The 287,735-nt window shown below is 47.7% G+C and overlaps 3 protein-coding genes, 1 long non-coding RNA gene and 1 other non-coding gene across 16 annotated transcripts; 4 read left to right on the top strand and 1 right to left on the bottom strand.

Moving 5' to 3' along the window:
- The first annotated feature begins 17,480 nt into the window (after positions 1-17,480).
- HRK (harakiri, BCL2 interacting protein) lies at positions 17,481-38,467 on the top strand. The gene is made up of 2 exons (XM_025889395.2): positions 17,481-17,926; positions 33,629-38,467. Exon 1 carries the CDS (start codon positions 17,595-17,597, stop codon positions 17,868-17,870), a length of 276 nt encoding a protein of 91 aa, XP_025745180.1. The 5' UTR covers positions 17,481-17,594; the 3' UTR covers positions 17,871-17,926; positions 33,629-38,467.
- Positions 38,468-39,995: 1,528 nt separating this feature from the next.
- RNFT2 (ring finger protein, transmembrane 2) lies at positions 39,996-108,632 on the bottom strand. 4 transcript variants are annotated; one of them, XM_073881059.1, is made up of 11 exons: positions 108,471-108,632; positions 106,658-106,831; positions 106,085-106,143; positions 100,984-101,462; positions 100,527-100,603; positions 97,238-97,338; positions 93,754-93,907; positions 52,755-52,904; positions 51,459-51,524; positions 51,223-51,324; positions 39,996-42,894 (listed from the first exon to the last, which is right to left on the bottom strand). In XM_073881059.1, the coding sequence occupies exons 2-11, from the start codon at positions 106,679-106,681 to the stop codon at positions 42,760-42,762; spliced, it is 1,347 nt and encodes a 448-aa protein (XP_073737160.1). In that variant the 5' UTR covers positions 106,682-106,831; positions 108,471-108,632; the 3' UTR covers positions 39,996-42,759. The 4 variants fall into 4 exon arrangements, with proteins under 4 accessions (XP_073737160.1, XP_073737161.1, XP_073737157.1 ...); XM_073881060.1 differs by lacking the exon at positions 39,996-42,894 and adding an exon at positions 47,211-47,633 and having other exon boundaries at positions 100,984-101,177; XM_073881056.1 differs by lacking the exon at positions 39,996-42,894 and adding an exon at positions 47,211-47,633.
- A 137-nt stretch (positions 108,633-108,769) lies between these two features.
- SPRING1 (SREBF pathway regulator in golgi 1) lies at positions 108,770-238,262 on the top strand. Of its 9 annotated transcripts, none has more exons than XR_012374844.1 (7): positions 108,770-108,987; positions 117,744-117,900; positions 121,978-122,129; positions 122,503-122,616; positions 194,729-194,868; positions 198,648-198,807; positions 238,015-238,262. XR_012374844.1 is itself a non-coding variant. In XM_073881062.1 (5 exons), the coding sequence occupies exons 1-5, from the start codon at positions 108,874-108,876 to the stop codon at positions 140,012-140,014; spliced, it is 732 nt and encodes a 243-aa protein (XP_073737163.1). In that variant the 5' UTR covers positions 108,770-108,873; the 3' UTR covers positions 140,015-140,584. The 9 variants fall into 9 exon arrangements, 6 of the variants coding, with proteins under 6 accessions (XP_073737163.1, XP_025745232.1, XP_025745234.1 ...); XR_003211679.2 differs by lacking the exon at positions 238,015-238,262 and adding an exon at positions 202,708-204,386; XR_012374843.1 differs by lacking the exons at positions 194,729-194,868; positions 198,648-198,807; positions 238,015-238,262 and adding exons at positions 124,492-124,804; positions 125,101-126,344.
- On the top strand, positions 110,981-113,597 carry LOC141370638 (uncharacterized). The gene is made up of 3 exons (XR_012374846.1): positions 110,981-111,431; positions 112,731-112,968; positions 113,482-113,597. It is a non-coding gene; the product is annotated as an uncharacterized lncRNA (long non-coding RNA).
- A 14,546-nt stretch (positions 238,263-252,808) lies between the features above and the next one.
- On the top strand, positions 252,809-252,913 carry LOC112837248 (U6 spliceosomal RNA). The gene has a single exon (XR_003211672.1). It is a non-coding gene; the product is annotated as a U6 spliceosomal RNA (small nuclear RNA).
- The last annotated feature ends 34,822 nt before the right edge of the window (positions 252,914-287,735 follow it).

Here is a 287,735-nt window from a genome sequence, read left to right on the forward strand (position 1 = left end):
TGAACAATCCATGAGGTAGCAAAACTTCCTTCAGCTTACATTAAGATACCTCCTGAGCTCTTGTGAATGGGATGGGAGAATCATACCTCGTTTGGGATCATTAATGTGTGAGGAACACCAGGAGATTAACATCAAAAGTAATACAAGGAAATGATTATGATTTTAAAGTACATTGTTTAGACACATCAACAAAAACATCAGAATGATATGTAGCCATTTTGAATATCAACATGACCCTGATGTATCACTCTGGGTATTATTGCCCTTTACTGTTATTTTATGCCTTCATAATCGGTAAAATATAAAAATCTGTGGGGGGAAAATAAAACCTTGGTCTTTAAAAAAAGAAAAGCTATCTGTAGCAAGAAACAATTTGCTTGTTCTTGAGAATTCCCCCATCAGTAATTTCTTTTCTAAAAAAATGCTACTAAGCATCTGCCTTTGGCTCGCATCGTGATCCCAGGGTCCTGGGATTGAGCCCCACATTGGGCTCCCTGCTCAGCGAGGAGTCTGCTCCTCCCTCATCCTCTGCTGCTTCCGCCTGCTTGTGCTCTCTCGATCTCCCTCTGTCGGATAAATGAATAAAATCTTTTAAAAAACCTTTTTTTTTTTTAATAAAATAAAAAATGCTGCACAGACAGGATTCAATGTCAGCTGTCAACTACAGACTTAGTCGTTCAAAAGAAAGTTGTCCCATATGGACACCACTCCCCATCTCTCCCTCTCTCACATCTCAATCTCCTCCTGCTTTTATTGAAGCCCCCTCCAATCTGCCCCTTTAATCTCCCCAGCCTGGTTCCAAAGCCCCTCCCTTTGAAACTTTACCTTCTCTCAGAGAAGAAGCAGCTTCTGTCCTTGGGTCCCTTTTATTTCATGTTGGTCCACAGGATGGGTGTTCTCACTCCCGCTCAGACTCTGAGACTCCAAGAGCCGATTTCCTCGCCTGTCCGTTTAAAAAGCAACACGCAATGAGAAGCACGAGTTTTTCCTGGAGCCGCCATTCTCTGGGTGCACATAGAGATATTCTTCTTCTTTTTTTTAATATTTTATTTGTAAGTAATCTCTATACCCAACATGGAGCTTGAACCCACAACCTCGAGACTAAGAGTCACATGCTCCACCGACTGAACCAGTCAGGGGCCCCAAGATATTATTGTTCTTAGCTTGACTTTGACCCTGACTCCTCCAAGAAGTTCCCTTATGTTATTATATTTTTTTTGAGATTTTATTTAGAGAGAGAGTATGTGTGCAAGTGGGGTGAGGGGCAGAGAGAGAGGGAGAAAATCTCCAGCGGACTCCGTGCTGATTGTAGATCCCAATGTGGGGCTTGATCCCATGACCCTAAGATCATTACCTAAGCCGAAATCAAGAGTCAGATGCTTAACTAAGCCACCCAGCTGCCCCTATTTTTTGTAAGTTTTATTTATTTAAGTACTCTCTACACCCAGTGTGGGGCTTGAACTCATAACCCCGAGATCAAGAGTCACATACTCTTCCAACTGAGCCAGCCAGGCACCTCCCTAACATTTTTTTAAATTCCAAATAATTTCTCCCAACTTGTCTCTTTGCAACTCCAACCAAGTTTTTCCTATCTCAGCAAACTACACCACTGCCTGGATGCTTTAGCCAGGAACCCGGATTTCACATCCACAAATCCTGACAAGTCTACCTCCACAATATATCTTCAGTCCATCTGCTTCTCTCCATCTCCCCCACCATCCTAGTCCAAGTAAGAGACATCAGATAAAATACAGGATGCCCAGTTAAATGGAAATATCAGAGAGACAATGAATTTTTTTTCTAAGTATGCCTGTGCAAAATCTGAATTTGAGATAAGCAAAGAATAACTTTTTATTATGAATATGTCCTGTGCAATATTTTGGGGGGCATACTTATATTAAAAATAATCCTTTGCTTATCTGAAATTAGAATTTAACTAGGTGACTGCATTTTTATTCACTACATCTGGCAGCCCCAAGTCCAAGGCAATGACATTGCACCTGGACCACTGCAGTTACTCCTAACTGGTCTCCCCACTTCCATTCTTGCTCCCGGCAACGAATCACACAGCTACCAGAGGACTTCTGTAAAAGTGAATCAAATCAGGACACCCCATTTAAAAAACCTTGAGGTGCCTCCATGTTCTTGAAATAACAAGATCATTTTTGAAAACAGCTTTATTGAGATACTATTCACATACTATACATTTACCCATTTGACATGTACAATTCAATGGCTTTTAGAATATTCACAGGTGTTTATAACCATCACTACATTGTATTTTTTTAAGATTTTTATTTTTAAGTCACCTCTACACCCAACGTGGGGCTCAAACTCACAACCCAGAGATCAAGAGTCACATGCTCTTCCAACCGAGCCAGCCAGGTGCCCCCATTACTGTATTTTATAACATTTTCACCATCCCAGAGAGAAACCCCACTTGCTTTGACCATCATCCCTAATCCTTTCCTAGATAAGCATAATTCCATTTTCTGTATCGATTTCTCTATTCTGGACATTTCATATAAATGGGCTCATATGATATGAGGTCCTTTGTGACTGGCTTCTTTCACTCAGCATCATGTTTTGGATGTTCATCCATGTTGTAGCATCTATTAGCACTCTGTTCCTTTTTATAGTGGAATAATATTTCATTGCATGTATAGACCACATTTTGTTTATCCATTCATCCATTGATGGACATTTGGACTGTTTCCACCCTTTGGTGATTGTGAATATGCTGCTGTGAACACTCATTACAGGTTTTTGTGCAGACACATGTTTTCATTTCTCTGGGTTATACACTTGAACTGTTGGGTTAAGCCATTTATTTTTATTTTTTAAGTTTTAATATATTTATTCTTTTTAAGAAATCTCTACACCCAATCTGGGGCTCAAATTCATGACTCCAATCAAGAGTCGTATACTCCTCTGACTGAGCCAGCCAGGAGCCCTTGTTGGGTTAAGTCATTTAAAATCATGTTTAATCATTTGAGAAACTGCCATATGGTTTTTTCCAAAGTGGCTGCACCACTTTACATCCCAGCTAGCAGTGCATGAGGGTTTGCTGTGTATCTTGCACCTTCCCATTCAAACCTGTCTGTGGTCTGAAGAAGGTAAACATTTTCTACCCCCAGGGTCTTTGCACATACTCTGTCTTCCCAAATACTCTTGCCACATCACTCCCCAATGAAGCTGACCCCCTTTACCCTTCAGCTCTTAGCTTAATTGTGACCTCCCTAAGTGCCTCGTCTAAGTAACACATCCACACACAATTTTCTCTAGCTCTGAAATTGACCCTTCCTTAATGGGTAAATTGTTTGATTATATGCTTGTGTGTCTCTCCCATTAGAATGTAGGCTCCCTGACAGAGGGAACCATGTCTAGCATTTTCACAGGGGCTAGGGGCTGTGTTTTCAGCCCCTAGCACAGAGCCTGGTTCTTAGAATGTGCTAGTAATTGTTGGTTCATTGACTGACTGACTGAATGAATGAATAAACAAATGGATCCATGAATGATGGAGCTAAGAGAGGGCAGAAGGTGTTTCTGAGGTTTGTGACAACACATAGTAGACGCTCAATAAATATCTGTTACTGATGAGGCTATAAGTAATACATATATGCACAACTACACACGTGCACGTGCACACACACACACACAGGCACGGAGTAGTAGAGAGAAAAATAAAGATAAATTCACTCCTATAAGAAGGACGTGAGAGATGTCATTTTAAGTCTCATAAATCTCAACCCAAGCGCTCATACGGGAGATAGGAGGAGTTGCCTTGTCCAATCTGCTAAAGAGTTTCCTCTCCTTTTTGTTTTAATAGAAAAATCACTCTGAGCACTTTGGAACTCTAATTACAGGTGACACACAAATGGAAAGAAAAATAGGAAATCAAACATTTGAGCCAATAAGTTACGATTTATATGGGCACTTAGCAGCAAAGTGCCCTAAGCCACTTAGGATTTCCTCAAAGCACTTTGCAGATGGACATCTCAGGAGCTGTCGTGGGGATGAAGTCAGGAATGTCTGTAATGTGCCTGAGTTCTTTGGAGATGTGTCATTGTTGTGAATCTTAATGTCTATCTTCACAAGATTTCTCCAAGGTCAATGCCATGTAAAACCTTCAGATTGCAATCTGACTCTAGCCTACCTCTGCAGTCTGATCTCCAGACACTTTCCTCCTTCAATCTCTAAACTCTAATCACCTCAAACTCTTCAGCTTCCCCCTCCATGGTGCTCTCTCTTGCCAGAAATTTTCATCCCCTCTTGCCCAAAGCTGCCTAACTCCTGCCAGGTTTCGTTTGAAAGGACACTTGCTCCAAGAAACCTTCCTTTCCTTCTTCTCCAGACCGAGTTAGGTTTTGTATTACTTACGCTTTTTAGGTTGACTTTCACTTCTGCCTGTAAGGAGCTTGGCAGGCTCCACTCTGTCCTAACAACAAGTAAAAAACTGAGCAGAAGAATCATCAACTCTTCTTGGATCTGTAGCAGAGGTGAGGACACAGAGGAAAGCACTGCCCCCAAGAGTGGAAACAGGTGCATACAGGGAGTCTCAGCTTACCAAAGCTGACTCACAAGTGGAAACCAATGCCAGGGTAGGAATTGACAAATTGCTGGAGGCTCGAGGCAGACAAGTCCGAGAGTTAAAAGCTCCAGAGGGACCTCGTCACAGAGGGGGCCAACACTTTTTGAAGTTTTTCCTCCAGGAGCTTGATCAAATTCTCACAATAAATATGGGGGAGGGGAGTCTTCTTTTCCAGCAGGGAGAGGAGAAAAGAGCCAGTTTTTTTTTTAATTTTATTTATTTGACAGAGAGAGACACAGCGAGAGAGGGAACACAAGCAGGGGGAGTTGGAGAGGGAGAAGCAGGCTTCCCGCTAAAGGGACTCGATCCCAGGACTCTGGGATCATAACCTGAGCCGGAGGCCAACGCTTAACGACTGAGCCACCCAGGCGCCCAAGAGCCATTTTGAAATACACTAGAGCACTCTGTTCTTCTTAACAAGACTTGCCCTCAGGAGAAACTAGTTAACCAGAGTCTGACCTGCCTTAGTATTATCAGAGCCTGACTGATCTGGGGGAAGGGAAATACTCAGATCCAATTAGCTTCAGCCTTCCACATGGGAGAAGGAATTCTAATCCATCTCAGCCATCCTGTCCCACCTAAGGGGAGAGAAAAAAAACTGAGAACCACATGAAATTCACATTAGAGAGGTACAGGCTCACCTAAAGACAGACCCAATCATAGGACTATGGAATGCTTCTACTTCCCCACACCTCACACCATATTACTAAAGATTTTTTACAACAGATCTTTAACCTGATACGGTATGTCAATCTATCAAGAAGAAATTATAAAGCATACTAATTGGAAAACACACACACACACACACACACACACACAATTTGAAGAGATGGAACAAGCATCAGAACCAGATACAGCAGATATGTTGGAATCATCTGACCAGGCATTTAAAACAATGATGAATATGCTAAAAAGCTCTCATGCATAAAGTGGACAGCATGCAAGAACAGATGGGCAATGTAAGCAGAGAGATGAAACTCCTAAGAAAGAACCAAAGAGAAAAGCTAGAGCTCAAAAACTGTAACAGATATGAAAAATGTCTTTGATGGGCTTATTAGTAGACTGGGCACAGCTAAGGAAAGAACCTCTGAGATTGGGGATATCTCAACAGAAACCCCCAAAATGTAAAAGGAAAGAAAACAGAGACTGGAAAAGCACAGAAGAGAATATCCAAATACTGTGGGACAACTGCAAAATGTGTAACATATGCATAACGGGAACCCCAGGAGGAATCAAAAGACTAAGGAACAGAAGAAATATTTGAAACAATGATCCCTAAGAATGGTCCCCCAAATTAACGTCCGGCACCAAATCACAGATCCCAGAAGCTCAGAGAATTCTAAGCAGGAAAAAATACCCCCAAATCTATCCCTAGAGGTATCACTGTCAAACTACAGAAAAGAAAAAAAAAGAAAGAAAAATCCTGAAAAAAGCCAGAGGAAGGGAAAGTACCTTATGAGTATCATAGATAAAAATTACATCTGACTTCTCAGAAGCCATGCAAACAAGAAGGAAGCAGAGTGGAATATGGAGTGTATTGGGAGAAAAAAATCTGTCAACCTAGAATTCTGTACCCTACAAAATTATCCTTCCAAAGTGAGGGAGAAATAAAGACTTTCTCAGGCAAACAAAACTTATGAGATTTTGTGCCAGTAAACTTGCATTTCAAGAAATGTTAAAAGTTCTTTAGAGAGAAGGAAAATGATACAGGTCAGAAACTGAGAAAAAAGGAAGCACATCAAAGAAGGAGTAAGTGAAGGTAAAATAAAAACTTCTATTTTTCTTATTCTTTTTTTTTTTTTTTTTTATATGTCTCAGTCCGAGAGAGAGAGAGAGAGCATGTGGGGGAGTGGCAGAGGGGGAGGGAGAGGGACAAGCAGACTCCATGCTGAGTGTGGAGCCCAATGTGGGGCTCAATCCCATGACCCCAAGACCATGACCTGAGGCAAAACCAAGAGTCAGACGCTTAACTGACTGAGCCACCTGGGTGCCCCTTTCTTATCCTTAATTGATCTAAGAGAAAACAGTTTGTTCAAAATGTTAACAGCAACATTGTGTCCAATTATGTATGCTTATGTATATATCTTGTATATACGCCTATGTATGCTTATATATAAGTGAAATGAATGACAGCAATGATGGGAGGGAGGAATTAGGGTTAGTTTGTTATTATCAGGTACCCATACCACCCATGAAGTGTATACAGTTATTTGAAAGTGGGCTTGGGAAGTTGCAAATGTATACTGAAAACTCTAAGGTAAGCACTAAAAAAAGGTTTCATTTTATTTTTATTTTTTTTAAAGATTTTATTTATTTATTTTGACAGAGAGAGAGACAGCAAGAGAGGGAACACAAGCAGGGTGGGGGTGGGAAAGGGAGAAGCAGGCTTCCCGCGGAGCAGGGAGCCCGATGTGGGGCTCAATCCCAGGACCCTGGGATCATGACCTGAGCCGAAGGCAGATGCTTAACGACTAAGCCACCCAGGCGCCCCTAAAAAAAGGTTTTAAATAAGTGTAACTAACTGATATACTAAGAAAAGAGATAAAATGGAAACATACAAATCAACTAGTGAAAACCACAAAAGGCAGAAAGAGTGAAAGACAAAACTAGGAACAAAGAACAAGGGCAACCAATAGAAACTAGTAACAAATACAGTAGCTCTTAATCCAACTATATCAATAATTGCTTTGAACATTAATGGTCCAAATGTACCAATTAAAAGACAGAAACTGGGGCACCTGGGTGGCTCAGTTGGTTAAGCGTCTGCCTTTGGCTCAGGTAATGATCCCAGGGTCCTGGGATCGAGCCCCACATCAGGCTCTCTGCTCAGCAGGGAGCCTGCTTCTCCCTCTCCCTCTGCCTGCCGCTCTCCCTGCTTGTGCTTTCTCTCTGTCAAATAAATAAATAAATGAAATCTTAAAAAAAAAAAAGACAAATTGTCAGAGTGGATTAAAAAAACAAGACCCAATGATAGCTTATCTATAAGAAGCCCACTTTAAATAAAGAAACACATTTAGGTTAAAAGTAAATCTTTTTCTCCAAACATAAATGGAGAAAAATGTACCATGTTAGCACCATTATATAGCAGGAGTATTTCAGACAGAGCAGACTTCAGTGCCAAAAAAGGTTTCAGGGATACAGAGGGCATTACATAATGATAAAGGGATCAATTCTCCAAGATGGTAACAATCCTTAACTTGTATATGCCTTGTATTTGAAAGCCTCAACTATGTGGCAAAAATCAATAGAATTGTAAGGAGAAATAGATGAATCCACTATCATAGTTGGAGACTTCAATACCCCTCTATTAGAAATGGACAGATCCAGCAGGCATAAAATCAGTAAGGAGATAGCTGAACTCAACAACACCATCAATCAACCGGACGTAAATGACATTTATAGACAACTTCATCCAACAACAGCAGAATACACATCCTTCTTAACCTCACGTGGAACATACACCAAGAGAGACCACACTCTGGGCCATAAAACACACCTTTAAAATTTTTAAAGAATAGAAATCATACAATGTCTGTTTTCAGACTATAGTGGAATTAAAATTAAGTGTAATTAAAATGAAATCAATATCAGAAAGATAATTGGAAAATCCCCAAATAATGAAGATTAAACATACTTCTAAATGACACATGAAGAAGTCTCAAGAAAAAATTTTAAAATATTTTGAACTAAATAAAAACACAACTTATCAAAATTTGTGGGATGCAGGGAAAACAGTGCTTAGAGGAAAATTAATAGCATTAAAAGCATATATTAGAAAGGAAGAAAGATATAAATCCACAATCTAAGCTTCCACCTTAGGAAACTAGAAAAAGAAGAACAAATTAAATTCAGAGTAAGCAGAAGAAAAGAAATAATAAGAATTAGAACGGAAATCAATGAAATTGAAAACAGAATCAACAGACAAAATCAATGATAACAAAAGCTGATGCTTTGGAAAGATCAATAAAATTGATAAGCCTCTAGCCAGACAAACTAAGAAAAAAGAGAGGATATAAATTACTAATATGAAAAATGAAAGAGGGGATATCATTATAGATCTCATGGACATTTATTTTTTTTTTTATTTTTTAAAAGGAGAAATCCTCTTTTAAGATTTTATTTATTTATTTGAGAAAGAGAGAGAAAGAAAGAGAGTACCAGAAGAGGGGAGAGGGAGAAGCAGGCTCCCCACTGAGCAGGGAGCCCTACGTGGGGCTTGATCCCTGTGATCATGACCTGAGCCAAGGCAGACACCTAACTGACTGAGCCACCCAGGCACCCAGGTCTCATGGACATTTAAAGGAATACTATGAACAACTCTATGCCCACAAATTTGGTAATATATGAGATGGACCAAGTCCTTGATAGGTACTATCTGCCAAAACTCACACAAGAAGAAATAGATTATCTGAATAGGCCTGTGCCTATGAAAGAAATTGAATAAATAATTAATAAACTTTCAGAACAGAAAGCACTTGGTTCACTAGTAAATTCTACCATACCTTTGAGGAATAAATTATACCAATTCTCTCCAATCTATTTCAGAGGATAGAAGCAGAGGGAATTCTTTTTAACTCTTTCTATGAAGGCAGCATTACCCTAACGCCAAAACCAAAGTCATCACCAGAAAAGAAAAACCACAGACTAATGTCTCTCATGAACATAGAGAAAAAAGTCCTCAACAAAATGTTAGCAAATCAAATCCAACAATGTATAAAAAGAATTGTAACACCATGACTGTGATATTGTGATTTATAAGAAAAATGTATATTTTGTCATTCAGATGATCAAAATATATTTCTAATATATATTTGGTTTTCCTCCATGGCTCCTGCCTCACAGCTCCCAAAACCCTTGGAATTTCCTAAGTGTTGAGAGTGATACTCAACATTATATTTTTGAAATACATGCATATTGAGCATTCCATAGTATGAATATATCACATTTCATTTACCCAGTCTCCTTTTGTGGGATATTTATTTTTGTTTCCAAATTTTGCTTATTTCAAACAATGCAGCAATGAGCATCTTTGAGCACCACTGGGAGACTTTCTCTAGTACAGAAGATACCGTCATTTCCTCCTCCTTCCTTGCCAATAAAGTCCTGATTTTGCTTGAATATTTTGTGCCCAGCCACAAGGAATAAATCATAATTTGTCAAAGGCAAAGTTGGCAAAATTTTTCTGTAAAGGCAAAATAATAAGTATTCTAGATTCACAAGTCATACAGTTTCTGTCACACGTACTCAATTCCCCTGTTAGAAGGTAAAACCAGACACAGACGATATATAAATGGATGAGTGTTTTCCAATAAAACTTTATTTACAAAAAAAGACATACAAATGGCAAATAAACATATGTAAAAATGGGCAACATCATTTGCCATTAGGCAAAAGCAAATTTAAACCACAATGAGGTATCACTACATACCTATCAGAATGCCTAAGATAAAAAATAGTGACAACACCAAATGCTGGAGAGGATGCAGAGAAACTGACATCACTCATCCACTGCTGGTGGGAATGTAAAATGGCACAGCCATTCCGGAAACAGTTTGGTAGGTTCTTAGAAAAGTAGACATACAACTATCATATGACCCAATAATTGCATTCCTGGGCATTTATCCCAGAAAAACTAAAACTTATGTTCACACAAGATACATGAATGTTCATAGCAGTTTTATTTCTCCTGCCCCAAACTGGAAACAATCCGGATGTTCTTTGATGAGTGAATGATTTAACCAATTATGGTCCATCCATACCATGTACTCAGTATCTTTACAGCAGTGATGGATACATGAACCTACACAGGTGATTAAATTGTACAGAACCTAACACAGGCACACATATACAAACACAAGTACAAGTGGGTAAATCTGAATAAGCTTGGCGGATTATATCAATGTCAACATCCTGGCTATGGTATTATCCTAGAGTTTTGCCATATATTACTATTGGGGGACACTGGGCAAAGTATAGAAGGGATCTCTCTGTATTATTTCTATAATTGCATGTGAATCTATAATTATTCAATACAAATTTCATTAAAAAACAACAACAACAACAGATGGGGCACCTGGGTGGCTCAGTTGATTAAGTGGCTGACTCTTGATTTTGGCTCGGGTCATGATCTCAGTGTCCTGGGATTAAGCCCTGAGTCTGGCTCCTTTCTTAGCAGGGAGTCTGCTTCAGGATTCTCTCTCCGTCTGCCCTCCCACCCCCTCAGCTTGTGCGCACTCTCTCTCTAAAATAAATAAATATATATTTTTAAAAAATTACTAAAAACAAACAAACAAACAGATGGAAGGCTGAATTTGACCTGCAGGCCATAGTCTGCCAACCCCGGTCTAAGGCAACAGTGGTGAGGAAGAGACCTTCAGCTACCATATGTTCTTTCCTTTCCTTTTAGTAACAGAACTCTCATATATATTAGCAAGGCACATTGCTGCCTAGCTAAAAGACTACATTTCCCAGCATCCCATGTAGCTAGGTGTGGCCATGTGACTAAGTTATTCTGGCCAGTAAAATGTAGGTGAAGGTGTTAAATGGTAATTCTGGGAATGTAGAAGTGTGGTGGGAATTCAAGGGACCGTGTTGGATCATGAGACGGTGTGCTATGCCTCCAAAGGCTCTAGAGAGGAATCTTTTCTTGCTTCTCTCCTGGCTTCTGGTGGTTTCCAGCATTCCTTGGTGTTCCTTGGTTTGTGCCAGCATAACTCCAGTCTCTGCCTCCATCTTTATATAGCCATTTCCCCTCTATGTCTGTACAAATTTCCATCTTATAAGAAAACCAGTCATTGGATTAAGTTCCCCGCCTCCAATTCCATATGACCTCATTTTAACTTGTTTACATTTGCAAAGACCCTCTCTTCCATTAAGGTCAAATTCATAGCTTTCAGATGGAGATGAACTTGTGAGAACTTGTGAAGACACTATTCACCCCAGGACACATGTGATATCTGGAGCTGTGGCAGCCATCTTGTTGCCATGAGATAAATAAGCCTGAGGACTAAAATCAACATACTAAGGATGGAGGAGCAGAAGCATAGGCATAGCCTGATTCTTAATGAAAATTTGCACTACAAACCCAACCCTGAGCTTGCCCTTCTCTGGATCAGGGGTTGACACACTTTTTTCTATACAGGGCCAGATGGTAATATTTTAAACTTCGTGGGCCATACAATTTCTGCTGCAACTATTTAACTCTACTGTTGTAGCACAAAAGCAGCCAGAAATAATGCATAAATGAATGAGCATGACTGTGTTTCAGTAAAATTATTACAGAAACAGGCAGTGGGCCGACTGTCCCACATACCATAGTTTGCCAACCCCTGCTCTGGACTTGTCGTCAAGCAAATAATAAAAATCCTTGTGATTTAAGACCCTACTAGTTGGATTTTCTGTTATTCGTACCAAACGCATACTAACTGATATATCTAGGGCAGGGTTTCTCACACTCGGCACTACTGACCTTTGGGGACAGATAATTATTTGTTGTCTGAGAATCATAGAATGGTAAGCAGCATCCCTAGCCTCTACCCATTAGATGCTCGTAGCACCCTTCAGTTTTGATAACCAAAAAACGTCTCCAGACAGTGCCAAATGTCTCCTGGGGAGCAAAATTGTTCCTGGTTGAGAAGCACTCATCTAGAAATAGCTGGAAATGGAATCACCTGGTCATAGGGCGTGTGCATGCTCAGCGCTTCCAGGTTTGCCGAATTGTTCTCCAGCATTTACCCTCATTTACCCTCTCAACACTATAATTTCAAGTCTAGCGATTCACTTGTTTAAACTAAGCTCAGTTGCCTTCAATAAAGTGATGATTGCCTGAGCAAAGGACAATATGTCTGAATTTTCACAGCAGGAGTGCGGCTTTAATCAACCCTATCTCTTGTGACTCCAGTAATCAAGGCATTAGGTTTTATTTAAGAGAGGTTTATCCTTTACACTTAAACTATTGATGAGATTATAATTATGGGCTGGTTAATTTTTTTCTCCCCTGCTGTGGACATTCGTCTGCTGTTCCCTCTTTACTTACAATACAAAGATCCTTAAGGGAGAGGTATCAAATGAATAATTAGGAGATCCCTGGAGAAGGGGTTACCCCATCTTTTCAGGTATCAGAGGGTGAAAAAAGATAAACGTGAGAGATGAGAGCTGTCCTGCTCTGGGTCTATTGAATGGAGGGAACTTTCCTGGGAATTACTGTGATGTAATTGAATATTGGACTCAACTGAAATCTGAATCCTCTTGTTTCCCCAGTGGGCTTGGGTCAGGGTCCCAGTTATGTTTCTTAAGTGGATGCTTGATAATCCCAATAGAATAACAGGGACCATAACTAATACTTATTGAGTGCCAAACACTTTGCTGAACACTTGATAATTCTCTTTTAATTCTCACAGCAACTCAATGAGGTAGACACCACGATCATTATTTCTATTTTACAGATGGGAAAGTGGAGGCTCAGGTGAAAAATACGCCCAAAGCACCTAACTATTGCATGGTAGGGCTAGGGTTCAAACTCGATCTCTTTGGTTCTGAGTGTCAAACCACTCTGCTATAACTCTGACTTCAATTCAAGAACTCTGTTGTTCACCAAACCGACTCCTGGCATCAAATCCAGCCCTGGCATTAATACATGGCTTCAGGAAACACAGCTGTTTGGAGGAGGCAGCAGCTGTTCATTCATTTACCACTTCACCAAGCCACACAAATTAAAACACCATAAGGTAAGTCTCACTCAGTCTCAAACACCAGGATAGGTAATTATTGCTTTAATTAAAGAAAAAATATCCCTCCCCCTTCTGCTCAAAACATTTGAGTATTGATTTCTGTAGGAGGTAAGGGAATGATTTGGGGCAGGAAATTTTTGTATGTTCTTGATGATAATTCTATATTGTGTATGTTTGGAAAGAGAGAAAGACAAATCAGGATGCTTACCATTCATTCATTCATTCACTCATTTTTCAAATTTCTCTTTCATCGAATATTTACTGAACACCTGTTATGTGCTAAGCCCAGTTGTTCAGCAATGGGACACTATAGGAAACCTTCACGGATGAGAAAAATCTGTCTTATTTCTTTATGAGAGAGAGGCTTCACATTCTTGCATCTGGTAGGGAAAGTTTTCTCTGAATAAAAGTACCAGCTGGATTTCATGAACTATTTCTAAAATCTGTCCTCCCTTAAAGGTTTCCAAGAGGACATGGGAAGAGGAAGAAGGGAATGTGTCAACAGTCCTAGAACCCAGTGCTTCTCAAGAACGCAGAAAAAGGGACGCCTGGTTAAGCGTCTGCCTTCGGCTCAGGTCATGATCTCAGGGTCCTGGGATTGAGCCCCATGTCAGGCTCCCTGCTCAGCGGGGAGCCTGCTTCTCCCTCTTTTCCCCTGCTTATGCTCTCTCTCACTATCCCTTTCTCTCTCAAATAAATAAAGTCTAGTAAAAAAAAAAATCCAGAAAAAGGTACAAAGCACATACCCAGTAGTCAAAACGGCCATGTCTGGTAAGTATCTGCTTCTAACTTCCCTTTTAGGACATTCTCTCCCCCTGCATTGCCTCTCTATTCATCTGCTGCCATAACAAAGTGCCACAACACTGGGTGGCTTAAACAACAGAAATTTATTTTCTCAGTTAATAAAACTCTCAAGGAGTTGGCAGGGTTGGTTTCTCTTGAGGTGTCTCTTCTTCGCTTGCAAAAAGCTGCCTCCTTGCATGCCTGATGTCTCTCCCTCTTTTCATGAGCCCACCAGTCATACTGGATTAGGGCCCCACCCTTATGACCTAATGTAACCTTAATTACCTCTTTATTTTATTTTTTTAAAGATTTTTATTTATTTATTTGACAGAGAGAGCAAGAGCAGGAACACAAGCAGGGGGAGTGGGGGAGGGAGAAGCAGGCTTCCTGCTGAGCAGGGAGCCTGATGGGGGGCTTGGTCCCAGGACCCTGGGATCATGACCTGAGCCGAAGGCAGACGCTTAACGACTGAGCCACCCAGGCACCCCTTAATTACCTCTTTAAAGGCCTTGTCTCCTAATACAGTCATTATGAAGTCCTGGGGGTTAGGGCTTCCACATAGGAATTTTGGGGAGACACAGTTTATGTGGTCTCTTATGTGGAGAGAGGTAACAGCCTCTCTCCCTCTTCCCAAGCGCCCAGGGGTGACATAATGCTAATGAGCACAAGCCCTGGGGCCAAACAGCTATGTGACCTTGGATAAGTTCTTTAAATACTCTGCCTCCATTTGTTCATCCATAATATCGGACTAATAATAGTACCTGTCCTATTACATAAGGTTGTTAGGAGGGTTAACTGAGATAATATGTCTAAGGACTTAGAACAGTGCCCAGTATACAAAGTAAGCACTATACAAGCATTTATTAAGTTGAACATTAAAAGTAAAAACTCATTTAACTGGAGTGTGAGGAGGGTGTTATGTTACTATCCCAAAGAATTTGCTTTTTCTGGACAACACTAATGTCAGTGACAGAACGGCCAATTCACAACAGCGAAATCATATATAATTGAGGGTGCAGGGCCTCCAACATTCTCCAAAGCAGACTGTTTAGCGACTACATGATCTACTTTAAAACATTAATAACATTATTAAAATATTAAAAACATTTATTAAATTTTAACAATGGGCTGAACACTGTACTGAGGGCTTTACCAGTATGATCTTATTTAATTCTTGTAAGGTAGGTACTAGTTCCACTTTACAGATAAGGAAGTGGAGGTTCCAAAAAGTCTCATCTCAAGGCCAAGTTCCCCAGTTAGTGAATGGTGGGGATAGGGCCAAATAACTCCAGTTAAGAGCAGATTAGGGACTGTCAGATGCAGAGTATGGGGCAGGTAGGTCTTCTCTTTCCTCCAACTTCCCATCACCCTTCTCTTTTCCCTCTGCTGAGTGACACATCCCCACGGCCAAGGCTGCACTCCCTTTGCTACAGAAAACATCCAAGCGGCTGGGACCCAACCCAGCGCCACCTTGTGAGCCTAGCATTTCAAGGGGCAGGCTTCCAAACAGGGTAATAATCGTCCCATTAAAATTAATGTCCATGAAGTGAGCCGTTAAAAGCGTGCAGATTAAAAATGGGGGGAGGGAATTGTTCAATTTAAATCCAAAGGGCTTTTCAAATAGACACTGTATCTTCATTCTTGGATCGCTACACCAGGCAATGGATCAGGTCCCCTCTGCAAAGACTAGGGGGGATTAAGGAGGTGAGTCCCAGGAGAATGAGGAAGTGGTTCTGGCCAGAAGCAAAGGGAACCAAGGTTTATCCAGGGCCCGCTGCATGCCAGGTGCTTGGCATACATTTCTCTCATTTAATTTCTGCCCCAATCCTGGGAGGGAGGTATTATTATTCCCAGATTACAGGGGGCAGTATAAAACCGTGGTTAAGCGTTTATAGTCTGCAGCATGCTGCCTTAATTTAGATCCAGTTTCCCTCTTCACTAACTCTGTGAACTTGGGCAAGAGGCCTTACTTCCCCGTGCCTCAGTTTCTTCATCTGTAAAACAGGATAGTAATAGCACCGCCCACCCCACCCCCCCAAGTGTTGGGGGATTTACTTAAGGCAGCCAGGCAGGGACCAGAGCCCAGTAACCTGCATAGAGGTCACTCAGAAGGTAAGTGATGACCCTTCCAAAGGATAGGAAAACAGGCTGGGTGAGGGCAGGGCCCACCAAGATCACACTGCAGAGCTGGGATCTGACACCGGACCATGCCAGGGGAGGCCAAGGGGAAATCTCTCCTAATGACAAATGCAAACCCAAACGATGTTCATAGTCTTGAGAATGTTTTCCAAGAGACCAAAGGACTCGGGCCTTGGCAGCCCTCTGCCCGGCGGAAGGAGACAGTTTCCTCATCAGGTCCCGGACAGCTGGCTTGGAGGCACCTCTGGCTCCTCCAGTTTTCTGAATCCCAAAGTTATCTGAATCCCGTTAAATTTAAGATCAGAGAAGGGTTATCTCCCCCCAAATCTTGAGTGCCCCTCACCCATCTGTATCTTCACTAAGCAGGGACAACTGCGGCCTTTGGAGTCTAAAGTCCCCCGAGCCCCTCCCCCTCGTTGGTCCCTCAGGGTCTCCACTGCGCATTAATCGGGATCGCCGCTAGAAACTGTAACCCGGCAGGAAAACAATATTCACAAGGAAGCAGAGAAAAATAAGTTACCTTCCAGAAAGCCCCTTGCGAGGGTCTTTCGGGTGCGCGCCTCTGCGCCTCTCCGGGGCTAGGGACCGACCCCCTCTAACCCCCCCGCCCCGATCAAGCGTTCTAGAGGCTTTGGGGGCGCGTTAGGGTTTGACGGGGAAGCCCGAGCGGGGTGGGGGCGTGTGTCGGATGTATTCAGGTCCGAAGCCTATAGGTGCCGAGTCAGACCTGAAAGTGGGCAAGTTGGGTTGAATCTGGCTCTCTCAGGAGATTTTCAATCAACCCACCTCCCCCAAACAAAACAATAGCCTCGGAATATTTTTTGAATAACGCAGCCGAATTCGCTATCAGCTTCATCCAAAACGGCAAACAAGCCTGCTTCCCTCGCCAAATCGGAAGCGGAGCTGAATTCAGGAAAAGGAGAAGGAGAAGGCCTTCCCTCGCGCTCTCCGCCTCCGCGGGGGTCCCACGCGACCCTCCAAGCCCGGGACCTCGGCGGCGGGGGCCTGGTCGCGTCCCAGCGCGCCGCGCTCCTCCCCTCCCAAACGCGCGCCCTCTCGCTGCCGGCGCCGCTAGGGTTAAAAGTTACCTCTCGGTTTCTTCTGCCTGCAGCCCCCCCCCCCGGGGGCCGGATGATGTAACCCCCCTCCCCGCGCCCTCCCCGCCCCCCTCCACCATGTGACACTTTAATTAATAATAGCGCCGTCAGCACAACAAACGCACAACACAAGGAGAAACTTGGTGTCCAGGGGAGGTCCCCGGCGGCTGGAGCGCGGCGGAGGCAGGCGCAGAGGCCGGAGGGAGCGGAGGCGAGGGGCGGCCCGAGCGCGGGGAGGGAGCGAGGCGAGCGGTCATGTGCCCGTGCCCCCTGCACCGCGGCCGCGGCCCCCCGGCCGTGTGCGCCTGCAGCGCGGGCCGCCTGGGTCTGCGCTCGTCCGCCGCACAGCTCACGGCCGCTCGGCTCAAGGCGCTCGGCGACGAGCTGCACCAGCGCACCATGTGGCGGCGCCGCGCGCGGAGCCGGAGGGCGCCGGCGCCCGGCGCGCTCCCCACCTACTGGCCCTGGCTGTGCGCGGCCGCGCAGGTGGCGGCGCTGGCGGCCTGGCTGCTCGGCAGGCGGAACTTGTAGGAACGCGGGGCTTCTTGGTGGGGCCGGAGCCGAGACCCAGCCGGAGAGAGCAACAGGTACGCGCGCGAGCGCCAGGGCGCGGTGGCTGGGGACTGGTCACGCCGGGCAGGCTGGGAGCGCCGGAGCGACCGACAAGTATGCTTTCTTCCCTTCCCATCTCTTTCTTCCCCTGCTCCCTCCTCTCGCCAGCCTCCTCCCCTCCAGTTGCCATCTCTCCTTCCAAGTGTCAGGTCCGCTGTTCCTGTCCTCTTCTTGGGGCATCTTACCACTCTCTCCAGTGGGATGGCTTTGGGCGGGGGGGGGTACTTTAGCCTCCTCAATCCCCACCAGCGCCTCGAGTAAACACAGTTTACAAGCAGTGCAAGTAAAAAGTGTGTTTGCAGTGAGGACGTAGTTACACGGCCACGCCGAAGAATTTTAATCTATCTCGGGTTCAAGGCAAGTCCCCCGCCCTCTTCCAAGCCGGCTGCCGTCCTAAGTCGCCAGTCTCCGAACCCTCTTCTCCCTAAGTGGCACTTCCCTCGTTTCTGTTCCCCGTTCTCCCGGAGCGCCTCCAGGTTTCCGGTGGAGCTGTCTTTCCCCCTACCGCCCCGCGCACTTCGCAGTTTTCCTCCGCTTTGCCAACTTCTTCGCTCTTTCGGCAACGAGGTGTCCCGTTTAAGGAGCTTGGCCTCCTCTTCACCAGGTTGGAGCTGAGATGGAGAAGAAGGTGCCCCCAAAGTGGGCTGGGATCGGAGGCTGTTAGGGAAACCTCAAGGGGAAGTCTTCATGAAAGAGCATTTATTGAGCTCCTTCTGGGTGCTAGGCCGTAAATGTTTAGGGAGGGAATGTTTGAAAGCTTGCGGTATGCCAGGCACGGCGTGCTGGTGGGCGTGGGGAGTGAGTATTGAGCGCCCACAGCGTTTGGTACCAGTGGGAGAAAGGTACTGAGCATTTTCTGTGCACTAGGCCCTTGGGGTTGGAGAATTATTGAGCACCAGCTGTGCGCCTAGGGGAGCAAACGTGTTAAGGGATTGTCTTCTCAGATCTGGAACAGAGCAGAGCTGCAGAGAATGGGGAAGGGGAGAAAATCAGCCTGAGCCCACCACAGGTGGATCTAGGGCTGGAAGGTGAAGGTCGAAGGTGAGAAAGCCAGCGGCCCCGGGATGCCACGACCCACAGATGCCGAGCGCTCGGCCTCGGCCGAGCCCTGCAGTGCGCCGACACCCTGAGAAGCTGGCGCGGCGCCCACGGGGAGAGGCGGCAGCCGGAGCGTGGGGGGTGGCAGCGCCCGGGGAGCTGCGGGGGTGCGCAGGGTGTGAGCCGGGAGCGCGGGCGACAGATGTCGCGTGGGCCGGCGCAGCCCGGGCGCTGGCGAAGAGAGGTGTGTGCTTCGGGGCGCTCTCTGCCCGGCTCCCGGAGGTCCCATCCGCTACTCCCCCTCCGGGGAGAAGGGCTGTCCTCGGCCGGAAGGGGCCGGGCTGGGGCTGCTGAATCCCAGGGGCAGGAACAACATTTTGGACGGGTCGGAGGGAGGGGTGGGCAGAAAAGGGGAGTCGAGCGAGGGACGCGAAGCCCAAAACCTGGAATTTAGGGAAAGGGGGAAAGAAAGTGGAAGGAGAGGGAAAGAAAAAGCGGGCGGCGAGACCAGGAAAGGAAGATGGGGGAGCTGGAGAATAAGAGAAACTGCTTGGAGAACAAGTTGCAAAAGACAGTGGGAATGTGAATTAGAAGCAGGATGCACGCGAGAGGAACCCAGTAGGAGGGCCAGGACTCGGCTTCCTGCGGTCTTGGGATCCAGGCGAAGTCTGGGAGAGCGCTCTCTTCCCAGGACCGGGCGGTGCGGGATGCTGGGCGCCCGCCCCGGAGTGGGGGCGCACAGACCGGGCGTGCGTCAGGGCTGGGGGGGTGCTCCGGGGCGGCGGGGAGGAGGCTGCCGGCCGGGAGGGGGCGGGAGACCTCGGCTAAGGCTCGCGAGGAGGACCGAGGACGCCCCTCCACGCGCGGGGCGGGAGGAGGAGCGGGGAGATGGGGAACCCACGCGGCAGGGGAGGGGTCCCGCAGCAGTTTCGCTGGTGTGGGTTCGGCGTAGGGTTTATGACCCCCTCCTCACTTGCTTCTGCCCCAGAGCTCCTGGCTGCTTCTCAACTCCAGGCCACCCCTGGGTTCTGCTTCCTCCTGCCGAGTCCCGCCTGGCGTCCCCTGCAGCCACACCCTCCAGAGTTCTCCTTCCTCGGGTGCCCTAACCCCGGAATGCCCGGCTCGACTTTTCTGCAGCGCCGCGCCTCGCTCCCACGGGGACACCGGTGGAATTGTGTACCACCCGATTCCTGCGCTCCTGTCCGGGGGTTCGCCGGCCTTGGGCTCCTAGCCTCCGTGCCTATCCCAGAAACTATCCCAGTGCCTGCAGCTCTGGCCTTGCGTGTGCGTTTGACTTAATTGGGGGAATCCCATCTTTTCCCTGCCTCTCCGGTAAGTTAGGGAGAAATGAAAGAAAATCCACTGGAGAGAGACAGTTTGTTGAGTTCCGTGTGTGGTCCTCTCCACTTTTGCTACCCTAGAGGAGAAGTGGGAATGCTTGTAGGATACCTTAAGTATTTCGGGGAGGCCTGAGTCAGCCCTATAGGGCAGGCAATTCTCTTAGGCGTCAAGGGTGAACTTGTTTTCAGACTCCCCTGTGAGCCAGCAATGCTTCTCTCAGAAGTCATCATTAAATAAACACACACACACACACACACACACACACACACACACACACACACGAGACTCAGTTTTCCCCATATTTAAAATGGGGACAATAATAGTACTTCATGACAAAGTTGTCATGAAGGGTGAAATGAATTCTTCTTGTTGTCAAGAGGGTGAAATGAATTCACATCCAGAGAGTTCTAGAACAGTGCCAGACGCATAAGAAGTAGATATAAATGTGAGCTATTATGTGTATGATTGTGCATTTTATAGCTTCCTTTCCCAAAGCAGACAACATTCTGCCATTGTTAGGGGGCAATTCCCCACCATCCTTACATGCCCTCTTGTGGAATCAGGGCAAGCCTGGCCAGGGTAGTACAGTGGTAAAGAGCATGGGTTTAGGAATCAGATGGGACTGGATTTAAGTTCCAACCCAGTAACTTGCAGGAAGTGTGACTGTGGGTAAGAACCATAACCTTTCTGAGCCTAAACTGGAGCTGTACCTCTTCTAGGATTGTCGGAAGGCTGATAGGAGAGCATCCATTTAAAGTGCCCAGTGCAGTGCCTGGCACTTAGCTCACTCATCAGAGGCTGTTGCCTAATGGGTAATGCCATTCTTATTATTTCAAAGGGGAAACTGAGGCAGAGAGGGTTCACTTGAGTCCCAGAGGACTGGTGGCAACATCAGAAATGGGAATGGAGTTTCTGTCTTTGAGCACACAGACCCCCCCCAGATGATTTGGGGGTGCAGGGGAGGAGAAGACACGGGACAGCAAGCAGAGGGGGCGATGAGCTGTGAATTCCTGCACTAGAGAGATTCCCTTTCTGCAAGAGCCTTAGGGGAGGCTCCTTGGAGGCTGAGAAGGCCAAGAGGAAGATGGGTGTGGTTTAAGCAATTGCTGCGCAGCAAAGATGCAGGAGGGGGAAAGAGGGAACCAGAGAGCGGGAGCCAGGGAGCCGGAGAGAGGAAGAGAGGGAACCCAGGATGCTTTCTGGTGAGCACTGGCTGGCTGGGGTGGGGAGGGAGGGAGAACTGTGCCTTGGGAGAGGCAGGGAGGGAGAGAGAACACAGCCAGGGAATCTGGCTGGGAAAAGGGGCCACTGGTGGGCAGAATCTTGCCTTGGGGCTAAGAAGGGGAGGAAGAGAACTCCACAGGCCCAGGAAGCCACATGGTCAGCAACGAGGAAGACAGCGGGCCAGCAGCAACCTGCTTTAATGAATTAATGCCGGCCTGGCCTGCCAGCCAGACATGCTAACTGGTTCTTAGCAGGTACTTTGGGGACTAAGTGGTTAAACCTGGAGGCGCATCCCTCCAGCCTCCCACCCAGCCTACTGCACCCCTGCCAGGATTACTTCCAGAGCCTGAAAGCTTCAACCGGGGGAGGGAGCAATCCAAAAGGAAGGAGACAGCTGTTGGGGAGGTACCCCCCGGGAAGGGGCCAGATGTGCAGGACCTTGGCAGGCTGCCCACCACATGGTCCCTGTCTGGAGTCACCCACTTGCCTAGTGAGAGGCCAGGGCACAAGTGACTGAGCTATCAATGTAAAAACAGCTGCACCCAGGGATAATTAATACACCCCCAGATGTGGGCTGGGTGGATTTGGCAACCTCTGGCTTTTGACAGGCGGCTTTTCAGACCTATACTGGGGGGATGGGAGGGGGGAGTGGGGGCTTCCGTTTCCCCTCTGGTCATCACCAGTGTTATGTGTGATAGGATTTCATGGGAACAATGGGATGCCCCGCCGCATGTGACTTGCTTGTCACATAGTCAGCAACTATACAAGACAGGTATTCCCAAATTCAGTTTCTTTCACTTATTCAGCTATTCATTATTTTTTTTTTAATTTTATTTATTTATTTGACAGAGAGAGATAGTGAGAGCAGGAACACAAGCAGGGGGAGTGGGAGAGGGAGAAGCTGGCTTCCCGCCGAGCAGGGAGCCCGATGTGGGGCTCGATCCCAGGACCCTGGGATCATGACCTGAGCCGAAGGCAGACGCTTAATGACTGAGCCACCCAGGCGCCCCTCAGCTATTCATTATTGAGTACCCACTGGATGAAGGGCACTGTGGTCACAGGAAGGACCATGACATAGAAGGCCCTGCCCTTGTGGACATTTTAGTGGGAAAAGACTGATGATAAGTTAATACAGATCGTTCTCGTTACTATTGCTCTAGAACTAGTTACTCCAAAGCTTATCTGATTATGCTTATATGTTCTGTGGGTTAGGGATTCAGATATGGCATAGCAAGGGTGACCTGTCTCTGCTCCAGGCTGGGTGGGGGCCAGACTCATGGCGGGCATGGGGAGGAGGTAGTGGGGGATCTTCATTTCACCTCTGTGGCCTAGGCTTTTCCCCAGCATGGCAGCCTCATGGTGGTTAGACTCTAACCTGGTGACTCAGAGCCCCAAGAGCAATTTTGCTTTTCTGACCTGGCTTCAAAAGTCAGTTAGGTTAGAAGTAAGTCACAAGCCGGCACATATTCAAGGGGAGTGGAATTAGACACCGCCCCCCGGGGCAGTGGCAAGGTTCTAGAACAGCACGTGGGAAAGGAGGTAACGTGGCCATTTTGGGATCACACCATCTAACACAGAGATAATTTCAGAAAGTGCCAAGGACTCAGAAGGTATTACAGGAAGGTAATGTAACAGAGAAACCAGGGGACTCCTCACCTGTAGTGGTTAGGGATGGTTGCTTTCAGGAGGAGCCAGGGAGCTGGTGACTTGAATGACGAGAAGGAGCAGGCCACGTGAAGAAGGCCTGCAAGGAAGGTGTTCTGGGTGAGACGATAGCAAGTCCAGTGGCCTGGGAGGTGAGACTTCGCTCGGTGTGTCTGAGGAAGAAACCCGAGGAGTGTGGCTAAAGCCACATGAACTTGGGAAGGAAGAAGTCTGAGACGTAGGGAGTGGCTAGATGAGGCCGTGGCAGGGAGGCCGAGTTTGGTTCCAAGTTCAATCGGAAGAAGGGGGTGAGAAAACCAAGCTCAGAGAGGCTTTCCTCAGTAATGAGATTCACAAGCGCAGATAGTGCATGAGCAGGTGCTTTGCAAGGGGAAGGGGAGAATTAGATGTGACACAGTAAAGAGGACTCTGTTCCATTGCCATGCACTTGCATGATGCGTTGAGCACTGGCTACAAGCCAGGTGCTGGGAGGCAGGAATATAGGGATGAACAAGTCCCAGGTCCTGGCTCAGAGGCTCCTAGACTTTGGGAGCCGGAGAGCCTGGCTCTTACTCTCACCCCAGCCTCTCAGTGGAAATAAATGAGTTCACCTCCTGCCAGGGTCTGCCAGATCCTGATTCCTATACCAGTTCACAGATGCCCAGCCCTCAGTACCCTCAGAATGTTGTGGATACTGGCTGGATTTCATCATGTAAGAAATGTCACCATTCGACTCAGCCTGATCTCCCTGTCTCTTAGCCTGCCCGGCTATTGGGTGGGGGATCTCTGTTTTAACCCATGTCAGTGAGATGCATCCTTTTATTCCTGCTGGATGCCCAGGGAAGGAGAAATCTCCTTTACCCTCCCGTGGAGAGAAAATTGGCTGTCCCCACAAAGTGTTGCCATCATTGGACCTTTGCTCCGAAGACCACAGACTCGGGCAAGAAGGAATTAAATTGCTTTGGGAAACTTTATGTAACACCCCCCTTTTTAAAATAGCTTTTTCTTGGTTGCAAAAAATATTACAGGTTCTTTATTAAACATTTGGAAAGTGCTGAATAAACGACAATCTCTGTCGATTGTTTTTATCTTACTACTCACTGTTAACATTTTGATAGGCTTCTTTCCATTTTCAAAAATGCACCCATGGGGACTTTAACAAATGGAATCACTCGCTCTAGATATTTATTCTCTATAACCTGACTTCTCCATTATAGCAAAGACATTTCTCCACGCCTTGTAATATTTCCTACGACACACTTACTCTATCGTAGAGCGTATCTACGACACACTCGCTATTTCATTATTTGACTGTTCCTCCATTTACCTTCCCAATCCACTACTGTTGGACATTTAGATTGTTTCCATCACGATGATGAGCTTCCTTGCGTATAACTCTTTGGGCACATCATGGATAATTTCCTGGGTTTTTTTTTAAAATATTTTATTTATTTATTGGGGGGCACAACTGGGGGGGTAGATGGAGAAGCAGGCTTCCTGCTGAGCAGGGAGCTGGATACGGGGCTCGATCCCAGTACCCTGGGATCATGACCTGAGCTGAAGGCAGACATTTAACCCAGGTGCCCCCCATGGATGATTTTCTGAAAAGTGCCTCCAAGTGGAACTTTGCTATCAAAGGATAAACATTCTTTCATTGTAACGGTTGTCTAAAGGGTATAAAATCTTGTAAAGGTTCAGAAGGGCTTTCTAGACAAACATTGCCATTCATTCCCATGTCTCAGTCATGTCACTGGCTTCTTGAGTTGGCTGTTATCATTCTCAGCTAAATCTGTGGCATTTTGTGTGGAATGTTCTTTGTGGAACACACCTCTAACTATTGCTGCAGTGTCTGAGAATGCAGAGGACTCCTTGCATGCCCATCCCAATGTTGAGGAAGAGCTCCAGGTCAGAGCAATGTTACTAAGGGTTTGGAGAAGCTTCCCTGCCTGCCTGGCTCTGCCTATCACCATGGCACAGTCAGGTACCATGTACATCTGATATTCTTCAGTCTAGCACATGGTATATAATAAATCCTGAAGGACGCTAACATACCGATGATGGGGAAACTTAGCTTTTGGTGGGGGGAGGTCTTCAGAGAGTGGGAATGTGTCACGGGCAATGGGATGGATTTAAGAAGAGGTACCACTTTCAAAGACGGCCCAGATTTAAAATGTTTTAGGTGGCACACCATGGGGCCTAAGTCTTGACTCTGAAAATTTAACCACCGGTAGCTGTTTATTGTAGTCACCCAGATTTATGCGGAGGCAGGACAGCTTGGTGGAAAGCGACATGAACTCTGGAGCAGGCTGCTTTTTGGGTCAGGTCCAGATCTGCCATCTACCAATTGTCCCTTTACCTTCTGGGCAGTACGGGGCACTTTACTGAGAGTCAGAAAATGGTTGAAAATGAGATTAACTGGGAGTGCGGGGTATGTGATATTCCTACTTGGGATAAAATTCAGTCTGTGGGCCTGTAATCGTAATATGGTGGGAACTCCTAGGGGACTTTTTTTTAAAGTCTTTTGTTTAGAGCAGTGCTGAGTTTTGCGTCCCCCACTCTGTGGCTCACCAGCAGCCTGCTTAGGCCCCTGTGCCAGGTCTGGGAGGATGTCTAGAATTGGACTTCCCAACCTGGGCAACACCGGCCTCCAGGTCCCGAGAGGGTGCCAGTCTTGTACATTTTGCCCATCACTGTATCCCAGCCCGGGCATGGTGACTAGTGCAGAGAGGGCATCCAGTAACTCTCGAATGAATGAATGAATGAACGAGTGAGTGAGTGAGTGAATAGATAAATGAATGAATTTGGGGGAGACCTCAAGGAATTTGGGAACCCCCAAAATTACACATAAAATTGGTTGATTTCATACTCCTAAGTTTCTCCCTACTTGAGAGAGAAACCAAAGCTGTGATCCAATCCTCAAGAGATCTATGACCCAAAAGGTCACCATTCTAGAAATATAGCCAGAGTTCGACAGGACTTTAGAGACCACCTAATCCAACTCCCTCACTTTCCAGACAGGGAAACTGAGGCACAGAGCTAGCTGCTGAGGGTTTAGATGAGGTGGCATTCAATGCCATCTGACTCTGTCTAAGGGTGCCCCAGTGTCTGGGCAAGGGTTCCAACCTGGGGGTCTCCCGGCTGAACCTGGCCTGCAGTTGGGTTTTGTTCGACTCCCATGGCTTTTCCCCCCAGCACTGAAAAATCAGGCACTTTCTTGTAGAAGCTTGTATTTCCAGTTTTTCTTGAACAAATGGAAAGATCTGACGAGATGGAGTCTGTATCCCCGTGTGGTAGCAAAGGCTTGGATGAGGATCAGAAGGCCCTTTAGATGGGACACAGACTCTCCGCTTACCCCGACCTCTTCTGGGCACACTTCACTGGGTCCATGCATACATTTAAATTTGCAACCCCTGCTTTAGGGGACCACTTTGTCAGACATCCCTTTATGCGTACACACACCCACACACATACACTATTTTAAATAAGTGAGATCATCTGTTCATGTTGTTCTGTAATCTGCTTTTTCTCTACTAAAAATAGATTGCTGATCTCTTCCCATGTCAACAAAGAAAGGTTTCATCATCCTTTTTAATGGCTGCATGGTGTTCCATTGTTGGATGAACCGTGATTCACTTATTTGGTCACCTCTCCAGGGACATTTATGCTGTTTCTCATTTGCTGATAGTATGAACGAAGTGTATTCTGGTTTGGACAACTTTGCAAAGAAAAAAAAAGAAGTTCCTAGCAGTGAAGTTATTGGGTCAAAGAAAGCGCATGTTATAACATGGAGTACACCCGCCAAGACTACTTTAGAAAGGGTCTGCCCATTTGATTTGGTGTCAGTTCTCTGCTGCCTTGCTCTCTCCCAACCCTCAGCTCTACCCTTCTGGAAGTCCAGTTAGTGTGCATGCAAGGTCGACCTGCTATAATTTCATAGTGGTCAGAAGCTCTCAGTTCTCTGTTCTCTCCTCACAGACTTTCCATCATCAATAACCACTCACTGAGGCACTGATGACCACTCACTGAGGCACTGATAACTATTCACTAATAGCTGGGTACTGGGTACAGGGGGCCACCATCCCTTCTAGTAGCTGCCAAATGGCCTTTTCTTCTCTCACATGCCTCAGATCTTTTTCTTTTCTTTCCTTTTTTAAAGATTTATTTATTGGGGCTTCTGGGTGGCTCAGTCAGTTAAGTGTCTGCCTTCAACTCAGGTCATGATCTCAGGGTCCTGGGATCTCGCCCCACATTAGGCTCCCTGCTCAGCAGGGAGTCTGCTTCTCCCTCTCCCTCTGTCCCTCCCCCCTGCTCATGCTCTTGCTCTCTCTCTCTCAAATGAATGAATTAAAAAAAATCTTTAAGAAGATTTATTTATTTGAGAGAGAGAGCGAGCGAGAGCATGGGCGACACGGGGCTCAATCCCATGACCCTGAGCTCATGACCTGAGCTGAGACCAGCAGTCGGATGCCCAAAGAACTGACCCACCCAGGTGCCCCAGCCTTCTGCTTTTTTGATCCCCTTACTTACCTTCTTAGCACCCACCTTCCTAGGTGGGCAGCATGAACTATAAGAATGGAGATTGAAGACACAGACCAGAGCAGTGTTCCCTCTGGGAGGATTCTGCATGGAGACCTTCGTCCCCATGATTCTTAGGTGCTAGGACCGACTGCTGGTCCCATCTGAACTCCACGGTCAAAATCACCCTGAAACCAAAGATGGAGAGTGGGGAAGTTGCCACCATTATTCACTTGCTCACATATCCACTGTCACCCAGCAGGCTAAAACGAGCACCTACCCTATGCAGGGCATTGTGATGGGCTCTGGGGGCATAAGGAAGAGGGCGAGAGACACGGTGTCTGTAAATGGGAGGCTTAGAGCTGGAGTGAAGGGGGCTTTCCTTTTATTTCTATATCCTTCTCTGCTGTTTGAATTTGTAACTGAACACTTGCACAAATAGCAAGAGCAAAAAAGGTATTTTTTAAAAATTAAATATTGAGACCTTTTAGGGGACCCAAGAGTCGTCATCTCAGACACAGGAAGAAGCGAGTGAGCCTCTGGCTTGATCTGCTGCTGCAGTGGGGCTTGCCATTCACAGCTTCCTACCTTTGCGCCCACAACAGGGTGATAGCACGGTGGCCCAGGGAGGCAGGACCCTGAGGTTCCACGTTCTCCCCTCTGCCCGCCTGCCCCCGCCACACTGTGGGTGCAAAGTGGAAATAGGGACATTTTTCTTAAAAGGCAAAGTTTCACGAATCTCTTCAGCTGTGAGCTTTGGTTGTGAGTCAGCATTTGAGAGAGTTTTTTTATGAGCCAAGTTTGAGGAAAAACATCCCAGGGGCAGGACAGTGGCTCAGAGGGGGTGGTGGATTTTGTTTTTTAAAAAATACAGCTGACCCTTGAACAACATGGGTTTGAGCTGCATGGGTCCACCTATATGCAGATTTAAAAAGAAAGAAATACAGTACAGTACTGTCAATATATTTTCTCTTCCGTGTAATTTTCTTAATTACATTATCTTTTCTCTAGCTTACTTTGTTGTAAGAATACAGTACATAATACATATAACATACAAAATATGTGTTAATTTGACTGTTTATGCTATGAGCAAGGCTTCCCATCAACAGTAGGCTATTCATAGTTAAGTTTTGGGAGAGTCAAAATTTATACGGGGGGATTTTCGGTTGCATGCGGCATCAGCGCTTCTAACCTCTACGTTGTGCAAGAGTTAACTGTAGTTGTATTTATTTGTTTGTTTGTTTATTTATTTTAATTTTTTTTTGAGAGAGAGACAGCACAAGCAAGCAGGGGGTGAGCAGAGGGAGAGGGAGAATCTTAAGCAGGCTCCACACTCAGCACGGAGCCCAACACAGGGCTCCATCTCACGACCCTGAGATCACGACCTGAGCTGAAATCAAGAGTCAGAGGCTTAACCGAACGAGCCACCCAGGTGCCCCTGTGCTCTTACCCATTACACTATTTTGCATATCTGTACACCTCTTTATATGGATATATAGATAAAATCTGTATGTGTGTATAGACACACAGACACACACACACATATTCATTAAAGGAAAAAAGATCTGGGATCATGCTATTTGGCCATTTGCTCTTTTCAGTTAAGAATCATAGCACACTTAGGGGCGCCTGGGTGGCTCAGTGGGTTAAACGTCCGACTCTTGGTTTTGGCTCAGGTCACGATCTCGGGGTTGTGGGATCGAACCCTTCATCAGGCTCTCTGCTCAGCGTGGAGTCTGCTTCAGATTCTCTCTCCCTCCCTGGCTCTTTCGCTCTCTCTCTTCTTCAAATAAATAAATAGATAGGTAAATAAATAAAATCTTTAAAAAAAAAGAATCAGGGCGCCTGGGTGGCTCAGTTCGTTGGGCGACTGTCTTCGGCTCAGGTCATGATCCTGGAGTCCCGGGATCAAGTCCCGCATCGGGGTCCCTGCTCGGTGGGAAGCCTGCTTCTCCCTCTGACCCTCCCCCCTCTCATGTGCTCTCTCTCTCTCTCTCTCTCTCTCAATTAAATAAATAAAATCTTTAAAAAAAAAGAATCATAGCACACTTAGATCTACCTCTTTCTAATACACAGGTAGCTTAATTTGTTAATCCAGTCTCCTACTGATGGACATACGGGATGTTTCCAAACTGCTGCTATTACAACTAAAGCTGGAGGGAACACACTTGAGCATATTTAGGTGACTACTTCTATGGGCAAGCTCGCTAGCCTACTGTGTCCCGTTTAAGATCCCCAGAAGTGTATGCGCAAGCACCCTCTCCGACTGTGGGCTGTGGTCACATGGCCTCCACTGGCCGCACAGAGGCGTGCTTCTGATGTCCATCTGTCACTAGGGACACCACCCTGCAACCACGACATAAACAGGCAAGGGCACTTGTCCATGTAGCTGCGCTGGGAAGCCCTTAGAAAGACTCGTTATGTGCTTAATGATTTGCACGTAGGAAAAGTGAAAATCCTTTGCTGGTCCTGCCTAGTTTTGCAAGAACATGCCATTCCTCCCACGGATGGAGCTGATCCGTGCCGTTAAAATAGAGTTCTCTTACCTCTCCTGATATCATCATCATCTTCCCTTCATCACCAACAATCAACTGACGTATCTACGCAGCCTCACTCCGCATAAGTTTGGGATGCATCACGGTCCCGATTGAGCTGTATGGGTCACTGCCCTTGTGCTTTGCACTGGCCCTTTCCCCACTTGAATGATCCTTGCTTCTTCCAGTTACGGAAAAAAATATGAATGCATCTCTTAAAGGCCCAGTTCGAATCTTGGTTCTTCTCTGAAGCTTTCCTAGTGAGCGCGGCCACATCTTGACTTCTGGCCTGTCCATACCTCTGTGGTTAATGGTCTTCCGCAGTTCTGGCCTCTGGCACGTCATGTCTCCCCGAGGGAGGCTGGAGGCACATTGAGGGCAGGCACTGGGGCCTTATCAATAGCACACAGAACAATGCTGGGCACAAAGTCAACATGCTCAGTAGCACGTAGATGTGGCTTCTTTCTCTCTCTCTCCATCCTTCCTTTTTTGTGCATGCTGACAGCAGCATAATCATCTCAGGCTAGTGCTGCAGGGTTCCACTGACTTTTCGAACATCAGTGTGACTAGGAGCCAACAAGGTGAGTTTTTTAGGGGTTACAAAAGCTGATTTTTGTAAATGAAATGGAGTGTGTTTATCAGCTGAGTTGGTGGAGGACTGATTCAGTATCCCGTGAAAACACAGGGCGGCAACACAATTATGCAGAAGTCGTGCCCTGCTCTGCTCTCACAGGACAGAAGGGGAATGGGGGCTTCGGTGCTGACAGAGATCTTTTGCCTCTACCGAGCAGGTGGAGAGCAAAAGGACTGAGGTCACTGATATGGATCCTGGCGAGTGTCAGCTAGTGTAGACTGTGGGGTCCATGAGATTAGTACTCACTTCATTCGTGCATCATATGTATTGATTCAGGGGTGCAAGTAAGAGGCAGAGAGGACCCCCAAGCTGAGTAATCAGAAAAGAATTTAGCGAAGGTTCGGTGACAGAATGTGGACAGGGTTTAGGAAACCAAGGAGGAATAACACAGTACCACTGGGCTGGCCACAGAGGAGGGCCAGTCCACCCCGGCCTGAAGGGTTAAGGCGACTAGGGAGGAACCCGAGCCTGGAGGGGGGCCCGGAGGGCAACCAGAGAGTCGAGCCCAGCAGGCGCTGTGGCCAGTCTGTGGCCTGGCAGGATGCGAGCGGGGGGAATACGGACCCTGGTCTCGTACCCCATCAGCACCTTCTGTTGACTGGACCCAACAGGAAAACCTCCTGGCTCAGTTCATCCTGCACCATATCCCAGATTCTTTCCAACTCAGAAAGCGATCTCTCTCCCACTTTGTGCCCTACACCGCTTGATTTGTGAGGCTCACATGGCACATCACCCACCAGGTGGTGGTAGTCCTCTGCAAACTTCCAGCCGCTGCTGAGTCTCCAGCCTCATCCCTGGCCGGCCCCACCGCCCAGGCTTTGCTGGAGCCTCGTCCAGCTCCTTGGCCTGGTTGGCGTATTGCATTGCTCTGTTCTTTCCCTTGTCCTGCCTCTTTCCTTCCTCTCTGCCACTCCCCCATCCCCCTCCTCTGCTCCCTCTTCCTCCTCCTTCTGACATGATTCACCGGCCAGAAAACCCATCCTTTCGAAGTGCACAACTCAATGTTTTCTTACTGTATTTCCAGAGTTGTGCCAGCCATCCCCACAGTTGATTTTAGAGCGTTTTCATTTACCCCACAGAAGCCCTGTGCCCATTAGTGGTGACTCCCTAACTCCTCCGCGCCCCCAGCCGTGGACAACCACTGATCCACTTCTGTCTCTCAAGACTTGTCTCTTGTGGGCATGTCACCTACGTGGAGTCAAACACTATGTGATCTTTTGTGTCTGGCTTCTTTTATTTAGCAAAATGACTTCAGGGCTCATCCCGATTTTAGTGTGTCAGACTCCTTTTCCTGGCTGAGTAATACTTTTATATGGCAATAACCCGTTTTATTGATCAGTCGATGACATTGGGGTCGTTTCCGATGTTTGGCTATTATGGATAATGCTGCACAGGTTTTTGTATGAATATATGGGTTTTTTTTTCAAAGATTTTATTTATTTGAGAGAGAGTGAGAGAGAGCACAAGCGGTGGGGGGAGGGGGAGAGGGAGAGCTGACGTGGGACTTGATCCCATGACCTGGGCTGAAGGCAGATGTTTAACTGACTGAGCCACCCAGGCGCCCCTGAATATATGTTTTTTAAATAATTTTTTGAAAGATTTTATTTATTTGAGAGAGACAGAGAGCATGAACAGGGGGAGGGGCAAAGGGAGAAGCAGACTCCCCGCTGAGCAAGGATTTCCCCATGTGGGGCTTCATCCCAGGACTCCAGGATCATGACCTGAGCCGAAGGCAGAAGATCAACCAACTGAGCCACCCAGGCGCCCTGAATATGTTTTTTTTACATAATGTTTTTGAAAGATTTTATTTATTTGAGAGAGAGACAGAGAGCACTAGTGGGAAGAAGGGCAGTGGGAGAGGGAGAAGCAGGCTCCCCATTAAGCAGGGAGCCCTATGTGGGGCTCAATCCCAGGACCCCGAGATCATGACCTGAGCTGAAGGCAGACGCCCAACTGACCCGACTCAGTCAGCCACCCCTGTTTGAATATGTGTTTTCCGATTCTTGGGTGTATGTGCCGGTTTTTCTGCCCTTCCTGGAATGCCTCATCTTATCCTGGCTCATTCCCTAGCATCCCTCAGTCCTCCGCAGGAGTCTGCCTCTTTCTCTCAAGAGCTCTGATTCCCCCTTTCCCTCATGGGCTCCCATGGTTCATGTTTATCCAGACTGCTCTTCACATGACAATGTCATTGATACCAAGTTCTCATCTCTTTCTGTTGGCTTCTGAGCCCCTTAAAGGGCAAGAACTATGTCATTGGATTTGTAACACCTAGCATGGTTCTTGTTATGCTCGGCAGTGAACGAATGAATGAATTAACGAAAGCAGAGACTGTCTTACAAGCCTGCCTTGAATATGGATCTGTGAAATGAATAGATGAAGGTCCTGTTCCTGATTTGGAGGAGCAAAGAGGCAGGGTGGTTCTACATTCTCTTTTTTAATCACAGAAGATGCTTACGTCTGAAAACAGAAATGGGGGTGTGTGAGTACCAGTGTTTGTTTAGGGAAGGCTGCTGTGTGGTCAGGGCTTTGGCTGGGGTGGGGGTGGGGGTGGGCACTAAATCTAGCTTCTGGGGACCCTTTCCTCCAAACTGGAGCTCTGTATCTAGCAGCTCTCTCCCATCCCCCTCCACCTCCCGAACACGTTCGACATTCGGGGCTGGCTGTGCACAGGCTCAAGGCACTGACGTCATCCCCAGCAGCTGTCTGCACGTGCCTACTGACCGAAATACCAATCTTTATTTCTGCAGGTTGGTGAAAACCCTGTGTCCTTGGAGAAAGCTGGTTCCTGTTTTCCTGAGGGGGAGCCCAGAGCTTGAAAGGCCACAGTTGGCACTTCGAGAAGGAAGTGGAGAGGAGCCTGGAGCAACAGTAGCAACGCGGAAAGGGACTGGGGAAGCCCTTTGCATATCCAGCTGCAGAAACAGACGCCCCAATGCTATTTACATACAGCTCTATATATAAAAAAAGAAAATATGAATATTACTACTCAGTGCATGTCTTGTCGAGGACACAGTCCCCTCCCTTTTCTGCACCTTCCCATGTGAACTTTGATACTTCCGTGTCTGGGGCACCGGAAGAGAGATGCCTACTGTGTACCTAGAAAATCTGCAAAGACTGGTGGGAATTAGCCCCAGAGTCGACCAACCACCTGGGGAGGGATGCTGGCGGAGTAAGCGGTGAAACTGCAAAAGGCAAAATAGAAGGGGAAAAAAAAGCGAGGAGAAAGAGGGGCCAGCTCTGTAGGGGCAGTCTGGGATTTCTCCATTTCTAAGAGTCTTGATAAGTCCTAGTCTCTCTGTACCTGTGTAGGTAGATAGCCAGTCCCACTGTCACATCAAGACAAATGGGATTTTTTTTTTTCCTACCAGTCTGGTGTCTCTGGTGCTTCACTTAAATTTTGCTGGTGCTGTGTTCTTGCCGGTGCTGCCATGGCGTTCTGTTGCCAGACTGCAAGGCCAGGGGACAAGAGAGATGTCTATTTTGCTGTTTCAAATTCCTTTTTAAAGGGACAAGTTGCAAAAGTGCCACTTGAGAGTCTCTGCTCTTTCTCTATGGGGATGAAAAATCCAGAGGTGTTTCGGAGCAAACCTTGGGGTCTGGGAGGGGGGAAGGGAAGGGGGAGGGAATTGAGTGCTTGCTGGTTACTGAGGTGGAAAGCTGACCTCATATTTGACTTGTCCTCCCCCCCCCCCCCCCCCCCCCCCCCCGCGAAAGTATCCTGGGAGTTCAGCGCACTGCCTCCCTCACTCCCCAAGGGGATTTCAGGGCTTAGGTTTTATGGATTAAAGAGCCAAGAAATGGCTACATTCTGGTCAAGGGTGATTTATAAGCAAGAGGCACTGGGGGAGGGAGCAGGTCATTTAAATGAAATGCACCAGCATCTCACTGACTGACAGAGGGTCTGATCCCCCCCCCCAGGATGAGCTACTATTTTCAGAAGTTTCTAGAAGGGCTAAAAAAAAGATGTGTGCTGGACTGAGACTTGGCTGCAAAGACTCTTCAGGGAGCAATGATTATTTTTTGCTTTTATTTTTTAAAAAATGCAAAAAAAAAAAAAAAAACAACCCTCCCCAGGTATTATTCCTCTGTGCTGGGTCTCACAGTGCCGTGTGCAAAGCTGAGATGGTGGGGCGCCAGGCTATTGGGTCAGACTGTCATTCTGCAAGGCTGGATCTGCAGGTTACCACCCAGTCCCTATGGACAGGGGGTCCACTGGGCTGATTAGCAGACACCCTTGCCGTTCTAAGAAGCTAGCAGAGGGATCAGCCGTTGTTGAAGTTGACATGGGGCTGAATTATTCCCCACAGGCTTTGTTGAAAATTACCAGGTCCTTTAGAATGCAGGACCTTTTAGTGCTGTTGCAAGCTGGGAGCTGTCTTTCTTTTATCCATGCCTTATGTTTTCCTAAATAGACCTTTAAAGACAAATGTAACCCAAAGCTGCTGAAGGTGAGGGCAGTCCCCCACCCCCACCCCCAGACAGCTTGTTGATGGAGAACTTGCTTCCTTTCATTCCGGGGGCCCTCCCTACAGTTATGTTTGCAGGGGATGGGTGTGTCGGCAGGGTCTGCAGAGGGCAGCAGGTGATATCCCCACCAAGCCGCAAACTTAGAGAAAGCAAATTAATTCGAATGATAACGAAACACAGTCCCTGCCTCTGTATCGTCACCTTCTGAGCCAGACACTAGGGTCTTTCCAGCTCAGCCCATTTTCTGGGGAGGGGGTTTTCATTACTATAATGGTATGTGATCACAGCTCTCTGGTGCCTCAAGGCTGCACCTTCAACACTGCAGTGGGACCCGGCTGACCATCTAGACACAGGGAAGAGGAGGAAGGTCAGAGAATCCCTTTCTCAGCCCCGACTTGCCTACTAGCTTCTGACATTTCCACGGGAGGATCCAAACTCCAAATGCCAGGGTTGGCGTTTGGGGCAATTTTGATTTCAATGAAGCCACACCGCTGAGAACTGGGCACCCTTGACCTCCTGATGGAGCTTTACAGCCAAGTCCCTTGTATATATTCTCTTGTATTAATAGAAACCGTGTATTTATCTAATCCCGGCTTTTTCTTGCACATCATTAATTTGAGTGCACTTCTCGACTGCCCCGATTTTTGACAAGGGGTTGTTTTTAATGCTTGTTTTTATATGAGATTTGACTTCTTGATGGACATTTGTATTAGGAAATTGAAGCATGATATATATGTATATATTGTCTCCACTGTCTCTGAGGCTGCATTACTTGGATTGCATGAGATAGTGGGGTGGTGTGGTGGTTTTTTTTTTTTTAATATTTCCACAGTGTGCAAAGTGCTGGCACCATCCCTCCCTCTCTCCCCCGCTTTTCTCCGGCTGCCAAGGAGTCATTGATTTTGATTAGCTTCACTGCAGAGCGTCTGTGAAGAGAGGGAGAGGGAGGGAGGCTTTGAAATAAATTTTAAAAAAGACCTCATATCGGGTTTCAGCAGATAGCAGCAGAGTGTGTGTGTGTGTGTGTGTGTGTGTGTGTGTGTGTGCGCCCGCGCGCGTGCGCACATGTGCATGTCCGTGCAAAGCAGAGGGAGGCCTCTGAGATCATTGTTTAGGTAGCTTGCTGCATAATGAGGCGATGAGCAAACAGAAGGGCCTCCTTCCTGATGGTGCTGGTTGCTCTCAAAGGGTGGGGGTCCAGGAGCCACAGGGATTGGAGCCTCCTGGGATTTGAGCATTCCCATTCCAAATTAGATCCATTCCCTTCTGGAAGCTTCTCTCCCCATCCCCCATAAGCAAGTAAGATCTCTTTACCCCATTTGAAATTTGGGGTTCCATTTCACAATCTTTCTGGCACAGATGTAGCTGGAGTAACAGGTTTCTGGGGCGGGGTGGGGGAGGCCCCTTTCCCTCTCTGGCTGCTGTCCATGGTCCTAGGCCATGAGCATCTCCTAGAACCCAGTTCCCATTTTGTTTTCCTCTCTTTCTTTGGGCTACTGGAGACTTCTTTTCGACACTTGTTCCAGTGGTCTCATTTAAGAAATTCTTTTCTATTTTGATGAAAAAAAAATGGTGATTTAAACAATATTGTCACAGAACAATGTGACTTTGGTTTCACAATTTATGTAGCTGATCTCGTACTATTATCATGTTTTTGAGAGTGACAAAATATCACTTCCCCTAGTTGGGAAATTGGGGGAGTCCACCTCTGATCCTGCACAAGTATCTTTTGGGGACACTGGTTTGCCACTGTGGACTTTTTGAGTGTCCACCTGGTATCAGAAGCTGCAGTGATTAGAACGCAGGTATTTTTCTTCTATGTTGATACCAATTTCTTTTCTGAATCTTTCCTTAAGTCAGCCTGAGCCAATCAGAGAGTCAGAAGCTGCTTGGCGGCTGAGGGGGGACAGGCTAGACACCCTGGCCTAGTCCCATAGTGATGGAGGATGTTGATGTCAAAAGTGTCATTTTAAAGCTTAAACCAAAAGTTTTTAAAAAATATTAATTTATTCATTCAATACCTATTTATTGAGCACCTACAATGTGCCAGGTTGTAGAATCCCATCTGGGAAGAAACTTACATATGGAGCATGGAGGGGCAGCCCTGCTTGGAACCAGATGATGCTAATTGTCCCTTTCTGGTCTGGTTCACGGTCTTTAACAGATTTGTCAGGTCATCCTTGTGACCCCAAGCCTTGATGACAGATTGTTCTCTAGTATTTATATTTACTGAGCACCACACTGTCATGAAGGCGATTCAAAAGCCTGTGATCTCAACTCTCTCCCAGCACGAAAAGACTGGTTCTTGCTGCTTCACATGGTAATGAAAGCCACCATCTACAGCGGGCTCACCAGCCCTGTGCTGAGTGTTTTACACGTTTCCCCTCCGTTATTCCTCATACCCATTCTGGAATACAGTAGGTATTATTCCCATTTTACAGTTGGGGAAGCTGAGACTCAGAAGTTTTGCAACTTAGCCTAAGGCTACACACACAGAGTGAAGTGGCTGAGGCAAGATTTGAACTCAGGTCTGTGTGACCCACCCCCAAACTCATGAGCTAACTGCCCTGCCACACTGGATTCCCTCCTGAGCTGCTCCAGGGCATTGCTAGTTCAAGGGCAAGCACAGCCTGGGGCCCAGCAGGGAGCAAGGGAGCCTGACTTACATCCACTGTAAGGAGTGTTGCATTTGGGGACACTCCAGGACAGGCTGGATGGTTTAGTTGGGGATCCTATGTATTTGTTCCCTGCCGTTTGTGTCCTTAATTTCCATAAGGTCCCTGGGAGAAGCATCTACTTTGTAAACAAGGCCTGTTCAACTTACTTCCTAGGACATGGGAAGCTTTTCTTACCTCTTAACCTGCCCCCCCCCACCTGAACCCTTAAGTCTTTTGCACTATAAGTGCCCAGGAGCCTACGTGTGTATGTGGCAGGGATGGTTGTGGGGGTGTTTGGAACCTCAGTGAGGCCTCTGGCTCAGCCAGAGAGGCAATAAGCTTGGGAACATTGCGTTCTGGGTTCTAACCTTGCTGGTTTGTTCTGCTCTTTTGTAAGAGGAATTTCATACCTTGGAGACGCTTTGTACATATTTGTAATGACTTTATTAAAAAACTGGTTGTGTGCTTCCAGCCAAAGGCCTTTGTGTTTTCATTTCCTTTTGAAAGGTTGGTCCCCAAAGATCATGGGAGGATCTGGCTGTGCACCCCAACCTTCCCTGGGACAGAAGGCCACACACTCAACTCCCTTCTCTGTCTTATTTCTGAGAACTCCCCAAGGGGAGGACTGGCCTGAATAGTACCCTTGGGTTGGCCAAGAGGTTGAGGGAACTTGCCTGACAGTTTAAGATCAGTACACAGAACCATCACTTATGCATGGTGCCATGCAGATAAGCCAATGGCCGTGCAGACCTAGGTCTCCAACCATGGGTACATGGGTCTCTCTTTCACCTACATTCACCTGGTCTAAGATGCTCTGAGCGATCAAGTAAGTTGGAGTCTTTTCCTAAGAATGGTGGGCTGAGGACAGGTTGTTTTTCTAGATAATAGATGCTTTCTTTTGCCTTGGGGACCCACCCCTTCCGCACTCTCAGTCCATGTGACTTAGAGGCATTGACCCTATCCTAACCCAGCTCTGTCCCCACTGCCAGGGTTCAACACCTGATGTAGGCCTGACCAGCAGGGCTTCAAGTCCCAAAGGCTAAAGGGACTGGTTTGGGGCCAAACTAACAAGTCTACCTCAGGACTCATGCTGGAGCTTTGGGGAAGCAGAAGCTCTTTGCTGGGGTTGGTAAGCTGGTAGAACATGAGTATAGAGCTTTTGGAGGACCTCTTACTGCCACATGGGATGTGACCGCCTGGAAATGAAACTGTCTCAGAGGAAAACAGAATTGAGGGGTGGAAAGACAGGATTCTAATATCACCAGAGCCCCTGAATCCAGCTATACTCGAGGCCCACATTGTTACATGAGCCAAATAAAGTCTTTCTCTTACTTAAGCCACGCTGAGTTGGTTTTCAAATAATTGCAACCAAAAAGTTCTGTCCAACAGTGTTTCTGTGACTGGTTTCATAACAATGTCCCGAGAAGCATGAGTTGTCACCTAATGCTATTAATTGACATTTTAAAATACCCATCATAATCTGGCACCCAGGCAAACCCGTCTTGAATCACTGGCATGTACATTCTGGATCTGTCGTCTGGTTAACCACTGTGGTGGGCCCTGCGGGTCACCTGCCCAGATCCCTTCTGAGCCTTTCTACCAGTTCTGCATCCCCATCCCGCTCCTTCGTGTGCTTTGTGGCACCTGGCACCATCAGAGACTCGGGGCCTCCTCAACCAGCAACCCATATTCCAAGGATTGATAGTGTGTGAGTAAAAAAAACCCCAGGGTGGGACAAACTCTGAAATGCAGCTGATGTTCTAGAGCTCAGAGGGGCCATGCGGAGCCGGGACTTCTCTGAAAGTCACCCTCTGGTTTGGTTTCTTCTCGGAGCACTTCCTTAATAAAGCATGTGCAACTCAATGGATCAGCTTGGGGGGGAAACCAATAGCAGACAACCACCCACCACATGAAGTGCTTCTCAGCTTTTCTCCTCCAACAGTCCCACCCGGCTTCAAGAGGCAAACAGACTCAAGACCATGAACCCAAGTTTCATCGACAGATGATATTTATTGGCAGAAGGGAACTTAAGGGAACATTAAAAATGCCGAAGACAGCTCTGTTCAGCCCAGAGCAAAATTACTAAGAGATTCCAGGACTCACTTTACATGTCCTCTTTCCAACCCAAAGTCTTAGGCGCTTGGTGCCTCCAGGCATCTCTCACGTTCTCCTCTTATGAAGGTAATGAGCCTGTTCCATCCAGGTCCAAAGCTTGCCTTTTTATTCTCACATTTATTATGCCCAAGATCTTTTACACTAAGAGGGCCATTTCGAAGAGTTTCAGGAACTTGAGACAGTGAATCATAAAATAAGAGCAGGATACTCCAACACAATATGCTATCAATCCTGCTTATAACAAAGGAGTTGCAGAGCCAGGATGGGCAATGGAGAATGTTCTTCTTTCCCAGTGACAACCCTTGGCTGCTTTTACCCTCGTGGTGGGGAACCTATGCAGCCTAATGTTTGGGAGACTCTCCACTGGCCGCTGTTTCTCCTTAGGGCAGAAGTTCCTCCCATCCAAAAGAAAACCTCCAGATGGAACTTTCCCCCAGAGGGCAGGGAATGAATAAGTAAAATCCTGAATGAAATCATCCCACCTGCCCCCAAGTATCCCCCACTTGTGACACTGTTTATAACGCCAGAGGCATGGCTCATTATTTGAAGATTGTTAGAGATGTGTGGGTTTCTTTTCTCTCTTTTTTTGGTGGCATGAGTAAAACTGGCAAAACCACAGGTGCCTTCCCCACTACTCTACATTGTTAGTGTCCCTGGCTCCAGCAGATAATACACAAGGTTTCATCATCCTGGAGATGGCTGTGGGGAGGTGAAGTGACTTCCCAAAGTCATGCAGAGTTTGGAATCAGAATTCCGCTCTGTCACAAGCTAGCATGTTAATAAATCTTCCCCAGCTCCGATTTCTTGTGTCTCTTTGATGGCATCTGCAGGCAGGGTGATCTTTCTGATAAAAACCAGCCAAAGAAGCTCCTGTTGCTTCCCTTTGGTTCTTCCTCAAGGCAGGGGGACCAGAACAGCCGCATCCACCCGGCCCCATTTCCCTCCGCTTCCCCTTCCGACTTGATTATCCAGGCAAGTGGGATTGTACCATCGTAGCCATTGCCATAGTAACAGAGCTTGAAAGATGCCACGCTGCCCTGGAAGAGATGTCTTGCTGGGTACCAGGAAAGAGCCAGGGATGTCAGGCAAAGGAAAAGGCCCTGGCTTGATAGCACATGGGGGCAAACGTCCTGAAACTACTAGGGATGGGGTGGGCTTGTTATTACTGGCCGAGAGCAAGGTGGCAGCCAGTCTCCCACCATTTCTGCTGGGGCTTTGTTGTTAATCTGCTCACGAGCCACAAGACTGATTTCTGTGTAAAGCCACTGGCACCAGCCCATTGTGCAGGGGTTGACAGTGAGTGAACAGAGTGGGGAGAGGGTTAGGGGCAGGCAAGATTCCAGAAGCTTCTAAGTGATCACCTGTCCCATCTTGTCCCACATTCAAAGCAGGGAGGGTCTCACAGGTGGAGAAGCTGTTCTGTTATAGAGATCAGCAGCTCTGCTATAGAGATTACAGACACCCTGACTGCTACTGCATTCTATGCCACCACCCTGGCTTGTGGAAAAACCTGTAATGTGGATCATTCATTTTGCTCTCAGGGCCACCAGGGGAGAAGGTGATGGCCACAGGCACTGTAGACAAGCTGAGACCCAAGTGAGGGACAGGAGAAGAGCAGAAGGCGGAGGACAGAAATGAAGACAGGTGTGGTGACCCAGTGATATCGGCATCGGGACCAAAGCTGGCCATTCCTGATACCCAAATGCGATTGAGCATCCCAGCCAGAGCCCAGCAAAATTGCAATTTTAAAGACCAACTCTTTCCACGAATTGAGCCACAGCTCGATTTCCAGAGCCAGCGCTCCCTGTTGGCATCCTCAGTGGGGCCCAAACCAAATGTGCTATGCACCTGGGCCACGGATGGGCATCAGAATCACCTCTCGTGCGCCTAAAAAGCCATGTCTGCTGGGCCCCACGCCCGCAGTGTCTGAGCAGCGGGTGAGCATGGTGGTTGAGAGGGTGGACTCTGAAGCCAGACAGAGGGTCCACCCCTGCTAGCTGGGTGCCCCTGGGGAAGTTACCACATGGAGCTCCGTGCCTCAGTTTCCTCCTCTGTAAAACAGAGGAAACAACAGGACCTCCACCCCAGGGCTGTTGAGAGGATTACAAGAGGTCATCCAAGCAGGATGCTTAGCTGGCACGATGGGCTTGGTACGCTCTATTATTGCAAGGACAAGGTGAGGCCCGGCACTTGTATTTGGGAAATGCTCCACAGTGATTCTAATCTGCAGACCTGCACCGCCTGGGGAGAGGCAGTGATGTCCAGGCCCTTTCCGGGGCGCAGCATCAGGTCACCAAGAGTTAAAATAACACCAGGCAGGACCTGTCTATCACCGGTCCCTTCCCTTGGAGGGGGCAGGAGACCCACGCGGGAGGAGGCCAGATCTGAGTCAGGAGGCTTATAGGGGAAGAACGGCCGCACCAGGGACGCACACACTGTGCCACAGAACGGAAGAGGAAGGTGAAGGTCGGGAGGACAGGGGTCTGGCTTTAGGGAAGGAGGTGGAGAAAGGCAGGAGGCACGATCGTAAATGATTGAGGCCTGTGTTCCAGGAAGTCCGCAGAGCCGGACCCAATCACGTGGGCCATCCATCGGCTCCCACAGTGTGCCTGGGAGCTGGGATTCCTCGTCCCTCAGCCCTAATACACCTGGAAGTGTGCCGAAGTGGCCCCGTCCTTCCAGCAGCGCAGGGTATCCACGGCAACTGAGCGGCAGAGCGGGCAGGTGCGCTCCCGGTCCAGCCAGAGGCAGAGGCACTCTTCGCAGAACACGTGCTGTGGGGACAGCAAGCAGGACGATTGGGGACACTGCAGCGAGTGTCTCCTATGTGCCGGCCTCAGTCCCAGGAGCTGGGGACACAGCAGTGAACAAAACAGACGGCCCCTGCCCTCATGGAGCTTTCACTCTACTTGGGGAGATGACTGGCCCCATGAATCTCCAAAATGTAGAGTACATCAGTGATAAGTGCTGAGAAGAAAAGCCTGGGGGAAGGGGCTAGGGAGTGCTTGGGAGGGCTGCTGTGTTCAGCAAGGGGTACCAGAAGGACTTTCACTGAAATACTGACATTTGGGTGAAGACTGAGCCTTGAGGATCTCTGGGAAAGACTGCTACAGGCAGAGGGAATGGCTTGTGCAAAGGTCCTGAGGCAGGAGTATGTCTGCTGTGCAGCTGAGCCTGGGGCTGGAGGGTGGGAGGTGGGGGATGAGGTCAGAGAAGCGATGGAGGGATACAGATTGCATAGGGCTCTGTGAGCAACAGGAGGCCTTTGGCTTTTATTCAGAAAGAAGTGGGGAGCCTTGGTAGGGCTTTGAGCAGAGGAGTGACCTGAACAGGATTTGCATTTTAAAAAGATGCCTTTAGTTGATGTGTTGAGCTCTGTTGAGAACAGAGCTCAGGAGTTAAGAGAAAGGCAGGGAGACTGGAAATATCAATGAGTTCTACTACTTTCTGGCCATATCACTTGGACAAGTGACTCAGCCTCCCAATGCCTCAGTTTCCTCATCTGTAAAATGGGAGACGGTCAGGAGGAAGTGGAGGGAATCCCCCCTTCTTCTAAGTAAGCTCAATGCCCAACGTGGGGCTTAAACTCAGGACCTCAAGATCAAGAGTCACATGCTCTACTGACTGAGTCAGCCAGGGGCCCCCAAAATGCTGCTAAGAGTACTCCACTCATAACAAGATTGCTTCACATTAAAAGTGCTTCAACATAACAGTCAAAGGCAGTGTACAATTCTCAGTTGGAGCCTGGATGGGGGGAAAACCCTAGCTGTGCAGGATATTTTGAAGACAGGTGGAGAAATCTGGATATATACCATATATTAGATAATATTTTACATCAATTTTAAATTTCCTGGGTGTGATGGTGGAATTGCAGTATGGGAGAGAACGTCCTTGTTCTTCAAAGGCGAACACTGTAATATTTTCGGATGAAGAATCAAAATGTCACCAACTTATTCTGAACCGGCAAGGGGGGGGAAGACAGTTACATCAAGAAAAGGCAAATGGAAAATGTTAATGATTAGTGAATCCAGATGACAGGTAAAAGGGTGTTCATTCTACTATCCTTTTGCTCTGTGGCTTTGAAATTTTTCAAAATAAAACCGATAATTTAAAATGGTAATATGAAAATCCCAATACAATGTTTCTTAAAAAGTTTAAAAAATTAAAAAGGCACTTAGAACAATGCCTGGTCAATAGTAAGTGTGTTGTCAATGTTGGCTATTATACAGTAGGAGTTATTATTACATTATATCTATTTATTGTTTATTATCTGTTCCTCCATGCCAGGCTGTAAGCTTCTTGTAAACCCACTCCTAGCACGGTGTGCAGTAGGTGCCTAACTGTAAACAGTGTTCTAAAGGAGAACTCCATGATGCTCTATGCAACAGGGGACCAGTCTGATGCAGCGGGTAGTCCAGGAAGGCTTCCTGGAGGGGGGCACGCTTGTGTTAAGGCCTGAAGGATGTTCAGCAGTTGAATGGGTGAAGGGAGGGGATAGGACAGAGCATTCCAGGCAGACGGGAGCAGCTGTGCCAGGCTCCTGAGGTGGGAACAGCACTGAGGCACTCAAGGATGCCCAATGTGGCTACAGCAGGAGAGCATGGGGAGTGGGCGGCAGGAGGTGAGCAGGCCACACAGAACCTTGAAGGCTGTGCCTGGACTCTCACCGTGGTCTGGAGGGCAGGACCCAGCGGTCAGCAGGACCAGCAGCTTCTTGGACTCCCACCCAGGTCACTCAAGGCCCTGCATAATGGTGCCCTCTGTGACGTCCCCCACCCTCCATGCCTCACTGTTTCCTGCAAGTCTAAGTGCTGACTGTCCCTTCCCCTTCCAGGTTCCTCCTGGGGAGGGTGTCTCTCGTGGCATCACATGCACGCCTCTGGAATGATCTGTAAACTCATCTGTCTTGTTCACTGCATTAAGGGCTTCGGGAGGGCAGGGACCACCCTCCCAACATGGTTCTGAGCACGTGGCAGATGCTCAGGAAGTGTCTGCTCAACGAACGAATGAGACTTAACCTTGTTCCCCGGGAAAAGGAGGTACTTACGGAGAAGAAAGCAACACAAGCCCTGATCACGGGAAACTCAATACCTGAGTCAGGTGAACGGGAAATGAGCCAGCTTTTCATTCCTTCCCTGGATGTTCAAAAAATGTTCAAAAAAACATTCCCTGAGGCTTTCGCACGTCTCACTCAGTGGTTCTCAAATGTTTTGGTCCCAAGACCCCTTTACAGTCTTAAAAAATCACTGATGATCTCAAAGAGCTTTTGTATATGTGGGTCAAATCTGTCTATATTTCCCGTATTAGAAATTGAAACCAAGACTACACAAGCACATGAAAATGAAACCAGGGGGTACCTGGGCCACACTTTGAGAACCACTCTTCTAACTGCTCATTTACCATTTGCCCTGTCATTTGGGTGGTAAACTTCATGAGGGCAGTGACTGCGGTTGTGTTCCCATAGCCCAGCCCCGAGCCTGCACAGAGTAGGGACTCTGTAGATGTAGCTGACAAAGGAATGCCTTCCTGGGTAGGTCAGGTGGGAGATTTTGGAGATACCAGCATGGTTAAGACCTGGCCTCTCCCTTCTGGCCAGAAGGGGCCCCTTCTGGGCTGGGAAGTGTAGGATCGGGTGGGTTTATGGTCAGTGGGGAAGGCAGGTGGCACCGGGTCATTAATGGTTCCCTGGCTGTGCATCCTGGAGCACAGAGGCGGGTGAGGAGCCCCTGGGGTCAGATGGGCCACCCTCCCCTCCCCCTGAATTCCATCCAGACTCCCCAAGTCTTGCTCAAAGATTCGGAGCAGGTGGGTAAAGTGAGGGCTGGGGACAAGAGCCCCCACAAGCACAGAAGCTAAACCCCCATGTGAGGGAGGAGGCTCTGGATGAGGGGCAGCTCCCAGCCCAGCATTTGGTGTTCGGTGTGAGCTGAGAAACAAGGAAGCAGCCAGGCCAGGTCTGGGCGGACTGTTCAGGTGAAGAGTACAGGTAATGATCATGGGCCCTCTCTGTCATTGAGCACAAATGCTGTGCTAGGCACCGCTCACGTCCTTTACATCCAGTCTCACGACAGCTCCCAGACCAGCGAGACTCGGAGAGGGAGACCCACCATTGCAAGGGCACACAGCTGCTAAGCAGTGAGGCTGGAATTCAACTTCAGGGACACGGTAGGCTGACTTTGATTATGACTCCCAGTGATCTCCTCCTCCTGGGATTCACATCCTGTGTGGCCCTTCCCCTCCCCCTGAGTGCGGCTATGCTTAGTGACTTGCTTCAAGCCAATGGAATACAGTAAAGAGGATGGGATGTCACTTCTGAGATTAGGTTACAGCAGATGGGGCCTTCCCTCTTGCTCACACTCTTTCTTGGGCTTCTCACATGTTCGTTCTGATGAAGTCAGTGTGACAAGGAAGCCGGGGTAGCTTTTGGCCACACCAGCCAGTGAGGAACAGAGGCCCTTGGTCCTACAGCCCACGAGGAACTGAATCCTGCCACCCACACATGACTGAGCCTGGAGGCAGATCCTTCCCCATGGTACCCTGGCTGGTGTCCTGACTGCAGCCTGGGAGAGACTCTGAAGCAGGGGACCCAGCTGTGCTGGGTTGCTGGATTGCTGACTCATGCAAACTATAAGATGATAAATGCTAGTTGCTTTCAGCCACGGAGTGTTGGGGTCATTTGTTAGGCAGCAATGGGTAACTGATACAAGAGGTGTCTGCCTCCATAGCAAATACTCTAACCCATCACATTCTATTTATACTGGTCACACATGGAGATGTTTATAGCACTCGATTGTGAAAATGACACTACTGAAAGTGGGGCTACTATCAGATAAGGGACACACACACACACACACACACACACACACACACACACAGCCCTAACCACAGATCCTCTTGAATCACATACACCCAGCCAGCTTTGTCTAGATTTAGAATTAAACACTTACACTGAGTATTGGCATAACATGCTATGCTTTTCAGAACCCACGCACAGAATACACGTCATCTCATTCGACTGTATCGAAGAGCCTGCGAGCCGCTCAGGGCAAGCATTTTCGTTCCTGGGTGACAGAGGACATGGGGGGTCAGTGCCGCAAAGAAACATGTTGCTAGGAGTTGCAAAGTTAGTGCTGGGATGCTGTGGGTGCTCAGAAAGCACCTGACGTGTAAATGCATGGATGGAGGAGTCAGCAGAGGTGCTGAGTGTGATCCCAGCTCGGCTGTTCGTTTATTCCCTGGAGGTGATGCACACAGGCTGAGCTGCGCAGGGCACAGCATGCTCCTAGGAATTTCCGGGCAAAGGGCTCTAATCTTTTAATGCAGCCTTGAGGACATCTCAGAGCAAGAGGCCGCATCCTGGGGGAAAGGTCCTGGCCTCTGGAATCCAGGGCTCTGGGCTGGAATCTGGTTTTGCTGCTGAGGAGCAGGGGGGCCTCAGGCAAGTCTGTCCTTTCTCCTTGCTGAGCCCACCTCTGTCCCTGTAATAGAGGGCCACTGTTTGCCCACAAGGTGTCTGGAAGGATGGAAACAGCACAAAATCAACAGGAGTCATCATTCTCCTGCCCTCTTTCCTTTACATTATCAATATTCAAAACAAAACAAACTCATAGTGACCAAGAGCCAATTGCACTCTGACTTTTCTCTTTGGAAAGAAATCTTTTAAATAAGCCAAGTTTCTGACTCTGTGTTCAAAGTGCCCTTTCCTTGATGCCCCATCGCCTGGCAGGAGGCATGCCAGAGATACGTGGGGAGTGACTAGCTGGGCAAATGCATCTGTCTGAGTGGAGAGCTCTAACCTCTGGGCACGCCCAGGGTCTGCCTGACCAGCTTCCATTGACAGTCTGTTTCCCAGGCTCAGATGGGGGGGTCAGGGAGGGAGGCGGGTCATGTGTGTATGACACACTGTGCTTAATTTGATGTCCCTTTGAAGGAGAGATAGGACGTTCTTTTAGCCTGGTGGGCTCTTCATCTATCCACTCATTCATCTGTCTTGTTCATCTATCCAACCATCCATCCATCTACCCATTCATTCATCTACCCATCCATCCCCCCCATCTACCCATTCATTCATCTACCCATCCATTCCCCCCATGTACCCATTCATTCATCTACCCAGCCATTCCCCCCATCTACCCACCTACTCACCCACCCAGGTGTCCAACAATTTTTCCATTCATTCAGTCACCCACACACTATACCTCTATCCATGCACCTTGGTACTCATCTATCCACCTGTTCGCCTGGCTACCATCCATCTCCATCCCAACCATCCATCCATCCATCCATCCATTCGATATTTACTGGGTCAGTACGATTCTCATGCTAACAAGATAGACACAGTCAGTCACCACTCTCAAGTTTGCCAATGCTTTGGCAAAGAGGAGACAGACCTTACACAACCAGTTGCCTGATTAAGTAGATGACAACTGGGATAACTGCTATGAAGGAAAAACACAAGGATCACTGAGGCCATACCGCTGGGAGCACCAGCTAGTCCCGGGAAGCAGAGTCAGGGAAGACGCTGAGGAAGAAACACTTGGCTCATTCATTCATTCAAAGTGCTCAGGAATGAACGAGGCCCTGTTGCCTCCGGAAGTTGTCTCTGGCAGTCCAGGCCCAGCTCCCGGCAGCAGAGCGAGCCTGGCTTGGCCAGGACTGTGGGCTCCGACCACCGCCGTATGTGGCCGGTGCTCCTAGATCTGGGACAACCCTCCCAGGAATTTGAATCCAGCTTTGGGAAGACGCTGTGACACCAGGAGAGGAATGGGAGAGAAGCAGACACACAAAGGCTGGGAGAGATTGCCAGAAAGGAAGAAGCAAGACTTTCACCTTGACATCATGTTCAAGTAATCGCTGCCATGGAGAAGGCTATATAGATGGCTCTGAACCATATGAAAAGATGCTCAAGTGTGCTCATAATTAGGGAAATGGAAATTCAAACTGCACCGAGATCACGTTTGTCACCTGTCAGGTTGGCCAGGCTCAGAAAAGGTTGGAACGCGCAGTGTGTTGGTAAGCGAGGGGAGCAAGAGGTCGGGTTGCACTCCGCACTGGGAGCGTAAACGGATATACGCTTTATGAAGGGCAATTTAGCAATATCTGTCAAAACTGGATACCCTCTGACCTTGTAATTCCACCACTAGGAATTTATCCTTACCAAGAGCTTGCACATGTGTGAAATGGAATGCGTGCCAATAAGAGCCGATAGGGATTGAACCCCGACCACGTGCCAGGCATAGCACTAAATGCTTCACTGGCATCAACTCATTCAGTTCACTCGATGGGCCCAGGTAGGTGCTGTAGATCTCCCCACTTCTGACCTCTCAGGACAGCCACCATTGTAATTAGAGAAAATTATAAGCTACTAAATGCCCATCCATAGGGGAATGATAAAACCAACGGTGGTCCATCCCCAAAGGGGGACAATATGCAAAGAAGGGGCAATCTCTTAAGACAGAGTTTCTAGTCAAAGACGAAAGATGCAGAACACAGCTTGGGGAGAATATGCTACAACAGAGGTCTTTCTGAAAAATGACATGTGTACGTGTGTGTGTGTGTGTGTGTGTGTGTGTGTTTGTGTGTGTACATATAGTGTTTTAATTCTATAAAGCATCTCTCTGAAGATATAAAGGAAACCAGGGAGCTGGGGGGAGGGTAGGAGGCCAGTCACTGTTTTCCTCTCTGTATCTTTAAAAAAATAAACTTTTAATTTTGGAATAATTTTAGACTTACATAAATGTTGCAAAGCTAGTGCAGAGAATCCTCGGTTAGCCCCCTAAGTTTCAATTCCCCCAATATCATCAGCTTGTTTTACTTGCCTTACTTTTACATCAAAGCCAAAACCCCACTGATTCATGACTAACTACCGAACCCCAAAAACTATCTGGATTACCTCAAACCGGTTTTCCTACTCATGTCCTTTCTCGGTTCCAGGCTCCAACCCAGGTCCCACGCTGCACAAACCCCCCATGACTCCCAACTCATGAGATCCTCAGTTCGAATTTTGAGTCATGCAAACATATTCTCAATTTAAAAATAAATAAGATGCAAAAAAAAAAAAGGAACTTCCTAGCATTCCCCCAAACAGCCCAAAAAAAAAAAAAAAAAAAAAAAAATTTGCTGATGCCAAAAAAGGACCTCCCCTCCTGCCCTCTGACCCCCAGGCGTAGGGGGTGGTGGTTGCCGAACAGGGGAGCATCCGTGCTCCCATTCTTACCAGTGTTCAGGCTGTGCCTCCTGCAAAAAGCCTTCCCAGCCTGGAAGTCATCGCTCTCTGTCCTGGTCCCCCAGGATCCTGCATGAATCTCTCTTACACAGCACTTATGACTGCCTGCCTTGTTTCATAGTTATTTATGTATGTGCCTGTCTCCCCAAGGAGGCCGTGGGCTGCTAGAGCAGGGAACAGGGTCTGTGTGCCCTCTGTCTCCCCTCCCCGGTATCTGATAGGATGCTTTGCCTCATATACATCTGCTGAACTGATATCTTAGCCCCTGATGTCAGGAGGAGGAGTACGTTTAGGGAGCTAAAAGAGAGTAACCAGTACTTACTGCTATGGGTTGGTGGCCCACAATTAATAACGAAAACAAACGGTAATAGTAATTACAGTGATGATAAGAATTTTAACAAGAGCCATTTTTATGGATGACTAATTCCAATTTAGCTCTTTCATCGATGATCTCATTTAATCATAATCATAGCTCTATGAGGTAGGTATTATGATGTCCATTTTATACACGAGAAAAACCAAGGCTCAGGGAGAGGGAGTGATCCACCCTTGCAGGGTCCAGAGTGCTGCTGGGATTCCCACGCGGACGATTCTGACTACACCATACTGAATTTTTCATTTTTGACGCTTGACTGATAAATCCAGGGCTCAGAGAGGGGAAGGAACCTGCCCAGGACCATCCACCTAGGAAGAGGCAGAGCTGAGATCTGAACCCCAGGTCTGATCTGACTCCAGTCTTGACCACGCTGTTCCCAAAGACCCATCCCAGAGCCCCGAGGTTTGGTCAGGGGAGAGGCGCATGGGACTTCTGCTCGGGACACGGCCCCAGAGGTCCCCCAGCCTCCGTCCCCTGATGGCTCTGCCCAGCCCTGCTCACCTGGCACATGAGGATCAGAGGCTCCCGGAACTCAGCCTGGCAGATGGCACAGATATCGCCAGCTTCCGTGCACTGTTGCCCAGTGGCCCGGACGCCGTAATTCTGTTTGAGGGAGGGGAGAGACATAAGGCCAGCTGTGGACCCTCACCGGAGCAATGCCCTCAGGAGTGCTGTGAGAAACCTTTCCAGCACCTGGTTCTTTTGCCTTCAGTGGGGGCCATTTGAAATCTGCTCACCTGAGAGGTGCAGAGAAGCTTCAGAGCTTTCCTAACTCCGCCCACACGACCACAGATGTCGAATGACTGAAAAGAGAGGGGAGTGATGGCTGAAAAGTCTCCCAGGGTTGTTTAGGATCTCTCTCACCACTCCCGATCAACCCCCACCGATCCCTCATCTTTGAAGACGAATGTTTTTAGGACACTCTATCCCATTCGGAGCTCCTCATTCCCCTCAGTTTTGCTTCGCATTTGTCTTGCTGTCTTATGTCGATAGGCTCCCTTGCTAGCTGGGCCAGGATAGCAAATACATGACATACATCCTGCCTCTTCCCCGTGCCAAGCCCAGCACAGGCATTGCTAATTGATCACAGCACTCTGCTTCTGAGCCCAGCCAGCACCCCAGTGAGGTACTGCCAGTCGATCAGAATCAGCAGGCAAGAGAAGCCCCAGTGGTTTACAGGGCATGGATGGCCCGGCTAGTCCTGCTGGGAAAAAGGGAAGGGAAGAACACATTCCCCCAGGATTCTCTAGAGCCAGAAACAGAGAAGGGAGAAGAAAGAGGAGAATGTGTTTATGGTTAGGGGGGAAAACCCTGATTCGCACCCAGGAATGGAAACAAGTGTCAGGGGGCAGTGTCGTCTATGGGTAAGAGCTCTGGGCCCTGGAAGCAGGCTGCCCAGGTTTGACACCCGCTCTGTTGTCTTTAGCCCAGTGACGCTGGGCAAGTTGCTTCTCTCTGAGCCCCCATCTCCTCGCCCATAAATACAGGAGTAATAATGGAAATATGTGAAGGGAGAGTATCTGGTGAGCTTTATGGGCAAGAAATTAGGGTGGATTTAACTGCAAAAAGGAATGAAGTATTGATATATGCCACCATGTGGATGAACTTTGGAAACATGATGCTAAGTGAAAGAAGCCGGCCACAGAAGACCACATAGTGGAGGATTCCATTTATGTGAAATGTCCACAATAGGCAAGTCCATAGAGACAGCAGACTGGTGGTTGCCAGTGGCTGGGGGAGGGTAGTGGGCAGGAATGGGGAGGGACAGCTTAATGGGTACAGGGTTTCTTTTTGGGGTGATGAAAATGTCTTGGAACTAGATGGTGGGGGTGGTACAGCCCTGTGTACCTGATCAATGCAACAGAGCTGCACACCGTAAGATGGTTAGTGGTTCATTTTGTGTTGTGTGCATTTTACCTCCCTTAAAAAAAAAAAAAAAAAAAAAAAGGTTCCAAGCTCCCCATTTGCCCCCAAGGCCCAGCAAATGAGTGGACCTTCCTCAGGCCAGCCCCCCAGCCCCCAGCCCACCTCACCTTGCAGAGGCTGTAGAGAACAATCAGGACCCCTCCTAGGAAGTAGCTGTTGGAGGAGTCATCTCCCATAATGTATTTATACCACAGCTGGATGGGGACAAGCGATCGGAACAGCTGGCTCAACTCCTCGATGACCAGATAGAACTTTCCCTGCAACCACACAGAGAGCATCAATTATTATTAGCTGTAAAGGACCCAAAGGACCCAGCCGGGGGTCCCCCAGCCTGGGCAGTAATGACGTTCCAGGTCACAGGCAGGCCATTAATCAGCTTTGGAAAGCACTCAGACCTGCTCCTAATGGGTTTGCGATATGGCCGGGGAGACGTGGCCCCTGCCTGCCGCCCTCACCCACTGCCCACCAGCGCCGAGGAGCAAAGCTCTGAGGATCACATTTCAGGGAGGGAGAAACTGGACACTTCTGTTGGAGGGTTGGAGTGTGGGTCACTCCCTGGTGCCTGTTGTGGCATTGGGGGCACCGTCCCTGGCCCCACACACAGATTGCTCTTGTCTCGAGGGCTGACCCAGGCATCACGGGGGGCCGGCCTCTGGGGCATGGGCTGGATGGACAACAGGAAGCAAGTAAGGGTAGGCCTAAAGGTGGAGGGGGATATGCGTTCTCCTTCCCAGCTCCACCACCTACAGTCTGCAAGGAGGCAGGGGGACATCTGAGCAAAGGAGATGCATTTGGGATTCAGATGGGGCTGGGTTTGAAGCTTGCATTGCTGCAAGCTCATGGGCCCCAGCTTCCTCATCTACAGAATGGGAACCACAACTCCTATCTTATAGGTTGCTCTGAAGATTCACAGAGAGCATCTAGCACTGTGCCTGGCATGGAGCAGTACTCAACCAATTCTATTTCCCTTCCTCCCTTTGCCCTTGGACAAGTCCCTCCAGCTTTCTGTAGCCTGAGCTATAAAATGAGATGAAAATAACCCCACTCTGTTATGTCTAATAAATTTAAACATGTACCTACTTATGACCCAGCAACTCCACTTCTATGTATGGACCCCAGAGAAATGAAAATATGTCTGCTTATATGCAAATGATCATATAGCAATTCTATTCATAATACCTCCAAGCTGGAAACAGCCCAAAAGTCTATCGGTGGAAGAATGGATAAACAAATTGTTGTATATTTATACAATAGGATACCACTCGGCAATAAAAATGGACCAGATGACAGATATACACAACAATGTGGGTGAGTCTCACACGCATTATGTCCAATCGAAGGAGACGGTTATAAGAGAATATATATTGTACAAATCTCATTTATATGAAATCCTGGAATACGTTAACCTGTTGTGAGAGAAATCAGATCAGTGGTTGCCTGGGGTGAGGAGGACTGACTATAAGGGGCATCAAGGAATTTTGGGGAGTGATAGAGGTATTTTATAATGTGATTGGGATGGTAGTTCCACAAATGTATATATCTGCCAAAACTCATTGAAATAGGGATGCCTGGGTGGCTCAGTCGGTTAAGCATCTGCCTTTGGCTCAGGTCATGATCCCAGGGTCCTGGGATTGAGACCCGCATCAGGCTCCTTGCTCAGCAGGGAGCCTGCTTCTCCCTCTCCCTCTGCCTGCCGTTCCCCCTGCTTGTGCTCTCTCTCTCTCTCTGACAAATGAATAAATAAAATCTTTAATAAAAAAACTCATTGAAATATACACTTCAAATCTGCACATTTTTGGTATTTAAATTACACCTCAATAAAGCTGATTCAAACAAACAAACAAACAAACAAACAAACAGAGAGAGAAGCAACCATCCCTGCCTCAGGCACCGCATAGCCTTAAAAATGTGAATAGCATTTGCTCCAGCAATTCTATTTTTAGGAATTCATCCAAACAAAATAATCCAGGATATGTGCTGAGATGTGTAAGAATGGTCACTGCAGTATTCTTTGTAACAGTACAAACAGACACAAGTAAATAAATGTACAACAAGAGGGTCTGGTTATGGTGGAGATCTATAATGGAAAGCCGTACAGCCATTCAGACATTATTCTGAAAAACAGCAACTTGACTGTGAAGAAACCCAGCACATATCATGTTAACCAAGTGATCAAGGTTTACACCCCCAGCAGTAAGTTATATGGACAGCCTGGACCCCCTGACGTGATGGACTGAGAGGAACATAGTTATCACCTCCGTGGTTATTCTGGTCAACAATGTATAAAACCTGAACTGAGCCATGAACTAATAAGAGACACATCCAAATGGAGGGTCATTCTGCAAAAGAAATGTCCAGCACTCTTCAAAAGTGTCAAGGTCACAAAAGACAAAGACAAGATCAAGGAACTGTCAGGTCGGAGAGGATTAAGGAGATATGACAGATGAAGGCAATGTGGGATCTTGGATTCGATAATCTCTGGACTATGAAAGAGACGTTAGTGGGACAACTGGCAAAATCTGGTAAGGTCTGTAGTTTTCGTTAAAAGTAATGGCAATGATGTTAATTTCTTGGCTTTGCTAATTGTACTGTGGTCATACTAGATGTTAACATTAGGGGGACCTGGGGGAACGGTATGTGGCGCGACTCTCTGTACTATTTTTGCAACTTTTTTTTAAAGATTTTTTAAAAATTTATTTATTTGATAGAGAAAGACACAGCGAGAGAGGGAACACAAGCAGGGGGAGTGGGAGAGGGAGAAGCAGGCCTCCCGCGGAGCAGGGAGCCCGATGCGGGGCTCGATCCCAGGACCCTGGGATCATGACCTGAGCCGAAGGCAGACACTTAACCAACTGAGCCACCCAGGCTCCCCTTGCAACTTTTCTTTAAATCTAAAATTTCAAAATGGAAAGGTAAAAAAACCATCCTGGTGAAGGATATCTATTGACTCAAGGAAATACTCAAATAATAGTTCTGAGTGGAAATGTGCCCCATAAACACAGAAATATTTATTTTTTTGTGTGTTTTCCTGCCTTTTCCATTGTTTTCTCTCTCTCTTTTTTTTTTTTTTTTGTACTGAGCATATGATATATTTACATTCGAGGGGAAAAAAGGTTATAAAAACACGTTGCCTATCCATTGAATGGGTGATGACTGGGATGAGAATAGAGACTTTCTGTCTACCTTGCTATATTCCATCTTGATAGGCCTAGGAAGGGGGCCCCTTGAAGCAGATGTGCCCACATCTGCTAAGGACCAAGGAGGGGCATCCAGTTGTCCACTCACCCCAATGCCTGACCTTTGTGGCGATTTGGCTGCGCCCCTGTTGTAAGGGCCCTCTATCCCCTCCAGACTCCCACCAGTCCCTGACCTGGCCCCTGGACATATCCCCCAGAGGGGAATGCTGGTTCCCTCTGCAGCCTGTGGGAAGGTGGAGGTGACTGGGGAGCAGAGATGTGGGGGATGGCCGCCATGCTTGTTTTATAAGCCAATGGTGTGGTGGGAGCAGGAACAATGGTATAGCAGCTCAGTAGATGGCTAAGGCTGCTCAAGCTCTGTCCATGTCCTGACAGCAGGCCCCGGGCTCTGCTGAATACCCATGTTGTGAGCTTTGTTTTCCTGCACCACCTCAGTCTCAGAGGCCCCATGCTCTCAACTGCCCTCACCCAGGGTCGCTCAACTATTGAATGTTCCATCTCATTCTGCGCCAACAGCCCAGTCTCTCCCAATGTCCAACCTAACTTGCTTTTGTCGCTCCTCCTTGAATTCAGTGAACCTCCAGAGAATGCTCCTTTCCTTTCTTCCTCACCTCCTTCTCTCTCATCCATGCATCCATCGATGTATCCATCCTTCTTTCCCTCCCTCCTACTTTCCCTCCTATTCATTGATGTCCCTCCCGCCACCTTCCATTACTGGACAGCCACTACTTACCAGACACAGCACGAGGCTCTGGTGATACTAACATGATTAAGACCTTGTCCCTGTTCTCAGGGAGCTCACTACCTAATGAGTAAGATAGACACTAGACAAATTATTTTAATATAGTGTGGTACAACTTGGCTAGAGCTGAGCACTAGGGGGCCCCAGAGCTGAGGTATGGGGTGGGAGTGGAGCGGAGAAGTGATTAGGTAAATCCTTCTAAGACCTCAGAGAAGGTATCATCCAAGCTGATCTTGAAACGCTTGCTACTCAAAGTGTGGTCCCTGGACCATCTGCCTCAGCACTGTTGAGGAGCTTGTTAGAAACGCAGAATCTCACACCTCACCCTGGACCTGCTGAAACAGAACCTATAATTTAACCAGTTTCCCAGGTGATCTGGGTACATATTCAAGTTTGAGAAGCACTGTTTTAGTGGATAAGTGAGAAGCAGAATGATGAAGGAAATGTGGGGAGGATGAGGAAGAACAGGTGTTCTAGAAGCTCAAAAGTGACAGAACAGACAGTGGCCCCATGCCATCTTGGTAGGCAGCCTCCTACTCTGTCTGCCTGGCCTCAAGGTGGGGGAGGACATGACCACCTCATGAAAGGTCCTATGTCCCTGTGTCTCTGGAAACCCCTGTTGGCTGGCATCTGGCTAACTATGGGGACAGACCCTGCTGGCCCCTCTCAGGCAAATCTTTTTTTTTTAAAGATTTTATTTATTTATTTGAGAGAGAGAGCGAGCAAGCGAGAGAGCACAAGCAGGGGGAGAGGGAGAAGCAGGCTCCCCACTGAGCAGGGAGCCCAACGCCAGCTCGATCCCAGGACCCTGAGATCATGACCTGAGCCGAAGGCAGACGCTTAACCGACTGAGCCACCCAGGCGCCCCGTCTCTCAGGCAAATCTTGCCCAACCAGCCTGGCTTGGCTGTTAGGGGTGCAGCCTCAAGAGCCAGACAGCCTGGGGTCAGATCCTGTCAACCACCCCCTTCTTACCACTGCTTTTATTCAGCCTTGGTCACTGTCTTTGGATCCCCAATTGTCAGGTTCCACTAGCTGTGGGCGAGTTCCCTGGTCCAGGCCCCAAGCTTCCTACTTGCCCACAAGCGGGTCTAGATCAAGGGTTGGCAACGTTTTTTGGCAAAAGGCTAGATCGTGAATACTTTGGCTTTGTGGGTCATACAGTTTCTGTCACAACTATTCCCCTCTGCTTTTATAGCACAAAATCAGCTATAGGCAACAGGTAAACACACAGGCCTGGCTAAAGTTCCCAGAAAACTTTATTTACAAAAACAGGTATCAGGGTATATTTGATTTGTGGCCTATGGCTTGCCAACCCCGGTCTAAAACGTCAGAACCTGGAGAAGTCAAACCATGGTGGGAACTCCAACACATCCCTAGAAGTACCAGCTTCTTGGCCCTTCCTTCAGTTTCTTCAGTATACAGACCAAGCTCTTCCTCTGCAGATGGAACACCGTCCCCTGCTCTCTGGAGAGTGAGCTAATACCTATTCACTGTCCAGGCGTCAGCTAACTGTCACGTGCTCTGGAAAGACTTCCCCAAGTCCTTAGTTACATCCGGCGCTCCTGTCATACCCACTGAATCACTCCTTCAGAGCATTTCTCACAATAGCTATAGAATTATTTCAGTGTCTGTCTCCCCCACCAGACGGTGAGCCCTGTAAGCGCAAAGACGATTTGGATCCCGGTCGGTCATGTTGCCAGCATCTAGCAGAGAGGAGATGCTCGTCTCGTGACTGGGGACCTTTCTGAGGCTAGAGATTCCACCCTCATTCCTCACGTCAGCTTCTCAAGTTCGCTGATGGAGAAGGAGAGGTGGAAGAGGTAACTTCTCTTTAGAAGCAAGCAGCAATGTCACAGACAATGAAATAAAGGGAGTGTCTGCGTGGCACCATGCTAAAGGTAGCAATTAGCTGCTGGGGGGGGCACTTGAAGAAGGAGATACAACCCCCCAGGGAAAACTGGGCATATCCCAGTGAAACCATCTCTCTCTAATTAAGCTGCTTTGTAATTCCAGGTTTCTTAAGCATGTTATTTCTGACGACCACCAAATGGAATGTGTGGTTTCTCTGGGGTGTTGGGGAGCAAGGAGAAGCTATCAGATTGTGAGCCGTCTGTCCCCCACCCCCCCCACAGGACTGGGGCGCGCAGAGTTCTCCGCTGGGATTCTGATAAAGGGGGTGGGCGCGGCAGAGACGGGAAGGCGGGGTCCGTGCCGACTTCCTACTGCTAGGATAAAGGGGGGGGACGAGGACACGCAAAGTGAAATGGGAAACAAGGAAACAGCAGAGGGCTGACGCTGGGAGGGGGTGGTAAATGAAGGCGAATGGGCTGCTGAGAAGCAGGAGAAATGAACAGAGGAGGAGAATTTTTGAGAATGCACCTATGTGGGAAAGAGAATTTGAAGAACTCTGGGGGTGAGGAGGGAGGGGACAGACATCTTTGGATAGTGTTAGCAGCGTAATATATAAAGAACAGGTAGACAGGGATGAAAGATCTTTTACAATTCATAATATTTATGCAGCTTTGCCTGTTTATGGATCTCTTTCGTGCACACTTTCTCACGTAGAGCAGCAGGACAGCAGAGCAGGTAAGGGAATGGGTTTTGGGACTCCAAGGTCAGCTCTGTACCTACTAAATTGGTTGATTTTAGACAATAATTTAATGGCTCTGAGCCTCAGTTTCTTCATCTGTAAATGGGGTTGAACACACACACACACACACACACACACACACACACACACACACACACAGTGGTATGCTGCCAAACCAGGTTTCTGGAAAACAAACAAATAAGGCCCTGATTTGTGTGTTTGTCAACTTCTGTGGCATAAATACTCCCACAAGGCCCATTTCAAGCTGCCAAGAGTTTAACACCCGCTTGCAAGTTTCTTGAAAACTTAACCATCGGCTCTCGCAAGCCAGGGCAACCTGCCTCCAACACGCCATGGGGATTGTGTGAGGATCAAATGAGCAAATGAACCTAAGACCCAGTTACCCAGGGAGGCCTCTGTATGTGACAGGAGCTAGCAAGGAATCTCAGGATCATCTGAGGAGATGGGCAATATTAATGCCAAATTCCTTTGGAAATGAGAAATGTCAGGTTCAAGAGAACTAAGGGACATCAGGATGAGACTGAAGAGCCCAGGCCCTGTGATACGTGGCAACCCCCACGGCCTTCCTCTTTGCCTGCCCTTCCTCTTCCAGCCACGGCTTGTGAGAAGCCCAACTACAAGGAGAGACCACGTGAAGAGGTCCTATAAAGAAGGAGAGGCTCTGGGGCGCCTGGGTGGCTCAGTTAGTTAAGCACCTACCTTTGGTTTGGGTCATGATTCCAGGGTCCAGGGACGGAGCCCTGCATCGGGCTCCCTGCTCAGCAGGGAGTCTGCTTCTCCCTCTGCCCCTCCCCTGCTCATGCTTGCGTGCTCTCTCTCTTCTCTCTCTCTGAAAGAGGTAGATAAAATATTTACAAGAAGGAGAGGCTCTGAGACTACAGGTAGGAGAAAGAAGCAAGGCACCCAGCCAACAGTGAGAACGCCGGTCTGGGATACAGGAGCCTGGGCACGTCATTGCAGCTGCTGCAGCTGCTGCATCACACCTGTGAGTGAACAGGCCATCTCGGAGGGTCCGGCCCCAGCAGACACCACGTGGAGACCAGCGCTCCCTGGAGTGCCTTGACAGAACTCCCGACCCATGGAATCCTAAGTGATAATATCATGGTAGTTGCTTTGAGCCAAACAATACAAAACAAAACACAACCAAAAAAACCAAAAGCATTCATCTAAGCATACTTAGTGGGTGCTGTGGATTGAATCAAATCCCCCCCCAAATTCCTATGTAGAAGCCTAACCCCCATGGGATGGTATGAGGAGGTGGGGCCTTGGGAGGTGATTAGGTTATGAGGCTGGAGCCCTCAGGAATGGGATTGGTGCCCTTATGAGAAGAGACACGCTCGTTCCCTCTCTTTCTCTCTCTCTCCCCCCCCCTCCCCACCCCCATGTGGGGACACAGCAAGAACATAGCCATCAGCAAGCCAGGAGGAGGGTTCTCACCAGGAACCAAATCAGCCTTGATTTTGGACTTCCAGCCTCCAGAGCTGTAAGAGATAAATGCGGTATTTTATTAGAGCAGGCTGAGTGGCCTGACACAGCTGTCAAGTAGCCGGCCTGGGTTTTGGATGCAGGTCTTCTGTTCTATTGACTGGACAGCTCTGCCACTTTCTAGCTGTATACCTCTGGCGAGGTACTTCCTTTCCGTGTGCTCAAACCCCTGAGATCATCTTGAATGTCCTCTCTCCGATAACCAATATCCAATCCATCTACGAATCCTACTGGAAACAGCTCTTTTGCCCCTGCTTGTCCTTCTGTACTCATCCTTCTGTGGTTTTTTTTCTTCACCCGGTATCTAAAATGAGCTTTTCAAAATATAAGGGAGATCAAATCAACCCTGAGCTTGTACCTGTGAAAATTTGTCTCACTCGGAGTGACATTTGAAACCCTTGCCACGTCTTCCAGATCCTGTAAGATCTGCCCCCTGCCCACACGTGTGATGGGGCTGATGGGGGACAGCCAAGCGCAGTCCTACCTTAGGGCCTTTGCACTTGCTCTTCCCTCTCCCTGGAGCCCCCTCCTTCCTGAGATCTGTCATTTGGCTCCCTCACTTCCCTTGCGTCTTGGCACAAATGTCACCTCATCGAGAAGGATCACAGAACGATGTACATAAAGCAACACCCCTGCGCTCCCTCCCCACCTCTCCCTGCCACTCTCCACCCTCTGTATTCTGCTTGCTTTTCTTTTCTTTTGTAAAAGATTTTATTTATTTATTTGAGAGAGAGAGAGTGAGAGAGACAGAGAGAGAGAGAGCACGAGCGGGGTGAAGGGCAGAGGGAGAAGCAGACTCCCCGAGGAGCAGGGAGCCCGATGTGGGACTCGATCCCAGGACCCTAGGATCATGACCTGAGCCGAAGGCAGACGCCTAACTAACTGAGCCACACAGGCATCCCTCTTTTCTTTTTTAAAGATTTTATTTATTTATTTGAGGGAGAGAGAGTGAGTGACAGAGAAAGAGCACAAGAGGGGGGAGGGGCAGAGGGAGAAGCAGACTCGCCACTGAGCGGGGAGCCCGATGTGGGGGACTTGATCCTGGGACTCTGGGATCATGATCTGAGCCGAAGGCAGTTGCTTCACCGACTGAGCTACCTGGGCGCCCCTGTATTCTGCTTTCATTTTCTTTATTACACTCGCCCTCTGACAGAGTCTATATTTGTGAGAATGTTATCCTCTGAAATACAGGCTCTGTGTCTTTCTGGTACCACTGTTTCTGTCCACAGAAGCCAGAACGGTGCTTGGCATCAAACAGGATGCTCAATACACCGCCCCCCGCTGAATGAAGAAGTGGGCCTCGGTGTCCTCATCTATAAATTGAAGGTAATAATAACATCCCTCCAAAGGTTGTGATGTTCGTAACAACAAATATATACATTGAGGGCTTTTTACTTGCCAGGCGCTGTTCTAAGCACTTTGCCTTAATTCATTTAGTTCTTATGACAACCTAGGAGATAGGAGCTATCATTACCCCTATTTTATAGAAGAGTACTCTGGGGCACAGAGAGGTTAGGTCACTTGCTCAAGGTCACACAGCTGGTAGGTGGCAGAGAGAAAATTTGAACCCAGACAGGCTGGCTCCAGAGGCCAGTTTAAAAATCCTTCCTGGTCAGAAAAATGTCACATGTGGAAAGAGCTTAAAACAAGGTGTGATGGGTCACCATATAAAAATGTTGGCTATTATTATTGTTCTTGCGACTGCCTGTTAGCTAAAGGAAGCTCATTTTGGAGTAAAGAGCTAAAGGGAGATGTCACAGCCACTCTGGGAGGGTGCCGGCTGTCCCAGCCTGGCCAAGTTTCCTGGGTAAATCTGGGAAGGCAATGTTTGCCAGCACTTCTTAAAAGCTGGCTAAGGGCTGGTTAGCACTCCAGGACTGTGCCAAAAAGCCAGACACACTGCAATGAGGAGAAAGACAGCTGTGCCTCCTCCTAGGATATTCCTTGGAGAACACAAACCTGATTATTGAGGACCCCCCGCTTATAACACTCCATGGCTCCCCACTGCCCTGAGGACAAAGCCTAAACAGCTTACCCAGCCTTCTCCATGTGGCCCCGTCTACACTGGAGCCATATGGCCACCTCGCATGGGCATGAGGCTCCCGCTCACTTCTGCACAAGCTGGACTTTTCCTTCCCCATCTTACTTTGCCACTCCTTCCCTGAGCTTCCATGGATCACCTCCCCCAAATCTATTCTGCTTTGAGGGTGACCTTGTGACCCTGATTGTGCCTACTGTCTAGGATTCCCATGAGCTTCCAAGTAAATCAGTTTCTCAGAGTGTGGTCCGGGACCCTGAGGGGGTCCCCAGGACACTTCCGGGGGCTCTGTGAAGTCGAAACTATTTTCATACTAATACTAACACATTATTTGACATCTTTGCTCTCTACCAAGTGTACAACAGAGTTTTTCCCAAGGCTCATGACATGTGATTTGCAACAAATGAGAAAATGCAGTGATCTTCTCTTGAGCCAGGTGTTAAAGAAATCTATTTAAAAAAATAAAGAAAATGCCTTTCTTCTCAGTAATTAAAAAATAAATACAATTATGTTTCATTAAGATGTTATTAATGTTAATGTATAATTGGCTGATTATTTTTAATTAATTAGTATTATACAAAGGTCAGGTTTTTTTTAGAGTTTTATTTACTTAAGTAATTTCTACACCCCACATGGGGCTTGAACTCCTGACCCCAAGATCAAGAGTCACATGCTCCTCTGAGTCAGCCAGGTGCCCCCCAAAAGGTCAGAGTTTTCATTTCTCTAACAGTGAATGTGGATAGCTGTAACTCATGTACAGAGAAGCTCCTTGGATCCTCAAGACTTTTGAAAAGTGTGAAGAGGACCTGAATCTAAAACATTTGAGAACCTCTGAGAAGCACCTGGCACAGAGTAAGTGGTCAGTGACTATTATGTGTGCTTCTTGGACTGGGCTGTGAGCTTCAGGAGTGCAGAGGATCATACCCCGCTCACCATCTTTCCCCTATGCCCAGTCAGGGTGGGTCCCTACTTGCTGGCTCTTACCCTATCCTTTCCTCACCTACTTCTTCAGCCCTACAGTCCTCAGCTTTGTAACTGGATGCACAGCTATCTTGGACAAAGACTGTTTCTTCCAGGTTCCCTTGCATCTAGATGCCACTTTGGTCACTAAGATATAGGTAAGTGTCATGGTGACAACTTCAGAGAACCTTTCACTTTATTCTTCCCCCTTTCCTCCACCCTGCTGTCTGGAACTTGGACATGATGGCTTGTGTTCTGGTTGCTATCTTGGACCATGAGGAGAAGTCCCACACCCTAGGATTACTGAAGCAGTGAGCTGGAAGGTGTCACATTACTAGGTTTGGGTTGCTCACCTTGGGTTTTGCATGGGAAAGAAATACACTCTTTTTACATTTAGGCCACTATTGTTTTGGGTTCTTTGCTGTTATTCGCTTATTCCAATTCTAACTAATCCTGAGGGCCTGGCATCCATTAGTGATCCACAAATGTTTGTTGAATGAATGAATGAATCAGTGAATGGGTGGGCTAAATGATCATCGTTCAAACAGCTAGGTTTTTCCCCAGGAGTGGCTCATAGAGAGCCCTAATGCTGAAGGTGCTAGAAACTGAGGGTCTGCGTATAAAGAGAGGGAGGAAGGGGTTGTCCAATGACTGCTAGTTGGAGCACATGTGGGAAAGACATGCAGTGCAGAAGGAAGGAAAGAAGGATTGTGACATTGGGTACAAGTCCCAGTTCTGCCTCTTCCAAGCTGGTAAGGCCCTGGAGTCTGAGCGAGTACAGTGGTAAAGAGCACGGATGCTAGAGTCTGATGACTGGGATTTGAATTTGGACCGTCTCTGACCGACTGACCTAGGGTAAGTCGCTTCATCCCTCCCTGCTTCAGTTTTCTCATTGGTAAAATGGGGATAAAGGTAACACCTACCTCCTAGGGTGGCGGGGAGGATAAATGAGCTAATGCAAAGAAAGCGTTGAGTCCCGTGCGTGGCTCATGGAAGTACCATGGCCCCTGCTAGCAGTCTGGCAAGCATAAAATATCTTCCAGACAAAATGAATTAAGCCTCATCAAACAGGATGGCAGTGGACTAGGAAGGCAGGATGGAAAAGAACTGATTTCCATATGTTAGCCACGTATAATGTGAAATGGTGTTAAAAGTGCCAAGTTCGAAGTCAGGTAGCTGGGGGTGCATCCTTTGTAGCTGTGTGGCTTCGGGCAAGTACTTCTCCCTCTCTGGGCCTTGATGTTGTTTTGTGTGATGGCAGTATTGACCCAGCTCTGACACCCTGGACTTCTAAGCACTGTTACAAGAACTGCTGGTATAAGAGTCTGTATTTACAGCACCACTTTCGACTGTAAGTGACAGAAAGCCTACTTGAAGTAGGTTATAGAAAGATTGTGATGTACTGGGTCACGAAACTGTTGAAGGCAGGGGTGGCTCTGGTTCCAGTACGGCTGGGTCCAGGAGTGCAAACAATGTGGCCAAAGATCTCTATTTCTCTAGTTCTTTCCATCTCTCCTCTTTCCCATCTCTCGGTTCAGGCTGTCTCTGTTACTCTTGTGTGTAAGCTTCATTCAATCCCGTCAAGGCCAGGCCCTCTCCAGGTGGCAATCATGATGATGACTGTAATTATTACTATTTCTTAGCTCTTATTATGTGCTAGGCACCACGCCGCGCACAACACTTTGCGGGAGGTGCTATTAATGCTCCCACTTTACAGATGAGGAAACCGAGGCACTGAGAGCATTAGGTAACCAGACCCATGTGATGTGGGTAAAGTGCTGGATTCACCTATATCTGGTAGGAAAGATGACTACTGCCAGCCCCAAGCCAACAGTCTTAACGCTTCAACTCCAACATGAAGAGAGACCTGTTTCTCCCTGGACCCATTCACCAAATGAATGGCAAGCCTCCATCCTCGGAACCAAGCTCAGAGGCCAAAGGCGGCCGTCGGCTTCTATGATTGGTTGGGCCTGATCACATGGTCAGGGGTGGGCGGAGTGCCGTGACTGACAGCCTCATCAGAACCACAGTGAAAGGGCGACGGGGCTCCCCCAACAGAAAGAGGGTGTCAGGAAAAGGAGGCCGGAAAGCTGGCATAGGGCCACAGAGAGTCTTCCTTGCAAAGCCCCTCCTTTCCCGTGGGGGGAAATAAGCAGGACTTGGGTCCACCCCCGCAACCCCCCCCACCCCCGGGCCGCAGGGGCCCGGGGGTGGGGGGAGAGCAAAGGGCCCCTCATCCTCCCCTACGGTTTTCCCATATTTGCTTTGCTCGCTCTGGACTGCTCCTTAGCTTCTGATCGCGACCAGGACGGGTCACACTTCCTGCTCCAAAATGGGCTGGCTGGGCAGGCGTAAGGGGCTGAAAACAAAGACTTGTTTCCTTGGGAAGGCAGCCTGCAGGTCTGTTATGATTGCAGGCTGCACGGGGACCGCAAAGCCCTTCAGAACAAAATGAGGAACAGCGACCTCTGAGGTGCTGTGCCATCGGCCGAGGGGCAGGCGCTCCCAATCTGTCTTCTTCATCTTGAGAAGGCCGCGGGTGGGGACGAGCTTGGAAACACTTCAGAACAGCGTGGCGAGGAGTGGTAGGAGGAAGAAGTGTTGAGGGGACTGGGGACTGAAGGAAACCTAGAGGTCATGAAAGAGGGGAAAGGTGAAGAAAGTGATCTCCTTATTACCAAGCACTTACCATGGGCCCGGAATTGCACATCCACTGCTCCCCTGCTGGCTAGTTATGATCCGTTCCCGTTTCTCCGATGAGAAAACGCAACAGAGGCATGGGAGGAAGGAATAGATTGTGGGAGACCAAGTTACTGGAAGAATTACACGAAGGAAGAGAGAAGAAACCAGCAATTTTATCACAGTTGGGTGATAAAATTTCTCTTTGGAACACTTAGCATGCTGCCCCCAAGGCTCTCTACTCTAAGAACTCAAAGAGATGGACCTTGTTATCATGAGCCACAGTTAATAGGTGTGGAAACACGGGCTCAGAGAGGCAAAGGAGACTGTCCAAGTGCTAGACAGGGGTAGAGCCAGGGTTCAAATCCAGTCTGACTTCCCATCTGGTGCTCTGAGCCACTGTGATGCAGACCGGTGGAGTTAAAGTGAGATGTGGGGAGAGAGAAAAGATACAAGATGTGTGTGTGTGTGGGGGGGGGGGCGGAGAACTGAAGAGGGATGATGCAGGTCACAATGATGGGTGCCCTTGGCAGGGGTACTGACCAGAAGGAGGAATGAAGGAAACTTCTGGGTGCTGGAAATGTTTTATACCTATGCTGCTCAATACAGTAGCCACTTGTCACATGTGGCTACTGAGCATTTTAAATGTGGCTAAATCCGAATTGAGATGTACTGAAAGTATAAAATACACAGGGTTTTCCAAGTCTTACAAAAAAGGTAAAAGAGCTCATTAAAATTTTTGTACTGATAACCTGTTGAAATAATACTTTGGACATACTGGGATAAATAAAATATATTATTAGAATGAATGTCACCTGCTCCTTCTTACTTGTTTAACGTGACTACTAGGAAATGTGAAGTTATCTATGTGACTTGCATCACATTCCTATTGAAGAGCGCTGAGATCTTGAAACATATGGACATACATATACATATTTTACATATAGATACATGCATATGCAAAAATTCATCGAGCCTCTACACTTATAATTAGATCATTTTACAGTATGTAAGTTGTACCTCAATACAAAAAAAAAAAGAAAAAAGCAAAGAGACGGGCGAGGCAGAATGGGTCGAGGCAGAGAGCGCGGCAGGTGGGGGGCGGGGCCGCCGGGGGCGGGGCCAAAGGCCGCTCGTTACCCGGCAACGGGCGCTGTTGGTGACGTCACCGGCCGGCGGTAAGCATTAATCCACCTCCCGGCGGCCCGGGCCCGCCGGGCCGCCTGCCTCCTCCTCCCGGGGGCCCGGATGAGATCACCGCGGCGGGCGGCCGGCTGTCCCCGCGCTCCCAACAAATCGACTCCTCGGCGAGCGCCGGCATCTCATGATCTCATGGCCCCCCGGGACGGCGCCGGCCGATGAGGTCACAGCCCCGCGCCCCTGGCCGCCCCGCTCTGCGCGCCGCCGGCTCCGGGTCGGGGCTTCCGTGCGCCTTGCGCCGGTACCGACTCCCGAGCCGGCTGCTCCGTGACCTCTGCGGACAAAGGAGGTCGCTGTTTGCGAAGGGCAAAGCTGCCGTTTTCATTCTTCCACGCGCCTTCGCCACCCCTAAGGTCACGTACCAACCAGCAGGGAGTGACCGCACCAGCTCCCCTGGCCGTGGGGTCGGGAGCGGTGCCAGGCGACTCGCCTGCGTGATTTCACAGCTGCCCAGTGAAGGAAGTGCTCTTCTGTGTTCTGTCTTGCGCGGGAACTGAGGCTCAGAGGGATAAGGAACCTGCCCCAAGTTTCCCCAGCTTAGGAACGCGCAGAGCAAGGACTTGAACTGAGATGGTGTGAATTAGCCCTTTGCCTCTCCCTTTCTCTGCACCTTTGTCCCAGTTCCTGCCCTGGTGGGGACGGTGTAATGGCCACGCTTGCTGGGTGCCCACGACGTACTTGGACACTTTATATTAAAGGTCACTATTCCACATGACAAACCCACCCGAGAAGTATTATAAGGGCTAGTTTGCTGATGGGAAGAGGAAGCTGACAGAGGTGAAATGACTGGCTGCAGAGCTGGGATGTGATTCAGTAGCACAGCCTTTGTATCACTCTTCACCACTTTCTCCAGAAAAAGGAAGACTTCCTGTTGACAGTGGACAATATACCTTCTCTCCTCTCTCCCACCCCCAGGGTCAGCCATCAAACGCAGAGGAGCCAACGAGACCCTTAGAAAGCTTGACAACTCGCCAGCAGCAGGTTCTTCATCACTTACTAACTGCTCACTAACAGCTCCTCACCAGACCTTAGCAACATACATTGCCATGGCTGACAGGAAGGAAGGCAAATGACACAGAGCCCCTGTGTTGAGCCAGACATTGAGTCAGATGCTATTACCAAGGGCAGAGCTGTGAGTGGGTAATTTCCAGCTCCATTTTGCAGATGACAAAACCGAATTTACTTTAACCAAAGTCGGATGGCAAGGAAGTACAAGTTTCAGTCCAATACCATTTGTGCAGAGAAAGCCCTTCCCATTTCCCTAAATGGGTCTCCCATGAATTCTGTTTTATTTTCTGCCTGGTGCTTATCACATTTTGAAGTTTCACGTTTGCATGCTTATTTGTTTAATGGTGATCTCCCCAACCAAACAAAAGCAGGGACCCTGTTTCATTCACGGCATTCCTATATCTACACTGTGCCTGTCACACAGTAGTTACTTAATATTCCTGGCGTGAACTCAAAGAATTGGTGGCTCAAGCTGGTCGGCAGTGCTGATTTTCAAGCCCAGGTCTGTCTGAGGATAAAGCCTGGGCTTGTGTTCTTTCTAGGCAGTCCAAGGTTCTTGGTACAAGTACTTTACTCACTGTAAAGTTCCTCTGGTGCTTACTCAGAGCCTATTACAGTATTGACAAACTTGATGTTCAGGTCTCCCAACCAGCAGCATCCCTGCTTGGTAAGAGGAGAGAATAGAGGAGGAATTCATAGGAAATTAAGTATGGAAGGCAGTAGGGTTATACATAATAGCTCAGCAAGAAAGGAGACAAAAAACCAGACGTACGGACAATGAGGGCAGGGTAACTGCAAGACTCTGTGGTTTCTTATGAGCAAAGGGAGGGAGGGAGATGGATGGAACCCAGGATGTGTGCACAGGGAGTTTCTAAGGTGCTTTTAATTTTCTAATTTTTTTTTAAAGATTTTATTTACTTATTTGACAGAGAAAGACACAGCAAGAGAGGGAACACAAGCAGGGGGAGTGGGAGAGGGAGAAGCAGACTTCCCGTAGAGCAGGGAGCCTGGTGCGGGGCTCAATCCCAGGACCCTGGGACCATGACCTGAGCCGAAGGCAGACGCTTAACGACTGAGCCACCCAGGCGCCCTAATTTTCTAATTTTTAAACATGATTATTTGTTATTATTTTTTGTACCTTGTATGTGTTATTTTTTTAAAAAGCCACAAGCAGAAAATTTGCCCACTCTTTAAACCAACTATAACAATCTCATGAGCCAGGAGCCAAATTAGTACCCTCAATTTGTAGATGGGGAAACTGAGGGTCAGTTTCAGAGAAGTTCATCATTTTGCCTAAGATCACAGAGCTAATAAGTGGTACATGTGGGATCTGAATCTAAGTCTGTCTGATGTCAGCGTGGATGCCCTTATTTATCCACCATCACATCCTGCCTCCTGATAACTGGACACTTGATATTAAAGACCAGAGCTGGTCAAAATGTGTCACCTTCTCCCTCACACCCCCGATTTCCTACAAAGGTCCTCTCTCTGCTCTTCTGGCTTCAATGCCCAGGATGAGGAGGAGGCCAGAAAGCATGCCAAAGGCTGGGATAGGTCTCTGGTGCTGTGGCCCCAGGGGCCAACTGACAGAGTCCTTGGGGCCTGGCTGTGGCCCCACAGGAGTCACCAGACTGGGAGGAGAGCTCTGCCCCTCAACAGCAGCAGGCAAGCACCCAATTTCATTGGCTGTGGTTCCCTTGATTTAAGAGCTTCAGCCCCATGAACAGGAAGGGCTCAGGCCACGTGTCCCAGCAACGTGCCCATCAGGAGCCTCCTTACAAACAGGGCCTTGCTCCCTGGGACCCAAGAGAGGCCCAATTATAAGGTGTTGATGATTAAGCCTGAAATGGCCTGGGACCCTGTTAGCTGCAGAAAGGCGGTCTCTTCCCTTTGTCCCGGTCCCAGGTGGATGAATGTGCTTCTCTGTCCCCACGTCAGCTACAGTCTTAGGCACAAACACTCTGGGCTGCAACTGACCAAGGCTGTTGGCCTCCTGAAACACTGGGGGTCAGGTGGAAGGGAGACAGTCAGAGATAGGCAGAAAGTGCCTCCTTCCTGGTGGTCTAGAGCCCACGACTTGTTGACTTGGAACTAGATGGACATGGGCCCCAATTGCAGGTCTGTCCTTATGCTGGGAGGTGACTTTGCCCAAAGGTGACATCACCTCTCTAGGCCTCAGTTTCCTTATCTGCAAAGTATGTGTGTGTGTGTGTGTGGGGGGTGATAGGCTTAATAGTGGCCCCCCAAAGATGTCCACGTCCTAATCCATGGATCCTGTGATGGTATCTTGCAAGGCAAAAGGAATTTTGTGTCTGTGCAGATGTGATTAAGGATTTTGAGATGGGGAGATTATTCTGGATTATTTGGGGGTGGGGGACAATGTAATCACAAAGGTCCTTGTCAGAAGGAAGGAGGGTCAGAGTGAAGAGAGCAGAGGTTGGACAGATGTGCTTTGAAGCTAGAGGAAGGCTGTCAAAGCCAAGGAATGTGGGCAGCCTCTACAAGCTGGAAAAGGCAAAGAAACTGATTCTTCCCTAGAGCCTCCAAAAGGAACCTCCCTGCTGACACTTGGACTTTAGCCCCAGGAGACTGCTTTTGGATTTGTAACCTCTAGAACTGTAAGATAATAAATTTGTTGGGGCACCTGGGTGGCTCAGTCGGTTAAGCTTCTGCCTTCAGTTCAGGTCATGATCTCAGGGTCCTGGGACTGAGCCCCCTGCCGGGCTCTGGGCTCAGCGTGGAGTTTGCTTTTCCCTCTCCCTCCACACCCCCGCCCTCCCTGCAACTGCTACGGCCACACTCACTTGCTGTTCCTTGAGCTTGCCAAGCATGCTTCAACCCCAGGGCCTTTGCACATGCTATTTCCTCTTGCCTGGAATACTCTTCTCCAGATGTATGCATGGCACACTCCCTTGCTTCTTTCAAGTCTTTGCATGAATGTCAACTTCTCAGTGAGGTCTTTCCCGGCACCCAATTTAAAAGAGCAGCGCCCGCCACCACATTCCATTTTATTTTTCTCCACCTCACATACTGCTTATTTATCTCAGCATCTTGTTTATGTAAGGACCTTGAAAGCAGATATTGTATCTCATTCACTGCTGAGTCCCTAGAACCTAGTACAGGCCTGGCACAGAGTAGGTGGTCAAAAAAAAAAAATACTGTTTGAATGAATGAATAGACGGATGGAAGGAGAATAGGACCGTGCTTGGCATGGAGTATGCGCACTGTGATTGGCTTCTGCAAGGCTGCAATAACAACATCATCATCATTTCCTCCTAGAGAATGATTGGGGGGGAGGGGGGAAGTCACGCCCTCCAGGACCCCCTCTCCTCCGCCTACTTTGTTTCTTCACTAAATAACAAACGGTGGCCACTACTTACTGAGCCGCAGTGATTGGAATGCTTCATTCAAAGACATGATCTTGTTTCATCTTCATATTGGTATGATTACTACCCCTATTTTACAGATGACAAAACTGAGGCTTAGAGCCTCATCCAAGGTCCCAGGGCTCATAAGTGGAGCGGCTGAGATGGAAGCTGCTTGTCTGACTCCCAGCAGACCCTCTCCACCGAGGGCAGAGCCTGCTTCAGAGAAAAAGTGCTTTGGCCACACTCCCAATGAATTACCTAGCTCAACCTCTGTGTTTTGAGTGCCTACCATGTACTATGCATGAGGCTAGGGGTAAAATGAAACATATGAGAGACCTGGCTTCTGCTCTCACCAGGCATGGAGGTTTCTTTTGGGGGGTGGGGGAGAAGACAAGCCAGCAATCAGGGCATCATATGATGCATGCAAGACCGAAGTAACCCAAGTACTGCAGGGGTACATGGGCGAGTCCCCACGTGTGGGCCCACGTGGGGCCAGGTGAGGTCCAGGCTTCCCAGGGGAAGTGAGATGTAAACACAGACTGGTGAGCAATTAGAGGTCAGCCAGATAAGGCTGGGGTCAGGAGGACGGTGTTCCCAGCAAGAGGGGACAGGCACTGCAAGGGCCTGGAGGTGACAGAACAAGAGTGGGACTGAGGGAGGAGGGACCGAGAGAACTTCCAAATGGGTGAGTGACGGATGGGATGTTCAGGCCACAAAGAGACAAGGGCCAGGCAGGCGGTCCAAAAGATTCCCTCTGAGCAGCTGCGAGATTTCGGACAAAGTGCTGAAGACTGAGGATGATGGTTTCCTCCTCTTAAAAGAGGAACAGCCCCAGACACGGAAGGCTGGCTGCAGGGAACCCCTGCCTCACCCAGTGCAGGGACAAGGGTGTTTCAGGAATGCCAAGGCCCAGGGGCTGGCGGCAAGCCAGTCAAGGCCAAGCCCAGGCCCACGAGGGAACAGAGAGCGTGCTCCTACTCTCCTGCACTGCCTTGCTGCCCCTGCCCACCTCTGCTGTCACCACTCTGCAGGTATTTATGGAGGGCTGTGATGTGCCGGCGGCCCTGAATGTGCACACAGCCGGGAAGCAGTCTCTGGGCTCCAGGGGTCCTCTCATTCTGTTCTGTCCTTGTGCTTTGGTGTGTGTCTCTCCCCTTACCTCTCTGTCAGCCCCCTGAAGGAAGGAAAGGTCTTATCCTCACAGCCAAGATTTAGCAGGTGCTGAAAACTCTCTGCTGAGCCTTCCTAATACATGACCTTGTATGCTCCTCACTGGGCTTCTCCTTGAGGTGGGTAATATTATCTACTAGTTCTATACACAGATGTGGCTATGGAAGCTTGAAGCTGTGACCTTGTCCTCAGTGAGTAAAGTCAAATTCAAACCCAGATTGCTCCAAGATCCTGTCCAGGGCTGGGCACAAATAGGTAACTAGGAAGTATAATCCTTCCTTCCTTCTTTGGGCCATTCTGATCTTGGCACTTCTGGGCCCTGAGGAGAAGAGCCAGAGGTCTGCCAAGTGTTGGTGGGTTCTCAGCCTCTGAGCAACAGGACTGGTTTGTACCTCCAATCTCCAACTTGTAGCGGAGTCCTGACCCAGGAGGGTCATGAGGGAGAACACACAGAAAGAAAAACATATACACACATGGAGCATCTACTACATGTCAGAAATTGCTGAAGGCACATTCCACCTGTTTTATTTAAAATTTATTTCCTAGGGGCACCTGGGTGGCTCAGTTGGTTAAGCGTCTGCCTTTGGATCAGGTCATGATCCCTGGAATCATGCCCCACCTCGGACTCCCTGCTCAGTGGGGAGCCTGCTTTTCCCTCTCCTGCTCCCCCTGCTTGTGCTGTGTCAAATAAATAAAATCTTTAAAAAACTAAAAAATAAAATATAATTTATTTTCCAGCTCACCTCACATCTCCCCTGAAGCCCTGAGAGGTAAGCAGCATTATCTCCTTTTTCACGGATGAGTTAACTGGGGCACAGAGCAGGCAGGCGACTGGCCGGAGGCACCACACATGGGAATGGTAGAACCAGGGTTCAAATTTGGATCCGCCTGCCTCCAGAGCTCAAGCGCTTCCCAACGGATTCTGGGACCTTTTTTGGACAAGCTGAGGGTTGAGAAATGTAAGCAAGCGGTGGGCTCCCTTGGGCCAAATCTCAGTTCCAAGCCCCTTCTTTCTCCCCAGGGAAGGAGGAGCAGCTGGAGGGAAAGTGAAGCAGGGCAGCCCCACCCCCAACCTGTAGCCCACAGCACAACGCCAGGCCTTCCACCTGGAGGAAGGGCGTGAAGTGGACACCTCGGAGGCCACCTCAGGGAGCCTGGCTGCCTCCCTAATCATTTAGCTGGAGAAGAGCAAAATAAGCACCACTTAGCCGGCTAATTAACCCCCACAGCAACCCAGAGTAGGGGTTGCCACCGCACACCCATAATGTCGCTCGGAAAGGCAAGGCAGGGACCTGGGCCTTGCCTTGTGTACTTACACCAGCCATTTGCACGCCCCCATCTGTTCACTTGAGAGTCACTGCACACCTCCCACGTGTCACTGGTTCTAAGCATGAGAGTGGGCAGACGTCCTCCCTGCCTTCCTGGCGCTTAGAGTCCGGTGGGGAGGAGAGGTTCAACAGTTACCGGGAAAAATGCACACTCCAAACTGTTTCCTACTTCCCTGCCACGGCTCTGGCTGTCCCCTCTCCCTGGCACGTCCTTTGGGCTTGGCTTTGCCTGGTTAACTCCCACCCCTCTTAAAAACTCAGTGCTGAGGTCACCCTATGTAGGGAGACTTTGCCGGGGGCTGGTTTGGGTGCGCCTTCTCTGTTTTCCAAGAGGGCCCTGTAGTCACTGCTTCCCTGGCTGCCGACCCATCAGACTGGGAGGTCTGAGCTTGAAAGTCCTGGGTCTGTGATAGCCCCCCACACCTAGCACTAGGTCGATGTCCAAAACGTGTCTGTAGAATGAATACAGGAGACGATCAATCATGTGACCTGGAACCAGTAACTTGTGGGCCTTGGTTTCCCTGTCTCTATGACAAGAAGGTCTTTCTGATTTCTAGTCTGTGAACAACAGGGCAGGGGTGTAACCCAACCTTTGAGGGGATGGAGGGGTCTCTGGAATGTCCAAATCGGGCCTTAATCCTCATAATGGACCCCTACTAAAGTCACAAGCAGGCCAAAGCCTTGTGAATCCCTCCAGTGTCTGCCAAAGGGGCTGGCTGTATCCATCCAAGTTCTCTGTACCTGCAAGGAGCTGAAGCTGTCTCTGGCCCATCTCAGCAAAAAGGGACTTTCGGGGGCTTCTGGCTTCTCTCAGGCTTCAGAGGAGCCCTGGACCAGCTGGCCACCTCACAGCCCACGTGGAAGGACCTCTCCTCTTGACCGCCAACTTTCATATCCACAGAATCACCTGGGGCTCTGGTTAGGGCGCAGACTGCCCCAGGTGCTGCATGAAGGCACCCAACTTCTATGTTCCTCAGTTCCTGGGGCAGGGCACCAGCTGAGCCCTGCTTGGACCAGGTGCCCGTGTAGGATTTTCAGCGACGGGCGGGGGGACAGGGGCACCACGAACAGCCACAGTCCTGGCCCCCATTCCTGTGCATCCACTTCTTCCCGGAGCGGGGTGGGCCTGGGGATGGGGCGGCTACACTAAGCGGGGCTGACTGCAGCTGGGGCAGAGCTGGGCGGGCTCTCTGCACAGTGACCATCTGAGCTGGTGAAACGTATCATCTTTCAACCTGAAAAGTGATTTCCAGAGGCCCAGTGCAGGGTGCTGGGGGGGCAGGCGGGGAGTGGAGAGGACAGGAGAGTTTAAATAGCAGCTGTGTTCCTAATTACCCCAGGAGGAGGCCTGGCCGCCCCTCCTCCGTGCTGAGTGTTTGCCATTAAAAACAAACAGTATCATTTGGTTCAATATAAAATGAATTAAAGGAAATTCAACTGCGGGGGCCATGTGGCAAGCCTTGTCCTCCATTGTCTGAAGCCGTTTTTCATCTTCCCCAGCGAGGAACAACAGCTTGGGGGGTGTGGAGCAGAGCAGGACTAGATAAATAAATAAATAGCTCCCACCACCACCTTCGGGCACGAGGGGTTTGGGAAATCTCAGGTGCCTGCCCTGTCCCTCCTGTGTCCCCTGGTGGCAGAATGTAGACTTTGAGAGTCTCCCAGGGAACAGAGTGAAGGAAAAATACAAAGCAAAACAAGAACAACAACAGAAAATGAGGTGCAGGCCCCTGAGACCGAGCAGGGGCAGGGTGGCAAAGGGAGGAGATTATGGACCAGAGGTGGCTAGAGATGGGGGGGGGTGTGGTCTCTGGATTGCTGGGGAGCAATTCCCACCAGCCCTCAGCCTCACAGAATATCTGCTGTACCATCTACACTGGGGGAACTGAGTCAGGAGGCTGGGGGGTAGTGAGAGATGAGCAGAGAGGAATGTGTGATGCTTAAAGAGTGGGAGTTCTGGAATGAGACTGCCGAGTTCAGACCCCAGCCCCGCCACTTAACCAGCTGTGTGACTCTTGGCAAGTCACTTACCCTCTCTGCGCCTCAGGCTCCTCATCTGCAAATGGGGGATTAGAGGAGTAGCAACTTCAGAGGGTGGTTGGGAGGATCAGTTCATTTTTATGGAACTTTTTTTTTCTGTTTGTTTGTTTGTTTATGGAGCTCTTAAAATAGTACTGGGCAAATGAGTGACTTAATATTATACATTATGATATTTGTTATATTCTGATTGTTGGTCCTTGGGGCATCTCCCTTGGCATCTGGGAGACCTCACCTCAAGTCATAGCTCTGCCACAGACTTGCTGTGTGACCCTGAGTAACTGAACACACCTTGCTGAACCTCATCTGCAAACCAGGGATTCTCATGCCGGGACCCAGACTGCTGGTGCCTCCCCATATCCATTCTCCTCCTCTTCCTTCAAAATAAGAAGCTGATTTTTTGTTTTGGTCCCTTGGCCCCCAGCTAAGAAGAAGATGCTCCCAGCTCCCCAGGCAGTGACCATAACTGAGATGTCAGCAAAAGTGAATGAGCGATTTCTGGGAAATCACCCACAGAGGGACAGGGACACTAATGACTACCGATGCAAAAATCCTAAGTAAAATAGTGGCACGCAGAATCCAGGTGCATTATCAGAGGAGACTACGTCAGGAGGAGGTGGGGTTCATTCCAACAATGCAGTGCTCAAGAGGAAACCTGGTAACGCAGTTTTTCACTGTAACAGATCTTAAGAGGAAAATCAAGTGATTTTTGATTAAGTTCAATGACCAGCTTTTATTTTAAAAAGTTCAATAAATTGGACTAGATGGATACTTCCTTGATGGGATAAAACATTGGTCTCAGCCCCCAAATAGGCATCTCGTCCAATGGGGGACTGCGATGGTTAGTTTCATGCTTTGATTTAGGCTCTAGCATCCAGTTATGCAACCAGACACTAATCTAGGGTTGCTGCCAGAGGTACTGTGTAAATGTGATTAGCATCTACAATCAGCTGACTTTAAGTAAGTAATCTGGGTGGGCCCCATCCAATCAGCTGAGAGGCCACAGAGCTCTGCAGCTGCCAGAATGTTCCATTTTCTTTACAAGGAAGAACTGAAGTGAAAGCCTAGGCTTCATCTCATGTTCCGACATTGACTGGTCGGGACTGTCTGGGGTGCTGCATTGAGATGAACCTGGGTGAAGCAGGGATATGTTCGATTAGTGATGCCTGACACAGGCCAGTACATGGGAGCTTTGACTGTTTGCTATCTCAGCCTTCAGCACTTCAGGGATGAATAGGCACCTGAGCTACAAACTTCAAGCAGAGCAAAGAAAGAACAAATCCTAGGAATGAGTGTGATCCTAAGAAGCCTTGCAAGCCACTCATTGCCTTAGGATACAACTAAAAATTAGCCTGGCAATTTCAAATAGTCAAGTCCATCTAATGACATTTAGCCAAATTCACTTCTCTTGGTTTCCAGCAGAACCTCTCGCCATATCTCACCCCTCGGGGTCTTCTATTCTCTGAAGTGTCTGCTGTAGACTACTGAGTTCCCCCTTAGACATAGCTTTCTTACAAAGGCCAAACTACACGGAATTAGGAATGTAAATAGAGTCAAACTCCTGATCAGAGTTAGCTAACTTTTTCTTAAAGGGCCAGACTTTATTTTATTTTTTTTAAAAGATTTTATTTATTTATTCATGAGAGAGAGAGCGAGAGAGAGAGAGAGAGAGGCAGAGGGAGAAGCAGGCTCCCAAGGAGCAGGGAGCCCGATGTGGGACTCGATCCCAGGACCCTGGGATCATGACCTGAGCCAAAGGCAGACGCTTAACCATCTGACCCACCCAGGCGCCCCAAATGGCCAGACTTTAAATAGTTTAGGTTTTGCAGGTCATGCAGACTCTGCTTCCACTATTCAACTCTGCCTTTGTAGCATGAAAGGGGCCACAGACAACACTTCAATGCATAAGCATGACTATGTTCTAGTAAAACTTTACCAAAATAAGCACTGGGTCCACAGGTTGGTCCACAGGTTTGCCAATCCCCGAACTAGATTTTGCAGCATGTTGTGCTCCTCAGTAAAAAGGTTCCATGGTTAACAAATTGGGGAAATGTTAAAGTGAAATGAATCTCTGGACTGTAGGACTTCTCAGAGCCTTTACTATGTTAATGTGTAAGCAGGGCCGGAGGGTGAGAGGGTGGATAAAACTCAGAGCATTTCTCAAAGTTATCTGACCATGGAACACCTTTTTATAAAATGCCCATTAACATCTCCCTAAGGCCCCCGAATCACAGTTTAGTAAATGGTATTTTGTTCCATCTGCGTTTGGTTAGATTCTGACTTTCTTGCTCACTTTAAGCTGTAACCCGATAACTGCTAATGCTCTCTACCTCCTTTAAAATAGCAATAACTGGGGCACCTGGGTGGCTCAGTTGGTTAAGTGTCCGACTCTTGGTTTCGGCTCAGCTCCTGATCTCATGGGTGGTGAGATCAAGCCCTGTAGTGGGCTCCATGCTCAGTGCAGAGTCTGCTTGAGGTCCTCTCCCTCTGCCCCTCCCCCTACTCACGTGCACTCACTTTCACTCTCTCTAAAATGAAAAAATAAAATAAAGTAACAAGAATTAACTAACCAGCCAGCACTTGACCTGTGTTATTTTCATTAATTCTCACAACAGGGTTATGAGGCAACCTGATATTCCCATTTTAAAGATGGGGGACACTGAGGCTCAGTGAAGTGAACCAAGGTTCCAGAGGCAGAAGGGGCTAGAGGAAGAATCTGAACCTAAGTTTATTTTCAGATTCCACAGTGTCTCTAGGAAAAGACAATTTCTTGCTTGTCTGTCCTGCTCTAGAATCTTCTTGGCAATGCCAGAGATGGAAGTTTCTTTTAAGCATAAAATCATAGTAAACATTAGGTAATTCTAATATTGCTAACAATTAGCATCTTGGTTGCTGGCTTTCTGTTCTGTTCCAGTGAAGCCAGATGATGAAAGATGGATCAGTATCTTCAATTAACAGCTGTAGGCAGACAGAGCACCTGCTGGGCCCACACCCTGACCGTGCTTACCAGCCAGGTGACTTTCTTGGGTGACCTGACCCTTTGTTTCCTCACCTGTAAGATGGGAATAAGAACAGTGCCCTTCTCATAGTATTGTTTATAGGTCCAAATGAAATGACACAAATAAAGCACTTCACACAGCGTATACATAAACAAGAAGAAATGCTGGGAAATGTTCTTGTTACGTCTCAAATGCTGGGTTTAGGTCGTAGCTTTGCTACCTCCAAGTACACTGACCCTTGACAACTTGCTTAGCTTCCCTAAACCTCAGTTTTGTTTTGTTTTTTTAAATTTTTATTTTTAAAGATTCAATTATTTTAGAGAGAGATGGAGCACATGAGCAGGGGGAGTGACAGAGGGAGAGGGAGAGAATCCCAAGCAGACTCCCCCTGAGAGCAGAGTCCAGGGCTCCATCTAACCACCCTGAGATCATGATCTGAGCTGAAATCAAGAGTTGGCTGCTTAATCGACTAAGCCACCCAGGCGGCCCCCTAAACCTGTTTTATCTGTAAAATGGGTTTAGGCAAACCTGACCATCCCCTTCCTAGGGTTACCGTCTGTAAGGATTTGTTTGAAGAGGTGGGCTCTAACAGTGAATGGGACAGACAGGTATCTGCCCCTCAGAATTTATGGTTTGGAGGAGAAGACAACGGCCTGGATAATTACCAAGTAGTACCATAGGTGCTGGGACGAGAAGCTGCGGGAAAATGAATGAGGGAAACTATCATTGTCTTGAGGGGATGGCCCGGGGGTAGTGGGGAGGGAGTAACATTTAGGTTGAGTCCTGGGGAACCACAGAATCAATGGGTGAAAGAGGACTAAGCAATGCACAACTGTCCAAGGTTGTGAATTAGAGGAATCTCTTTGAAAATCCTCAATAAATCTAAACCGTTTCCACAATACAAAAATCCAAGGGACCCTCCTCACCCCCCAAAAAAGCTAACTTTTATATATTGCATGCCATGAGATATGCAACCAAATCCTTACAACATCCTTTGAGGTAGCGTGTTGTGCATCCCCCCAAATTTCCCACCTTGACCCTCAGAACTGTACTAGGATGAGTTATCTCACCTGGAGTCTGTTATATTACCAGAGGAAAGGGATTTTGCAGATGTAATTAAGGTTACCAATCAGTTAACTGTGAGTTTATCAAAAGGGAGACTATCTGGGTGGGTCTAATCCAATCACATGAGCCCTTTAAAGGGGGAGAAGTCCGGAAGATATAAGCAGGAGAAGGATTCCACATGCCTTTTCTAGCTTGAAGAGGGAGGAGGCCACAGGAAAGGACAGACAGTGGTTTCTGGGAGCTCAGAGTGACCCCTGGCTGACACCCAGCAAAACGGGGTCTTCAGTCCTATGACCACACCGAAATGAATTCTGCCAACAACCTGAATAAGCCTGGACGTAGATTCTCTTCCAGAACCTCCAGATAGGAGCCCAGTCTGACCAACACTTTGATTCTGACCTTGTGAGACCCTATACAGAGAACACGGTCAAGTCCGTCCAGCTTCTGGACAGCTACAAAACTGTGAACTAATAAATGGGTATTTTTTCTTTTAAGCTGCTACATTGGTAGTAATTTGCTAGGCATGAATTGAAAACTAATAGCAGTAGGTCCTATTATGATTTCATCTTATAGATGAGGAAAGGAGAGCGGGCAGAGGCGAAGGTACAGGGTCACACAGCTGGTAAGTGACAGAGGGTTTCCCAAACAGGAATTGAATGCAGGCAGTCTGGCTTTTAACCATCAGGCTGTGTTCTCTCTATGTATTTGCCTGGAACAATCTCTAATGGAGTGAGTTGGAAGCTGCATGTAGAACATTACTGTTCGATTATATAAAGATGAGTAGGATGAAGATACGCATGTGCCTGAATATGGATCCGAGAGCTATGAAAAGATCCAGGGACGATGATTACCTCCTCGGAGGCCAAACAGGTGCCTGGGGGCAAGGGAGGGAAGGAGATTTTTCACCATATGCTGTTTTTGGCATTTTTAACTTCTAAATCCTGTGACTCTGTAACCTCTTTAAAAAAAATCAAGTTTATGTGTTAATAAAAAAACAAAATCAAGTATCCTCAATAAGAGGGATGGGGAAAGGTGGGACACAGCATGAATGCAGAAGCACTCTCAAGAGAGGACGGAAGTGTAGAGAACCTGGTGCCCGGGTGTATCCGTTTCCTAGGGCTGCCACCGCCAATTGGCACGGCCTGGGTGGCTCCAACAACGCACGTGTATTTTCACCCAGTTCTGGAGGCCAGAAGTCTGAGCCCGAGCTGTCAGCAGGGGTTTCTTCTGAGGCCTCTCTCCTTGGCTCGCAGATGCCTGTCTTCTCCCCGGGTCCTCACACAGTTGTGTGTGTGTGTGTGTGTGTGTGTGTGTGTGTGTGTGTGTGTGTGTGTGTACAAATTTCCTCTTTTATAAGGACACCAGTCGGATTATGAGCAACTCTATGCCAGCAAATTAGATAACCTGGAAGAAATGGGTGCATTGTTAGAGATGTATCAACTACCAAAATTGAACCAGGAAGAAAGAGAAAACCTGAACAGACCTATAACCACTAAGGAAATTGAAGCAGTCATCAAAATTCTCCCAAGAAACAAAAGCCCAGGGCCAGATGGCTTCCCAGGGGAATTCTATCAGACATTTAAAGAAGAATTAATACCTATTCTCCTGAAACTGTTCCAAAAAATAGAAATGGAAGGAAAACTTCCAAACTCATTTTATGAGGCCAGCATTACCTTGATCCCAAAACCAGACAAAGACCCCATCAAAAAGGAGAATTACAGACCAATATCCTTGATGAACATGGATGCAAAAGTTCTCACCAAAATACTAGCCAATAGGATCCAACAGTCCATTAAAAGGATTATTCACCACGACCAAGTGGGATTTATCCCTGGGCTGCAAGGATGGTTCACCATCCGCAAATCAATCAATGTGACACAATACATTAACAAAAGAAAGAACAAGAATCATAGGATCCTCTCAATAGATGCAGAAAAAGCATTTGACAAAGTACAGCATCCTTTCTTGATCAAAACTCTTCAGAGTATAGGCTTAGAGGGTACATACCTCAATATCATAAAAGCCATCTATGAAAAACCTACAGTGAATATCATTCTCAATGGGGAAAAGCTGAGAGCTTTTCCCCTAAGGTCAGGAACGCGGCAGGGATGTCCACTCTCACCACTGCTATTCAACACAGTATTAGAAGTCCTAGCCACAGCAATCAGACAACAAAAAGAAATCAAAGGCATCCAAATTGGCAAAGAGGAAGTCAAACTCTCACTCTTTGCAGATGATATGATACTGTATGTGGAGAACCCAAAAGACTCCACCCTAAAACTGCTAGAACTCATACAGGAATTCAGTCAAGTAGCAGGATATAAAATCAATGCACAGACATCAGTGGCATTCCTATACACCAACAACAAGACAGAAGAGAGACAAATCAAGGAGTCGGTCCCATTTACAATTGCACCCAAAACCATAAGATACCTAGGAGTAAATTTAACCAAAGAGGCAAAGGATCTGTACTCAGAAAACTATAAAATACTCAGGAAAGAAACTGAAGAAGACACAAAGAAATGGAAAAACGTTCCATGCTCATGGATTGGGAGAACCAACATTGTGAAGATGTCAATGCTACCTAGAGCAATCTACACATTCAATGCAATCCCCATCAAAATACCATCCACTTTTTTCAAAGAAATGGAACAAATAATCCTAAAATTTGTATGGAACCAGAAGAGACCCCGAATAGCCAGAGGAATACTGAAAAAGAAAAGCAAAGCTGGCGGCATCACAATTCCGGACTTTCAGCTCTATTACAAAGCTGTCATCATCAAGACAGTATGGTACTGGCACAAAAACAGACACATAGATCAATGGAACAGAATCGAGAGCCCAGAAATGGACCCTCAACTCTATGGTCAACTCATCTTTGACAAAGCAGGAAAGAATGTCCAATGGCAAAAAGACAGTCTCTTCAACAAATGGTGTTGGGAAAATTGGACAGCCACCTGCAGAAGAATGAAACTGGACCATTTCCTTACACCACACACAAAAACAGACTCCAAATGGTTGAAAGACCTAAACGTGAGACAGGAGCCCATCAAAATCCTAAAGGAGAACACAGGCAGCAACCTCTTCGACCTCAGCCGCAGCAACTTCTTCCTAGAAACATCGCCAAAGGCAAGGGAAGCCAGGGCAAAAATGAACTATTGGGACTTCATCAAGATAAAAAGCTTTTGCACAGCCAAAGAAACAGTCCACAAAACCAAAAGACAACCGACAGAATGGGAGAAAATATTTGCAAATGACATATCAGATAAAGGGCTAGTATCCAAAATCTATAAAGAACTTATCAAACTCAACACCCAAAGAACAAATAATCCAATCAAGAAATGGGCAGAAGACATGAACAGACATTTTTCCAAAGAAGACATCCAAATGGCCAACAGGCACATGAAAAAGTGCTCCACATCGCTCGGCATCAGGGAAATCCAAATCAAAACCTCCATGAGATACCACCTCACACCCGTCAGAATGGCTAGAATTAACAAGTCAGGAAACGACAGATGTTGGCGGGGATGTGGAGAAAGGGGAACCCTCCAACGCTGTTGGTGGGAATGCAAGCTGGTGCAACCTCTCTGGAAAACAGTATGGAGGTTCCTCAAACAGTTGAAAATAGAGCTACCATACGATCCAGCAATTGCACTACTGGGTATTTACCCCAAAGATACAAATGTAGGGATCCGAAGGGGTACGTGCACCCCAATGTTTATAGCAGCAATGTCCACAATAGCCAAACTGTGGAAAGAGTCAAGATGTCCATCGACAGATGAATGGATAAAGAAGATGTGGTATATATACACAATGGAATATTATGCAGCCATCAAAAGGAATGAGATCTTGCCATTTGCAACGACATGGATGGAACTGGAGGGTGTTATGCTGAGTGAAATAAGTCAATCAGAGAAAGACATGTATCATATGACCTCACTGATAGGAGGAATTCTTAATCTCAGGAAACAAACTGAGTGTTGCTGGAGTGGTGGGGGGTGGGAGGGATGGGGTGGCTGGGTGACAGACACTGGGGAGGGTATGTGCTATGGTGAGCGCTGTGAATTGTGCAAGACTGTTGAATCACAGATCAGTACTTCTGAAACAAATAATGCAACATATGTTAAGAAAAAAGAAAAAGAAGAAGATAGCAGGAGGGGAAGAATGAAGGGGAGTAAGTCAGAGGGGGAGACGAATCATGAGAGACGATGGACTCTGAAAAACAAACTGAGGGTTCTAGAGGGGAGGAGGGTAGGGGGATGGGTTAGCCTGGTGATGGGTATTCAAGAGGGCACATTCTGCGTGGAGCACTGGGTGTTATGCACAAACAATGAATCATGGAACACTACATCAGAAACTAATGATGTAATATATGGTGATTAACATAACAATAAAAAAATAAAAAAAAATAAGGACACCAGTTGGATCAGGGCTCCACCTCATGACTTCACTTCAACATAACTGCCTGCTTCAAGGATCTTTCTGCAAGCACAGTCACGTTCTGAGGTACCAGGGGTTAGGACTTCAGCATATGAAGTTGGGGGGTGGGGGGACACAATTCAGCCTATTACAGTAGGGAAGCTGACTCCGGGCCTTAAAACAAACATTTAACGTAGGGTTTCTCAACCCCGGCACTGCGGACACTTTGGACTGGATTGTTCTTGGTGGTGGGGGGCTGTCCTGTACACTGCAGGATGCTTGGCAGCATCCTGGCCTCTGTCTACCCACTAAAACCCAAGAGCAATCCCCTCAACCCTGTTGTGACAACCAACAATATCTCCAGGAAATTGCCAGAGGTCCCCCTCACAGCTGCGAACCACTGGTTTAACCCCTTCTAGCACCCCCTGTACAGCAATCTGGGGTAAATGCATCTGGCCCTGGGAGAAATTCTGCACTTTTATGTAAGAATGAGGTTGCATAAGAACCAGAGCCTAGGCCTAGGCCACCCAGGCCTGCCCTGGCATAGACAGATGTCTGCTCAGGAGGGCAGGGCAGAGAGGGGAGTGCTTGACCTCCAGAAGGGGAGGGAGACTCACTCGATGGGAAACCACTCTGAGAGCAATAGGGCTGGGTTCAGGGCCCAGAAAATGGAGGGATTTTAATAGCACGAAAAGCCTCATGAATCCTCGCGGCTCTCACATCAGAGAAAACCGCCTTTCTTAGCTTTTGTCCGCCCTCCCTCTCCTCCCCCTACTTGGAGGCGAGCCAATGAGGCTGACACCTCGTGGAGTCTCACCCAATAGGAAGTTCAGGTTAAGATGATTTTGGAATTGGGAAAGGCCTTCGTCTTTCCTAGTGTTACAGAAAAGACAGAAAGTTGGTCAAATGCTGGGTTCTTTGGAGAAAACAGCTGAGTGAAGCCTCTCCTTGTTTTCAGATGCGGCTGATACTAGAACCTACCCGGCAAGCTAGGTACCTGGCCTCCTTACCTTCTGAGAACCTCAAGATGACCGCTTTAGGGATGAGAAAGCTAAGGGCTCCTAAGAGTGAGGTCACTTGCTCAAGGTCGCCTAGGGAATATGTCAAGGAGCCAGGGTTTGAATGTGGTTTTGCTCGAGGCCAGTGTTTTCTGTTCCGTGGAGCTGCCTCCACTTACTAGAGCTGGGCAGCTCTAAGGTAAATGCCAGCTTTTATGTCTTCCCCATCTGAGAAATGGGCAGAATGGCAGCTGGCTGCTACCTGTACCATTGGGAGATGGAATAAACCCTGTCCTCAGAATCTTCTAGAACGTGCTGTCCAATGAGCGTTCTACGATGATGGAAATGTTCCATGTCTGCACTGCCCTAAATGGCAGCCACTAGCCACGGCTGGCTACGGAGCACTGGCCAGGGCAATTGGGGAATTGAATTTTAAATTTACCTGATTTAAATTTAAATAGCCACATGTGGTGGTGCCCTGCTGGCTCAGTCTGTGGGGCTTGCAGCTCTTGATCTTGGGGTTTGTAAGTTTGAGCCCCGCATTGGATGCAGAGATTCCTTAAAAACAAAATCTTTATTAAAAAAAATAATAGCCACATGTGGCTTGTGGCTGTCATACTGACCAGCGCAGCTCTAGAATTTTGGATGAAGAGTAATTCATTTTAATAAAGAGAAGGAGCAGTACGTACAAGCCAGATTTTTAGTTATTTCTAACTTAATAGGACTTAGAGTGTATGATATGCATGTTTCTGGAACAAGATTTTCACCCTTTTAACTAGGTCTAGATTAGGTTAATATAAAGTCAGGTTTCATAATATTACTTTTATATTCTCAGGGTCTAGGATTGCCCATGTCAGCCAACAGGCCCTGAATAATGTCAGGGGGATTGGGGAGGGAAAGAAGTGGCCAAGAACTCTATGTTCCCAAAGAAGGAAATAAAATAGGGGTGTGATAATGCAGGTTGAGGACAAGCACTTTCAACAGGGTGGCCAGGGAAGTGACACGGTCTCAGAGAAAGCGACATAGGAGCAAGACTTGAATGATGGGAAGGAGACAGCCGTGGGGACACGGGCGAAAACTGCCCCAGGCAGAGGGAACAGTAAGTGCAAAGGGCCTGAGAAGGAAGGCGCTGGGTGCATCGGGGAGACCTTGAGGCCACTGGTGGCTGGTCCAGAGTGAGCAAGGGAGATAGTCACAGATGACGAGGTCAGGTAGCTGGGTAGGAGCCAGAAGAGGCAAAGCTAAGATATATGGGTCATATAAGTTATCTGGATTTATGACGACAAGTGGCTGCTCTAGATATCCAGCCAGGGTCATGGTTTAGGGTTGAGGCTGCCGGCCAGTGGTTGCCATCCTCAACCCCATCCCCATCTCGGAGGGCCAATGAACGCGGCTCTCCTGGGAGGCCCAGGTGTGAGAAGCTTCCCAACAGGCCCCCCGGTGTCTGGAGGCACCTGGGGACGGGTGGCTCACCCAGCCTCACACGTCAGGGACCACAGAGCCATCAAGCAAATCCAAATGCCAAAAGCCCTTCCAGTACCACGATTATCATATTAAAAACCAACCCACCCTCTCAGTGGATGGCATGGAGGCGCAGGACAGAGCATCTGTGCTGTGAGCCATTAGGGGTCCCTGACAGATGTGCTCTTTTCCCTCCTCCCCACCCCCAGCTGCAAATGAAGACCGTCCTTTTCTTCTGCCCAGACAAGGATTGATGAGGATTCGGAAGAGCACTCAGACAGGCAAGGAAAGGCTGTGAACCTTTTCCAAGCCTGCAATTTATCTTGAGGAGACTATTCACATCACTTTTTACAGGCTGGATTATGCTCTGACCTGGCACATTAATCTCACCGAATAAAATAATAATAATCAGAAAAAGGGAGCTGGACAGTTGCCAGGGAGGCATTAATAATTGTCGCCCACACTTCGATGGCACAGGGAAAGGGTGTTGGGTCCCATCCCCACCCCCTGGCCCCCAGAAGTGCCTGTGTGAAGTATAAGGAAGTGAAGGAGCCATGGTCTGAACTTGGAATACTGCATAGATGGTGTATGGGGATGCTTCTCCTTAATCAACTCTGAGCAATTTCCCAAACCACCATCACCCCAGGGAACTTACATAGGAGGGAATATGGCCCCAGTAACTCAGAGCAGGGGTTTGGGGGAGACTCCCCAAGTTCGAATCCCTGCTCAGCCACTTACAAGCTGTGTGGCCTTGGGCTACCTCCCTAACCTCTCACTTGGTTCGTTTTCTCCTCTGGAAAACATGGATAAAAACAATACCTGTTGGAATGTAAAATGGTATAGCTGCTGTGGAAAAGAGTATGGCGGTTCCTCAAAAAGTCAAAGAATTATCCCATGACCCAGCAATTCCACTCCTAGGTATGTACCCAGAAAAAATGTGTTCAAACAGATACTTGTAAAAACAAAACAAAAAAACAAATTAAAATAAAACAAAAGATACTTGTACACAAATGGTTGAAAGAGCACCATTCACAATAGCCAAAAAGTGTCCATCAAACCCAAATGTACATCAACGGGTGAGTGGATAAACAAATGGTGGTCTACCCATACAACAGAATATGATTCAGCCATAGAAGGAATGAGGTCCTGATACCTGTACAACGTGGATGAAGCCTGAAGACATTACGTATAGGGAAAGAAGCCAGGCACGGGGTCACACAATAGATGATTCCACTTATATGAAACATCCAGAATAGGTAAATCCATAGAGATGGGAAGCAGATTGGTAGCAGTTGCCAGAGGCTGGGGGGTGTGTGAGGGGGAGTGACTGAGTGAAGTAGGAAGGCTCCATTTGGGATGACGAGGTCTTGGAACTAGACAGAGGTGACAGGTGTCCACAACTGTGAATGTACTGAATACCACTGAACTGTAGACTTGACAATGATTACTGGTTAATTTCATAGTCTGTGAATAGGACTTCGATACAAAACACAAAAAACAACAGCACTTGCCTGGTAAGACAGATGTGGGAAGGAAATGAATGCCTGGCCCATTCAGAGCACTGACTCCACATAAGCTGGTCCTACTGCTATGTGTTAAGTATGAGGTTTGCAATCTTCGGCATGTGATTTAACCCCATTTCTGCTCCGTGACAAGAGATATCAACATCTATCGTCCCAGGATGAAGACTGAGTGAGACTATGTCTTCCGTAGACTATGAAGTCCATGAGTACGGGGTTTTTGTCTACTTTGTTCATTTGTTCAAAAATCTTCCCATCTTATTTCTGTCCGGAGATAATCAACCAAAAGGCACAGGGCGGGGACCACGTGAAACTCCAGTTTCTCCTCCATGTCGCTCACCCATCTGTTTACAGAGCCCTACTCTGCGTGACACCGCCATGCTAGGTCTTACAGACAAACTGGGGGACAAAACGGACGTTCTGTATGTGGGAAGACAGAAGTGAACCTAATAATCACACAAACAGGTAATCCCAAAGTGTCACAGTGCTATGAAGGAGCAGGTTCAGGGATCTAGAAGGGACTTTTGAGTAGAGGCCCCAAGGACAAGCATTTGGGACCACCCCCTGACCACAGCAGCCCAGGCTGGGGAGGAGCTCGGACTGAAGTCAGTGTAGATGCACCCGCAGCCCTTGCTCTTAAACTACGCAATTTGAGAAGTTGTTATACCCATACCCCTGTGAAAACATCACTGCAGTCAAGACAGTGAACATATCTCTCACCCCCAGGAATTGCAAGCCCTGATCTGCTTTCTGTCACCTTCCATTTTCTAGACTTTTTGTAAATGGAATCGTTATGGTTTCTTTCACTTAGGATAATTGTTAACTATTTTAAGATTCATTTATGTTGTCTGTATCAATTCAGTTGACCCTTGAATGACGTGGGCATTAGGAGCGCTGACCTTTATGCCGTCAAAAATCTGCATAGAACTTTTGACTCCCCGAAAACTTTACAAACAGCCTACTGTTGAACATTAGGCTTGCCAGTAACATAAAGTCAATTAACACACATTTTGTATATGTATTCTACACTGCATTCTTACAACAAACTAAGCTAGAGAAAAGAAAATGTTAAGAGAATCATAAGGAGGGGGGGCGCCTGGGTGGCTCAGTCGGTTAAGCGGCTGCCTTCAGCTCAGGTCATGATCCCAGGGTCCTGGGATCGAGGCCGACCTAGGGCTCTCGGCTCAGTGGGGAGCCTGCTTCTCCTTCTCCCTCTGCCTGCCACTCTCCTGCTTATGTGTTCCCTCTCTCTCTGTCAAATAAATAAATAAAATCTTAAAAATTCAAAAAAATCGTAAGGAAAAGAAAATACCTTGACAATTCTGTGCTGTTATTTATTGGAAAAACATCATGTATAAGTGGACCCGTGCAGCTCAAACCTGTGTTGTTCAAGGGTCAACTATAGTTCATCCCTTTACATTGCTGAGTTGTATTCTGTTGCATGCAGATACCAAAATTTATAGCTCTGTTCACCTATTCATGGAAATTTGGGTGATTTCCAGTTTATGGATATTACAAATAAAGCTGTATGAACATTCACACAAGAGTCTTCACAAGGACATGAGTTATCACTCCTCCTGGGTGGACGCCTACGGGTGGGAGGACTGGATCCCATGGCTGGCATATGCTTCACCTTTTAAAAAACCGCCAAACTGGCTTCCAAAGTGGATGATACCAGTTACATTCCCACCGGAAGCATGTGAGTTCTGGGTCTCCTGCAGCTCTGCCCACACAGGGTATGTGGTGTGGTCTGGCCTTTCCATGTTCGCCACCATCACCCACGTGTGTGGCATCTCACTGCGGTTTTCATTCCTAAAGATTAACAATGCTGAGCATTTTTTCAGGAATCTATTTGCTATCGGTAGATCTTCTTTGGCAAAAGGTGTTTAAATCTTTTGGCCGTTTATTAATGAAAAAAGAGTTTAATACATCTGCTCTTTACAAAGGTGTAGGCAGGGTTTAGGGAAGGCAACCAGGGATAGAGAAGCTTCCTCAGGCCGCGAGCTATTATCCTCCTAGCTTGGATTACTTGTCATTACTCTCCCTTGACAGGAAGCTGTCTGTGGGGGGCTGCCCACGATGGGACCTGTGAGTTTAGAACCATTTCCCACATCTGTGAAAGGGGATGGTAGTAATAACAGTACCTACTTCATAGAGTTGTGCAGATTCAATGAGCTTATGCGTATAAAGCGCTCAGAACAGCACTGACCTGAAAGATGTCCCCATCCTGATCCCCCAATGCTGTCAATGTTCCCTTCCATGGCAAAGAGCACTGTGGATCTTGGGATGAGGAGATTATCCTGGATTCTCTGGGTGGGTTCAATGTCATCACAAGGGTCCTCATGAGATGGAGGCAGAAGTTTCAGGGTTAAAGAGGTGATGATAGAGGCAGAAGTCAGAGAGAGAACAGAGAGAAGGACTCAACCTGCCGTTACTGATTGAAGATGGAGGAAGAACACAGCCCTGCCAACACCGTGACGTTGACCCAGTGAAACCCATTTTGGAATTCTGACCTCCAGAACCATAAGACAACAAATATATGTGGTAGTTTGTTACAGCTGCCATAGACTCATATACTAGAGGAAGGAATACCTCTCTCCTCTCTTCCCATTGGCTGAACCCAGCTGGAAGCCGGGGGCCGCAGGAGCCCATTTGTATAGTTCACCCAGGTCAGCCTGGGTGGGAAAGGACACTGTGGACCGTGTCTCTGGAAGTGCCAGAGGAAGACATCCAGCACAAGTATTATCCCTATTTTACAGATGGGGAAACTGAGGCACGAGAGGGTAGGTAAGCCATCCAAGGTCACACAGCTAGGAAGGGGTATAGCTGGGACCTGAATGTCAACGTGCCCAATGCTAAAGCTGACATGTCTAACCATCGGGCCACACTGCTTCCCGATGTCAAATCCCTGCTGCCGACCTGGTACTTGGCGTGAGCTCAGCGGGCGAAGGGTAATGGTGATAGTGGTCTCAGAGGGGCATGTGGGGAGGCATCTCAAGACTTCCTGAGATCTGTTGTTTCCCTTTGGTCTTTCTTCTCCGTGTTTCTTCTTTTTTTTTTTTTTTTAAAGATTTTATTTATTTGACAGAGAGAGACACAGCGAGAGAGGGAACACGAGCAGGGGGAGTGGGAGAGGGAGAAGCAGGCTTCCCGCGGAGCATGGAGCCCGATGTGGGGCTCGATCCCAGGACCCCGGGATCATGACCTGAGCCGAAGGCAGATGCCCAATGACTGAGCCACCCAGGCACCCCTCTGTGTCTCTTTTCTGTCCTTATGCCATTTTAGACTCCCTGGCACTGCCCCTGGGCATCAGACCTGTGCCTTCACCTAAGGAAACCACAGTAACCTAGGATTTGGGCTCAACTGAATAAATCACGTGGTGGGGGAGTGAAGGTGAGACGTGGCAGGGGGGGGGACAAAATCGGACCCAGACCGCCCTGATGTGAAATAATAAAAAACTATCTCTACTGGTCTCTGCCTCCGGTCGCTGAAAATGAGTTCCTAAATCCCTTGGAATTTCCTGGAGTATCTTTGGTTCTAATGAGGTGACTCCTGGTGAGCTCCTGGATGGGGGCTGGTCACCAGAAAAACCAAGCCATGATCAGAAGCTTAGGACTTTCAGCCCTATTCCCCTTATTCTGGAAAGGGGAGAGGGGCTGGAAATGCAGTTAATGATCGATCATGCCTATGTGATACAGCCTCCATAAAAATCCCAATAGTGCTGGGTTCTGAGAACTTTGGGGTTGGTGAACACGTCCACATGCGGGGAGGGTGCTGTACCCCAACTCCATGGGGACAGAAGCTCCTGTGCCCAGGACCCTTCCAGACCTCACCTTATGTGCCTCTTCACGTGGCTAATCCTCAGTATCCTTTATCATCGCCTTTATGATATGATAAGCAGGTAAATGAAGGTTAAGTGTTCCCCTGAGTTCTGTGAGCTATTCTAGCAAATGACTGAACCCAGCTGGTGTCGGAGCATTGCCTGATGTATGGGAAGCCCACACATGTGGTGTCAGAAGTATTGAGTGTGTGAGTAAAGAAGCGACACAGCAGTGTTTTCCCGATGCACTTGGCCAATGGCTTTGGGCACTCAAGATGGATGGCCAGTTCCAACCTGCTTTCCTGCCAGCCAAGGCCTGTGATGAATTCTGGGCTGTCTGAAGTTGAAAAGATGGACTGCTCTTACAGAATGGAAAGCAGGAGTCTTCAGAAATTCTTGAGTGTATCTCCCTCTGTCCAGATTCCCTGCTTCGAGTGTTTTTGCAGAGGCACTGGCATTAATTAACCCCTAAAGATGATGTCTTTTCCCAACTCTGCTCAGTCCTCTGAATTACAACAGCTATCTACCCCAACACCTACCAGCAGGCCTTTCCTGCAGGCAAAGCACCCCTGCCACCACACCCCATCCTGTGTCCACGGCAGACATCCCTAATCGATCATGGAGTTTGTTTCTTCTGAGCCCCAGTACCCTTCCCTTTAAAAAACAATGCTCCTAAAGTCACAAAGAGTTGAAACCTATGAAAGCCATCCTTCCCTGGGAGAAGCAGGACTCAGGGCATGGCAACGTGCTTTTCTTCTTTCTCAGGTGACATTTAGACGAAAATTGCATGAAGGGCAGTCGCGAACAATGAAACTCAGAAGTGCCCTTGTGGAGTAGAGGATGGTGGTGATAACAAAGAACATGCTCAGACTCGGGGAACTGTAAGAGGTGGGTGACATATGGTGGCATCAGCTCTGCCCACACCTACTCTTAAGGTGCCCTGAATACCCTGCATGATCGGCGTGACTGGGGCTACCTGTGGCCACAGCCAGTGCCTACCTTGGACTTGACAGCCAGGATGATCTTGGGCAGGGCCAAGACAAGGCACTTGAGGGCAATGGTGACATACTTCAGCACAAAATCAGCGATGCCCACAATCCACAGCAGGTCGAAAAAGTCCAGCGTCTCCAGGTTGGGTTTCAGGAATATGAGGCTGGGGGAGAAGGGGAGATGGTTCAGAGAGTCCAGACGCTCACTTAGGATCCCTGGTCCTTCTGGGAGCCTTGTAAGGTATTACCTGTAGACAGAGCCCTGAACTGGGGATCAGACATCTGTGTCCTCTTTCTGAATCTGCTACTAACTTGCTGTGTGACTTCAGGTGGGTGTCTTAACCTCTCTGAGCCTCAGTTCCCCTGAGGGCTATGCAAGGAGATTGGCCAGGAGCCTCATTAGTTAAGGTGTCTTCCAGTTTTATGAGTCCACAATAGGCTTCCATAGAGGCAGCAAAAGGGAGGGAGGCAAGTAGGCTGGCCAACACTATATAGGGAGGAGGGAAACTGATGTGCAGACACCTCTGTTTACTGTATCTCATTGTCCTGCACAGTGAGCATTGCTTATTCCCACTTTATAACTGAAGCACTGAAGCTTGGAGAGGTGAAGTAAGTGGCCCAAGGTCACATGGCATGATAAGCATATGGGCATTAATATCAGAAAGACCTGAATTTGAATCCAGTTTTCTCCATTTATTGGACCCTGGGCAAATAGTGTTATCTCGTAAGCCTCAGGGTTTTCCTCTGCAAAATGGGAGTCATTCCCTCCTTCATAGTGTTATTGGTGGGATTCGACTGAGATAACACACGTACTACAGACCCTGCCATGCAGCAGGGATAGTAACAGCAACCCTACGAGGCAGGCACTATTACGGCCCCATTTTGCAGATGAGGAAAACAGAGGCACAGAAAGATAAAGTACATGCATAAGGTCCTACAAATACTGAGGGGCAGAGGTGGATTCTGACCTGGGCATCCTGGCTGTACTTAGTGCTTTCAGTCTTTATCCCATAGCAGTGCTATTCGGAGTATGTAAACCCATTCCACCCATCTGTGACCAGGTAAGTTAACCTCACATTCAATTTTTGCACTTACCTTGTTAAACACAGACAACAAGCCATTCTCCAACTGGCACTGGTCCATGGACCACACTTTGAGTAGCACTGCTCTCTACCATCTCTGAGAGTAATGATGTTAGTCATAATAACATAATAGCTAGGATATCTTGGCTGTTTACATCATTGCTGGCCTATCCTACAGACTTTACATGTCTTAAGTCATTTCATTTTCCCAAAGACTCTATGAAGCAGGTGCTATGATTCTTCCCATCTGAGCTGGAGAAACTAGAGCACCAGGGGGTAGAGTCACCTGGCCATGGCTCTTGGTTGGAATGAGAGCCAGGATAGGAACCAGCATCCAAACTGTGCTGGTCCACTCGCTTTTCCTCCTGCTGATTCAGGCTCTGAGCAAAGGTCATACCAAGTCCTTTCTGTCCCCCATAAAGCAAGGAACAGTGCACACAGCCCAGCGTGGATGCTTCCTGAATGCTTCTCACATATTCTGCTGGGCTGGCAGGAAGTAGCACAAACCGGGCTCTCTTACGATAGCATCCAAGGAATGAACTGGTCTATTTTTTACTTTTATTTTAAAAAATCTATTTCTATTTATAATAAAGATCCTCAAAGAGTCAAGAGTAGGGCAAAATCAATAAAGACAATCTATTTTGGCAACCTCTCCTGATACCTTCCGTGTCCTTTCACATGCTAGTCTTGTCTCTGGAGGATGCCTCGCCTCCAGGTTGGAGTGGCCATCCACATTATAACTCAGGGAGAGGCCGGCAGCTCTGAGCACCCTCTGCTTCTGCTCCCATCCTACCCTGGGACCCCGGGCTGCTTGGCTCTGCTTCTCTATTACGCGTCTGTGATGGCAATACAATGAAGATCTGACTTCCACTTTTATCTCAAAGACACCAGCTGGTGTTAGATTCACCTGTCTGGGTTGTAGTTCACCGTCTTAGGGTTGTTTTTTATTTTTTCCTTTTTTTGTTTTTGGAGGAGGTGCAGGGCCAAAGTGTTTTTGCAGATTGATTGCTAAGTCCACTTCCTTCTTCTCTCTTTTTTTTAAGATTTTATTTATTTATTTTAGAGAGAGCACAAGCATGAGCATGCATGCATGGGGCGGGGGGAAGGGCAGACAGAGAAGAGAATCTTAAGCAGACTCCATGCCCAGCGCAGAGCCCGACATGGGGCTTGATTCCAGGACCCTGAGGTCATGATCTGAGCAGAAACCAAGAGTCGGACGCTTAACGAACGGCACCACCCAGGCGCCCAAGTCCACTTATTTCTAACGTTCACTATGAACTTTAATGGACTGATGTATTTTATCGTCAGTTTCACCCCCTTGAGGCACCACCACCAACACCTACGGTAATTCATCATGAAAGAACAGTATCAATCATAATAGGATTATGACATATCAGTGTTTCAGTTTACCCAGTACTTTTCATGTATTATAACATCTGGCCCTCCAAATAATTAGCCTGTCAGGTGGATAAGGCAAGAATAACCTGGTCCTGGTTTCACAACGAGGAAACTGGCGTAAGGAGTTTCCATTATTTGCTAAAGGGCACAAAGGTGGTAAGTGGAAGGATGCTGGTCATCAGATTTCAAATCCTAGGAAGATTCAATCTCACTGTCAAAGACTGCCTACCAGGACTAAGACTCATTAGGAAAAGCTTCATGAAGCCGCAGTTGCCCCACCCGTGAAATGGGGGGAGCAATACCCTGCTGGGTCACCGGGAGAGTAAAAGGAGATAGTGGCTGCGGGGTTCACTTACAAACACACTCTAGACCACTGACATTATTACGGAAGGGGGCTCAACTCTGTTGCTTTTCTCCTAAGCTTCTCTCTCTCTTTCTGTGCTGCCAGTTTGACTCAGCCCTGGTTCAACGGGGGCACAGAGGTCTGAGCCTATGAATGTGATCATGCCCAGAGAATGGCATGAGCTGGAAATTCATCCAAGTTTCTGGGAAATGCTACCTCCTCCACCCTCCGTCCACCAGGACCTTGACATTCTGGGCCAGTGTGTGGGATGTGTCTTGATGCCTTAGAACTAACTCCCCAAATGGGCTTTTATGGAGTGGTCCCAAAAAGTGGAGAAACTGCCCATTCCTCAAGGTCCATTTTTAAAAGAGACATCCATGATTTGGAAGCTTGGCTGGAGTTTCAGCCTAGTCCTACAGGCCCTCACCAGCCAACCCTCAATCACCTACCCACTATGTGGTTACTGGCAAATGTAAATCACACATGTGGCTTGTGGTGTGTTTCTATTAGAGAACTCTTGCTCCAGCATGCATATATACAAGAGGGTGGAATCGAAAATTTACATGACACAGAGCCACTGCATCATTCTCAAGTGAAGCAGCTGTGTGTCCCAAGCCCAGCAAAGTACCCTCCGCTTTCCCACCAGGGGTCAGACCTCCCCCCTTGCTCACCTGTTGTACAGCTGTTGGGAACTGAATGTATAGAGCACATATAGGGTGTTCCCCGCCAGAAAGGCCAAGATCCACAAAATGACCAGCACCGACCTCTTCTCCTAGAAACAAAGCAAGAGACTTGTAGGGATGCTGCAATGCCAGAGGTGCACATTGCAAAACATTCCAGAATGTTCTCTGACAACTGGCCACTTTTCCCTTTCTCAGAGGTTTGGAAGAAGCAGGGCTGAGGGTGAAGGGAAGGGCACTGGCATCTTCCCACCCCACTGGAACCCAAGGGGTGGCCCCAGAGAAGGTGACAGAAATGTGGAACCTGGTATGTGAAAAAGCAGGAAGGCTCTACGGGTAGCAAGGATTCTGGAGCCAGACGGCCTGGGTTCAAATCCTTGATCTGTAGCCGCAGGGCTGAGCAAGTTACTGAAACGCTCTGCGTTTCCCTCTCCTCATCTGTAAAATGGGTACATACTGTGACTCCATTACAGAGTTGTGAGAATTGATGTACATGCAGTCAATGTTGGTTCACATTTCCTGTAAGGACTGGACGCACAGAGCAGGGAAGCAGCTCTTGCTCAAGGGCATGTGTGTTAAGCCTCAGTGCCCTCATTTGAAAATGGGAGTTTTGCTAAGGATGAAGGAAAATTCATAAATGTAAACTCTCAGCCTGGTTTCGGCTCATGTTTCGGACTCACTAAATGGCAGGATCTAGGATCCAGATTTTCCAACACAGCAGTCAATTCAAATCCACAGCTTGACAAATTCTGCTCTCCCTTTTTCTAGCCTGGACCGCGGGGCCACTATCCTGGCCTGACCGTTCAACCCAGGGCCATGGTTATAGTGTTCAATTCAAGCTCACACACATGGCCAGCAAAGTCTTTCCCCAAACCATCCCTATTTCCTTCTCCAGCCTCATTTCTGCTTAGTCCCCAGGAAGCCAAGCTGGAAAACCTTCTTGGTTTCCTGTTTCCCAGCAGCTTCTCAGCCTGAGAGCCATCCCAAGGAATTTCTAGAGGAGGCGCGGGGCAGGGTGTGCTCCTGCCTATGTAGTCTGGGAGACACACACAGACCCCTGTGCTGCTGATTCCCAAAAGCTCATCTTTTCCTGGATCAGGGCAGCTGCATTGCTGGAATAAGATGAGGTCATAACCTTCTCAGTGTAACCTTCCCTGTGGTTTTGGTAAATACTCCACTGTCTCTAGACATAGCTCAGTGCCCTGTGCATGGTTACAGAGCACATTTCCATAGAGTAGACAAAATAAATGCATCTCCATCCACCCATTATTCCAGGAGTGGTCAAGGTTAATGACCCTAGAAACCACCTCCAACCAACCAACTGTTCTTATCACTGTGAATAATCTACTCAGCAGCCCTTCTTACTCCAATAAATAATGGATTCCAGTTTAATCCCCCTGTAAATCCAAACCAGAGGTGGAATACAGGGAGAATTAGCAATGCCCCGAGAAGCCAAACTCTGAAGGACAAAAGGGGATAGTTCTCCAGCAGTAAGTTGATATTTCTAAACTTACTAAGGGTCATGCAGAATCTCTTTCACAGAAAATGTGTATGGACAGACAATACATCAGCTGTGTCTTCATAGGATTCAAGGATCCCTACCTAGAACACCTATCCACGGATATATAGGCATCTTCTGACCCCTAAAATTTAAGCCAAGGCAATATTTAGATGTTCTGCATTTGAGAGCGAGCCCCCAAAAGTGTCCTACTATGGTGTTGATCAACCTGCTGTTCTAATAATAGCAGAAAGGAGTTTGCATAAAGAATATGAGACCAAGGGTCAAGAAGAACCTCTGGTCCATGCCCAGCTCTGAATCTCAACGTGCTCATCTGTCAAATGGAGACTGAGCCGCCTTCTGTGCCTCACAGAGGCCCAGATGCTTTTAAGAAAGCCCCAGAGAACGATGGAGAGAAGGACCAGAGAGGATGGTGGTTGTTAGGGGATCACATGCACAGTGGAAGGCATAGGCTTATTAAAAGTAGCTCAGTTAAATGTTTCCTATACGCCAGGCCCTGTGCTAAACGCCTCCTTAAGCACTGTCTCATCTGACCCCCTCTATGCGTGTATAAAGTTGGTACGAATGGTTCATTTTTCAGGGCAGCACTGGGGACTGAGATCACCAAGGTAACCTATCCCAGGGCCTGTGTGCAGGTGGCTGGAGGGGCTGTGTTTACCCCCCGTTGAAATCAAATACTTATCTGTGCAGAGCTTCACCGCCCGACACCACCACTTTCATGGACTGTGTGACCTCATACACAAGGCACTCAGTGTCTCTGAGCCACCGTTTCCTTATTGGGAAAATGAGCTAAGAATGATTCTGCCTCCCTCCAGGGCGGGTGGGACAAATCTGCAAGATGAACTGTGCCATCGGCCCAGCTCTGTGCGTGGCGTGGTTAGCACCGCACGGAGGTTACACGGGAACTCAGGATGATGACGGTGAAGCTGGTGAACCAGCAGCGCCAGTGGGCTGGCCTCAACCGGGAGAGTGGCCGGGCAGATAAGGGTGCTGTGGGCATGTGGGGGAGACGCTGCAGTCGGGAGGGTGTGGGAGAAGGATGGCACATCCGGGGATCTCTGTCCAGGAGAGGCAGGCCTCCCGGAGACGTCCCCATCCTAATCCCTGTCACCTGTGGCTGTGTTAGCAGAATTTATTTATTTGTTTATTTTTAAAGATTTTATTTATTTATGCATGAGAGACAGAGAGAGAGGCAGAGGCAGAGGGAGAAGCAGGCTCCCCGCGGAGCAGGGAGCCCGATGCGGGGCTCGATCCCAGGACCCTGGGATCATGACCTGAGCCGAAGGCAGACGCTTAACCGACTGAGCCACCCGGGCGCCCCTATGTTAGCAGAATTTAAATGGCTACTCAGCTAACCTTGAGATGGGGAGACGCCTGGATTTTCTAGCTGGGCCTGATGTAATCGCAAGAGTCCCTAAAAACAGAAGAGGGCACGGAGGGGAGCATTCCCAAGGAGATGTGACTACAGACAGACAGGTGGGCATTGAGGCGCGGCATTGAGGGCTCAGAGGAGGTGGAAAAGGGGCCACGAGCCAAAGAATGTGGGTGACCTCTAGAACCTGGGAAAGGCAAGGCAAGGGGATCTCCTCTGAAGCCTCCCAAAAGAACAGTCGCATTAACAGCCGATCTTCACCTGGAGAGATCCACTTCAGACTCCTGATCCACAGAACTATCAGGGAGTAAATCTGTACTGTTTTAAGCCACTGAGTTTGTGGTCACGCGCGACAGGCGCCTAGGAGACCAACTCGCCGGGTGACTCACCTTCAGAGAGACCTGTTCTCGCAGCGTGGAGTTGGCATAGGCAAAGGTGCTAGCCATCCCGATGCACACGGCAATGCCTGTGGGACAGAAGAGGTCCGCCACAGTCCTCTCAGGCTCCTTGGGCCTGGCCCGAGCTTACGAGGCACCATGAGCAACATTAAAAAGGCACTACCCTCTATTCCTTTACGCCAACCGAGCAGCAGAGGAAGTTTCTGCAGGACAAACGACAACCCCCACTGGATAGAGGACGACACAGGCTCAGAGAAGGTAAGTGTCTTGTCCTAGGTCACACAGCTGGCCGAGCAGGATCGCATCCCAGGTCTGACTCGGAATCCCATACTCGTAAGCACTGGGCACCATGAAGGCCTCTACAACCCTGCCCTGGCCCTTGGGATGAAGGGACCCCAACCGGCAGGTGAAGCTCCAAGCTGCCACACCCGCGAACCCCCAGACTCACCGAGCTTGTGCTGGAAGCACACTTTGGCCAGGAGGATCAGGATGAAGGGCAGGCCTTTCTGGAGCCAGCAGACCACAGCCTTCAGCTCAGACAGGGCAGGGGCGGGTGTCCCCGGCTGCTCGTCACCCCCCTCGTCCGAGTGGGTGCGGTGGTCCCCACCCACGTGCTGCAGCAGTGAGCTCCCGCGGTGGCCGCTGTGGTGGAAGTGGTGGTGGGGCTGGCGGTGGTGGTAGGCGCCCCCCTCGCCCCGGCCCCCGCCCTCCTCCCTGGACGCAGGCATCTGGATGAACACGTCCCCGCCTCCGGCCGATGCCCCCAGCACCAGGCTGGACGGGAACGGGGTGGCCGGCAGGCTGCCCGCTGGGAGGCCGGGGAGACCAGAGAAGAGCGCAGGTGGGGAGGCCGACTCTGCCTTCAGACTCTCAAAGACACCGCCTTCATCCACGCTCGCCTCAGAGCTGAGCGCTTGGCTGCGGTTTCTAGGCCAGGAGGGAAAAGAGAGCCCCACCAAGTCAGGGCGGGGAGAGAAAGACAGAGGATGGGAGGCAAATAACGGTACCAATATTGTTGCAGGCCGAATTGTTTTCCCCCTCTCCCCATTCCTTTGTTGAAGCCCTAACCCCCGGACCTCAAAAAGTGACTGCACTTGAAGACGGGGTCTTTGCAGCGGGTGATTAAGTTAAAATGACGCCACTAGGGTGGGTCCTAATCCAATAGGACTCGTGTCTTTATAAGAGGAGATTAGGACATGGACACACACACACAGAAGGCCAGTGAGGACACGGGGAAGGGAGGAGGCCATCCACAAACCAAGGAGAAAGGTTTCAGAAGAAACCGACCCTGCCCACACCTTGATCTTGGACTTCCAGCCTCCAGAAGAGTAACCCAATAAATCGCTAACATTTTAAGCCACCCAGCGTGCGGTATCTTGTCACAGAAGCCCTGGCAAACTGAGACAGATAGTACCAGCAATAGGGTCATAATCTTCATGGAAAATTTACCGTGTGCCAGATAGTTTTCTAAGTGCTTCCTGTTGATTAAATCATGATACCCTCCTATCAACCCTGTGAGTCAGGTACCAATATTACCCCCATCTTACAGATCAAGAAACTGAGCACACAGAAAGCAGCACGTCCTGAGTCACATAGCCAGGAAGGGACAGGGCAGGAGAGATTCAACTAACTCCAGAGCCTGTTTTCTTCACTACTGAAAAGCCAGCACAGATTCTATGATTCTAGAATAACCTCAGGAACCCAGAGACCCCTGGCCCTGTAATTTTCAATGACTCCTAGTTTCCAAGAGGGCCCACCCTTGGTCACAGCTGGTATTTGGAGGTAATATCAAGTAATATCAAGAAGACTCAACAGAAGAGCCCACGTTCAAACCCCAGCTCCACGCTTCCTAGGGGCCTTGGCAATCCGGCACTCACTTTTCTCACCTGAAGATGGTAGAAACACCATTCATATATAGAATTCCTGTGGGATCGAATTTACAACAGCCTTTTCGGTGTACCCAGCACAGAGCAGGTGCTCAATACACGGGATCCCTCTGGAGAGACCTCCAGGGCCAACTGCCTTCTCTAGTTCCGAGCACAGCTTCCTGTACTGGCATCTGGCAAAGGATTCTGTGGCTCTCTGAGAGCCATTGCTGGAGGTGCAGAGAGCCCAGAGTTACCCCTTCAAGACTGGAGAGCCCTGAACCGGGGATACTCTGTCATGAGCACCATGCCCAGGAGGTCTGGAGGTCGTCTCTCTTGGGCTTGCCTTCTTTTCAAATGAGAGCATGATGTGGAAACTCATTCTGCCCAACAGAGACAAGTAGAGCTGGTTTGTTAGATGTGCAGGTGTCAGGGTGAGGAGCAAAGAGCCTCTCTCCCCTCGCTTGCCCCCAAGGCACCTCCCAGACCCCTGTGGTACTTAAAGTATGTCACGACCTTACTGAATGTGAGAGCTGAGTTCCAGTCATCCTCTGTGGACCCCACAACCCGGGGCATGCAGTAGGTACTCAGTAAACGTGTGCTAGCTTTCATCGAGGCACATCATCCTAGACTTTGTATAATCTACTGTCCACTTGGGAGACCAGGATGCATTTTAAAAAACACATATTTGATTATTTCACTGTCCCACTAAAAGGGCTTCCCATTCTAAACTCCCTCCTGCAGGTTCAGATAACCACTATCCACAGGGATGAATATCATTCCCATTTTACGGATAAAGAAACTGAGGCTCAGAGAGACAAAACTGTCAGATGCCCTGGACACTCTGGCTCCAAACTCCAATGTCACCATGTGCCTTGTTCTCACTGCCCAAGGGCTTCCTACTGCAGGGCCTTTGCAGAGACACCGGGATGTCTTCCCACCCCCTGCCCATCCCACCTGGGTCACCTATGCTCATCCAACAGATTGCAGGTAAAATCTCTCTTGCTTGGTGGTGTCCTTCCTACCTCCCAGACAATGACAGTGTCCTTGTTTCTTGTTTTCACTATACCTTAACCCACTGCATGGGAGCCTACCTCTGGCTCTCAACCGTGGCGGCACATTATAATCACTCAGGGGAGCTTCTGAAAAATACAGGTGCCTAAGACCTAGTGTTAACCAACTGAATCAAAATCTTTGGTGGTGGGCCTTGACATCTCCAGTTCGTGAGAGCCCTCCAGGTGATTCTAATGTTCAGTCAGCACCGAGAACAGCACTTCAGGCTGGGCCCTGCTCCAAGAAGGTCAAAGATCATGACTATTTATTCCTACTGTCTCTCTCCTGCCCAGCACAATGCACCAGGCACACACAGCATGGTCAATAAATACTGTTTGAAAGAATGAATGAAAGAGCATACTAAAAGCTCTGAGAAGGCCTGCAACTGAAGAAAAAACTAATTTTGTTGAAACTTAAGCGTTTCCCAACCTTATTTGACCATGGGATTCCTTTATTCTGTGGAAAACCTATTACCATCTTAGAGGACACTTGTAAAACCCAGCAGGGGACATGCTGGCCTGGAGAAATCTCAGGGTTGGCTTCTCTAGCTCCATAAACTTGACCTGGGAGGAAATGATCACAAACCTGGTGCAAGGGAGGGAACTTGGAGATGGCTACCCACTCTCCCACCCCATGGCCTATCCCTGCTGGCTCCCCAAACCCAGGAGATGTATGGTCTTACTCCCTTGGGCTTGGGATAACAATAAAAATAATATTAATAACAACAACAACAACAACAGACACCATGGCTATGACCCTCAAGGGGCCGTGAGCTTTTTCTGCACTTCAAGAAACTGAGCTCAGAAAGCAGGAGTTCTGGCAGGTGCCCACGCTGACCCACATAGGGGCCAGCCTCTCTCCACCATTGGGCCCTAGAAAGCCCGCCTGGCCCCCTGAGCTCACCAGCATGGAGTTTACTGGGCTCAGGGGGCCTCTAGAACAACCAGGGAAGACTCAATCCACCAAGGGGCTTTTTATAGCTTGCCTCCCTTCCCCGGGCCCCTCCTCAGTATCCAGCCGAGATTTCAGCCTAAATGGGAAAGAATATTCCTTGGAGGACTGAGGCTGTGTTTCCAACTTAACCATTTCAGGGCTAGAATGTGAGGCAGCCCAGGAGGAGAAGTGGATCCACCCAGATAGGATGCAATCATAATGTGGTGCCACAAAGCATGGACTATAGGGGGGCGGGAGTGATGGGCTGGGGCCTGAATCTCAGCCTGCTGCTTCCTGGCTGTGTGACTTCAAGTAACTTACTTTCCTTTTCTGAGCTCATTTTCCTCAACTGTAAAAATAGTGGTAAAAATAGTCCTGACCTCATCAGGCTAATGTGAGGGTGGCGCAGGGTAAGCACACCATACACGGTGACCATTATTTTCCTGCTGCGGTCTCTGCCCCCAAAGACCTCACAGTTCACTCAAGGGCAGACAGCGATTCTGTCTTCAGAGGCTAGAAAAGCTCCAAGAGGCATGCTTATTATATGCCAGACGCTGTGTTTGTGCATTTTCACGCTCATTCGCTCATTCATCAACAACCCTGAGTTTTATTATCTGGCTTTTATTGCGGGGTGGGGGGGTAGAAACTGAGATCCAGGGGTGGAGTCGCTCACCAAAGGCACCACAGGTGGGAAATGGCTAAGCTGGGATTTTGGCTAAGGGTCATCTGACTTAAGGCCAGTGCTCTTCCTTGTAGAACAGGCAGGGCTGATGCAAAACTCAGTCTTAATGGGACTGGTAGACACACTGTGACCTTGTCGTCAACCTTGGGCTCACAGGGGACCCGGCATGGGATGCGAAGGCAGAGCTCGGCTGCCTGCTCCTGGGATGTATGTGCAGCACAGGTGGAGAGTGTCACAACGTGAGAACACATCTCCATGGTGTGGACTCTCTTGGACTTCACTAGACAATAATGCTAGCTCATGAGTGTTTTCTGAGATTTTTTCTTTTTTTTTTTTTTTTAAAGATTTTATTTATTTATTTGACAGAGAGAGAAAGAGAGAGCACAAGTAGGCAGAGTGGCAGGCAGATGGAGAGGGAGAAACAGGCTCTCCGCTGAGCAGGGAGCTGGATGTGGGGCTCGATACCAAGACCCCAGGATCATGACCTGAGCCAAAGGCAGTCGCTTAACGGACTGAGCCACCCAGGCGCCCCTGAGATTTTTTTTCTATTTGTCTATTTGGCACCTGCTAATAAAAGCTGTGGCCTGTGCTTACTCCTTGCTTCTTTCTGCCTCCCAACTGACACTGGTGCTTCCCCCTGTGGCCCTTTCTGGGAAGGCATGCCCCACTCTCTTGGGAAATGTAAGGAACCAGAATCTTTTCCCAGGGCCGTTAGCCTCTCTATGTCCTCACTCACTCACCTCTGTAAGTTAAAATCTGTGGGAACGATCATTGATGCAATGAGTCAAGTGGATCGCCTGTCCCACGGGCTTTGGGGATTACCCTAAAAGCAAGAGCAAGCTGCTGTATTGAGAAGTATATGCCATCACTGGGCAAAGCAGTTCCCAACTAGATCTCCTTTGCTTATCTCACAAGTAACCCCGAAAGGCAGGTATTATTCAATCGAGATTTGGATTGCTCCAGACCATCTGAAGCCCAGAGCCTCCAGACGGAACGAAACCAGAAGTCCTACCTACCTTTCAGGTGGACCGTTATCCGTGTTACTGCTGTGGCGTCTCTGCATTTTCCTTAAGACCTGAAAGTTAACACATGGCATGAGCTAGAGTTTCTCAACATTCCCACTGCAGGTCGGATTGCCAAAGCAACTGTAAACAAGTATTATTACTCCTACCTCACATCCCTAGAGTTCTCTGACATTCTGCAGACCCTGCTTGCATCCGTTAGGTCATCCAAGTCTTAATTCAACATTCAATCCCTGGGAGGAAAGTGTTATCACCCCATTTTGCAGATGAGGATGTTGAGACCCAGAAGCGGAGGAAGAAGTCCTTATGTGAGAGGCAGCACTGAAATGTGGAGCAAGGAGGTGCTGGAGGATGGGAGAACGAGACATAGCTTCGGAACTGATGCTGCTCCTAATGTGCTGTTAGGAGCACCCTTGGACAAATCAGCACCTCTCTGTGGCCTCAGATTCCCCATCTGTTAAACTGGGGGGTTGGTGGTGTGGTGTGACTGAAACCCAAAGCTACCTTCCACCCCTCACATTAAATACGGTGATAATAAGGATGTGAATTCTCATGGAGACACATCACCTGGTTCACTGTGAGGAGCCACATGGACTTCAGAACTCCATGTCGATGACGCCTGAGGCGGGCCTTCAGGGCTCTGATGGGGTTGTGACCGCTAGAGTCCAGAGAAAGCAGGCCTCTCCCTCCACCTCCTCCAGAAGGATGCACAGGTCACCAGAGCTTACCAGACTCCAAACCCTGGAGGGAACAGAACAGTTAAGGGAACAGTCTGTGGGATGGCTTGAACCTGAGAAAGTCTTAGGGCATCACGGGTAGCTCTAAGCATATGGTTCTGTCTGCTCCCTATCTCTGGTTAGCCTCTCACTGATCCCTCTTTAGGACTCCTAAGGATGTTATATTAACAAATTTCATCCTGTTGTCAAACTGAGTCCTGATTGGGGAATACAGAAAATATGTGTGAGGCCCTCTAATGGCTTTCCATTGCAACCAGAATAGAATCCAAACCCTGTTCATGGCCTACAGGTTCTTCCTGATGCAGCTTCACCTGTTTCCAATCTCATTTCCCTCTACTCTTCCTTTAACCCCTCCCCACCAGCCACACTGGCCTTTGTTTCTCAAACAGGCTGGCTGTCCCTGCCTCAGGGCCTTTGTACTTGCCGTTCTCTGTTCCTTCAATGCTTTTCCTTCTGTCTAGCTCCCTCAGGTCAAAGGTCACCTCCTCCCAGAAGCCTTCTCCTCTCATCCTCCTGACTCACCATATGTTGCCCTGTTTTATCTTCTTTAATAGAACTTATTCACTTATATGTTTGCTTATTTATGATCTGTCCCCCATTAGAATGCAAATGCCACAAAAGCAGGGATCCTATGTCTGGCTCACCCCTGTACCTCAGCATCCAGAACTGCCTAGCACAGAGTTGCATTCAACAAATAAATACTCAAATGTTTATTCAATATTTATTATGGATTTCAGTTACCTTTTTGTATATCCCTTTCTCCCTCCCTGACTTTTCACCCTAGAAAAATAAAAGCCATAGACTTTCCATGAATAGGTTTAGCCTTTTTTTATTTATTTTTTTTTGTATCAGGACCAAAGATGGTATCTTTTAGTCGAGGACATCATAATCAGTTGTTGAATGATTTCCTAATCCTGACCACCTTCTTCAGAGGACAGCATTGGTGTTACTAGGACCACTGATTAGAGACAGTTCACTGGCTAACCCTCTCTTCTCTTTTGGAAAATCAGCTAAGAAACAGGTCAGTAGCACTATCTTCACACATGAAGAAAAGCTCGTTATGTAAATATTTTTCAAGAACATGCAATGTCACCTTAATGGCCCCTCCCAGTGATTCCCCATCACTTGCAAATCCTTGGGGAAAATAAAATACAGCATCCCCAAAATACAAATCCCGAATTTGACACAGCCTCCTAAATCACATGCCCAAGAATCTACTTTCAGATGCTCATTTTCAGGGGGCTTCAGATGCACTCTTGGAAGCAGGCCATACATAATTATTCCAATATTGAATTCTGGAATAAAATTTTGCACGTGGAACGCATCTGAATGACTGAAGGAAACGCCTCTTAACTCTCTGCTCCATTCATTGTACTACATCCCTCTGAAGAATTACCCTGAGACTTTTCAATGCATGCTTTGTTTTAAGTTGCGCCCCCAGGCCGTTACAGGAATGCACCGAAATGCACGCGAGAGCATCTCCTGCGTTCCACGCACTGGAAGCCCGCAGGTGCACTTGAGGAACAAAGCCTCGAGCATATCTCCTTCCTGCAACCAACGTTCAGCACAAAACGCCCTAGTTCTGCAAGGACAGGAAACTACATGGACTGTCCCCGGAGGAAAAAAACGCATTCTCTTTTTACCTGCCCAGACAATTCAGCAATCACAGCAGCATCATTCACGTCCTTCCAAGCCAATCACTCTCGAGGCCGGGGGAGCACGTGACTTCCGAGTGCTTCCGGCCTCTCGTCGGGTTCTCTCTTAGGCCGCATTGGCCCGGCACTAAGACCCCGGCGCTGCTACTCCTGCTGTGCGCACGCGATTGCCCGCCTCTTTTCGAGATTCAGCCAATAGGAGGCCGCCGCTTCTCAGGGACCAATGGGGAGGAGCCGAGCGAGGCCGGTGGGCGACGCGAGCGGAGCGGAGGCGGGGCGTGGAGCGGGGTCACGTGGGGCGGCGCAGGGTGGCTGCCGGGAGCTGGCTGGGCTCGAGGCCGTGGGGCCGGCGGCCGACGCGAGGAATGGGGCTGCCGGCCGCGTAGGGGCCATGCCGCCCGGGCCCCGGGCCTTCCCCGCTCCGCGCCCCGGCCGCCGCGCCCCGCGTCCGCCCCGGCATGGTGAACCTAGCGGCCATGGTGTGGCGCCGGCTCCTCCGGAAGAGGTGGGTGCTCGCTCTGGTCTTCGGGCTGTCGCTCGTCTACTTCCTCAGCAGCACCTTCAAGCAGGTCAGTGGTTGCCCGCCGCCCTCCCGCCTTAGCTCTCCCGGCCGCCTGGCTTCCCCCTGGGGTGGGGGGAGCCACCCGTGCAGCTGCGCTGCCAGTGTGTCCGAGGGTCCGGTGCGCCGGACCGAGGACGGGCGAAGGGACCTGCTCATTTCGTTGGCGCTGGGGCAGGAAGGCGCTGCTAGGCCAGGGGCACAGGTGGAACTGGAACCCAGGTCTGTGGGCCCCTGACTGTGGTTATTACCCTTACTGCTGTGTGCCTTCTACCTGCCGGGTCCAGGGCTGAAAGGGGGCGTGTGTTTCTTGCTTCTTCCTCCCCGCAGTCCTGGGGGACGGGTGTCCCCAGATTGCAGCGGGGGAAACAGACTCGGAGAGGCGGAGGTGGTAAGTAGCCAAGCTGCGAGGCCAGCGCTGGCGTACCTGGCCTGCGTTTCCTTTGGGGGCTCAGTGGTCCACCTGGGAGACTCAGCAGGACCCATGAGGTACCCTTTCTGTGCATAACTTGTTTGGATGGAATTTCCTTCTCACCTCCCCATCCCCTTCGTTTTTCTTCTGTGTGATAATTTCTGGGAGAAAATGGCAAGGTGGTTTGGTCGGAAATGCGACCAAAGCATTGGACGTTTATGAGTCCAGTTTGAGCGTTTGGGTTTTTAGAACGGGTGAGAGCATACCTAGGAGTGTATCAGGTACAATACTGGTTTATGCTGTTCCTCTGATGTCTGATTGCTCTGATGCTCTCAAGGGTCAGGCTCGTAAATAAAATATATTAATGAATGTAAAATAAACTGTGGTCACCCTAGTTTAATAGAATCGGTGGGGGAGCTGCGTAAAGGGGACATAGGGAACTGTATCCCACCTCTTACCTTAGGCAAACAGGGTGAGTAGTGTTGTGAGCCTCTTTATTGACTGGGATGTGTTGGTGACATTCAAGAACTAAGTGCTTCTGGGACTTGTGTTTTCTGCAACCTCACAGCCACCTTGTGGTGACGTGCTTTTCCTTCTCTGTCTGGCAGACCTCTGAGTGTTACAGTGAGTCAGGACTCAAATCTCAACATTCTTCCCTACCTGACCCAGGTAATCTCTGGGACCATTGCTTAATTCCAGCTCTATGCTCTTAATACCCAAATTTGTTTGGGTATTTTCTGGATAGAAAATACTATCCAGAAAACTCCCCAATTCTTCTATGTGGTTGGTTACTTGCCATCTTTTGAATGTGTCATAGGCTTCTCATTCTTGGCCCAAACAGAACTCTTTTCTTTTTTTCTCCTAAAGATTTATTTATTTATTTGACAGAGAGAATGAGATAGAGCATGAGAAGGGGGGAGGGTCAGAGGGAGAAGCAGACTCCCTGCTGAGCAGGGAGTCCGATGCGGGACTCGATCCCGGGACTCCAGGATCATGACCTGAGCCGAAGGCAGTCGCTTAACCAACTGAGCCACCCAGGCGCCCCAAAACAGAACTCTTGATTCTCCACCATCAATACTTCCTCTTCAGTCTTCCCAGGCTCACTAAGTGGCATTACTGTTCACCAGGTAGTCAAGCCACAGATACTTCCTTCTTTTTCTCACTCCCCACATCCAAAACATTGCCCCTGCCTCCACAGTGTATCCTAATTTTGTTTCTTTCTCCTGATTGTCACTGGTGCCACTCTAGGTCAAGCTACCGTGTCTGGACTGCTGCAGTAAGTAGCCCACCAGCAGGGCTTTGCTTCCTTTCTTTTCTTTTCTTTTTTTTTTTCTTTAAGATTTATTTCATTTGAGAGGGAGAGAGAGAGGAGGAACAGAGGGAGAGAGAGAATCTGAAGCTGACTCCGTGCGGAGCATGGAGCCCAAGGCGGAGTTCGATCCCATGACCCTGAGATCATGACCTGAGCCAATACCAAGAGTCTGATGCTCAACCAGCTGAGCTACCCAGGTGCCCCAGGTCTCTGCTTCCTTTCTTATCCAACAGTCTCTTATCTACCTATCAGTAATAGGGGTGATAATCTGGAAGAAAAAAAAAATCACAGTTCTCCCCTAAGTATAATTTCTTTGGCTTTCTGTTGCACTCAGATAAAACTCCAGAATCCATTCCAGGATCATTGCATGGTGAGTCTTTTTTGTCCCTTCAGGCCAGGCTAACTGTTAACTGCCTCAGGCCACACTGGGTGATACAATCTAAATTAAGGTTCCTTGCCCATAGACCTGTTTCATTTTCTTTGTAGTAGGAATCACTAACTGAACATTTCTTGTTCATAAACTTGTTTATCTGTCTTTCCTCTCTCTCCCTTCTAGATGGTAATTTTCTTGAGAACAGGAACCTTGTCTGTATTATTCATAGAATCTCACCCCCTTGAATACTGCCAGGCACTTAATGGACACTCAAGTATGGTTTGAACAAACACGTGAGTCGTGAGTCTTTTTAATTGGGATGACTTTTCTTCTCCAACTACTTTTTTATGTCAGATGCTGTCTACTCTGTGACCTTCCCTACGACCATCTTTTAAGTACTATCATGCACCTTGTGTATTTATTTTTAAATTACAGTGTGTCTTTTTTAGAAACCGGTGATCTATGATCATGATTGGGGAGGGATGATTGTGATTCACCTAAAACTGTTGGCAAATTTCTCTGGGTCTGATCCTTCACACAGCCCAGTAAACACTAAGAAACACTTCAGCTGTAACCTATCCCTGCCCATCAACTCCTGGCAGCCACTAGTCAGCTTCCTGTCTCTGTGGATTTGCTGTTTTGGGCATTTCATATAAAGGAATCCTACAACATCATGTACTCTTCTTCTTCGTTCAGTTCTTTGTAGCATATAGTAGTGCTTCATTTTTTTTTTTTAAGATTTTATTCATTTATTTGAGAGAGAGGGAGTGTGTGTGTGTATTGTGTGTAAGAGAGCACAAGTGGTGGAGAGGGAGAAGCAGGCTTCCCGCTGAGCAGGGAGCCCGATGCAGGGCTCAGTCCCAGGACCCTGGGATCATGACCTGAGCTGAAGGCAGACGCTTAACGACTGGGCCACCCAGGCGCCCTGTAGTAGTACTTCATTTTTATGTGTGGATAATATTCCATTGTATCCAACTGCTGCATTTTGTTATCTTTTCATCAGTTGGTGGATGCTTGGCTTGTTTTCATTTTCTGGTTATTATAAAGTTGCTGTGAACATTGGTGTACAAGGTTTTATTTGGAAATAACGTTTTCATTTCTCTTGGGTATGGTCCTAGGGGTGGAATTGATGGGTCACACGGTTTAACTTTTTGAGGAACTGCCAGACTGTTTTACAAAGTGCCTGCACCATTTGCAGTGAACTTTTAAGAAACTACACTTGTCAGGTTTTGATGTAGTACCAAAGAAGATTATCCGTAATTATTTGAAAAAGCCATTAAAATATTCCTTCCATTTCCAAATACACATCTTTGTGAGGTAGATTTTTTTCACATGCTTCAACCCAAACAACGTATTGCAACAGATTAGCCACAGAGGGAGATAGGAGAATCCTGCTGTCTTCCATTCAGCCAGACATTAAAAAGATCTGCAGAATTGTAAAAGCATTTTCTCACCAAGTTTATTTTTTTGTTTTGAAGAACGTTTTTTTCACAGACAAAAAACCCTGTTAATATATAATAGGTTCATTTTTATTTTTAGTTGAATAGATAATTTGAAGTAAATATTTTAAGAATTTATTTTTTAATTTCCAGTATGATCCTCATAAACCCACATTGGAGATTCTCTGTATAAGGAAGATAAAGGGTCTTTGGGAGCCACAACTTGGAGCCCATTCTGGCTGATGCTGTGCTCTGTGCATTTGAGTTTGCCCCTCTTGCTCTGCTCCCTGCCGCAGTTCTGGTCGTCCGCCACCCCTGAGCTGTGCGACTTGAGGCCGGTTTGCCTCGTTTTGCCTGCCCTCAGTTTCTTCCTCTGTGAGACGGAGATATGGTACGGAATATATGGGGCTGGGATGTGTGTGTTGGGATTGCATTGAGAAGAGGCGGTGAAAAGTTGTAAAGCTCAGTATGGTCATGGGACCATACTGCTTCTTGTGCTTCAGCAAAAGAAACTCTGAACTCCTGGAACAGATGGAGCTGTTGGCCTGGAAGCGAGCTGTTCATCCTCTGTTGCTTTGAATTCCTCTTTTCTTTGGTTTTCATGTTAATTATTGCTTTGGGGGATAGTTTAAATTGTAGAGATGGGAGTGCAGGAGAAATTAATGACAATGATGGGGATGCCATTGGGGAAGAGGATTGGGTTCCAAGTGACTTGGGCACATTTACCTAACAAATGTTTAGTGAACCCCAGCTGTGCTCTAGGTGCGGTCTGCTAGGTGGTGGAATACAAGGGGTGGGGGCAAAGCAGATAAGGTCTCACTCCAAGGGCCCGTATTCTGCCAGGGAATTAAGGGGGCAGAAATGGCAAGTGACCAAAATCATTTCAGATGTTGATTTACCATAGGAAGGAAACAAAACAAGATGTGGCGACAGAGCAGCAAGGTGGACCTAATCCTGGGGGCATTCGAGCTGAGACGGAAGAAATCCCAGTCTTGGAGTCAGAGGGTCCTTCGAGGTCCTCTCATGTAAATAAATGTTCTCATGTTCAAGTGGAGCAGTTCTTGAAAGTCTTGGCATAACTCCTTGAAAGTATATTAATATCTTTAGCTTTCAAGGGGTGCCTGGGTGGCTCAGTCGTTGGGCGTCTGCCTTCGGCTCGGGTCATGATCCCAGGGTCCTGAGATCGAGTCCCGCATCGGGCTCCCTGCTCGTCAGGAAACCTGCTTCTCCCTCTCCCACTCCCCCTGCTTGTGTTCCCTCTCTCGCTGTCTCTGTCTGTTACAAAATAAATAAAAAAATCTTTAAAAAAAAATAGCTTTCAAGTAACTATGTAAATTATAGTGGACTAAGTGTATAAGTTAGATACTTCTGAAGTGTAGCAAATTGTAAGAGAGTTGCTAATCGATTTTTGTTGTTTTTGTTACTGATCACCAAGGTATGTATATTTTTCAGAAAGTTTGTCAAGTACTGCCCGGGGTAGAGGAGAACAGTGACCCCTAATTTCACCGACCATGGGACATTTATCTCATTTGACCCTTATGGTAACTCCTGAAAAATAGGGTGGTTATTGAAGTACTCCCTTTTAAAATCAGGCTAAGTAACATATATTAGTAATAAAAACATTACTGTAGCTCCTTATAATTTATGAAGAAAGGTCTCCTGTTTTTTGCTTGTTTTTGTTTGTATGGCATGTGTACGTCTGTTGTGGTTGATTGCAGTGATTTCTGTGCACACTTCTTTATTGACTGCTCTGGGGGCACTTTGAGAATAGAGATCCTGACTGCCTTTGTCTGTATATCCTTAATGCATTGTAAGGACTTGATACCTTTGTGGGGGGGAACGCACATGCGTGCGCATACACACATATGCATGCACGTGTATATATAAAAAGCCTAGAATTGAGACAACGTAATAGGGTAGGTCAGTTTGGAAAGGGTTTAAAACTATGGAAGGAATCCCCTCAGTGCCCCTTCACTACACCATTGGCAAGACTGGACCGTCAGAAAAGCGAATATGTGCTAGTTCATTACATTTGCCACTATGTCTTGCACTATCCTTTGTACAATCTTTTTTGATTGTACAACTCTTACCCAATCCTTTTGGCAGGGTCTTGGATATTCATGTTTGAAAACTTGAAAAAAAGTTCAAGTGCTAGAAGAATTGCCTTCCTGTTGACCGGGAGCATAGTTATGTGGAAGAGGTCCTTCCGGGATGCACTTGTCTGTGAACTCTTGTTTTCTTTTGGGAAGAATAACAGGATAGCTTGAGAGTAGTGTTAGGAGAACTTTTAACCTTGTTGTGAGATCCAGTGTACTTTGACCAGCCAGTCTTTATGGCTTTTAATTTATCTAGGGCAGCATTTGAAGCTCAGTTTCATTTGAACTTAGCTTGATTATGACTTAACTGATACAGTCCCAGCAGAGCAGAGGAGTATGAATTTACAGGTAGTTAAGCAGTGTGCACCTAAGTGATTTTTCCCATATTCCCAAGGCTTCTGCACTTAACCCCTCTTCTTGCACCAACCAAGGAATACAGCTGTTGTTTTTGTATAACCCATCCTGTTTCTACCAGTGCCAGTTCTTGCCTATAAATGAAACAAAAGGGAAGGGCAGAATAGAAATTAAAGTCATTAAGTATAACTGTTTTACACTTAATAAAGAACACACTCCAGTACTGGTGCAGTGGTGGTGAAATTGTTACGTAATTGTTACGTAAATGCTGGTAACACTACAAATGGCATATGTAACTTTGGGGAAGTTATTTGGCACTATATAGCAGGGACTATTTCTAATAATTATTACTATGAATCATTCAAGAGAATAAACAGACCTGTTTTTATTGCAGTGCTGTCTATGATGACAAAAACATGGGATGGGTCAAATGTTCTGTGGAGGTTGGTTTAATGAATTATGGCACATCAACATGATAGATTATTATACAGCCTTGAAAATGTTGTTATCAAGATAAGGTGGGTACTTATATGGTTTACCATCCAATTAGTGTCAAGAGCTGAATGTAGGGCATCCTAATTTGTAGTCTAAATGCTGGGGTCGAAGGTTAGAAGTTAATATATAAAAATTGATAAAGCTTTAATTAAGCAATGGGACTGTGGGCAATTTTTGTCTTTAATGTTGGTAATCATGCTTTTTTTAAATAAAATTTTTATTTTGGGAGAATTACAGATTTAAAGAAAAGTTTCGAGGGTAGTACAGAGTTCGCGTAGATCCCTCAGTGTCTTCTCTTGTTAATGGTAATCATGTTTTTATTATTTTAAATTAAAAATGAAAATATTCCAAAGATGACAAAAGATGTTGCTAATCCCCTCTATCCCTTCCATGTTAATAGTCTGTAGCATATCTTTCCATATTTTTATCTCAGTTCTTACAAACCTTTATGTGTATGTTATAATTGTTATAATGTGTGATGTCACGTGCACATTCTTTTGTAACTTGCTTTTTTCACTTAATATATTGTAGACATCTAATGTCTAACACAGTGACTGTGTGTTAAAATCATTCAGGTGCTTTAACAATATTGATTCCCAGGTCCCATCCACAGAGATTTTTACTCAGTCTGAAGTTGGGCTCAGAAATCAGAATCTGTTTTAAAGTCCTAGGTAATTTAATGTGCAAGCCAGGTTTGAGAACTACTCGAGATAAATATGTATCATTCACATCTGGGATTTTTGTAATACCAATAGCTATACCAGTGTTGTTCAATCATTTCTCTCTTGGGTTTCTAGGTTTGTCCTACCATATAAACAGTGCTGTAGTAAACATCCTGGTACATCCTTACACATTGGTACTTTCTATAGCAAAAGCTCAAAAGTGTGTTTGCTGTGTCAAAGTGGATATGTATATCTTAAATATTAGTAGATCTTCCCAAGTTGCTTTCCTAAAGAAATCTCAGTAACTATGAAGATCTGTTTCATTGTTGTAAAGTATATATCCTTTGCAATCAAACTTTCAAGGTTAGTCCCTTTTGCTGGTGACACGTGACACGTCCTTCTTAATGGTAAAAGCCACAAAATCTATTAAAAAGGTAGAATGTTTAAAGTATATAAAAAGGCTTTGGGAGGGAGTCTTGTATAATTGTTTTGTTTTCCAACAGCAGGTTGAAGGATTCACAAGACAGCTGTTGCATGCTTGTCTTGTTTTGTGGTACTTAGGCACCTTCCCCTTAGTTCCTTTAATAGTATCGGAAAAGCAGTTTTGAAAGCTTGGCTGCAGCTTGGAGTCTAGGAGAAAAGGCGTAAGTGCTTGCCTCTAGAGCAGCATGGCCTTTGCATGTGTAGGTAAAGGGCTGGCTGGAAGGATGTCTTATGAAAAGAAAGGTATGTTGTAAGAGTTAACATAATCACTGTCTTTTCATAGGAGAAATTTGCAAGTTGATATGCTGCTTTTTTCCCCTAAAACCAACCTCCCACTTCAGTATTCCCCCTAAGTTTACCACTGAAGTACTCATGATGGCAAATGAAAGGGACCTTGTGCTCCAGATAAGTCTAGGTATTGTCTGAAATGACAATGGCGCAATTCCTTTGAAGTTTCCTCTTCTATTTTAAAGGTGTATTCAAATTTTACATTATATTTGGCAATGTGTTTGTTTCATTGTAAAAAAAATTTTTTTTAAGGTTTTATTTATTTATTTGACAGAAGTGAGAGACAGAGAGGGAATACAAGCAGGGGGAGTGGGAGAGGGAGAAGCAGACTTCCCGCGGAGCAGGGAGCCCGATGCGGGGCTCGATCCCAGGACCCTGGGATCATGACCTGAGCTAAAGGCAGATGCCTAATGACAGAGCCAGCCAGGTGCCCCTATTATAAAAAAATTTTTAAATGATTTACTATCAGAAAGAAAAAGTTTAAAACTTTTTCCCCCTCCCAAGTTTTGCAATAAATTAACACCTTCATACACATTTACAACAGGCATGTAATCCAGAGGCCATTAATATAAGTATGCCAGTTTTGAAGCATAGCCTTAATTTATTATTTTCCTACAGGTTTATTTTGCGTCTTATATTATGGCTTTGGCTCAGACTTGGCTTATGTGACGGATCCTGTCCTGCAAGCTTTCTTACATTGTTTCTGTCCTATTACATAGTTTCTATGAGAAGTTGGCGGGAAGGCAAGAAATGATACTTTAACCTTCCCATTGGTGGTCTCTTTATAGGAGGAAAGGGCAGTGAGAGATCGGAATCTCCTCCAGGTTCAAGACCACGACCAGCCCATTCCGTGGAAAGTGCAGTTTCACCTGGGGAACAGCAGTCGGCCTGGCAACCAGTGCCGGAACTCCATTCAAGGGAAGCACCTCATCACGGATGAGCTAGGTAGGGCTGGCTCCCCTCTGCAGCCAGCGAAGGGCTACGGTGTGAGTCTGTTGCTGTGGTTTTATACGGTGCCATTTCCAGCATTTCTCACATCTCTGTCTTTCATACCTTACTTGTCATTCTCGGTTCCCCTCACTGTCAAGAGAAGTTTGGTCTGATAATTCTGTCTCCAAAGCTCCTTGTGCCTGTAATGCACAGTTTCAGCATTTTGATCATGTGCCAGCCTCTAGGCTACTTCCTACCCATCTCTTCCTGGCCCCCGATGTTCAGATCTTGCCCATGTTGTCTTCTCCTCTTAGTGGTAAAGTCTACAGGGTAGCCAGTGTTCCTCCTTGGTGACCTGCATAATATCTACACGGTTCTGGCACTTAGGAAATGTGCTTGTTGACTGACTGACTAGGTGATCTCACATGAATGATAAACACATTCATTTTTCTTCTTGTTATATGTTGACTTATTTTTTTAAAGATTTTATTTATTTGAGAGAGAGAGCATAAGCAGAGGGAGGGGGAGAGTGAGAAGCAGACGCCTCACTGAGCAGAGAGCCCGATGTGGGGTTCGATCCCAGGACCTTGGGATCATGACCCGATCCGAAGGGAGATGCTTAACTGACTGAGCCACCCAGGTGCCCTATTTACTTATTTTAGAGAGAGAGCACATGTACATGCATGAGCAGAGGTAGAGGGAGAGAAGCAGACTCCCCACTGGGCTTGATCCCACGACCCTGAGATCATGACCTGAGCCAAAGTCAAGAGTTGGACGCTTAACTGACTGAACCACCCAGGTCCCTGAATGATAAACACATTCAAAATGTGTTACTTACAGTGAAAATGGCAGCCTGTCTGTCTGGGAGCTTTCTCCCAGAGTTTTGTTGCCTCCTTTAGTCTGTAAGAAAGGTGATTCCTGTGCTGTTGAGGTGATTGGATTAGCTGATTGAGGTCTCACCACTTGAAGGCTGGCCCTGTCTTCCCGAAGAGGGACTCCCACTAATGCACAGTTGAGCTCTTAATTATGTGCTGGGCACGGGGCTAAAACCTCTCCTTGAGTATCTTGCTGGTTTGTGTAATGGTCTTACAGCGTAGGCATTGCTCTGGTCACTTTATAGGTGAAGGCAGGCACCAAGAGGCTAAAGAACTTGCCTACAATGGCAAGGATTCTTTTATAAACCATGATCAGGATACCATTATCACACCAAAAGAGTAACACTTTCCCTTAATGTCCACTATCCAAACAGTTTTCAGAGTTTCTGGATAGTTTTGCAGATTGTTTTTACTTTTTTTAGTTGGTGATTTGCAAATAACCCGGTTGGTTTGTTTGCAGGAGCAGGAGTAAATTTTGCTCTATTTCAAAGAGTCTCAGCACAAATGGATTGTAAGTGTGGTAGTACTGGAATCGACACAGGGCAGCCTTGAATTAGAATATTCATCTATACACGGTGACTGAACAAAATGCGACATCCTGTCGTTGAAATGAAGCAAGAGTGCATTTATTGTCCTTTCCAAAAAAAGTTTCCATTCCCAGCAAAAAAACAAAAACAGCTTTCCCCAAAAGATCTCAGAAGCATCAGATCAGATGAGATTACTTGGAATTGAGGGAAGGGATCAGAGGAAAAACGCCCACCTAAGGTAGAAGAACTGGAAAATTTTGCACAAGAATGTGCTTACAAGCCAGCAGTGATGCCGGTGTCAAACTCTGTCTTTAAGATTGTGTTGAAAAAGCAAATAATATTGCAAATAGCCTCTTGTCTTTTGTTTAAAGATTTTATTTATTTGACAGAGAGACAGCGAGAGAGAGGGAACACAAGCAGGGGAAGTGGGAGAGGGAGAAGCAGGCTTCCTGCTGAGCAGGGAGCCCGATGCGGGGCTCGATCCCAGGACCCTGGGACCATGACCTGAGCCGAAGGCAGACGCTTAACTGACTGAGCCACCCAGGGGCCCCTTGTTTTGCTTTTTAAACAAAGTTTGGCAAAGGAAATTTACTTCCATGAGATGAAATAGCTGGTCAGCGGGCAGACCTAGGGCCAGGACTGAACTTGGGAGTTCCGTCCTTTTTTTCTTAGAGACTGTTGTGTTTCTATGACACCCAGTGAGAAAACATGAAATCTTATGCTTTGACTTTAATAGTTAATAATTAGGTTACGAGTGATAGTCATTTTGTTTTGCTGTAGCTAACACAAGAATAATTTTCCTCTGATTAATTCAAGTGAGACAAAGACTCTCAGACTTCTTAAAAAGTTCCAAGAATCGATTAATAAAAATCGCAGATCCATAGTTTGTATTGTACCTCCGTGACCGTGAGAAGAAACAATTTCATAAAGAAAACTTGCAGGAATTTATACTTTTTAGCAAGCAGATGGTACCACGAATATTGCCAGGGTAGCACTTATTAAATAAGGCAACCAATTAGAATGACAAATTTTTTCAAGGTTAGAAGTTAATATCCCAGTCAGTCATGACGCACCCTGAGGTTGTGATCTTACTGGACTCCTTGTTGGAAACAACATTGGCATGAGTAGATTTATGATGCAGAAGAAGAAATCTTGAGCTCTCTTTCAATTGGAAATCAGAAAGCATTGTGGTTTCAAGGCTTAAATACTGGCAGTTAGCCCTGGGGAGTGAAAGGTGGGGGAGGGGGAGTGAAACGTGGCCAGTGCGGCGAGGCCTACTGTAGGCCTACAATTCGGAAGAGAGAAAGGGGCAGAAAGATAATTTCAACAAGTGGAGTTTAGGCTACGTTATATTTTACGTCTTCCCTACAGAGAGGTGATAAGATTGCAGTGTAGTTATCATTTTTGACCAAATTTTGAAAAACATGCTGGGTTTTTGTTGGTTTATTTATAATCCTTGTGAAGAAAATGAGTAAGAATAGTTACAAAGAATCCCAGAAACATATAGCATTTGAGGCGTCGTCTCTTAATTTGGAAGACAGAATGTAGTTAAAAACAACAACACAAAGCACCCAGTTCTTAGGTAACTGGGGTCTAGTTCTTTCCAGGCCCCAGTTTTCCAGGTGTTAAGTGAGGGCCCTCTGCGTCTCTTCTATTGTTATTTTACTGGTGTCTCCTGCTTTTGCACAGACTTTGTTTTCCAGAGTAGTTTCTGAAAACGACCTTATACTTCACTAAGTCTCATTCTCTGAGGATTAAGAAGCTGGGGCATTTGGAATGGAATGATGCTGGCAACAACTGCTCTGCACCTGTGGGCCGGGGTAGGGACCTGTGGGCCCGTTTGTGCACCTGGGAGTTTCCCATGAGCCATGTGGTGTCCCTTGTGCACTTATTCTTACATTTTTCTGTCCCACTCCCAGAAGATTGTAGAGAAATGTCTGTTTAGCAGCTCTGAACAATAAATTAGTTTTTACAAGGAGAGTCTTTCCTTTAAGTTGAGTACAGGTTTGACTGGGTTGGAGGCAGTGTGTTTACAGATGATGGGAGTGGAGCAAATGAGGATTTTTCTCCTTTGGGTATTAGCTTGCATTCCTGGATTCTGAGGGGTAGTTGAATCCTGGCCTGTATACTTAAAACAGCTTAAATCAATTTCTGAAGGTTCAGTGTGGCTACTTTTTGAAAAATCCTCCAAATCACCTAAAGAAATGCAAGCATTTAAAAGATACTGTAAAGATTGGGGGGTTGGTTGGTTGGTTTTTAAATCTAGCTGGCTCTCACTTTCAGGAATGAATGCCTTGGTTTGTTTCTATTTTTCTTTCATTTTTTGAAAACAATGCATTTTTCTTCAGGCACAGATGAAAGAGTGGCTTGCATTGGTTAGGCATGACTTGGCATAGGGATTAAATCAAACACGTGTCGGCAGACCAGAAGGCGATTTTAGGTAAATGAGAACATGTAGCCTGCTCCCCGCCCGGGAGCCCGCGGTGCCTGTCCACGGCGACCCGCAGAGAGCAAGCCCTGGCCGCGCTATGCCGGCCTCCTGGCCCTCTGGTGCTTGGCGTGCTCCACACGCCACGTCCTGGCTGTGCGTGTGCTGTGCGGGCAGTACTTGGATGGCTGCTTTGCGCTCGCCCTGGTAGAGAGGTGGGAGGCCTGCCGGCTTTCTCCTCAGGTGAGTCTCTGACTTCCAGGCTACATTTGTGAGAGGAAGGACTTGCTGGTGAACGGCTGCTGTAACGTCAACGTCCCCGGCACCAAGCAGTACCGCTGTGACGGCTGCTTGCCCCACGGCTGCTGCGGCGCCTACGAGTACTGCGTGTCCTGCTGCCTGCAGCCCAGCAAGGTACGGATGGCGGCTGCCAACTCCAGGCCCCTTCTCTGTGCCCTTACTGGATGCTGAGCATCGGAGTCTCTGGAAGGGAGGGCTGAGATGGGGACTGTGTAGATGGCAGAAACTGCTGCTGTGAAGCAGTGCCCATGAGGAAGGGAGTCGTTCCCATTGATTGGGGTGGCTCATTTGCAGGAGGGGCCCCTGGGTCCCCCATCAGCGCTCTCGCGGATTGGGTATCAGGCTCTTGCTCATTTGAGCTTGCTCGCTCCCTCTCTCTACCCCCCTCTTCCACATCAGCAGTCTCTTAGTTTAGGAGAAATATCCAAGGTTACCTTGTGCTGCTGAGTCTGGAATTTATTATAGGTACTAACTTTTGTTTCCATAGCAACTTCTCCTGGAGCGCTTCCTCAACCGGGCAGCCGTGGCGTTCCAGAACCTCTTCATGGCCGTCGAAGATCACTTTGAATTGTGTCTGGCCAAATGCAGGACCTCATCCCAGGTCAGAAAGCTGTGATGCCGCTAGCTGGGGGATGGGGGGGGTAGGAGTCAGGGTCGAGAATAAACTCAAAAATAGGCAGTGGGGGCCTCTCGGTGGGGTAATACGGGAGAAGGGATTTAAGCGACACGGTGTTGAGCTTTGTTTGGTGGAATGATAGTATTTAGAATGTCAACGTGAGATTTGTACATGCTAGGGAAGTAAAATATTTATATGAAATCAAGGTTTAATCAGCTTGCATCTCCCCTCTCTGATTGGCATGTCCGCACTTCCAAGTGGAAGCTTACAATTATTTCTGAGTCTGGGTGGAGTCCTGAATGTCCAGTTCCTGAGAGCATTTCTCTCCCCCGCGTCTCTGACTGAAATGTGACTACAGCTTTCCAGCAACCACTTGTTTGGAGGAAGTAGTCGTTTGTTCTGGGACAGTTGTGGTTTATTTTAGGATTCAAGGGGATGGGGCAGGTGGGCATTTAAAAATACACGAATAAATCTGTGGGTGGTGAAGCTCCCAGTACTCACTAGCATGCTGTCTGTAAATGCTCTGTTCTTCGGGCGCTCGGCGCGCTGCCCCTCGCCCTACAGGCGTTCGCATGCCTGTGCCTTTGCATCACTGCACCCTCGCTCTCCGCTTTTGTGGTCGGGTGGTTGTCAGGGCTCTCGATGTAAGATCGCCAGCCGTGTGTGGTGTCCGAGCTCGCTTCTCCTGGCTTCTGTTCGTGGTGTCTACGAGACTATACTGGTTTCGTCTGAGATAGCAGACTCGTTTGTCATTCTTTGTGACTCTTGTACCCTTTGCCAGGTTTCTGTAGACTGCCTTTTGATTTTATGCCGCTTTGTGTGTCTCTCGTCTGCTCTTAGAGCATTCAGGATCACTGGGTAAATATTTCAGGGATTATAATGAGCATTTGAAAACATGAAGAAATTCCTGATGGTCTTGTTTTCCTGGAAGAGCTTTCTACTTGAATGGGCTTTAAAGGAAATGTGGAGGAAGGCTGAACACATGACTCATTTTGATTCAGATTCTCTCTCATTCTGAGAAATTCTAGAAAAGGCGGAATATTTTCTTTCCTTAACTGATAAAACCCAGACCCTATTTCCAATCTTGAGGGAAGATGCTAACCTTTTTGACTTGATCTTTAAAAAGAGAGAGTTCCCAGTTGCCAGTTTGTCTTGATTGCGGTATCCCAAAAAATTTGCTGCGTGTCTATAAATTAGATTAATACTTATGATTTAGATGTTAATCATTGGTCTTGGGCTAATTAATGAACTCCAGACTAGCCAAAAACTCATGTTGCCTGTATGAAAACAAATTGGTGAAAAATTAGCCATCAGGGATGATTGTGTTAAATCCACTTTCCATTTATTTAGCCAAATGAGGCTTGTGTGGTATTGTGGGATTTGGCTCGTGTACCAGACCTTGAGGTACATAAAACTTCAGGAAAGCGCCTGGACGTGGCATCTCCTTTGTCTCTGCCAGGGTTCAGTACCAGGAACTGAATTTCCTTGGAGCACAGAAGTCAGGAGCAAAACACCTGCTGGATCTTAATCTAACTTAACATCATCTGTGAAAAAATAATTGTCTTGAGTTGCTAGGTTGTTTTAAAAAACAAACAAAACTCACTGTTGACGGAGGAAGAAACGTGCATGTGGTGATGTTCTGTCTATTTTCATGCTTTTCATTGGCATTCTGTATTGAGCATGCACCTTTGTTTCAAAGCAGTGCCTGGATTCTTTTGGTGGCATTTGGAGATGGCCTCATGTAGGCTTCTGCAGGGAGTCCCTGCCCACAGTCCCGCTCTGGCCTCCACTGTCCCATAAGGGAGGTGTGTGAGACTCTGCTCTCTCTCATGGCACTCTTATCTTCCCTTTTGCCAACAGAGCGTGCAGCACGAGAACACCTATAGGGACCCCATAGCCAAGTACTGCTATGGAGAGAGCCCTCCCGAGCTCTTCCCCGCGTGATGGGCACAGAAGGCAGACCAGGCACCACCGGAGAGCTTGTGGCCTGAAGCCACCCTCCAGCGTTCTCTAGTCCGCTTGGAAGAAGAGAGGCATCGCGCGGGAGCCTCGGCTTTGACCACTTCTTGTGTTGTAGTCTGTGGCCTCGCTCTCCACTGGGCTTTACCCTGTGAAACTGTTCTGTAAAGCAGCTTGGAAACACCAGCGGGTCACATTCAAGAACAAACTACAGGCGAGTTTGTGGAGGTGTTGGCGCTCTGGGGCACCTCTCCCGTGGCAGGCTCATCGAACCCTTCCCTGTAAAGTTATTTATTGGATTTCTCTGGAGTAGTGGGAAAATGGTAATGTTTTATATAGGAGGATGCCTTGCCTTGATAGTTGAATATATTCAAGGAAATTGTTGTTGTTCTTGTTTTCTTGTATTCTTGAGTTTTATGAGTTAAGTCATCCCTTCACCCGGATAAAACATTTGGCCTTTCTAAATGTGCGTGTTCTCTCAAGGTAGTTATTTGGGTTTTGTTTTGACAGCACCTTCAGGAGTGGGCCCTGGACACTGTATCCTGACATCTAAAATTGTCAACAACTCAGAGCTACTCTTCCCCGTACCGGCTTCCCTGCAGGGGGCACCAGGCGCCCTCAGCTTTTCTCGTAGTGGTATTTGAATATGCTTTCATACCTGCGTGTGAGCACTGTTTGAACCAGAAATTCCAACTCACTGTTCTGGAGGATTTTGTTCTCATTTCCCATGCCACTGTTGATATGATTGCAGTCTGCTCAGCCGTGGTACGCTGGGAGCCTCAGGAACGTCACCAGCAGCCTCCTCTCCTCTCCTGTCATGGAAAACTGGTGTTAAGGGGATTCCTAAGTGGAGATACATCTAGCAACTGGCTGTAAGCAGTCATCCTTCATCGTTTCCAGCTTCAGGACATGTAACAGGTTCAGACCTTCAGTTTCCTTATGATCTGCAAAGAAGAAGAAAACCCAAGTTTCTGTCAAGGTTCTGTGAGAGTTACCCATGCCCTCAGTGGGGCGAGTCCGTGAAGGCTTGGCGTGCCGGTTGCTGGTCCACGTGCTCGAGGTGCTCCCCACTGGCTTTCTAGTATGACACTGAATCTCGCAGGCTCAGCGTCGAGAGTATTTGGTCCTCCTGTCAAGACATCCTGGCCCTCAAATTGTATGGCTCTTTGCTCTAGTATGGGAGACGTGGGCGCACAGCTCTTTCCTGGAGCGAGCCCCTCACTAGCCCCCAGGATTGGGCAGGGTCTTTTTCATTTTTTGATTGTTGAAGCTGTTGACCTTGGAGTGGGGCAGTAGTTTTATAATCCACTTTTGACATGTTTTTCAGAAGGGCTTTTTCTTTGGACCATGTTTGCCTTCCAGTATGTTTCTGCATTATGTAGCAATAATTCCCCTTAACTTTCTCCTATTACTTCTTCAATTTCTTTTCCCAAAGTGGTTTGTCCCCCTAAATAAGCTTTCTCCAAGGGATAACTGGCAATTGTTTTTAATGTTCCCCCCCCCCCCCAAAATCTATTTAGTTTGCATTGGACTTTTTGGATTCTATGTGCATTCACGGTGCTAAATCAAACTTTGTATGTGAAAGAAATGTGCATGTCTGGATGTTTTACCATCTCATTCTTTTTGGTAACTCAGTCTGGTGTATGTCTGTTTCATGTGGGTTGTCACTGGTGTCAGCCTCTCCTTGGAGCTCATTTGAACTTTTGAACGATGTAACAGATTTAATGTGAAAATGGCTTTATATCAAAGACTAATGCCTGTCTCTTTACTTCGTACTTGAATTATTGACGAGCACGTTCTGCACTTTTCAGGGCTTTCACAAACAGCTCACTTGTATTACCACCTTGTAGATGAGGAAGTAGTGAGAGGTAAAGTGACTTCCCAGGGTCCCCACTGAGATTTAACAACAGAACCAAAGCAAGAACTTCATCTCTGGCTTCAGGTCCACTGTCCTTCCCACCGCCTCTCACCAGCCCCGCTGCTGACTCATCCGTCATCATCCCCCCAAGAACGTAGAGATTTCAGTTGTCCAGGCCAAAAGAGAGGAGAGGTGGCATCAATAGCCAAATTGGGTTGATAATTCAAAGGTCATTTTCATTTGGCTCTGGAATATGTGTTTGTGGGTTTTTTTGTTTCTGTTTTTGTTTATTTACTTAAGTCAATTTAGAGGCGTGTTCACGTTTTGGAAACTCACAGTGCTGCAGACTACATAATAAAGCCACTGACGGACCTGGACCATCGCTCGACCTCCCCAGCCTTCCAACCCAGAACCCCTCCCTGCTCTGCACTCTCTGGGTTGTTTCTGGTTTCCTCAACTGAGCGTTTCTAGAATTAGGGACCTCATCTTGGTTTTGCGTGCCCAGAGTTTAGCAAAGTGTGTGACACATACTGGGCTTTTAGGGAAAGATCAAAGAAGGGACGAAAAAAAAGGTTGACAAATACGGAGTGTTTGGGGCTAAAGGTAAGAGGGTAATTCAAAGTATTTCCACCAATTCTCAATCTTAATTTCCTTGCTCGTTGCTGGAGTGATAAAGATCTGTCCTAACAGGAAAGAAACAGCAGAGTATGCAAGAGGTACTGAGGCGGGCAGGTACACAGGAGGGGGGACCTGCCTCTATTGGCCTGGGACTTGGGGTGGCCCTAGGCCCGGTGATGCAGGGCTGGCATGGAAGGGCAAGCTTGGCAGTGCTTGGAAAGTGGGGGATAGAATTTTAGAGCAGGGTTTTCAGCTGTCAGCATGCTCCTGAAAGCTGACCTGGGGCCTCTGGGAAGTGCCTCAGTTGGTGTGGCTACCAAGGAGCTGTGGGGACGGGTAGCAGTCTGCAAGATTCCAGGCAAAACTTTTCCCATCATTGACATTTGCAGATAAATTGTAAATATGCAGAGGTGTTGCTTATTTGGTCTTGGTTATTCCCTCGAAGGCAGCAGAGAATTCTGCTTCGTGGTGAGTAACTACAGTCTTCTCTTCTGCGTCCCAGGCATCCCATGGCTTGTGAGGTGTCCTCAGGAGTGAAGCCCCATGCTCAGCACCGAGTCCGCTGTCTGCAGCCCGGGGGTGGGGGTGTCGGGCAGTGACAACACGGGGGTCAGTGGGCCCCTTACTTGGAAGGATGGCAAATACAGAACTCAGTATTATTTTTATGACTTTTTTAAAGAACTCACGCTAAAGATGAAAATTTTCAGATAATTCAGGAATATGTAAAGATGAAAGTAATAATAACCTAAAATCCCACAACCCAGAGATCAGCCCCCATATTTTTTCTCTTCCCTCATGACTTTCCAGGCAGAAAGGAGAGCACTTTTTCCTCTTGAAAACAATCCTGTAATGGACATCCTTCTAAGTTACATATAGGCCTATAATAATTTTAATGACCATATGGTATCAATTTCATGGATTACAATAATGTTATTAATCCCCTGCTGAGGACACTTTGCTTATTACCATTTTTTTTTTTTTTGCTACTACAAACAATGCATTCGTGATACGCTTTTATATGCATGGTTGTATATTTATCTAATAACTGTTTCCACCAATTTTTTGCTCTCACCTAAAGAGTGTGGGAGTGTCTTTTTTGCCCTGCCCCTGAGAACCTGCACACCATCTTTGTCAACTCTGCTGATGGATCTCAGTGTTTTAATTTGTATTTATTTAATTGCTGCTGAGGTGAACTCTTCCATGTTCTGATTGGCCATTTATTTATCATCCAAATATCCCTGACCTTGGCCAACCTAGCTCCCTTTTTCTTGGCATTTTTGAATAAAAGGAAGCCCTGTGTTACCCCAAAGCAAGTAGCAACTTTTCTAGTTGACCTAGGGCATCAAAAGGGGCCAGTTTTGTCCCGAGAGGACCTTCAGCAATGTCTGGAGATGTTTTTGTCAAAACTGGGGGAGGGTGGTGCATCTAGTGGGCTGAGGCCAGGGTTGCTGCTAAACATCCTTCTGTGCACAGGGTGGCCCCCACGACAGGATGACCTGGCTCCAGATGTCAGCAGGGCCTAGGTGGAGGCCCGAGCCTCGGGTCACATTTCCCCCCTTTGGTTGAACAGAAGAGCTGCCAGGAGCTGTGAGCTGACTTTATTATTTCCCTGCCCTTGCTTTCAGCTGCGCTGAGTGCTGCTGATTCAATTACCCTGGAATCCCTGGGGACCAGCTACTTCCTCGCAGGTCTCTCCCAGCTCAGTGCTGCCTCCAGGAATGACATTATTACTCTGCCACGCTGTCCTTAGCACACTAACGTGATCCCAGAGCAGACGCCCTCCTGGCTGCAGAATGACCTGGAAGTTTACCCACAGCCCCCTCCGTACCATGACAGATTTGCTCTCCTGGTCCACCCCCCGCCCCCAACAGCTCTTTGCATGGAGTTACTCTTGGGGAGAGGGAGATGGGAAATGCTGCTATCAAAAGGTGCCACAGAAGTATATAATAATAATTTTTATTTTTTTTAAGATTTTATTCATCTGACGGCACAAGCAGGTGGAGCGGCAGGCAGAGGGAGAGGGAGAAGCAGGCTCCCCACTGATCAGGGAGCCCGATGCGGGACTTGATCCCAGGACCCTGGGATCATGACCTGAGCCGAAGGCTGATGCTTGACCGACTGAGCCACCCAGGCGTCCCTATAATAATAATTTTTTAAAAAAGGAGAGAAGCCAGTGGATTATGAGAGTTCTTTCCTACACGAGTGCTTTCCTGACTTCGGCTTGTCTCCCTGCACTACCGTCCAGGCCCTTCTGTGTGGATTTGTCTCGCATAGGGTGTTACCAGGCTGTGGGTGCAGTTTTGGGTGCTGCTATCCCTGCTCTTGCTCAGTCACACATCTGCCGCCAGGTTCCTCGTGCAGTCTGCTTCCACAGACATGGAGAGGAACCGGGGCACAGGCAGTGTCCTAGGAGGGGGACAGCGCCTGGCCTGGTGGGATCACTTATCTTGTATGTACAACTCAATTCACGTCTGATGGTGGATCTGAACTGCTGGGCATTCTAAAAATGAGAGGACAGCCTTTAATATGATAATAAACAAAACTGGCTGGTTACAGCCAAGAGACAAAGCAAGGAATTAAATATTTGAACAGGGGTCCAGTTTTCTTGTTTTTCAGAACTGCACTGCTGTGGACTCAGAGGGACCAGAACGTATGACTGCTAGAAATGCATTGTTTATAAGTGGGCACTTTCAAAGTTGTTGGTAGGATAAATAGTCCCTTGGTCTTTGGACTTACCTTATTTTTATTTAAGTTCAATTAGCCAACATACATTTGGCTATAGTTGGCTAACCATTAGTTTCGTGTTCAGTAATTCATCAGTTGTGTATAGCACCCAGTGCTCATCACATCATGTGCCCTCCTTAATGCTCATCACCCAGTCACCCCCTTCCCCCACCCACCTCCGGACTTCTTTAATTCCTTCACTTTCTATGCAAGGTAGAGTAGGCTAGCTCTGGCCAGCTTGCATCCAGGTTTCACAAAGTCAGAAGTGGTGTTAGCTAAATGAGAAAAGGTAGTGTTGACTCTCAGTGAAATTCTAGATTTCAGGCTATGTTGGCCACACCTCCCTATTACTAAGGGTGTGTGTGTGTGTGAGAGAGAGCAGAACAACAGCAGTATGAGGTAGGTGAGGAGCCTCCTAATTAACAAGAGCACAGGCATGCGTGACTTTGAGTAAAGTCACCTCTTCTCGCTTTGGTCTCCTCGTTTGTCAAAGGAGGGTGCTTGCTAAGGTCTCTGGCAGATTTGGAAAGTCTGATCTCTGTGACCAGCCAGAGATGCTGGTGTGTGTTAAAGCGAGACCAGACCTTGTGCCTCCAAGCAGCGCAGTCCTGGGCTCTGACCCTCACAGGGTGAGCAGACACCAGCCATCGGAAGCCCGTTTTCCTCAAACCAGGGCTTCCCCTTTCTCTCTCGAAGATTTCAACCGGGGCTAACCATTTTCTGCCTCTTACTGTTCAGATTTTAAATAGACACTGTATTCCTCTCTTCGGGGACCAACTTATCATGGATTGCTGCTCCACACCTGTGAAAGCAGCTGTTGTGTTTTCCATCATAAAAACAGCTGTCTTTTGGCAGGGATGCACAGGGCTGTGCTACGTAGTCTTACCTTAATATGCTACTAAATTATTCAGGTGTCCTTAACCTGAGACACCCCCAGCATCCTGGAATTCCTGAGAAGGGCTTCTGCAGTCACTCCCCAGGAAAAGGTTTTCCTTTCATTTCTTTTGTGATTACAAGGCAGAAGCCTTAAAATGTAGGAAACTGCGTTTTAAAATGTAGGAAATTACAAAGAAATTGTGCCAAATCAGTCAGACTCCTAGGCCCCAAAGAGAACCATATCAGTTTTGATGTGAATTTTGCCTATTATTTTGTACATCAACGTGTATTTTATGTTAGTATGCAAATCAAGTAGAGTCCTATAGATACTATTTTAAAATAAACAATCCCTGTTAGATTGATTTAACCCAATTATAGCTAACTAACTTATAGAGCAGGAAAGTGCACAATTTGCTCGTATCACCCGGCCTCTGAAATAAAGCCAGGTGAGAGGTGAAACCCCTTTCATAGTGGCATTTCTGTATCCCCTGTCCCTGTCCGATTTCCCCGTGGTGGGGAAAGCAGTCTTTCTGTTCTTCACAGATAGATTCTAGGTAGTCCATCTTGGCCAGACTCAGCCTGCATGAAGCATGCTGGGGACAAAGCCTGTCACGGCCAACTTCTTTCTTTTTTTGTTGTTGCTAAGCCCCAGTGCGGGGCTCAAACTCATGACCCTGAGATCAAGACCTGAGCCGAGATCAAGAGTTGGACACTTACCTGACTGAGCCCCCAGGCGCCCCGGACTGCCACTTTCTGGAGAGCTGAGAGGATGGGAGGGAGCCCGCTCCAGGTCTCCTAAGCATGTCATTCATACAGAAATGAAGGGGAAAGTATATTAAAGGTTTGGGAAGGACGCCTGGATTGTCTTACTGGATGTCTGGTGTGGAGGAAGGATGATCTGAGCTCAGGGCAGCCCACGTGCCCCCCGAAGCCGACTCTGACAAGTGTCTGGCAGCATGATGGTTTCTGAGGGCCTGAGGGACCTCCATTTTTAAAGATATTCTCATGTGCTCCGTGGGGCCCGCTGGCGGGCACTGTTTGGAGCTGGGATCTGCTGTGTTCTCTCTTCAGAGGCTCAGAAGCCTGGAGTCCCCCTCACGTGCTGAACTCCTGGGAGGTCTTTCACCTGGGCAGCATTTCGTGGCATTCCTGTAGAAGCTCAGTCCCTGACATGCACACCCATCCTGTGCTTTGCCTGCGGCCTGCTCAGTGCCAACGTGGAAGCCCGAGATAAATAGTCTTGCAGCAGCTTAGCAGTCGACTGGGCTCATTTATTTGACACAAATAAGCTCATTGACCTGATTTAGCGCAGGGAGGAACTGTGGAGTTGAGTCAGAAGTGATCTCAAAGCCCTGTCTCTTGTCTGCAGCTTTCACAGACCCCCAAGGACAGCTGCCTAGTTAAACGGATGCTCAGTGCTCGTGGGCGCCATTTCAAGGGCAGAGGGGGAGAGAGGATGGAGAGGTGGAAGGAAGAGGGGCGGAGGGGAGAGGAGAATGAGGTGGTGGTGGCACAGACACCAACAATTGCTCTCTGTGCCACTTGGTGGCACCAACTCCATAGGTTTTCTGTCTCCGCACACTCCTCGTCAAGCGACTGTAGGGCCCGTGCCCGCATGGACTCCCTCTCCTAAAACAATGAAGCTCTTTCTGTCGACGGAGAACCATCTGCCGCCGAGGACACATTGGGGCTCCTTCCGGGGTCCTGTCCATTTTATGCACAGGGCCCCGGGCAAGCAGCCTCTGGTCTGCCACTGGTGCCCATGCTACCCCGTTCGTGGAGGGGAGAAGGAGATGGGTCTCTTAATCATTCTTTCGCAGCCGCAGCCAGCACTTGGGAAGTGCTCAGAGTGTGCTGTTCTGCCCCCCACCCCCATCTTCTGAGGCAGGTATTCTTTCTTGTCTCCATTTTGTAGAGGAGGTCTCTGAGGCACAGTTAAGTTTTGCTCGAAGCTACACCGTGAGATGCTGGAGCCACATGCCAACTTCAGATCTCTGGAAGGTGCATGCAGGCCCAGTGGGCAGCACGTGACCTTGGCACATTGTGATAACAGCAACCCTCTTCTAGTCATTTCTGGTGCTAAAGGCCTCTTATTTAATCCTAACAACCGCTCCTGTGCAGTAGGTAGGCAGGCCTGTTTACTCCCATTTTAAGGAAATGAACCCAAAGATTAAATACTGTGCATAGCGGCATGCTGTCCTGATTGTTTAAACCAAGATAGTGATTGAACCCAGATCTTTCTTGCTCTTGACTTGACGTAGACTTTCAGCCCCTGTGAAATAGTAAATGCTGCACTGGGTCTGAGCACTAAAGTGGGGGGCAGGTGCTGGGGGAGGACTGCTTTGCATTTGCTCTGAAATGTGCACTTTGGCCTCAGGATTGGATCATCGTTGATTTAAGCAAAAAACGTTTAACCTTTTCTCTGCTGGTCCTTGCAAGGAAGGGTGTTTGAAGACTGTATTGGAAGGAGAATGTACCCTTCCAGCACTAGTGAGAGGGCTGGGTCTTAATATCCACTGATCAGAGCCCTTGTATTGGGCTGAATTGTGTCCCCCCCATAATTCATACGCAGAAGTCCCTCAGAGGATCACATATTTGGAGAGAAAGCCTTCAAAGAGGTGATTAAGTGAAAATGCAGCCATTAAGGTGGGTTCTAATCTAATAGGACTGGTGTCCTTATAAAAAGAGAAAGAGACCAGTGGTGCAAGAACGTGGCCATCTGCCAGCCAAGGAGAGAGAGACTGTAGGAGAAACCAAGCCCTACCCACACCTTGCTCCCGGACTTCTGGCCTCCAGAGCCATGAGAGAATACATTTCTGTTGTTTGAGCCCCCCCTTCCCCGGCCCCGGCCCAGTCTGTGGTGCTTTGTTTCAGCGGCCCCGAGCTGCCAATCTAGCTCTTGAGGGAAGTGAGTGCTCCATTAACAGGCAGAACCAAAGGGCAGCTTGGGGCAGGGGAAGACCCTCTGGAACTCTGGAGTTCTGGCTCTGCATGTCTCCTCCCTTCTGGGCCTAGATACCCCTCTGGGAGAAGGGGGCACACGGCATCATGCACAAGGATCCTTCCAGCCCTGGTGTTGTGGCATGCTGGTTGGTGGTCTCCAGGACCTGCAGAGTGTTGGCTGAAACCAACAGTGTTGAACCAGAGGGAGATTTTTGCCCCCTAGGGGACATTGCCAACCATCTGGAGACCTTTCTGATACTCACAAGTGTGTATATGGAGGCACTCCTGACATGCAGTAGAGAGGCCAGGGAGGCTGGTGCACAGCACAGCCCCCTCCACAAAGACTTAGCTGGCCCCCAGTGTCACCAGTGCCAGGAGAGAAAGCCTGGGTCAAACTTGTCACCCCTTGAATGGTGCTGACACCCGATTGCCAGTCCCAGCCATCCATCCTGCAGATATTTACTTAGCACCTGCTGGGTGCTGGGGAGACCACAGAACTGCAAGATGGCCTTCTGACATGTAAAATTGAGTGGGTCCTGAGCCTCTGGTTTGCTGACTGTAGTACCTGAGCATCCTTAGGGATTGATTGACCCTTAGGATGAAGTGTCACTTTGGGTTTTTAAAGAAAATCTTTGATGCTTGAACCACACAGGCACCATTTATTTATTCTTACTTCATTCTTCATTCACAGATCTACACTTGTATAACTTGTTTATTTTCTAAAAGGATTTGAGAAAATACATGTTTATATACAATTCTGGTAAATAGAATAGAAAGTGGACATGCAGTTGAACAACACAGTTGATGAGTTTCCTGGCAGCAAGGGCAAAAAGAGAAATCCCTCATGTTAATTCAAAGCATTAATGGCATAAAGGCAAAGCATTTCCTCAATGCAAAGTCTAAAACGAGATTTTTGTAGGGCTTTAGACAGAGGATACTGACTGATAGATATATTGAGTAGGAAGCATACCAAAACCAGGCATTTTTGGATGTTGGGTAGAATGATGAATTAGAAATGGTCTCTGCTTTCAGATAATATAGTCTATTGTGAGAGACGGGCAGTTAGGTCACTATCTGCCATTTGGGATCATAAATGTGAGGATAGAGGAAGTGCTGCTCTGTGGGTAAGGCAGGCAGGGCGGCCTTACAGAGTAAAATGCCGTGTTTATAAATACGTCCATTTTTTTCTAATTTTGGTAATTTTTTCTTTTTAGAGAGAGCATGAGCGGGGAGGGGAAGGGGGGAGGGGATGGGCTGGGGGAGAGGGGAGAGAATCTTGCAATGGAGCCCAACCAGGGGTTCGATCTCACAACCCTGAAATCATGAGCTGAGCCAAAAACAAGAGTCAGACGGTTAACTATCTGAGTCACCCAGGCGCCCCAAATTTATGTGATTTTTTCTGATTATAAAGTAATACACTGCATTATAGAAAATTAGGGCACTATAAAAGAGAATAAAAGCTTTCATAATTCTTCCATCTATAGATAACCGCTATTCTTTGGTGTGTATCTGTTTTCATACACACACACTTAATATATTTAACAAAAAAGGAAATTGGGATGCTATTATATTTTACTATTTTGTAGCCAAATGAATGGCACTTGAATGGGGCTTTGAAGTATGAGTTGGAGATGACCAAGTAGAGAAAGTGGTGTGCGTGCCAGGCTGACTGTGGAGTTAGGCAGCCAGGCTCCAGGGGGATGGGTGAAACCCCACATTTCATTTCACAACTCCAGGGGGCGTCATTCCCATGGTAACAAAGAATGTTGTCCCCCGCCCCTGGGTTGTCAACCCAGCAGCCTTGGGTTTGTTTTTTTTCACTTACCAGTGTAATGGGAGTGGTTTTCTTTGTTAATCTACTACTTCATTGTTTTTTTGTAACAATTTCATCAGGATGTAATTTACTTACCATACAATTCACCCCTTTAAAATGTACAATTCAATGATTTAGTATATTCACAGAGTTATGTACCCATCACAATTAATTTTAGACATTTTTGTCACCTCAGAGAAACCCCATACCCGTTAGTAGTCACCCCCCATTCTTTATCCCTCCCAACCTCTGGCAACAATTTGCCTGCTTTCTGTCTATGGATTGACCCATTCTAGAGGTTCCACATAAATAGAATCATGCGTATGCGGTCTTTTGTAACTAGCTGCTTTTGCTCAGCATATTTTCAGAATTTACCCATGTTGTAGCATGTGTCAACTTCATTCAGTAATTATTATTGCTAGGATTTGATTTCTCCACATCCTCTTCAGCACTTGGTATTGTTCATCTTATTGTTTGTAGCTGTCCGGTGGTTATAAAATGGTATCCCACTGTGGTTTTGACTGGCACATCCCTGATGGCTAGTGATTATCATCTTTGGAGAGATGTCTGTGCTCATCCTCCCATCTTTAAATTGGGTTGTCTTTTTATTGTTGAGTTGATAGAGTTCTTTATATAGTTTTGATGTTAATTCCCTTATCAGATACATGATTTGCAAATATTTGTCCTGTTCTGTGGCTTGTCATTTCACTTTCTTTATGGTGTTCTTTGAAGCATAAAAGTTTAACTTTTGTTGCTTGTGCTTTTGGTGTCATATCTAACACCACTTGATTTTTAATGCATGATCATACTCCTTGGAATGGGTGTAACATAATGGGATGATAATTTGATTCTCACTTGCATAAAGTCATGTGTTTTAAATGCCCCCTCCCCCCACTGATGTCTGTACTCTGGATGGCTGCAGTTAGACCACAGACCACATTTTGTCCCATCCTGTAACCTTTATAGACACTTCATTGCTCCATATGCTGTTTTTCTCTCCCACGAATGTGTCTGGCTGCACTCAGACCTCTGCAGAGTCGTTGGCAAGGAGCACAAGTCTCCAAGGAGCGCGGCCTCAGGTGTCCCCTGTCCTGAGGTCATTGCTAAAGGTTGCACTAAGGCACCCTTGCAGGACCACGTCGCCATCTGCTGGTAGAAATGGGCAAGTGAGATGCCGGAACCGGGAAGATGGCTCAACCACAGGTGGTCAAGGACCTCGGGCTAATTCTTTTCTCGATAGCCTACCTACTCCTGTTGCTTTGAAGGTCTTCCCGCCTTGGGAGGTAGTGTTTAAATATTAAATCCCTTACTTAAACGGAATCTGTTTTTCTGTTCTTGTTCCGTGGGCGTTGCCTGGTGCGTGGAAAACGTCAAATAGGAAGCAATACTGTTCCTCGGGTGAGGGGAGGGAGATGAATAGGAACCATTTTTGTACCGTATGGGTAATGTTATCTTTGTGTTCGTTGAGTCTCCGACGCTCCAGAATCCTCTCAGTGGTGTCGTGATACCTGCTTCTGCCAGCTCTCCCCGGTCTGTTGCCCCCACTTTGCCGAGTAGAACAGTGAGGCCCTGTAAGATAAAGAGCTGACCTTTGTTTTCTAGGACAGCATGGGCGACAACCTCATTTTTTAAAATGAATGATAAAGGGGCGCCTGCGTGGCTCAGTTGGTTAAGTGTCCGACTCTTGATTTCGGCTCAGGTCATGGTCTCAGGGCCATGAGATCGAGCACCACATCAGGCTCCACGCTGAGCATGGAGCCTGCTTGCCTGTTTAAGATTCTCTCTCCCTCTGCCCGCCCCCAAAATAAATAAATAAAAGATAAATAAATGAATTGTACAACAGCCAGGGTGTGAAATCATTAGTACCTAGTATAACATCGTATACTCTATTTTACTAAGTATTTATTGAATGAGTGGAATAAAAAAGTTTCCGCATCCCAACTCCTGACCATTTTTCACCACACCAAGCTGCTTCTGTCCTAAATGCTGCAGTTATTTCAATAAATATGTATAATGGTGTTCACTGAGAGGCCACATGTTTATCATTTGTCTTTCAGCCTTTAATAAGGGGAGAATAAAAATGTGATTTGTAAAAAAAAGTGCAGAGAAACCGGTACGCACATATTCATATCAGCACTATTCACAACAGCCAAGAAGTGGCAACAACCCGAACAGTCGTCAGTAGATGAATGGATAAACAGAATACAGTCTAGCCCACACTGGAATACTATTCAGCCCCCAAAAGGAATGAAGCTCCCGCATACACTACAACATGGATGAACCTCGAGAATATGATGCTAAGGGAAAGAAGCCAGCCACAAAAAGGACACATATTGTATGATTCCATTTATATGACATGCCCAGAGGAAGCCAATCTGTAGAGACAGAAGGCATGGTTAGTGGTTGCCAGGGGCTGGAGGGAAGGGGGAAGATGAGGAGTGACTGCTAAGGGTTTTGGGGTTTCTTTGGGGTGATGAAAATACTCTCAAGTTGCTTGTGGGAATGGTTGCACAACTCTGAATACACTCAGAATACCACTTGAAATGGGTTTGCATTTGATAACATACTATATCCCAATAAAGCGTTTCAATAAAGCTGTTTTTAAAATGTGCACAATAAAGCTTAACACAGGGCTTAGCCTGAGGAGGTTAGGGGATTGTTTGTACTGGGGATCCTCACAGAGGAAGAGGAATCCAGTACGGAGAGCTGGGCTCACCAGGTAGACCCAGGCTCAAACCCCAGTCCTTCCCCTGTCTAGTAGCATCATTTTGTGCTAATACTTAGTCACTTTGAAGCTTGGTTTCCTTCTTTGCAAAAGAGACATGATAATACCCTCCTCACTTTTTTGGGGGCGGGTACGGATTATATTGATCATGTATATAAAGTTTCTTGCAAACACCATGTTCAACAAATACTAATTTCCATCCAACCCTGAGCTGCTATGATTCTGTGGTGTTCAGGCTCGTGAAAGGGCATTCTACTAAGTCCTCTTGCCTTTGGAAGCTTCTAGTGGGCAGTGTAGCTGAGTATTTCAAAATGTGAAATGAGGGGTTTGGACTGAACTGAAAGCTCGGTTCATTGCAGGAATCCATGGTTTCCTCATTTAGGTGCCTTTTCTACGTTATGTGTCCACCAGGGTCCATTCTGTTCTACCCGGCAAGATCCTGATCCTGCAAATGATGATCTGTGGGTTTGTGGGCCATGTGCCTCATCCTCTGCCGTACTTTGAAATGATAGGGCACTTCTACTCACTACAGGTTGTCCCCAACCCCGCCTTCACCAACTCATTCTGTAGGGGATCGATTTGCAGAGTGGTCTCCTAACAAGGGTGATGCTGCGAGTGTGGCAAGCTTCAGAATTTTTCCGACACCCTCTTGAAACAACTTTGTCCTGGATGAATAAGGACCCTTCAGGCTACTCCACATAAACGGTGTGTTGGATAGAGGCAAATGTGCCACCAAGGCAGGGAGAAAAATATAAGAGGGCATCTAGAAACGTCTCTGCCATCCCCAAAGCAACAAGTCACAGTGGTCCTGCCCCCAGACACCTCAGGACCCAGACGAAGTTGATTCTGGCGGTGATTACCGCGCTCCTTGCATTTGGAAGAGGCCTCCCCCAGTGGGCGATGCCTGATAGAGGGGAATGGATTCTCAGCATGGCATTTTCAAACTGGGTGGTGAGGACTGGGGAAGGAGAAAGGTTTAGGACAAATTGCAGAGGGAGGACTCATCCTGCTGTTCTTACAAAAATGAAATAAAAAAGGAGAAAGAGTCTGTTGGGTTTTGACATTTCCAAATTCTCACTTCTACAATGGGGAGTAAATTCAGATTCCCTTTTTAAAAAAATAAAAAGCCTTCATTCGGGGTTTAATGCTAATAAGTATAATGAGGCTATGGGAGAGGCAGCTGCCAAGCTAAGAACCAGGAATGGGGAAGTGGGATTCAGACTCAGCCTCTACATCTCCTCTTCCACGTGATCCCTCAGACCATGATGCAGTGGCCTTAGGCCTGATGTGACTTAAAATGAAGGTAGTCTGCACTTTTTCTCGGGCTCTCACCCACCTTTTGCCAACAACATGCACATGTCACGGCTGAACACTGCCCTTGAGTCTGCTGTGGAAGTATGGAGAAGGTTTTCTTCCCCATGTGTGTTTGCTGGTTCTTGTGGGTTTTGTTTTTTTTTTAAGATTTTATTTATTTATTTGACAGAGAGAGACACAGCGAGAGCAGGAACACAAGCAGGGGGAGTGGGAGAGGGAGAAGCAGGCTTCCCGCTGAGCAAGGAGCCCGATGCGGGGCTCGATCCCAGGACCCTGGGATCATGACCTGAGCCGAAGGCAGACGCTTAACGACTGAGCCACCCAGGCGCCCAACCCTGGTTCTTGTGTTTTGGCCTAGAGTGCTGAGTCATGGAAATCTCGTCGATGGCATAGACACCTGGAGATGGATGGATGCCCCACCGTGGTTGGAAGATTATGGTTTGGCAGATGTGAAGAGATGATGAAGTACAGTGGTCAGCAAACTTCTGTAAACAACCAGATAGTAAATATTTTCAGCTTTGAAGGTTGTATGGTCTCTGTCGTAACTGCTTAAACTCTGCTGTTGCAGCAGGTAGTATGTACACCGATGAACGTGGCTATGTTACGATAAAACTTTATTTACAGAGACAGGTCGAGGGCCTGATTCAGCCTGTAGGCCAGAGGTGCCGACCTCTGGCTTAGTGGACCACCTTAATTGCTCTGACTCCTTTCTTAGTGTTGTCCCTTATTTTAGAGACAAGGTTCTAGAAAAGCTGGACTGTTTTCCTCAATGCTCCCAGAAATGTTAAAATCATGAAAGGCCACCTTCAGAGAGAAGGACGTCGACTGAGTGGAAACAACAGGAATTTGGAGTTTTAAACCTACAGCAGATGCTGAGAAATGAAGATTCTACTGTCTTCCCATTGTCCCTCAACGGAAGGCTGGGTGTTTTAATTAGCTAATGTTGGCAAATTGCTTTGAAGAAAATTGTAAAATGTTTCGTGCTACAAGTGCCAAGAATCCTAATTAGCTTTCCTTAAAGATACCACCTGGAAGTGTGATATTTTGTTGCTCGAGGTCCAAGGCAGCAAGAATAACCTGCAGATCAAAAACTGGTTTTTAAGCAAACATAACTGAATATAAATGGATCTTTGCATCGACGTCACATTTTCTTCCTTCTGCCTAATCTGGTTCCTAGCAGCTGGGATATTAAACCCCGTAAATGGAGGGGTGTGTGTGTGTGTGTGTGTGTGTGTGTGTGTGTGTGTGTTTTCCAAGAGAGCTCGGTGGCGACGGGGACATGAAACACATTAACCCATCCATGTGTTGCTGCCAACGTTGCCTTTTGGATTTTTGGCTTGAGCCCCAGAGGTCCTGCCCTGGCATGTCAAGGTTACAGATGGGAGGTGGCTGGCAGTCACTCAGTCATAAAGCAGGGCTGGCTCTCAGGTACCCCAGTCCAGGAGAGATGTGTGCATGCTCCGCCGCTCTCAACAGCTGGGTAATAAATGTGCTTCCAACATCCCTGTTTCGTGTGGTGGCAGCGGCCACAGCAGCGGCATCTGATCTGTGTCACCATCAGAAGTAAGTGAGATATAGTTAATATGGACCTTAGCCACCGACGTGCATTGATTTGGAATCTCCAGGCTCTGATGAAGTCCCTGCTAAACTGGTCGGCCGGCCTGGGTGAGAGGAGGTGGCAGGGGGTGTGGGAGGGGGTTAGGGTTAGGGCAGGGGTCCTCAGCCTCAGCACTGTTGACTTTTGGGCCCAGATGAGTCTGTGAGCATGTGTTGTGGGGCAGGGGGCTGTCCGGTGCCTTGTAGGATGCTGACGTCTACCCACCAGATGCCAGTAGCAGCCTTTATTCCCAGTGGTGATGACCAAAAACTGTCTCCAGATGTGGCCTAATGTCCCCCAAGGGGACAGTCACTCCTCATTGAGAAGCATTGGGTTAAGGGGAGGGCTAGGAGTCCTCTATTTTTCAGGGAGACCCTTGGAGCAGAGACCCAATAGAAAGTGGGCTCCAGGCATCACTCCTAACTCTTCCCTGTGTCTCACACCCTCGTCTCATCCACTAGCAAACCCTGCCTTGACCCCATGTTGTGAACTGACCGCTTCTTGCCATGCATCCTCTCCTGCTCTCGTTCAACCCCCACATCTCATCTAGACACACTGCATGTCTAACCTCCCAGTGGCCCCCTGCTCCCCGTTGCCCCCCACAGACCTTTCTCCACCCAGCGGCCAGAGGGAGCCATGGGAAGGCTCAGTGAGAGACCTCCCAGTCCCGCTGGGAACCCCTGGCTCCATGGCACTTCTGTGGAAATCCTCCTCCTCCCTGGCGGTGTGCCCCACATGCGTACGCCTCTCCCACCTCTGCACCAGGCCTTCACTCCCCAGTCTCCGCTCAGATGTCCCTCTCCAGAGGCCTGCCCTGACCCCAGCTTGAAGAGCCCACCTCTGTCTTCTCTGGCCCAGGGGTCCTCAGCCTCGGCACTAGTGACATTTGGGGCAGGACGACTCTTTATGGTGGGGGGCTCTCCTGAGCCTTGTAGGATGCGGAGCGGCATCCCCCGGCTCTCCCCACCCACCCGATTGCAACAAGGAAAAATGTCTCCAGACATTGCCAGTGTCCCCTGAGGGGCAACATCGCCCTGGCTGAGAACCACTGCCCTCCTCCGCCTGTTTTATTTTTCGTCACAGGACTCTCTGATAGGACATCCAGTCTGTTTGTCGTCTTCACGGGAAGTCAAGCTTTGTGAAGAAAGCAGACACTGAGATTTGTCCCCTGCTGTCCTTCCAGGGCACAGAATAGAGCTTGGTGCAGAGTAGGTGCTTAATAAATGTGTCGAATGCTATGAAATTCGTACTTCTAAACAATCAGTGGGGCAATGGGGTCATGGATTTGGGGCAGAACTGGGCCTACAGAGTGTGTTTTACTGGTCCTAGACATCGAATTTCTGCACCCTGGATGCCTGAAAAGTCCTTAAAGCACAGAGAAGCCTTCAGGAAAGCTAGGCTAGGGGTCTTGGGAAAGGGCAGCCCCAGGGCCCCTCCCCGAAGTGCTTACCAGGCAGGTGGGAGGCAAAGGCGGGACCCGCGGGTGCCCAGGTGAGCTGGCGGAGCACACTTGGGGAGACACAAGGCTCTGTTAAGAGGGAACTGCCCCTGGCCTGCAAGCATTTGCAGACTGAAGGATTCGGGTGGTCTGGAGATGCAGAGAACATTCTAACGTCCATTTGTGGGTGCGTTGGGGATTTCCTTTGTGGCTGCAGGTAGTACCTAGAGCTGGATCGATGAAGATGGGGTCCCCCCTTCATTCCCCTCTCCCACATCACTAAGACATCTGAAGGGACAGCTGGGACATATTGTGCTGAGCCCCAGGAACACAGGTGCACCCCAGGGCTGGGGGCTGGGCCCACTTGCCGAGCCCGTTCTCTCCCCTCTGCACCATGCTGCCCTAGTAGCTCCTGGCGTTTGCATGTTACCTCCCCACCCTTGCTCCCCAGCCGAGCAAGGTGGAGTACTATAAAGTCTCATGATCCAGAGAAATCGGACTTCAGGGTCCTCCCCACCTTGTATGACTTTGGGCAGAGTGACTTTTCTAAAACTCAGTTTGCTGATCTGTACAATGGGGATAATACCTAGCTCTCTGGTTTGTCGTGAGGATTCAGTAAGGTGAGTGGCGCTCCTCACCGGGCCTGGCCAATGTCCGTGTCCGTGAGGGGTTGCCCTTATTATCCCCTCCTTATCCAGGTTTGCATTTGGCCTGTTCAGCCCCTGGCCCGGCTCACCTGCCTCCTCCCTTTTGCTTCCGCGGCGGCATCAGGCGTCCCAACTATCACCCCCTCTCCCTCCCTTCCCAGCATGCGCATCTCATCACTGTGATTACACCGTATTAGCCACCGTGATTGTTCCATGCCTTGGCACCTCATTACTGAAATAAAGTTAGCATTAATGGGAGTCCTGCAGCTAATCCCTCTGCTCACCTCTCCTGAAAATGCATTCCGGTGATTAGCAGGAGAGACACATGCATATATTCATTTTTAAAACTGTTCCCTCCTCCCCCTCTCCCTGCGTGTCTACTCAGAGTCACTGCAGAGATGGAGGCCAGGGGGCCTTTTAGCTGCCAACAGGCAGAGGAGGTGGTGAAATCGTCCTGAACTGGGGCAGGGCCGGGCTTTGGGAGCAGCCAACTTTCCCCCCTAGCAAAAGGAACATATCTGTTTCCTTTGGGTGGGTGCAGTTAAAAACAAAACCAACCCACAAAACAAAAGGCCAGGGAGTGAGGCAGAGCGGCAGTGGCCGGGGGCGGGGGGGGGGGGGGGTTTCCCAGCCTCGCCGCCTTCCAGCTCTGAGACCTTGGTGAAATTGCTTTAACCTTCCTGATGAGCAGTTTCCTCCACTGGTGAAGGATTATGTCGGATAAGCACCGCCGCCTCCAGTGCCTTGGCGGTTCACTCCCTTCCCCTGGACTAGGGAGCCAGAGGTCAGGTGTGTCCCCCGGGCTCCTCCCAGTACCCAGTGCTGGGACAGCCTGTTTCCTTTTCCACTCAGGAGCCGCCAGTGCCGTCGTCCCACGCCAGGCACCGTGAAGGCTAATTGCTCAGAGGTGTAGTGTCATTCATAAGGATTCAGGTGAAACACTCCACCGGCCCCCCTGGGGAGTCGGCACACCTGCAGACAGTCAGATGATCCTTCCCCAGAGGGCTCAAGGGCCGGCTCCCAGGTCCACTTGGGTAACCAGCAGCACGCCTTCCGTGCGTCCCCTCTGTCCTGATGACACCGGGGGTTGGGGGGGCATGACCCTCGTGCAGCTACTTCTCGGCAGCCAAGAAAAGGGAGCAGAACAGCAGAGGGAGGTGTGGGGCCGTAATGAGATTCACAGGCGCCCTTACTCACCCTGCGTGTCAAGGAGACATTTTCAAAAAGGTTTGACACAGCATCCTCGCAGAGCCCTTTGCCAAAATGCAAGGTGGAGGCCCCTGGAGTACTTTAAGCCGGCTTCTGTTAACAGAGCAGCCCGTATGCATATTATAATCACACCGCTCCAGTTCCCCGTTAAGCAGCTGTTCCCACAAAGAGGGACAATAGCCCAGCCCCACCCCTTTGAGAGCTGATTTCAGTCCTGTCTTTGCCGGTGCCAGTTCTTTGATCAGTTTTCACGTAGGATCGGAGGGCGTGTTACAAAGTGCTTTGGGCTGGCTGCCAACAGGCACCTCACTGGAGCATGACAACAGCCCGGCAGTGTCAGTGTCGGGAGCGAGACCGCGCGCACAGGATGCCTTTTAAAAAATAATTATATTTGAATTTTAAAGGCAGTCTTCATATATGTTCGTAGAGTCATTTATATGGAAAACTATGCTGGTTCCTCTACCCTTTTAATATTTGATGTTACGTCAGCTTTCTCCACGGCTGGGATAAGCGTTCTGTGGCACCGTGGGGAGTTTTCGGACTCCTGAGGTAGGAAGGAGCCCGGAGAGGGCCAGTTCCTGTCATTTCTGTCTCCTTTCTCACCCCCTCCGCCCCCCCGCACCTCAGCCACATGCTCTGCTCTAAACTGACTGGAGGGGACTTGAGGGGGCAAAGGGGCAGAGGGGCAGAGGCGTCCAAAATTAATTCAGTGTAGTGGTGGTGGTGTGTTTTTATTTTAATTTTTATTTTTTATTGTGGTAAAGCGTACTTAACATAAAATTTACCATTTTAGCCATTTTTGGACATACAATGGCATTCAGCCCATTCACGACAATATGCAGCCATCACTACTCTCCATCTCCAGAACTTTTCATCTTCCCAAACTGACACCTGACCCCGTGAAACACTGACTACCCGTTGCGCCCTCCCCCGGCCCCCGGGGCACTCACCCTTCCACTTTCTGCTTCTGTGGACTTGATGACTCCGGGTACCTCATACAGTTGGAATCATACAGTATTTGTCCTTCAGTGTGTGATTTCGTTCACTTGGCATAATGTCCTCAAGATTCATCCACGCTGGAACCTGTGTCAGAACATCCTTCCTTTGTAAGGCTGAATAGTATTCCATTGTGTGTACACCACCGACCTCTGGGTTGTCTGCTGTGCATTGAATCTTACAGGTTGCCCGTCAACCCTGTTAGGTGTTGACCTACTTGCAGACATCTAGTTTAGTTCTCACCAGTGCCATCTGATGGTTGAGAAAAGGAAGCCTGGCGAGATGAGGAACCTCACGTGGCCTAACGTACTATTAATTAGTGGGATTAGTGAGACTGGGTTTTAGGGCTGTCTGACTCTAAAAAACAATTGCTTTCAAATGTTGGTGAGTTCCAGGATTGCTCAGGGAATCTGTTAAAACTGAAGATTCCCGGGTCCTGTCTTGAGGTGTTTTGGGTCAGAAGGTCTGGAGTGGGATTCAGGAATTTGTATCTTAACAAGCACCCTACTCTGAAGAGGTTATCCGAGAACCAGGGCTTGCTCGGTATGTCCTAAAACGTCAGGTTTTGACTACTATCCTATTCAGCCTCGTTCCTAAGGGAATTGGAGACAGCTTCCCCCCAAAACATTTCATGATAAGAGAAACGGGAGTTTTCCAGATAAAGGGGAGTTGGGAGAGACATAAGCATGGATCCATAAAGGGTTCCTACACAGAACGTGTGTGAGGGCATGCAGTTTGGGCTGCATGTTCGGCTCTGAGCTTCTTAGCAGCCAAAGAAAAGAGTGAAATAGGATTAGCCACAGCTGGAGCCACCTCATAATAGAAAACATGGCACCAGAAGCACAGCTGTTGTGTGCATTTTGGTCTGAGGGCTCCTCACTGAGAAGACCCCGTGCAGCAATGGAGAGGAGCCACAGACACCCCTGAGTCCATACAATAAGGACCATCACGGGGCTATTGCTTGAGGGTGAGCCAAGGAGCGATACCAACAAGCAGTTCAGTAAAGACAGACCTGGAGGGGCGCCTGGCTGGCTCATTCAGTGGAGCGTGCAACTCTTGATCTCGGAGTTGGGAGTTCGAGCCCCACATTGGGCATCGAGGTTACTTAAACCCAACAGACATGGAGAAAATCCTGCCGTTTCAAGCCTGCTTTTCTGCGGGGGTGTAAGACAGTTCTGTGTGTTCTGAAACGGGTCCTCTGGCTCCTCATCAGCTTGCTGGCCAGCCTCAGCGGCTCCCTTCTGTCTGGTTCCTGTCCTGAGCCTGCGGGCCTCCCTGCCCGGAAGAGAGGAGCCCAGCGGGGGCCTCTGCCTTAATGACTAGGATGCTTGTCTTTAAAGTTTGCAAAGCCTTCGGCCTCCAACCAGTGGCCACTTTGGCCCTTCTTCCTTTGGCATGCAAGAAAAGCTGCTGTCTGGTTGAGTGAGTTCTGCTATAAATCAAAGTGTCACCACTTAGCCAGTAGAAGTGATTTAATTAATCCGCTGTGTTGTCCCCTGAGCATCACTCCACCTGACTGCTAATCAACTTCCATCAGCAGGAGGAAAATACAGGCCCCCTTTTTCTGAACCGCATTGCATGAGATGAAGGAGGAGAAGGAGGGGGAGAAAAAGTTAATTGCAGCAGGGGAGCTCAAACTGTCGCAAGAAAAAAGTCTCTTGTCTGGTGTCTGCCTCTTTATATGCCACTGTCCTTGTCTCGGGTGAGCTGCAGGAGAGGACCGCGCTTTAGTGCTATTAATATAGACATTATCTATTGTCCATATCTGTTTATCAGAAATAATATCTTGCCTGGAAACCCATGACAGATACTGCAAAGAGGAACCGTTCTTTTGTCGTGCACCCAGTATTTAGACCTTTAAAACACGCGCTGCACACAAAGCCTTCACTGATAATCAGATAAGACTGAAAGTTTATGTATCTATCTCTCGGGCATGGGAATGTTTTTTTGACAAATGACCACCCCAGTTTCTGTCACGTGCAGGCGACGTAAAGGCAGGCCCTTGCTCTGCAATGTAATTAGGCAGATCTCGTTAATGCCATCGTGCTTGGAAGGTGAAACAGGCTATGGTCATGAGAATTCCAAGCCTGGGATATTCGAGGGCTTCTTTAAGAGCCTCAGATTTCCTTGAAATCTCTTCATGAATGGTAGCTAGCATGGCTCCATTTTACAGATAGGAGAAAGTCAGGCAAACGAGGGTCAGGGAAATCTCCAGAAAGATGCAGTGTTCAGAGTGTTCCGAAGGTGGGATCCATCCCATGTTGGGGGGAGAGGAGTGTGCCCAAGATTCTGTTTTAAAGCATGGGCTTATCTGGAATTGGATTCCTTTCTGATTACTGAGCACTTATTCTATAAAAAGAAATTTATAGAAAGTCTCTTTAGCAGGATGAAGACCAGAAAATCTTTTATCTGATCCAAAAAATGACATCTTGCATCAATTATACATAAACTTTGGTTTTTCCCCACCAGAGAAAGCCGCCCCCCCCACCCGCCCCAAGCAAACATGGAGTGCCTGCCCTGCTTATGTGGGTGAGTCATCCTGTCTTTAAAGAGGAGTGGGGGCAGTGTGTGCTTGCCCAGAACACTGTGTTGCTGCACAGATGTGCTTGGGATCAGAGCTTCTGCTGCACTAAAGTGGATGGATGTATATTTTTAAAGGAAAGAGGGCCCTGAGATCTAATTCTGCTGACTCTGAGAACCCAGGGCATATAAGGACTTCCCTGGCACACCCACATGTGGCCTCTTTATGTGTGCTGCTGGGCCAGGGCCACCCCCAGAATTCTGCATGGGCGACGGGGTGAATGACAGAGTGCCTCTCCATTATTATGAAGTTGAAATCTGATTCACATGGATATCTAGGGCAGCCTGAGAGGGAAAGAGCTGTCCAGAGACACGCGCGCGCGCGTGTGTGTGTGAGACACGCGCACGCGTGTGTGTGTGGGTATGTGTGGTCCGTCCAGCTCTCCCACCGCCTCCTTCCTCCTGCCTTTGGATGTGGCTTCTCTAGGAACAGCTTTCCTGTGGCCTGAGGAAGCTAGGAAGCTTTCCTCCTCGCACTGCCTGGGCAGAGGAGCGAGTGAGCAGGAGAAGAGTACTCCCTTCTTGCAGAGGGTGAAGCCCTGGCCTGCCTTCTGCTGGGGGTAGTGTTGAACGGGCTGGGGTTTGGGGCCCCCACAGAGCTGGCTGGAATTCTGACTGCCGCGGCCTGCGTGTCTGTGTGTGTGTCCCACTCTGGACTCAGTTTCCTCATCTGCAGAATGGGAACACCCGACTCGCAGCATGGATGTCGGGATGAAATGAGATCATAGATGCAAAAGCTGGAGCACAGCACTAGGCACATAGGGAGCTAAGTAAATGCAGCTTCCTTCTCGTCCAATGCTTTCCCTTTCCTCCTTCCTCCCCCCCACCCCCATTCTTCCACCGTTTGACAACGGGGACCTAGATCCAGCCATGCCTGCCTCCCTCCCCAACCCCCAGGCTCAGGGCCCTGGGACCCGCTCCCTCCCCAGCCGCTGGGCCATTGCAGACACAGCGGAGCGAAGCACTGCTCCCGCATGGACCTCTTTCAAGGGTTTCCCCCCACGGTCATCAAACCGCACTCCAGGCTGACGCCAGGCATGTGGGGGCCGGCCAGGGAGCCCTTTATCGTTGGTTTGTTTATTTTTATACACAATTTGGAAACATCTGTTCTGACATTTTCCGGGGTCGAAGACAGGAAGAGAACAAGGTTGATATTTCTCAGGTGCTGGTGTCTTCCTGCATCGGTAATTGGAAAGCAAAAGGGTTCCTGTTGCCTCTCCATTTCATCGTAAACATTTCATTTGAAAGAGAAGGCAGCGTTATTGTGCCCAGGGGTTACATTGTATGCAAACAGGTTCACATTAAAGGGAAGTCTCCTAAGTGAGAAATGGCATAGCATTATGAAACCCATGGCAAAGGTCTGTGTGACTTTCTTTTAGACAAAAGACCAGCCACTGGGAGCTGGGAGTCCACTGCAGCGCTCATCTCCTTCCTTGAATTGGAAGCATATTTTCTTTTTCTCAGTTAAGCCCCTTCTCTACACGAACATGATAAAGTTCATGCCCAGAGGTTCACTGAGGGTAGGCGAGCAAGTGTATTGGTTCAGAACCATTTACTGAGCACCTACTCTGTCCAGATCTGCACTAAGTGATGATGAAGACACCACCCAAGCCCTCCTGTAGCATAATTATAATACAAAGTGGTGTGTGCCACCAGGGGCGAGTGAATTAGGACTCTGGGAATGCAAAGAGGGAATGAGGAAAGCCTTCAGGAGATGTGTGCCAGGCAGAAAAGGAGGAAGGAGATTAAGGGCTGGAAGGAAGAGCTTCTACCTAAACCAAAAGAGGTGACATAAAAGTTGCTGGAACCATCAAACAGCATCATTGGATAACTATATGCCATATTATGTGCAGCACAGTATGCTCACTGCTCTAACGTACATCATCTTACTGATTCCTCCAGCGTCCTGCAAAGACTCAGTGGTATCATCCTTGCTCTTCAGGTGGTGTTGGGAGAGATTGCATTGCTTGGCCAAGGTCAAGGCTAACGAGTGGCGAACTGAGATTTCCCACCAGGTCTGCCTGTCTCCTCCCCATCCCCCACACGTTCCCCCAGCGGCACACTGCTTGGTATGACCCCGACGTACAGGATGAAGCTGCAGAGGGTGAGGGGACGGACTGCAAAGGACTTTGCATGCGGTGTTACGGAGTTTGGACCTTTTTCCTGTAGGCAGTGGGAAACTAGCAGAGGTTTTTAAGTGGATATTGATTCCATTACGGATGGGAGATGGATCGGAGAAATACCCAGTGCCGGACTGCAGCCCAGAACCACGGCTGCTTATCCGATTCAAGTGCTGCCCACCCCTCTTCTGGCCCAGCAGCTGGTGGCTGCTCGAGTCTCGCACGGGAGCTGGGAAGGAAGCCTTTTTCTTTTCCTTGTCTTTTTTAGCTCAGATAAGCTTTTTCTGTTTTTGCTATAAAGCTCACGTAGGCATATAAGGGTAAAAAAAAATTAAGTGGCATGAAAAAAGGAATGAAAGTAGAAGTCTTCTAACTCCTCACTCCCAGATGTAACCACTGTAACCATTTCTTGTACAGCTTTCCTGAAATTTTGTGTTTTTTATGTCTATATAAAATGGTTCAACATTTGGAAGGGCTTTTCTCTCTCCCACTGCTGCCCCCAGCCTGTCTGTGTTGCAAAGTCACCATTTCCTTGTGTTTAGGCAGAGATAGTTGATGCACATGCAGACGGATACTGGAACGTGTTATTTCCCTTTTTCCTTGAAGAACAAAAGCATGCTATCAACACCGTTCCACTTCTTGCTCTTTTACGTCATGATAATTTTTAAAAGCCCAATGTTTAGATAGTGGTTACCAGGTGTGACTTCTTCTAAGTGCTTTCTGGGCTTTGTTCCGTTGGATGTTATGACAGGGACACTGTTAAGGTCTCCATTCTCTGGGGAGGAAACTGAGGCACAAAGAGATTGAGTAACTTACTGAAGGTCATTCAGTTAGTGAGTTATCCCTGACCTTGGGCTGGAACTGGAATAAGGCAGGAGAGGAGATGCCACCGGTAGTCAGAGCTAGTCTGATGATGTTCTGGGTATTGCTTGGTTTTGTTTGTTGTTTTGTTTTGTTTGCACTCACTGGACATCTTTCCAGATCAGCACATAGAGACTTCTTTCTTCTTTCATGTGGCTGGAGAATACTTAATTTTAGTTGCTTCATCATTTGCCTATTGGTGGTTATTTGGTTGTGTCTTATCTTCTACAAATGCTACTGCAGGTGAAGCATCCTCATATGTACGTTGTGGAGTGCTTGAGCAAACGTCTCTGTAGAATAAGTGATTAGAAGTGGACTTGCCAGTCCCCGGGTATGCATCCTTTAACATTTCACTAGATACTGCTAAATTGGACTCCAAATCACTGCACCAGTTTGCCCTCCCCAAGAATGCATGAAAGTGCTGATCCCACATCCTCACCCATCCTGGGCATCATCAACCTGTTTAATCTTTGCCAATCTGACTGCTGAAAAACTGGCTCGTTTTAATTCACATGCATTATAAGCGCATTTTTTTCATGTGTTTATTGGCCACTTATATTTCTTTTATGAACTGGTTTTTGTGTCCTTTGTACATTTTGTGTTTTGGCTTTGTCTTTTTTATAGAGACACATAAGAGCTCTTTGAATACTAAAGAAATGTGTTACAAATATTTTTTAGGTTTATTGTTTGCATTTGTAATTTTTACACCATATAGGAGATTTTAATTTCTATGTAGTTAGATATATTAATCTTTTCTTTATGGCTTTGGGTTTTGTATTTGCGTTTTCCTCTCCATGATTATATATATATTTAATGACCAATTTTTTTTCTCCCTAGCCTGTTACGGCTTTAATTTTTAAATTGAACATTAATCTGTTTAGAATTTATTTTTGTGTAAGGAGTGATAGAGGGGTCCAGCTTAAATTTTTGGCTTTGAGGGGAACCTGTTTAGACTCTTTGGTGCCCAGGCTTCACGGGGCTGGGGCAGCCACTTAGCAGGAGGCTGGGCACTGGTAGGGAGTGCTCTCAAAGGGAGGGCCAGGGCTGCAGCTGACTAGGGCCTTGGCCGCCAGGGGCTGCCAGGACCCAGAGCAGCCAGCCTGGGGCACCTGGAGACATGGGGGTGAGCCAAGCACAGAGCCCCTATCACTAGAGGGAGAGAGGCATATTTGACTTGTCTCCATATTGCAGTGCTTCTCCTGGGCCCCAGCAGCTTGCTAATTGGCCTGTTGTACGGAATGAACTCTTTCTGCCCCCCACTATGCTGCTGCTTGGGTGCATGTGACTCTGGGACCTTGAGCTCATTCCTTCACCTTTCTGAGCCACACCGTCCCCATCTGTGATCACAATACCTACCTCCATGAGCTGTTTCAAGAGGTTTCTAGAATAAATGGAAAAGTGGGTGCTCTGCAGGTGGAAAGTTGAAACTATCAGCCCACCTCTTTGCTACTATTATTATGTCTTAGATGTGTCCAGCCTATAATGAATTTAAGTTGTAAGAATTACAGTTGATTTCCTTGTGGGACACAGTTTTGTTTTTTGTTTTTGTTTTTATTTTTAACTTGTAGTGAGAAAAGGAAGCTTTCTAAACATTTTTTTCTGGGTAGGTTCTTGTATCCCCCTAAAATGTTCTCTGCTATCCTCAGATCTTGGACACTTGGAAAAATAAAAGATGGGCTTGGAATGGGAAGGTCTCTGTTGGGTAGCATCAGGTACCTACGTAAAACAGACTAGGGAATTCACTTCTGGCTCATTTGGAATAAAGTCCTGGGCACTCAGGCTTTATTTGATCCTGGGTGAGACTTGGGTCTCTTTCATGCCTCAGTTTCTCCCACTAGGTTACAGAAGAGACCTTACATCAAAGACAAATCAGTCTAGAATGGCATGTAAACTAGTGATTGAGAGGATGGTTTCCAGAATCTGACCACCTGACTTCAGATCCCAGCTCCGCCATTTACTGGGTGACTTTGGGCAACTTACATACCTTGCTTGTCACTTCGTGGGGTAGGTGAAAACCTAAGGACCTAAGTACCTGAGTACCTAGGAGCTTAGAACAGAGCCAGGTACACAGCAAGTGCTTAATAAAAGTACCTGTTATCATCTTCAAAGATTTCATTGGAATTGACAGCCTATCATATATTGAGGCATCTTTGGTCAATAGTCCCATAGTAGGTGCTGTAGGGACCGGGGGGGGGGGGGGGTGGCGGTTGGCTATTAAAGAAGTTACAAGGATGGTCCTCACAGAAATGAAGATCCACTCTGAGAGGAGAGAGGCTGCAAACGCACGTGGGAAAATTGTAGGCCAAGTACTGCAAACACCAGCACCTGTAGGGAGAGGATAGACCGGCATCATTCAGGAGAGATGCACAGTATGTCTGTGAGTAGTAGGTATATGGTTGTGCATATTAAAACATATAGGAATACTTTCTTCTCCACAAAGAAATATGCTTTCTCCATTTGTCCCGAAACTTGCTCAGCTAGATTTTCTCACATTTGGTAGAGGCCTGGCTACAGAGAACTGGTTCTCTATCATTGGAAAAACAGATGTGAATGATAACTGACCGCCAAGCCTTAGAACCAGGGGGATGAGAGGGGGCCGTGGGGTCTTGGCAACTGGGAGAGGGTGGCCCCATCTCAAACGGCAACTACTCATGGGGCTCTAGCTCCTACATCTTCAAGATTTTTATCCTTTTTGATTTTTCAAAAGTTTTTATTATTATTAAAGATTTTTATCCTTTTTTTTTTTTAATGCTGACTAAAATAATGGGAAGATAATATGCTGGCCCATCACAGCATGCCTGTGGGAATGGATTTGACCTCTAGGTCCCAGGTTTAAAACCTCTGCATGTGGCCTGTCCCATTAGGGTGCATATATGCAAATTAACACACACTGCAGAGTTGTCACATGAAAAAGACTGCCTAGCTCCGCATTTCCTTTGTCCAAATCGTTAAAGTATTGTCTCTTCATGAAGTCCCCTGTTCCAACCCATAGGCTACCACGATCCCTCCACATAAAACTGCCTTTTTGGAAAAGATAAGATTGAAAGTAAAGTATTTTTTCATACACTCTTATGTCCAAAGAAAGATACACAGGGTTTGAAGTCATGGGCGAATCAGTACAGTTGCAATTTTAGATGTTACCTGATTGAGTGCACCCATGTTCCCACCAGCACTATTCACAATAGCCCAAAGGTGGAAACTACCCAAACGTCCACCCATGATGAATGGATAAGCAAACTGTGGCGTGTCCGTACAACAGAATATTTAGCAATGAGAATGATGTGGCACTGAGCAATGCTCCAACATGGATGGACCTTGAACATATTATGCTAAGTGAGAGCAGCCAGCTCCAAAAGACCACATTGTGTGGCTGTATTTATATGAAATATATAGAAGAAGCAAAGCCATAGAGACAGGAGATTAGCGGTTTCCAGGGGATGGAGGAAAAGGGAACTTGGGTTTAACTGCTATTGGTATGGGGTTTCTTTTAGGGGAGACAAAAATAGTTCTGCAATTAGATTGTGGTGATGGTTGCACAACCCTGTGAATATACCAAAAACCACCGAATTGTATGGCATGTGAAGAATAGCTCAAGAAGCCATTTAAAGAGAAAGATTATATGATTCATTCTTTTGGTGACCTTTGCCACATACAGGGACAGTGTCACTGTTATCCTCAAATACAAAGGACGGCAATAATAATTATGACCTATGAAAAGCATTGGCAGTTGGTTGCCATAGGCAAATATAACTGCAGTTCAGATATTGGGTCACTGGAGACCATTATTATGTTATTTACTAATATTGTGTTCCAAATCCATATCGAGCACTATAAACAGTCAGGTTAATTTTAGGTCTGTGAGGACAGGGGAATTTTAAGAATGCCGGTGCCTCTTCCCATAATCTGCCCAGTTCCTGTGAGGGGAAGCCGGGGCCGCTGTGCCACCAGGCCCGAGTCACATGTGAACCCAGAGGATCTTGGCATGCAGCCACTGGTCCATCCTGTTTGCTACCAGTTGGGGGCTGTGTGTGTTTGTGTGTGGGGGGGGTAAGTTTTCTCTTTGGCTGTCCATCAGGCCTCGCCTTCACCCTTTTCACCCTCCAACCCCATCTCTCCCAGAGCACTGCAACCCAGCCGTGGGGGTGAACTGAAAGCTTCCGCCATCTCTCTGAGTGCAAGTGAAGGAGGGCAGCCAGGGAGCAAGACAAGCCCCGCTCCTGACAACAGGAGCTTCCTCTTAGTGGCCTCCCGTTGTCCTCTCGCTCGCTGGCTGTTCGAGTTTTCCCTCCGTGTTGGGTGTCCTGTGGAGAAAGGCACCGATCCCCATCCCTCTTGCCAGCTTCCCTCCCTGGGAGCATAGAGTCAAAATCATTGCCACCCCTCCCCGCCCCCCAGCACCTTGCCCAGCTCTTCAGACGGCACTTGGCCCGTTCCCCGAGTTCATATGTTTTTGTTCCCCCTTCTCTGAACTCTGAGGTCAGCGCCCCTTCCTACGGCTTACTGCCCACTCCGTTGTTTCACTCCGGACTGTCACTTAGCACGCTTCCTGCCTGAGTAGGACAAGACCTTCTAATGAAAGTCCCTCTTCACTCCGGGGGCCCTTGACCATTAATGGCCTCTGGAAGCAGATATTGTCTGACTTCCGGGAGTCTGAAGTGCTTGACCTGCACATAATTACAAAATGACCTACCAGACAAGGAAATGTTTGTTTATGCTCCGTCCCTGCCGCTCCTCCCACGCTGCTCCCCAAGGGGAGAAGTTTGGCACTGTCGCTTCCCCCATGTCCACTGCGAGTCTTTCCTCTCGCTTCCCATCCTGTCCCCTCCCCCCGGACCTGCAAGCCAGCCCAGTGGTTAAGAGCACATGCAGTGAATGTTCTTGCTTAGAACATGGCCGAGCCATGCAGGTGGACTGCCTCCACTCAGCCACACCTGCAGTGGTATCTACTGAGCAAGTGTGACGAGCCAGGCGCTGTGTTACAATGCTGGCTGGAGACCTGTCTGATGCGGTCCTTGCTCTCATGGAGCTTGTAGTTTAGAGGACATGTGCTTAATGGCAACTGCGACAAGTGCTTTGATGGAAGAGTTCGGGGCACAAGGAAAGCATTTGATGGGGAGACCTGGCTAGTGCTGCTGGGAGGTTGAGAGGACTAGGGGCCAGTTATTCATTGCCTCGGTGGGCCCTTTTCTCATTAAAAAAATTACCTTTTACAACTGCGTTAGTATATAAGTCCAGGTTAGATTCATCATTACATAGTCATTATTATAGTCACTTCTTCTGATTTTCAAAGAAATTGAACATTTTATTTCATGGGTCCTAAAGGTTATTGTGGACCCTAACACACAGTACCTGCTGTGTGTAATGGAGAAATTGGCCCTGGAAAAGGCATCCCTAAAGAGGAGACAACTGAGTTGAGATCTGAAAAATAAAAAGGAGTTATTTCAGTGAAGTTATTTCAGTGAAGTCTAGACAACGGACATAACACATGCAAAGGCCCTGTGGTAGAAGGAACTAATACTTAAAGAGCATCAGTGAGGTGTAGTTCAGAGAACAAGGAGATGCATGGATAAAGTGAAGCTAGAGAGAAAGCCGGACCGTATGGGCTGCGAAGAATCATAACCTTTACTCCAGAGCAGTGGGAAATCATTGGTAGGTTTCAAGTAGTGGGTGTCGAATGACTCCTGAGGATATCAATAGGAACAGAGTTGCATTCTATAGGACTGGGTTTCCAAAGCCTCCTGGAAGAAGCCTCCCAATGCTTGCAAGTAAAGGACACACTCTCCAGCCAGCCTGCTGTCCCCAACCCCCACACGAATGCAAATAATAATCACACAGCCCAGAATCACACAGCTCAAAGGGAACATTTGGCCTCGATCTGCAACCCCAAGACCCACAGATTCCGGGAAGAAACTAATAAAACATCAACCTTGAATTTCACCCCGACTCCACCCTCTTTCCTCTACAAGTGTACGTACCCCCGAGCTGCACTCATGGTTCACATCATTGTTGGCTGCTGTTTAATTTGAGGGGTGAGGAAGTGATGGGGGGGCCAGAAAGCTATTTTAGGGAGCCTCAGTTCCTAAAGCATGCTGAGGAATTCATCCTTCCGAATGCCTGCGGTCACACCTGACTCCTGGGGCAGATTCTTTCCTTTTGGCACAGCGGAACTTGGCAGGGGCTACGGCATCTTCTAATTTGTTGTCCTGTTTGGCTTGTTTAACCCCACCCCACCCTTGTTCCTGTTTTGTTCGGTTTCCTTCCTCTCTTATGCTGGGATTATTCTGCTTATCGTGGGAGAAAAAGGTGCAGTGTTTCAATCTGTCACGGCGGTTGGGTCCCCAAGGTAGCATATGTTGTGACAACGGGCATAGGAGGAGGTGACCAGTCTTTTCTGTCCCCTTTCTACACTCCGTACACCTGGGTCTGGGTGCCATTTTCATTTTCTGACAAAATCCATTAGCCTTGTTGGGAGATAGTTGATAATTAGTGGATCAACTAGATATAAACTCCTGTAGGCTCTGGACCATGTCTTGTGTTTATTTGCTCTGTATCCCCACAGCACCCGGGATAAAATAGCATTGGAGGGTCATGTATTGGTTGATTGGACAAATCCAATATTCCATAGGGGAAATATTTCTTGGATCCCATCCTTCCTCTGCTGCCTCAGGCCCTCGTCATCTGTTTCTTGGGCCTTTGTAATAATTTCTCATTTCACCTTCCCACCAATTTCCTAGACTTTTCAAACATTTGAGCCTATAACTTCCACCGTTTTGACTTAAGTCAGTTTGGTGGGGCTTCTAACATTCAGATTTTCCTGGCCTACATGAGGTTGAAGGTGCAGCCCATTCTCCCCCATCTTCGTATCATCAATATCCTTAACAAGGCCTGGCTCTTAATATACATTTAACAGTGTGTGTTGAATGAAAGAATGAGTGAAAGAATGAAAAGGGAGAACCTCCGTACCTCTGCCAGCCTCCAGCTCTCTCTAACCCCTGCCAGGATGAATTCACGCAAAATTCTTCTAGCTCATCATTTACCTGGAGTTACTGCAAAATCTTCCTCAAAGGAGGGATCCAGGAGAGTTGTAACATTAAATGAGTCTGAGGAATGATATATACTCTTTCCATGTTTTGAGAGTGACCATGTACTTTGGCATTTAAAAGACATCCTGTGTTTAGAAACCTCTTTAGTTCTCTTTAATATGGAATTTCCCGAACTCATCTGACCATGGAACCCTGTTTCTCAGGGGATCTTCCAGAACTAGTCTTCCAGGCCTTGCGAGCTTAATATGTACGCCTTGTATCCTTATTTATAAAATATAATAGCATGCTGCCTGGTGCCTCAGTAGAGGCACCTAGCCTCTGAAGGTCTGTGTAGATCATCTCTAAGAACAAATGGTCAGTCCACAAAAACATGCATCAGTAGTGCAGACATGCACAGAAGTGGATATCTCTTTGAAGTCCTGATTTCAGTTTCTTTGGATATATACCCAGAAGTAGGATTGCTGGATCATATGGTAGTTCTGTTTTTAATTTTGTGAGGAATCCCCACACTGGCTTTTCATTTTCATAATGGCTGCACCATTTTACATTCCCACCAGCAGTGTGCGAGGGTTCTGCATTCTTGCCAACACCTGTTCTTTTCTGTTCTTCTGATAACGCCATCCTAATGGGTGTGAGATGACACCTCACTGTAGTTTTGATTTGCATTTCTCTTATGATTAGTGATGTTGGGCATGTTTTGATATGCTTTTTGGCCATCTGTATGTCTTTTTCGGAGAATTTTCTATTCAAGTCTTTTGCCCATTTTGAAATCTGGTTATTTGGGTTATTTGGTTGTTGAGCTGTAGGAGTTCCTTGTATATTCTGGATATTAACCCCTTACCAGATACATGATTTGCAAATATTTTCTCCCATTCTGTAGGTTGGCTTTTCACTTTCTCAATTGTTTCCCTTGATACACAGAAGTTTTTAAGTTTGATGTAGTCCCACTTACCTATTTTTGCTTTTGTTGCTTTGGTGTCATATCCAGGAAATCACTAACAAATCCAATGTCTGGAAGCTTTTCCCTTGTGTTTTCTTCTAGGAGTTTTATAGTTTTGGGGCTTACATTTAGGTCTTTAATCCATGCTAAGTTAATTTTTGTATATGGTGTGAGGTAGGGGTTCAACTTCATTCTTTTGCATGTAGCTGTCCAGTTTCTCCAGCATCACTTGTTGAAGAGACTGTCCTTACCCCATTCTGTAGGTAATTACTGATTTTTATACCAAAGCTGAAATACACAAGGGTAGCAGTGGTAGTAGTTAGAGGGCATCTGTCAGCATTATCTGGGCCCTAGTGATGTCTTTCAACTAACTCTCCTCCCCAGATCTGGTTTGTTTGGGAATAGGAAACATGGGGACTGGCCAGGTGAATGTTGGAAAAGCTCCTACGTGATCTAATATGTACTCTTCTTATTCTGGTTAAAAACCTAGAACCAACAGAGAAAAGAAATCATCTAATTGGTTAGAATGGTCACTCTGCAATGTAGAGACACCTTGCCCACAGGTGTCTTCTTTCCAAATATTGGACTCTGTTCTTACTGGGTTTTCTTAAAGCAGGGCACACCTGTGAGCCGTCGGAGGTTTGCAGATCCAGCTGCCCAGGTCCTGATGAGGAGGTGTCAGCTGCCCCATACCTGGACAGGCAGGGAAGCATCCCGAAATTCTGCCTACAGTCCACACACACATCTAGATGGCCATCTCGGGGGAGAGGGGAGGAGGAGCAGCTAGAGGGAGGTGGGGAAGGAAGGACAGACAGCCCTTCGGCGTGGAAGGCAGCAAGCACAGATGTTTGCGGCGGCAAATGGCAGACTGCAGCAGAGCCGTCCGCAGCAGCCCTGGCCAGCGAGGGGAAGGGAGAGGGAGAGGAAGGCTGGCCAGGCTTCTCTGGAGCCGCAGTCTTGAACAGGAGCAGCCGCCTCTGTGTACGTGGTGTGCACAACTGCCCCTCCCTTCCCAGGTATTGATCCAACAGCAAGGGTATATAGGCCTCTTGGAGAGCCAGGTCTAGCTGCAGGCTTACGAGTGCTCTTAAACAATTGTTGCCTTGGGATTGTGCTGCCGCATTTCTGAATACCCACTCGACCTGCGCCTGCCAGGCTTTCACTGTGGCCACTAAGTGGAGGGAAGCAGCCCAGGGCATCCAGCATTTCCTCTTGGAAAAGACTACTCCGCAGGCTGCTTAGCCCTTCAGAACCACAAACCAAGGCCCCTATCAGATCAGGTGGACGAAGAAAGAGGCCCAGAAATGCGGCCTGAGCAGCTTGGGTGTAATGGAGGTTCTTTTCTTACTGTCAGTGAAGGCATTACTCCCTGGCAGGCAAAAGAGTGGTGGAGTGAGGGGTGGAGGGGCAGGGAGTTGGGGGGCGGCTGGAGCCAGGGGATGGCAGACACCACCACCACCCTCATGTGCTCATGGCCGGGCATCTCTTTTCCCGTGAGCTCTGCCATACTTCAGAATCCTCCTCAGCCCGACTCTTTGGGAGGCTACCCCCGGCTGGTTGGGGTGGACCCTGGAGAGGGAGAGCTGCTTTATAGAGTGCCAGTCCTGGCGCTGCCTCAGTGGCCTGTGTCTCTGGAGGAGTCCCATTGCCCTTGGCGTCTTAGTTGTCCCAGCTGGAAGAAACAGAAGAGCCACTCCACACTGGGCTGAACCTTGAAGAGGTGGGTTGGGAAGCCACAGGGGCACCCAGGGGCTGGAGCCCAAGTCTAATGTTCACTGCTCCCGAGTTCTTTCCCAGCCTTAGTGTGGAACCTGGGAACTGGGGGGAGTCATCTACACTACGTTGAAAGGGAAGGTGCAGGGTGGGTGGATGGGCATGCACCCAATGTCACGAGTGACCAGAGAATCAGAGCAGTGACAATAAAAGCCAGCCCCTGATTTGAGCACTCAACAGTGTTAAATCCTTCAGCCCTCCCCACCGCCCTATGACATAACTGCTAGAATCCTTCCTCTTGGACACGACGAAGCAGACTCAGCCAGGCTGAGTAACTCGTCCGCACAGCTGCCCTACTACTCCTACCACTACTGTTACTGGTGCTGTTGCTGCTACAGGACCAGGATCAGATCCCCAGCATCCTGGGTTCAAAGTCCATGCCTCTAACTACTGTGTCTTGCTACAAGACAAACAGGAAAACAAACCCATTTTTTTTATCCGCCAGACTGACAGTGGGTTTGATACTGTCGAGCCCTGGTGAGGCTGCACCTAATTGCCCCCAGAAGCTGGGGGCATTTTCCTCTTGTCTGTGTTTGTTTTGTAGTGCAGAATACAGTTCCATGGTGCTTGGGCTCGTTAACTCATTGAAGAGAGAAGAGTGAAGAGGGTCAGGGAAGAGAACCAAACGTAAAGACAGACAGAAGGTTCTCAGAAGCCAGAACTGCCTTGAACATGACCTCTGGGCTCCCAAAACCCAGCCGGCTTCAGGCCTTTGGGGAGCTTGTTCTTTTTTCCAGCACGCAGGACTCGCGTGTTCCAGGCGCTGTGTCGGGCTCTTTGCCCTTTCCGCGCAAGCCCAGGGTGGGCCCTAACGCGCCGACCCCACTGCCGTCCCCAGTCTGGGTGCCTCTGTGGCACTGAGGTCGTGGCCGCAGCCAGGGAGGAGCCGGTTCACCCATCGGCTCTGATCTGTGATGGGCTGTTCCCCCAGAGCAGCTGCTGCAACAACATTTACTTTGTACAGCGGCCAAGAGAGAGGGAGAGAGGGAGAGCAAGAGCGAGCGAGCACGAGCCTACCCCATTCCAAACCGTTTCTGACAAAATCTGGCACTCCTGGTTCTAATCAAAATGCTGAACTTTGGAACAAATTAACATTCCACAGCCCTCGCAGGGAAGGAGAAATTCAGCCGAGACACACTTCAGTTCACAACCACAACAAAAATAGCTTCTCCCGGGGAAGACACACTCTGCTAACAAGGTCACTTTTGTTTTGCTTCCCCTGCCATCTGGCTGAGTGGCACCAGGGGCTGGGTTTGGTACCGGCTCATTCTGCCGAGAGTGGCTGGGAGCCGGGTGGCACTGCAGACGGCTTCTCAGCCTCCTGGCAAAGGGAGCCGGCACAAAGTTACCTTCAGACGTCCCCCAGCAAGCACGCAGATGGAGCCCCGCTTTCACCCAGCCCGACTCTGCTCTGAGCTCCGAGTGTGCAGAAGGTGTGACACCAGCAGACAGCAACAAGCAGGTGGGAATCCGAGGAGAGCGAAAAACACGACAGGATGGGAAAGCTATCTTCGTCTCGAAAAACATTCCAGAACCCGATGTAATGCTCGCTCCGGAGAGTTGGAAGTCTCAGTTCCAGAAGGCGAACAAAGAAGCATGATTTTGTTTTTGGTTTTGGTTCTTTCTTTCTTTCTTTCTTTCTTTCTTTTTCTTTCTTTCTTTCTTTCTTTCTTTCTGTCTCTCTCTCTCTCTCTTTCTTTTTCTTTTTTTCCTCTTTCCTTGTACTTCCAAGACTCCACCTCTTTCAGTTCTCCATCGGGGGTGTTGCATAACCTTCCTTGACTCAGTTTCCTCATCTGTAGGGTGGAAATCCCCTACATAAACCCCGGGCAGTGGTTAGGAGTGTGGGAAGAGGTGGTGATGGTAATTGCCTGGGGGGGCAGTGCTGGCTGGGGCTCTCAGAGAACTGGGGTGCACTCAGACCTTTGTGACCCAGGAGGACGCTCATGAGGTGGGCCGAGTAAGACCCCTCAACAGTGCTCTGCAGAATTTCACACGACGTAAACAGTCTGCCCACAGTGACTCTGTAATGTGTTGACCTGGCACCTGAGCACAGCATTCAGATGACAAAGACACTGCTGCTTCTACTCTACCAGTGATTTCCAGTCTTTTAAACTAGGAGATTGTGAATCTGCACAAGGGGTTCATGACCCGCTGAAGCCACGTACCTCCTAGGAGGAGGCCAGGGGTCCCCGTTCATTAGTAAAGTATACCTGCTGGGAAAACCAACCAACAAACAAAGCTTCTAGTTAGTAAAACAGAGAAGGAATCCTTAAAATGACCAAAAACCTCCCTACTCTTAAACCAAGGAAAATAAGTTCATTAGGGCATCTTCGTCAGACATTCCCCCCCCCCCCCCCAAGGAAGATACATAAGGCAACTTCGCTTTCCAGGTGAGTTGAATCTGGGGTGGGAGGTGCGGTGAGGATGGTGAAAAGCCCTGGGTCACCACAGTGTGTCGCCGCTACTCCCGGGGAGTCGAGCAAGGGGAACCCAGGGTCCCACTGTTGCACAGAGTTCCTGGACCAGAACTGAGCTCTGACATCTGACAAAGGATTAAAAGTTTGGGAAGAGCACTGAAGCCATTTGCAAGTGTTCATTGGTATTAGGAGTGAGCCCCTCCTGTGCTGCTGGTACACAAGGGGTTGGTCATCACCCCCACTCCAGTTGCACGGGGAAGCCTTTGCACATCGGGGACAGGCTGCTGCTCCCCTCCGGCTCAGGACCTGTTCATCTGCTCCCTTCTTTTAGCCTGCCTCTGCCCTCCTGCCTTGGTGGCCCCCCAGATTTCGGGTGAACTTTGTTTACTCAGAGGTTCCCCGGAAACCTCCTGCTCTTTCATGTCTGTGGAACACATACTTATTGAGTATTAATTTTATGCCAGGCAGTATGCTCGGCTCTTGAGATAAAGCAAAGAAGAAAAGAGATGAGGCTCTTTGCCCTCAGAGGGCTTTTGGCCTAGTGGGGAGCTAGACATTTAACTCAAACAGTGGGATGGGGTGGAATTGGGCCAGAGACTGACTTTCTAGATCAAGGAATACAGGCCACTGGAACATCTTGAAACACAAAAGAACTCCGGTGCCTCCAGAATTTTCTACCCCAAAGACACATACCAATATCTTATCTCGAAGCTAAGTTTAAAAAGGCACTTAACATGACTTTGAGGAAATGAGAGTGTTCTAAATCAAAGACTGCATGAGGGAGTTGCTGATGGAGACTGGGGCCGGTGGCCAAAGCCTCTACAAGGCCCTCCTGGACCCTGCCCCTGGGAGGACTTGGACCCCACCACAAAGGAAAGATAGGGACCTCGTGCACTTGGAGGTTACGGGTCAGGGGAGAGCGAGCAGCACGCCATGAGAGGGGGCAGGAGAGGCCCAATCCAGAGGACAGAATTTCTGAAGCAGAACTCATGGGTCACCCATAGTGGGATTATCTCAGGGACTTGTTGCCAATGCAGAAGCCTGGGTCCATCTCAGACTTCCAGAATCAGCATCTCTGGACCAGGAGCTTGGAATCTGCTTCATGGCAAGCACCCAGGGGAATATTTTATGCAAGGGGCTTCACAGTCAAGCTTTCCGGATTTTATCCTGAATGCAAGGGAGACCGTTGACGGTCTTGGAAAAAGAAATGATGCCGTCCATTTTAAAAACATTGCCCTGCCTCTTGGGTGGCAGCTGAGTGGAGTGGGACATGCGGGGAGGTGGACAGATCATGTGCATGACCAAGCCTGAAGTCTGTCTACTTTGCCTCCCTCATCCTTTTGCTTCCTTGCCAGTAGCCCTGGATAGACTGGCTCCTGACTTTGGTAACCAGTCCCGGGCACTGGCCACATTCTCCCTGGTCATCTAGGTCCTCGTGCCGTGGCTGCCTGGACCCCAGCGTGGCGGGCGGATTGACCCTGGCCCTCGGATTGTCCACTGCTCCTTTAACGTGTCACACAGTTGCTCACTGTCGCCGTAGCAGTGGGTTGCCCAGGGCAGACTCTCGCCTCACCTGTCCAGGATGGTTTAGATAGCATCAGGCCCAAGAATGGGGAGGCCCTTTCAGTGATTCTCATGGTTCTCTCTGGCCCTGTGAATCTGTAACATGAGCTTAAGTGGTAGGGAATCAGTCAGTGAGACTGTCACCTCTCAGTAGGTCACACTCCTCACACCAATCCAGGTGACCCCACCGGGGCTCCTGGTTTGAAGACAGACTGATGAGGCTCCAAGTATCTCAACTCATCCCAGTCGGAGGCTGTGCCAAGTGGCTCTTGATTCAGGCTGATGCTTACCAAAACCAGCCTTCTTCTCTCAGGTAAATGACACATTTTTCACTCTCACTGCGTTTTCAAAGAGAGGCTGACAGAGGGAACGTTGTGAATCACAATCAGAGTTTCCTGCCGCAGAGCACACGAGATGAGAATTGATCTCAAACCTTTTACTGTCATCATTTACTGAGTGCTGGAAAGACATACACATAAGTCAGCAGAGAAAAAACTCAGAATCCCGGTCTCTGGCTGCCTGTCAGCAAAACGCCCAGATAATGTCGCCTGCTGAAACAGAGAGCAGGATCAAGCCGCAACCCAGCCAAGCCTCCTTAGGCTCGAGAAATACCACGGAGATCTTTACCTCTGCCTTCCTTATTCCTTTAATCAATGTTATTGAGGTATAATTTACCCACAAGAAACAGTATCCATTTCTAGTGTACTGATCGATGTTTTGACAAATGTCTACACCCAGATAACCATCACCTCAATCAGAGCGTAGACTGTTTCTGCCTCCGGAATCCCTCCCAGCTTCTCTGAGGTCAGTCCCCCTTCCACCTCTGGCCTCAGGCAACCACTGATGTACTTTGTGTCCCTGTAGTTTTACAATTTTTATGATTTCATATAATAGACTCAGACAGTATGTCCTCTTGTGTCTGGCTGCTTGCACTCATTTTTGAGATTCAGCCACATCGCTGTAAATATCAGTAGCTTGTTTCCTTTTATTGTGCATAGTTCCCCACAATTTGTTTATCTGTTCACCTGTTGTTGGACATTTGGGCTGGGTCCAGGTTTTGGATATTATGAATAAAGCTATTCTTGTAAACACTTGTAAAGTCTTTGTGTGGATATAATGGTTTCATTTCTCTGGGGCAAATACTTAAAAGCAGCTGTTTTGTGTGGTAGGTATATATTTACTTTCTAAGGAACTGCCAGGCCTTTTCCCAAAGTAGATGCACCATATTTACCTTCCCACCAGCAGTGGTAAAAGTTCTAGTGGCCTCACATCCTAGCCAACACTTGGTAGGGCCAGTCTTTTAATTTATTTACTAATTTTTTAAAGACTTTATTTATTTATTTGAGAGAGAGAGGGAGAGAGAAAGAGCACAAGCAGGGGGAGGGGCAGAGGGAGAGGGAGACAAGCAGACTCCACGCTGTGTGGGGAGCCCAGCGGTGGGGCTGGATCCCAGGACCCTGAGATCATGAGCTGAACCGAAATCAAGAGTTGGGAGGCTTAACTGACTGAGCCACCCAGGAGTCCCAGGTTGTTGTTGTTGTTGTTGTTGTTGTTGTTTAAAGATTCTATCCATTTATTTGACAGAGAGAGACACAGCGAGAGAGGGAACACAAGCAGGGGGAGTGGGAGAGGAAGAAGCAGGCTTCCCGCCGAGCAGGGAGCCCGATGCGGGGCTCGATCCCAGGACCCTGGGATCATGACCCGAGCCGAAGGCAGACGCTTAACGACTGAGCCACCCAGGTGCCCCCAGGTTGTTTTATGAGTAAGTTGTAAGGGTTTTTTTTTTTATAGATTCTGGCTACAAGTCCTTTGTCAAATATATGTATTTTCTTTCAGTCTGTTGCTTTTTTTTCCTCCCATTTTCTTAACTATGTCTTTAACACAACAAAATTTTTACTTTTGATAAATTCTGATTTATCAGTTTTTTATGGTCTGTGTTTCTTGTGTCTTACCTTAGAAATCTTTGCCTACTCCAAGTTCGTGAAGATTTTCTTCTGTGTTTTATTACTATGTTATATTTTTAGCTTTTACATTTATGTCTATGATCTATTTCTGGTTAATCTTCGTATATGTTATGTAGTAAGGTTTGATGTTTATTTTTGCCATATAGGAATTTGTCCCATCGTCATTTGTTGCAAAACTTTTTTGTCCTTACCAAATTACATTGGTGCCTTTGTCAAAAATCCATCAGCCATATACCTGTGGGTATATCTCTGAACTCTCTGTGCTGTTCCATTGATCTGTATCTAGCTTTTCAATCAATGCCCCATGATCAGGTAAGTCCTCCAGCTTTGTTCTTCTCTTTAAAAAATTGCTTTGTCTATTTTAGAGCATTTGCTTTTCCACATACATTTTAGGATGAGCTTGTTTCTCTGTAGATACTCTCTTGGAATTTCGGTTGGGGTCATGTTGAATCTATTGACCTATTTGGGGAGAATCAACAACATAATAATTTGATTCTTCCCATCCATGAACATGGTACATTGTCCCATTTATTTTAGTCTTTTAAAATTTCTTTCAGCAGTGTTTTGTAGTTTTCATTATCTAGGTTTCATACACACTTTGAAAAACTTATTTCATGTTTTTTTTGGTATTGTAAATGGAATTGTATTTTTCATTTGCTTCCAGTTGTTCATCGCCTCCTACCTGCCTCTGCTCTTCGTCGTCCTTCTTTTTCAGGTATTGCTTCCTACCCGGTTGTAAGCTGACATTAAAGTCTTGACTACATCTTCTTATCAGTGACACTACTCATAGCCAGGGTTTAAAAATATCTTAGTTGATGGTTTGGTCAAAAATTGGCATTGGTGCTATCCTACATATTGCCTCTTATTTCAGAATTTATGGTTACTCTGGGCATAATTCTCACCTCATGAAACCATCTTCTATCACTTTCCTCTTCTTTCACAGATCCCACAATCACACCTCCTCCACAGAGCCTTCCAGAAAGATGTGACAGGTTGTCTGATATCTTTTCAACATTGACTCTTTCTGTACTCACCACTGCATTGATTGAAACAATTATCCAATTGATTGTTCAAAATGAAGGGACTTTATGTTATTTAACTCTTGTATGCCTATATTCATTTCCTAGGGCTGCTGTAACAAGGTACCACAAACTGGGTGGCTTGAAACAACAGAAGTTTATTTCCTCACAGTTCTGGAGGCTAGCGATCTAAAATCAAGATGTTGGCAGGGCCATGTTCCCTCTGACACCTGTAGGGAGAATCCTTCCTTGCTCATCCCGCTTCCTGTGGTTCTTAGCAATTTTTGGCATTCCTTGGCTTGTAACCTCATACCTCAATTTCTGCTTTCATAATCATGTGGCATTCACATGTTGTGTGTCTGTGTTTCTTCTCTTCTTGTCAAGACACCAGTCGTATTGGATTAAGGGCCCACATACTCCAGTATGACCTCATCTTAACTAACTACATCTGCGGTGACCCTCTTTCCAAATAAGGAGATCTCCAGTATTGGAGATTAGGACTTCAACATATCTTTGGGGGGCGGGGGGAAGCACAATTCAAAACATAACAACGTCTTAGCTCTTTCTTTGTCTCAAATATTCTTCCTCATTTTTTTCCTTTTAAAGAGTTACCTGGAGGATCCAGTTCAAAATTCACCTTCTCAGTTATTTTTCCTGAATATCCCAGAAGAAATGAATTGCTTCTTTTCCTATCTTTATAGAATCTTTTTATTTCTTTTAGGCAGTCTGTCACACTGTGTACAACCTGAGAGCAGAAGTCATTTTATTCATCTGGGAATAAAGCTGAGAGTCCCAGAATCCCATATAAACTCTCTCTATGGTATAACCATTCCCACCATGGGTGTTTTCAGGCACATATTCAAACAATCTCTAATCTGTAGACTTGTAGATTAATGAAAAAGATGAGGCAGCTTTGGGAATTCTATGTTATTTAATTTTCTATTTTAAGCATTTTTATCATTAGGAAATACTCTGGATAACATTTGGGGGTCCTGTCTAAATCTCTTCTTATGTAAAATTACTTTTTCTGGTTGGCTGTCTTATGTTTAAAATATAAGATAAAAATAGTCTTTTAATGTAAATATGGTATCACTGAGTTTCTCAGCCTTGGCACTATTGATATTCTGGGCTAGATTATTCTTTGTTGTAGGGGGGCTGTCCTGTGTATTGTAGGATGTCGAGCAGCATCCCGATTTCTATCCAATAGATGCCAGAGGCAACTGTGACAAGCAAAAGTGTCACATTGCCAAGTGTCCCCTGGGGGACAGAGTCACCCCCACAATCACGGTGGAGAGCCACCATAGACTCTCCTAAGGCAATTGAAAAATCTTAATGTAAAAGTTGTAAAAATGCAAATTTCTCTTTAGTTCGCTTTCTTGTTAACACTCTCCTTGGCTTGTGAGGCCGCTCTGTACCAGGACCACTGGCTCAGTGAGTAGGTTGCACGGCTCGGCTTTTCCTTGCTCCTGCCTTGGTACATCTGGAGCCTGTGGGTGGCCTCATTCATGCAGAGGGAAAAATTAATGCCCCTGCTTATCATCAAGACTCAAGGACTCAACAAGGGAGAGAAACCAAGCCAGCGCTCAGGCATGCAGAGCCGTGTTAACTTCATTCTCGACGCCCCAGAATCTTCCAAAGCCCTTGCTGAGTTCTTCCCAGAGTCATTGAACTAGAAGGAATAAGATTGTGGTTTTAGAAGAAAGACCAAAAACCAGGGGTGGAAATCATCCGGAGGAAATTTAAAAACAGTACGTGGAAGGGAGGGCTGGGGAGGGCTGAGGCCGTGGCCGGGAGCTCTCCAGAACCAGAGCTACTTCCTGCCGTGGCTTCCAAATGTGGTCAGAGGGGAAGCCGCCCTCATGGGGCTGGCAGACCAGGCCCGGACCCTTGTCAGTGTGAGTTCAGGCCTGTGGCTAGAGGCAGGTGGAAGGCAGGACCAACTGTTCGGAAGTGGCCGTGAATCTGCCTACTTTCCACACAAACACTTACCTTAAAGTTTCAGCTTGAGAGCTGCTGTAGGTAGGAGGGGAGGAGGGGGGTGCAGTTCAAAGGTCCCCCTCTTTTGATTGTCTCCATGGAATTGGGAGCAAGTCGCATCAGAGTGGAGTCCCTGCCTTGGGCTTTGGGGTCTGCTCTGTGATGTAAACCCTTCTGGTTGTTGTACCAATAATGTGCTGAACCAGGAAGCTGTTCCTCTCATCCTTTTTAGAAAATGAGGTAAATGTCACATAATATAAAGTTAACCATTTTAGAGTATATAATGCACGTGTATTTACTGTACTTACAGTGTTACGTAACATCACCTAATCAATCTTAGAACATTTTCACCACCCCCGGAGAAACCCCGTACCCGCTGTGCGGTCACTCCCCATTCTCCCCTCCCCCAGCTCCTGGCAACCAGAGTCTCTATGGATTTGCTTATTTTGGACATTTCATATAAATGGAATGATGCTATATGTGACTTTTTGTGCCTGGCTTTTTTATGCTTGGTGTATGTTTCGGAGGGTCATCTATGTTGGTAGCAGGTATCCATACTTTGTTCCTTTTTATGACTGAATAATATTCCGTTGTAGAGAGATGACATTTGGGTTACTTCTTCTGCCTTTTGGCTATCTTGAAGAATGCTTCTAACAACATTTGTATTTCTCATACTTAAAAAAATTGTAGAACATACATATATAAAAATATGCCGTCATAACCATTTAAAAGTGTTTAATTCAGTGGCAATAATTCCATCCATAATGGTGTGCCACCATCACCACAGCCTGCTTCCACATCTTTTCCATCACCCCCAAAGAAAATCCCATACCCATTAAGCAACAAGTCCCTAAGCCCCTGACCCTAGCCTCTGGTCATCTCTAATGTACTCTCTGACTATGAAATTGGCCTATGCGGGAGAATTCATGCAAGTGCAATCATACCGTATATGTTCATGGGTCTGGCTTCTTTCACTGAGCATCACATCTTCAGGGTCCCTCCAGGTTGAGGCAGGTGTCAGTCAGTCCTTCATTCCTTCTTATGTTTGGATAATAGTCCATTGTAAGGAGGCATCCCATTTTGTTTATGCATTTATCTATCGATGGACATGTGGGTTGCTTCCAGCTTTGGGCTGTCGCGCCCAGAACTGCTGTGAACGTTCATGTCTCTTACAGGTGGTTGAGGAGTGTCTGTAGCCTTCAGCATAATGTCCTAACTCCTCAGCATGACACTCCTCATGAGGGCTTCTGTTCCCCCATCCCTGGGGCATAACCGCCTTATGGCCTGGCCACGCAGAACGCCTTATAATTGCTGGAATTAGACCCCCTATCCTTCCACCCCGGTGTCTTTGCCTAGGTACATCCTCAGCTTGGAACACTTTTTTCTGTCCCTTCTCCACCTGCCTCCCTCTTACGTGTCCTTTAAGACTAGGATGAAGTGTCACCGTTGCCAGGCAGACTTCCCTAGCATGGCACCATGCTTTTTGACCCAGCCACTGGTTGGCTTAGGCAGCGTAGCAAGGTAGGGGGTGCAGGTAGAACGAGAGAAAAGGAAGGCGCCCGGGAGCCCAGGCGCTGGTGAGCTGGTGGGGCCAGGCAGCATTGTGAGTGGCGTCAGGATGCCAGGGACAGTATTACTTAGGGGTGCTTTCTGGCTTAGCAGGACAGGTGCTCCGAATGCGTTCCAGGGCTTCCTATTGTGTTCCTGAAGCTCTTTCTGCCTCTCTCTGTCACAGCCCTTATCACATCTCTGTGTCACGGTCCATTAATCCGACTGTCTCCTCCAGTCGACACAGAGCTCCTAGAGAGGGGGGCCCTGGGTGACCGTCTTCGTACCCCCAGCGCCCAGCCAGTAAGATGAACCCCAGTGAGCAAGGAGGCTGGATTCTAGGAGGTTTGAAATGAAACACCGTTCTTATTAGTATCACTCATTAAATCACTAGGATTCATTTACATTAAAATACATATATAGCCTTCTGGATTACCAAGAAATGAAAATTCCTGCAAAATAGGTACACTTCTTGAGGAAACCAGGCCTAGTCTTATTTACCGAGTCTATTAGACTCTTTTTTTATAAAATCTTTTTTTTTTAAGATTTTATTTATTTAGTTGACAGAGAGACACAGCAAGAGAGGGAACACAAGCAGGGGGAGTGGGGGAAGAAGCAGGCTTCCCACAGAGCAGGGAGCCTGATGTGGCGCTCGATCCCAGGACTCTGGGATCATGACCTGGGCCAAAGGCAGACGCTTAACGACTGAGCCACCCAGGCGCCCCTAGACTCTTGGGGGAAAAAAAAATCTTTATTGAGACATAACTTACCCATGTAAAGTCTGCAGGTCAGTGTTTTTTAGAATATTCATGAAGTTGTGCCACCATCACCAAAAGAGCCAAATATCTATTAGCAGTCACTTCCTGTTCTTGTCCCCCACCTGGTCCTGCCCCTGACAGCCACTAGTCTGCTTTCTTACACTGAGTCTTAAATACTCTGAGCACTAGACACCCTCCCTCCCCTCCGCATGTCAGGTTTGAACATCTGTGTTAGTGAGAAGGTTTTTCCAGGCAGAGAAGGAGCGAGAGGGGGGGATGGCAGAGGAAGGAAGGAAGGAAGGGAGGGAGGGAGGGAGAGATGGACCCGGTGGGGCAAAGAGGCAGCAGTTAAATATGAAATTGGGATCGCCTGGCACAGAAGATTCTTAGAAGAAAAGAAAGTAGGAGATGCAGAGAAGTAAAGAGCAGGCCCAAACATTCCTTTGGGAAAGTTTGCTGGGTTCTTTTCTGTCAAAAGAAACACTGATGTCATGGAAATGAGGTAGCTGGGAACACTGTCGGGGGAATGTTCCCGTTGGTTACATGAACTACTGACAAGCAGCGGCAGGAATCTTGCTGGGTGATAGGCCTCCTGTCGTCCCCTGACGTTCTAAAGGGAAGTCAGGAACGCTGTCCCTTCGGCCATCGCCCGTTGCTACGTGAGGCAAGTGAGTGGTCTGTCTGCCTGTCGGATTCCAAGTCCCCTAATTTAATAGGCTCTTCAGCGTGCACAGGTGTCCGCTAGGTAAAAATAATGTATTTAAGTGCAGATTTCTGTCTTTTTCCACTATGTTCAATTTAAAAAAAAAAAAAAAAGGAAAAGAAAAAAGCAAGTCCATTTGGAGGACTTTTTTCCCTCTTGTGGATGAAGCAGAGTAGTAAGATTTGTGCAGTAGGCAGAATAATGACACCCCAAAATGTCACACCCTAATCCACGGAACCTGTGGATATGTTGATGGGATTATCCAGGTGGGCTCAATGTCATCACAAACATCCTCATAAGAGGAGGGCAGGAGGATTAGAGAAGATGTGACCACAGAAGTGAGGCTGGAGTGACAGAAGACCAAGAGCCAAGGAATATGGGGGGCTTCTAGAAGCCGGAAAAGACAAGGAAGTAGATTCTCCCCTAGAGCCTCCAGAAGGAGCGCAGCCCTGCCCACCCGCCCATTGTCGGCTTTTGACCTCCACAACTGTGAGATAATAAATTTGTGTTGTTTTAGGCCAACCTGTTTGTGGTCATCTACTACAGTAGCCCTAGGAAACTCATCCAGATTTCCCCCTAAAGTCTGAGTTTTACTCTGAGACGGTGGCTTTTCCCCGTTGTAAAAATAGCTCGCAGTTACTGAGTGGTAATGATGTGCCAGGACCTCTACCAGACCTGGGGCAGACATCACCTCATGTAATTCTCCTGGCGGTTGGAGTCGAGAGGCACTATCACCACCCTCAGCGTGTGTGTGTGTGTGCGCGTGTGGTATGTTTGTGTGCATGTGTGGTGCGTACGTGTGGGTCCTGTCCACATTGCTTTCTCTCCTCTGCCTTCCTCTTCTCCATACACGTGATCATATTTAGGGCCTGCCCGGATAATCCAGGATGATCTTCCCATCTCAAGATTTTTAACATAATCACATTTTGTACCGATGTAAGGTAATAGGCAGAGATTGCACCAATTAGGAAGTAGATACGTCTGTTCAGAGGACCGTCTTTCAGCAGGCCATGAGGGGGTAGGCACCCTATCTACCTTTCCCTCCCACGTCAAGCCTAAGAGCCAGCTCTCATATCTGCACTTTCATAGGTGAGGAAGCAGGGGCTCAGAGAAGTTTACTACCTTGCCTGTGTTTCTCACACAGCTGCTAGGTGGGACGGGCTCTTTCCACTACCCCCCAAGAATGTTCGTGGAGAAATACGGGGTGTTGTGCCCTACCACCATATATGATTTCAGAGAGCTCTCTTAGCTTCTTGGATACTTCAGTGTTTTCATCTGCAAAATGAGAATCATAATACACCCTTCCTGATCTAGGTCTGAAGAAATTAGACAATTTTTGTGAACATTCTTTGAAAAGTACTGTGTTATATAGATGCAGAGAGTTATTATTATCTGGAGCAGGTTCATAAAAAAGTCTTCATGTATGAGAAAAGAGATGACTTGGCTGAGCATTGTGAAGGAAATGCCAAAATATTTATAGAAATCATCACCCTGGCTTGGAGTGCTGAGTCTTCACTTAAGATAGTGAATCAAGTTCTGATGTAGAGACATTTAAAAATCTTCCCTGTTTGAAGAATTATACCTGGAAGCCACTTCCCAAAGGAGGGTGGCAAGAGAGGCTGAATTATCTCAAGTTGAGAGGGGGAAGGAAGGTGAGCTTTACGCTTGACGACACTTACACTTCTCTCCACGCTTCTGGGTGCACATAACCGGGATGTTAGAATTTGATTGCAATCACACCATGTGCTGTTTTTGTCTGTTACATTTCTGCGGTTTCTGTCACCAGGGTAATAGAGAAAGGATGGTGGGAGAAGAGAATGAGCGGGTAGGGGTGGGGGAGGTTGCATGGGTAAACAGTAAAATGACACCAGGAAGAAAAAAGTCAGGCTCTCATGAAGAACGTTTAGTAAGAACCTAGATGTCTTGATCAAAATTGATTTTTGATCTTTCAGAAAGACCTCCACTCTGCATTCATGCTGTATTCATCATTCTAGATCCCACAGGGAAAACATGTCCACTCAGAATAGACCACATCCAGTGCCATGGCAGACATCACCAGTCAATCATAGCAACCCTGAGCTCCAGGCAGCCCCTCCCCGTCCGTGCACCCCATCTATCACCTCTGCTCTCAATGATAAGCCTAGGACACAAATTTTACTGCTTTCATTAACGTACTTCAGAAGACTTCCTGACCTGCTGTGTACCCAAGCTCAAAACTCTACCCATTTGCTATTGGTTTCTTGGCGACCCAGCGGTATCAGCGACTGACCGCTCATTGTGTGCCAAGTACTCCACATTTAATCCTCACGAATGTTAGTTTTCTCAGTAACTGAAGCTCATCTGAACAGGACACCCATCAGAGGAAGGGTTCTGTGGCTTGCAGAGCGTTGGAAGACACTGCTCTGGAGACGAGCGAGACATTGCACCAGTGTATATTGTTAGATGGTTGGGGAATGCAAAAGAAGTTATTTACCCTCAAAAAACTTATACTCATGGTGTGGCAGGATGAGCACACATGATCCAGTGAAGGAAAAAAACCAAACCACATGTGTGCGTCTGAACCTTTTTACAAGAAAAAGCTGGGGGGTGGAATAAAACACAGTGAATGGATGTATTTGAAAAAAAAATTGTGAGCTCTTTGTCACTTCTGTTTTTATTTTTAAAATTTTTTATTGAAACCTCACTCACGTAACATAAAATGCATCCTTTTAAAGTGTACATTTCATTAGTTTTTAGGATTTCTGCTATGTTTTGCAAACATTACCACCATCTAATCCCAGAACATTTCCGTCACCCCAGAAGTAGCCCCATACCTATTAGCCATTAGTCTCTATTTCCCCCTTCCCCAACACCTGGCAACCACTGATCTGTTTTCTGCCTCCATGGATTTGCCTATTTTGGACATTTCATATAAATGGATTCATTTATACGAATGAATTATATGGCCTTTGGCATCTGGCTTCTTTCACTTGGCATAGTGTTTGCAAGGTTCATCCACATTGTAGCATGTGTCAGCACTTCTCACCTTTTTACGGTTGAATAATATTCCATTGTGTGGGTTTGTCACATTTTATTTACTCATTCACCCACTGATGGATGTTTGGGTTGTTTCCATTTTCTGGCTCTTACGAATAATGCTGCTAAGAGCATTCATGTCCAAGCTTTCGTGTTTTAAATTCTCTTGGATATATATGTAGGAATAAAATTGCTGGGTCATATGGTAACTCTATGTCTAACCTTTTAAGGACCCAACAGACCGTTTCCAAAGTGGCTGCACCATTTTACATTCCCACCAACAGTGTATAAGGATTTCAGTTTCCCTACATCCTCACCAACCCTTGATACTGTCCTTTACTTTAATAGCCATCCTAATGGGTATGAAGTGAAATCTCATTGTGATTTTGACTCACATTTCCGCCCCTTCTGTTTTTCATCTTAATTCTGATGGTCAACCATCAACTGAGATGAAAAGCATGACTTATTAGTAAGCATGACTTACTAGTTCACGGTTCTTTAGGTTGGAGGACCAGCACAGTGGAGCCGGGTTCTCTGCTCAGGGTATCACCAGGCTGCAATTGAAGTGTCCTCTGAGTTGTCATCTGGATGCTGTGGGTGAAATTCTGTTTCCAAGATCATTCTTGTTGGTGGTAGAAATCAGTGTCTTCAAGTGGCTATTAGAACCGAGGGGAGCACTCTCAGCTCCAAGAGGCTGCCCACATTCCTGGCCCCAAGGCCCCCCTCCATCTTCAAGCCAGCAGTGACATATCGAATCTTATTCTTTGAATTGCTGACTTTTCTGTCTCTGATGTGTGGATGCAACATCACAGGGCTCATGTGATTAGGTGAGGCCCATCTGGATAATCTCTGTCTCTTCAGGTCATCTGATTTGGGACCTTAATTCCTCCTGCAGAATCTTTTCTTAGCAGTACCTAGATTTATGTTTGATTGTGTACCTGGGAAAGGTGTGTGGGCTGCAAGAGCTGGGACTCTCAGATGGGTGGGGGACATCTTAGAATTCTGCTTCTCGTAAGGCTTTTGACACAAACATTAGAATATGTCTTTTGCTGAGATGGATTCAAAATGTTTTAATGCACCAGCCATGCACAAAGTTCCAGCTTTATGGCTAACGTTGGCCAACAACTGTTGAAAGCACGACAGTATTCTGCAAATTCATTGACACTGTTCATATTGACTCTTGTCACTGATCATTGAATTGACGGCTCCTGTTGGTTTCAGGAGCTCTTAGCCTGTGGACCAGGACCTTGCTGAACCTTGACAAAGTGATAAATTGTACTTTTATGTTCTCGTTTGATTCTGTGGTTCTTTTGAAAGGAATACCCTTCTGATGTGCCCAATAAAATCCTCTTTGATGTGCCAAATATGGACAATTGAACTTTTAAGGAATTTGAAGCACAGAAAGTGAGCGTCTGCCCATATTGACGCAAGCATAGTCTTTTGTTTGTTCCTTATGGTGGACGTTAGGTTTAGGAAATGCCCCTTATTCTTGGCAATGTCCTTTTCCTCCTCAGTGTAATTGTCTGGCTCTCATGTTCTGAAACAGGAATAAATTGCCCCTTGTTATATTAAGTAGAATAAACTAAAGTGAGCACATGTGAAAGCAGAAATGACTTGAAAGAGAAAGCCAGTGGGAGCTAGTTCCCATTGAGAGGTCAAGTCAGAAGCGACTAGAAATTTCTCTTTCTTTTAATATTTTTGAAATGCAGTAGGTTTCAACTGGTCTAAAAACTAGTATTTCCAGTGTGTGTTTTTGGGACACTAGTTTCATGAGATGAATCATGAGTGTTAAGTGGAAATGGGTTCTGTGGTCAATCGAATAGATTTGCCATTAAGTGTATGAAAATGTCCTGGGGAGAGATGCAGCGTGTTGTGATTTCCAAACCTGCAGGTTGAATTGAATGCTCATTTGGTTTAGGAAATATTTATGAGATTCGAGCTTTACGAAACACACTTTGGGAAGATCTGTGTGGAACAAATTCTTTGACTTGGGAAAGTAGACATATGTCTGGTGGCATGTTTGTTTGTTTTTTTTCTTTTAAAGATTTATTTACCTGAGAGAGTGAGTGAGCAGGGGGAGGGACACAGGGAGAGGAAGAGAAATCCTCAAACAGATTCCCTGCTGAGCATGGAGCCCAACGTGGGGCTCCATCTCCTGACCCTGAGATCATGACCTGAACTGAAACCAAGAGTTGATGCTTAACCGACTGAGCCACCCAGGCTCCGCCTCTGGTGGCATATTTGTTGCACAAATCCAGAAGAGGACACATCTCCATTTGGGTCATAAGTACATGTACATGGGTAAGAGATGCACCTATTTTGGTCATAGGGATGGAAAGTAATTTTTCTGCCTCCAATAAAGTTCCTGGTGGGATTATCTCCTAATCCCTTCATAGCCTATTAATACCATTCCGAGTTTAGCCTTAGAAGTAGCCTCAGACACTTCAGCAACAATTGCACATCTAGTGACTCGAGAAGAGAAGGAAATTAATGCTTATTGATTATCCCTGATAGGGATGGGTGCTCTGTGTGTTTTATCCTATTTAAACTTCATTATAACCTTGCTGAAGCAAGTCTTAGCTCATAAATGAGGACACTGAAACTCAGAGAGGTTAAGCAGTTTGCCTAAGGTCACACAGGTTGTTAATAGCAGAGGGCATTTGGATCCAGGATCGTGGTCATCTGACTCCAAAGCCCCTCCTCTTCTCAGTACACCTCCTACTTCTCTGCCTTTGTTGCTCATCTATTTTAATTTATGCTATAAGTGAGTAGTTTACAAAAAGTTGGGTGTAGGTCAAATATATCCAATTGAACTGTATGCTCTCTCTGATTAGCACTGTGATTTCAGCCACACTTTATCTTCAGCCGACGGTGGTTTTGGATACTTGAGTTCTCAGTTTCCCTGTCCCTTCCCTACTCTCTCTCAAGTGATGAACCATCTGGAAAACAAACTTTTACCATGCACCAGGGAAAACGAACTCTGACTTCTGATTTTATTTTCCATCTTTCTATGCTTTGTAAAGGGAAACATATCTTTTCATTTATTTGAACAGATGTGGGGAGCTTTAGAGCCACGTTGATTCGGGCTGAAATCATTTGACCTTTGGCAACAGACTTCATTTCGAGGCCGTTTCCCCCGTCTGTAAAATGGGAATGAGAATTCTGTCTCAGAGGCTAGTTGAGGACGAAATCAGGTCGTGAAATTGGGCATGAATTCAAAGCACTTACTTTGATTAAGTAAATTTGAATTTGAGTGCTTAGTAATTGTGAACTTCTCTTCCTCCTTAATAATTGGAACTTGACATTAGTGATAAAGATGAAAAACAGGAAAAAGAAATACCAAGACACCTTTTAGGGGCTCTGAAAATAGATTCAAAGAAACGAGCACCTGTCCTCCCCTTCACTTACTGGTCTAGCTACTACTCCTTCATTTATGGCCAGTCAGTACCAATTCAGAGTATACTTGAAAATTCGAGTAAACATGAACATATATTCATATTAACCAAAGAACAAATATTTGTGCAACTCCCTTGGCCTCCCATGTTTACTTTCGCTCTGAGAAACGTAGTTAGCAGAAGTGATATCAAACAAACAAAAAAACCCTATTCCCATCACCCAGGGAAAGTTATGTCCCGGCTTGCCACCCTGGGCCTTTAGCTACTCCCTGTCCTAAATCGGGAAAGACAGTAGTGTTTAAACATGAGGTGTTCTTTCTTAAGCATATGTCATTTGAAAATGCTCTTATCTTGCTGTCCGCAGAGCTATCCAGCACAGTGCCTTGCCTGTGGTAGGATCATTTTGTTGAATTGATGAGTATTTACGGAAACATGCTAAACTCTCATCTCCCCATTTTTAACTCCCATCAAGACAAACAGGTTTTGTTTTGTGTCTGGAAATAGTTCGGCTCCTGGAAAATATTTTCCCAAGGAGCATGGTGGAAGATGAAATAGCCTGGATTTTGCTCAAAATAAAAGCTATGCCAATATTTGTTACCCAGACTCATCAGCTCTGACCTTCAGCTGTTTGAGACAGACTTTCTTGGCTTGGCAGATACAGCAACGGGGAGTCTCACTTCGCCTGAAATCTTAAGTTGACTCTAGACTCTAGACCCTTACACACACACACACACACACACACACACACACACACACACAGTTGTCCCGTTCAGAACCATCAGCTGTCCAGTTCACTCACAGCTCCTTCTATAGGGCAAATAAAGAGGGCTGAAACAATCTGGAAAGCTCACTGCCTCTCCAACCCTCTTAATTGATCCCATTGTGTGCACACTTCATGACCCATTACCCTCTGCCCCTCAGGGTTGCTCCACAGTATCTCCTAATCACTGACCAGGGCCGGCTTCACTTGGAACATGCTGGAGCGGCAGGGCTGTCCAATCTTGCACTCTGCTGCTTTTACGAGCCCTTTGGTATTCATCTTCTGGATCGTAGAGATTAACCCCATTTACAGTAAATTCCACCCAGAGCCCTGACGAAGCCAGTCTGGCCACTGAACAGCACAGGCTCGGAGGGAGCACTTTGCGTGAAGCCCATTGAGAAGGTGACAGGCGGGCCTCCCTCTAATAACTCAGAATGGCAGATCAGAACAAATTGTTCTCAGGTTTTCATATTTGGGGGAGGCAGTGGGTGGGGCTGGGTGGAGAGGAGAGGTTGCTGGCTGTACTGAGGTAGTTTCCCTTTCTGCTAACGGGGGATTTAAAAAGAGTGTCTTAAGAAAATTGTTGCAAAAAAGGACCCTACACAGAAACACGCAAGGAGGATGTCGCTATTTCTGTTAGCTGTTTGGGTTAGGACAATGAGCGATTTTTAAAAATAGGGGGTCGGGAGGCAGAGTGGTAGGATTTGAAGAAATAGAGAAGGCTATCCGAGGCTTTTGTGGATAACCGGGGTCGCTCGAGCCTGGGACAGGTGCAATGGTGGGCATATGCCCTCCTCCCTCCAGGCTGGACAGGAATCCGAATACCCAATCCCAGGCTTCTGCCGCATCTCTGGCATTTCCCTGTTGAACACAGTTCTAGTTCCTGTTTCACTTGTTTGGAATCACTTACGTTATTCTTTTTACTTGCAATAAATATGCCTACATAAAATTTACCGTCTTAACCTATTTAAGTGTACAGTTCAGAGGTCAGAGGCAGTAAGTGCGTTCACATTGTCATGACACCATCACCACCACCCACCTCCAGAACCCTTTCCATCTTGCAGAACTGAAACCCCTCACCCATTAAACACGAACCCCCTCTCCTCCTTCACCCACTCCTGGTCACTAACCTCCATTCTACTTTTCATCTCTATGATTTTGACTACTCTGCGTACTGCCCATGAGTGGAATCCTATAGTGTTTGCCCTTTTGTGTTTGGCTTATTTCACTCAACATGTCTTTAAGATTCATCCGTGTTGTAGCAGGTGTCAGAATTCCCTTCCTTGTAACGGCCAAATAATATTCCACTGTATGTTTGTACTTCCTTTTGTTATCCATTCACCTGTCGATGGACACTTGGTTGCCTCCACCTTTTGGTGATTGTAAGTAATGCTGCTGTGAACATGGGTTAGTCTGGATTTTTAATTAAAATTCTAGTGCTCATCTATTTCCTTTGAGCTCTTCCTCAAAGAATGATCTGGTGAACCCAACTCAGGTGTCCCAAGCTGGAGACTTGGAGGTTGGATGTGAAGTTGGGAAGTCTCTTTGTCAGACTTTAGACATGAAACAAGTGCATCCTTCCCTTTATAAGAAGAGGCTATGTTATGGTGACCATATGTCCCTATTTGACCAGGATGGTCTTGGTTTACACCTGCCATCCCAGGGTAATTATTAATGTCACACCCTATCACTCTTGGAAGGATCCTCGTTTGGATAAGAAATTATATGGGCACCTTGTTTATGGAGAAAGTTGTAAACGGGTGTCATCTGAGGAGAAGATGAAACTGGAGAATAAGGTGGTTACATCCTGGAGAGACTTTTGGAAGATGATGTTAGGGTACAAATGTGTAGCTTTGGGGTCTGAGGAGAACCAAGGGATGAGTAGCAGAGTCAGGCTCGAGTGTCCCCAGTATGCTGAATTAACAGCTTTCCGTGTGCCGGTCATTCTAAGACAGGGGTTGCCAGCTGGTGGAGCTTTTGCCCCCCGGTGGGCACGTGGCAATGTCTGGGGACAGGTTTGGTTGTCACAGCTCAGTTGGGGGGGTGTGCTCCTGGCATCTAGTGGGTAGAGACCAGGGACACTGCTGAATGTCCTGCCTGCACAGGACAGCCCTCCTATGACAAAGAATTACCTGCCCTAAACGTCAATAGAGCCGTGATTGAAAAACCCAGTTTAAGGGGTGCAAGGAAGAAGAGAGGAAAGAGAGGTGAAGGGAGGAATGAGGGTGGAGAGAAAGAAACCACAGTAGACGCACGCCACAGGTAGCTGCAGGCAGAACTGCAGCCCCGGAGTCAAGCAATGACCTTGACATTTCCTCTCTCCATTGAGCCTGCTCCCCTTTCCAAACCACGTAGTCCCTTTCCCCCTCTGCTCAGTGGGGCTAGCACCAGCCTCCTGTGCCGGATGTAGTGGCTGAGAGAGACTTCCTGAAGTGCTTCTAGAAGTGGGACTGCATAGGTGCGTAGGTCCTGCCCTTTCCAGCCTGGCTGAGGGGTGGGAGGTCAGAGGGCAGGGAGGAAGCATGGCCATGCCTCTAGGGCAGTTCCGAAGTGCGTTTTTGCCTAGCAGCAGCATCTCTTGCACAACACGTACTCCCGAGAGAGCCGCTTTGTTTCAGATCATCAGTTGATATTCCCAGAACACCCAAATAATGCATGACTTTTTCAAGTCCTGTTTTCTGCATTTTAAGGCATTCTGGGTTGGTGACAGAATGCACAGAAGAGCTGGCCCCTGTCCCCTTGGGTCCTGTCGTAATTTGATCTCTTTTAATATGCGTGCACATCATAACATCAGATGATGTCATTGTCTTGCTTGCAAGTGCTCACCTGTCTGGTCTGAGCTCAATTTGCAAATGCTCCCGACCATCTCTCCATAAATATTCATTCACGATGAGGTCAGATGATGAATGCAGCAAAGGATCATTAACACAAACCACAGCCTTTTCCCCTCTGAAGGGATCCTGTGCCTCCCAGTAGGGAGCGAGGAAGGCACAGGATCACCTTTCAAGAGTTTAAAGAAATCAGACTGAGTTTCAATGAAATCAGATGTGCAAGATGTTAATTACAGGGGAAAATACCTGCCTGGTGAAGAATGTGCTGTTTCTTTAGGGCCTTGCTACTCTCATGTACTCTATCACGGTAATTCCCCTAAGTGCAGTGGGACTGCTGAATAATCTTTATGCCAATAAAAATATTTGCAAGCCGCTTTTTTTTTTTAATTTAGTAAACCCACCTAAAAGGCTGGCTTACATGCTGATGAATTGGAAAATCAAAAACGACCCCAGAATTCACCTTCCAGCAGGGGAAGGGTATGGTGTAAACACCGAGACTTGTTTTCATTCATCCCCAGGTCACACACGAACAACCTCTGCTGCTGGGGTTCGCCTGCCCTGGCGTGGGTCTTGGGTTCTAGGGAGGGGGCAGGGTGGGCTGCCTCAGTTACAGACAAAATAGATGACTAGCCTGGTGCCAATTAACCTCCCTTTAATTGATAATTAATTTTAAAACCTATTTACTCCCCCTGGAACAGCTGAGGCTTTAAAGAGCCCACTGTGAAAACAAATGGAGAATCAAGTCATCTCTCAGGAAATGAAGGGGGCCTCTCGGGCACTGGGAGAGACCAGGCCCCTTGGACGAGCCGTTTTACTAAAGGGTTCTGAACGCCCATGAACGTGACAGATCAAAGTCCTAGGGTGGCAACAGCTGCCTCTTAGGTTTGCTGTCTCTTTACATCCCTGGTGGAGTAACCAACTATCACCACGTGCCCCGGACCGAGGGTTTCCCGGGACATGGGATTTTCAGAGCTACAGAGGGGAGGGCCTCATGCCCCACCTGGGCCCTGAACCCCCTAGTTTCATTCTTAGCTTTCCCTGGGTCCTTTAGTCTGCAGGCATCTGCCCAAGCCCCCCAACTCTATTCAGCGATGCTCTGAGTGTCCCCCATCCCACCTTTCAGCTTTGGGGCTTCATAGAGCTCACCCAGTGGCAAGATTGCCACATCGATGGATGCCCAGTTTAGTTATTAAACCCCTTCCTTTGGTTACTTGTTCAAAAATAGGTTTATTATTTTTTTCTGATTATACAAGCAACTGGAACGTGCTCCCCAACAAAGAATACCAACAAACTCAGAAAATGCAAAAGAATATAAAGGGGATATAAATATCCAGAGACCATAAATACAAAGAGCAAAGCAGAGATGGCTTTGAATTGTGGCTTTTGTGGAAACAACCATCCATATTTTCGTGCAGATGCTTTCTTAATCTTCAAAACCGTGAAGTAGCAAGTCTTCTGGCCAGTGTCCTATGTCATTCATTCCTTCGTCAATGGTCTGGAGGGAGCGTGACTGTGGTCTCCACCATATCGCCACATGATGGTTCTAGATACCCAGAAGAGACCCAGACACGGAGGGTCTACTATTCAGAATGTAATCTGATGATGTTTTGGTATTTTCTACCATTGCTAATGAAAAATGCACCTGGGTTTGTTCAGCATTCAGTCCAAAAAATGTTTGGGGTGAGGGGTGGCGCTAAGAGAATCCTTAGCTGAATTTCTGCATTTGACCGTGTGCAGGGTGAGACGCGAGGTGCCTCTAAGGGCTGTCCGTAGCCAAAGGACTATGGACCAGCCCAGTCCCTTCTGCAGGGTTTAAATCGGTGAGCTCAAGCTTCTCTCCCCCTGGGGATCTCCGAGTTCCACAGGAGGTTCTGTGATTCAGCACACAGTAAAAGATCCGTGACTCAGAGTTTGAAACCCCAGTTCCCTTGTGAGACATGAATGTACTAATATTTACCAGTATCTGCCAGGGGGATTGGTAAAATACCCAAGTGCTCCATGAGTGCAAATTCTCATTGTGTACAGCAGCCCCAGCCAGCTTCTGCCCAGCTAAGTAATAGAGTCCTAGGACTCAGAGGAACCTCTGGAGATCACCCTGCTTCTGGAAATGCTGGACTTATATAGTACTTTTCACTCATTGCCTGCCTCCCTCCCTCTCTTTGCTTTCTTCCTTCCTCCCTCCCTCCCTTGGCTTCCACCCTCCCTTCCTCTTTCCCTCCTTCCCTCCCTCCCTTCACTTTCTTCCTCCCTCCCTCCGTTCCTTCGAGGCAACTCTACTTGAAACCATGGATTCTCAAGCTAGACTATCTGGGTACAGCTCCACACTCTCATTGATTAGCTGTGTGCCCTTGGGCAGATTACTTAAGCTTTATGTGCCCAATTTTCTCATCTGTAAAATAGGGAGAATAGGGCGATACAGCACTTAAAACAGTTCTAGCACATTAATCGCTCAATAAATACTAACTCTCAGTATAATTCATTCATTCAGCTAAGCTCTACTGAATTATTACAGTGGATCAGGCATTGTGCTGGATCTGGGGAAACCGGGAAACATGATCTCTGCCCGGAGTCTAGAATCTAGCAAAGGAGATGGTCAGTAAAGATACCCAAGTAAACAGGTGAAACAAGCACAGGTTGGGGTACGTCCTCTGGAGGAGATAAACAGTGTGGTGAGATGGAGCCTGATGAGGGGCCATGCTTTGGGCTGCAGGGTGGCCCAGGCAAGCCTTCCCAAACAGGTGACATGGAAGCTGTGATCTAGGGGTCGGGCGTGTGTAGGGCTGAGGGGAAAGCTTGCCAAGCAGAGGGAATAACTGGAGCACCGTCCGGGGGTGGGAAGAACGTGTATTAGAGCCAAGCGTAGAGAGCTGACCAGGGTCCCCGCTGCACAGGGCCTCATAGAGGAGGCAAGTGGTGCACTGTGACTTCAGTTTTTAAGGGAGCTTTGGACCGCCGACGGGAGAACAGATTGAAGAGGCTGTATTAGTCAGTTCTTGGGGTAAACAACGGAATCTGCTCTGGCTAGCTTAGGCAGAAGAGGGATTGATTTATTCAAGGATATGAAGTCACTTGCAAAGTTATTAGAGAACCAGACTTGGAATTTTGCTTCCAAAACAGTGCCTGCAAAGGTGCCTGGTGCCCAGCCCTCCGAACTGCCACTGAACAGAGCCTGGGAGCGTAGCTGCCTCCCACCACTCCTGCCCCAGCGAAAGCAGCAGACCTTCTAGACTCTACATGTGGGGGAATGACTGATGCCCGGGATCCTGGGCCCGCAGAGAGCCTGGGAATTTGCATCTAGACCTCTAAGACATCGAGGAGGTAGGCTCGAATGATGGAAATGCTTTATTCCAAGAAGGCAGCCAAGAATATGTCATGTTCCGAGACCGGGGATAGCAGGCAACCACACGTGGAACCAGTTGGGAAGCCGTTCCAATCCCGTGGGCAAGAGCGGATGGAGTCTGGACTAGCGGTGCTGTGGAAACACAGAGGGAGCCGCAGGTAGGCTTGAGGTGTGATCCGGTGGTAGAGGCTGTGGCTATAGGACTCGCCAGGGGCTTGCATGTGGGGGGAGCAGGAGACAAGAATCAGGATGACCGCTGAGTTGTTACCTTCCAGCCTGTAGACACTGCGAGCCTATTTTTTTCTAAGAAAAAAGGAAGATATTTCATCCAGCAACAGGATGGAATTTTGAAATTAAACAATTCCTGGGAAACTGAGGCTATGTAGGATCTACCTACCCGTTCCCTAGCTTATCAGTCATCAGAAATTCCTCTGCCTGGACTTTCTGTAGAGATCTTAATTACTCCCAGGTCCACAGGGAATGAGGAACCGAAAAAGCCTGACAAACAGGAGCCATTTCAATTCCCTGTCTCCCATCACCCCCCCATCCTTCCCTCTAAATGGGTTATTTTGAGTTTCCGCTCCTCTCTGACAGAAGTGCTAACAGGCTGTGAAATGGCTGAGAGGCAGAGGCTGAGGGAGGTGGCAGGAGAGGCCCCATCCTTCCCGGGCAGTACCGAGCTCTTCCTGGGGATGGTGGGTGGATTTAGTGAGGGAGATGCAGAGCCATCAACCCAAGGGCTTCTGGGTCTGTCTTTGGCTCATATAGAAACACAGTCTAAAAAATAACTTGATTCTATCCACCATGAGCCATCAACGTCTGCTTTGCTGCCTTGGAAGTTGGAGTCAGGCAAAGACGGGAACCCAAGTTAGAAGCAGAGAAAGGGCCAGAAACCCCCAGTCTCTGTGGTTTATGTATGGATGACTTCTCCTCCCAGGTGTCTGCATTATTTAAAAAGACCAAAGGACCAGGCAGCGTTTTTCCAGAGTAATGGGGCCCCACGTTTGTTCTAGAAACATCTTTCTTGAGGCATCTGGGTGGCTCAGTCCATTGAGCCTCTGACTTTGGCTCAGGTCGTGGTCCCAGTGTCCGGGATGGAGTCCCCGCATTGGGCTCCCTGCTCAGGGGGAGCCTGCTCCTCCCTCTCCCTCTGTGCACTCGCTCGCTCTCTCTCAAGTAAGTAAAATCTTAAAAAAAAAAACAACGACAACCCAGAAACACTTTTCTTATCACTCCTTAATTCACACCATGGAGATCAGTGCCTCCACCACTGCCACTGGGGTTGGCCTTGCTTTGGTGTTGGCTTCTCACTGTTCCCACACGTATACCGTGGTTTCATCACCTGTCGCCTTGGCTGAGAGTTCCCTCCTTTGTATGTTTCTCATGAAAGTGGCCACCCTCCGAGCCCCTGGGAGGCCTGGAGGGTGGAAGTGGTGTAGTTAGCCGTTCTGCAGCTCACACTCGTCTGCTGCCTCACTTTGCTGGCTTGAGGCAGGGGCCAGGCCTTGCAACTCCTCCATCCCCTCCTGGGTCCTCCTTTAGCAACATCACCTCCTGGGCCAGGTGTATGTCCTCAGCTCTGTGATGAAGGGTCCTGCTTCCTCAGGATACCCATACCACTAATACCAGAGGCAACAAGCGCGGCCATGGTTCTCAGACCATCCTCATGCTGTTCCAGCATATTCTTAACCAACTGAGCCACCCAGGCGCCCTCTCTCTTCCAGCATATTCTTGACCTCCCCCACTTTACCTCTGTTTTTATCTCTGGCTCCTAGGGCTGAGATCGAAATCCTTGGACTTTCCCACCTAATAGGAATGCCTTTGTTATTTCATGTGCGTCTTGGATCATACCTGAGTTTAGGCTAAGCAAGGAGATGACTCAGGATGGGTGGGCTGGTCAACTAGAAAGATCAACTACATGGTGAGCACGTTGGAACTTTGAACCAGCCTGACCTCTGCGGGAGGGTGTGAGGCTGAGGCTGAGTTGAATTACATGGCTGATGATTCAGTTGATCACGCCCATGCAATGAAATCCCAATTAAAACTCTGCACACCGAAACCCGGTGGACCTTCCTAGCTGGTGAACACATTGATGTGCTGGGATTTACACTGAAGGCAGAACACACTGATGATGCCCTGATCCCATGGGGAGAGAGCATCAAGCTCCATGGTCAGGACCATATGTGTCTTTCTCTTTGTCTGTTCCCGATCTGTGTCCTTTGCAGCATAAACTGCGATTCATAGATATAGCACTTTCCTGAGCTTCATGGGTCATTCTAGTGAGTTACTGAATCTAAATGTGTTGTGGGAATCCTCTTGGTTATGTACCAGTTGGTGAGATACACAGGTGGCTTGCGGACCCCCCTTGTGGCTGGCATCTGAAGTAGGTGGCAATCTTATTGGGGACTGTGCCCTTAAGGCTATGGGGTCAGACGCTAACTCCAGGTGGTTGGTGTCGGAAGTGGGAAGTGAATCGCAGTACAGCAGTTGAAATCAGATTAACATCCTTCTTAGCTTCCCTCACGCCTGCCGTGAGGACTTTAAGCTCCAGCATCAGAGACAGCCGCCGCTAACCAGCTCTCACAATCGTGTAAGGTCAGATTTCCATGCAGGAGTGTATGGATGATGGCCCAGCCTCTCTGACGGAACTCTGACTGATACACATGCCACGTCCACTGGCACTCACCTGCCTTCTCTACCCGGGGCATTCTTCACTCTCCACCCAAACCCTCTGCTCATTTATTACACACCTGCCATTTCCCAGTTACCTGGGTGTCACAGAGGGAAGGACGCTGTTCAGTCACACAAACACCAGACGGATGACTATTGCCGTGGTGCTGCAGAGCAAGGACAAAGCCCAGGCAAATCTGGGCCGCCTTGAAGGAATCAAGCATTTCTTTGGCTTTGGAAGCACATGAGAGATTTCTGTGGACTAGAACTGGGGAGGTCTTAGTGGGAACCTTTCCTTCCGGAGAATTTTTCTGACACTCGCTGTCCAACATATCCAACCCTGGGCTTGTGTTTGCTTTTCCTCCTGGTTTGACTTCCCCTTGCCTTTAGGGATCTTTCTCGGCTATATGCTGCTGTATGGATCATAGCAGCTGCCGTATGTATAGGGGCGGCTCTGTGCCAGGGGGTTGCCGGGCATCATCTCTTAATGCTTGCAGACCACACGTTGGTATTATTGTTATTTTTTTTATCAAGATAAATGTCCTTTTAAGCCCCATCCCCTATTTCACCCATCTCCCGACCCATTTCCCCTGGTAACCATCTGTTCTCTATAGTTAGAGTCTGGTTTTTAATACGTTGGTATTAGCTCCACTTTTCGGACGGGAAGACTAAGATTTATAAAGCCACACAAGCTTTGGGCGCAGGGCCGTACAAATGAGTGGCAGCGGCAGAGCAGGGATCCGAGCTCAGACCTCTCTGGCTCTAAAGCCCATCCTGTGCCCTCACCTCTCATGTAAACTTCAACACAGGGGAGATACCTCTGCGTCCCTGGCGCGTGGCACCTGGTCTGGCCAGAACCGCTGTCTCTTGCATTTGTTGAATTCACCTCCTGCCTCACCATTCCTGCCTCCTTATCTGGCCCCTTTTTGTTCAGGGGACAGGGAGGCAGAGGGGAGAAAGGTTTCCCTTGCTTGCCCCCGCCTCGGGCAGATCCCTAGGTATTTTTAGCAGCCTGGGAAGACTGGGAGTAAAACGGGCTCAGGTTTTGAACTTGCCTTGTCAGCCCTGCCTCCTGAGTCCCCCCGGCAGAAGGTTTACGGTCGACTCTCAGCCGCTTTGCTGATGCAGCCAGTAATGTTTATAACCACAGTCAAGCACTCCGAGAGCCGTAGCACTGATTCTCGCCCATCTCTACCCTGTAACAGAAGATTTTTCAATCGAGTAGTTTCGTCTCATGCACAACATTAGTTTTAAAATAGCTCTAGCCCAGCTCTGAGGATTGCACGGGGATTTGTACTTGAAGTCATGGAAATACATTTATTTTACCTTCCTCTTACTCCCTCTTTGAAGGATTTTAATACATCACGCAGGAGTATTTCTCACATGTCAGGAAAAAGACCGGCTCTGCGGTGAAGACAAAGAACCCTGTGTATTGCGTTTGTTGCCAGAGAAGAGCTCCGTGTGGGCTCACCCTGTGGGCTTCTCAGGGTCCTGTAATTAGGGAATCCCCCAGTGCTTGACCCTGGGGGCATCAGCTGGAAGTCTCCTGCAGCAGTGGTGGTGACCTGCCTGTAATTTAAATGCTGGATGTGGACGCGGGGTGCCGCGCGGGGTGTAGGTTTGCGGGTGTCTGTGCGAGTCTCGGGCTCGGAGCCGGGTCGCGTCGGTGCGGGTGTCACGTGAGACAACGAGGTCAGGAGAGCGTGGAGGTCCTCCCCTCTGGAGAGCGACCACGGGCCAGCCGGTCGCCACAGCGTATACGACCAAGCGTGAGCGGGCCCCCATACTCGGCACCCGCGCCCTCCAGATCGCGATGTGTGCCCCGTGATGGTGGAGCTGGAGGGGGAGACAAATCCCTTGCTCATCGCCATGAAAGAGCTCAAGGCCCTGGGGTGCCTGGGTGGCTCAGTCGTTGGGCATCTGCCTTCGGCTCAGGTCATGATTCCAGGCCCTGGGATCTAGCCCCGCATCGGGCTCCCTGCTCCGCGGGAAGCCTGTTTCTCCCTCTCCCACTCCCCCTGCTTGTGTTCTTTCTCTCTCTCTCTGTGTCTCTCTCTGTCAAATAAATAAATAAAATAAAATAAAATAAAAAAGAGCTCAAGGCCCGAAAGATCCCCATCATCACTTGCCGGTACCTGCCAGACGGGAGCTATGAAGACTGGGGGGTAGACGAGCTCATCATCACTGACTGAGCTGGACTCATCTTCCTGATTGTACCACATCCTAGTTTCTATTTTCACATTCTTTATACATGTAAATAATAAACTGTTCAACTTTTCAGCCCCCCCCAAATATAAATAAATAAATACATATATACATACATACATACATACCGGATGTGGGGTCGGCCTAGGGCAGGTGCATGGGAGAGGCATCACCCGGCCAGTTTCTGTGTAGCAGGAAAGACGAGGTGTGCCTTGGTTTGACTCAGGCCCTCCAGACAGCGTGGAAACACAGCCTGAGCCTATGCATCACAGGCCTGCCGACCTGCACATACCACTGAATAACCCCAGACAGAATCACCGTGCACCTGTTTCTGTAGCCTGAAGTCCTGGGAAAGCAGTTGCTGACCAGAGGGCTGTATTCGCTTCCTGCGGCTGCTTAGCCAACTAGCTAAGTGGCTTAAGGCAACGCAACTGTACTCTCCCACCGTTCTGGAGGGCGGAAATCCAAAATCAGGGCATTGGCAGGTCAGATTCCTTCTGCGGGCTCTGGAAGAATCTGTTTCCTTGCCCTTTTGCAGCTTCTGGTGGCCACTTGTATTCCTTGGCTTGTGGCCCCTTGCTCCGCGTTCGAAGGATGTCGCTCTGGTCTCTGCTCTGTCAGCACGTTGTTTCCTTGGGTCTGATCTCCCGCCTCCCTCTTGTAAGGACCCCTGTGATGACCTCAGAGCCACCTGGATAACCCGGAATAACATCCTCACCTCAGGCTTCTTAGCTTAATCGCATCTGCTGTCCTTTTTGCCACATAAGGTGACATTCTGACATGATTAGGATGTGGGGCCCGTTTTTCAGCCTACCTCACAGCGTAAATTGCCGTCCACAGGGACTTTACCTCCCCCCGCCACCAATATAAGGGAATACCCGCTTCCCGTACCTTACCAATACAGCTTTGTCAAAATGATCTTGGCAAATCTGATGATGCGAGAAATCACACTCAGTGTGGTTTGAATTCGCGTGCTTCTTATGAATGAGATAGAGAATATGTTTATATGTTCAAGAGCCATCTGTATTTCATTTTTGGTATACTGTATTGTCACATACTTTGCCTGCTTTTGGGGGAGGTGGTATATGGGGAGGTGTTGGCCTTTTCAGCTCTTTGGGTTGGATTACAAAGAGGTGGAAGCCCAGAGACCTTAAATGGCTAGCTCACGGCCACGGGCGGATAGACGGCGGGGCCAGAACTGAAACCATCCTTGATTTTCAACTTCATCTGTGTTAGTCTTATCAGCTGCAGCTAGGGGTAGAAAGTTCTCTGTCAAACCACACATTAGGAATAACAAGCAAACCACTTATATAAGGCTGCGCTTTAGCCGTTTTCAAGAACTTTCATTTTTGTTATTTCATTTTTACCTTCCTAGGTATCGCTATCGCATTTTACATACGGGGAAACTGAAGCTCGGGGGGACTTAGGAGACTGGCTGCAGTCCTATGACTAATGAGCGCAAACCTTTTGTCTCTGTGCCATCAGCCATTTGTGGGTTAAGTCTTTCATACACCACCTTAAAATCTTTTGCACCCTATTTGTGCACCACTATACAATGATTTATTTACTATAATTTTTAAATTGAGTCTCCCTCTAAAAATTTCACCCTATTCTAATCAGCCACAGTCATAAAAGTCACAAGTTTAATGCATCTCTTCTATTTATTCCCGATTCCACACATTGAAAAATTTTTGTGTATGCACTAAATTCTCTCCTTGTTTCCCTTAAGTGGTATAAGTAACTGCACATTTTGGACACATTGCATTAAGTTTGTAAGACCTGATAGGAAATGATGGGCCCTCATGATAGCTGCCCTTTATTAAGCACTTGCTAAATGCCAGATGCTTCATTTAGCCCTTATAGCAACCTTAAGAGACTAGGTTTTCCCAGTTCCTGGAACAGGAGATGGAGGCTCAGAGAGGTTGGTTGACTTACCCAAGGTCACACAGCCATCCAGTGGCAGAGCTGGGATTTGAGCTCAGGTCTTTCTGGCTCAGAGGCTCATGCATTTACCCCAGACCTGCATTGCCCCAGGTACCCTGGGCCTGGGCACTCATCTGCTGTTTGCAAAATCAGGCACCAGTGGGTGATTGCTGGTCAGGAGGTGGGCGCTCTGTGAGGTGGGCAAATACAATAAACCCATTTACGAGCCAGGAAAGCAGAGAAGTTACATGATTCCCTAAAGTCACCCAGTAAGTAAGCCAGCTGCATAGCCAGGAATAATAAAATAATATTATTTCAGGAGACTCAAGCTCAGTGAACCTAAGGGCTTCCCAGGGCCCTGTGGTACTCTGGTCGTCAGAAGGTGTTTCCCGGGCTGTGACCCTACAAAGGCAATGCTTCCCACCACAGCAGAGGTCTAGGTGCACCCCTTAGACAGTGTGGGAGTTATTTAGACTGTCAATGCAAGCTCAGACCACCTCGAGCATTTTCTCTCCATTATTCTCTGTGGATCATAGCTTGATTATTTTTTTCCATCAAGGGTATGGCACTGCATATTTTGTCTTGGTAGAAATAATACAGATTTTGCCTAATGGAACGCTTCCAGGGTTATGGGAAGAGGAATGGATTAGCATTCAAAAAGCACTTTTGAATCCCAGACAGGCTGAAGTGGAGGGCAAGTCTATTGTTATTCACCTAACAATAGTAATTGATTGGAGGTGGGGGGTTCCTTGATAACCTTTGGATTTTGCTATGAAAAACCGGTGGAACAAAAGGTTGCTCTTTCCCATGGGCATAAAGACAATGCAGTCCCTCTGACCTCCACTTCAGCCTTTCCGCTGGTATTCTACGCTCCCTGATTCCATGATTCCGGCCGCCAATGTGACCTCCGCAACTGACGGAAGTAGATTCCTTCAGCCTTCCCCATAGTCTGTCAGAAGGATGCTGTAGGACAGAGACACAGCTAAAACCTCGTGTCTACACGAGAGCCTGCTCATGGGTGTTTATAGCGGCTTTATTCATAACTGTTAAAGCTTGGAAGCAACTGAGATAGCCTTCAGTAGGGGAATGGATAAATAAACCGTGGTCCATCCACACACTGGAATAGTATTCAGCGCTCAAAGGAAATGAGCTATCAAGCCACGAAAAGACACGGAAAAAGCCTAAGTGCAAAATGACTAAGTGAAAGAGGCCAATCTAAAAAGGCTCTTTGCTGCAGGATTCCAACTCTAGGACATTCTGGAAAAAAACCAAAACTATGCAGAGAGTAAACAGCAGATCAGCGGTGGCCAGGGGATGAACAGGCAGAGCACAGAGGACTCGAAGAGTAAGGGCAGTGAAACCTATTCATATGATACCATCATGATGGTACATGTCATTATGCATTTGTCCAGACCTGTAGAGTGTACATCAACCACCAAGAATGAGCCCAAATGTTAATGATGGACTTTGGGTAATGACGATGCGTCAGTGTAGGCTCATGATTGTAACAAAGGTACCATCTGGTGAGGGATGTTGATCGTGAGGGAGGCTCTGTATGTTGGAGAGAAGGGAGTATTACCTGAGAACTCTCTGTACCTTCTGTTCAACATTGCTGCGAACCTAAGTCTGATCTAAAAACTAAAGTCCAGGGGCTTAGTCAGTTAAGCGTCTGTCTTTGGCTCAGGTCATGATCCTGGGGTCCCAGGATTGAGCCCCGCGTTGGGATCCCTGCTCAGCAGGGAGTCTGCTTCCCCCTCTCCCTGTGCCTCCCCCCGGCCCTGCTCCTGCGCTCTCACTCACTCCCTCTCGCTCTCTCAAATAAATAAATAAAATCTTAAAAACAAAACAAAACAAAAACTTGGAGGGTGGGCTCCTGGAGACGCCTATCAGGGAAACTGAGGGCAGAATTGGGCGTGCAGCTGGGATCTGACCCCCGGTCTCCTGACCATGAAGTCATTGTTCTTTCTGCCAGGCCTTACCTGCCAAGGAAAATGTCAGTACCAACCCATCCCTGACCGGGTCACTGATGCCCAGAACGGAAGCCCGCCAACTCTGACGTCTGCAGCCCCCTCCCCGGAAACTCCTCCTCAAGCACTCTTGCTGTTAAAGCAGGTTGGTGGCCACCATCTCTTCATTGCGGCAGTGCCTGTAGGTTGAATAATAGTTGGAATCTCGTGGGTTCATTGGCTGGACATTAAGGGATGTTTATGTTGTGCCTTGAGCAATGGAAGGCTTTATTCACTCCAGAATCTGGTCCAGAGAGGTCTGAAAAGCTCAATTATTCGGCAGAGCATGATGGAAAAATAAAACCCTCAGTAGATGTGTTTAAGGTCATCCTTTGGCTTATTTGAATGTGGGGAGGCAGCAGTCCCGACTCACTCATTGGCCTTAGCTGTTGCTTGAGAGACTCTCCAGTCTGAACCTTATCCAACAAAACAAATGTCTATATAACTAACTTTATCTTAGTAAAAAACTTCATACCAAGAAAATGGTTTGCCTCTTATATCTTTGAATTCGTGAAATTGCAAGTTCATGCAGTTGGATGACAACAGAGGAGCCGACTTCCGATTCGCACGGGGTGTTTACTCTGCTCCTAGAAGCCCCCGGAGGAGTTCTGGCCCCTTTGCTGTTTCCTCTGACCAGCAGCTGATTCCTTTGATATCCCGTCTTGTGTCCTGTCCAAAATAAATGATGGGAGTGATGCAGGCTCCAGTAGCATGGAGAGACCGTCTGCTGGTGCCATCTGATTCCTCAGCAGGCAGAGCTGCACAATCCTGGGATGCAGCGGCCACCAAGGCGGATTTGTGGGCTGCCGGTGGGGGCTGCCACCTTGCCCTTCACCCAGGAAAACAGCCTGCAAAGGGGGAGCACTTTGCACAGTCTCAGGTTCCAGTTCCTGGAACTCATGCCAGGAAATTCTGATCCTACAGGAAGCTGCCTATGTGATGGATTGCCACCAACTTGCTGTGTGACCTTGGGCAAGGCACTTCCCCTCTCAGAGCCTTACTTTCCTCATATTTAAGTGGAAAGAGTATCATAATAATTAATGAGTATACCCTAGACATTCTCCTAGTACCCTCCAAAAGGACCTCGGTGGTTGGCATTATCCTTTTTTTGCAGATAAGGAATTATAACTGAGAGAGGGAAGTCATTTGCCCATAGTTGCTAGTGAGCTAGTGACTGACACAGCCAGAATTTGGGCTCAACCCATCTGACTCTGGAGTCTAAGCTATTAACGTCCCACAATATAATAGCAAACACCATCTTCACGTTCTCTCTGAATCTCAGAGCAACCATATAAGGTCGGCCCATCATTGCCCACATTTTATAGATGAGCAAAGGTCTTGTAACATCTTTTCCACCTGTGAAAAATCTATTATTTTTAAGTTCAGGAGAACGGTGACAGAAACATCCAAGTAGGAAGGTCAGGGCTCAGACTTCCTTTTGGCCGAGAGAAAGAGCCTGAGCACATGAAGGGTAGGCGGAAAGAGAGAAGGTGATGCTGCAGAATCCAAACTCCTGAGCCAGGTCTGCAAAGCCCTTTCTCAGGGGCCTCTATAGCTTCTCCCGCATCATGCTGGCCTTTCATTGCTACAACCCTGGGAGGCAGGTGCTGTTAACCATCCACTTTGTATGAAGGAGGGCCCAGAGGACAAACAGGGTGCCCCAGGTCACAGATCTCTTAAGTGGAGCCCCTGGGACTTGAACCGAGGCCTGTCTGATTCCAAAGAGCTAAGTGAGCCCTTCACCATCCCTCTGCTTCCTGGCACTGACCCCTCCCAATTCCACAAATGCCCCGTGCACTTTTCCGACACCCTCTCGTTGTGTGGGCTCCTCTGTCCAGAACGCCCCTTCTCCCCCTGTCTGTTGGTCACATTCCTTCAGAGTCCACTGATCAGGGCCAGCTCAGGGGTCACATCCTCTGAAAAGTCTTTCCTGACACCCCAGGCAGACGCCACACCTGTCCATCTGTGTCCCCCGGAGCTGGGTCCTGGAAGTGAGTGTCGGATGACAATGATGGTGATAACAGGAAGCATTGCTGTGATGAAGATGCAGCCTTTCCTGGTCCTTACGTGTGCCAGCCACACTGCTCAGCATTCACACACACCTCATTTGACACGTCCCCATCACCCCTGTTTTTTTGATGAGGAAGCAGGCTCAGCGAAGTTGAGGACCTTTCCAGTGGCTGCTCATCTGGCGTGGGCCTGCGCCTGGGCTGTTGTCAGCAGGAGGTGTGATGACAGAAACAAGAGGTCCAAGTGATTCTGGGAAGGGGCCACAGGCCAAGGAATGCGGGCAGCCTCTAGAAGTGGAAAAAGTCAAAGAAACCGATACTCGCCTCCCCTTGAAGTCTCCAGAAGGAACCAGCCCTGCTGACCTCTTGATTTTAGACTTCTGGCCTCCAGAACAGTAGGATAATAGATTTGTGTTGTTTTAAGCCACTAGGTTTGTGGTCCTTAATGGCGGCAAGAGGAAACTCATCCAGGCCGAAGTGCTTTTTGAGAGAGGGGCTGACATTGTGTGGTCTGCACCTTAGCCAGAGCCTGGCCTCCAGAAGAGCCCAGTACATGTCTGTTCAGTGAAGACACGCAGGCTTTGTGCTCATCCATTTGATGCACAGGGCCATCAAAGATGCCAGCCCCCACTTCTAGAAATGCTGGCTTTCAATCCCACATCTCCAGCACCCCAGCCTGGCCTCTCTGTCTAGCTCTCCAGGAGAACAGGCATGTCACTCCCTCTCCCCCTACGTGTCCTGCTTAGATGAATGGTTCTTTTCTGTCTCTACAAGAGATTATTGTTCCCAGTTTTTTGTGCATCTCTATGGAAACATTCCTTAAAAATACTATACATCAACTTGGATTTTCCACCAGCAACATTTTTGGAACATCTGTCTGTGACCAGGGACTCAGTTCACATTGAGGGAGGAGGTACTTCTCTTCCGTCCACTCATCAGTGACAGATAAGGCAATGGAAAAGCAGCCTCTGGGTGGCAGGAAGCCTGAGCTCTGGCCCAGGCCTGCCCTTAACTTTCCCTGTGACCTTGGACAAGTCACTTCACCCCACATCCGTGGCCTTGATCTTTACTTCCTTACTTGGAGAGTGAGTGTGTTGAACTGAATAATCATGGATACTCCTGTCTGCCTAAAATGTATGCTTCTCCACACTCTCTCAGTCAGAAATGATACTGTTCTACCTACCAACTGGTCTTGTTTACCACTGTCCCTTTGCACGGTGTCCAAGGATTACAGAGCTATCTACATTTTTCTGAATATAGGATAATGTAGCAATATTTTCTTCCCATTTGAAACTCCTCTGCTAAGCACTTTACGGGCATTATCTCATTTAATCATTGCTGCCTCGGGCTAGGTATTTTTATCTGTGTTTTACATATGAGTAAACTTAGGCTCAGAGAAGTCAAGCAACTTCCCCAAGGTCACACAGGTCATGATTGGCCCGGGCTGGCATTTGAGTTGTCTGTTTTCAGAGCCAGTGACGCCCTTAACCACTAGATCCGACACCACCAGGAATGTGGGAGAGACCCGGATGGCATTTGAAGAATGTTTGAATGAATGAGTCTGAAAATCATCCCCAAGAGTAAAATAGTTACCACACTTCCCTGTTGGGGGCTGATGGTGCATCTTAGAGCAGTCAGCCCCCAACTGAGAGCACCTATAGGTGGTTGGTTTATGGCATGTCCTGCCTTGGAGTCATAGCCGTGGAAGAATGACAAGTTCTGGAGCACGGGTTTGGATTATCCAGTCGAAGCCAGAAATCGCAGGGGGAAGATGCCCCAGATGAATGCATTTTGTGGCTTTTGGCTCAACTATCAGCATTTATAGCCTGTATTCCCCATTTGTAAGCTCCTTCTGAACTTGTGTTCTGAACCACAGTCTTGGGATGGTTATCTATACGGAGACAACCTCACATCAGCCCCACTTACTCTGGAGCAGCCCCGGAAAGAGTTTGAAGCTAGCCAGCAGCTTCCAGCAGCTTCTCACCTCTCGGCCAGCTGCACCTCTTGGCAGCCTGTCTTCTGCGTAAGAACTCCAGGTAGGCACTGTCAGATGCTGCAATGGAAATGACCATCGTTTCCTGTATCCATTTCCCCTTCCGTGGGAAGGAAGCAAAGAGAAGTCCTGAGCTTTTCCCCCAGTACGTCCCAGAAAGTCTGGAGGACTAATTCTGTTTAGCAGAACACCAGTCCCTTCTAGAGCTGCCATGGTTTGTGGTCTGCGTCGTTTCCAGAAGGGCACAGAGAAAGGCATCTTTATTTTTATTTTATTTTATTTATTTTATTTTTATTTAGTTTTTTTTATTATGTTATGTTAATCACCATACATTACATCATTAGTTTTTGATGTAGTGTTCCATGATTCATTGTTTGCGTATAACATCCAGTGCTCCATGCAGAACATGCCCTCTTTAATACCCATCACCAGGCTAACCCATTCTCCCACCCCCCTCCCCTCTAGAACCCTCAGTTTGTTTTTCAGAGTCCATCATCTCTCATGGTTTGTCTCCCCCTCCAATTTCCCCCCATTCATTCTTCCCCTCCTGTTATCTTCTTCTTCTTCTTTTTTTTTTTAACATATAGTGTATTATTTGCTTCAGAGGTACAAGTCTGTGATTCAACAGTCTTGCACAATTCACAGTGCTCACCATAGCACATACCCTCCCCAATGTCTATCACCCAGCCACCCCATCCCTCCCACCCCCCACCACTCCAGCAACCCTCAGTTTGTTTCCTGAGATTAAGAATTCCTCATATCAGTGAGGTCATATGATACATGTCTTTCTCTGATTGACTTATTTCGCTCAGCATAATACCCTTCAGTTCCATCCACGTCGTTGCAAATGGCAAGATTTCATTCTTTTTGATGGCTGCATAATATTCCATTATATATATACACACACACACACCACATCTTCTTTATCCATTCATCTGTTGATGGACATCTTGGCTTGAGAAAGGCATCTTTAGAGGCTCTAGTAGCCTTTTGGAATAGATTCATCCTTCCAGCCTGTTTTGGGAGCTCACTGTGTACATGCTAATCACTTAGAGCAGGAGTTCTCAGGGGGGGTGGTTTTGCCCCCAGGTACCCTTGGCGATGTCTGGAGACATTTTTGGTTGTCACATTGGGTGGGTGAAGGGGCGTGCTACTGTGATCTGGTGGGGAGAGCCCAGGGATGCTGCTCCACATCCTACAAGGCTCAGGACAGCCCCCCACCACAAAGAGTCGTCCTGCCCCAAATGTCACTAGTGCCGAGGCTGAGGACCCCTGGGCCAGAGAAGACAGAGGTAGGCTCTTCAAGCTGGGGTCAGGGCAAGCCTCTGGAGAGGGACATCTGAGTGGAGACTGGGGAGTGAAGGCCAGGTGCAGAGGTGGGAGAGGCGTACGCATGTGGGGCACACCGCCAGGGAGGAGGAGGATTTCCACAGAAGTGCCATGGAGCCAGGGGTTCCCAGCGGGACTGGGAGGTCTCTCACTGACCCTTCCCATGGCTCCCTCTGGCCACTGGGTGGAGAACGGTCTGTGGGGGGCAACGGGGAGCAGGGTGCTGGGGGTGGGGGAGGCTGTATGTGTCTAGATGAGATGTGGGAAGGGCAGCCCGAGTTAGAGCATTATATCACGTGTACCCATTACACACCTGGAACTCTGCCAGTGCTTGTGTGTTCCTTGGAGTTGGAGGGGCTTAGTAGGAAACACATGGTTCAGGTTTTTAGGAACTTGCAGTACTATCAGAAGATGAGCACAGGACAAGTTATATGTAAGAGTTTGATGACTGGTATTGGCGGTAAGTGTTGTAGCTGCCTACAGCCATTTCTGTATGGTTTTGGGGGTTCCACTCAGTCAAAGAGCACTTCTTAGCCTTCTATCCAATAAATACCATGTAGCACCTATGATGTACCATGTCCAAGGAGTCCCATAGATCACCTCCTGACACTTACCAGCTGTGTGACCTTGGACTGTATGTTTCTTCACCTCCCTGAGTGACAGGTACATCATCTGAATACTGGAGAGAGGTAATATTGGTATTGACCTCACAGCATTGTTGGGAGTGGGGTAAGTCACTTGGCACCATGCCTGGTGACCAGCAAAGTCCCAGTGAATGGTGCCGGTGATGAGATGCTGTTCTGTGGCCCAGGAGCCCACAGCCAGAGCAGAGGGCACTAGAGAGCACTCTGTTTAACGTCACCATGTTATTATTAAATTGCGTCTTAGCTCATCCCTCCTGGAATGGATGTCCAAGACATACTGTTAAATGCAAAAGCATACTGCAAGAGTGCATACAAATCATAGTCCCATTTTTGCAAGGGAAGGAGTTCTATGTATTACGTATTAGCATGTAGTAAGAGTAGGTGATGAGCAATGTACATAAATATGCGTATATTAGAAGACTGTCTGGAACGATACCACCCAAGCAGTTAACAGGAGTGCAATACCTCTGCAGAGTGGGATTGGGGCATGGAGGTAACTTGGGGTGTGTGGCAAAGACCATCCCGCTCACTTCCGTTTCCTCATCTCCATGTGGGTTACACCAGGGCTAAGCATGGGTCTGGCCACTGGAGTGATCATGCCTGTGTCCCTTCTGGGCAGAGGTTATTTAAAAGCAGGTGGCAGTCTTCTCCTCTGCCTCCCCTTGCTGCAGTGACTCTGGGGTGAGGGGGAGTCACCATCGTCTTACGTGAGACTTTGTGTAAGTGAGACATGAACTTGTCATGGGCTCAGATGTCAGGTCTTATTTGTTACTGCAGCAGAGCACAGCTACTCAGACTAGTTCACACTGGAAGCAATATAGGCTTCTGAGCAGTTGGGTTCTTCTAAAATAAGCATGCTTTTGTTTATTTACTTACTTATTTATTTAAAAGATTTGTTTATTTTGGCGCAAGAGCCCGGGAAGGGGCAGAGAGGAAAAGAGAATCTCAAGCAGACTTCCCAGTGAGCGCAGAGCCCGAAGCCGGGCTCAGTCTCAGGACCCTGAGATCACGACCTGAGTCAACACCAAGAGTGGAACAATCAACTGACTGCGCCACCCAGGTGCCCCTACCTATTTATTTTTTTAAGATAGAAAGTTTACTAAAGATTAAACTTTTCTCAGAAAAGTCTACATACTGTATAACCCCAACTGGGGAAAGGAAAAACTGTAGAGACAGTAAAAAGATCAGTGGTGGCCAGCAGTTGGGTTGGAGGAAAGATGAGCAGGTAGAGCACAGAGGATTTTTAGGTCAGTGAAACTATTCTATATGATATGGTGGATCATGGTAGATACACATCATTATAATTTGTCCAAATGCATAGAATGTACAACATCAAGAATGAACCCGAAATTGGTAAGCTTTGGACTTTGGGTGAAAATGACATGTCTGTGTAGGGTCGTCGGTTGTAACAAATGCCCCACTCCAGTGGGCGATGTTGACCGTGAAGGAGGCTGTGTGTGGGCAGGGGGCACAGGGCATATGGGAACTCTGTACTTTCCACTCAGTTTTCCTGTGAACCTAAAACTACTCTAAAAAGAAAAATATGAAGTCTATTTTCTTTTTAAATTAAACTTTTGCTGTGGAATGGACCATTCATTCCTAAGACTTCAGAAACGTAAAAACACAGATTATTATACTCAGGGAATTAACCAATTGTGGAAAGTGTGGGTGTTCAGTGCCATTATCTGCGTACTTGAGTATAAATAAGGTCAGTTGGGGCCCTCCCGGTAGTCTGGGTGCTCTGGGACTCCATGGGTTTTGAAAGGAAAGGGGGAGAAAACCCCTTCCAGAGGATAGCACCAAAAACCACAAGTCTGCAAAATCAAAGGCAAGTTTATTTTTGTGAAGCTGGGCCTGTATGAGCTGTGAGCTGCCTCTTCCTTTTAGTATCCTTGTTCAGAAGGAGACCAGCAGCCCAGCCAGTATCTATAAATAAATAGCCCGTGATGATCTGTCCCTCCTGGTTGCAGTTGCCCCAACCAAGGGACGTGGCCCGTTCCCGGATCCAAGCCCCCCTGACCACGCTGAAGTCTCGGCAACATTCGAGTCTCCAAACAGAGGTTTTCATGGTTGCCGTGTGAGAATCCTCAAAGGCGTTTTCAGCTCCAGTCCCCGGCCACAATTTACGGAGAGACTCAGCCAACCGTTGGTGAGGCGAAGTGGGAGGAGAAAAGGCTGAAGGAGGAAGGCGTTTCTTAGTGCCCAGGGGACCCAGATGAGAAGCTGTCTTTAAGCGGCTTGACTTTTTAAAAAATCACTTCCATACTGACACACACTTGGCCGTGGAAGAACGTCTTGAGATGAGAGGCCCCAGGCCCCTCTACCATTTCCTCACTTCCACAGAGTCCAGTGCCTGGCACTGCCTGGCTTCTGCCTCCTCCACTCCTGAGAGACTGGCCTCCGAGGCCAGTGGCGGTGTCCTTCATCCTCATGTTCCTGACTCTCGTTCCTGTGACCTCTGCCTGCTCCGTGGCTCGGACTGCATCTTCCTCCTGTTCTTACCTGCTGGCCACCCCCGTCCCCTGCCCCTGTGAGTTTCTTCTGCCGCTTGCAGCAAATGTGGCCCTTAGCGCAGGCCTGTCCCCAGCCCTCTTCCTTAGTGGTCCTCTCTTGTCGTCTCAGGGCCTGTCCTTGTGCCTTCATAGGGGTGGCCTGCAGCAGGGCCGGCTTCACAGGCCCGGGACCCTCAGGAGGCCCCCCTGATTGGTTTCATGTTTGGCTGTCCCTGCCATGGAATTCTTAATAAGTTTTGACCAAGGGAGGTCTCATTTTCATTTTGCAGGGAGCCCCGCAGATCATGTAGCCGGGTCCTGCCTGCAGGAACGTTGGACCTTAGTACTTCCACAAAAAGTACATGGGCAGGGACTTACTTTCTCCGTCACTCTTTTCGGGTTCTCAGGTGAATCCTGGGGAAAGCAGTCAGCCTGTTGCCTGGCAGGCCCGGAGCAGGCATTCAACACGTGCCCGTGAGGGTTATTAGGGCTTCCTGCCTCTCTTCCTCCCTTGAGCTGGTTCCCTCTGGCTCATCTCAGTCAAAGGGATTACCAGTCATTCAAAAGTCTAATCTGCTCCCTGTTGGCTCCTCCCATTTCCACTCCCTGCATCCATCAGCTCCTTTTTATTCTGCGTCTGCAATGTTTATCAAACCTTTCTTCTCCTTCCCTCTCCCCTGCCACTGTGGAGATTCAGCTTACAAGAGTGTCCTAATTAATCTCCTCACCACTTGATCCAGCCGAGGAGAGTAAGTCAACCTGGCCCAACAGGAATGTGTGCAAATCCCTGGCCGCCCTTGAAGATGCAGCACTGTCCTTTGAAAGTGGGTGGGGAAAAGAAGAGCCACCATCCAGCCTGCTTCTGTGCCAGGCTCTGGGCACACGGTCTTGCACGTCATCATCCCAGGGACCCTATTAGGTAGATGTGGTTACCACGCATTTTACAGAGGAGACTCTGGGGCTCAGAGAGACGGAGGTGTGGACGCCACCCAGATCTCTGGGGCGTGAAAAATACTTATTCTCCAGTGAAAGGACATCAGGGGGAAAACTAGCGAAGTCGGAAGAGGACCTGTATTTTAGTTACTGGTCACGTACCAAGGTTGGTTTCCTGGTTTTGATCACTGTACAATCGTGACGTAAGCCACTGGCGTTAGAGAACACTGGGGGAAGGCTATAGGGAGAGCCCTGTACTGGTCTTGCCCCTTTTCTGTAAGCTAAAATCATCGCAAAATAAAAAGCGTTTCAAAAAAAGAAACTGCCTGCCCTTTCCACTATAGGCTCTACCCGTCCATGAACTTTTTGATCTTATCGTCCACCTCTCGCTACTGTCCCCCCCTCCAGACACACACACACGCACCCGCACACACGTACGCTCACACACATTCCCCACGAGGTCTTTGCATGGGGAATATTGCCCCAGTTTGCCACACCCATCAGCTGCTCCAGCTCTGCCTGTGACCTACCCCGAAGCGTCAGTAGGAATCGCGAAAGGAGACAGGAGCAGCGTGCCCGGGAATTGCACGAGAGCTGTGTTCGGCTACCCGCCCCTCCCTTTTGGCGACAAAAATGCAGCAGTGTTACTTGCAACTTATACATTGCAAACGCCTCTCCTACCCCTCCCCATCCCCTGTATGGCCTCCTCCCCTCTCTCTTTGAGTTGGCGTGTAACCTTGATGATCCAGCCAAATGAGTTATTTGAGATGGAAACGTTAATTTATTTGAGCAGATGGGTGTCAGCGCTGCTCTGTAAAAAGGTGGCGGAATGCCGTATTGGCCCGGAGTACTACAGATGAAGTCCTGCCTGCTTCGCTGAATCACCGAGTGTGAACGGAATCATATGTTAGCAGCACTAAGGGAAAGGCCTGTTTAAGCCGAGCCCTTCCAGAAAACAAATCATTACCCCCCAGTCTTTGGTTTAAATCTGGATTTTCACATCTCTTGATGTGCCGAGGGTCTTGAAAAACCTGAAACTCATTATTTCTCAAAGTGTGGTCAGTGACCGCCCACATCAGAGTCACCCAGGGGCTTCATTAAAAACGCAGATCCGTGGGACTGCCCCCTCCTCCCCCCCCCCGGCCCCCGCCCAACCTACAGACTCCCATTCTCAGGGGTGCCGGCTCTGGGCTCCTGCAGTTTTAACAAGCTCCCTGGGTGACTGTCGTGCGCCCAGAATTTGGACCCCTGTTGCTGAAATGGTACCGTCAAACTGCCCCGGGAAACGTTCAAAACAAAACACAATAAGAAACCTGGGGATTTGAGGTGTTTTGTGTGTGTGTGTGTGTGTGTGTGTGTGTGTGTTGGTGTTATTGTTGTTGTTGTTTGACCTGTTTTGTTTCTTTCTCGTTTTCTCTACCCTTTCAGATTTTTGTGCAAAAAAAAAAAAAAAAAAGTATTACTTTTGTGGTCAGAAAGAAATAAAGGGAATACGCAGCACAAAGAGATTATTTGTGCACTAGAAGCAAAAGACGGTTTGGAAATTTCAGGAATTTCCAAGACAAGGGACCTCCCTGTCCTTGGCGCTGAACTTTAAGCCTGGCTTCTCCTCGGACGCCCTCTCTCCTGCCTGCCTCCCCCCTCCCTGGCCACAGCCTTCTCTAAGTGTTACATCCAATTTTCTCTTGAATACATGTAGTGAGGAAACTCAATGACTTCCCAGGGGACCCTACTTATGGGGAGGCAGCGCAACAAGAAGATTTATGGAACGTCTGTAAAATATGTGTGTAGAAACTCAAGACATTTTGATCACTACCAAGGAGAAAAATGGACAGTTTCTTACCAGTTGGTTTCAGGAGCATTTTTTATGGGTTTTTAAAATTAATTAATTTTTCCCCCTTTGTTAGGAATTCTTGGCACAGACGCAAGCCCCGGAGAAGGGAAACATTGCCCACGGGCTGTATGTCCAAACTGTCAGGTTCTCAATCCCAAATCTCTGGGGGCCAGGCCAGACTTCACTCGCTTCCCATGGAGTGGGGAAAGGCCTGTCAATGTCGGCAAGAAGCGGGGTGGGGGGAGGTCTTATTAGCAGCCTTGCTCCCACTGCTCTAACAGGCTCCGCACACAGCCTCTTTCCCAGGCCAGCTACACACCCAGAGCCATTTTAGGGATGGGAAAGAGCCTGGAACGTTCACCATGCCACGCCAGGGCCTCTCCACCTCTAGCACCCCTGCCGTGATGTCAGGACCATCCCTTCGGCATCTGGTTTTTCTCAGCCTCACAGGTTCTATTCCTGCCCCTGGGGACTTCGCAGCCCAAGACAATGAACCGAACGGAATTTCCTGGCTGGGGGCGGGGAGGGGGGGAGCGGGCACACGGGGTTGGGGGGGCGGTTTGGGCCCCCGCATCCTGCTTCTGTCACCAGCTTGTCCTTGCTTCTCTCCTAGCCACAGCCTCTTCCCTCATGAAAGAAAAATCCAGAGAGTCTGCTTTAGCGGAGTGTGATGAAGATGAGAGAAAATATGTAAACAAACGCTCCCGCCCCCACCCCTACCCCCCAGGGGACATATGGAGACATTTTCAGTTGTCACACGGGGGTGGGGGGTGCTGCTTGCTACTGGCAGCAAGGTCAAGGATGCTGCTCAGCACCCTCCCAAACACGGGACAGCTCTCCATCATCAAGAATTATCTGGCCCAAATGTCAGTGGTGTCAAGATTGAGAAACCCTAATAAATATAAAGGGCCTGGCAAACAGTTGATGATTAAAATGGTGACAGTGGAAAAGGGTGCAGAGAAAGGAGTGCAGTTAAGTGTATTCAATAAACCGTACTATTATTAGTAGATCCAAGATAATTGGGAGTTGCTTCCTGGCATGCCTCGAAGGATTCTCAGGCTACAAACAAGCTCAGCTAGACAGTGTCATGATTGATTAGTGATGTCTGCCATGGGCATGGCAGGGGGAAGTGGCAGCGGGAGTGCAGTGTATTTTCTGACCCTGGACACTGTGATGTCGAGCATCTGTTTCTGCTCTGACATCCTGTGATTCTATTGCTATGATTCTGTGAGTCTCTCTATAAACTTCTGTAGTCAGCATTATTTACAGAATATTTGAGCAGCCCAGGCTCCTGCAGGCTTGCTTGGCAGGGCAGGCTGGTGAGCTGAGAGCCAGGAAGATAGAACCGGCTCTGTGCAAGGCAAAACAGATCGTTGCTGACAGCATGTGATGTGGGTGACGTGGCAACTCCCCGCTTACCCCCTAAAATAGTCCCCATCTCTCTCGGGCTAAGAATTTTTACTATTAGTCACTGCATCAGATTAAAATATTGTCTCCAGGAGGGCTTTGTTTAAATGCACAGATAGGGCCGAGAAGAGATAAGCATGCAGTCCATGCTGATGCGTTAACTTGCGAAACTCATTGTTGCTCAGCAGAACAGAACCAAGAAGGAATGGGGCAGGAGAGAGGTTAGGTTATTTTTGAGAGCAGGTGAGGAGGTTTGGGAAAGTATAACTTAACAGGGCAGGACTCAGAACCACTGCCCTGCACGGCTCCAGGAGGTTCTGTGTACTCTGAGTTAGGGTGACCACCTCATCTGGGGACTTTCTTAGCATGAAAATGAAGATCTGATGTTCCAGGGACTCCCTCTGTCTCGGGCACACCAGGGTGGTTGGTCACTTAACTCTAGGCCACGTGGCATGGGGGGAACTGTATAGCCCTTGCTGGGATTTGTCCCTCATGTGGCTGCCCGAATTATCTTTCTGGACATGTTCCTCTCTTGCTTATGAAACCTCTGTGGCTCTCCAGGGCCCACCGAATGAGGTCTCCTTATGGTGTTCAAGCTTGCTTGCTTGAACCTTGCTTCCTGATGTTACCGGATCCTCCGCTCTCCTGCCAGGCGTCACATCAACCAGTTGCCATCCTGGAGACCCACTGAGTGTTATTCTCTCTCCCTAGGTTAGAGAAGGAGCTTTCCTAGAGGGGGGACCCATTTCTTGGAGGGCATTCAACTTGTGTCAGTAGCAGAAGAGTTAATTAGCCCAGCCTTTGTATTGTAAAATTTATCTGACTCCCCCAGTGAGTTGGGGCTTGGCATAAGGCTACCACTTTGTGTCAGGAGGGACCCCACTTGTCCCAGAGAACCCCAAGAACCCCTGGAGGAAAAGAGCAAAGCCACCAGATACGGAAACTACCCTAAATGAGAATAGACTCCTTCCTTCCTGTTGGACATAGATTACTTGGCAGGTCCCCTCCTTCTGTCTGATCAATAGATAGATAAGACAGGTGTTATGCCCGTCTGACAGATGGAAAAACTGAGGTCCTAGGCAGAGGGCCCTAAACACAATAAAGAAAGGTTGCTGGACAAGGAGGGGCAGGCGCAGTGGTGTTTAATGTCTCATGGCACATCAGTGACTAGATGGTAACTAATCCAAGACTCCTGACCCATGTTCTCTGGTGTTTCCATTCATTCATGCCTCAGATATTTATTGAATGCTTATTATGTGTCAGGCAGAGTGTTCATCTCATAATAATGATGATATTATAGCTAGACTGTGGGGGACTTTACTAAATTCTGTATGCACCCTCATTTTAGTGCTCATGGCAACTATTACTGTCTCCAGGGACAGGTGGGTAACTGAGACAGAAGAGGAAGAAGCAGCTCTCTCAAGGTCGCTCAGCTCATCAGTGGGGGCTTTGCTGAGGCCCGTCCTGGGTGCTGGTGTGGTCTGCCTTGGTGGAGCTCTCACTCTTGTAAGGAGAGAAATGGGCCCATTTTTCTGAGGCCCGCCCTTTGCCTCCAAGATTCTCCAAGCTGCTCCTGCCCAGTGAACGACATTCCAGGTAGGAGAGAAAGAAGACAATGTTGCCGAAGCATCTTCTCTGAGCCAGGCGCGTCATTTATGTTTTCCATACCACCTGGCAAAGGAGCTGTAGTTGGGCCAGAAGAAATCGAGGCTCATGGGGTTGGCATAGTTGGCCAAAGCTGCCACAGCTGGTTTGCGCGGAGTGGAGATCCAGCCTTGGACGGTGATGTCGCATGACTTGCTTTTGCTGCCAGGCAGCTACGGCTGTCCCAGAGGACGGGCGATGGGGAGAGAGTTTGCCGTGGGTCTTCAGGCTACACAAAAACCCCAGGAGCTGTTGTCTTGCGGCTTGGTACGTGATCTTAAGCACAGACTTAAGATCTTAAGATTGGGACAGGAGCCAGAAAGCCACTCTCCCACCCATCGTAAGTCCGGGAACGCGGGGAGAGGACCCAGGATTGGCCCCAGCGGAGCCCCGCTGCCCATGATGGGCAGCAGGTGGCGCTGTGGCCCCGGTTTAGCAAGGGCAGCGGGAAGGTGGGAAGGAGGGGGGAATCCAGAAAGAAAAACTAGTGGAAAACAAGGATTTAAAAGAAGAACAATTTGTTCCAAAACATTTGCCTTGTAACGGGGTCATCTATAAATTCTAGGATTTCCTGTTTGCTGCTGGGCAGGCTGGCCGGCAGGCAGGCCGCTCTCCTCTCTGCCGTCTGGAAGAATCATTTCAGCCCCACTCAGGAGCTCAGGCCGCCCCTGGCCCAGACTGGCTCTGAAATTTCCCGGCTTTTGTGCCCGTGAGCAGGATCCCGTGACAGCAGGTCTCCTTGAGCTGTGCTCCAGTTTCTGCTGGGTGGGAGGAGGAGAAGATCGTGGTCTTTTTCAAAGGAGAGACTATATTTGCGATCTCCTTGTGCTGCTGGGCTTGTTTTGAGGCAGGAAGGGAGAGAAAAGAATAAAATGAATGAAACAGAGGTGGACCGCCCATTTTCTTCCCTCGTAGTTACGATTTTCTGTGTGTGTGGTGAGAAGACTCAAGATCTACCCTCTTAGCGAATATCAAGTACACAATGCAGGATTGTTAACTACCGTCACTGTGCTGTCCGTTAGATGCCTCGAACTTACTCAGCTTCTCACGGGAAGTTGGTAGTCTTTGACCGACGCATCCCCATGTCTCGGACCCTGCCCGCTGCTCGTGACCACCATTCTACCCTCTGCTTCTGCAAGACTGACTTTTTTAAAATTCCACGTATACGTGACACTCTGCAGTATTTGTGTTTCTGTGTCTGGCTGATGTCACTTTCGCAGAATGGTCTCCAGGTTCGTGTTGTTGCAAATGGCAGGATTTCCTTCTTTTTTTTATGGTTGAACAACATTCCATTGTGTATATATACCACATCTTCTTTGTCCATTCATCTGTCAGTGGACACTTAAGTTGTTTCCAGGTCTTTGCTATTGTGAATAAAGCTTCAGTGATCATGGAGGTGCAGGTATCTCTTTGACATAGTGATTTCATTTCCTTTGGGTATACACCCAGAAGTGGGATTGCTACATCATACGGTGGTTGCATTTTTAAGTTTTCTGAGGAAGGAAGTGGCCCCTTTAAAAAGAAGAGAGCTGTTCTAGTTAATATGGGGATGGAAACATCATTGGAAGAGACAAAACTCTTGTTAGCAGCCCAGTAGAACTTGAACCAAGTCCAAAGCCCAAAGCATCGATGGATAAATGGCTAGAGAACAGGCACCCATCCATCCATCCATCCATCCATCCATCCACCTACCCACCCACCCACCCATCTATTCATCCATCCATCCATCTATCCATTCACCCACCCACCCACCCATCCATCCATGCATCCATCCACCTATCTATCCATCCATCCATCCATCCATGCATCCATCCACCTATCCATCCATCCATCCATCCATCCATCTGTCCATCCATCCACCCATCCATTTATCCAGTATTCACTCATTCATTCAGCAGACAATTATCGAGTACCTACAATATGCTTGTACCTTGTCTTGTTTTAGTCTGAGGCTAAACCTAGACCAGCTCTGTAGTCTCCTTCTTGAGCCAGTGGCATGTGGAGGGCATGCGAGTACCATCTGGAGATGGGATCCAGAAGGTGCGCTCAAGATTCCTGGACAACAGCTGTTGGGACCTTTAACGAGGATTGCAACATATTTGGCCAGGGTGAGGGGTACAGTCTGTGGCTGAAAACAGAGTTTTTCTCTGAATAAGTCAAACGAGCCTGTCTGGGATCAACTCCACGAGGGCTGGACAATCTGGTCCCAGCAAATTAAAACAACATGGGCACTAGCCAGCTACATTTTTGAAAACAGTATTTTTGTTGTTTTAATCAAGGACGCCACCCCTGTCCCCTGCCCTCGACAACAGGCTCTGAATGGAAATGGGGCAGAATTTATAAGAAAATAAAACAGTTCTTGGTCATTCCAACACACGCTCATTTTCCTTCTCACGAGCTTCACAATTGAAGCGCCTTTCTGTACCTCATTTTACCCTCCTGTCCGCAGACTTGGCAGGGTTGATGAGCCTGTGCCAAGATAGTGTCTTAAGTGACGCAAGAGCAAAGAAGCTCTTTCCATGTGTGTAGCTGAAGCCAAACTGTTGTATTCTCCTCCCAGGTGGGGAGTACCTCTTAGGCAGTGTCTTGGTCCCCGCAGGGACTGTGGACAGCCAGGGGACGGGGGGCAGCATGAGCCCCCAGGCTGAGTCTGCGTATTAACTGTGCCTTTATTTTCTGTATTCTGATGCTTTGATGTCTTGAGACCCGGCCGCCCTATAGGGACTGCCCCAGCCAGAGTTAGCAGGTCCTAGAGCTAGTGAACACCTTGCCGGGAAATGTGACTTTCAAATGCAGACCAGCCAATCCAGAGCTCAGATCTCCAACCATCACCTTTTGCGGGGCTCTCACACCCCAGGCCACTCACCACCTGTCCTAACCACCCCAGGGCACACAAGGAGGGGCAGCCCCTATGCCCAAGGTCTCACTGAAATTATTCAAACGAACCCATCCTAAGCTTGCTTACCGTCCCTCACCCCTTCCTGTAAAAACCACAATAAAGCTTCTTACCCATATCCCGCCCCTGCTGCCTGTGCCTTCCCACTGACCCGAGAGCTTCCTTATGTGACCCTGCATGGTGGGCGGTGCCCCCTGTTTCTAGAGCCCCATGAGGATAATAAACTTCTTCCTGCCCGACCGTCACTTCCCTGTCCGATTAAGACAAATCTAGGTAAACTCAAGACAGTCTCAGGGGCTGTAGCAGGTCCCTGGGCTCGCTTACCTGCAGCCTCCTCTTCCATAATGGAGACAGCCCGTGGTGGTGGGGAGTGGGTAGGTGACAAAGTGATTTCCCAGCCTCAAGTAGCACCTCTTCCCAGTCCCTCCTTATGCCACGTTCATGTTCTCTTTTCTTTATAACACTTATTTGCATTGGAAGTGACTCATTTCTGTCTTTGCCCGCCTCCCCCTGCTAGAATGAAAGCTTTTGTTCATTGCGGAACACCCAGTGCCTAGAACAGTGCCTGGCACATAGCCCGTGCTCATGTAACGGTACGGAATGAAGGCGAATGTGCCCCGCACTTAGATAGGCACGTGTTCTTCTTGTTGCTTTCCTTCCTCCTCCATCGTTTGGGACCCTTTGGTGTGAGCTGGTGTGTGGATGTGGGCCACTTTACAGGGTGGAAGCCACTTAATGAGATTCTTGTCCCTTCTCCTGGCCCAGAAAGCTTTGTACTCGTGTGGAGGCTCTCACCCAAGACACTCAGAGCACTTGATAAACATGAATGACGGAAACGGGGCACTTTGTTTGCGGCGGGTGGGGTGTGATTCTCTGAAGCAAGGTGGTTCCCAGTGAAGCCAAACCTGTTCTGGAAGAGAGTGGAAAGTTTAAGCACAGAGACCTCAGGGGCCATTGGGCCACTTGCCCAGTGACGTCCCGCCAGCGGCTCAGGTCAGCAGAGAGGTTCCTGGAAGGCGGCCCCTCCTAGGAGCCCCTCCCTCCCCTCACAGCCCGATGCCCTGGAGCTGATATTGTTTTGCTCCTTTGGCAGAACTTCCTGAATCAAGTTAAGAGGATTCTCCGGCTGCCAGAAGCCTCCTCGCATGGATTTATTGAGTCCCCACTGAGCAGAGGCTCTGAGGCCATGAGTTGTATCATGCTCATACCCATGCATTCAACAGATCCCATTGAGCATCCAATCTGGGTCAAGCGCTCTGGATACAAGGTTGAGGAGACCAGTGAGGGGAGACTGACTTATGAAGGAAGCACTTGGCTGAGCACACAGAGCCCAAAGAAAAGGTTTGGGTCAGGATGGGCTTCTTGGAGGAGTACTGCTTCTGTTGATAGGCAGCACTGTTTCTTTTGTGGCTTACAGAACCCCAACTAAAACAGGCTTAAGCCATAAAGAGAATATATTGGCTTACGGAGTGCACAAATCTGGGAGTCCCTGGCTTCAGGCACAACTGGATCAGGGTGCTTAATTAAGAACTTCGTCTCTTGGTGCTATTTCTCTCTCTGTGTTGACCTTACTTCCTTCAAATGGGGCCAGATTTTCCCCCAGAATTTCTTCTTGGTGGAGAAGATAGGAATTGGAAGCTTTCAGTTCACATTCTTCTGTTTGTATGTTTACTTAACCATTGTTTACTGAGTGGTGAACAAGACAGTGTCCTACAGATTTATCCTACAAACTTAGGTGCCAAAGACACATGTACAAGAATCTTCATTTCAACACTATTTACACTGACCAAAGCCTGGAAACAACTTAAGTGGCCACCGACAAGGGATTGGTTCAGTAAGTTATGCAGTGGAAGACTGGACAACCCTTCAAAAGAATGAACTAGATCTCTATCCATAGTCCTCACTCAGGGCCACTCTATCCCCCAGAGGACGTTTGGCAGATGTCTGGAGACATCTTCAGTTGTCACAGTTGACCCGGCTGGGGGGGGGGGGGGGGGGGGGGAAGGCGCAGCACGAATAGTATCTTGTGGATAAAGGCCAGGGATGCTGCCGAAGACCCCCTGGGGCCCAGCACAGCACCCGCTCCCAACAAAGAATTATGCAGCCTGAAATGTCAATAGTGCCAAGATTGAGGAATCCTGATCTGTATCTGCTGATGCAGAGATTTTTAAGATATGTTATTTTTTTTTAAGATACGTTATATTTTTAAGATACATTTTAAGATACGATATTTTTAAGATACGTTAAGTTAAAAAAAAAGCATTGTGGAAAACAATACATACAGTAGACGGCCATTTATGCAAAGCAAGGAGCCTATCTATCTCAGTACTTATACATACATACATACATTATCTCTGGGGGAATAAATAAGAGAGTGGGGGCCTGCGTCTTGTGAAGGCCTGGGGGAGAGGTGTGGAAGAGAGATTTATTTTCACTCTACAGCTTTTGTACTGTTTGAATATTTTTAGACCACATATATATATTCTTTAAAAAATACACACACACACACACACACACACACAGTCTGAAAGTTTGACCAGACCCACCCACATTCCCTGCCTTCCAGGTCTTCTCCCTCTGGGATGAGTAGGTTAAGAACATCCCCCTGAGTCACAGTTGGAACATCTCTTAGAGACATTCAAATCTTAGGAGTCATCAGAGAGGCTTCGGAGGTGCTGGATGAGATGCATCTGGACGGGTCTTTCCAGGAAGACCGCCTAGAGTCTTTAATGCAAGCGCGTGCATGGTAGATCTCAGAGGGAATACGGTAAACAGAAATAGCAGATGTCCTTGACTCCTTTGTTCATTTCCCAGGGCCGCCATAACAAAGTACCACAAACCGGGTTGCTTAAAACAACTGAAATCTATTCTGTCTCGCAGCTCTGGAGGCTAAAGGTCCACGATCAGGGTCCGGGTCGGCCGGGCCTTGCTCCCTCTGAAGGCTCTAGGGAAGAATCCTTCCTTGCCTCTTCCAGCTTCTGGAAGTCTCTAGCCATCTTAGGCATTCCTTGGCTTGCAGCTGCATCCCTCCCATCCTGCCCACAGTCCCACGCGACCTTGTCCCTGTCTGTCTTTGCATGCCACATTCTTCTTACAAGGACACCAGCCATGTTGGATGAAAGGCCCACTCCGCTCCAGCATGACCTCATCCTAATTGAGCTCATTGAGATTATTCTATTTCCAAATCAGGAAACATTCTGAGGTTTTGGGAAGACTTCAGTGTATCTTTTGGGGGAGGACACAATACCACTCATAACAACTCCTAAGCACACACACATATATAAATGGTTTTTTCCATTTCAATTAAAAAAAAAGACAACTACTATTCTACTGATTATACTTCAAGAAATGTGGATCTCGGGGCACCTGGGTGGTTAAGTCGGTTAACTGTCTGCCTTTGGCTCAGGTCATGATCCCAGGGTCCTAGGATTGAGTCCCACCTCGGGCTCCCCGTGAGCGGGGAGCCTGCTTCTCCCTCTCCCTCTGCCTGCTGCTCCCTCTGCTTGTGCTCTTTCTCTCTCTCTGTCAAATAAATAAATAAAATTTTAAAAAGGAAAGAAATGTGGATCTCATATAATTTCTTCACTTTATAATTGAAGTGTCTGAGGCCCAGAGAGGGACAGTCATTAGCCCAAGATCACATAGCAGATTAGAGGTGGGGCGGAAACTAAAATCTAGGTCAGCTCTCTTCTGGAGGACAGAGTCCCTAAGTCATGTTTGTCCTTGATGGGAGCTGCTCTTTGTATATGAGGCCATGGCTGACTGGCTGGTGATCAACAGGGCATCCATCAGCTCATCCATCCACCCACTGGTCCCGCCCATTACCTCCCAACATGCAAGCTCAGCTACCTGGCAGAGCATTCCTGTCCCTACAGACACATAAGGTCTTATTTCTGAATGTTCCCAGGTGTGTTCTTGGGGACTTGAGGTTGTATGTGACAGAAACCACTGCAGACCAATTAAAGTCAAAAGAGGAATCTGTTGGCTCATTATCGGGGGAGGCACAGCTGGATCCAGGAGCTCAAATGGTGCCCTACTCCATCTCTCTCCTCTGCTCTCTGTCCTGCTTCCCTGTGTGTTGGCGTCATCCTGAAACACACTCGCGTTGAGGTGGGAAGCATGGGGCCTGGCCGCTCCAAGCTCATCGGCATTCAAAGGAGAGCCAGCCTTTTCCCTAGGCTTGGCCAACGTCCCAAGGATGGCTTGCTGGCCACATCACAGAACCCATGCCTAGAGCCAGGAGGATTTGGTTCTGGGCTTGGCCAGACCTGGAGCAGTGGGTGGGGTCTGCTCCACCTGGACCATGCCAACTGAAAATGGGTGAGCACTGTTTCCCCCAACAGGTACTGGTCAAGTGAAGTATATGAGTCCACTGCAGTGGGTTAGCTCTGCTCCCCCTTTGCTGACTGCTCACCCACTCTGCAGTTACATACAGTGGTGATGGGGTGAGGAGACTGATGGGCTCTGGACAACCCCTCCCCACTGAAGGGGGCCATTTTGAACCGTGGACTGTTGGGCTTCCTCTGGGTGATCCTTCCTTCCCACCCCTGCCCACAACCAGACTGCATACTCCTTCTGGGACCCTGGCTTATTCCCCTTTGAAAGGCAGCATCTAGCATAGGAGGCAAAGAGGAGGCTCTTAGTAAATGTCCATTGCACTGGAATCTCTCCTAAGGCCAAGGATATGGTAGGTGCTCCATACAATTTTGCTGAAAGAACAAGTGAGTGATTGGATGGATGGATGGATGGATGGATGGATGGATGGATGGATGCATGCATGCATGCACACATACATGCATGTTTGTATGTATGGATGAATGGATGGATAGATGCATGGAGAGGTGAGTGGCTAGGTGCATGAATGGGTGGGTAGATGAACAGATGGAACAATAGATTGATGGGTTGATGGATGATGGGTAGATGCATGGGTGGATGGATGGGTAGATGAGTTGATGGATGGAGGTACGGGTGGAGGGGTGAGTTGACAGATGCTATCCTGATCTCTGCTCAGTCACAGTCTCCTATGCAAAGAGCCATTTCTATCAAGGGCAAACATAGCTCACTGATTCTTTCATTGTCTGGCTATCTGATTTCTGTCACACAGCCTACTGACTTGCTTTTACAATACAGGGAGTTAATGCTCACTTGCCTAGTGACTTCCATTCTGATTCTGCTGTTTATCATTGGAGACAGTGACAAACCATGCTATGGAGGATAAGGGGCCAGGTGTCTGTTCAGAAAGAGAAGGAAATGGTTAAGAAGTAGGAGCTGTGTGTCCCTCTCTCTCTTCTTGCAGACATACTTTATCCACACAGTGGTGAAGACGCCAGGGGTAACCTTCAAGTCACATTCTTCCGCTCTGTGGATAGAGGCAGCTCTCTGACCCTGGCTTTCACAAGCCAGCAGAACCCAAGAGACCTGGGGACAATGCTCTGGAAGCAGCCATATCATGACTTTCCTGAACGTGCTGCTCTTGGAGACTCAAGCTCATAGCCTGCCTCCAATTCAGACGGGAGCTGGTCCCACCAGGGAGAGCATTGCATTCCCCTCCTCAGAAGCTCTGGCTTCCTTATTCCCTTAGCTGTTGTCCTCATGCTTCCTGGGAAAGGGGCCCACTCAGCAGTCAGTGTCAGAAGGAAACAACTCCTGGGAAATAGTCCCAAGGGCCCACCTGGGCTGGCAGGCAGTGCTTATTGATAGCTGGGCAGCCCTCTGGGAGTCCAGCGTGCTGGTCAGAGAGCGCCCTGCAGACCTTAGGCTTCAGCTCTTACGAGGTTCAGTTAAATAGTTGGCTGGATGCTGAGAAGGCTCATTCCCACTGCCTCTGCCATGCTCTCCATGGGGTGCCGTACACAAACAGCCATGAGTGCGCATTCAGCTCTTGCTACGTACCAGGCACCCTCCTACTCTTAGGAGACAGCTATTAATATCCCCACTTCACGGAAGAGAAAACAAGGCTCAGATGGTGAGGTCAGTGCTCACTCATGCTCCTGCAGCCAGTGCGTGGCTGAGCCAAGATTCAAACCCTGGGCTCCCTGCAAATTCACAGCTGCCTCCGTGGACTTCACGGCTGTTCACTGCTGATCCATTTTGGAGTTAAATCAGTGGAAAACCTCACTTAGCGTTTTATTTTCTCTATCAGCAATTCGTGAACTGCGCTAGCCTATGAGGGAGGAAAAATGGCCTATGGAAACAAAGATTGATGCTAAAAACTGGAAATGAGTCAGTGTTAGCACTTCTGTGCCCTTTCTGTTTTGGCTGCTGGAATTGAGAAAAAAGTACAGGCCCCAGGAGATGTGATTTAAGGATCCCTGAATGTTCCCATCACCTAACAGCGCCTCTGTTTCCCAAGATTTCACCTGGAGACTTTCATTTCTTTGGGTCTGAAATCCTTAAAAAAAAAAGAAAAGAAAAGAAAGAAAGAAAGACTCTAATTAAAATGACTTTAACTCTGAGAGCAGTCATAATAATCTTTGAGCCTATGCATCAGCTAAAAGCTTAAGCAAAGGAGCAGAGAGTAAGGACTTAGGAAAGGGGCACCCGGTGCACAAAGGTGGCCAGGAAGCAGGTATGGGCCCACTTTGCCTCTGTCACAGTTCCACCCAAGGCCAGATGGAAAGGGAGAAAGTCAGGTCTGCTATTTATTGGTGCATTGTAAATTACTCTGATGCTTAGAAACCTAAAGCAACAATGAACATTTATTCTCTCACACAGTTTCTTTGGGTCAGGAATCTGAGCATGATGAAACTAGGTGGTTCTGACTCTGGAACTCTCAGGAGGGTGCAGTTGAGATGTTGGCTGGGCTGCGGTCTCATCTGAAGGCTTAGCTGGGTTGGCTGGGGCTGGAAGATCTGCTCAGAGGTGACACTCATATGGCTTTTGGCAAGATGATGCTGGCCAGTGGCCGGAGGCCTCCATCCATCACCACATGGACCTGCCCGTAGGGCTACTCAAGTATCCTCAAAACACAGAGGCTGACTCTCTTTAGAGCTAATGAACCCAGAGACAGAGCAAGCACACACAAAGGGGCTGCAATATCTTTTATGACCTTGCCCTAGCAGGTCATACTCCTCCATTTCTGCAGCATTCTCCAGGTGACCCCGTTCCACGGGAGAGCGTCCTCCAAAAAGGTGTGAATGCCAGGTGGTGAGATTCTTGGGTGTCATCTTGGACACTGACTTGGGGTTACCACAGTCATTATCTTTATTTTACAAGTTATAATATGGAAGCATGAAGAGGTCATCTGAATGTATCCTGGGTTTTTCACGAGGCAGGGATCATGTCTGATTGTTCACTACAATATTCCTGGAAGCACCTGGGACAGTGCCCAGCATTTAGTGGGTGTTCAGGAAGCACTTGCTGAATGAGATAAGTGAATGGATGGATACTTGCTGTTACTTTAAGACTGGAATCGTCTAGTATGTTGTTGAGGGAAGGGGTGTGCAGAAACTGAATAGGGAGGAGTCCCCCCTTCTTTGGATGATAAAAGGGTCACTTTAATTGAAATAGAGTTATAACTGGTTGCCAGATTTATAACTGGTTACCAGATTTAAGCATAAGGTCAAAACCTCAGAGCAGCGAGATTATATATATAGGCAGCATGTATATAAATGTATAATTTATGCAATATTTTTCCTATTCACGCTCTCTACTTAAGCTATCCATTAAAGCCCATCACATTAATTTAATTGAAAAATTCTGGGGGAATTGTATTAGCTTTTTTCCCATTAAATTAACATTACAGCCTTTAAATAGATGTCCTGGATGCCCATTGTTGCTAACAAAATTATTATGCAAATTGAAATCTGCCCTTTCTGGATTTGGCCACCAGTGTCCCACCCTCCTCTTTTTTCTGTGACCTCTTTAATTTAATTGCCCTTTCCCTGAGTTCCCAGGCCACCGATGTGGGACAGAACCCCTTGGCCCAAACGAGAGGCTCTGTGCGGGGCTGCGAAGCCTGGTCCATGGCCCTTGTGAAAACACTCTTATGCCAAGAAAGAAAAAAGGGTGGGGGGAAGGTCCCCACCCCCCTGCCCCAGGCCTCTTGGTGGCCAAGAGCATGCTTCGTGTCAAAGAGCATAGGTGTTTGAGTCAGATGGGCTGGATTTGAAATGGGATTCTGCCCCTTAGTGATTCTGAGATCTGTGAGCAAATTTCCTAACCTCTGTAAGACCTAGAAAACTACTCCTCTCTCTTGGGGAGGTTGAAGGGGAACCTGAAACAATGGATATTCATCAAGGTCGCTTTGGCCACTTATTCACAAACTCCCTCTGTTCATCCATTTGTTGAGGATATAATTCAGAGCCCTGCTCTGTGCCAGCCCCTGGGGGAGGTGCAGGGGAGATGCCGGGGACCAGATGACCCAGGTCTGCGATAGCCTATAGCTGGTAGGTGGGGTGGGGCTGGGGAATAAATAAGTAGACAGGTAAATACTATGTGGATAGAGGTAGGTGTTATTGCCATTATTGGCCTATCAAGCAAGTGTTTAAAAAGCGAAAAGGGCAGTCCTGTTAATTAACCAGCCACCCTGCTCTGTCTGCTCTGCTGAAGCTTCCAGAAAGCAGAATGAGCCCTCAGGCTGGATCAGAGAGGCCTGCTTAGACCTGGGGCCCAGTTGGGAGGAGTCTTTTCTCCAGCCTGAGCTGCTAGATGGCCGGATCCCGAAGCTGAGTGACAGGGACTGCAGAGCAAAGAGATCTCCTTGTGAAATCAGCCTTATTTTCTCTTGTGGATGGGATAAGGGTTCCCCCAGCCCCACTCTGTGTCTTTTCTTTCTGACCGAGGCTCGTGAAGTAATCCCCAGGTAATCTCTGGGTGAACACCAAGACTCCACCACTCTTCACGCGTTTCCAAGGGGGACTTCTTCTCCCATCGTTCCCATCTGTTTAATCTCCAAGAGTCTTCCCTTTTTATGAATGTGCTTTTCCATTTGCATAGACACTGAGTAGATTAAAATGAGTCTTGAAAAAGGAAGGCCAAAGCCTTTGGGGGTTGAAGATGCACACCTAAAAGAAGCACGGCCACAAGTTATAATCCTCCTGGTGACACTAGTGCTAAATGAGAGCCTGGAAAGATGGGTACCTTTCTTCCTGCTCTCCAGTTACCCACTGCATGGCAAGTGAGCCCTAACCACAGTGGCTTAAAGCAACAGGTGCTAATTCTCCTTCACAGTTTCTGTAAGCCAGGGATTCAGAAGCAACTTGGCTGGGCAGTTCTAGTTCAGGTATCTCATGTGGCTTGGGTAGAGGTCATCTGGAAGGCTACTTCATGCTCATTGGGATTAGGAAGACGTGTACAGCTGAGGGCTGGAACAGCTGGGCTCTTTGGGTGTACATTCTATCTCAGCCTGGTCGCTGCACAAACAGGGTGGCTTCAGAGCAGCCAGACTTCTAACATGGTGGTCAAGGCACCAGAGCAGGTGTCCTGAGACAGAGAGCAAGCCAGGTGGAGGCCACATCACTTTCCATGACCTTTCCTTGGAGGTCCTGCTGTCACTTCTGTCGAAAATTCTGTTGCTCAGAGCAGTCATGGGGTCCAGCCCAAGTTGAAAGGAAGGGGAAGTAGACTCCACCTCTTGATGGCAAATGGCAAGGTTCTAGAAGACCATGAGGGACTGAAAACATTGCACTGGGTAATGCCTACTCCTCAACCCTCCTGGTTGAGACTATTACCAGTGGTTATAGACTCAAATGTGCAAAGGAAAGCAATAAAGCTTCTAGAAGATAGCATGGAATATCTTCGTGACTTTAGGATAGGCAACTGTGACATGATAATAAATATATATTAGTCTCTGCGTCCGGTTCCTGACACAAAGCTCCTAAATCCCTTATGATTTCCTGAGTGATGGGTGTGGTAGGATCATCTTACACAGAGCTCTTAAAGCCCTTGGAACTTCCTGGGTGATAGGAGCATCTTTTGTTCTAAGGAGGCCAACTCTTGGTGGGCTCCTGAATAGCTTCAGGATGGGGGCTCGTCACCAGAAAGATTAAGCCAGGATTAGAGGTTTAGAACTTTCGGCCCCACCCCCTACCCTCTGGGGAGAAGGGTGGGACCAACAACTGAGTTAAAAGTCAATCCTGCCTATATGATAAAGCCTCCATAAAAATCCCTAGACTGTGGGCTTGGAGAGCTTCTGGGGTGGTGAACACGTCCATGTTCTGGAGAGTGACTCCATGGGGACCGAATCTCCTGTGCTTGAGACCCTTCCAGATCTCACCCTCTGTACCTCTTCGTCTGATTGTTCATCTATATTCTTTATAAGAAAGTTGGTAACGATAAGTAAATGTTTCTCTGAATTTTGTGAGCTGTTCTAGCAAATTATCAAACCAGAGGTTGGGGCTGGTGGTGGTGTTGTGGCAACTCCTGACTTTGTAGCCAAGTCAGACAGCATGTGGGTACCCTGGGTACCCATTACTTGTGACAGGCATCTGAAGGGGTGCTGTCTGGTGGGACTGAGCCCTTAACTTGGATCTGATTTTAACTGTGTGTAGTTAGTGTCAGAAGTGGATACCCAGTTGGTGTCCCAAAAGTTGGAGAAATGATTGGAAGGGGGGGCACACATTTGGTGTCAGAAGTGTTATGGGTAGAGAAACAGTTTTTCTTTAGCAAATATTTCTGAAACAGGATACACACACACAATCAGAAAGAAAATAACTGACCAATTGGACTTCATTAGAACTTCTGTTCATCAAAAGATTCCATTAAGACAATGAAAATGCAAACCACAGAGTGGGAGAAGACACTTGGAATAAAGATACCAACAGAGGACTCATATTCAGACTATTGAAAGAACTCCAATAAATCAATAAGGAAAAGGCAAACAACCCAATTTGTTTTTAATGGGCAAAATGCATGAATAAGCTTTTCACAAAAGAGAAATCCAAATGGCCAAAAGAGCATCAACATCATTAGTGATTAAGGGAATGCAATACAAACCACAATGAGAATTTTTATATATGAAAAACTTTTGGGTGGACACCTAAGATTTTTGAACTTTACTGTGTATGAATTTTACACAGACACATACAACAATGGCTAAAATGACAAAAAAAGAAACCTGTGAACACCAATGTGTTGACAATGCTTGGAGTAGCTGGAACTCTCATATCCTGAACTAGGAGTGCAGATGACTACAAACACTTTGGAAAATTATTTAGCAGTGTTTACTAAAGCTGAATATAGTATGTATACCCTATGAATATGCTCAATAGCAGTGTGTAAATGTGTGCACCAAAAGACATGGCTGAGGATATTCATAGCAATATTATTTGTGATAGCCATCTTAGCTCGTTCAGACTGCTATAACGGAGGACCACAGACTGATCGGCTTATAAACGACAGGAATTTCTTTCTCACGGTTCCAGAGGCTGGGAAGTCCAAGATCGGGGTGCTGCTAGATTTGGTGTCTGGTGAGGACCCGCTTCCTGGTTCATAGATGACCATCTTCTTGCTTGTCCTCCCTGGTGGAAGGGACAGGGATCTCTCTAGGGATTCTTTTATAAGGGCACTAATCCCATTCATAAGGGCTCCACCGTCATGACCTCATCACCTCCCAAGGGCCCCACCTCCTAATACCATCACACCGATTAGGTTTGTTTGAACGTAAGTTGTAGAGGGACACAAACATGCAGTCTGTAGCAAGCCCCAAACTGGAAACAACCCAAATATTATCAATAGTAGAACAGATACAGAAAGTGTGGGCATATTCTTACAATGTTGCAATTGCAACACTATATAGGGAACATACATAGCAATGACTTTGGACAAACCCACACAATCACATGAGGAGATCTCACTCATATGTCATTGAATGAAAGACAGAGCTACATGATTCCATTTACATTAGATTTACAGCCAAGCAAAACAAATTGCGAGGATAAAAGCAAAATTAGTGGCTGTCTTTGGTGACGGGGGATGGGGATAACCGGGAGGGACACAAGGAACACTTTTGGAGACCTGGTAAATTTCTACATCTTAATCTGGGTGGTGATTATGAGCTTGTGTTCACTTCGTAAAAATTCACCAGACTTGTATACTTTTATAATACACACATTCATACTTCAAAGAAAAAGTTTCCCTTTATTTTTTTAATTTTTATTTATTTATTTTTAAAGACTTTGTTTATTTGAGAGAGAGAGCAGCAGAAGGAGAAGGAGAAGCAGGCTCCCCGCGGAGCAGGGAGCCCGACGCGGGGCTGGATCCCAGGACCCTGGGACCATAACCTGACCCGAAGGCAGACGCTTAACGACTGAGCCACCCGGGCGCCCCTATAAATGAAGTTTTATTGGGACACTGCCACATTCATATACATATCGTCTATGGCTGTTGATGTGCTAAAATGACAGAGCTGAGTAGTGTGACAGGATGGCCCACAAACCCTAACATATGCACTGTTTTTCTTTTACAGAAAAACTGCTGACCCCTGTTCTATAACATACTACTTTGGGACCTCGTTTAATCTTTCCGTGTATATTAGAGAAGAGTCAGGATTGTTTCTCAAGAAAGATGTTGGCTGTATTAAAAGCCTTGCCTTCAAGCCCACCCTCATGCATAGTTGGGGTGCCTTATATTAGCCAGACACCCGCTTGGGTTCAGTGCTTTACGATTCCATCCACACCAGGAGGCCAGCCCCACCCTGCCTTCCAGTGATTCTCAAAGTAATTTGATTTGCTTTGAATTTTCTTTCCTAATTCTGCATCTTAAAATTCTAATCATTTGAATTATGAAAGTAATATATGTCTTTTATAACAATTCAAACAACAAAGAAGCATCTAAAATAAAATTAACAGTCTCCCTGCCCCTCTCCAATCCAGCTCCCTTGATGAGTCGCTATTAACAATTTGGTATAAATGTTTCCGCACTGTTTGCTTTATTTATAAAAACATATAAAAACCTACTTAGAGGGTGTGACTTTTTTGGGGTCTTTTTATCTTTTTTAATGAAAATAGGATCACACTTGCTTTTTATTCTATCTAGCAAAGTATTGCAGGCATAGCTCTCTGTCAATGTCTATAATTTTATTTTATAATTTTTAACAGCTACACTGTATTCCTTGGTGTAAATATATCCTGATTTCTTCAACCTTTGTCCTATTAATGTACATTCAGCTTGTTGCCAGGTGTTTTTTTTTTTTTTTTAACTATTACAAGCGATGCTGCAATAAACTTCTTCATATATTTATGTCTTTATATACTGGCATTTTCATTTCTGGTGGATATATTCCCCGAAGTGAGAGTGCCGGGCCACAGTTTAAATTTTCAAAAATACCAACAGTTGATTTTCCACGACGCTATAATAATTTACAGCCTCTCCCCCGATGGTGTTCGAGAGAACTGGATTCCTCACACCCTTGCCAGCTCTGGATGCTACACATATTTTCCATTTTTGCCAATCTGATGGGTAAAAAATAGTATCTCATTGTTCTCGTTTGCATTTCCCTGACAAGTGAGCCTGAGCATCTTTTCATATGTTTATTGGCCATTTGCATTTCTGCTTCTGTGAATTCTGTAGCCTTGGCCCATGCTTCTCCTGGGTGATTGGTCTTTTTCTTATTAATTCGTAGGGTCATTTTATAAATTAAGAATATTAACTCTTTGTTAATTATAGGGCTGCAGAGATTTTCTTTGTTTATGGTATGTTTTTCCTCTGCTCTGCTCTTGATTAAAAAAAAAAATTAAATCTCTCTCCCCCAGGTTCTTGCTAAGAATATAACTACAACTCTTTTTGCTTCTTAATTCTTATCAGAATCTCAGCTGTGAGAAGTAATATATGTGGTGCTTTGTTTAAAGCATTGGTTCTCAAACATTTTCTAATTTTAAGTAACAGACACTCTCCCCCCACCCCAGCCTTTTTTCCCCCCAACACATGACTAGGGAGATAAAAGAGAAACTGCCATGATGAACTTGGGTTTGGGGGCTCAGCGATTAGCATGCAGAGGGCCTGTCGCTTCTCTCTTGCAGCCCCTGCCACACTGTGAGAACCACTGGTGCTCCCTGGAACCTAGTTTGAGAATCATTGATCTGAAGGCTCTGCAGCCCCTCCATCTATTTAATCAGTTCTGTACAGTGTGTTCCATAGAATATTAAGTAGGATATTAACAAGTGCTTTGTGAAGAAAAGACTCTGGGATTGTTCTATGGCCTGCCAAAATGAGGCATGCTTTCCCTTTCTGAACTAGATCACACTTTGATTCTTTTGAGATGGAAATGCTAGCGTACCAAGAGACAGGAACTGGACAAAGGGTGACACACACCCTTTATTTCTCTTCATACGCAACGCCAAAACAAATAGACAGTTATTGCCCTTGCTGCTCCCGGCCATCTGCTGAAGGTGCAACTCTAGTTTTCTGACTGGTCTGAGTGAGTACTGCTCACTCAGCCATCAGGGTTATGGAGAACCCAGGGGACCAGCAAGGGACAGGTGGGTGCTGACCTTTTTTCATTTTCCCAGGGGCAGAAGTTGTGGGCTCTTGGTGACATTCAGGCACCCCTGTCTTCTGCCTGACTTGGAATTTGGAAGGACAAATTTCTCCCTAATCTTTTTTTTTTTTTTTTGAGTCATACCTATAACAAAGAACAAGTCAAAAGGACTTTAAACAAAGGTGCTTTAAGCAGGAAATTTGCAGATACTACCCTTTTTCCTTCCTAGACCCTTTCAAGAAAAGACAAAGGAAAGAGTTATTGGCATAACTTGTTTAAGAATAACAATCTGGTAATCCCGTATGCTCTTAAGAGAAGAAAAACTATGTAGTAGGAGCCGTGAACCTACTAGGTCCCATTTGAAGACTGTGCCTAGGTTCTTGCACAACAGTGGTCAAAGAAGCTTGAGAAATGCTGGGTTTCTTTACTGCAGGACTTCTCAGAGCCTTTATAAAGCCAGTGTTCACTGTGAAGTTCCAAGAGGAAGGCATGGGTGAGTTTCCTACCTTTTCTTGACCATAGAACCCCTTGTGGGCAGAACCTCTCCAGGAATGGTATTCCATTGTCTACCCTTTAGACAAAGGCTGGACCAGATAGTCTTACATTTTGCCATTGGTAAAACCAGACTCTCAGAGAATTGCACCCTTTTCTTTGGCCACTTACAGATTTGCTTGTGTTGAACTTCCCTTAACCTGCATTGAGGGACATTTATATGGAATTTATTGCATAAACTTGCTCTAATTTTTACTGCAAGGAGGTTGTAATTTTATGTAGCCTATTACTAGTAAAAGCTGGGTTTTCCTAAGCAATCGGTTTGTTTACATCTAACACCATGAATTTAGTAACTGTTTATAGTTCCCTCTTTGCTCTTACCACCAGGATGCTCAAGGCAGATTTCTGGGCCATGGCAAATAATGGTGTCGAAATCCACGCTATATATTTTGAGTACCGATCTTGTCCTTTAGTTTGACATATCCTTCTACCTTTTTATTTTCACTTAGTCCCCATTTCCTTGTTTTAAGGTTTTTATTTTGTTATATTGATATATGTAAATAAACTAACTTTCAGTCCTATTTTTGAAATAGAAGTGGGGTGTAATAATAAAAGAAGTACATACCTATGTATATATTCTAACATTTTTAACATTCTAACATATCTAAGCATATACATATATATTTTTTTAAGTTTTTATTTTAATCACCTGGGGCTCATCGCAGCAAGTGCCCTCCTTAATCCCATCACCTATTTAACTCATCCCCCCCGCTCAGCTCCCCTCTGGGAAGATGTTCTCTATAGTTCAGAGTTTGGTTTGTCTCTCTCTCTCTCTCTCTCTCTTTTTTTCCTCTTTGCTGGTTTGTTTTGTTTCTTAAATTCCACATATGAGTGAAATCATATGGTATTTGTCTTTCTCTGACTGACTTATTTTGCTTAGCATTATACTCTCTAGATCATCCGCATCAGTGCAAATGGCAAGATTTCACTCTTTTTTTATGGCTAAGTAATATTCCATTGTGTGTATGTACCAGATCTTTATCCATTCATCAGTCAGTGGACACTTGGGCTGCTTCCATAATTTGGCTATTGTAGAGAATGCTGTTATAAACATAGGGATGCATGTATCCCTTTGAATTAGTATTTTTGTATTCTTTGGGTAAATACCCAGTAGTGTGAGTGCTGGATCATAGGGTAGTTCTAGTTTTAACTGTTTGAGGAACCTCCGTACTGTTTTCCAGGGTAGCTGCACCAGTTTGCATTCCCACCAACAGTGCACCAGGGTTCTCCTTTCTCCACATCCTCACCAACACCTGGTGTTTCTAAAGTTGTTGGTTTTAGCCATTCTGACAGGTGTGAGGTGATATCTTATTGTAGTTTTGATTTGTATTTCCCCGATGACGAGTGATGATGAGTTTCTTTTCATGTGTCTGCTGGCCATCTGGATGTCTTCTTTGGAGAAATGTCTGTTCATGTCTTCTGCCCATTTCTTGATTAGATGATTTGTTTTTAAGGGTGTTGAGTTTTATTCTAACTTGCATATATTAAACGCCTACCATGTGCAAGCTCCTACTAGGGCCCTGGGGAAATAGAGATGAAACAAGCTGTGGTCCTTGTCCCTGGAGGACTCAGTGTTGCCGTGAAACAGATGTAATCACCACACCCAGTGGGCGTGCATAAGCACCACAATGTTGTGTGTTAAGTAGTAACGGACTGTGCTCAAAGCGCGTGCCTGGGAGACTGAGGAGAGTGACCAACTGAGACAGGGCTGCCCAAGGACCCCCAGCTTTGGGCGTCAGCTCCCAGCTGCCCAGGTCTTTCCAGGGTCCACCTCCAGCCAGGTGAGCGAGCGAGTTTTCTGATGATTCCCAGCAAAGTGAGTAGAGCGGGGCGGGCTCCTCCAAGACTTGCCCGAATGAGAGACGTGTGACCAAACGATCTATGGCGGTTTTGAACTAAAATGAAAAGGTGCTGTGGGAACCCAGTGAGGGAGCCAATGACCTCATGGGGGAGAGGGAGAGAGAAGGGCAAGAAAGGGACCATCAGGCTGAAGCTATGGATGAGGTCCCAGGCATTTGCTCTCCATTTGAAAAGATGTGCAAGCTTGTGCGCATGAGCCTGTACCTTTTCTGAGAAGAGGGTCGGTTGCTCTCATCAGATTCTCAGAAGAGTTCACGGCCCACAAAACCTTAAGATCCATCGCTTTGAAAGGGTGAGTAGACCATTGCCAGGACAGCAAAGGGCGGGAAAATGCTCAAAATGCTCACGGAGGTACTAGAGTCTGTAGGGTAGAAGAGACCAGGGGTTCACATCCACTCACTTCATCATTCTTTCCTTCAGCAGATAATTTATTGAACACCCACTATGGCTCAGGCATTGTGAACACGATCGTTGGTCCCTTTACAGACCTCACAGGCTCTAGCCACTTCCGCAGATGGCTGTCTTCATCCCGTCTCTCCCACTGGCCTGGAAGACGGGCCCCAAAGTCCACCCTTCTTCTTCCAAGCATTTTGAGTTTTACCTCCTTCTCCCCCTGCAGCCCTTACAGTAAGATCTGTCAACAAGGCACGGGTCCCTAAGACCCCTCCAGGAAGTAATTTTACAAATTTGTCCCAGCTTTTTCTCGATGAACATGAAAGTACCACGATTCTTTTTTGTTTGTTTGTTTGTTTGTTTTTAAAGCTTTGTTAAACTTGTCAGAGAGAGAGCCCAGGTAGGGGGAGCAGCGGGCAGAGGGAGAGGGAGCCCAACTCGGGGCTCGATCCCAGGACCCCGGGATCATGACCTGAGCCGAAGGCAGACGCTTAACCGACTGAGCCGCCCAGGCGCCCCTCGTGATTTCTTTCTTGGGAACAAAAAAGCTCCATAAGAAATGAAAAGACTTCTTTCTAAGTTGAACCAGAAAAGGGCCGTGGCTGAAACACAAAGCTGGAGAGTCTAGCCACATGATGGGAGGTGCTTTCACTTCACTGTGATTTCAGTTTAAGTCTTGATTATGTACAAATGGCATCTCCAGCACCCGAGTCTCCAAAAACCTGGGCGTCTTTGTTTTTTTTTTTTTTTAAGAGTTTATTTATTTATTCATGAGAGACAGAGAGAGAGAGAAGCAGAGGGAGAAGCAGGCTCCCCGCAGGGAGCCCGATGTGGGACTCGATCCCAGGACCCCGGGACCATGACCCGAGCCGAAGGCAGATGCTTAACCATCTGAGCCACCCAGGCGCCCAACCTGGGCGTCTTTGAAGACTTGTTTTCCTTTTTCCCTTTCCCCCCTCCCTCTCTGTCATCCCTCCCTCCCTCTCTCTCTTCACGTCATCCTCATGGCACACCAGGAGGGTTTTACCGTGTAGCCACGAACGTGATTCTCGGTTTTATCACTGACTCACGGTTTCACGTATTGTACCTCAGATTTCCTATCTCTGAAATGGGTATGATTATACAGGAAAGTAATGTTGGTGGAAACTTTAAGGACCTCGGGTGATGAGTTTTGTAGAAGTTGCACGCATGCACACACACGGTATCTGATTAGCCTCCAGGCAGAGTGGGGATAGCAGAATTTCCTCAGAACAATCTAAGCAGAGAACATCTGGTTCCCTTACCTGTTGGTGCATTTGTCTGTGTGTTCCGTTGGATTAAACTGTTGATAAACTAGCCTGCAGCTACCTCGTACTCACTCTTAAAACTCCAGGCATTGTCTCTCAGGCAGCTCCCAGCTGCGGGTGGTTGTAAGTACAGAAGGGGAATGGACACGTTTCGTTTCTTGCTCTATTCCCAGGACACAGGTTGACACTTGCCTTTCACCCCCAAGTGAGTTTACTCACTGGAAGTCTTCCTTGAATACTGGCAGACTCAGAGAATCTCTTCCCAGTGATTCCTAAGCCAGTGTTCCTGGCCTGATGCAAACTTCGTATTGTCTTCGTATTGTCTATTCGTTGTCCATAAAGTGGAATTGGCATGTGGAAAGTGTTTCTGTGTTGCAGGGGAAGGCAGGGATGTCGGGGAAAGAAGACAGCTCTGCAGTTTAATGGTTAAATAGCAAAAAAGAAAAAAAAACAACCCACAAGGCTCTGAGTTTAAAAGCCAGTCCTACTTAAAAGATTTTGCTCTTTACTAAACGTTGTGTAATGTGCCTGTTGTTTTTGCCTGCCTAGCGGCCATTCTCCTTACTTCTGGAAAGAACAACCCAGTTTTGTTCTGGTGATCTATGCTCCCTCATTGGATATCATTTTGTTAGTATCATTAAACAGAGTGTCTTGACCTCCTCTGGCCAAGAGGGAAGCTCATGATGGTGGCTATGCCAGGCATATTCTCCCAGAAATTTGAATATTGAAGATCTCCACAGGGTTGGAGCTCATTCATCCAGTGTCTGCCCTAAAGAGACTGTCTTTTAGCTCCCCTGGGTCTCCAGAACTTCTCTGGGCTCTGTCCCTTCTGAGAACTATTTGGCTATTACTTCTATTCTGTGAATCCCCCAAGCCCTTCCAAAGCATTTCCTTCCTTCCTTCCTTCCTTCCTTCCTTCCTTCCTTCCTTCCTTCCCTCCCTCCCTCCCTCCCTCCCCCCTTCTTCCCCCCCCTTTTTTTTTGCTTAAGTTAGTTAGAGTCAGCTTCTGCCTCCAGCCATAATGAAATAACTAGTACCAGACTTGTTTTCCATCTGTACACAACTAGAAAGCTGAAGAAAATACATGAAACAACAGTTTTCAGACATTGAGCAACAGGCAGTGCAGAAGTGTGAGCCCTGTGATCACCTTGGCTTTCTGCCTAGAAGTGGGTTTTATTTATTTATTTATTTATTTATTTATTTATTTATTTAAAGTTTTTATTTATTTATTTGACAGAGAGATACACAGCAGGAACACAAGCAGGGGGAGTGGGAGAGGGAGAAGCAGGCTTCCCGCGGAGCAGGGAGCCCGATGTGGGGCTCGATCCCAGGACCCTGGGATCATGACCTGAGCCGAAGGCAGATGCTTAACGACTGAGCCACCCAAGCGCCCCTAGAAGTACGTTTTAGATTGCAGCACAGGGAGGGGAATCCCAAGTAGAGCATGGAAGTTTCTCTGAGTTGAGGACATACAGATTATCATATGCGGAGGTTGAAGAGGCTGTAATTTGTGAGGCCAAGTCCTAGAGAAGAAGGTGCTGCACAGATTAACAGGACCAGAAATCTGTATCGGGAGCCCCTTGGGTTGAATACGAAGTTGCCCAGGCATTGAATGGAATGCTAGAAGGATGGCAAAGAACAACCCTACTGGAGGAATAAACTGAATAATTCCCAGAGTTCTCATAGGACTGGGGGACATTCAAGTTTTAGCAAACCAGAATGGAAGTAAGCTATTGAACATTGAAGGCATTCTTTAGAGGCTACAGTGAGGTCACACCATAGTAGTAGGGCTAAACTTGCCTTAGAAGAAAGGCTCCATGGGGCGCCTGGGTGGCTCAGTCAGTTGAACGTCTGACTCTTGATTTTGGCTAAAGTCATGATCTCAGGGTCCTGGGATTGAGCCTTGCGCTGGGCTCTGTGCTCAGCAGGGAGTCTGCTTGGGATTCTCTCTCTCTCTCTCTGCTTCTGCCCCTCCCCACTCTCTAAAATAAAATAAATAAATCTTTAAAATAAGAGAGAGAAGAAGAAGAAAGCCTCCACTAGGTCCACTTCAGCAAAGCTTTTTAAGAAGCCTCAGAAAAATAAAACTGACCAGTAAGTAACTTAACTGCCTGCCAAATGAATTCCAAAAGAAAATGACAAAAATCTCAACATTCAACTGCATAATATCAATAATGTCTAGAATCCAACATAAAATTACCACACACCTAAAGAAGCAAGAAAATGTGACCCATTACCAGGAGAAATACCAGTCAGTATAAACTGACCCAAAATGACAAAGATGATGTAATTAACAGACACGGACTTTGAAACAGCTATTACAAATATGTTCAAAGATTTAAAGGAAAGCATGAACATAAGAAGTAGAAGTTTTTTTTTAAAGAACTAAATGAAACTTCTAGAAGGAGGAAAAATACAATCTCTAAAACAAAACTTCACTGGATAGGTTTAACAGCATATTAAAGATTGCAGAAGAAAAAAAATAGTACACATGATGACATAATAACACAAGCTTATGCAGCACAAGGAGAAAAAAGACTAAGGGGGGAAAAAAAGGACCAAATCCGGCAACCTCTGCAACAATATTAGATGGTCAGCCCTACATGTAGTCAGAGCTCCAGTAGGAAAGGAGGGCAGAACAAAATATTTGAAATGATAATGGCAGAAGATGTTCCAAAAACTGATAAAAACTATAAAGCTACACAACAAATTGTAGGCAGGATAAACACAAAGAAAATAACATCAAAGCAATTAAAACTAGCAATGAAAAGAAAATCCTGAAAACAGCCAAGATGAAAAGAACTATTACATTCAATAAACAAAGATAAGAAATATCACTGATTTCCCCCCCTTAAAAACAATGCAAGGCATAAAATAAAGACAATGGAATGACGTCCTTAATATGTTGAATTAAATGACAAACACCTGTCAACAAAGAGTCTATATTCACTGAAAATTATCCTTAGAAAATGAAGGTGAAATAAAAATGTTTTTTCAGACAAACAAAAGGAGGTAGAATTTGTCACCAGCAGACTTGCACCATAAGAAATATTATAAGTTCTTTTTCAGGCTGAAGAAAAATGATACCAGGTAGAAACTCAGATCAACACAAGGAATGACGAATACCAGGAAATTTAAATATGTGAGTAAAGATAAGAGAATTTGTATTTTTGTTTTTAATTTTAAGTTATCCAGACTCAGCCTGCCTTTCAGAATCTAGAATCAAGATCCAAAGAATTATATGGATTTTCAGAAATTATCTTGCCTCTGTAGCAAGTATGCAAAACACTAACGTCTATTAGTTATGGACAGAAAACATGTGGTTAATTGTCATAGTAATCTTTATGTATATAAATATATATTTAATATTTATTTATTTATATATTTATTTAAATATCTATTAAAAACATTAAAAATATACCAACTTGTCTATTTTTTTCATTTTTTTATTGTTATGTTAATCACCATACATTACATCATTAGTTTTTGAGGTAGTGTTCCATGATTCATTGTTTGTGCATAACACCCAGTGCTCCATGCAGAACGTGCCCTCCTTAATACCCATCACCAGGCTAACCCATCCCCCCACCCCCCTCCCCTCTAGAACCCTCAGTTTGTTTTTCGGAGTCCATCGTCTCTCATGGTTCGTCTCCCCCTCCGACTTACTCCACTTCATTCTTCCCCTCCTGCGATCTTCTTCTTTTTTTTTCTTAACATATATTGCATTATTTGTTTCAGAAGTACAGATCTGTGATTCAACAGTCTTGCACAATTCACAGCGCTCACCATAGCACATACCCTCCCCAATGTCTATCACCCAGCCACCCCATCCCTCCCACCCCCAACCACTCCAGTAACACTCAGTTTGTTTCCTGAGATTAAGAATTCCTCATATCAGTGAGGTCATATGATACATGTCTTTCTCTGATTGACTTATTTCACTCAGCATAACACCCTCCAGTTCCATCCACGTCATTGCAAATGGCAAGATCTCATTCCTTTTGATGGCTGCGTAATATTCCATTGTGTATATATACCACCTCTTCTTTATCCATTCATCTGTTGATGGACATCTTGGCTCTTTCCACAGTTTGGCTATTGTGGACATTGCTGCTATAAACATCGGGGTGAACATACCCTTTCGGATCCCTACATTTGTATCTTTGGGGTAAATACCCAGTAGTGCAATTGCTGGATCGTAGGGTAGCTCTATTTTCAACTGTTTGAGGAACCTCCATACTGTTTTCCAGAGTGGTTGCACCAGCTTGCATTCCCACCAACAGTGTAGGAGGGTTCCCCTTTCTCCACATCCCCGCCAACATCTGTCCTTTCCTGACTTGTTAATTTTAGCCATTCTGACGGGTGTGAGGTGGTATCTCATGGAGGTTTTGATTTGGATTTCCCTGATGCCCAGCGATGTGGAGCACTTATTCATGTGTCTGTTGGCCATTTGGATGTCTTCTTTGGAAAAATGTCTGTTCATGTCTTCTGCCCATTTCTTGATTGCATTATTTGTTCTTTGGGTGTTGAGTTTGGTAAGTTCTTTATAGATTTTGGATACTAGCCCTTTATCTGATATGTCATTTGCAAATATCTTCTCCCATTCTGTCGGTTGTCTTTTGGTTTTGTGGACTGTTTCTTTTGCTGGGCAAAAGCTTTTTATCTTGATGAAATCCCAAGAGTTCATTTTTGCCCTGGCTTCCCTTGCCTTTGGCGATGTTTCTAGGAAGAAGTTGCTGCGGCCGAGGTTGAAGAGGTTGCTGCCTGTGTTCTCCTTTAGGATTTTGATGGACTCCTGTCTCACGTTTAGGTCTTTCAACCATTTGGAGTCTATTTTTGTGTGTGGTGTAAGGAAATGGTCCAGTTTCATTCTTCTGCAGGTGGCTGTCCAATTTTCCCAACACCATTTGTTGAAGAGACTGTCTTTTTACCACTGGACATTCTTTCCTGCTTTGTCAAAGATGAGTTGACCATAGAGTTGAGGGTCCATTTCTGGGCTCTCGATTCTGTTCCATTGATCTATGTGTCTGTTTTTGTGCCAGTACCATACTGTCTTGATGATGACAGCTTTGTAATAGAGCTTGAAGTCCGGAATTGTGATGCCGCCAGCTTTGCTTTTCTTTTTCAATATTCCTCTGGCTATTCGGGGTCTCTTCTGGTTCCATACAAATTTTAGCATTATTTGTTCCATTTCTTTGAAAAAAGTGGATGGTATTTCGATGGGGATTGCATTGAATGTGTAGATTGCTCTAGGTAGCATTGACATCTTCACAATGTTGGTTCTCCCAATCCATGAGCATGGAACGTTTTTCCATTTCTTTGTGTCTTCTTCACTTTCTTTCCTGAGTATTTTATAGTTTTCTGAGTACAGATCCTTTGCCTCTTTGGTTAAATTTGTTCCTAGGTATCCAACTCATCTATTTTGTAGATGAGCCACCCAAGGAAGGCTTTGAGATTTTTGTGACTTTCTCAAGGCATGACACAAAAGCCTTGGTGCACTAACTACAGCATCTTTTGCCTTTCCATGGCTAAGGGGATCCCATCACAGCCCTGCCACTTACTAGCAGTGTGATTTGAGCAAGTGACTAAATGTCTCCAAACCTCAGTTTCTTCTCATAAGATGGACATAATAAAATGCCTACCTCCTTGAGTTGCTGAGATTATCACATGAGATACTATGGGAGTCAGGATGCCTTTGTTCATAAGATGCCAACTCAAATTATCTTACATGTGAAGAATATTTATTGTCTCATGGAACTGGGAAGTTTGGATGTCTGGATGAGTTCAGGCACTGCTGGATCCAGGGTCTCAATGTCATCAAGAATCTCTGTCTCTCATCTCAGCTTTCTTTGGCTCTGGCATCATCCTCAGGTAGGCTCACCCAAGGTAGTGGCAGAGATAACCTCCAGTAGCTCCAGGCTCATTTCCCACTTACATAGCAGAGCCAAAGGAAAGCAGTTTTCTTTCCCAGTAGTCTTAGCAACTATTCACTCCCCTGCCCACCTGTGAACTAATCTGTGACTCTGATTGGTTGGTTCTGGGTTGTATGTCCTCTTCTGGAACAAGACCATGGAATAAGGGTGGTTTCCTAAAGGTAAAGTGGGATGCTGTTGTGAAAAGATGGTGTTGCAGATGCTGAGCTACCAAAACCAACAGATGTTTATGACACTTCTATAAAGCACTGGACAGTAAGAGCTATCAAATACAGCCTTACCCAAGTATGGATTTGTATGTACTAACTTGATCCTTACAGCCCCTTGGGGGGAGGGGGGCGGAGCTCCCGTAAGCCCCATCCTCATGGAAGACCCAGCTTTACGATGGCTTCCCAGTCCTGGCTCCCAGGCTTTCATGACCCAAACGGTGTCTCCTGTCCCCAGGCCCCCCCTGGAGAGGTGGCACCACACTGTCAGCTCTGGGCTTGCTTTCCTTCTTTGTTTTTGGCCTCTGCCAATTGCCCCCAGTTTCCCTAGAGTCTTTGTTATGCATTAACAACAATTATCCTTTAAAAAAAAAAAGACTTACTTATTTGAGAGAGAGAGAGAGAGAGCATGAACGGGAGGGGCAGAGGGAGAGGGAGGGAGAGAGAGAATCCCAAGTGGACTCCCCACTGAGCTCAGAGCCTGATGCAGGGCTGGATCTCAGGGTGGTGAGATCACAACCTGAGCCAAAATCAAGAGTCAGGCACCCAACTGACTGAGCCCAGGTGCCCCAATAATTATTCTTTTCAGCATCTCTGTTTCATAGCAGGGTGGTTTTCAGGTCATCTCCCCATTGTACAGAGGCAGAAACTGAGGCCTAGAGAGCTTAAAAGCCTTACCCCACACCACACAGCTAGTTAAGTGGCAGAACTGGCGTTCAACCCCAGAGCCTGTTTTCCAACGAGCAATGTGAGTGGTGGCTGGTGAACGAGGTCCCACGCCTGGTGTGCCGCAGAGTCTTATCCAGACCAGGGATCCCAGCAGTCCTGCCTGGTCCCTGGAGTCCTCAAGTAACTTCCTGATAATCACGAAGCCCAGAGGAAAGGGAAGCTCAGTGTCCATGTAAGACACCTCGAAAGCGAGATGCTGTTAATGCTAACATTAATTTATGCTAACATTAATTTCTCAATAATTAATTTCCTATGGCTGCCATAACAAATCCTTGGTGTTCCTCGACCCGCAGCTGCATATAACGCCCCTCTCTGCCTCCGTCTTCACCTGGCCTGGCCCTCTGTATGTCTCTGTGTGTTCTCCTCTGTCTAATGTCCTTCTGCCTGGCTCTTACAAGGACACCTGTCATTGGATTTAGGGCCCACCCAGGTAATCCGGGATGATCTCCTCTTGAGATCCTTCAGTTAATTGCATCTACAAAGACCCCTTTTCCAGGTGTATCACATTCACCCACTCCAGGGGTTAGGATGCGATCACCTCTCTTTTGGGAGGGGGCACTATTCAACCCACTGAAGTGGAAAAGCAGCCCGACTCTTCTCGGGCCCTGAGCCTCGGGCCTGGGTGAGGGGGCGAGCTGCAGCGGGGTCTCGGCGGTGCCTCTTTTATTGTTTCATATTCTTCTCTTTTGTTTTGAGGTTTTCTGCCCTCTTTTCTGGAAGGTGCACGATGTTCGGCTCTGTGGTTATTTTCGCCTAACAGCTGTGTTTCCGGTGAGCAGCTGGGGGATGCTTCTGACTCAGCAAAACGGGAGCAGTAACCGCCAAGAAGCCGTTCGAGCGAGGCTCGAAATAAAGCAGCAGTTTCTTCCCGTCCCGTCCTCCTTTCACTTCCCCACCCGTGGGCACCTTTTGAAAGTCTCGCCAAGTGCTTGTCAAAAACCACTTGGAGCCCCGACGCAAGGCCTGGCTGAAGGTGGCCCTGAGCTCGGGCTCTCTCGGAAAACAGAGAGATCCCGGAAAGGACGGGGCCAGAGCAGCCCGGCTTTGATGCTGGGACACCCCGCCCCCAGATGCCCCCCCCCCCCCCCTCCCCCCCCCCCCCCCCCCCCCCCCCCCCCGGGGCCTAAAAAGTGCCCACGGGTTGGGGAGGGAAAGCAGGGGGGGGCGGGGGGGGGGGGGCTACAAGTTTTGCCTTCAGCAGACCAGGGGCTCTGCGTTCTGCAGCTCAGTCCGTTTCTCAAAGGGGGTGATTTCACCCCCGGGGTCTGGGAGGCCGCTGCTGACTAGCCCCACGCTGCAGAGAGAGGCGCTGCGGGTGCTGCCCGTGAAGCAGGAAGGGAAGGGCCCGGAAAGGAACCCGCGGCCCGGAGAGGCCCGCTCTGGGCGTGCTGGGGCCTGCAAGAGGCTCCCGGGAGAGCCGGACAGCCGCGCTCGGAGGCCCGCTGCTGCGGTTCCGAGAAGCAAGCGAACCCCGTAAATTGAGCTCCGTCTTACGCGTCCTCCACAGCTGCGTACTGACCCAACAGAAAGAGGCCCCCGCGTCAACCCTGGCTGCTCGGCTTTTGGGCCTGGGGAGGTCGGCCACCTCAGCCTGTGCCCGGGACTGTTCTCGGAGGTCACTGGCCCAGCCGCCTGGGGCGCTCGAGGAGACACTGCACCCAAGGAGCTCGAGCGCCGGCCGTGAGCTGCTTTTCTGCCATCTTGAAACAAAATGGCACACGGGCAAGTGTCCACGGGGCCTCGGCTCCCGGAACCTCTGATGTGTTCCTCTGGAAGCCAGAGCGCAGCGGGCCTGAGGGATGCGTGGCTGCTCGGGGGCCAGCCTCTAGTTCCCAGAGCCATTTGTTTAATAGCACCATTTGTGGAAATAAAGAACTCGCTGACTGGCTTTGCGAGTTAAGAGACCGGAACAAAGAGCTGAGGAGGTTTCCTGCAGCTTACCAGGGAACAGGGCTTTCTGGGGGAAGGGCGGGCCAGCGGTAGACTTCGGGGTCACCCAGGTCTGGGTTCAAGTCGTCACCCAGGTCTGGGTTCAAGTCCTAGCTCCACCCCCTAAGGACGGAATGCCTCCGGGCACGATGGGCTGTTAATGTACCTGGAAGTGAGGTGCTGGCCACGCCGCTGAGCCTCTCTGAGCCTCCGCAATAATGCCATAAGGTCATGAGGATCAAAGGACATTGTGTACTGAACCCGCCACGAGGGCAGAGAGTCACTGTTTCACCCGGCAGGCCTGTTCCCATCCCTCTCTCCCTCTCGCCTGATCTTCTTCAGTAAGATTTGGGGATCGCTTTACCCTCAAACTCTTCAGATGCATAGGTAGCTCAGGCGGACGGGGGAGTCCCACACGTCTCTGGCCACAGTGATTAGTTCCTGGATGGGCAAGGGACCCAACCACGCTGGGACAGCCAGAGTCAAGTTCAGGGATGTCGAGGAAGCTATTGGAGTGGAGAAAATTTTTCTGCTGGGATCTAAGTGGTCAAGTTTTAGACATGATGTTGCGGGTGGCTCTCTTAATATACAGGAGGGAGGGATCTGCCTGAGAATGAAGCCAACAAAGAGGAAAACAAATATGGAGTGATCGTCCTGACCATTTGAGCCCTTTGATCCAACCATGCCTGAAGCTGTCACCCCTTGAACTTCCCCGTTGCATGAGCCGATACATTCCCTTTTTGGTTTAAGCTTGTCTGAGTTAGGTTTCTATCTCTTGCAACCAGACAAGTCCCAAATCACTGATAGGTCAATAAGTATCTTTTTGGATCTGAATTTACCTGTGGCCTAATCCGGAACCAGGAGGCAGGCAGATGACTGCTCAGCGCCACCTCCAGTAGTGAGAGTCTGTGAAGAGTCCCTATTCTGGCACACTGATTTCCTTTGGGCCCCTTTTGCAGACAGGGAAGCAAAATAGTGAGATGGAAAAAAAAGTGTGGGGGGGGATTTAAAGTAAAACAAATTGGACTCAAATCTCTGTTGCTTCTTAGCTCTGAGGCCTTGAGCAAGTAACAGATTCCCTGTAATCCTGTTTTTTCATCTGTGCAATGGCATAGTAATACCACCTTGGAGTCCCAGCATATATGGGTACTCGATCCTAAAGCCAAGGCATGAAAATGCATAAAAATCCCTTATACTTCCTTTCCCCAAAGGAATGGCATCACCATCAGTCTCCAAAAGTTGTGATGGCACACTTTTTCCCCTCGGTGCACTGATCCCACTCCTGCAGTTGAACACCAGGTGAGGCGAGACTCTTGGGCCTTGGAACCCTATTATATAAAAAAATATGCGTGTTAAACCTAGAGCAATGCTTCTCAGCCCTCTAAAGGCCTCCAGCATCTTTCACTGCGCAGCCCCCCATGATGAGTGACAATCCCGCCAGACTGCCAACAGCACTGAGGCTGAGAAACCCCACTCTGGAGTCACGCATGGTGCCGAGAAAGCTACTCATTCTAGGAGAGGCTCCCCGGCTTGGAGACGGCCAGAACACAGATCCCTATGTCCCATTTCTGTGCTTCCTGGGTGGCAAGTCCCCTAGAGATGTGACAGGTGGCATTGTCCACACCCTTTCAATGAATGCATTTCTTCCCTTTCTTTTTGGCCAACTGCGTATTGTTGAGTTTGTGTAACTTAAATGCATGGAGGATACACTAGCTCTGCTTCCGCCTCATGGAGTCACTGTGAGCACCGGAGAAGGTCCTGGATGGAACATGCTTCGCTTGTCGTCTTTATTATTTCCACACATAGCACAAGTCTTGTGCATAGTAAATGCTCCACATGGCTTTGCTGAATCATCTTAAATTTACAGCGAGGACTTGGACTCAGGTCCCTGCGAGAGAGGAGGTGACAGGTCCCAAGGAATCTTGACACACGGTTCTTGTCTGACCTTCCAGCTCAGACGAGACCTCCTACCACCACCTGCTTCCTAGCTGTCATCCATCCCCTTTGCTTCTCACAGCCCTTGGCCCCAACCACATGGAGCACGGGATCAGATGCTTGAACACCACACTCTGGCTGCTGGCCTCAGCTCCTGCACTTGACCCTGATCCATCATTTTACCTCTTGGAGACTCGGTGTCCTTCCAGTAAAACAGGGATCCTAACCCGTACCTCTGTGTGAGGTTGTCCGTGGGGGCTCATGCTGACAGTAAGCCCCAGCCCGGACTTAGACTCAGGCACCCCAGGCCTCAGGGTCAGCCTGTGGGCGTGTTTCATTTGGCCCACTTTTTTTTTTCTTGAATATTTAAGTTAATTTTCCCAGTTTGGTTTGGTTTTTTGGTTTTTGTTTTTTTAACTGAAGTACAATTCACATAATATAAACTTAACCATTTTAAAGTGGACAGTTCATTGGCATTTAGTACATTCACGGTCTTGTGCAACTGCCACCTCTGTCGAGTTCCAGAACATTCTCATCACCCCAGAAGGAAGCCCTGGACCCGTTATTCACTCATCCCAGCTCTCTTCCCCGCCCCCCAGCCCCTCGTAACCACTAATCTGCTTTCTGTCTCTGGATTGGTCTACTATGGACATGTCTTACAAACGAAATCACAGCATGTGACCCAGTTTCTTTCACTTAGCATAATGTTTTCGAGGTTCATCCGCATTGTAGCAGGTGTCAGTACATCGTTCCTTGCTATGGCTGAATAATACTCCCTTGTGTGGATAGACCACATTTGGCTTATCCATTTATCAGTTGATGGCCATTTGCATTTGTTTCCATCTTTTGACTGTTTGTGAATAGTGCTGCCGTGACCTTGCGTGTGGCCGTGTTCTTTTTGAGCCCCTACTCTCAGCTCTTGGGGGCACAGATCTAGGGGTGGAATTGCTGAGTTATATGGCGATTCCGTGTTTAACTTTTCGAGGAAGCTTCCGCCTTTCCCAACATATGCTGAGCCATTTTACAGTCCCACCAGCAATGCACAGCGTTTCCTGTTCCTCCACAGCCTCGCCAGCGCTGGTTACTTTCTGTTTCATGCATTTTACCATAGCCATCCTGGTGGGTGTGACTTGGTCCCTCCTTCTAGTTAAATTAGATCGTAACAGGTAAAACGAAAAGATTTCAGATTAACGGCTTCTCTTAGAAAGGGAAGATCTGTCAGCACTGGGACCGCAGTTGGGCGGGAGCAGGTGTTGTCTAAAGCTAAGTGGCAGCTACCCGTGTGGCTGGGCCGCCCCTTCTGGGTCCTCCCCAGGCCCCATCCCTTCCTGTCGTTTCCCCAGCTTGAAGTCAGCTGCCACTTCTCATTGGCTTCACTGCTGTTTTTCTTAAAGAAGAGACCGTGCCCTGCCTGCATCAAAAGAGAGGAAGAGAGAGAGACTGGCAAAGTCCTGGGTTTTTGAAATATAGGAAGATCCGTAATTCTTGGTGGAAGTGTTTGATATGTTATGTGCCTGCCTGGGTCATTTACTCCTCTCTGCCACCTGGTCCCAGCAGGTGTCTGAGTGAGACACACACACACACACACACAAACACACACACACACGGGCCAGCACGGTCTCCTCTCCTTCCTTAGGGGTGGCAGGGAGGGCAGAGTGATGGCATAGGGACTGTGCTGCTGGCCCCAGGCTGACACATCCAGGCCGACTGGGCTTTCCTTGGGACTTGTACACACACTCTCCTTCCTTCTGGAACTTTCTGTCCTGCTCTTGCCTGGCACAACTCCAGGTCCTGTCCAGGACTTAGTGGAAGCGTCTTTTTCTCTGCCAAGACTTTGCTGATGTTCCAGAGTAGATTGAGTGTCCCTGCTGTGCGTGCTTGCAGGACCCCAGACCCCTCGGAGCCCTCAGCACAATTGTCACTTACAAATCCCTTCCAGGATTTCTCTCTTCTTTGTAAAGATTGGACCTGACGCACGCATTCGTGGGATCACGCTGCCAGTTTATGCCACACGTTCAGCTTCTCTTCAAGGGCCCCCCGTGCCTTCCCGTATTCGTTTTTGCCTTCATCCACTGTTACCACTTCCCACTGCCTCCCACAGGCAACAACTCCAGTGTCTTCAAAATAAATCCTTCTAACCCACTTTCCAATGCTTATGAAACATACATAATGTTGTTCTTTGGGTAAATATTTCAGATTTATGTCAGTGGTATTGTGTCATAAATCTTAGTGTAGTTTCTACTTTTTTTCATTTCACACACTGTTTTTAAGATCTATCCATGGTGATATATGCAAATCCAGTGTATGATTTCTGCCTCCTGTGTGTTTGTCCATCAACTGCATGTATCACGTTTGGTTTATCCATTTCCACAGTCATGGACAGGCAGGTCGCCTCTGGCTTCTTGCTGTGACAAACCTCATCGCCACCGATGTCCTCACGCATGGTCTCCTTATCATCCTATGCAGGAGTGTCTCGGGATACACATCTGGGTGAGGCGTGGCTGTTTAATGGATTGTTACAGGTTGAGTTGAATCCCCCAAAAAGATACATTGAAGTCCCAACTCACAGTACTTCAGAATGTGAACTTGTTTGGAAACAAGAGTCTTGCAGGTATAATTAGGTAGGATGAGGTCATCCTGGAGTAGGTGGACCCTTCATCCAATATAACTAGTGTCTTTCTAATAAGAGGGAAAGTGATGTGAAGACAGAGACACACAGGGAGAGCACCATGGGGCAGTGGAGGCGGGGATTGGAGTGGTGCAGCTGTGAGCCAAGGAAACCAAGGGTTGATGGCCACCATCAAGCTAGGATGAGGCAAAGAAGGGTCTACCCAGAGTCTCAGAGAGACATGGCCCCGTTGACATGTGTTTTAGGTCTGCATCTATGAACTTCTCTGAACATTTGGAACTGAGAATTTTCTCTTGATGATGAATACTGATAATTTGGATCACTCTCATATACATACATACTACATCCTTCCATCCATCCATTATCTATCCATTCATCCATCATTCATCCTTCTGTCTTTCCAACTATCCATCATCCATCCATCCATTATCTATACACCCACACACTCTACATCCATTTAGCCCTTTCTCCTTCATCCATCCCTCAGTCCATTCATCCATCATTATCCATCGTCCATCCATCCACTCATTCTACAGATTTTTACTGGGTGCCTTCTTGGTGCTGGAATCACAGTAATGAACAAGACAAATAGGTCTTTGTCCTCTTGGAACTTGTCATTAGTGGGGAAGGCAAACACTGAACTCACATTTAGTTACATGTGTGATCAGCTCTGTAAAGGAAAAACACAGTGCCTGCGAGAACATAGAATGGGGGTACTTGACAAAGCCTGGGGGCCATGGAAGGCTTCACTGCCAAGGTGACATTACTAGCCGAGGCCTGAGGGATGGGTGGGGATTGGCCGCAGGAAACATGTGCAGGAAGAGCCTCCCACACAGGGGAGAACAGGTGTGCCTAGTCTGAGGTTGGAAAGTACTTGGTGCTTGTAAAGATGTAAAAGAAAGTCAGCAGAGCTGGTGTGGAGGGAGGGCTGGAGAATGCAGAGATGGGGCTTAATAATTGTGTCAGAGCCAATATCTCCTGAGTGTCCCCGGGGGACCTGTGCAGTGGCAGTAAAACACCACACTAGATCAGGAGGAGGAATTAGTTCCAGCCCATCAATGTGGCTCACTTCGAGCCTTCGCTCAGTTTGCTGACTAAGAAATGGGCACACTCCATAAAGAAGGAAGCAAGAATACAGTAGCCCTGAAATGCCTCAAGGCTCCTCAGGAAAACAAAACAAAACAATTGTATAAATCCATCCATTTTTGCTGTTTTTAAGAAAAAATCCCACAAGTTAGTAATGCATGTAGGAAAAACAAAAGAAAAGGCTCTCCTTTGCATTTACCTGGTTCCAGTCTTTCTGGGGGACTAAAAGTTGTAGAGCCTTGTCTCATTTATCCTACAGCATAACTATGAAGTAATAAAAAATGTAGATCACTACAGATGAGGCGACACAGAAGCTGAGAGGCAAAGTCACCTCCCAAGGTCACGCCACAAGGCTGGGGGAGAAGACAGGCTTCTTGCCTCTTGGTCCACTGCCAGACACATTACAGCCAGACCAGGGCTTTTCTCCGTAATTGGGAATACCACTGAGAGCTAATTTCTCCCCACTAGATCCACAGAATGGAGAAGAACACTTGACCTAGAGTCTTGTTAGGGGGGCGGTCTGTCATGCAGACTGTGAAAACAATCAGCTGGCCATTATATTTCCATTTCTCTCGGACTGCTCCTGTCCACAGAGAAAGAGAGGGAGCCCCAGTCAGGACTAGAGGAGCTGGCCTGCAACACATCCACTCAGGGCTGTCAATAATCGGGTTTTACGGAGGCCCAGATTCAGAGGTGATAGCTTAGTGCCTCTCCATCGATTTAACTATCATTTCAGCTCCATAGCTCACAGCTAGAAACCAGCCTACATAAAACCTCACATTATGATGCTTCTCTTCTTCTTTAGGACACTGCATTCCATTAGGAAAACCAAACCATTAGAGGAGGGTTTGATGGATGAGGCTGGCGCTATCATCTCACTGAACAATTACAGGGCTGTCCTATTAGAGGGGGACACCCCGGTACACATGTAGGATTTGGTAGATGAGATGTCCAGAACATGGGGAGGGGCTGGGAAGACGGAAGGTAGACCAGCAAGCCCCGGCCCACGGCTCTTCAGTGGGCATCCAGCAGCCCTTAGGGGATTACACTTCAGAGAGACCTTTCTTCCAACCTAATTTCAGAGTCTAAACAATGAAGGTTAATTACTGAACAAGTATTTATTAAGTGCCTCCTCCATCTAGATCCTGGGTTAGACAGTGGGAATATATAAAGGCTTTAGGCTAGTGTTCTGGTCTGAATGTTTATGTCCCCCCACTCCCTCACCCCTGAATTCATATGTTGAAATCCTGATGCCCAAGGTGATGGTTTTAGGAGGCGGGGCCTTTGGGAGGTGATTAGGTCACTAAGCTGGAGCCCCCATAAATGGGATTAGTGCTCTTATAAAAGAGGCCCCAGAGAGCTCCCTCATTCCTTCCACCACATAAGGACACAGCGAGAAGGTACCATGTGTGAACAAGGAGAGGGCCCTCGTCCAACCATGCTGACACCTTGATCTTGGACTTCTTTCCTCCAGGACTGTGAGAAACAAATTTCTGTTGTTTTTAAGCTACCCAGTCTGTGATCTTTTGTTTTAACAGTCTGAACGTTCTAAGACAGCTATAATCTGTGCTCTGAAGGGAAGTTTGATCTACTTAAGAAGGCAAATAGGTAGATATAAATGATAGATCATGGAAAGATAGATGATAAAGGATAGGTAGATAGAAAGATTAGATAGATGGATGGATGGATGGATGGATGGATGGATGGGTAGATAGTTAACAGTAGTCATAGCAGCCTGTGCTTATTTCTAACTAAATGATACCAGAAGTTAAGTGCTCTAGGGCACATTTGGGAAATTGGTGGCCATTTCCCTTCCCTCATGAAAAACATTCCTAATTTCTCATGGTATCTGCTATGGATTGAATTGTATCCCTCCCTCAAAATATGCTGAAGTCCTAACCCCAGGCACCATGAAGGTAGTCTTTGTAGATGTAATCAAGTGAAGATGAAGTCATTACGGTGGGCCCTAATCCTATGACTGGTGTCCTTATAAGCAGAGGGAGATTTGGACACAGACACACATACACACACATACACACCCAGAGGAGAATGCTGTTCAGAGACCCAGACACAGAGGGAAGAGAGCCACCAGGAGACAGGGGCAGAAACTGCAGCGAGCAGCCACAAGCCAGGAGATGCTGGGGGCCACCGGAAGCCAGAAGAGGCGAGGAGGGTCCCCTCCTAGAGGCTTTGGAGGAAGCATGGTCCTGCCTACAACTTAATTTCGGGCATCTAGCCTCCAGACTATGAGAGGATAAATTCCTGTTGCTTCAAGCCACCCAGATGGTGGGACTTTGCTACAGTGGCCCCAGGAAACAACACAGCCTCAAGTCAGTTCTCAGTATCCTCCTCACCATGGTGCTCCAGGTAATCCCTGCCAGTTTGATTCAAGTTGGTACTGAAGATGAAGCCTATTTGCTGCTTCTGCTCTAGGAGTTCAGAGGATGGTCAAGCAAGCCTCCTTGATGAGGTGGGATGGGCGAGGCTTTGGATGATACGTAGAACATAGACAGGGGAGTTGGGATGTTTAGTATGGCCGTATTTTGAGACAGGCCAGTGCTTATCTACTTCCATTTGCCATCCATGGACATCTTAGCTAATCCAGGACATTGGCGAGGTCACCTGAGGGCAGATTTGTAGACATCTGCTTTGCAGACACTCAACAGAGCACACACATGGCGTGCACAAGCGCACACACACACACACACACACACACAGTATATCTATTCTAGGCATGCTCATTAGCAGCTAACTTTAATCATCCTTCACGCTTGCATCTCAAATACCAAATACTTTGGTGTGTGCTGTCTATGAACACACACCAAAAATAGTTCTGGGTAGATAAACACATGAGCCAAGAGGCTGGCTGATTGCAATTTGAGTCGAGTGAAGTCACTGCCTCCCGGATCCCTTCAGTGCAGCCAAAGCTGGAATCTTAACACAGGATATCAATAAATAACTAACCTGAACCACCCCCAGCCAGGGATGCATGCAGCTGACCACCCTCTATGGGAAGGTCAAGATGCTCTGTCCCAAGATGTGTCTGCCTGAGGGTTCCAGCCTGTAGCTGAAACTCACTGCTTCATGCACCCCATCCCTCCCACCCCTAGGGTGCAGGAGCTCTTGCAGTTAGGTATTCTATGACTGCAAACTTGCATCATTGAAAGAGTTGACGAGCATCAGTGAGAAAGAGAAGTCAGCAGTGACTTTCTGGCACCTGCTTCTCTTTCCTTCCGGGTTCCCGAGTACTTGCTGCTGGCTGCCGACTTGATTTATTCAGCATGACAAGGAAAATTAAATTACAGGAGCATCCAACCCTCTCTCCGCCCACTGCCCACAAGAGGAAGAACCCAGTGTCATTTCATAGTGGGTTGAATGGTGGCCACCCAAAAAAGATACATTCACATCCTGATCCCTTGGAACCTGTGAATATGACGCTACTTAGGAGAAGTGTCTTTGCAGATGTAATTAAGTTCAGGGTCTTGAAATGAGAACATCTTGGAATATCTGGGTGGGCCCTAAATCCAAGACAAAAGCTCCCATGAGACACACAGAGGAGATACACAAAGGGGAAGGCCATGTGAAGACAGAGACAGGTTGGAAGGATGCACCCACAAATCCAGGGATACTAACCGCCACCAGGAGCTGGAAGAGGCAAAGGACAAAGTCTCCCCTAGGGCTCTGGGGGGAGCACAGCCCTACCAACACCTTGACTTCGGACTTCTGGCCTCCACAGATGCGAGAGAATAAATCCCTCTTGTTTTAAGTCACCGAGTTTGTGGCAATTTGTTTTGGCAGCCCTGGAACACTAGTAGACATTTCTTCTTGCATTAATGGGGAAGGGGGACAAATTTAAAAAATATATTGGAGAAGCCAATAGGATTTAAGCAAGAAGTTGCCTTTATTGAGCACTTACCACGTGCCAGGTACCTGCTCCAGTTAGAAGGTGACAAAAATTTGAACCCAGCAAGATGAGCCCCAGAGCTTTCGCTTTTAACCAGCTACCTTGTACTTCTAGGATAGGGTAGAAGCTGTATTTGGAAAGGGACATGGGAAGGGAATGAGAAAAGTTAGGAAAATTTGGGGGAATTTGAGAGAGATTTGGGGGCCAGCTGCCATAGAGGCTGAGATATAAGTTCATAAGTTTTGTTTTACATTATAAACAGAACTTTTTTTTTTTTTGGTGTTCCTTGAGAAATTTGGCAAAGATTTAAATTGCTCTCCAGTTAAATTTTTTTTTTTTCTAATTTTGGCACAAGACTGTGCTGAGACTTGCACATATGGTACCTGTGTTTTATACGGGTTTCATTTCCACCCAGTTGCCGTTCATTCATTGAGCTCCATTTGGCTTATGTGCCCCCATCTGTGCTCAGTGCTGGGCAGACCTGCAGAGGAGTGAGAACCACACCCTGCCCTGGGGGGCTCAGCTTGTCCTGGTCCAGCAGACAAAGATCCTTGAGTTTGGACATTGTTCTGTGAGCAGTGGGGGTTTGTCTGCAGGGGGGAGACAAAGCTGAGAGAGAGCAAGAACTGGTTCTGTGTTCCCTAGGCTGCTGAGCCTTCTGGATCTCTGAACCCCCAGCCCCAAACTTTGCTGGGCTGTTGGCTAAGGGGATAAACTGATCTTTATTATCTACTGAGGATTAAAAAGCTACCTCATTCAGACAGCTCAATTGGATTAAAAAATATTTTCTTAAAAAAAAAAAATGTTTTCTGGGGCCCTGGGTGGCTTAGTTGGTTAAGCATCTGCCTTGGACTCAGGTCATGATCACAGGGTCCTTGTGATCGAGCCCCGAATTATGCTCTCTGCTCAGGGGGATGTCTGCTTCTCCCTCTGCCCCTCCACCCTACTTGTGCTTTCTCTCTCTCTCTCTCTCTCTAATAAATAAAATATTTAAAAAAAAATGTTTTCTTTAGGGCTTTTTTTTTGGCAGGGGAGTGGGTGTCAAGGGAATGGGAAGTGGTGTGTAGCATGGTTGATGGTGGCCCCTAGTGAACCCAGTTGTAGGGTTAGTCCTCGCTTTCAGAGAATATTTGCCTTGACACTATGGGCAAAACCAGATTCTATTCAGTTTTGAGACTATGGCGGGGGGGTCATCTCTGATGTGTTAGGGCAGCTCTATAGTTAGTGCAGCTGTCGGAAGGAACACACATTCCTTTGGTCAGAAATGACCTGTGAAGACCCTTGGAGGGACATTAAATTGGACGCAGCCATGTTTTTTCCATCAGTCCAGCAGAGCGAGGTTGTGGACAGTGTTGGGGAAGGTTGTCGTTTGTTCCATTGAGCGCCAGATGAAAACGCTGGCCAGCTTTTAGAGGCTATATTACATGAAAACAGTAGATATTTAAGCACTGGACTCATGCTGGGGGCCAAGAGGCACTCAGGAGCCGAGGCTTACCGAACGGGCCCCAGTTCCAAGCTGGGAAAAGAATGGCAGGTAAAAGCTGCCTGGTGCTTATGTTCATTTATCCTGTCTTTTCTCTCATTATTATGTTATTATTGTTATTTTTACTATTCTGCTGAGTGCCTGTAGTTGAATTTACATAACATAATTGCATACATTATAGGACTACACTCTAATGGAAATTTTTCTTGAAACCACTTGCTTTTCAGTATGAGAGTTACACCCTCCTGGCTGCTGAAACAGGGCTTTAGGGAAATCAGAGCATTTTCATCTCTGATCCTTTCTGAGAATAAAATTTGGCCAGCTGAGTTGTCCGTGTGGGTCTGCCGAGGGATTGTATCTTCTGGCCAAGTTGGGTCTTGTCCACAGTGATCTGGCAGCCAGTTTTCTGGATAAATCACAAAATTGTTCCTGACTTGGTGTATTTACTCAAAACTCATCTTCTATGGCTATGCATGCACAACAGTTGTGGATAGGTTTTGTATCTTACATTATTTTATATAATATAATCTAGTATTTCCCAGAGTGTGCTCTGGGGAACACCAGGGTGGAAGGATGTTCTGGAGAAAAATCATTTCCTGGACTGAACAGGATTTGGAGACCACCAGCTTTTGGATGTGCATTCACACATCCACTGAGATGAAAGTAAACACATCTGGGTAACTTGGTTTAATGCACCCTGGCCAAATTTGGTTGTCCATGGAATCATCTTCTTTGGTGCACTTTGGGAACCAGAAGCATAAGGAAGCCTTAGGAAGGTACCAGGGAGAGGCCATGTCCACGCCAGATTTCTCAGGCCCCAGGGCAAAGCTGAGCTGGAGGGTTGTGGAATGTTTTAAACTGGTCTGACCTGGACTGGCCTGATGAGTACTGGAAACTTGCCAGAAAGCTGTAGGCTCTGCCATGATGCTACTAAGGGCAGGGAAAGGGAGATTTGTAAGAATGTGGCTGGTTTCTGCCTTTGGAGGAAAATTAAACCCTTTCATGTTTGTACCCACTGGGCTCAATAAGCCCGCCACAGAGACCATCAGGCACATCTATTTAGAGATTTCTGTAGTGGGTCGAATAGCGTTTCTCCCAAATCCATGTCTACTTGGAGTCTCGGCATGTGACTTTATTAGGAAGTAGGGTCTTTGCAGGGGTAAGTAAGGTAAGGATTAAGGTAATCATGCTGGATTAGGGCGGGCCCTGAATCCAATGACAAAGCTTTCTTAGATGGAAAAGGACACACAGGGAGAGGCCATGTGAACACAGGCAGAGACTGGAGCGAAGTAGCGCCAAGCCAAGGAACACTTGGTGTCACCAGAGCTGGAAGAGGCAAGGAAGGGTCCTCCCCCAGAGGGAGGGAGAGTAGCCCTGCTGACACCTTCATTTCAGGCTTCCGGGCTCCAGATCTGGGCGAGGACACATTTGTTCAGCCACCAGTGTGCGTCGACCCTGATGCTAGTGTCACGGTCGCATGGGACGGGATTCCCCACATGGGCCGAAGCTGTAAATCATGCACATCCCTGTCGATGAAGGTATAAAGGGCGCACGTGAATTTGCGAGGCGCTAATTCTTATAACCAGCGGTGGGCAGTTAGTAGCAGGCAGCGTGCCAACGTCGAGGGCTCAGACGCAGCCTGGAGAGGGAGAGAGATTGCGGAGAGAGGGGCGGTTTGGGGGACACTGGGGGATGACAGGGTACAGGGAGGGCAGAAAAGCCCTTACCCGAGAGAGGTGAGTCACCTAGAAAAGATATGAAGTCGGGGAGCCTTGTCTTGGCAGACCTGAGAAGGAGCTGCTCCACGAAGAGACAGCAGCAAGGAGGAATGCGGGGAGGGAGCCCCCAGGCCACGTTTGCTGCCACTTGCCAGGTCCCCTCTGCCCAGGGACGGCCTTGACATTCCAGTGGGCTCCTGGTCACTTCTCATATTGTCCTCTAATTTTCCCAGAAAGGCTTTAGCTGTGTGACCTTCAACTACCAGCACCACCTCTCTCTGCCTATTTTCTGACCAACAGGACAGGGGGGTAATAATATTTGCCTCGTAGAACGTCAAAGGCACTACCTGACGTAAGGCAGGCCTGGCTCCTGGCATGTAGCAAACGCTTGCTCTGTTAGATACCAGTACTGTTGCTGCCACCGTGTTTAGGACCGCGTTCCTACCTATAGCTTGCACAGACTGAGCGCTTACTGTGTGCCGTGATCTTCATTCTCGCGACAACCTCAGGAGAAAGCATTCGTCAGTATTACCATTTTACCGAGGAAGAAACAGAGACAGGGGGGAAGACAGGAGCCTTTACCCAGAATCACACGGATGGCAAAGCCAGGTTTCAAGTTCGAGGACCTGACCCCATCCAGTCCCGGCTCAGATTCATCATGGCTGTATCTGATAGTGCACAGGATGATCCTTGTTGCTCAGCAGGTGAAATTTGTACTCCTAATACGTATGTATCTACTTGGCTGTCTAGTAGAGAAATAGAGGTTTCCTACTTACAGTCATTTCCTTTTAAAATTAACTTACTAAGTCCTCACTTTGGCAGGACATATATGAAAACTGGAACGCTGCAGAGATGAGCGTGGCCCCTGCCTGAGGATTAACACCCAAATTTGTGCAGCTTTCCAGATTTCCACCTGTTATGTCACTCACATCTCAAAAGAATAAATAAATAAAATACACTTATTTATCAGCCCTATTCACAATAGCCAAAACATAGAAACAGCTCAAATGCCCATCGAACAGATGAATGGAGAAACAAAACGTGGACTATCCATACAATGGACTATTACTCATCCATAAAAAGCAACAAAGTATTGATACGCGCTCCAACACGGATGAACCTAGGAAATACCATGCTGAGTGAAAGGAACCAATCTCAAAAGGCCACACACTGTATAATTCCATTTATGGGAAATGTCCAGAAGAGGCAGACCCGTAAAGACAGAGAGTAGATTAGTGCTTGTCAGGGACTGGGGGAGCTGGGAATGGGGCCCACCTGCTTCGTGGGTGTGGGGTTTTATTTTGGGGGGGATGAAAGTGTTTGGGGACCAGATAGGGGTAGTGGCTTTTACAACACTGCAGAGGTACTAAATACCCCTGAATTGTTCCCCTCGAAGTGGTTTCTTTTATGTTCTGTCATTTTTATGTGAATAATTAAAAAATTAAATTTAGAGAAGGAAATTAGTTTACTTAAAAAAATTAATTTACTTAAAGAAGACTGTGAAGTACATCATAGCACAGGGGGTGTGCAGATGTGGGGAGAATCATGCAGGCGGTACTTGGAAATGATGGCGCTGTATTATGCCATTAAGAGCTCAAGGCATCTCCTTAAGGGCCGAGTCTGGCAGAGTCTGCATCTTGCCCTCCTTTGTTTTTTTTTCGCCTGCAGCCAGCTCAGTGCTTAAGAAATACTTGTTGAGTTCAGCTCAGCCCGGCTCAGCCCGGCTTAGTTAATTGAGTTAAGGCGAGCTGAGTAGTACTGAATGCACCAGCTGGCTGGCCTGGAGGAGATCCAAGTTGAAGATGTTACGAATCACACTAATTCAATAAGCTGCTGCAAGGTAGTCTAAGTAATGAGACCGCGTGCCTTTCCGTACCTGACTTACCCATGTTCTGCTCGCACCTGATGCGCCGTGCCCACTCCATGATGTCATAGTTGTCTTCCTGGAATCCCCTGGGTGTGTTTGCTGAAGACACCTGGCAGTGTGGGAGAAAAGGAAAAACACAGTGCTCCTCAGACGCGGCTGGAGGCACATGGGTGGTGGAAGGAAGGGCCCAAATGAAGAAAGCAGAGAACTTTCTGTCTGTCTGTCCGTCTCTGTGTGGGTGCAGTGACAATGTACATCTTCCTTGTCCAAAGCAGTGATCACGCGCCTAGTATAGCAATATAAGAGCTCATGCACTTGACTCTGATTGCCTGAGTTTGAAGCCAGCTGAGGATCTTCAAGAAACTAATTCATCTCTCTGTACCTCTGTCTCCTCACCTGTAAAATGAGGGTGATCATAGTACCTACTGTCACAGGGTTATGGGAGGATTTAATGAAATGATACCTGGCAAGCACTTAGCACACAGTTCTGGGAACAACATACACGCTCTGAAAGCTTAGTTGTGATGATTAGCAGTGGCCAGCACTGCAGAAAGGTGTGTTTGAAATACATGGCCGGGCCGGTGTGCAGAGACCAGCTCTGCAGACATGAGAGCACAGAGCAGAACAGTTAGTTGTTTGTAAACATCCTAACCAGAAGCACATGGCTTACTCATGTAGGTTCTTCTGGAACGGTGAGGTAAGCTCCCAGAATGAGGAGGGAGTAGCAGGAATCTGGTTGTGGTTCTCCCTTCTGGCAGGATCTACCTACAAAGTGTCCCCAGCGGCTGCCCGCACCCAGAGACTAGAAAAAAAGCTGCAAAAAGCTTCACTCTTTTTGCTCCGCTCTGGGAAACTGCTCTGTTAGTGTTAAGATCTGCATCCTTGGCTAATAAATCAGTCCTGTACGGCAGGGGTGCGTGTGGTGGTCTCCGCTCCTGGATCTCTAACCCACCTGCAGGGCTGCGTGCAGCTGGAAAGGGCAGGAGGTGGGCATCCAGAGGTGTGATTTCTCAGATTCACTGTGCACTGCGCTGCTGCATGGTCTTGGTCAAGCTCCTGCCTCTTTCTGAGCTATTGTTCCTCATTTATGAATGAGTGAGAGGGCAAGGGTTGCAGAAAAATCACTGATTTCAAGCCTTTAAAAGTATGAGGAGCTATTTCTTTAAATGAAAGCATCCAAGGGAACTGAATGTACCAACAAACACAAGAATTGCTGCATTGTTGAAAGAGAGGCCAAGGGAGGGGTCCTATAGGCACAGCCTCTGAGTTCTGGCACCCATTCTCCTTGCGCTCCTCTGCTGTCTTCCTCCCTCCCCCAGCACATTCTGAAACCTGCCGACTAGAAGGAATTCGTGTGACAAGATTAGGCTAGAGCATTAGGGGGTCCCCGAGGTGGTCTCCAGCAGCATGGAGAAGGTAGAGGGCAGATCTGCATGCAGGTCTGCCTGCCCCTTACTGCCAGTGTGACATGGGAGTACAGGACATCAGGTCTTTCTGCCCACCCAGCATTCATTCCTCCTTCTGGTAAGAGCACCTCAGTATTCTTGGGGGACCCACTCTTACTCCTTGCTTGTGGTTTGGCTATGCTTTGGCAGTGAGCACATGACTGGGGCCTGGGCAATCAGATTATTCTGTACCCCTTGCCATAGTCATTGGTTTAGCAATGGGCAGCTGAACCGAACCTGTCAGACCCCCGCCCCCCTAGACATAACCCTGGGACTTTTACAGGAGCAACCAGGAGAAAGCTGGGATTTGACTCCAGGAAGATGTAAAACAGGTGGAGAGAGCCAATCTAAAAATGAAACCCACACAGGGAAGAGCAGAGCCAAAGAGATGAAGAGAGGCAAATTCCTAAAGACTTAATTGAGGGCCTAGATCCAGCCGTGCCTGAAGCTAATACAGCTCTTGCTTCTCAGTTAAATAATCCAATATATTTTTGATCTGGCTGAAGTCCATTTAAGATAGGAGCTTGTCACTTTGCAACTGAAACCTCCTGACCAATACACACAGGCAAGTTATTTATCCCGGTAAGTTTTAGTGTTCTCATCTACTAAGTGTCTCTAAAAAGCTCTAAACCTCACCTTTAAGCGGATCTATAAACACATATATCACACAGCAGGACATGAGCAATAGTGGGCAGTCTTGAATATGTCTTAGTTCTAAGAAAAGCAAAGCAAGTCCACTTTATTCTCTCAATGAGGCTGGGGGAGCAAGAGACAAATAAATGTCCATTACAAATAGGAATGGAGAAAACAGGGGAAGGCCACAAATTAACCAGAAAATGCCATGGGGAATGCATGAGGCCCTGATTTTGGATTTTTCAGTTAGATGGGAGTGGTCGGCAGAGGGCTAAGATTCCCGAAGTTCTGGAAGCAGGGCTGAGCCTGAGGGAAACCCCTAGTCACATAAGCCCCCAGGCTCTTGAGGCTAAGGAAAATCTCGGGGAACCGTTGCGATGAATTTGTCTTAGCGCGGAAGGGTCAGAGGACTGAGCTCTGCTGCTGTGGGTGCGCTCCTGACAGTCCATTGCAGTTCACAGCCAACTTTGTGCACGTGGCCAAATATTCCCTGGACAGACAGACCGGCCCTTTGTGGCTCAGGAGAGCTGTTCCTGGGGAATGCCACCTCAGAACACCCTTGTGGTCTGCTCAAGAACCCTTGAAATTGAAAGCCCCGAGCTCCCCTTGTCACAGCCGTGGCACATAAATACCACCGGGGGGGATTTCCCACGGAATTTTTTGCAGCCACTCAAATGTTTCATTTCCCATTGTTTGCCAGCCCCTCTTGGAGCCTCAACTGTCAAAGCAGCAGCAGACCCAGGCTGCTTTTCCCCCAGGATCCCCTCGTGCTTGCTTTTGCTTCCCCTCCATGTTGGGAAGCTGGCATTGGTCGGATATTGTGGGCTCGGCCAGGGAATAAGGTCTGTTAGTCAACTAGTGAAGCAAGTCAGCAGAGGGAATACCCGGCCCTCCCCAGCCCACCCTGCAAGGGAGGCAGAGCTCTGTGCCATCCCCCGGGGTATTGTTATAATCAGGGCGACTAATAATCATATTTATAGAAAGACGTCCCTTCCACAAATCCAAAGCACTTGACCAAAATATATGACACAGCTGTTAATTTTTCACTTTTTAAATATGAGCCCGAAACGTTTTTTCCCCCTGACTCAGCGTGTTTCAATGGAATTCTGAGTTGTAGTCCATACATCAGTGTGTAGAAAAGATCATCTTTATTGACTGACCGCAAAGCATCTGTTTTAGGCAGGCACCTTGCTAGGCATTCTGGGGACTCGAATACGAATGAGTTGTAGCCGCCTGTCCGTAAGGAGCCCATCATTGAGGGAGGCATAGAGACTTCAAGGCAACATGGGATGCGAGGATGGTGGGGAGTTTGTTCAGGGGATTTGGGTCTGAGGGGAGCCGGAAGGATGCACATGTGCTCAGTCACCAGTTGCCACTGTCTGAATATATGTAGTAGGCATCACCCTGGGCACCCAAACAAGGCCGGGCATGTGTGGAATAGCCTGATTCCGTGAGATCAGGAATGGTGAGGATGCCTGTAAACATCCCTTCACCAGGGCCCGCCCCCTTCACAACAGAGGTTGCCCCTGTGATGAATTCATTTAAGTAGCCATTCGTCCATCCATCCATCCATCCATCCATCCATCCATCCATCCATCCATTAAAGCCACAAATATGAATGGATTTCTTTAGGATGTGCCAAATCAGACTAGTCTGAGGACAGCCATTAAGTGAATACATAAGATAATAAAGAAATATACGATACAGGAACAATCGAATACACCTATGAGAATCTGCCTGCCCCCCATTACTGATCTCCTACTTTATGCCAAATGCTGCACAGGCTACAAATGTGGGTCAACACTTTGTGCAGCAAAACCCTGAAGACCAACTGGAACTCCCTATGCAAAGAGGTGACAAGGGCATGCTCCAGTTTGCATGGGACTGCCTACACCTATGGACACTCTGGGATCCTGCCAGCAAGACGCGGGCAGGCAGTTTAGGGGCTACTCTCTTCACTGTGCAAGGCAGGAATGCAAGGCTCAGAGAGGTGAAGGAACAGAGCCTGCCTGAGGTCACACAGCCGGATAGACCAGGATTGCTGTGCCTACTTTTACAATGATAGCAACAGAAGTAGAGTGAAATGGCCATTTTACTTTCCCCAAATCCCACTATGTGTCCTTGCAGAGGAACAAAAGTGCAAAATTCCACCTGGAAGGGAAACTTGAGATCTCGAGACAGCCGAGTCTCAGGAAGTAGAGAGTGGGAGATTTTAACACAGGACATGAATTCCAAGGCCTCTCTCTTCTAATGGGACCTCCCCTCCCTGCCTCCCAGGGGGCGGGTCTTAGGCTGGCCAGAGTGTGATGTGAAGTCTGACCAGGACTTAATCTATCCACACCTCTGATACCCCAGACATCACGGTACTCCTGTGAAGAGGGTATTAAGACTCCCATTTTCCAGATGAGGAGGTTGAATCCCAGACCACACTCAACTAGGCAGGAGCAGAAGCAGAATTCCCACTCTGGTCCATGAGATCTGAGCCCCGGAACCTGTGGAGCATCCGCGGAGCGTCCGACACCCAGAGCTGCCTCCCCCGGGGGGCCTAGGAGTCCTCGCAGGAGGACGCAGGTGGAGCAGGCCTGGAGGAGCAAGGGGCCCAGGGCAGGGGCTGAGGCTGCTGTGTTGCCCGCCCGCTTTTTAACATGGTGGCATCCCTGACAGACACCCTTGTCTTTTTCCTGTGCTGGCCATCGTAACGCAATAAATAAAACCTTAGCGTAACGTGACCTGAGCCAGGCAGTAAATGATGGCACTGTCAGTTGTACGCGACTGTTGAAACAAACACAGACTGCAATCATCGCGCTGTACGGGGAGAAAGACATTTGGCAGATGAGATTCCATTTTCACATTGGTTTGTGCTGAGCATATAAATTTCCTGCGGGCCGGCCAGCGTTGGGGATGCGTAATTGATTGCCTGCATTATAATAAACAAGCCGTGACAGGTGATCATTCATCATATTCCGCTGAACGTTCCAGCACACCAGCAAACGGAGGAAGAGAGGGCACGCGCGAGCGAGGGGAGAGGAGGGGGGAGGAGAGGGGAGGAGAGGAGAGGAGAGGAGAGAGGAGAGGAGAGGAGAAGAGAGGAGGAGCCTGGGCGAGGGGTGGGGGTCGGAAAGACCGAGTCTTCCCGACAGACTGAAAGCCAGGGAAGGGGCGGGGGAGAGCATCCGCAGAGCCGGCTCGGGGAAAGTGAAAGCAATTACTATAATTCTTTTGATTATCTAATTTGTTCTTTCTGGTCTTCGTTGTAGGACCCTGCCCCCACCCCACTCCAACATAGGAGGTCCCCCTCGGGGACTCGGGAAGACACAGAGAATGCTCCTCCCAAGATTGAGGGGAGGGAGGGGAAAGGCGAGGTGGGGGAGGGGCCGCGTCTAGTTGTAACGCAGTAGATACATTCGGGGAAAACCTCGGGAGGAGGAGGGGGTGTGTGCGCGCGCGAGCGGGTGCCGGACTCAGCTTCGCTGCTGCGCTGTGATACCTCCAATCAGAGGGCTAGGAACCAGCCTCCTTAAATAAAAAATTTTAAAGGGTGTTTGAAAAACACGCACGCACACACAAGCGAAAAGTTCCTTTTATTAGAGAGAAGGACAGAATCCAAGTTGGCATGGGATCTGTTTCCAGAAGCCTGTGCTGTGGTGCTCCCTCACCTCCCCCTCGTCCCCCTCCCCAGCCTCTCTCTATGCCCTTGGCCCGGGGTTGGGGGTCGAAGAGGAGCCGTTGGGAAGCAACCCCCTCTCCAGGCGCGTCAACGTGTACAGACACGAGGCGGAAGCACACTGGCCTATGAAGGACAGAAAGACAAATGAAGAACTCTGGAGCCGGGCATGCATTAAATAAGTACTTACATTATTGCAAAGGCCCAGGCCCTCAACTAGGGGGTGAGTGAAGAGCGGGGACGGAGGGGGGTGGAATGGTCTCCCCAGTTCTCAACCAGCCAATTTCCAGCCTTCCCGTCCCCGCCCATCAAATGCCCTCTCATTCCCACCCGGGTACCAAAAGCTTCGCGCCGGTGGGAGCCTCCAACCCCCGGGAGCTGGGAGTTGAAGGGAGCCTGGCCCGCGCGCTAACATCGGGGGCGGGGCCGGGGGGCGGGGCCTCTCTGAAGGGGGCGGGGCAAGTGCAGAAGAAGGACGGTAACGTTTGGGGGGTCTTTGCTTCCTAGAGCCCTCTGCCTTTTTATCATAGCCTTAATAAGTGTAATCTGTTACCTCTGGGGTTATTATAAAATCACCAATTTTGGAGAATCTCTTCAAGGGACTTGCCTGCTAAAACTGACCTCAGCCCCAGCAGCTTGTGCTGCTTCCCTGGGTGATCGGTGTTCTTTGAAAGATTAGCAGCTCATTTGGGTCTCCCAAGAATTCCAGGAGATACCTAGGGCAGGTGCTGTTGTCCCGATATGCTTATCCCTTCCCATCTCGGCATAGCAACCTCTAAATTAGGTAGGTCTTAGGGTCCTGATTTTACCGGGGAAAAGACTGAGGCACAAAGAAATGAAGTTACGTACTCCAGGTCCGTCAACAAAAAGAATAAAGAATCGAATCCAAGGGTCTTCTTCCAGCATGCTTTCCAGCATCCCTATGAGGACCCATATTTTCTTCTTCCAAGCCCCATAAATAAGTGCACAAATGTATATGAGGGGGCAGAGTTCAGTCTGTTTGGGATGGTTGTGCGTCCAAGCCCTCACCAACCCTCTTTTTTTATCTGCTATATATCCCTCAGCTCTGCCCACTTTTCTCCACCAGCACTGTGCCCCTTGGTCCAAGCCATCTCTCTCCTGGACCACTGCTCCTAGCTCCTCACTGGACTCCCTCCTCACATTGTTGCCCACTCCCATTCCTTCCCCACCTGCAGCCAGGCTGGTCTGTGGGTTGTTGTCAGTGTGAAAACATTATCCAACCACTTCACCAGCTGGCTGGCCCTCCCTCCCTAGCTCCACATTATTATTATTATTATTATTATTATTATTAGATACATGTAATGGAAAATTTACCTTTTAACCATTTTGAAGTAACTCAGTGAGATTAAATAGATTCACACTGTTTTACAACCCTCATAACTATCTAATTCAGAACTTTTTGACCATCACCCCAGTTGAAACCCCTTACCCATTAGGGGTCACTCCCCATTCTGCCTCTCCCCCCCCCCCCCCCCCCGCACCCCCTCCGCACCCCAAGCAGCCACCAGTCTGTTTTCTGTCTCTATGGATTTACTTATTCTGGACACTTCATATAAATAGGACCCTACAATATATGGTCTTTTATGACTTTGTCCTTCCCTTAGCATCATGTTCTCAGTGTTCATCCATGTGGTAGTGTGTGTGTCAGAACTTCCTTCTTTTTTGTGGTCAAATAATATTCCACTGTATGGATCTATCATCTTTTGCGTATCCATTGATGAACATTAGGCTTGTTTCCAGCTTTTGGCTATTATGAATACTGCCTCTCTGAAACGTGTGTATGAGTTTTCATTTGTACATCTGCTTTAATTTCAGGGGGTATATACTCAGGAACGGAATTGCTGGCTCTGATGGTAATTCTGTGTTTAATCTGTTGAATCAATGCCAGACTGTTTTCCATTTTCCACACAACTGCGCCATCTTACATGTCCACTAGCGGAGCACGAGAGTTCCAGGTTTTCCAATTCCTTGCCAACACTTGCTATTTTCCTTTTTTTTTTTTTTTCTCCTTCCGGCCATCCCAGTGGCTGTGCCTAGCTCCATCTTTCAGGTTTCTCCCCCTCACTGTTATCCTCTAGCCTCTAGCCTGTCATATCCTCAAAGGCGCCACTCTCTCTCTCTCTCTCTCTCTCTCTCTCTCAAGAGGGGCCTTGGTATATGCGGTGACTTCCCCCTTTCCTCCTCTCCAAGGCTAGAGCAGACCCCCGTCTGAGGATGCATCTCACTCCCGTAGCCTTGCACTCATTATCTCCCATTCAGTAATTTTACATTTCCTTCTATGTGTACCAGTTAATGTCCATCTTTTCAACTTGACTACAACCTCCGCCCGACCCGGGCAGGGACAACTCTGCTTTTGCCATCCACTGCAACCCCAGCACTTAGCATCATCCCCGGGAGATTCTAGGTTGCTCAATAAATACTTGGTGAATGGAAGGATGAGCAAGGAATGAGATCCGAGTTTGGGTCCTATGTCCTTGTGAATTTCTCTTTTCTTTTTTTCACCGTCCAGTGGAGTTAGCAGGCCTCAGTAAGTCAGGAACTGGAAGACCTCCCTTGACCATAAGGCATCTCGACACTGATGGGGTTCTGGCCACAGAAAGAGTACTCAGAGCCTTCAGAGCCATCGTGATTCTGGCCGGGGATTCTGAGTCTTGCTTGGGAATGATGTCCGTCCTGCCCTGTAGGGCTGCTGAAGGTTTGGGAACTTGAAATGTATTTGCTTGGTGTAAACATGACCTCAGCATGACAAGGTGATCCCTGCTTTTGCTAAGCCATTAATTTTTATGTAATAACAAGGACCACAACAAACTGCATTTCCCCTCACATTCTGAGTTGTTCTTAAGGTCGGATCTGTGGGATCGTACGAGACAAAAAAACCTTATAAACCAGAATGTAGTGGTGAGTTCTCTGTGTTTACAGCTCCGCTCCTCGACAAAGAGCTGAAAATTGAGGATTAAAAATTCATACAGCTACTTTCTTTCCAAAGAACTCCAAATGCTTCCGATGCTCTTTATCCTGTGAAGTCATTAGAGGTCGGACAACACCATGCCCATCTTGAAGACAGAGAAACAGAGGCCCAGAGACCTGAAGAGGCTTGCGAGGGTCCCCCTGATCAGGAGGCAGCAGGCTCAGGCAGAGAGGCCCCTCCCACCCATTCTTCTAGTCCACATCCTCTCCATTAGCTTGATTAGGACAATTGATTTATTCATTCTTAGTGGTTGGGGGGGGAACCCAACATGCCATTTGTGTGATATAAATATCTCTGGAAAAAGCTAAAAAACATTGTGTCATACATATTTTCTTAATACCACAGTCAATCACATATGCCCAAGTGCATAGTTCCATCACCCGAGGAGGGGGTGGGGGGCAGTGGGGTGGAGGAGACTCAGGAGAGACTTAGCTCCGGAATCCTCAGTCCCAGCTAAAGATACCCTGCAGTTTTTTTTTTTTTCTTTAGTATATTGCCTTTAGAAAACCAGTCATCGAGGTCTCAGAAGCTTGGTGTTGGGCCGGAACGTTAGTAGGCAGGAAAGCAAGGGTGCCAGGGTACCTGTTAAACTGGCCTATTTCCAAAGAAGAAGATGGGGATTGTCACTTTCTCACTCAGCGCGCTCCTTGGACTCACCGAAGGATTTGGATCTCAATGTGGTTCCTCTTCTCCCACCCCCACCCCCATCATCAAAAGGCCTTTAATCCCAGTGATTCTATTGTTAGGAATTTAGCTCAAGGACATAATTAAAGACATGTAAAATGGCTCAGTGACGGGATGGCCGTCACAACAGGTAGACGATGGTGAAAGATCAGAAGCAACTCCCATAGTCAACCATAGGCAATCAATAAGTAAGGTCTGTGGTTCATCCCCTAAAACCCTGCTCAGATTTAAAAAGAAAAAAAAAAAAAAAGACTGAAAAGAAGTAAGCCCAGGTGTTCACAAGCCTTTGTCTTTGGATGTGGAATTAGGGCTAATTTTTTCTTTCCTGTAATAAGTTCTTATTTGGGGGTGATCTATTCAAAATCACTTTAAATTTCATTGACCATAATGGAGACTTTACGAAATCACTGCGATTTAGAAGTCAGAAATGGAACAGGAAGGGCACATAAGTAAAGGCCTGGACACAGATCAGGGTCAAGGAGGAAAGCAGCCTGCCTGGACTGGGGGATTCCAAGTGCTCAGTGCTGAGAAATACAGTGGATTTGTGGATAGTGGACAGACTGTTTATCTTTTGAAAGCCAAGGAGAGGAAAGCATATGCATATGACAGGCAATTGGGAGCCACTCTAGATTCTTGAACACAAAAAGACACTGGAAGTTCCAATCAGGCAAAGAAGAGACGGTCCAAGAAGTGAATATGCTGGGAGTGAATCTGGTGGTCTCCTAATTCGGTTATGGAAGGGTCTGATTTCACTGGATCTGGGGCTAAAGGGTTTTGGAGAATCACAGAACTCTAGATATGAAAGAAGTCTTGAGCTTGGTTTCATTTTACAGACAGGACAACAATAGGCCAAAAAGTTAGACAGATTGTTCCCAGACCCCTACAGAAAGATGGCAGCCGAGTTGGGACCAGCAACCAGGGATCCTTATTCCTAGTGCCAGTCCCAGCCCACTTCGCTGCTGCCTGGGATCCCATTTCTGAGATGTTAACCGCATGTGCAGCCTTCTAGGAAAACTGAAGATCTTGGCTTACTTTTTGGAGTCCCACCTAAAACACTGTCTTTTCATTCATCTGTTCATCCGGCAGCTAGTAGAACACAGACAAGCCCAGGGCTAGTGTGGGGGCCGAGAGGAGATGATGATTGCATCTAGTAGGTGCTCAATAAATATTTGTGGAAGGGGATAAGGACAGGAGAGAAGGAGGGAAGAATAGTTCCTACCCTCAGATCACTCAAGATCTAATTCGGGAAACAGACACAACCTTGTATGGGGGTTGAAAGCCATGCTTGCACGCTCAGGCAAAATGTGTAACAGAACCAAACTCAAAAAAGTCGATTCCCAACTTCTTTTATACAAGTATTTAATTCAGCTGATATTTAGAGAGAGTTCCTGCAATGAGCCAGATCAGGAGATTAAAATTTCTGTTATTTCCCCCACGGGAGAAATGAACAGGGAACAGGAGGAGGGATCTGTGGAAGGAGAAAACCCAAGGAGCACGCAGAAAGGATTGATAGTGTGAGTTTCTTTGGACAATCTTGACTTCTTTTTCAAACTCCAGCCACTTGGTTTGATGTTCCTTTTGCACTCAGGTTCTGGGGTCCACGGCTTTGGTCTGATGGGGGGAGGGCTAAGCATAAGCCACCACCAGACCCTCCCACTTGCCCCACCCTTCTCCATTGCCCATTTCCAGTTATTCAGGCTTCTCAGGCTATTTCAACCTCACGTTGCCAAGCAAACATAAATCAAGAGGCCACAGCTCCGGGGCTCTTTGAGAAACACGGAGGGACTCTGCAGAGCCTTTCCAAAGGGGCATATGGGGGAGGAAACGGAACAAGACATAAGGAGAAAGTTATATGTGGTTCCTTTAATCACCGGGTGGAAGAAGAGAGGAGAATGTTCAAACAGAGCCCCGAAAGGCTTGCCGAGAAGTCAGCTTTAAGCTGCTCTGTTCCAGCAACTGCTGTTGGCATCACTGGGGTTTGTCTTGGCCCAAACCTGTCCTGGGAAACAAGAGAAGCTCACGCTCTTGGAATTCACTCCCTTAACGATTCACTCAGCAACTCAGCTTTGGTGGACAATAAAAAAAAGAAAAGGAAAGCCATCAAGCCAGTGGTTAAACGTGCACTGCCAAGTTCATCAGCTTGGGCTGGGCTGGGCGGTGGGGAGGAAGAGAGAAACCTTCCGTGGCTCCCACGGGGAGGTTCTCCCAGCTGTACACGGCCACGTCCTGGAGTGGGATCCCAAGTGGGATGCAGAAGCAGCAATCTGGAGAGGTCTGATTCAAACGCCGTCTGCGGTACTTCACATTGCTTCACCAGAGAAGCAATGAAGGGACAAGGTCGCGCTCAGACAGCTCTTTTATTGAGTGCTTGTGGAAAGCACAGGCACTGTACCCACACTCTCCATCCCTTATCTCATTGGGTCCTCTCAACGACCCCGCCAGGGTGCAATCTTCAGCCCCGTTGTGCAGCTGAGAGCTCTTGAGTCCTGACCTGTTAGGAATGAACAGGGGCATCTGCATGTGAATCTGATCTCCAGTGCCCCCCAGGGCCATGCTCGGGACCATTGTGCCCTCCTGCCTTTATTTCTGGCTTGATCAGTGTCAACACTGAACCCTCCCGAATAACATGGGAAACCCAGACAGTCCCGCACTCAATTGGAAAGAGATAGGACAGCGACCGTGGGAGGCGTCCTTCCCAGCTGAGTTACTGTGGCCCTTGCATCAGCGCTGGGTGCTTCTGGACAGCAGCACCCCGTGGGGGAAATGCCCCTGGTTCATAAGGGTCCTAAGTCTGGCATGGTCAGCTCCTTGTAGGTGCATAGCTAGAATTCAGGGGTCCGTGCATCTAGCTGGGGGAAAAATACCATTTTTACCTTCAGTAACCTCTCATAGAAAGGCAGTATTTTCTTCCCTTGGGAACGCAGGTGACAACCCATGGTAGTGTCATCAGTTCCTGTGACTTCAGCCCTCACGCAAATGCAGAGCCTTCCCTATCACTCACAGTTGTTGCAAAATATCATTTGTGCTCCTCAAAACTTAGAAACTGCAGAAACAGATAGACCAGTGGTGAGATCTTGTTACTCCGGACATAATAAAGAAGCTCATATATTACTGCTTCACACAGTTGGCTTTCCATGTTTTGATACCTGTATTACAGTATAATTGATTTCCTTTGCAATCCTATGTGCTTTATTTTATGCACTGAAAGGCAGAGTTTTGAAAAGGGATCCATAGGCTTCACCAAACTGCCCAAGGAGTCCTGGGAAGCTGAAGTGAGGCTCCCGCTCTTAAAAAGTGTGCAGCCTAACAGGGAAAGAGACAAATACACACATCAATATGTAAGATGCAATCTTAAGTGTAAAAGAAGAGTGAACTTTTTGAGGTCAAGGGCTGCATTTTTTTTTTACCCATATCCATAACACCCAAAATAGTGCTGATGGTCTATAGTGATAGGTAATCAAGAAGTGGTGCCAAAGGGGCACCTGGGTGGCTCAGTTGGTTAAGCGACTGTCTTCAGCTCAGGTCATGATCCCAGGGTCCTGGGATTGAGCCCCGCATCGAGCTCCCTTCTCGGCAGGAAGACTGCTTCTCCCTTTCCCACTCCCCCTGCTTGTGTTCCCTCTCTTGCTGTGTCTCTCTCTGTCAAATAAATAAAGTCTTAAAAAAAAAAAAAGGAAGTAGTGCCAAATGCATGAGCTCAACCATCTCAACCTAGACTGCTAGCCACTTAGAAGCTGAGTGATCTCGGATGAGTGACAATTGCCTTTCTGGGCCTCGATTTCCTCATCTGGAAAATGGGTTTAACAAAACCTTTTCCCGGACATTGTTGACACAATCAAATGAGATGTAAGGTGTGCGTGCACCTAGTGTAGTCCTGGGCTACGTGCATGGCAAAGGTCAGTTCAGTTTGGCAGCAGCCCCTGTGCCCCTAAACCTCTCTTCTCGGAAAGATCAACCCTGAGAAACCTACCCTGTAGGCTCCACCCCTGGTTAGAGGTGAGTCACCCTGGGAGAGTCTGCATCTAAAGAAACCAGAAGAGAGTCTGAGAAATCAGGGGAGGTGGGTCTGTCTGCCCCTTTTGGTGTTTCTCTCAGTGCCCCGCTGCCCCACATCACCTCCGTAGGGAGAACACTGCCTCTCCCTTCATTGTCCCTGGGCGGCAGGAGAGAGTGGGTGGAGGAAGGATGGGGTGCTCAGGTCCCTCGGCTGCTCGCCTCCCTGACCATCCCCCCGCCGCATGCCTGGGGGGTATGATCCGTGATTGGAGGGTGCCTGCCTTATCTTGCGAGCGATTGCTTCACCACTCTCCAGCTCCCACATTTGCCTGGAAGATGCCTGTGTCTGTGAGGGCTGGTAAGAACCTGGAACAGCCTTTGAAGGTATCCAGCCAACTGAATTTAATTAAACTGCAATTCCAGAAGCCAGCAGCATTTTCCTAAGAAAGCAATACAACTTCCAAAAGTCCCCTGCCACCCTTGTGTTGCCCATTGCCTATTCTTCAGGTTTTGTCACCAAACTGTCCATAGGGTGGTTTCCTTAGACGATGGATCCGATTGGCAAGACTTTTTTTTTTTTTTTTTTTTAAGGTAGCATCACTCCCTTAAGCTAGGAGCATCATGACCTGCCCCTTACACTGTATTTCTTCTTGCTTCCCAAAGCTGATGTAATAGGACCTTTATCTTTTTTCAGCTTGGTTTTTCTCGGATGGCCCCAGAGGCCTCCGTCTTGGCAAGTCATGATCCCACCAGCTCAAGATGAGGGCAGTGTCACACTCCACTCTGGAGCCAAATGGTGGTTGTATTACTGCACTAACTAGGGTAAAGTGGTGGCTAAGGAATACTCCTGCTTCCAAACATACTTTTCAGTTATTCATTCTTCAGTAATTAAGTCCTTATTATATGCCAGGGGCTGAGGATATAAAGACAACATGGCTGCCACCTTCATAGAGATTTAGATGGTCAAAGGAGCCATAGATAATAAGTACATAAGCAAATAAAGACATGAAAACAGCTACAGATTGTTATAAGTTCTAAGAAGAAAGAAACAGATGGCTGGAGAATCATGAAGGGATATTCTTAGATAAAGTCAAAGAAGAGCTCTCTGAGAAAGTGACATTCAAGCTAAGACCTAAAGGATGAGACTGAGCCAGCCATGGGAAGAGCCAGGGCAGAAAGATTCCAAGGCAGGAGGAACAGCAAGTGCAAAGGCCCTGGGGTGGGAAAGCTTGGCAAGAGCTAGGACCTGACAGAAGATCAGGGTTGGTAGAGTGTAACGCAATCAGGAAGCAAGTAGCAAGAGGTGAGGAGAGGGAGAAAGGCAAGACACAGGCCCTGCTGGAGCATGGAGACCACTGCAGAGAGTTTGGGTTTTACTCAAGGGGGCAAGGGAGGGGGCTGTAATTTACGTGGGAGGTGCTCCACATGTGAATTTGTTGGATGAATAGGTGACTTAGAAATATTCTCCCATTTGAAAGCTTAGCCATCAAAGTCTTCGGCAATTACATCCCTGTCTAAATCCCCCCGGGACTCATTAGCTCTATCACTCGGTTGGCCCTTTTGCATATATGCCTATAAATGAGCTCTAAAGAAATGGTTTCAGAAGACTCAGGCTTGGGTTGGCCAAGGCAGCCGCCTCACCCAGCTCCAAAGGGAAACCACTCTCCTTGTGTTCTCTGTAAAGGACATTCCTTGAAGTACAACACAGAATTAGATAAGGTCGCGTCCCCTCGAGTTGTGCAGGAGGGGGGTCCTGGTCCCAGCTCTGACACTCATGAGCTGCAGGACCTGAAGCATGTTGCATGCTCTCTCTGGGTCTTTGGTTTGTGGTCTAAGGAAGTGGGCAATGCTGCACCTACCTTCCAGGGTTGTTGAGCCCTTTCAAACTAAGGAAGTGAAAGCACCATATTTGAAGGTGGAAAAGAAGTGTCTCTGACCGGGGTCCTGGCGTGGGCTGCAGGGATCAGTGGACCCGGGAAGTTGCATACAAAGTATGTATTGTGTGTGCATGCCTGCATACACAGGAAAGTGCATTGTTCAAAGGAGGGGATCCAAAAGTCTCTCCTGGGTTTCTCAGAGACCCATGAACCACCAACGGTTAAAAAGCATCCTCCGCGTGGTAGTTGGAACTGCTATTGGCCCTTGAAGTGGCTCCCTTGCTCTGAGAGCTGGTTAAACATCTGCTTGGTGGTGGTGTCTTATTTCCTCCCCTGAATCTGTAAGCCATTTGGTGGCTGTCTGCATTGACCCTTCCCTCCCCATCTTCCAGTCTTGCTGACCCCTGGCTTCCCACAGACACACCCAGCAGGGATCCAGCAGCCCTGGGCCAAGCCCTTCCCCACTGTGCACACCAGGAGGCCTCTAGGTTCCTGCTGCACCAACGGCCAGGACTGGGCGAAATGAGCTAAGTCAGGGTGTGCTATTCGTAGAGCCTGCGATTGCTTTCCTCCTCCCAGGTAATGAGATGCCTTAGCCCAGATGTGCAGCTTCTGCAGGCTACCCCCAAGGATCCGGTAGCTAATGGATCCGGGGATTTGTGGCACCATCTTAGGCCCGTGAGGAGGATGTTGTCTGCGGGAAGAGAAGGGGAGAGTTTTTAACTTCCACCCACCTACCAAGGGTTGACCCTCGGGTGGTTCGTCTATGTCTGCGCGACACACACATCCAGCATAGCGCCCAGTCACTTAACAAAAGCAATAAATAAATAATGGTCATTTCCAGCCCATACACCCACCATGCTCTCCGGGGATCTTAAGGCAGTATACTCACCTCTCATCTAGCCCATTCCCAACTAGTTCCCCCAACCTCTTCCTGGCTAGTCAGGATACCTTGCGTTGATGTTGCCTGTTCCTTCTCAAGGTCTCCAAACACTTGGCTGTAATTATCCCCTCATCCCCATTTCTGAGTTAGATTTAAAAGGCGGGGGTGGTTCTACCCACCCCTACTCCCCCTGACACAAGGACTTTCCACCCCCACCCCCTTACCCATCCCTGAATTCAGTCAGTCCTAAGACTCTTGAAATCTTTCTCATCTGGAGGCAAAGCAGGTCTTTCTAATGCTGCTAATGTCCCCAACAGCCCCTCAGTTCCTGGGTTTGGGGAAAATCCCCTTGTTAGGAAGCTCCCCACAGGGAGGAAGAGGTCTCTGGACCGTGCGCAGCCAGACCCTGAGAACTTGCTGCCACCCGGGGCCACAGTGAGTTCAAATGCAGCCCTTCCAACCCCCCACCTTAAATGAGTTAGGGATTCTGGGTGGGTTTGCATCTGCACGGCAGGCTTTGACTCATCGCCTTCCTTGGCTTCCAGAACAAAGCACACCATGGTGAGTGGTTCCACAGTAGAAGAAAGATGGCCCCGGGGAAAACCAAGAGGTTTGCTCCTGGCTTTAATTTGCTGAATAACCCAAGGAGAGAGTGAGTTGGGAGTTTCCAGGTCTCAGCTGCTTCGTCAATTAGATGGGTTTAACATTAGACCCTCTAGGTGCCTCATTAGGAGGTCGGCAGCACAAAGCTAAATAACAGGTGTGAAAGTGCTTTGAAAAGCATCCATTTGAGACTCTGGGACAGAGGCAGCCTATTCTCTGAGGATCGCCTGCAGAATTTCAGAGCCAGAGGGTCACCCAGGCGTCATCGGCCTGTCATTTTTCAGAATGAGTGACTGCGGTAGGCTGAAAAATGCCCCCTCCCCCCAACCAGATAACTCCATGAAATCTCTGGAACCTGTAAATGTGATCTTACTTGGGAAGAGAGTCTTTGCCGCAGTGACTAAGTTAAGGATCTTGAGATGAGATCATCCTGGATCACCCAAGTAGGCCCTAAAAGAGACCCCACCTATCTTTATCAATTAGCCAGGCAGAGAGCAGACACAGGCAGAAGAGAAGCCGTGTGGCCACAGAGGCAGATATCAGAGGGATGCAGCTACCAGAAGCTGGAAGAGTCAAGGGAGGATCCTCCCCTGGAACCTTTAGCTCAAACGTGGGCCTGTGAACACCTTGATTTCGGACCTCTGGGCTCCTTAAAACATTTTGTTGTTTTAAGCCACCCAAGCTGGTGGAAATTTGTTACAACCACCCCCGGAAGCTAATACATGAGGCATGCGAACTCCCACCCCATATGGATGGTACAGCCAGGCATCCTGGCTCTGCGTCCAGCGTGTAGCCTGTCACATGCCGCCTCGACTATTCGAGAGGTGAGGAAGGGGAGCCATATGCTACCCAGAGAGCCATCTCCGAAGCTGGAACTCACAACATATCCCAGAGACCCAGCCGGCTGCCTAGCTGTGTCCTCTGCCAAAAGAGGACTAGGTCTTAGCTACGGAGTAGCTGCCTGGAGTTGCAGAACTGTTTCCTCCGGGCCACGAGGGGGTCCCCGTGCTCTGGGACTCCCAGCTTAGCGCAGCGCAGGTGCCCACAGTGCAAGCCGCTGATCCTCAGTGTGTCCCAGGGACAGTGGTTTGGTTCAGTTCCTGCCTGGAGCCTAGCAAGGAAGGCCGTCACCACTAGGGAGTCGACTCCAAAGGGCCCATGAGAATAATCTCATGTTCCAGGAACTCCAAAGACTGATTTCTGATCCAGAGCAGATTTTCTCAGAGCTGTCAGAAAGGAGCACCTTCTGACTTCTGGTCCCCCAGTGAGCCAGTTGCCGATGAGAGAATGTCCTGCTGACGTTCTGGCATCTTCTGGTCCCACTTCCCAGCGTTGCATAGAGGAAGGGCAGGGGGAGCAGCTACACTTGGACCCGGCACGATCGGGGAGCACAGCAGGCTTTGGGAAGGAGTCAGTCTTACCTTCTAGGAGTCTGAGCTGAGCGCTGACACCTCACATAGTCGGGCCCGCATTAGGGCCCTCCTTCTGCTGATGGGAACACGGGATTCTCTGCAGGTGTGCCTGCCGTGTGCCATCCTGGACACACACAGAAACATGAGGGGGTCTATCTACCCCCCGGGGTTCTCAACTTAGGCACAGCGGACACCTGGGGCCAGCCGATTCTTTGTTGTTGGGCGTCTACCCCGTGCATTGTTGGCGTTTGGCAGCATCCTTGGCCAAGAGCACCCTCCACTCTGTGTGGCAAACCGAAGTGTCTCCAGACATTGCCCACAAGTGTCTGGAAGGGCAGAATCGCCCCCAGTTGGGCCCCGCTGGTCTACGTGCACCTGGTTTCCCTTCACCAGGTGACAGAAGCTCTCTCATGCACAGTCACCCCCGTGATACTTCTAAGTTCACTGTCCTTCACCACTGCTGCTGTGTCCCCTCTGTTGGATGGGAAGTAATCATAGCGACGACAATTTATCGCATGCTTATTTTAAACCGGTCGCCTCATCTAAATGTTCGGTGGCAACTCTATAAAATGATTCCGTTATAATGTGTTCAGGTTATAAGTAATCAGGAGTAATGGGCGACAAGATGAGGAGACCGAGGCAGAGAAAATCAGTGAACTGGGTCAAGGTCACAGAGTCAGGATTCAAATGCAGGCAGCCTCACGCTTAAGCTCTGTTCAACACTACTACTTCCGTAATACAGAATTTTTGGATACACTTTAGAATTCTTAAAGATTTAAGTTCTCATTTACACCCCTGGTCCTGAGAGGATAGGTAATATGATTATTAAGGTTGTGATATTATGATCATCCCCATTTTTCAGATGAAGAACCTGAGGCTTGCCTAAGGCTGTGTGGTACCTGATTGGACCTCAAGGCCAAGAGAATGAGAGAGCTTTGCTCCATGTGTCTCAGCTGTTGAACCTCAGCCACGCCCCAGAAACTTCATGCCCAAGGAGCAAGGGAGGTGAGTGAGGATGGACAGGTCTGCCAGGCCACTCCTCCAGACGTTGAAAGTAGCCTCAGAGTTGCCACTTACTTTCAGGGCACTGGAAGGCCGGGGTGGTGTGTGCGTGTGTGCGTGTGCGTGTGTGTGTCAAAGGTCAAGGTCAAAGAAAGGTCAAAAGCCAAGGCCAGGCTTCAGACCTCACTGTATGTGGCCCTGTTGAAAGTCCAGAGTCTGGAGCTGGCAGGTGAGAAGGCAGGGCCAGGGCCAGGCTTTCGGGTAGGGGAGGCTCCAGAGGGACCCGAGGGTGCCAACTCAAATGCCTGCAGGAGTCAGGCAACCAAGTTCATGAGCGAAGCAGCCTTCACTAATACTGGGACGGCCTTCACACACTTCCCAAAGAGTTTCTATAATTCTTGCCGCACCAAGGGCATTTTCATGGTGAAAGGGCTTCTGGCCCATGGTGACGTCAGGAAATTGGCTGCAGGTGCTGTAGAAGGAGTGCGTTCCTACCCTCCTTCTTCAGCTTTCTCGACGAGACCAGGGGGCCAAACATGAAAGCTTCTTAGTCGTTGCATTTGGTTTTTGAGAGTTGAAGCAGGACAAGCCCCTTTCAGGGGGGCTGGGTGTACGCAGGAAGGAACACCCGGTCAACGGCATCGATTGCTGTTATACAGGGATGAGGATCTCGGGCCCGTGAAAGGACAAAAGTTCCCAGTGGTTCTAGAAACCAAGATGGGAAGGACTGTCTTGCATCGCTTAACCATTGATTCATTCTGTAAATATTCTTGCAAACCCACTATGTGCACCCTTTAGGGGCTGTGGTGGGGAACAAGTCAAAAGTGGTCTCTGCCCCTCTGGCACTTTCAGTCAACTGAGCACCTACTATGTGCCAGGCACCTTACAAAAATGATGTCAAATAATCCTCACTACCCCCACTTGTTCGGGGCTTATGCTGGCCCAGAGATAGTCAAGTTCAAGCGTATTCTTTCAACTAATAGTAGCAGCAACAGGAATTGATCTGTTGCCGCTGCGTGCCAAGCCCATGCTGGGTGCTTTGTGAGCATTATTGGAATTAACCCTTCAGCAGCCTTTCTAGGCTCACACTGTTAGTGCCCCTGTCACCCCAATAAGGACACAGAGGCGCAGAGAGGTTGTGATCTGCCACCCCACCAGTCCGTAAGTGGCAAAAGAGGGGTCTGTATTTGCCCAGATTCTAGAGCAGACGCTTGGAATTACGCTGCGCGCTAATTAATTCTCAAAACTTGCTTATAGACAGTCATCCTTGGGCCCATCTCGCAGGTCAGAAAGCTGAGGCTCTGATAGGTTATTTATTGTGGCTGCTACTCAGGGCTGGAACTAGGGGTGCAAAAGTAAAAGGGACACCCAAAAACGCAGTGATCAAGATAGTGTTGAATGCAATATTGAAAAACTCAGAATGAATGCCAAAAAATGCAGGGTGAACAAAATATTAAAATTTTGAAGGACAGGCTTCCAAGCTGCACTTGTGGGCTTCTCTTGCTGTACCCTAATCTGTTTTGTCTTTATTTAAATTTTGCCTGATTTGTTCCTCATTGATTTTTTTGGCATGGCTTTTCAGTATAAAATACTGCATTAAAATATTACTTATCCTTATTTTTTTGAGATTTTGGGCTCCCCCTTAATTTTATACCTTGGCAAGTGCCTCACTCGCCTAAACCTGGCGGGGAGGGAGAGGTAAGGGGCTCTCAGGGCTCACCCTTTCCTTGAGCACTCCGTCAGCGTAAGGCACTCTTCCTGGGCTTCGCCTGTGTCTGGGTTTTGTGCTCCCAACAGTCCCAGGAGGCAAATGTTCTCATCGCTCCTAGTTTACTGATGCGGATACTGCGGACCAGAGAGGTCAAGAGCTTTGTGTAAGGTTACACGGCGGCGGGGGGGGGGGGGGGGGGTAACTTGAACCCAACTCAGCTTCCCTGACGGAGGGAGGGAGCTCTCGGTGCTGGGAACAGCCCAGGCACTGGCGGGGGCGGGGGGAGACAGTCGCCGGTCCAGGGAATTCCTGCAGGGCGTGGGAGGCGGGACTTGGTGACCTCCGTGTGCCCAACTCCGCCCGATCCCAGCTTTCTACGATCCCATTGTTTCCTAAGAAACGGACCCCGTGACTCGGCCGGGGAAGCCGAGCCCCGAGCCCGGAGCCGTGCCTGGGGAATCCGGGGCGGGGTCGCAGGGACACTGCAAGTCCCGGGCGGCGGGGCCCCGCTCCTCCCCGCGCTGAGCAGCCCTGGGAGGGAGAGGCGTTGCGTGGCAAGAAAGCTGTTGGTAATCAGCAGAATTGGGTTTTAATGGGGTTCGCACGGATAGGACAGAAATCAAATTAGGGCCTAATTGGCATGCACGAGGCAGCGAGCGCGGCGGCAGCGAGGCGGGCCCGCTGGGACCGGGCAGCGCAGCCGCGTCCGGCTTGCGGGGGGGGGGGGCGCGGGCGCGCAGGGACCCCCTCCGCCCGCGGCGCCCCTCCCCCGCCCCCGGGCCCGCGGGTGCGCATCTCCGGCCGGCCGGCCGGCGGGGACCCCGGCGACCAGCGACTCTCGGCGCCTGCCCCTGCGTGGGCCCCGCTCCTGGAAAACGCTCGATGGCCGCGCAGCAGGCACGGCTTTTTTTTGTTTTGCATTGATAGGAAAGAAAAAAGGGTGCAGGGGAGGGGCAAGGGGAAAGAAGGACGGGAGAGGGAAAAGTTATCAGCAAAAGGAACCGAGCACCCTGTGCGTAATAATCAATAGTAGTCATTTAATAGTGATATGGGGAGCCGACCAGGGCCAGGTCCTCTGCCAGCACGTCGCCCGGATTTACATGACTAACGTGAAGTTACTCTTCTTGCTCTCCATTTTACACACGGAGGCATCGCGAGCACAGAGAGGGTTAGTCCTTGCCCCAGAGCTGCCCAGCGAGGACACCGTGGAGCTGACACTCCAGCCCAGGGCTGGCCAACTCCAGAGGTTATGCTTCTGTTTCTGCCACAAACAGTGCAAGTAGTTTTTTTCCTTCTTCTTATTCCTTTATTTTTAAAAAAACACAAGATTCTTTTGAGAGTGATGACGCCTCAGTTTTATTATAACAACGTGAAAAGTTATGGCATTTCTGTCCAAGGCTTTCCTGTTCGGATTTTCACTCTATCTGGAGTCTTACATCTGCCATAGTTCCCTGGAGGGTTCTTGGAAGTCTTATGCATCTGCAGGCCACGTAGGTCCTGTGCCAGAAGCACTCCTTGTGTTTGGGGGATAAAAACCCAGAGAAGCAAAGAGGGGTCAGTTCCAGGATGAGCAGAGCAGTGGTAGAAGTGAATAAACTGGTGGGATAGTGATTGCAGCTCTCCCTTCTCAGGGATCCCCTACATAGCATGTCCACTCCTCAAAGTGGTCTTCAAGGCAGGACTTTTTATCCCCATTTTTGAATGTGGAAACTGGCCCAGAGAGGTAGAGTGACTTCCCCAGGGCCACACAGCGAGTCCACAGTACAACTGGTATTCAAACCCAGGTCTCTCTGACTCCAGATCTCACATTCTTTTCGTGCAGCTATGCTACACACCAAGAATTAGCTGTGGGGTGCCCTTTTGGCAGTTGGCAGGCAGGATGTCTTGCTTCCATCTGTGCCTTTGCTGTCTTTGGGGTCTGATCAGATTGAGGGAAACTTGGAGCACCCGGTACTGGCCATTCCAAGCCTGGGGTGGTGCCTTGATCTGCCTCCAAGTGGGATCAAACATTTCTTGGTGGCAGCTGATTGAGAACATTTGAGGGCAGCACCTTCCAAAGCATATTACGTGAAACATGTCCAGAGTTGTTCATGAAACAGCAGACTCTGTGATCAAATGATTTGGGGGAAATTTGGGGTTGAACAAAGTTAAACGTGCTTCTTTACAGCAGGACTTTCAGTCTTTAATGTGCTCACAGGCATGTGAATCTCCAAAAGGGTGGGTAGTGAGTAGCAGTTTCCAAATCATAGAACTCTTTTTCACAGAGCCCTGTGCAGGACTGGGGCTGCACAGATCCCACTCTGGGAAATGTGATCTAGTGTGTTCCAGAACCCACGCCTTTAGAATTCTGGCCTGGATTGGAGGTAGAGCTCATCCTCTGCATTGCTACCTACTGTCTCCTTTTGCGAGGAAGGGCATTTCAAAGCCCTGCCTGCATGGAACAGTGTTCACAGTTGAACAAAGGAGCCCCAATTGTGTGTTTCCCCCAAGCATCGCCAACCACACTCTGCAAGCAAAAATATTTACTGAGCCCTGCCCAGAGCTTTATAGGAGACCTAAATATGTACAAGTAAATGAAATTAACTAGAGGATGTAGGTAGCTCCCTGGCACTCAGCAAATGTGGAGTTAGTGTTGCGATTTCTGTATCAGTTCTGCTATTAGATCCAGCCCGGCTGTCTGGGACCTCATGGTGTGGTTGAAGAAATACAATACGTGCACCCAACATGGTAACTCACAGCTTGCTACGTCTGTGACAAAGGCCAATTGCAAATATTTTGGAAGCATCGCTATTCTATTCCCCAAGCACATTTAAAAATCTTTATTAGATTTTTAATTATAAAATTAATATAATGCCCATTGGAAAAAAAATGAACACATTAGAAAGTCGAAAATAAAAAGCAAAAAGTTCCCGTTCATATTCTCTACTCCACCACTCCTGACTCCCTAGAAGTAATCATTGTTAATGCAGACTTTTCTATGCATAAACATGTAAATATGGAATTTTCTTTTTACAAAAAAATTGGGTCGTAAGACACACTGCTTGTGACCTACTTCTTTTTCACTTAACTGTTCACTGTAGGCCTTTCCAATACGCAAAGATCAACCTCTCCCCACTTCCAGCTGCTCCCAGAGTCCCACCCTGCAGGTGTAGGATAACTGGCTCACTGGTGAACCCCCGTAAGAGCCAGCTCATCTGTTGGACATTTACCATTTCCCAAACTCATGTGTGCTGCGGGATTGGGAAAGATGGAAAAGCATTTAGGTGGAGGGAACAGCATATGCAAAGGTGTGCAGTTGAGAAGCCAGGCGAGTAGTGCCAGGTGTGGGAGATGCACCTCTCCCCTTTTAGTGCGCACAGGTCATCCCATTCTACTCGTGTCCCATGATTTCTTTGCTCAGTCCCTTTAATTTTGACAGGCTCTCTTATAAAAGAGACTGGAATGTAGCTGGTCTGGTGTGGCCAGAGCGTAAGTATGTACAAGGCAGTAGGTCAGATCCCTATAGGGTTTTATCTGGCTTCCTCTCCCTATGTATGTTGTGACAGTTAACTCTCTGAGCCAATTTCGAGATTGTTTCCAAAGGCACCATGAACTGGAATCACCTGATGTGAGACCTTTTTACTTAGAAGTGCACAGTCTGTTGGTAAACTCGGAGACACAAATGAGTGACTTGACCATGTCACCAGCCACTTGTCATGTTCATTCACACATTCAAGGGGTCCGTTGTAGGTGCAATTAGCTGGTTAACTAGCATTTGTCGGGCTCTCAGGAGTTGCTAAAATATAGCAATGGTGGCAGTAGGAGGGATTCCAATTGCAAGGGCAAATATCGTCCCCGTGTTTGAAAGGGGGAGAGGGGCCCCTTTAAGAGTTTCCCCAGGAGGCAGTGAAGAATTAGAAAGAGATCATAATTAGCCTTCAGAATGAAACTCGATGGGCCAAATGTCAGACACTCATCCTGTTTCAGGGCCGTGGACTCAACCAGATGGGTTCTCCTTGAGTCCCAGTACTTGGGCTCCCTGCAAGGAGGCCAGGAGACTCTATTAAGAAGCCCAAATAGCTGAGATTCTCCAGGGTCAGCAAATCCACACAGAATGCCTTCACTGAGCAGTATCTTCGGGCTTTCGCTTTGGTGGCTGGTGGGCAGGGCTTTTCAATTGTCTCCATTCAGTTCCTTGAGTGGATCTCATAGGCTGAGTGAGATCTTTATCATTTGTCACAGGGGCTATGCACGCTGGGCATGCCACCACACAATCAGTCCCCGCTGCATAAAGACATCAGCAGCTCGACAGGGCCTGGCTCCTGCCCTGTTGCCGTCCCAGCTGAAGATGCCAGAAGCCGCCACCCGCTTTCCCTCCCCCCCCCCGCCACTTCCCTCACCTGCACCCGAATAGCACCACCTCTTTCCCTACTCAGCTGCATACCCCCAACCTCTGTCCCGGGCCACAGTCAAAACCTCGCTGGACGGCATCATCATCACTCGGCAGGTGGCCGTGGATAGGGAGCAGGGAGGTACCCCGACCTGGGGCTGCCCCAGCCGTGCCACTTGCTTGCTGAGCGTATCATCCGTGCTCCTGGAGCCTCCAGTAGAGATGCTGGTGATGAAACCTCCTAGCGTTCTCAAGAGGGGAAATGATTTAGGCAAAGCAGAGACTTCGAGTCCATGACTGTTCAGAATATCGTGTCCTGTCTCCAGGAAAACTCATACCATTAAGGTTTCTGACATAATAATAATAGTAGTAGTAAAAACACTTGTGGACATAATAACATGAATGTACTTAATGCCTCTGAACTGTACACTTAAAAACAGTTAAAACGATACAGTTTAGGTTATGATATTTTACCATAATTTAAAACAACATGTACTGAGCAACTGCTCTATGCTAAGTGTTCTACCTGCACGTATTCTGTGCAACTCCATCAGGTGGGAGAAGTGTCCCCATTTTAAAGATGCGGGAATTCTCTTCCAGGGCCATCCAGCTAGCAAGTAGCCAAGTCAGGTTTTGAACTAAGCCAGACTCTCTTGATCTGGACATGTTGAGGTTGTGTTTGCCAAAGGGTGGTATTGTCAGATTCATTACATCACAGGGGATCACGACCCAGCTCATACACGCGGTCCTCTGACTTGGGTGAGTGCCGTACGGGTGCCAGAAACCATGTTAGACAGCAGGGAGGCAGAGCTGCGTGGGACCCCAAGGGCCCTCCTATCATGGGCCCAGGCAGGAAGCAGGCAGAAGAAAAAATGAAATAATGAGTCCTCTAGGAGTAAAGTGAGTTGTAGACAAGAGGCCCACGAGGAGGGGAGTCTTTGCAAAGGAAATGACATCTCAGCTGAATTTTGCAGAGCGTGGTAACTTTTTCCAGGAAGTAGAAAGGGGATGGCGTTGGCCAAGGCATGGTGGCTGAGGGCACAGGGCCAGTAGGTCCAACAGAGTGCAGAGGGACTCAGGGAAGGGAGTTTAGGAATATGCTGGAAAGATAGCCAGGCGCTGATGGTGTAAGCAAAGGGGGCTGGAAAGCATCTTGCAAGCAATGGGAGGCTTCAAAGATTTTGGAGCAGGGAATGGCAAGATTATATTTGGAAGCTACTGGGAGAAGGTCCCACTCCCTAGTTTGGTTTTTGATTATGGTAGAAGCAATATGACTGAAGGGCACCTGGGTGGCTCAGTGGGTTAAGCATCTGACTTGATTTCAGCTCAGGTCATGATCTTGGGGTCATAAGATCGAGCTCTGCATCGGGCTCTGCGCTGGGTGTGGAACCTGCTTAAGAGTCTCTCTCTCTCTCTCTCTCTCTGCCCCTCTGCCTCTGCTCTCTCACACACACACACACACACTCTCTCTCTCTCTCTCTCTCAAAAAACAACAAAAAAAGCCAATATGACTGAAACCATCAGCTGATGAGGAGATGAAGTGTGACAGATCCACACTGGCTTATTATTCAGCTATAAAGAAGGGAAGAAGTACTGATACGTGGGACAACATGGATGAGCCCTGAGCACACGGTGCTGAGTGAGAGAAGCCAGGCACCAAAGACCACGTATTGTGCTGTGCCATTCATGAGAACAGGGGATCTAGGGTAGGCAAACCCACAGAGACAGAAAGGAGATCATGTACTGCCCAGAGCTGCATGGGGGAAGGGGGAAGGGGAAATGGGAATGGGAATGGCTGCTAATGGGTACAGGGTCCCCTTTGGGGGGTGACAAGATGCTCTGAAATTAGATCTATGTACGACTTTGAATTCTATCTTAGTAAAGCTGTTATTAAAACATAATATAACCAGGGGCGCCTGGGTGGCTCAGTAGTTAAGCATCTGCCTTTGGCTCAGGTCACGATCCCGGAGTCCTGGGATCAAGACCTGCATCGGGTTCCCTGCTCTGAGGGAAGCCTGCTTCTCCCTCTGCCACTCCCCCTGCTTGTGTTCCCTCTCTCGCTGTGTCTCTCTCTGTCAAATAAATAAATAAAATCCAAAAAAAAACCCCACAAAAAACAAAAAAAAATAATATAACCATATTAAAGAGAAGTTTGAGGGGCACCTGGGTAGCGCAGTCGGTCAAGTATCCAAGTCTTGGTTTTGACTGGGGTCGTGATCTCAGGGTCATGGGATCGAGCCATGTGTCAGGCTCAGTACTCAGCGGGGAGTTTGCTTGAGATTCTCTTCCTCTCCTTCTCCCTCTGCCCCTCCCCCTGCACACTCTCTTTCTGTCTCTCTCAAATAAATAAATCTTAAAAAATAAAGTTTGAAAGATAGAAACCAGCTAGAGTGTTCTATACTCCCCAACATGTAGCTGTTTTCCATTTGTGCATTTCCTTCTTTGGCCCTGCACTTACTTATCTTATATGTACACTATCAGAGATTATCATTTTCTGTTCCCTTTTCAACTCAGTATTTCATCACAAATATTTGTCCACATTCCTGAGGTCCCTATAATTGTTTTCAGATCTGAGTTTTAGGAAGATGAATGAATTCATTCAACAAATATTTTTGAACAGATGCCAGGAACTGTTCTAGACACTGGACAAGGCCCCTGTTCTCGTGGAGCTTATTTTCTGGTTGGGGAGACAGAAAAACAAACAAATCAATGAAGTAGATAATTTCTGATCGTGAGGAGTGTGATATGAACAGAAATCCGAAGGAAAATGAGACAGAGTCACTGTAAAGAGGCATGGAGGGTGTGGAGGTAAATTTAGAAAGGTTGATCAGGGACAAAGGTGACCTTTGAGAGAAGCCAACTATGTAAATATCAACGGGAGTTGTTTTAAGAAGAGGATACGCAAGTGCAAAGACCCTGGGGCAGCAACATCCTTGACATGTCTTAGGAAGAGTAAGAATTTGGGTGACAACACAGAGGGGACAAAAGATATGACAAGGGGACTGCACTCATCCAAAGCTACTGTGAACAGCACATTGGCCAGGAGCAGGGACCAGAGTAGTTCTCTTCCAGCCTGTGCTTGGGTAGGCCCTGGGTCAGAGTCGGTGCCAGCACCCTGCTGCATGCTCTGGCTTTCCCAGGAGCCCAGGTACTTTCCATCACAGACACATGAGGCCACACCCAGAGAGGCCTGGAGGGCTCCAGAGCCTGGCTACTGCGTAGGCAGAGCCAGCAAGTGCCAGCCTGACAGCTGATGGCAGCCCAGCCCCACCCTACCGCCTCACCACCTGCACTTCAAAGTACCAGTGCTCCTGGCACATCCGCTTCCTCTGGCCCTGACCCCAAGGAGCTGGCACCGGGCCCCCAGCACAGACCTCTTCCTCCGCCTCCCACTCAGCGCTCCCAGGGCTGGGCGTTCTAACTCTCTCCTTCCCTCTCAAATCCCAGGCTTGCTTTGGAGACGGAACAATTTGGGTCAGGTCCCCTGTGAAACTCATACAGCTCCCTGGTTTCTGCTTTCCAACACTCATTATCCACTCATTCTTCTTTGGATTAATTACTTAGTAGCTGTCTTTCCCTTTTGACTGTAAGCTCCCGGAAGGGAGGGACTGCAAATCCATAGAGTTTAGTAAAGTCCTACAGTGCTGTCCATAGACATATCATGTAAGCCATTCTGAAATTTAAAGTGTCCCAAACAGCCACATCCAAAAAGTAAAAAGGAAGGTAAAGGGAGTTGTATTAATATATTTTATTTAACCCAATATATCCCAAATACCATTTCAACATGAGATCAACACAAAAGAAGTTAATGAGATATTTTACATTCTTTTTTCTCATAGTAAGTCTTTCCAGTCCAATGTGTCATTTGCTATTACAGCACATCTCCATTAGGACGCAAGGCTTTCGTTGGAAATACTTGATCACATTTAGAGATTCTATGAAATTGGCAGGGAGAGTGGATTCACTTACCTAAGTTGTTCCAAACATACATAAAAATTTTCCAATAGTTGAATGAAGAGTTTTAACCTTTAAAGTAAATAAAGTTAAATAAAATTTAAAATACCATTCTTCAGGCACACTAGCCACATTTCAAGTGCTCAGTAGTCTGCGGGGCTAATGGCTACCATATTGGACAGCAAAGATGTGATGGGGGCACGAATGGATGTATATTTGCAGAACGAATGGACTGATAAATCCTGCTCTCACCACTTACCAGGAATAGGCTTTGGGCATTGGGGTGGTTTCTAAATACACATTTTTTGATATTTCTCCTTTCAAAAGGTGCAGCCTAATTCCCCTCCCCCAAGAGCAAGGCTTAGTGACTCACTTCTAAGGAATGGAATGTGGCTAAGTGACAGCATGTGACTTATAGAAGTGGGTCATACTGTGCGTTGTAGGTCTGTCAGCCTCTGCCCAAGCTCCCACCTGTTCTATGTCGTGACCTTAGACTCCACCAGAGAGAGATCTAACTGGCTCGCTCGTCACCGCACAGTGGAGGGCACCTCCTTTGGGCTGGGCTTCTGCGTAAGCCCCGCTCTGAGTCTTGGTCTTTGGGTCAGGGCCATGCCTGGTCCAGTTGGCTGTGGTCAGCGTGGTGAGGTCATGAAGTCACGAGGCCAACTTTCCTCCAAAGCCCGTCAAAGCACCTGGGACATAATAGTCCTGCCTCAGTAATGACCCTGGGTGAGTCCACTCATGAATGCGGGCCTGTTTCGCTGTCAAATGATTGATGTTGGTAGTACCCGGACCAGCATTTCAGGTGGCTGGGAGGATCCAGTGAGGCGGCCCACAGAAAGGCCCTTTTCCAACGGAAATGTCTCAGGCAAATATTATTGCTGCGGCAAAGGCAACTTTCTGGGTACACAAAGCAGAAAGATGTAATCACTGTAATATTAATCAGGACCGTTTTCTTCAAACAAGTCACAGAGACTTAGGACACTGGGCCCATTTTAAACCCCAGTGGGCTGAAGATGAAGTTGAGTTTAAAAAAAAAAAAAAGAAGCAGCAGCTGTTTCTTGCCTGTGGCATTTTTAACTTGTGCATATCGTCCCTGTAATATTTCTTCTTCCTTTTTTGTTAATGGCTTGGGGGTTTGAACACTGTTTTGTTCAGCCACACGGGGAAATGTTTAATGAATCCTTGTGAATATTCATTAAATGCTGTTAATATTTTCTGGTGGGGGAGGCCCTGCTGCCCATCCGGTGGGTCTCCGAACGGCGGCAGGGGAAGCAGCCCACCACTTGATTTGTGCTATTTGTTTTCCATTTTCATTGCCCTATTTTCTGAGACCTCAGGTGGTTTGCTGGGGCCAAGGGTGGAGGCAGAGCCGGCTTCCTTGTCCCCTCTCCCCAGCCTCACAAAAGAGTTGCGGAGAGTGATAGTGTGAAGTTGAAGATGGTGTTATTCCATACATACCAGTGACCACACTCCTTGGTATGTACCTCCAAGGAGCCCCCACACAAAGAAATAGCCAGAGACTGCTCATGGCAGCCCTGCTCCATAATCCCAACAAAGTGAGAAACCACACAAATATCTGCTAGCAGGAGAATGGAGAGAGAGAGACTATGCATACTCATGGGTTTCTAGATAGTAGTGAAAATGAATGGCCAGGCCCACGTAGTAACATGGTTGAATCTTTCTTTATTGAGATATAATCTACACATCATAAAATTCACTCTTTAAAGTGTACGATGCGGTGGTTTTTAGTACGTTCTCAAAGCTGTACAACATCATCACCATCATGTCTGACATAATTTCATCACTCCAAAAAGAAGCTCCACACCCATTCGCTGGCACTCCCCATTCCTCCTCATGCCGAGACCCAGGAAACCCCTAATCTACTTTCCATCTGTATGGATTTGCCTATTGTAGACATTCCATATAAATGGACCCATACGCTACGTAGGCATGTGGGACTGGCTTCTTTCCCTCAGCATCATCTCTTCAAGGTTCATCCACATTGTGGCATGTGTCAGTGCCTCAGACCTTTTTATGGCCGAATCATATTCCATCATGCGGATCTGTCCATTTTGTTCATCCATTCTTGGGTTGATTGACATTTGGGGTGTTTCCCCTTTTTGACTGTTGCGAATAAAACCGCCGCGAACGTTCGCATGCAAGTTTCTGTGTGGACTATGCTTAAATAATCTTGAGTATATACCTAGGAATGGGATTGCCGGGTCCTGTGGCAGTTCTGTTTAACTTCTTGAGAGACTGCCAGACTGTTTTCCAAAGTGGCTGCACCGTTCCTACCAGCGATGTGTGAGGGTTCTAATTTCTTCACATCCTCACATGGTTAAATCTTAGAGACATAAGGTAGAGGAAAAAGCAAGCTATAGAAGAATTGATTCGGTGTGACCCCAATTCTACAAAGTTTAGAAACATGTAACACAGTATTATATATTGTGTAGGTCTGCACTATGTGCACTTAAAGTATGGGAAGTCCTGGGAATGAAAAACACTGAAATCCAGGTAGTGGTCCCCTGAGGCGGGGGGACGGGGAGGGGAGAACAGTGTTATCAACGTTGATGAGCATGTGGGGCTTCCATCCTATGAGTATTTTATTTCTTAAGCTAGATGGTGGTCCACAGGAATTACTCTTTATCTTTTGTTGTATATTTTTATTTTTTATTTAATTAATTAAGTAAGTAAGTAGGCTCCATGCCCAGCATGGAGCCCAACATGGGGCTTGAACTCACGACCCTGAGATCAAGACCTGAGCTGAGATCGAGAGTGGGACGCTCAACTGATGGAGCCAACCAGGCACCCAGTATATTTTTATTTTTAGTATATTTTTTAAAGTTTATTTATTTAAGTAATCTCTACCCCCAATGTGGGGCTCAAACTCACAGCCCCAAGATCAAGAATTGCATGCTCTGGGGCGCCTGGGTGGCTCAGTTGGTTAGGCGGCTGCCTTCAGCTCAGGTCATGATCCCGGGGTCCTGGGATCGAGCCCCACGTCAGGCTCCCTGCTCAGCGGAGAGCCTGCTTCTCCCTCTCCCTCTGCCTGCCTGCCGCTCTGCCTACCTGTGCTATCTCTCTGTCAAATAAATAAAATCTTAAAAAAAAAAAAAAGAGTCACATGCTCTTCCCACTGAGCCAGCCAGGCATCCCTTTCATTGTCTATTTTTAGTATTTCCTAGTATATTCCTAGTATAAATTATTATGTTGGAATGTATTTCTAGGTAGGGCATGTTTATTGGGGCATACCTATCTTTAAGCAGGCTTACTCTGTGAGAATCTCATGGAACCAGAACTTCTGAGTTAGAAAGTCTTCTGAGGTTCTGCCTCACCTCCCCAGCATACAGTCCCCATTGCCCAAGCTGTCAGTGCCATGTGGTGTAAAGAACATTGGCCTTGGGATCTTGATACGTAAAGAAGACCCCACTGCAAGTAGTTAGAGTTGTTTTAAGCCTGGAAAATTCTTTGATTCTGTTCCCTTTAAGAGTTAGAATTTAGGGGCTCCTGGGTGGCTCAGTCGGTTAAGTGTCTGCCTTTGGCTCAGGTGATGATCTCAGGGTCCTGGGATTGAGCCCTGCATGGGACTCCCTGCTCAGTGGGGAGCCTGCTTCTCCCTCTGCCTCTGCCCCTCCTCTTGCTTGTGTGCTCTTGCTCACGCGCGCTCTCTCTCTGTGTCAAATGAATAAAAAAATCTTTTTTTTAAAGATTTTTTATTTATTTATTTGACAGAGAGAGACACAGCGAGAGAGGGAACACAAGCAGGGGGAGTGGGAGAGGGAGAAGCAGGCTCCCCGCTGAGCAGGGAGCCCGATGCGGGGCTCAATCCCAGGACCCCGAGATTATGACCCGAGCCAAAGGCAGACACTTAACAACTGAGCCACCCAGGCGCCCCTGAATAAATAAAATCTTTTTTTATTGTTATGTTAATCACCATATATTACATCATTAGTTTTTGATGTAGTGTTCCACGATTCATTGTTTGTTCATAACACCCAGTGCTCCATGCAGAATGTGCCCTCTTTAATACCCATCACCAGGCTAACCCATCCCCCTACCCTTCTCCCCTCCAGAACCCTCAGTTTGTTTTCCAGAGTCCATCATCTCTCATGGTTCGTCTCCCCCTCTGACTTACTCCCCTTCTGAATAAATAAAATCTTAAAAAAAAAAAAAGAGGTAGAACTTAGGGCGCCTGGGTGGCTCAGTCAGTTAAGCATCTGCCTTCGGCTCAGGTCATGATCCCAGGGTCCTGGGATTGAGCTCCGATCGGGCTCCCTGCTCAGCGGGGTCTACCTCTCCCACTGCTCCTCCCTTCCCCTCATGCTCTCTCTCTCTTTCAAATAAATAAATAAAATCTTTTAAAAAAAAGAGGTAGAACTTAATTTATCTCCCCTTGAGAGTGACTTGCCATAGTGAACAGAAAAAGAAGTAACAGTGTGTGATTTTAGAGACTAGGCCATAAAAGGCACTGTGGCTTCTTCCTTTCTCTCTCTTTCCATCACTCATCCTGGGAAAAGCCAGGCGCCATGTTGTGAGGACACTCTTGCCATCCTATGGAGAAGCCCATATGGTGAGGAAGTGAGGTTGCCTGCCAATAGCCATGTGAGTGAGCCATCTTGGGAAAAAAAACTCCAGCCCCAG

Source organism: Callorhinus ursinus, unplaced genomic scaffold (assembly GCF_003265705.2).
Source record: "Callorhinus ursinus isolate GAN/ISIS: 27379988/994484 unplaced genomic scaffold, GSC_fseal_2.0 scaffold41, whole genome shotgun sequence".
NCBI lineage: Eukaryota > Metazoa > Chordata > Mammalia > Carnivora > Otariidae > Callorhinus > Callorhinus ursinus.

Bases quoted from the DNA above. Each gene is read 5' to 3' on its own strand.
- SPRING1 (XM_073881062.1), top strand. From the start codon at position 108,874: ATGCCGCCCGGGCCCCGGGCCTTCCCCGCTCCGCGCCCCGGCCGCCGC. The intron at 108,988-117,743 runs GTGGGTGCTCGC...GTCTCTTTATAG, and splicing joins CGCCGGCTCCTCCGGAAGAG to GAGGAAAGGGCAGTGAGAGA. The intron at 117,901-121,977 runs GTAGGGCTGGCT...TCTGACTTCCAG, and splicing joins CCTCATCACGGATGAGCTAG to GCTACATTTGTGAGAGGAAG.
- HRK (XM_025889395.2), top strand. From the start codon at position 17,595: ATGTGCCCGTGCCCCCTGCACCGCGGCCGCGGCCCCCCGGCCGTGTGC.
- RNFT2 (XM_073881056.1), bottom strand. From the start codon at position 106,681: ATGTGGCTCCTCACAGTGAACCAG. The intron at 100,604-100,983 runs GTGAGTCTGGGG...TCTGTCCCACAG, and splicing joins GTGCTTCCAGCACAAGCTCG to GCATTGCCGTGTGCATCGGG. The intron at 47,634-51,222 runs GTGAGCAGGGCT...CCATCCTTCCAG, and splicing joins CTCTGATCCTCATGTGCCAG to ACACCTTGTGGGCAAACAGT.